Source organism: Diabrotica undecimpunctata, chromosome 7 (genome assembly GCF_040954645.1).
Source record: "Diabrotica undecimpunctata isolate CICGRU chromosome 7, icDiaUnde3, whole genome shotgun sequence".
In the NCBI taxonomy this organism is placed as follows: Eukaryota; Metazoa; Arthropoda; class Insecta; order Coleoptera; family Chrysomelidae; genus Diabrotica; species Diabrotica undecimpunctata.
Window position 1 is genome coordinate 27,818,335 of NC_092809.1, and position 243,924 is coordinate 28,062,258.

At 33.5% G+C, this 243,924-nt stretch overlaps 6 protein-coding genes across 9 annotated transcripts in view; 4 read left to right on the top strand and 2 right to left on the bottom strand.

The window, feature by feature from the left end:
- The first annotated feature begins 10,412 nt into the window (after positions 1-10,412).
- LOC140445116 (uncharacterized) lies at positions 10,413-81,076 on the top strand. Of its 2 annotated transcripts, none has more exons than XM_072536945.1 (3): positions 10,413-10,746; positions 72,215-72,362; positions 77,870-81,076. In XM_072536945.1, the coding sequence occupies exons 1-3, from the start codon at positions 10,704-10,706 to the stop codon at positions 78,021-78,023; spliced, it is 345 nt and encodes a 114-aa protein (XP_072393046.1). In that variant the 5' UTR covers positions 10,413-10,703; the 3' UTR covers positions 78,024-81,076. The 2 variants fall into 2 exon arrangements, with proteins under 2 accessions (XP_072393046.1, XP_072393047.1); XM_072536946.1 differs by lacking the exon at positions 10,413-10,746 and adding an exon at positions 48,658-48,802.
- A 3,628-nt stretch (positions 81,077-84,704) lies between these two features.
- On the top strand, positions 84,705-89,605 carry PIG-F (phosphatidylinositol glycan anchor biosynthesis class F). Of its 2 annotated transcripts, none has more exons than XM_072536947.1 (2): positions 84,705-85,501; positions 88,617-89,605. In XM_072536947.1, exon 1 carries the CDS (start codon positions 84,811-84,813, stop codon positions 85,465-85,467), a length of 657 nt encoding a protein of 218 aa, XP_072393048.1. In that variant the 5' UTR covers positions 84,705-84,810; the 3' UTR covers positions 85,468-85,501; positions 88,617-89,605. The 2 variants fall into 2 exon arrangements, with proteins under 2 accessions (XP_072393048.1, XP_072393049.1); XM_072536948.1 differs by having other exon boundaries at positions 84,705-85,467.
- A 1,018-nt stretch (positions 89,606-90,623) lies between these two features.
- On the bottom strand, positions 90,624-197,345 carry r (carbamoyl-phosphate synthetase 2, aspartate transcarbamylase, and dihydroorotase rudimentary). The gene is made up of 15 exons (XM_072536950.1): positions 197,140-197,345; positions 188,809-188,947; positions 178,945-179,221; positions 176,361-176,674; positions 173,165-176,306; positions 171,411-171,515; positions 118,134-118,668; positions 117,498-117,868; positions 107,855-108,211; positions 107,501-107,802; positions 105,569-105,822; positions 103,582-103,793; positions 103,313-103,521; positions 102,110-102,284; positions 90,624-90,898 (listed from the first exon to the last, which is right to left on the bottom strand). The coding sequence occupies exons 1-15, from the start codon at positions 197,243-197,245 to the stop codon at positions 90,701-90,703; spliced, it is 6,696 nt and encodes a 2,231-aa protein (XP_072393051.1). The 5' UTR covers positions 197,246-197,345; the 3' UTR covers positions 90,624-90,700.
- On the top strand, positions 129,892-156,493 carry LOC140445118 (uncharacterized). The gene is made up of 4 exons (XM_072536949.1): positions 129,892-130,186; positions 144,309-144,568; positions 150,479-151,845; positions 155,986-156,493. Exons 1-4 carry the CDS (start codon positions 129,948-129,950, stop codon positions 156,385-156,387), a joined length of 2,268 nt encoding a protein of 755 aa, XP_072393050.1. The 5' UTR covers positions 129,892-129,947; the 3' UTR covers positions 156,388-156,493.
- A 17,734-nt stretch (positions 197,346-215,079) lies between the features above and the next one.
- Positions 215,080-233,081, top strand: LOC140446216 (pyridoxine/pyridoxamine 5'-phosphate oxidase-like). Its single transcript, XM_072538757.1, has 6 exons — positions 215,080-215,139; positions 223,573-223,738; positions 223,795-223,894; positions 227,729-227,803; positions 230,589-230,788; positions 232,907-233,081. The coding sequence occupies exons 1-6, from the start codon at positions 215,103-215,105 to the stop codon at positions 233,031-233,033; spliced, it is 705 nt and encodes a 234-aa protein (XP_072394858.1). The 5' UTR covers positions 215,080-215,102; the 3' UTR covers positions 233,034-233,081.
- A 10,253-nt stretch (positions 233,082-243,334) lies between these two features.
- LOC140446217 (pyridoxine/pyridoxamine 5'-phosphate oxidase-like) overlaps positions 243,335-243,924 on the bottom strand; it is an 18,728-nt gene continuing 18,138 nt past the window's right edge. The window contains exon 5 of one of the 2 annotated variants that reach the window (XM_072538758.1): positions 243,335-243,536. In XM_072538758.1, the coding sequence (XP_072394859.1) occupies positions 243,410-243,536 (127 nt within the window). In that variant the 3' untranslated portion in view covers positions 243,335-243,409. The remainder of the gene's footprint in view (positions 243,537-243,924) is intronic. The other variant, XM_072538759.1, reaches the window with a different exon arrangement.

Sequence of the window (243,924 nt, forward strand, 5' to 3'; positions counted from 1 at the left end):
GCTACAATATAATCTGAAATTAATTATTGTAGTATAAAGTTAATTTTAAAAAATATTTAAATCAATATTGTCATTGACTCGTCTTAATTTGTCAATGACCTGTGAATCTGTCAAATAATAGACTTCAAATTTTTACTCTTCGAGTTTTTTGCCGACATTAATAACATCATTTACAAAAATGAAACTAACAGACACAGAACGAATCGAGATTTTAATCATGACTGGTAATGGAGATAGAGTGAGGACTCAAACAGAAGTTTAGCAGACTCAATGCTAAATACCCCAATCGTGAACCAATCACTTAATCAACAGTAAGTAAAATTGAGAGGAAAAAATAGAGAAATGGACCATGTTATAGATCTTCCCAAAAGTGGTAGAAAATCAATATCCGAAGCCAAAAAACTGGACGTTGTACTGGCGTTTCAAGAAAATCCCCATACCAGTTCTAGGCAGGATGCACTAGATAATAATGTCCACCAATCAACTGTTGTAAGAGTGCTAAAAAAGAAGAAGTGGCATCCATACAAAGTACATCTGGTCCAGAGAAGATGACTTTGATAGAAGAATCAAATTCTGCAAAACCGTTATGGAAAAATGTAACAGAGATCAGTTCTGGAACCCTGTATCATGTTGCTTGCAACATGTAGAAACGGATATTTCATTGCGACTTTCATTACTACATCTCATTATTTTGGTACTCTGTGCCAGTGTCGCTTTTGCTTCGGATATTTTCGAGATATTATTGTTCACTCCAAAAACATTCATTGTTATTTGTGTTTCTAATATTGGCGATAGTTAAGGTAGATATACAGATTCAAGATTCCCTCTGTAAAACTATATTGTTATTGGTTACTCGCTTTTTATTAAAAAATTATATCCAATTACAATGCAACATTTTTAATTTTAGACTTTATAATTTTAGTGTGATCACAGAATACTGTGTGACATTTTCGTCTTAGTGTTACTAAATATTTTGCAATTTAATTTATTTTAAAAGTAGTTTATTCAGTAGGTAAGGTATACTGAGTGATAATGTTGCCTGTGAACCATATGAACGTATTAGTTTTTGAGGAAGAGGAGAGGCTAAGAGTATTAAGAAACTTTAACATTAATAGGTGTTTACTTAGAGATGAAAGTGATGTTTTCAATGAACTAACAAATTTACAGTTTAAAGAATTGTATCGTTTAACCAAAGATATACGATTGGCAATAGTTTGCCACATGGCATGACCTCTCGATTTGCCAGCGGCTCCGTTAAATTTATTGGTAATTATTTCGGGTTTTTTTTCCGCCATACTAATTAATAACTCCCAGTGGTTTGCTCTCACTTTCATTTTTTTTAAATTAAAACTTTTTTTCAGAAATTTTAATATAGGTTGTTATAAGATGTTTACGTTTACATATAAACAAACCACTCTAACTCTAACCTAAATTTTTAAAGTTTTTACTTGTATCTCTTTCTAACCAATGCCTCCAATTATCAAGCGACGTGTGTCCCTCTCTAAAACAACACGTCTGAAGGTGTTGACTAGAAGCGAGGCCACAAGCTACAAAAAGTTGATACAAAACGACACCTTGAAATGGAAGACAGAGTACGACAACGTATTGTTTTTTGGCGACTATTGATATCAACATGACACAGGGTTTACCCACAGGGTTTCATACAAAAGGTACTTTTTTCTGATGTGGCGTCTTTTATGCTGAACGGTCACGTAAATTGCCAGACATATCGATACTGAGCAAGTGAAAATCCACATTGAATGGAAGGATATAGGACACAATATCCCGAAAAGGTGAATGTTTGGGCTGGCATTATAAACAATCAAATTGTAGGGCCATATTTTTTTGAGAAAAACTTAACGGCTTCTCGTTATCTAGAATTTCTTCAGGATTATCTGTTGCCACAGCTATGGACCGTGGAAGTGATGACGTAGATTTTATTGACATCTGTCAGTTTCACTTTCCAAACAAACCTTGTTTAGTGTGGATAATTTGTATTTTTCGTTATTTTTTCATTTTTTTTACAGAATCTTTCCGCTTTTTGCAATATCTAACTATTCTAATAGTTACTACAATAATTTTACAAGGTTGTGTAAATAATAAAGCATGTTGTTTTATAAAAATAACAATAAAATGCATGTATCAATAAAGTAAGGTTAGAATGTCTTTAATTTAAACTTTTAAACTATATTTCATATAAATAGAACATTAAATTATGATGGTATTATTGTAAAAAACACTATACTTAAAAAAAAATCAGCAGAGGAAGCAAAATGTTAACTTTATAGAAATTAAAAAGTCTTGAGATTGGGCATTTCAACTTTTGTTTGGAAAGTAATTGACAGTTGTGACGTCACACTTCCACGGTCCATTTCCAAATAGAAATGATTTGTGGTACCAACCTGAGTCCCATCCCATACTACGGCGTTGAGGTATGAAATTACCTTAATAACGTTTTCCTAGACAGGTAGATAGGTAGAAGGGGGCCCATCAAATGGCCGTCAAAGTCTCCAGATTTGCACAAATTGCACAAATAACACCTGAAGTCATCGAAAACGTTAGGAAAGAATTTATTGTATTTAAGTGTATTTAAGTAAACATTTATTGTAAGTTAATTGTATTAATAAACAAACAGTTTTGGTTAACCCTGTAGAAATAAATATTCAAATGATTTTATCGTTGCAATATAGACCTTTCAAATGAGCTGTCGCGTGACCTCGGTTTGTATAAAAAAATCGTCGATTACGTCATTACGCTGACACTGATGACGTAATGTCCAAGACATATATAGCAGTTGATGGTCATTCAAAAATTAAAATTGACGTGTTTTAAGATTTTTTTAAAAGTCGTCTGTTTCTGAATTAATGAATTTATTCCATACATTTGCATCATTCTGTATAAATAAGTATTGTTATAATTTGAGATTCTCTGTATACTTCGGCATCGAACAATTTATTATTATAATGTTAGTCGTTTCTATTTTGTAAATTTAATTGTTCATAAATTAATTTACTTTTATAACGTATGTTATCAATAATGTGGCACACACTGTATGTAAATAATACTTTTGAAAATTTCAAAATAAATAGTTTTAGCACACATCCACTTTTATTCGATCCGGTATTTGACCTTTTCTTATCGTAATATTCCACGTATTTTATAGATTCAACGTAATATTCCACGTTTAATTATTAGATTGGCAATGTGGTCTTCCTATTATAGTATCCTTTTAGATAACAGAAATTAACTTAACAAACATAATATCCGCCCTCAATTTCCTAAAAGACTATAATATTAGAATTTTTATTTGTTTATGTGTGACGTCCATGGAATTTCAGCAAGCACTTATCAAGACGTTGTAGTTCAAGAGATTAGTGGTTAATTTACTAATTCACATTTGTTAGACAAGGCGAAAAGCTCGGGTTTGTTCGGAAAAATATTTCCGTGAGATTTTTTTAACATAAATAATTTCATGAGACATCCCAAAATAAGGTTGACGAGGTCGCCCAGGCGAAAAATTGTTCAAATTTTCTTAAACAATTTTTTAAACAAATTGTTACAATAAATTTTTTCAGCCCGGATCAATTTTTTGGATCGTTCTAAACAAAATAAGTCTCTTGTAGTTTTTTTGTAAACTTGACCGTTTCCGAGTTATAGATAATTTAAAACTGAGAAAAACACAAAATTGTGATTTTCAAGGCTCAAAAACAAAAGTAAAAAACATTATTTTTTAATTTACCAAGAACCTAGTTTCAAGTTCAAACCTTGTACTACCATTTCCCGATTATTATTTTGGGCCTTTCATTTTAAAACATTGTTTTTTAATTATGAAGCGCTTATGACAGGACGGGCGCTCGGGCTGCGGCGTGTATAAGTGAGAGAAACAAGATCTACGGCACAAATTTTTGCTGGTTTAAAGTCTCATCGTACAAATGAGTGCCTGTCTTGCCACACGCGGTTCATTATCAATTAAAAAACAATGGTTTAATAGTTATTTATGCACCAACGGTGTTATTAAGATGATTACGCTCGAAGAACAACATAATCCAAGCAATGCGCCTCTGGCCCGAGAGATGGATGTTGCTCGATGGGTAACACCAGTGGTACATACAAGATTTTATTTTTCACTTCACATAATATAAAAACTAAAATTGAGACGTTTTTACTTTTCGTTTTACTGCACCTACAAAATACTTATATATGCATATTTTGTATGTACGGCTGGTGTTACATGATTATGGCCATCGAGTAACATCTATCCTTCGGTCCAGAGGCCTTCTGGCTGGATTATGTTGCTCTCCGGACGTAATCATCTTAATAACATCCTTGGTGCTTAAGTAACTATTAAACGATTGTTTTTTAATCGATAATGAAGCGCGTATGGCAGGACAGGCGCTCATTTCTATAATGAGAATTTAAACCAGCAAAAATTTGTACCCTAATTCTTGTTTCTCTCTCTCTTATACACGCCGCAGCTCGAGAGCCCGTCCTGTCATAAGCGCCTCATTAACGAATAAAAAACAATGTTTCAAAACAAAAGAACAAGGTTTGAACTTGTATTTAGGTCTTTGGTGAATTCAAAAATATTGTTTTTTACTTGTATTTTTGAGTTTCCTAAATCGTAACTTCGCGTTTTTCTCAGTTTTAAATTATTTATAACTCGAAAACGATCAAGTTTACAGAAAAACTACAAGAGACCTATTTTGTTCGGAAGGATCAAAAAAATTTAAAAAAAAATTTGTTTGTACTAAAAAATTGATTGTTACAATTATTTAAAAAACTTTTCGCCTGGGCACCTCTTGAACCTTAACACAACTAATAGAACTGATAAAAGAATCTCTAAAAGTAGAAAGTAGAATCCGGATACAAAATAAATTAACGGAAACAATAGATGTGAAAAAGGGACTACGCCATGGAGAAGCTCTATCATGCATCTTGTTCAACATCGTACTCGAGAAAATACTGAGGGACACAACAGTCAATACACGAGGAACAATCATTAATAAAAGCGTGCAAATACTAGCATTTGCAGATGATGTTGACATAATCGCAAGATTAAGAAGAGAAATGATAGAGGCATACAACCAAATAGAACGAGCTGCACAAAATAGTGGTCTTAAAAGCAATCAGACCAACACAAAATATATACAGGTAAGTAAAAACGCAGAAATAAGGCAGCCACAAAATATAAAAATAGGAGAATACAACATAGAGGGGGTAAAAAACTTTATATACTTGGGATCTATAGTCACGTCTGATAATAACGTTACGGAGGATGTGAAGAGGCGAATAATTATTACAAATAAATGTTACCAGGGCTTAATTAGGCAACTAAGATCAGATAACGTCGCAAGAAAAACAAAATGCCAAATATATAAAACCCTAATAAGACCGGTACTCACATATGGCTAAAATAGGACGGCTGCGTTGGATAGGACATGTAGAAAGAATGGAAGAAGGCGAAATACCAAACAAAATATTCAAACAGATGCCAGTAGGAAAAAGAACAAGAGGAAGACCGAAACTGAGAACAAATAGAAAATGATATAACAACCTTAAAAATAAAAAACTGTAGAAAAAAAGCACGAAACAGATCAGAATGGAGAAGAATCCTGGAACAGGCCAAGACCCAAAAAGGGTTGTCGAGCCAGTGATAATGATGATGACCTCTTGAACCTTATTTTTGAAGTATCTCATGAAAGTGATTATGCAAAAAAATCGAAGAAAAAATAAGTCCAAATTCACCTGGTGTTAATACTATAACATCAATTTTTTTACAATGAAATTTTATCAGTCAGTCCGTCATAAATAAAATAGCATAAAATGTCAGATCAAAAGTAACATGCCACGGTTTGATAATGAAGTTAATGGTAAAATTAAAATTAGGGACAAATTATACATAAGGTTTAAAACTTCTAATATAAGTGATAAAAATGCCAAATGGGAGGGTTTTAAAAGGGCAAGAAATGTGGTAGACTGGTATGTTAAAAATAAAAAAGGAACAATATTATTTTGACAAAATCGATAGGTACAAAAATAACTCTAGATTTATGTAAAACGCTAAAAATATTAATTAACAATAATAATTGGGGAAAATCCCCAATTTTCAAATATTGAGTTCGGAATCAGTTAAGTATTCTAAGTGACAAAGTTGAAATGGTGCGTCAGTTTGGTGATTATCTCATCCCTAGTATGCGGCAAATTGTTGAAACTATCCACTCCGAAGAATGATGGAGTTTTGATAATCAGAATTTGTATCCCAGTATTGATTGTGTTGTGGAAATCTCTTATTCTCAGCATAAGACGAGAGCCAAGATTCTAAAGTGGTTGACTATGAAAGACTCCGATTTTTCTCATACATGAATTTAGGCTGCTATCACTGAGTGACTTGGCAGTCATGGTTAAGTCGTTAGATAATAATAATAACATTAATGAAATAATCAACTCCATAATGTTGAAAGAGTTTTTTGTAAATTGTGATCACATTATCTTGAGTTTTATAAATATATCTCTTAAATCATCCAAAATTTCAGATTTATTAAAAATCAGTACAATTGTTCCAATATCAAAAGTTAATAATACTGTTAAGGCGTATTATGACATATGGGGCTGAAAATTGGATCATAAACAAGAAAACCAGCAGTAAGATAGTAGCAACAGAGATGGAATGCCTGCGAAGATGCTGCAGAGTAACAAGAATGGATAGGAGAAGTAATGACGAAATAAAGCAAAGAACATCAATAGAAACAGACATACTAACATATATAGAACAAAAAAGACTAAAGTGGTATGGACATGTAAGAAGAACTAGCGACAGCAGATGGATAAAGAAAATAACCGAATGGAGCCCCATAGGAAGGAGGAAAAGAGGACGACCCCGAAAATCCTGGAGGAACGAAGTAGACGACGCCATGAGTAAAAGAGGACTAAACGATGGAGAATGGAACAACAGAGAGAGATGGAAACGGTTGAGCGAGGGAAGGCAGTGAATACTTAGAATCCCTAAATATATATATATATATATATATATATATATATATATATATATATATATATATATATATATATATATATAATTTAGAAGTATTAATATAGTTCCGCCCATTGAAAAACTATTAGAGGGTTTTCAGACGAGCATACTGTATGCGAGATACTGTATGCGAGATACAGAATTTTCGATGGCGACTGTATCGGATTCACGGGCATGCTCGTCAGTATGAAAATAGTAGCAGTGCAGTGCGGTTATATTTTTGGAGTATGGATGTAGAAGAGTATGTTATGCTGTGGTACATATTAAATAAAAAGAAAAAGAAACTGAAAAGACGCCGTAATTTGTGGGTTCATCCTATTGTAGAATGAAGAGAAACCAAGGGAACGTATAACTATATTCAGAAAACACCGTCTTTCTTTCCGGAATGTGGTGCAAAAGTATTCGTGTCTGAAAGCGTTCATTTAACGTAATGTTTCTTCTGTATCTGGGATACGCATTCAGTCGTCGGCGACAGGAGGGTCCGAGATACTGAATTCGGTATCTCGCATACTGTATCCCTCGCGCGTCCCGTCTGAAAAGCTCCATTTGAGTCTATGTAATATCTGCGTCTCGGATACGCGTATCTCGAATACAGTATCCTCGTCTGAAAGGGGGCTTAGAGTTGGCAGTATATGATGAAGTCACGGATCACGTTTATAAAAATGAAATCTTAATGAATAAACAGCCAGGTTTTCGTAAAAAGTATTCCTGCGAGGCTACACTGCAACTTTCACTTTGTGAATTCAAGTCTGAATTGGACAATGATAATTATGTAGTGGTGGTATATGGAAGCCTACTGGATGCAATTCTGTATACAATTTATCTTTGAAGGCAGTTCATTAGGTTATGAAGCGACATTATTTGAAGAATGAATACTAACTGGTACATACACAATTACCTTAAACAAACATGTTGTATCTCATATCTCATGTGACGATAATTATGTGCAAACTTATCGCATCCTATTGAGTTTTGAAAACTCCAGAACGATATCCCCTATCCGCTTCTATAAATCAAGATTTTTTTTTATATATGAGATATTCAATATCTCTCTCCTACTTCATAAAATAAGTCTTTTTGCCTCTTCTTTTTAGAAAATTCAGCGTATATCAGGTATACTATTACCTTTACATTGTTATCATTTCAAGATCTAACGTTCTGTCGTTTTAAGTTGGTAGTAACTAATTTACAACCAATTCTTTTGTTTCTGATAAGAATATTTATAACCTAAATTTTATATTATGACTAAGTACATGTTCTGTAATTATTTAATAACATAATTTTATTTAGATGTTTATGTATATGTGTTTTTAAGTGTTTTAAATATGTGTTTTTTAATATTGTTCTGAAGCTATTTTCTTGTGGCATTTTAAAGTAATTACTATTTAAATGGGAATAAGCCACAATTAAAGGTTAAAGTAAGTTTATCGACGTCTCAATTTCCACTTCCGAAATCATTCTAATTTAGAAATTCTAAATTAGAACGATTTCCGAAGTGGAAATTGAGAGTGGAAAGGTTTCCGCGGTTAGTACAATTAAATCTAGAGCTAAGATTAATACTATTACAGGAATTAAACTCAACAGGCTTCCCGGTTTTAAACCGCGTCGGTTATCATTACGCCGAGCTGTCGACATCCTCTTCGATGTCTTCTTCAGGGCTTCCGAAATCTCAGTCTCCCGAGCCCCCAGACACCAATACACTGATCACTAATCAATGAGTACGCACTAATCAAGTAACTAATCGACGAAAAATTATTCTAGCCTACATCATAACTTGGTAGACCCCTGTGTGGATAGACACCCTGTACGTGCCTAAGTCGCTCTTATCGACCATGTTTTCTCCAAAATCTCATTTTTCTTCAATCAGGTAGAGACAAAACCTAGCTTAATCGTGAATAACACAGAACTCTATTCTTGTATGCTCCAATATACATGTTGTTGTGCGCACCTTAATGAGTCCACGATTTCCATGACGTATCATGGGAACCCTCAATCGACGTCTGGCGCGCAGGCCAGCTTAGTTTAATCTATTCCTCAAAGTTTGGTCACATACAGAAATGTTATAAGTATTTTCTAATGCCCCAACGAGTTCACGTGCAGTTTTAGGCACATTTCGACGAGCTAATCCTACCACATACCGATCCTTTCGAGGAGTAGTTGCATGTTGACGACCTCCATATCTTTCATGGACGTTATTGACACCACAGTCGCGAAACGACGCAACACGTCAAAATGACGTGCAACATCAGCTTGTGAAAGACCAGACCAATCTCAATCATATTCAAAGCACTTAACATTTGAATACGTGTTAAATGCCGACCCTCCTGATTATCGTTGTCTTTAATAATCTTGTTTTAGTACAATTTTAAAATAAATACAGACTTCTTTAAAATTTGAAGCACTTTTCTTTACTTTTGGAGAAATTAATCGTACGAATTTAAGGCACTGTCACTTTTGCTTTAATAAAATAGTGCAAACTAGCGGATCAACTAGACATCGAGTTTTTTAAATGAAATTTTTATTTTGCGAGAAAAATTAAGAGATCAATACAAACAATATAAGCAAGAATATACATAACATTCTTCAATAATAATGCAAGTAAAAAGTGTATTAAATATCACGAAATATTTCGTCGAAAACAATGTTTTTTGTTACAATGTTATCATTTAGCAGTTAATTTTGCATGCTGATCACGAATCCGGTGTCAGATTTGCTCTATCTTGAAGTTTTATGCGCGTTTCGGGTCACTTCCGGTGTTAGATCGCAACCGGAAGTACATATTTAGATTCGTCTCGACGAGACCTTTCGATCCATATATACATTGTGGGGTCTAAAACTTAAAGTAAATTTTAACTTCCGGTCATCTCAAAACCGGAAGTGAATTTTTGTACCAAAAGTATATCTTGACAATCTCATACGTAATACTAATAATATTCCGAAAAAATATTTTAATTATCTAATATGGTTTTTGAGTAAAGTGGTGGACAAGAAAAGGGCTTAGCGTTTTAGTATATAAGATGACAGATTTAATTTTCACGCATACCTTGATTTGTAGAGAACAAGTTTTCAAATCGATTGGTATGTATAAACAAAAAAGTTTTTATTGAAAACAGTGGAATAATAGTGGTGTTCCTTATACATTTTTGATGAGTTACGTTAAAAAATGTGTGTTCTTTGAACGTCCTAAAAAGTGTTAAAAATTAATATGCTGCGGTTAGAAGGTTTATATTGCGGTTTAGACGGTAATACTTTTTTTGGGGGATTAATAAAATAGATCGTATTTTAAATTTTTTCATACATTATTGAAATGGCTGCTAAGCCACTTCACTATTGCGTATCTAATGTACACCTCACATATTACAAATTGACGCAGCGTTAATACTTAATACCACCGTTTACTATACTAGTCGTGTTCGGTTCAGTTATAATCTGTGGTTCGGTACCATTGATAAGTCGGCACCGACACGACAGTACCACTTCTGTGAAGTGAAGAGTGGTATATACTAGTACATTCAAATGATCAGATAAAGCGAAAAAGAGAAATCGAAACATGACAGGAACGGAAGTTTTGTAAATAGTTTTAAAAACGTGTAGTAGTACTTAAAATTAATGTCAATTAGTTGATTTTTGCTAGTAAATTTGGCCTATTTATTGATTTAGTTCGCTTGATACAATGGGAGACGGTGTGACGGATCAAATTAAGGATATATTGCAGGGTAAGTACCTTTTTATTTTTGTTTTGATCCTTTGTAATCAAATGTAACACCATTCAAGATTACTTGCAATCAAAGTAATGAAAAGTTGTTAAATAAATTATAATTATTTTATATTTTGTATGACACTTTATAGTTTAATAATACTTAGATTATTGATTTATGTACTTTTCAAATGTTTATTGATAGAAAAGAACACGTTTTAGTTGTTTTAGACTCTGTGTAGATTTTTTAACCATCCTTAAATAACTTTAGTGCGTTCCGTTAAACACACGTAAAGAAGTTAGTTTTAATATATAAAACAAATTTGTAATATTATGTTACCTAAAATAAATATTTACAGATACAGTACTTACTTGGTATCTAATCCAGAAACTTTCTTTTGTTCGATTTTCTTGCGTGTGTCTTAAAATGTTTGCCTCTTTTTTGGAAAATGTTTGTCTTTAATTCGAGAACCAAGTAAATCTTCTTCCTGGGTAAACCAAGACAGATCGAGTTTTCTTCAAAGTCACTATCGACATGTAGTCAGTAATTTAGAGAATTTAAGATACATGTACTAGTATTTTATTTAAAAGCATTAGAGAACTTATAAACAACAGTTATACAATTCTGGATAATTCAGCTGACAATAGAGAACGTCATTTCTGATTTTAATATTATTTTTATAGATCTAATCTTCATTTATAATATACTATGCTATTGAACTGTATATTAGTGAGACTTTTGTAAGAAAACCTCTCCTTTAACTCAACTGTCCTTGCGATGAATAGCCCATAAGTAGCCCTCACCTCCTAAATTATTTTCTTAACCTTTCGGATCTTTAGCTTATTCCTCCTATGAAGTTTCTTCCATCTTCCCCTTTGGTGTCGAGCGTGGAAGTATGGAAGATGGAATTGGTATTAGGTCTTCCAGTGTAACATGTTCAATTCTATCTCGGAGTGTAATCCTTCATCGGCGGCTGACTTTGAGTTCAATGTCTGTGTCCTTTATTTTATTTATCAAAGTGGGCTTATATCACCTTCAGATGCCTGCTCGTTGTCTCTGGTAGATACGGCAGCAGATGTTTGGATTCAGGGAGTTCTTCAGTCTTTTTTATTATCGGACATTATGTTGTCCGAGTACTTCTCGGGACAACTATAACTGATGACTTGATCCCCAATAGAGCAATATCGTAATTTCAACTTTCAACCACCACAGTCTTTTGAGCAGTAAGTTGCAGCTCTTTTTTCTGTAATTTTCTTGTCAGGATTATTCCTAATTAACGCAGTTCGCATAGCTGCCTGTATTAGGTATATCAGTTTTTCCTTGAGAAGTCGTTGGGAGTTTCTTGGTATCATGATCCTTTTTTTTCCTTTTTGGAAGGAAATATATAGCTGTATTTTTCCATAGTACTTTAATCCTTTTATTATATATCTGCCGAATATACATTTGGCCACGTGCTTCTTCTGGCATACTTTCCCAGAGGTAGTTATATTGTTTTCGAATTTAGGTTTTTTTCCATCAGTGCATCAGTGTGACATGTTTATGCTCCGCCCTATCGAGCTCTTTTTGGCGCCTACCCACACTAGACTAGAGACTACCTTAGGCCTCTGGGAGCTCCCGTAGCCGCTTGACTATCTTCTTCTTCTTAGTTCAGGCGAGACTCGTTAATATCTGGCACTCGGTCGTAAGACTTTTGTACCATACCTTGGTTTTTCCATTAAACTCATTAATAAGTCCTATGGCCTCAACGAAGGTGAATAGTTTCCTTATTGGTAGTTTTAGGATCTCTTCTGGTTTAATCCTCAGTTGACCTGTGAATTCCCACCTCCTATCACATTGCAATGGTATAGGTCTTTGTCGGCAATGTCCAGTCACCATTTTGGTGATTGTTTTAATCTCCTGTTTATTGATGTTCGTCAAATTGTCTGAGAGTTTTTTTTATCTGGAGGAATTGCCCTATTTCTTTTGATGATTCCATATCAGTCACTTCTGAACCTCGTTTTTTGTAGCATCTTTTGTGATGTCACAGAATGGTAGTTTCTTTCGAGCTTGGTTTGTCAGCAAATCTGCTCGTGCATTCCAATGCACTCCTCCATAACCCCGCACCCATATTAAACACACTTTATTATCTTTTGTCAGATTTTTGAGGAGATCTTTGCAGTTTCTCACCAGTTTTGATTTAGTGAGTTGGTTCTTTACTGCCAAAATAGACGATTGGCTATCTGTATAAATGTTGGTTCTCTCTGTTTTGGGTACTCTATGCATGATTTCATCAATGCAGGCCACCAAACCAAAAACTTCAGCCTGGAACGCAGTTGTACATTGACTAGTCTGTGAAATTTATTATCCATGCTTGACTATTCGTACATATGTTGAATGTTGAATCGCTTAATTCCAAAAGATCTCGTGTTTATTTTTCTTGCACAAGCTAACATTGTATAAATGTTTGCCTGCAAAACAAAGGTATATTTTTCTAGTGGAACGGAAATGTTTACAATTACTAGCCAATGAAAAGACAACTAGTTACAATCTAATAAACAAAAAGGGGCCACCAGTTACGAGATTTAGAATTTATAAGTGAGTCGGTAATTATTTACTAATAAATTGATACATTTACAAGAGCGTGAGCGTGAGTAAATAATTAACCACTCTATTGTAAATATACCATTTTAGCCACCAGCTTATTCTACTGGTCCTGAAGATATGTAAATTGTAGACTCACTGTAGACTGTAGATTAAAATAAAAGCAACAGTAGACCTTTTAGATCGAGTGGACCCACTCATATTGAACCTAATCTATTACAATAAAAAATTTTGGATTTTGAGTAGTTGTTTTTTCACTTGCTAATAATTGTTCGTGTGTGCTTATATTTGCGAATGTGCAATCTTTTCATCATTAGAACTGCACCCTACACTCGTCCTGTCTGTGTAGTAGGTGTAATCTTGCAGTCTGGGTTGTGTGTTCCCCTGCACCATATATATATATATATATATATATATATATATATATATATATATATATATATATATATATATATTTCTGTACGGTCACAAGTGATCATTACAGTAACCTTAATTTGGTTTATGATAGTGCTATATCCTGATTTAACCATTGCGTTACTTTCTCGCAGTCTAAAATATCCCATTCTCGTCTTCTCCTTATAACGATGTGAAGTTGAGGGAGGTCCAGTAGGGCGTCCATAGCTGCTATTGGTGTATTACTCAGAGTTCCTTTTTATTCCACGGCAAGCAACCCTTTAGACCTTGCTTAAGTTGAGGATGAAAATACCATTGTAAAAATTTAATATAACATGTCGTGTTGAAGGTATAATTTCGACCTTAATAACTTCGACCCCTTCGTTTAACCTGTTGCCCTACATTTTTGATCTTTCTTTTTTAAACTGTGAATAAGGGATAAGTATTGCTGAGATTGAAGTTATTCAGTGTTTTATATAAGAATACTGAAACCGTCTTCCAATTTGTTAGTAACCGTAGTAACGCTTCATTAGTCTGTTGGACATCCATTTTGAAAGTAGTTTTGTTAGTGTTTGGTTAGTTTTATCCATATTGGTTCCACGAATATGGAAGAAAAAAAATCTGCACAGCTTCCAATATGTAAAAGGTGCATCTGATGGTTCCAGTAGGTTATTTTTGATAGCTCTTTTTGGTCCTGAAACTACCACCCAGGTTGGGAAACCAAAATTTTGACAAAGTATTGCATTTCTCTGGATTACCTGGCAGCAAGCCTATTACCACCTCAAGGTGTAACACCACGAGAAGACACTCTGTTATTGAACCATAGGCATGAATACAAAATGAATCTAATACAAACCTTGTTAGATCCTGATTTTAGATATTGAGTAAATATTATTTTGGTCACATATAATTAAAAACGATTTTACTGTACTCTTGATCTAGCGAAAATATTATAATTATTAGCAAAACGGGCAAATAAACATATTAGTAACGAAATAGTAACACCCAGTTGGTAAAACTTGGTTTCGAGAAAATCCATTAAAGTAAAGAGCTGCTGTCGCTAGACCAGCTTGAATGACCGGATTAACCCTCCGCCTTTTCTTTTTCTCTACATACTCTAAAGTCGAGGGAGCCTTCGAGACTAATTCTATACTATTCCCAAAAGTATTTTTTAGCATATCTAGTATATCTAGAAAATGTTATAATTCACTAATATTAAATTTCCTGACTAAATTAAAAAAAAAAAAAATATTCAAATTTGGCGCCACTTTACGTGGTGTAAATAATCAGGTGACAAGTTAACTACTTGATCATTCCATTATGTATAGTACACAGCCATATAACAATCGAAAACTAGTTATCAACAACGAAAAATATAATAAACAGAAACGAGTCTCTTTATGACATAAATCAAACATCAAAATAAATTATGTATTATCAATCATGTTTCCTCAAATAATAGTTATTTATCGTACAAGACGATAAAATTTTACTTTATCTTCGAGAGCGTTTTTTAGCGTCGAGACGTCAGTCGAGACGCTAATTATATTCGAGAAGATAATGCGATTTTATCGTCGTGTGCAATACAACATTTTTTTCTAAAGCAAGACTTCAAGTTCAGGTGCAAAATAGAATTTCAAAGAAAATTGTAATTTTTAGCACAAAAATCGCAATTGTGTTGCTCCGTTGCTAGGGATATGAATTGCTCTGTATCCAATATAAAGTCAATCCAGTACCTCGAATCAAGTGTTTAAGCAAACGAGTACAAGTTGTGATGCTCCAAAAATAGATATTTCTAATAATATTAATTGTATAATTTCAGTTGTCTTTAATCCTTAATGTGTTTGAATTTGTAAATTTTATTGAATAAAAAAAAGTTAAAACATTGTATCTACTCTTGCTGTTAAAGTGTCACTTTATCTACCCTTGCGGTTAAAGTGATACTTTATCTACTCAAAACAGTTGTTATAGCAACACTTTAACATTAGCTATGGAAAAAAATAAAATTAAAACATTGTAATTGCATATATTATGCTTTTAATAAGTTAAGTTCAATGTTTTGTGATGCTCAAAATTTAATGGATTTAACTCATGTTGTAAGTTTTTGTGCTTGTTTTATACAATGTTTTTTCATTTTAATTATTTACTCTCATATACCTAATTCTCAACTTAACGATAGTAGGTAGGTACTTATAAACTCTCTTTAATGGTATAACTCTATATTCTAAATAAATTGATCTTTTTAAAATTAAAAATAATTTATCTACATCTTTAACTTAATCTTTTACTCTGATATTAATTATTTCACCAACATTCCTCCATCAACAGGTAAATTGTCGTGGTATATCCCTTATTTTGGCGGGTATGGAGGTCTATACATGCATATGTTTTACCTGAATTTTTTGTTACATGTGCAATAATTCGAATCGTATCTGTTTCCTAATGTCGCTAAATTTTCTTCAAAATTTAGAAACTTTACTAGGTATCATAAAAGTATTAAAAATTTATCCATTGTATTTTTTTATAATACGCTATAATTCTACATATATTTATTTAGTATAGAATAATAATAATAATTTAAGAAATTTGATAAAAATGATTGGTTCTATATTGATCTATATTATAATCCTATAATCAACTTAACTTATTAATTCAGTGGTTCCCAAAGTTTTTCAATTATTAACGGCGCACTTTTAAGTTTATTATTTTGTGACGACCCTTTATTATACGAGCCCAATTGCGTATGAATTAAACAAAACCAATATGCAACACAATTTTATTTTTCTGAATTAGAGTTTATCTAACTATTACAAATTAAACGGTTTCGATTAAGCTTATTTCTTATTTTTGATACTATGTGGTTTTTCCAATTAATCAACAATATATAATACTTGTGGTCAAATGAATGTCAAAGTCAGAATACATATTAAGTTAGAACTCTTTCAACAATACTCAATATTAATTAATATTAAAGTATTTTTCACAGTTTCATTTAATAAAACTGGTTAAAAACTAAGTAGTGTGTGTACTTCGGCAGTAAAAAGGTAGTAAACTTATTGGAGAAAATATTTATAGTGCTACCTTCAAGTCAACCGAGTAAACGTTACGTGAGTACCAAAAATCACTTCATAGTATTTATATTAATATTAATATAACCTATAACGTTCCGAAGAAATAGAAACAAATCCAGTTTTAGGTCAAAATCCACACCGGTTTTCGAAACGGTGATAGGGCCGGACTTATAATTTCATGACCATGACTTCGAATAAAACTATGAATACTACTCGCACTTCATCTCACGTCTCATATTCCAGTGTTGTCAACACATTTAAAGATCCAACAAAAGAACAAGTTCTAATACTTTCCAGTATTGAAGGAACTAAAGTTCATGACTATATTGTTACGTAAAAATATGAGTCATAGTTTTAACCTTTAAAACATGTTTTTATTCTAATATGTTGTAGGGTTTACGAGAGGCCTCGATTTACCTGAGCGACCTTCCAGAACCAATGCGAGGGAAATCCAGTTTGCCTTTACCGTTTCGCCATCGAAGGTTTTGGATTTTTCGAGATAACGGCACTGGTATATAATAACGGAACTTTATTTGGAAGGGACAGTTAATTCGGACGACGCGCTCGCGATAAAATGTTACGTTCGCTTTTTAATAAATTATGTATGTTTAGTGAAAATAAATAAATATCAGTCATTGTGCTTTTTAATGAATTAAGATAAGAACAAGACATTATAAATTAAAGACTTAACAATTAATAAATTCACAACAAATGGTGTCAGAGTGAGATCGAACATAAATTAGACTTATAATAATAATACAAGTGAATATAAAATAAATTGTGAAAATGGCTACGATTTATGAGCTGACAGTGACTAATTTAAGAAGACATCTCGAAGACAGAGAATTAGCTTCTACCGGAAAAAAGGCTGAGTTAGTCCAACGACTAAAGAACGCTTTGCTAGAAGAAGGACTAGATCCAGAGACTTATATATTTGAAGATGCTGTCCTCTCGTCGATTTCGAAAGTTTCTTCTGATGTAGCCAAAGTTTCTGGTGACATCGCATCATTAGAGAACAAAGTTTCTGACGATATTTCGAAAGTTTCTTCTGATGTAGCCAAGGTTTCTGGTGATGTAGCCAAAGTTTCCGGCGACATCGCTTCGTTGGAAGACAAAGTTTCTAACGAGATTTCTTCGCTGGAAAGCAAAGTCTCTGCTAACATCTCTTCGGAAATCTCTAAAGTCACTTCTGAGATGTCTGCCCTGGACGATAGAATATCTTCATTAAAAAACCAAGTTGCTGCCGATATGTTAGCCTTCGAAGAAAAGATATGGAAAGAGATGGAAAGGAAGATGGAGGAAACAGGGACAGCAGAGAGAGGTAACAATCCGATTACAGTGGAGATAAAAGAAGACCAGACGAAATTTAAGTTGGAGACACGGCCGAAATTTGAAGGAAGTGGAGGTTCTATTCATGTTAAAGTCCCAACTTTCGACGGAAAATCATCATGGAACAACTACATGAAACAGTTCGAATCAGCCGCAAGAGCAAATGGATGGTCTGAAAAAGAAAAGGCGGTAAACCTGACTATCGCCCTTCGAGGAGATGCCTTAGATGTGCTTCAGACCATAGCCGTAGAGGAGACCGATGATTTCGAACAACTGAAGAAGAGGTTAAATATGCGATATGGCCACGAACATTTGGAGCATGTATATCAGTCACAGCTTAAAAATCGTAGACAGAAGAAAGATGAGGCTCTTCAAGAATATGAGGTAGATATTGCCAGATTAGTACGATATGCTTATCCAACAGCTCCCGAAGACATGATGGAAAAATTGGCCGTTCAAACGTTTATTGATGGTCTTCGTGATCATGAAATGCAGAGAACACTGCGATTAGCTCGTCACAAGACGCTGGTTGATGTCCTATCCGCCGCCCTCGAATACGAGTCAGCTACGCAGGCCTCTGGCGGGTACAGTAAAGTTAGGACTGTAAAAGAGGAAGGAGATGAAGATAAACTTGACCAGCTCGTTAATATGATGAAAAGCATGACATACAAGAAAACGAAGACCATCAGATGCTGGAATTGTGGCGAAATAGGACACGTACGAAGCTCCTGTAAGCACCCTAGGTACGACGCAAATCAAGAAACTCACCATCAGGAAAACTAGAACGGGTCAGCCTTAGGGGGGCAGCTTCGACCCAGAACTTTTCCAAAGACCCTCTCATACTAATAGCTTCTTTGAAATGTCGTGAAGATAGTGTATATGTAGATGGAGACATAAATGGTAAAAAGCATACGTTGTTGGTGGATACCGGAGCGACCAGAACCATTATACGCCCGACAGTTATAAACAGCCGAAAGAAACTGTTACCAACGAGGTTACGACTTCGGACCGCTACAGGTGAAAATGCCAACATTCATGGAGAAATCCAGGTACAATTGGGAATTGGGGCAGAAAAGTTTGTCCATACTGTTATAGTTGCTGACATCGAAGAGGATGTTATATTAGGAATGGACGTAATGAATATGCATGGATTCCAATTGGATTTTAAGAATAAGGTAATCAAAGTTGGCAACGAGGAGGTATTTCTCCATCCACATAATGACAACACTGTGCAAGCAGCCATTACAGAAGATACAGTCGTGCCTGCGAGAAGCGAAACGATCATAGTAGCGCGACTACAGGGAATTGTAGACGAAGGGAGACCTGTTATGATGGAGCCTTGGAACCACGACGATGAGGTTGGCCGTGGAATCATAATTGGAAAGGAATTGGTGACTTCGGCTAAAGAAATTCCTGTGAGACTTATCAATGTCAACGACTACCCAGTGACCATAAAGAAAGAGACAAAAGTAGGAACTTGTGTACCTGTGACATCCATAATTCGTCAGGCGACAACATCTGATAATTCCAACGACAAATTCGACCAAATGGTTGCAGTTGCAGGACAGTCTCTAAATCAGATGGAGAAAAGGAAATTAAGGGAATTTCTTCGGCAGTATCGTGATATTTTCGTACCGAAAGGAGGAAAGACGGGAAGAACTACCGTTGTTAAGCATAAAATTGATACTGGTAATGCTAAGCCAATTCGTCAAACAGCTCGACGATTACCACAGGCGAAGAGAGAGGAAGCTGAAACGATTGTTCAGGAAATGAAGAAAGACGGGGTGATAGAACCTTCTACGAGTCCATGGGTCTCTCCGGTGGTCCTGGTTAAGAAGAAAGACGGAACGACGAGGTTCTGTGTGGATTACCGTTTGCTGAACAACGTTACCAAGAAAGATAGTTATCCTCTGCCTCGGATCGATGACACATTGGACACATTGGCTGGAAGTAAATTGTTTTCTACTTTAGATTTGAAGTCTGGATACTGGCAGGTAGAAATGGACCCAGTCGATAAAGAAAAGACAGCCTTCACCACAGGATCTGGATTGTGGCAATTCAACGTTATGCCATTTGGACTTTGTAATGCTCCTGCGACATTTGAGAGGCTTATGGAAAATGTGTTGAGAGGGTTATCTTGGAAAACATGCCTGGTTTATTTAGATGACATAATCGTCTTGGGGGAGACCTTCGAAGATCATTTGAGGAATTTAGAAAACGTTTTTAATCGACTTAAAGCTGCCCAATTGATGCTAAACCCCAAGAAGTGCCAGCTATTTCAAGGTAAAGTCAATTATCTGGGTCATATAGTCAGTAAAGAAGGAGTGGCCGTGGATAAGGGAAAAATCGATTCCATTAAGGAATGGCCAAAACCAACTGACAAACATCAAGTGAGAAGTTTTCTTGGACTATGTACTTACTACCGGAGGTTTATTAAGAAGTTTGCAGATATCGCTAAGCCATTAACGCGACTTACAGAGGAAGCAAGAGAATACCGCTGGGATATAGACTGCCAAAATGCCTTTGAAACGTTGAAAAAGCATTTAATAACAGCACCAATTTTGGGGTATCCACTGCCAGAAGGAGAGTTCATCTTAGATACGGATGCAAGTAACGTGGGAATTGGAGGAGTGCTGTCTCAGATTCAAGGAGGACAGGAACGAGTCCTCGGATATTTTAGTAAAGTCCTTTCAAAACCTGAGCGGAATTATTGCGTCACGAGAAGAGAACTTCTAGCAGTAGTTAAATCAGTAGAGCACTTCTACCAATACCTCTATGGCAGAAAGTTTCTAATCCGAACCGACCATGCCGCCCTTAAGTGGTTGATGCAGTTTAAGAATCCAGAGGGTCAGATAGCCAGGTGGATCGAACGACTCCAAGAATACGATTTTAAGATTGAGCACCGGGCCGGAGTTAGCCACAGAAACGCTGATTCTCTTTCCAGAAGGCCATGCCCAGCAGAGTGTTCCCACTGCAACAAAACGGAATCCAAGGAAGCAGCAGTGCTAAGAACGACGATTGTCAACGACGACTGGACGCCTACTAAGATAAGGGAAGAACAAGAGAGAGATCCAGTTATACAGAAAATCCGAAAATGGAAAGAGGAAAACCGTCGACCACCTTGGCAGGAAATATCAAACCTATGCTCAGTAGTTAAGACGTATTGGGCCCAGTGGGACTCATTTATCATCGAAGATGGCTTGCTCAAACGAGTCCTGGAAAATGATGACGGTTCAGAGAAGAGAAGACAGTTGGTGATCCCAAAGAGCAGAATAGCCGAAGTACTTCGTCAGTTACACGACAGTCCATCGGGAGGGCATTTTGGTGTAAGGAAAACCCTTCAGCGAATTCGGGAACGGTTTTATTGGATGAACAGTTCCGACGACGTAAAAGACTGGTGTAAGAAATGTACTATTTGTGCTACGAGTAACGGGCCTCACCGGAAAAGGAGAGCTCCTATGAGACAATATAATGTTGGAAGCCCGTTTGAAAGAATAGCTTTGGACATTGCAGGGCCATTTCCAGAAAGTGAAAATGGGGGCAAGTACATGTTGGTAGTAATGGATTACTTCACTAAGTGGGTCGAGATTTACGCACTTCCAGACCAGAAGGCCGCCACCGTTGCAGATAAGTTGATCCAAGAATATATCAGCCGATTTGGAGTGCCTTTGGAGATCCATAGTGACCAAGGCAGGAACTTCGAAAGTGATCTATTCCAAGGAATATGTGATAGACTAGGCATGAAGAAAACAAGAACTACCGCGTATCATCCGCAATCGGATGGTATGGTAGAACGAATGAATAGGACAGTTGGCAAGTATTTGACAAAGATGGTGTCCGATCATCAGCGAGACTGGGACCAATACCTTCCGTTCTTCACAATGGCCTACAGATCTGCTGTTAACGAATCAACGGGCCAGACACCAGCCAGAGTCCTATTCGGACGCGAAATGCGACTACCTTGTGATCTAGAATTTGGGTGTCGACCTGGAGAAGATGTAGCAGGTGAAGATTATGTGATCGAATTACGAAGAAGAATGGACGATGTACATGAGTTGGTCCGTTCCCACCTTCAGATCGCTAGCGACCGAATGAAGAAACGGTACGATACACAAGCCGAAAAGGGTTGCTTTAAGAAGAACGACAAAGTATGGCTGTATAATCCCAAGAAGCGAAAAGGTTGTTCTCCCAAATTGCAGCAGTTTTGGGAAGGTCCATACCTCATCATGGAGAAGATCAACGATGTCATCTACCGAATAAGCAAGATTCCGAGGGGAAAGCCGATGATAGTACACCATAACCGGTTGGCATCTTTCGAAGGTGACCACGACGTAGATGAAGAAGTGGAAGTAAACCAAGTCCAAGATGTGTCTGACCTCACGTTTGAGGAATTCATGGGTGCCTATGGAGGTACCGGTAAAGCGAGACATGGTGTTACCACTGAAGAAAAGCAAGATCTACTCGCGCTCCCCGATGACTACTCGCTGGCCCTTACCATCCCGGCCAGTATCAAAGACGCACCAGGGTTGGCATCCGTCTTTCGAAGGAAGTTTGGTCGAGTTGCAGAACTTCAATGCCAAGTGCCAGCTCCCGGTAAAACCTTGAAACTCCAAGATGCATCACGTTACCTTTTCTACCTGGTAACAAAAGACACTGCCCGTGACCAACCTACCTACCGAGATGTATGGGAAGCCTTACTTCAATTGAGAGGGCACGTACTAGAGTCCGACGTGCAAAAGTTAGCCATGCCAAAGTTGGAGTGCCGCCAATTAGATTGGAGAGTTATCCGAAATATGGTGGAGGAGATCTTTAAAGACACCGAAGTCCAGGTGTTAGTCTGTTGCAATCCGCATAGTTACTGGTGCGGAGAGAAAACCGTCCCTTGTCATTTTTATACAACTGGAAGTTGTAAAAGAGGGTCCAGTTGCCGATACCAGCATACCGTTCCAGTTCTAGTCCCAACAAGGTTCCAGGAGGAACCATCTTTTGAGAGGGGGGCAATGTTACGTAAAAATATGAGTCATAGTTTTAACCTTTAAAACATGTTTTTATTCTAATATGTTGTAGGGTTTACGAGAGGCCTCGATTTACCTGAGCGACCTTCCAGAACCAATGCGAGGGAAATCCAGTTTGCCTTTACCGTTTCGCCATCGAAGGTTTTGGATTTTTCGAGATAACGGCACTGGTATATAATAACGGAACTTTATTTGGAAGGGACAGTTAATTCGGACGACGCGCTCGCGATAAAATGTTACGTTCGCTTTTTAATAAATTATGTATGTTTAGTGAAAATAAATAAATATCAGTCATTGTGCTTTTTAATGAATTAAGATAAGAACAAGACATTATAAATTAAAGACTTAACAATTAATAAATTCACAACAATATCATCGCCGTTGGTTCACTAGTTGGTCCATGTAACGTATCCTTCGCTTCCAGAATTGCCAACAATAGAATATGTCTATATCTATCATCTAAAAATGTAGTCGATTCACTACTACATTCCCACAAATATGTTAATATAAAAGAAACTCAAGTAGAAATAAGAAGACTTATCTCTCCAGCTCAAAGACTAGTAATATCAAATGCTTGTCCTACTGTTCCAAACTCGTTAATTGAACAAGAACTAGGTACATCAGATGGGTATAAACTCCGTCTCAAAAATGACTTTTCTAAGAGTAGGTATGCCTGAAAGCGAATACAATCATGTCTTGAGTTTTAGAAAGCAAATATTTATTACACCTTTAGACAATATATCTATTCCTGATTTTTTCATTATCTCTTATGATAATACCAATTATCGTTTATAGTTTATACCTTTCTATAGAAGGATTTAACTGTACAAAATGCAAGACTATTGGTCATCAGGAAGCTGAATGCTCTAACCAAGCAAACCCCACTACTTCTAATGTATACTCAGAAACTTCTCAAAACATATTACCTACAGTAAATACATCTAATAACCAAACAGAACTACAAAGTTCTGACAAAGCTAATTCTAACAAATTATGGAAACTGACAATAACCTGACAGGATCCATAAGTAATAGAAGTGAAACATCTTCCTAAAAACTCCAACATCATCAACCTCAAACAACATCAGAAATCCTACTCCAGTAGAAATAACACCAAATCCAATTAATACAAACGTCCCTAATCCTAATCAACTAAAAAGGTTCATCTCATCTTCACCAGACACTAACGAAAATACCCCACAGACCGATTCACAGATATTTACTTCTGTAGTAAGCAAACCAAAAAAAAAAGTCGACCAGAAATTCCCGCGAAGAACTTTTACTTTCACTAGAGTCAATTAAAGACAAAATAGAAAACAGATCACCACCGTTTATCCTAAATTATAATGAAATATATGACTTTCTAGAAAATACAATATATGCCAAACACCCTGAAATAATTTCAAAAGATTACTCGAATGAAACTACCGAGCTAATTGAGATCCTTAATTTTGTTCACGTTTATATCCACAATTCAAAATTAAAAAATAATATAACTAGATTAAAAAAGAAACTAAAGCCCAATAATATCTCTTCCACAGAAGAAACAGATGAACAATTATCTCAGGCAGAATCTTAATGGGTTTTATACCCATTTGGAACAGTTAAAACTATTAATAAATGAATTATGCCCAAAGATCTTATGTCTTCAAGAAACTCATTTTAAACAAGTTAATATAAATCTTCGAAATTATCAATGTTTTCCAAAAAACAGAGTAGCACAACAGGCCAGTGGCGGAGTAGCTATCTTCATGCTCTAATCCCCTGACTGTGAAACACATCCTGCTTGATTGTCCTCAATTCAAGGAAAAAAGAAGATCCAACGGATTCAAAGATGATGATCTTAAGATAGTTCTCACCAAAAAAATTTCGACAGTGTTAAGCTATTTAAAAGACATCAAGTTATTCAATTTTATTTAATGTAATATTTCATATATTTGTTATATCCACTAATAACCCTGCGCGGTTGATGTGGTTTTGTGTTTAAATAAAAAAAATACTTCTATTAACTACAATAATTATAAAATAAACAAAAAGGAAAAGTAATGTTTGGTGCAAATTAATTGGACCATCATCCAAGCAGTGATAATTTATTTATCCAATAAAATCTTCTGTATAATTTTTTCTGGAAATTATATTTTCAAGTATGTTGGAGAAATAATTTATGAAGTTAGCGTAAAGTTGATTTAATTTAGTAGCTTGTCAAAATGGTTCGTGGAAAGTGTTTATCTAATGATTTACAAAATTCCATTATTGCAGCCCATAACAAAGGACTTTATGGACATACATTTGCTTAAAATTTAAATATTCCTCAAGGTACTGTGAGAAATATAATTTCACAATTTAAAAAAATGGCTAATGTTGAAATAAAAGTTAAAAACTGGGCATACTTCAAAGATTACCGAAAGAGATGAGCGTGCTTATTCGATACTTATTAAACAAGATCGCCGAGCTTCTTCTCGAAAATTGACTGTAAAATGGGCCCATGCTGTTGGTAGATCAATTTAAAAAGACAATTGTTTGAGGAGAATGAAAAAATGGGGTTATATGGATTCTACAAGGTAAATTTTTACAAGCAACACTTATCTTAAATATTCAAATTTATCATTACACTTTAGTCAAAGGAAAAACCATTTCTTACAAAGAAACAAATAAAAACCGCTTTGTATTGGCAAAAGAGCACCGAATTTAGGATCACCAACGTCAAAGGGATTCAGTTATTTGGAGTGATGAATCTAAGTTTGAGGTATGTGTTGATGATATACGAAATAGAGATATTTGAATGCCAGGGGAAGAGTATCAAAAATATTACCTTAAAACAAAAGTTAAGTTACCGATATCTGTAATGGTCTGGGGTTGTATGTCCTGTCAAGAAGATAAACGTCTCCTTTTCATTGATGGCATTGTCAATGCTAGGAAGTACAAAAGTATTTTACAAGAATTATTGCCTTTCATTAATGAAATTTAACTGTCAAATTGAAGATTTATATTTCAACAAGATGGAGCAGTCTGCCATACAGCGAAACCAATGCCCCTACGAGTAAGTCTTCTGATGAGGTTAGCACGCCGTAGTACCTGTGTTGCTCTACGAATACCTGTCCGTTATCCCTGTGAAGGCGAATAGGTGAACGCAGGTAGGAATAAGGTACCGACCTCTCACGTTGGACGCTGCCACTGCGGAGCTTACTTCTCTACCACTCATCTCCAAAGTGGGTACGTACTACAAGCTCACGTCCAGCTTGTGGCTAGATGTTTTGAGCTTGCAGTCTTCTGCTCAGAGGATATGTGGAATGAGAATAGAGTGGTCCGTCTCGGATACTAAGAATGCAACCTATTTACCAGAACGTCTAGCGTCTTGCATGCGTTTCTGCTATTTCAACACTTCAATCGACAGCTCACTACCTCTCATTCCTTTTCGATCAGTTGTCTCTTACAGTCGACAGGCAGGGACCAGGGTCCTAGCAATATTCTGTCGCCGCTGCTGGACAACAAATCCAGAAAGACAATTAGCCCTTGAGTGTGTTAACAACGCACAGCGTGTCTCTAACTTTCTATTTACAAGGACCTTAACCTTCTTTGGTAATGTCGGCCGTATCGACAATATGAAGTGGCTGATACTCTAGTGAAAACTGAAAAAGGTAGGTGAGCATGCATCAGATGGACTCACAGTGCAGAAATTAGATACAAACTTCGCAAGTGGAATACGGGCAATTCAGAATAGAAAAAAATGGAAAGCCAGATGCGGAAAGAGTAATAAAAACTCTGGAAGTACATTAACATTCATAATCACGATAAATTTGCTAAGTTGTATGGAATAGAAGACATAGGTGCTATTGTATTTGTAGTTTATGTAAGCGATAATGGGTGTATTTATGAATTTCATGGTAATTTGAAATATACATAGAAGATAAAAGCTAGACAAATCTAAATAAAAAGTAAGATATACCTTATTTTAAAATTTTGAAATGGTTCTAGTTCAGTGTCATTATCGTCTTTTATTTAAATTAATAATGAAAGGAAAACTACGATAATACTAAATAGCTGTTATAAGTATAATAAATTAAGGTTAAATTTCTGCTTAACTGATTTATTTCGTTTCACAATAGAAAAATGGTAGTCCTGGGTCAGGTAGTTAATCAGGTCAGGTAGTTAATTCATTAAAATTGAGTTAAATCATTTTCTCGGCGAAAGAACTTTGATACAATTACATAGCCTAATACTTTGATACAATTACTTTTATTACGGTGGCTGTATAGAAATTAATTATACACTGATGGCTGATACTGATTTATTGAAATTTAACTTAAGACTCAATTTTTCACATGCGCAAAACAATATTAAATTTTTCGGTGTACCATTCATATAATTACGCCCACTAACCACACTAACCTCACCCTCAAGAAACACAGATAGTTTTTGGAGAATGAGGAATAAAATCGGTCTCTCCGATTTTTTTGCCCGTACAGAATAGACGTGTTTTTCGCCTCTCTGGTTCCCGTACATACGCTTTTTTTGACCTCTCTTAATTTGGTTCCCGTAAAATATGGACGCTCGTATCCTCTCTTAGTCAACGACTACGACTACTAACGAAGAGAAACAGTACTGTGTATACAGTGAAAAAAAAATAGGGCGAATCCGTTCTAGACAAACACCGCTAATCAGCTAAAGACGCCATCCCACAATCTAATTCATTAGATTCAGTCTAACATGCCTTTTCTTCTGTTAGTGTTGCCCTACCAGTCGCAGTGGGCCAAGTAACAACAGCCCCTGCAGTCTGCAGTACCCAACAATATTCCTGCCATGATGGCTGAGCATGTTTACCACTTCCTGGTATGGTGGACGTCAATGTAACGTGCCCTCCTTCGTTTTTTACTGCCACCCCTCAAGTTCAAAGTTTTAATAACCAAACCACGCACCCAATTGCCTCTCATATTCTAAAGAATTCGACATACATTGACGACATCTTGTTAGGTGCCAATAACTTTAACGGGTTGCACATACAGTATTCTCAACTATGCTCTCTTTTGAACACGGTTTTTAACTCCATAAATTACATTCAAAGTTTCGTGCTTTTTAAGAGGAAAGTAATATATTCGACTATAAAAACGTATCGTAATGTGCCATAAAATGTGGAATTATATGGAACAATAAAAGAAAACTTTGTAGTTTTTCAAATTAAATAAATTGTTATCCGTTTTACACTTTACAAATTAAAAAGCATTTACCAACGTTAATATAGAGAAGTATTAAATTCTAATAATTGTTAATTTTAATAATACCTTAATCGTTGGAATTTGCCAATGTTTGATAATAAAAGAAACTCGTGTACAAAATTAAAGATAATTTTAAAACTACTTTTGTATTGTCCTTTAGAACTAAAATGATGCTACGTATTTTATACAGGGCGAGTCATAAAGAACTGTACATACTTCTACCCCGTATGGAGGCCCCTATGGGGAATAAAAAATGACCATTAAAAAGTGTCTGCTCCCATTGCTTATTAATATATAGGGTGAGTTGTGAATTTTGACGAAAAATTTCTATTCGTCATAACTTTTGAATGTTATGTTCGATATATCTCATAGTTTAGTTAAACGTTACACTACTACCACCTAATCAACTGATTTATTCAAACTAGACAAAATCAGATACGATTTTAAAAATTAATTTTACCCCGTATACATTTAAACCTGTATACATTTAAACCTGTATACATTATAAACGAAGACACGTCACGGGAAATGCATTTAAGAAGACGGTTTAGGGTGTAGTTTATTGCAGAATTCTATTCTTTTGAAAGTTTAAATCCAGCGTTTTTTAAGCATATTTCAAATGCCTTACATTTGTTGCCAAAACTCAAAACTAAAATTTCATGCTATAGGTTTTAAAGGTTAGGCTCTAGTAATCGAAACTTTATAGTGACCAGTCAATGAAAGGGATATATTGTATTGATCTCGTGAGAATCATAAAAAATGGCACAAATCGCGGCACGTATATTTATTTTACACCTGTATAAAATCTGAGTTTATTTGCGGCAAAATACACACTGCATACGAAAGCTGAACTCTTTACCTTTAAATCGCAACTTGATTTTTGTCCGTTGGTCATTTGAATCAAAAGATATCGAATTTTTACCGTCGAGCTGATACAAATTTTATTGAACATTGATTTCGCCAACGAAACTGACATGCAAAATCGACGGTCGCTTCAAGCGTTGTTTCTAAGAGAACAGTTCATTCTACACAAAAAATACTAATAAACATTTTTATTTAAAATTATCTCAGCTACATTTCATATTCTTGGTAAATTGATTTTTTTGCGTTTTTGACCCCCTACGAGGAGGTTTTAGGGGGAAGCCCGGGGGTAAAAGTGGTAAATATTTTTGCATCTTTTTTAGGGTCCCAAACTTAATATGCTTGGTAAAATTCAGCTCATTCGTATGATTTTTAGTAGTTTAGTGGCCTTTTCGTCTCTGACGACTGGAGTACATAGGTTGACAGGAGTGTCGATTTAAGGAACTGAGATCCTCAAAGATTATCCCTTCATAAAGTAATAGATTTATAGTGACAAATTTGCTGACCAACTAAACTCTTCAGATTATTTATATATATTTATAAAACAGACTTGTGATCAGTATGGATTGAAACTCAACGTTAAGAAAACTAAATATATGATATTTAGCAAACATAATTATATACAGGATGACGGTATAAAAGTCGGAGATGCCACACTGGACAAAGTAGAGAAACTCGTGTATCTCGGCAGTAATATCAATGAGAGCTGGGATCCAACCGCAGAAATTAAAAGCCGAATAGAACAAGCCCGAGCTGCCTTTGTAAAAATGAGAAACGTACTTTGCAGTCACGATCTTAGCATTGACCTTAGAGTTAGAATGACATCTTGCTACATCTTTCCTGTCCTGCTGTATGGAGTGGAAGCGTGGACTCTAACTGAGGCTATCCTTAGACGCTTGACAGCCTTTGAGATGTGGGTATACAGACGACTACTGAAAATAAGCTGGGTCGACAGAGTTAGAAATGAGGAGGTCCTTAGACGGCTGAACCAAACAACACAACTGGTCAATATAATAATGAAACGCAAGCTGGAATACTTCGGTCACATTATGAGACACCCTGAAAAATATGATCTTTTACATCTGATCATTCAGGGAAAGATCCAAGGTAATCGTGGTCCTGGTAGAAGAAGAACATCATGGCTGAAAAATCTAAGGCAATGTTATGGAAAATCAACCACATCGTTATTTAGAGCTGCTGTCAATAAAGTCACGATAGCGAATATTGTAGCCAACATGATATCCAACGATTGATAACGGTCATGGAACTAGAAGAAGAAGAATATTTTCATTTGTGTCAAATACAAAAATATACAAAACTAAGAAATTAAATAATTTTATAAGACACAACTGTAAAATCTATTCCAATCTCAGCCTTTTATTGTCAGGTAACCTCCCAATCGTCTTTCACTGAACTTTCGATATAAGTTTAGAAAAGATGTTAAAAATGTTTAAAAAGTTATTGTATTTGTTTATTAGCTTAAAAATTGTACATGTGTTTAAATGCCCTGGGCTCTTCCATGTAATGGATTTTAATGACTCGAATCACCTTGAATGCCTTTTTATATGTAATTTTTAAGTATTTAAATTTTTTTTTGTTTGCTCTGCATAATTTTAAAAATGAATAACATTTTTCAAAAATTTAGATTGCAAAATTATTCTGCGAAAACTACTCGATCGATTGTGCTGAAATTTTGTAGTATATTTTTTTATATTAAAAGGATTTTCTGGGTATATTTTGAAAATTACATGTGATTTTTAAATACCTGAAAAAGTAAGAGTAAAAAATATGTAAAGAAACAGCGATTTTTGACCACTTTTTAATGGTTTTAGCTAATGTTGCAGTAATAATAATTATTTTTTCAATTTGCAATCAATTATGTCGTGTAGGAAATTTAATTGTTAAACTTTTTTGTCTTCACAAAATTTCTAAAATGCATAGCTGCCGGGATATACTTATTAACAAAAAGGAGAAAAAAAATTATCACAAATTGTTTAATAAAATATTTAGGGCAACTTTTGAAGTGTATCACAGTGAAATTATCATTTCTAATAATATTTCGAACGGATTAAAGTAAAAAATAGGATCATCTACGACTTACGCAACGCAAAACAGATACCGCCTGGTCTACATTTATCGTTTATTAGTAATTGAATAATTCAAGTATGGTTGAAATTATATTAAACGAAATTCGATAATAATACAAATTTAAGGTCGTATCCCGATCTGAAAATCAATGGTATCGTGATATTGATGATATGTGCATGAAGGTCAGAATTTTTTGTGACATCATACTTATGATGGGTAAATCCAAGAATAACCGGAGAACAAATGAAGGTCATTTAATTTTTCAAAAGTGATTTTAAATAAAAGAAAATTAGCATAGAAAATAATATTTTTTCTTTTTAATTGGTATATTGTTTAAATCATACATATTAAATATATCAAATATTGGTATTCGAAAGAATTGTTCTACAATGTTTTATGATACGCAGGTTTTTACAGACTAACAGAAAAAAAAATTACATGGTTTCTTGCAAAAATTGGTAAAAAGCACAAATTTTGATGTAAATACTCATTCGGCGACTAGTCACATTACGTAAAGAGTTCTCTAAAATTTAGGCTTAGGTAGGAAGACATTTATTAGTGTTCATATATTATAGTTCTGCGAACATCTTTTAATCCATTTTTTCTTTAACTACTGCTTGATCGAGCCATATCATAAGTAGTCACACTTGAGTATTTGTCATCTAATCTCGTCTTCTCATATATTCTGCTTTAACGATATCGCAACCCCGCGATAGCAATAAATACTCCCCGACCAAAAAACGACGATACTGACGGGGATAGTGGGCATGTCATAGGAAAGTAGGAAAGCATACTTTATAAAATGCTACAAAATCCTAGGGTAAGTAATATATATATATATATATATATATATATATATATATATATATATATATATATATATATATATATATATATATGTTCGGAAAGACTTAGAGCTAAGATTAATACTATTATCAAAATTAATATTAAAATCACCGGTCTTCCGGGTTGAACCGCGTCGATATCCATTTTGCCGAGCTTTCGACATCCTCTCTGATGTCTTCTTCAGGGCTTCCGCGGTCTCAGTCTCCCGAGACCCCAGACACTACTACACTCACTAGTGACTTCTAGTTCACTCACTTCTAGGTCACTTGTAGTGAGCCCTGAAGAAGACATCAAAGAGGATGTCGAAAGCTCGGCAAAATGGATATCGACGCGGTTCAACCCGGAAGACCGGTGAGTTTAATATTAATTTTGATAATAGTATTAATCTTAGCTCTAAGTTATAATATATATATATATATATATATATATATATATATATATATATATATATATATATATATATATATATATATCACGGTATAATAAAACAATTTCTATGACTAACAAACTGCAGCTGTTGGGGGTCGTTTAACAACATCAATATAAAGATACATAAGAATGAGATAAGAAAGAGGTCGACATAAAGATAAAAAGAGGTGTGCGATAGGGATGTATACTGTCCCCATTATTTTTCAATATATATATATATATATATATATATATATATATATATATATATATATATATACACTCCGCCAAAAAAGTATCGCATCAATTATGAAACTGCAAATTTTGTATTAAAAATAATTTAAAACATGGATTTTTTACTGCTGTTTTTTTTGTCTTTTAAGTACGTACCAAGTAGTAAAAGAAAAATGCAGAATGTACGAAAAACAAAGGTTTTATTTAATTTATTTCATGAATTAGAAGTAAGTGCACAAACAACATTGAATAAAAAAAAAAAATAAAAATCAAAAGTAATGATAATTTAGTAAGACGTATTGCCTCCTCTAGCTCTTATAACATCTAGACAACGTTGTGACATACTTCCAATTAAACTTCTTAGGTAATTTTGATCGATATTATCCCATTCTACGGTTAACAACCGTTGCAGATCTTGAAGATTAGCTGGCGCCACATTACCAGATCTCACCCTTCTGTAAAGATGGTCCCAAACATGTTCTATTGGATTTAAGTCCGGGCTATGCGCTGGCCAATTAAAAACTTGTAAATTTGCCTCTTGAAGGTACTCGGTAACGATTCTTGCGACGTGTGGGCGTGCATTGTCATGCATTAAAACAAAGTCATTACCAATAAATGGGACGTAAGGAACAACATGCATCTCAAAAATTTATCTAGTGTACCTATCAGCAGTTAAGGATCCTCCATCTAGCTGTACCAATTCGGTTTGACCCCTAAGAGATATTCCGCCCCAGAGCATAATAGATCCTCCTCCAAAGTTTGTCGCCGGTCTTAGGTTGCATTGAAAATAACGCTCGCCATCTCGTCTATAAACTGGTATTCTTCGATCCAAAGTGTATAAACAAAATCTTGACTCATCCGTAAAGAGTATGTTACCCCAGTCGTCGATATTCCAGTTTACGTGTTCTCTTGCAAATGTTAGACGTGCTATACGGAGTTCCCTTATAAGTCTCGGGGTTGTGGCGCTACTCTGGCCCTAATTCCAGACTGTCTGAAGATGTGCCACACGTTTCTGAAGACACACGTACATTTTGAGTCTCGGCTAAGTCATGTTGAAGTTGACTTGCAGTCACATGTCTTCGATACAAAGCCTAAAGGACTAAAAATCTATTGTCCACATGCTTAGTTGCTCTTGGCCGACCTGTTACAGCTCGTCTTTCGTAAAGACCAGTCTCTCGGTACCTTACTACCACTCGTGATACTGTCGACTGGTTTAACCCACTAAATTTGCCACATATATGTGACTCCTTCCGTCTTCAATGAGGGAAATTATTCTAACCACTTGATCTCTCGTTAAATTCATGTTGTCACAATCTTCCATACTCAATATTTAATACGAAATTTCAAATTAAACGTAAACTGTATACTTTTTACAAAAGTAAAATAAAGACTGATAATATAAAAACCAGACAAAATAACAATTAACATTTTTTTTTTCTTAAACAGTAAGCTGTATTTAAAAATTTATTTTTTTTTTAATATTCATTCTAGACTTAATATTCTTAAGGGCCAGAAAGAAATAATTTAAATTAACCAAATGCTGTCAGAAATATTTGTAATTTTATAAGTGATGCATACTTTTTTGGCCGAGTATATATATATATATATATATATATATATATATATATATATATATATTCAGAGCACATTATGAACCTAGCTCTGACTGATATAGACGTGAATATTTATAAATGGCGAACGACTGAACAACATAAGATATGCTAAGAAATGCTGATAACACTGTCATTTTTGCAGACAGTATGGAAGGTCCGTACTGTATACATAATATTAAATATTATACTCGTACTGCCGGAAGATGCATTTTCTCCAAGCCGGTTCTATGCGACGCTCTTGAGTGAGAAATTAACAACTGGCGAAGGCCGACAATCGTCGGCGTTTATTCTCCAATAAGAATAGCATAGCCCTATCTTAGCCGCATTGCACTTTAAGTGTGAATTTGATTATAGTCCAACTTGGATGTAGTTCTATAACAGTAACGTAATTCAACTGTACGCTCCTACAGCCGACAAATTAGAATCCATAATAGCACAGTTCTACATTTATCTAAAGAACACCTTAAGAAAACTTCCCAAGAATAACCTGGTCATATTGGGAGATTTTAATGCGAAAAGGTAACGAGCAACGTGAAGAAAGAATAGGTCTGCATCAGAAGAGTAATTTGTAGTTGCAAATATCTTTTTAACCGTCTTCCCAGAAGATTATATATTTGGAAATCGTCACAAGACAACCGCGTACACATTGCTAAGACTCAAAGATATTTCATCTTGATTAACAAGAGATTCAGAAATTTTATGCTCTCAGACGACAATATCCAGCACCATGACTGTACAAAATAACTTAAATTAAAACAGGTTCTGTAAACAAACATTCTAAAAGACAAAATATAAAATCATATACGATGGACTCTAACTGAGCAGGTGAATAGGACACTAAAGAAGAAGAACTTGAAATACTATATGAAGTTAACGAGATTATAGTAGAATAATATCGACGACCAAAGAAGAAAATATGGATAAGTGACGAGTTGGTCTAGTTATGATGTAACGTTAAGTTAAAAGTAACACTCAATAACAAATAAAGAAAGACATCAAAATAAACAAAGTAACATTATTAAACACACATAATTCTAAAATATTGCTGGATTTTGGTTGACATCTGATGATTGCGCGATGTATAAACCTCTATATTATGAAGCACATATAAAAATGCTCTGTGTTCAATCACGAACTTCATTCTGTCGGAAGTACATAATGATTTTATACTTCTGGGCGAATTATAAAAAATCTCTCCAAAAAACTATTTTAAGTTGTTGTTTGTAAGAAATGTTTGCCTAGTTAATTGAAATTAACTTATCGATAGAAGTTTACATCATACAAACGGGAAAACAGTTTAAAATAGTAATTTACATTTTTCTTCACATTTATTGTAACGTTTACTTATCATGAGATTAATATAATCATTAATTATGGAAAGCTAATGTTTAATTTACTTTAATTGCGGCTCAAAACCGCAATCGGGAGTACCAGAAATTATTTCTTCGTAAAGAAAACGATCTGCATTCTAAGGCGTAATGGCTTGTTTAATAATTTTTTATGTTTATAAATAGGATTGGACAATTGCAATTGTTATGTAATCAATATATGTAGTTGTTAAATTGTCAGGTTATCATTTCACAACTGTGGAAGGAAATGAAAAATTTTAAAATGGATCCAGTACTTATTAGGATAATGCAAAAATACTACGAAGACAACTATGTAAAAATTAAAATATTAAAGAAAATCACCGCCTCGTTTACAATAACCAAGGGTTAAGATAAGGTTATTATTTATCACCCACTTTATTTAAGATTTACCTGGACAGACCCTTCGAGGAATGGGTATAATAATGTCGGAATATATGATAATCATAGGAGATGCGCTTTTCATACGGTTTTTCGCGGGTGATCGAGTAGTGATTGCAGAATATGATGAAGATCTTAGGTAAATGATAAGAGAGTTACAAGAGAAATATGCGAAGGGCCAAACAAAAATATGACGAAATATGGATATGTAATAGTAGGCAATTCAAAAGAAGTAACAAATTTAGACAATGACAAAGACAAAGAAACATACATCTATGTATAATCTTCAATAAAAAGCGTAATGGGCAATAGTGAAAGTGATGTCAAGGATAGAATTATTAAAAATAGATCAGCAAAATAAATCTTCTCTTCTCTGGCGAAAGATTTATTGACAGGAATCAAAGAAACATTTACAGTGCTGTACTTCTCACAACATCTCACACGTCCAACATCTCACATCAATACTTTGGATTGCTTCACAGTTGCAGGGGATATAATATAAAATTCTCATAGGTAACTGATAAAGAAAGGTACGAACTTAGATTTAAGCACTTCATAATTTCAAAAATAATATTTTTTACTTTAGTTTTCGAGCCTTTAAAATCACCATTTTTTGTTTTTTTTTCAGTTTTAAATTGTTTAAACTCGAAAACGATCAACTTTAAAAAAAAATTCAAAACCATTTTTTGACCACTAGGTATATTTTGACCACTAGGTATATACGACAGATAGAGAATACGGCAACAAAGTTAAGAACCTGAAAACAACATCATACAAAAGCTCTGTGCGACAACGTTAAGATCATAGCAACCATATTTAGATGCCTAAGCTCTTGGATGTGTATAATCCACGGCTGAATACTGTGCCCTATATAGCTGAATAGTGCTCACATAAAAATTATGGATACCAAGCTTAATACCACCATGCATCTAATAGATGGAACGATCAAGTCTACACTAACATAATGGCTGCCACTACTAATCCATATTCCGCTCATGTATATTCGTCGCCAACATACTACATGCTTACAGGGATTTCCAAAAAATACCTTAACTGGAGTGGAGTAGACTTATATAAATAATAATAAATTTGTATGGCCTGATTTAGAACTATCTTTCAACCCGGCGACAAAAGTATGCACTTTATTTTATAGATAACAGCTGCGGCCTCATCACTGCATGTGCCAACACATTTCTTTCAATAAATGTGACGTTAGTTCATGTAACTATCTTAAAAAAAGATTTTAAAAATTTCTAAAGACGTGCAAAGAAATCAATCGTGTTCCATAAATTCTCCGAAAATATATCTCATATGTACTTTGAGTGAAGTGCGGGAATCGATTAGATCAGAGTGGAATTCCCGTACTACTGAAAACTCGTGGCAGTGGTGATACTTCACCGAATCAGTATTATCATGAATTAATTATAATTCATAATTTGTAATAATAAACCAACTATTTTAATTATGCAAGTTAATGCGTATGATACATAATTGAAGAAGGTTAGAATGTTACGTCATTTGCTTGTGTTTCGTATTATGCTCTTATTCCAGAGGTTCCACTCTCGAAAACCCTGTATTCCTTCCATGAAACTATAGTGTTTGCGAAACACTTTTGGAAACCGTTCTACAGCATGGAGACAAGGTGTAAAAGATCTAAAAATGTCAGAGATTATCGATTTCTTAAAAAATTTGCCTTAAGGTCGATCGGTTCCAAGTTAAACAGAGAGTCAAGTTTGGAGAACACAACTTAGGTTGTTCACTACAGGTTTTAGAAGAATTACATTTGGTAGTGGGTCAGTAATGTTCTGGGTAGTAATTTGATTCAACTCTTGCACGGAGTTGCTATCTACTCATGGGAGATCAATAAATCTAAATGTTTATATCCAGAATATTGTAGAAGTATCTATATTATTTATGTATAGGGCATTAAGAATAAAGTCTTAACAGCGTAGGATTTCTGGTTTTTAAAAAACTTGCTAACAAAATTGAACAATACGTGGCAATCTTAGAAAGAATTGCAATGATTATGAATATATATGACAAAATTACCTTAAAAATTTTTTAAGTGCATGTTCTAACTTCACCACATCCTGACGAAGAGATAGATGAGTTCTACGAGAAAATAATGGAAACCAACACGAACTATCACAGCATTTATATCTTAGTAATAACAGACTTCAACGCTAAGATTGAACAACGACTAGAAGAATGTGAAAATTACATTAGTGAATTCGGTTACGGCGTTAGAAATGAAAGAGGAGAAACCCTGGTTAACTTCCTACAAAACAACAAATATTTTACCATGAGCACATTATATAAGAAAAAACCACAAAGAAAGTGGACGTCGCTATTAACAGACGGAAAAACATGGAACGAAATCGATTCTATCATGTGTAACACAAAAGGTATCGTAAAAAAAGATGTAACAGTAATAAATACGGTCTTTCTGGTAATGATCGCAGAATGGTTAAAACTAAACTAAGAATTAAGTATAGTAAGAGCATAACTAAATTTAAAAGCACGAGACAAATAGATACAGAAAAGCTAAAGACCAATAAAGAAAAATATACTAACAAGCTAAAAGCACTGAATCTAGAACAACTCAGTCTAAATGAAATTAATCAGCTATAACAAAAGAACTACTGAAATCTAGCTCAGAAATAGCAACCTCTCATAAAAACAAAAAATCCAAAATAAGTGCCGAATCGCAGACTATGATGAAACAACGAACAGAGCTCCTGTCACTAAACAAAAGATATACCACAAAATATAAAGAACTGTGTATCATTGTCTTGTTGTTCTTTCGGTTGGTTGTCTTTTCTTTTGGTTGATTTTGGTGTCCTGTTTTAGGTGTTACACCAACTTTTCGGTAGTCGGGACGTTTGTAGTTTACTCTACGCAAGATTCCCCGTTCCAATTTCAGCAGTTGTTGTGTGAAGCCGTGATTGAACATGGCATATATATTATCCCTATATTTAATCATGGGCCTAATGAATGTTTTGTATGTGTGCATAAGTGTACGTGAGTGTGTCCGTCTGAATTTACCACATAAAGCGTTGAGTAAGCCGACTGTGAACACCACACTAAGGTACTCTATCTAGTTACGGAGTTGGAGTCGGTCGCCCCAAAGTCTGAGGTCGATTCTTTCGGCTAAGTTGTGTGTGGTGTATCCGCTGAGATTGGGATGTCTAAAGAAAATCAGTTGAGTTTTATTTGGGTTAGGTTTTACTCTACATCTCTCGCACCATCTATCGACCTGGTCAAGGTGATTTTGAGCAAATCTACATAGAGCATCTGCATATCGAGATGTTGTTACGAGAGCAGTGTCATCTGCGTAGAGTAAAATGAGTGTGTTTGTGTTTCATGGATTGGGGAAGTCGCTGTTGTATATAGTATAGAGTAGTGGTGCTAACACGGAACCTTGTGGAATTTCCACTGTAGGAGTAAATGAGGCTGAGAAATGACCTCGAACGTTTACCGTGATTTTACGTTGAATGACGTACGAATGCATAAGTTTAACGAATGAAAATGGCAGGTCGATGTTCATTGCCAAACTTGGTCGTAGGTTTTTTGAACATCGAGAAAAATGCCTAATGATAATTTACGGTCATTTAGACTTTGAGTAATGTGTGTGACGATTTCTGTCAATGCCGTTGTGGTGGAGTGACCTTCTCTAAAGCCGAATTGAAGTGTATAGATAATATTCTGCTCTGTGGTAAAGTCGACGAGTCTCTCCTTAAGGATCCTCTCAAAGACCTTAAGCAAAGACGTTTAGTAGTGAAATCGGCCTATAAGAGTTTAGATCGGTCCTAGGTTTGCCCTTTTTCTGGAGCATGAATATGTTTGCTACCTTCCATGGTATGAAAGCTAGCAAATGGAAATGGTATGGATGGAAAGTAGCAGTGTCTGAGAGTGGCGTTGACAACTAAAATAATTGAAGACTTTTATACTGAGCTATACCACTCAAGAAAGTATCTCCCCCCCACTAGTCAAATCAAAATCTGAAAAGACAAATGGCAAACGTAAATTCTGAAGTACTGGCTGAAATTAGCGAATTAGCAGAAATAGAAAATGCCAGTAAAGAAACGAAAAGAAATAAAGCACCGGACAATGATGGAATTCTGGCAGAAATGCTAAAAGAAGGCGGAGAAGAAATAGTGAGGTACCTAAAAATACTTTTTATTCAATGTCTATTTGAAGGAAACATACCTGAGGAATGGAACACTGCTAACACAATATTAATACACAAAAATGGGGACAATGCAGATCTGAAAAATTAGAGTCCAATATAACTATTATCACAACTCTATTGAAATGAAATTTATTTAACTGCTATGTCTTTATTTAATTTATAATGTCTTTATTAAAAGGTTCTTATTTTAATTTATTGAAAAGCACGATAATTTATATCAACAATTTATTTGATTAATAATTACATAATTTATGTATCCGAACGTAACAATTAAAATCGCGAGCGCGTCTTCAAAATCAACTGTCCCCCTTCAATTACAGTTCCGTTATTATATATGAAGTCCTGTTATTCGAGAACGGCGGCGATCTCCCCAGAAGCTCAGACCGGTTTTATTTCGGCCTACCTGGACACCTCGAATCGGAATGATTCATCTAGATCCTTCGCCGAAATTTCTACAACAAAACAGAATTAGTCATAATATATTTACGGTTATTTTAGGCCATGATATTTATCGTAACACTATAAAACGTTCACAAACATAATTACAAATATATTGTCAACAAAGTTCGATGTATATCAACCAGTAGAGCAAGCTGGTTTAACCAGCACACAAAGGTTTCAGCACACGTGACCATCTTCACACACTAAAAGTTCTAATAGAAAAAGTTAACGAATACAAATTACTAATCTGTGTAGCATTTGTAGACTACGAAAAAGCTTTGGACAGCATATTATTATGGATTATTGAGGAATCACTGGTTAACAGCAGAATAGATTCTAGATTTAAGATATTAATACATAATATATATCAACATGCTTGACTCTTGTATCCTTCCCGTTCTCACTTACGGAGCTGAAACTTAGACATTCACAAAAATGAACATGGACCAGATTCGAAAAACTCAGCGAGCCATGGAACCACAGATGCCTCGTATCTCACTTATAGATCGACAAACAAACGAAGCAATCCGGAACAAAACAAAAGTAAGGGACGACGCGGAGCAAGCAGCTAAATTAAAGTGGAAATGGGCTGGACATAATGCACGTCTCGAAGATAGACATGGAATAAAGAAGTTAGAAACTGGCGATCGTACGAGGCGAAGTTTTTAATTATCCAATATTTAGTTTAGTATTATATATATATATATATATATATATATATATATATATATATATATATATATATATATATATATATATATATATATTAATAAGATCCCCAAATTTGTAGATAAAATTAAAATTAGAAAGACCATTAAAAAATTCGAGAACACCCTGTATATAGAAATAGTTTAGTTGTACATGAGTGGTTTCCGAATAAGTGAATAAGTGATTTGGACAGTTTTCTCCAATAAAAAAGACAATACGGTTTGGACATAAGCAGTTAGATTTAGTACACAACTATTTGAAATTTGCAGTTATAATAGATTAGAAAATAATAAGTAAGGATTATTGGTTATTGAGTTTTCTCCTTTATAAAAGTTAAAAAAGAATTCAAGGTCCTTTGAAAGAAAGTATTTTAACGTCAAGTAATTTTTGGAAAAACAAAAAAAAAATTTATGAACTAAGAATCCGATGATGCGTTGGATGACAGGGAACTGTCAAAGGAACTGTCAAAATAACTGTCAAACTGGAATGCGAATTTTGGAGATGCTCCTAAAAAATATTAATTTTTAGTAGTTTTCTGATATTGTAGAAAAGATATTGTAATTGAGAATTTATAAGAAGTAGTGTTTAGTGTTTTGTGTGGAAAATTAAGCAGCCATTGTGGTAAGCAGAGACGAATGCCAGTAGAAATAGAGGCATTACTGTGTAAGTACACACAGATATATTTTCGTTGTGTCTGAGAGGAAGCAGTTTGTTTATCTTGGAGTTTGGAGATTGTGGTAAAATCCAAGCAAAGGAACCAATAATTCCTATATTAATTAAATTAATAATTAAAATTTTTATATTAAGAGATAGTTGATTTAGAAATATGTGTAGTTAAACCTTATTGATTATTAAGGGATGTGTGATTTGATGGATGATTGATTATATTTTTTTTTATTATTCTATTTATAGTGTATGGTGTAAGATTTATCCTCAACGGAATTTTCAATTAATTTGATATATTTTAAAATAAAGGACAATTGTTGTAATATCAGAATTGATTGTCTAGTATTTCTTTTTTCTTTTTGTTTATCTTTCTTAAATGGAACTAGCAGAAGATACTTTGAAGCCACGTTTTAATAAAAAAATTATATATAATAATTATTTTCAGCCCTGAGATATTTTTTGATTTTGATTTGTTTGATAAAGATAAACTTATTACTTTTCAGACTATATAAGTAGATTTACAATTATAAGCAAATCACAACAATTGGCGCCCAGAACGTGAGGGCTGATAAAAAAGTATTACTAGTTACATTTGGAAAGAGATACAATTTGAAAAATAAAAACAACAGGTAGTTATAGTTTTTTTTGGTCAAGTGAATAATAATTTGGTACATTTTTTTATGACATTTAAAATTTTATCTAAATTTATATTTTCTAACAATTTATTTTTAATTTTTTTTTGATTGACGTTTGATAACATTTGAAAATTTTTGACAAATATTTATATTTGGGTGAACGGAGGATTTGCCGTATTTGCAACAAATCGAGGAAATTTAAAGTTGGCATTTGGCGGGGACAATATTTCAAGAGATAAACAAATGGCTGCAACGAGAAGCAAAAGTAAAGAAAACAAAAAACAAGAAGAACATTTAGAACAAGAAGAACATTTAGAACAAGAAGACATTTTCGAAACAACAATTATGGAGAGAGAGAGTCAGGAATTATCAGGATTAGAGAAAATATTACAACTGATGCAAATACAATCACAAAAAATGGATAGAAATCAACAAGAAACCTCAAAGAAAATAGAGGAATCACAACAACAAATGAAACAAACAATGGAAGAAACAAAACAAACAATAAATAAAAATCAACAGGAAACAAAACAAGCCATAGAGGAGAACAACAAAAAAATGGAGGAACGCATAGAAAAATATGAAAAGGAAATAAAAGGATGTTTGACAATGATGAAGAACGAGATGGGACGGCAAGAAATGAGAATTAAAGATCAAATGAAAGAACAAGAAACAAAAATTCAAAATACAATGAAGGAGATAAAGAACGATCATAAAAAGGAGCTAGAGAAATTGGAAATCAAATTTGAAAATGCGTTACAAGAAGACAAGCGAGAAATAGAAGAAAAAGTTAAGCAGAACGAAAGACAAATTGCGGAAATCAAGACGCAACAAAATTTTGAAGAAAGAAGGGAAATGCTTATCCATAGTACAGATGATGTGAAAATAAGGTTTGGCGGGGACGTAAAAAAATTACACCCAGTAATTTTCATAAATAATTTAAAGAAGAAAGTGCGGTACATCGGTAACTTCGAAACAGCCAAAGAAACGATAAGGAACCATCTTAAAGATGAGGCGAGTTTATGGTTTGACAGTAAAGAAGAGGAATTTACCAATTGGGAAAACTTTGAGAAAAGATTTTTGAACTATTTCTGGGGCAAAATACAGCAATTGGAGATCAACAAAGAACTGCAGAACGGAAAATATAATGAAAAGTTGGGAGTATCAGAAAAAGTCTATGCTTTACAGATCTACAACAACGCCAAACATTTAGAGTACAATTATTCTTCGGAACAATTGGTAGAATTGATTGCCAGACAGTTTGAGGAAACACTAGAAGACCACATTACTTTGCAAAATTACAAAGACATTGATAGTCTCTGTCAATTTTTACAAATAAGAGAATCACATTTACGAGACAGAAAAACTAGAAGACCACAAGAAATGCAGGAAAACAGAGATAGGAGACAAAATTATCGTCAAGACCGACCTAAAAGAGAATTTATTCCGAGAAGAGAATACGAAAATAGAGAAAACAGGAGAGAGAGATACGAATCCAGGAACCAGCAAGGAAACCGAGACAGATACAGAGAAAACCACAATAGAAATACATACACAGACTATAAAGAAAATAACAATTACAGGAGGACAAATGAACAAGGATATAGGGACAACAGATACGAATCCGAAAGGCCAGGAGGAGTGAGAAGAGAGGTAAATAACACACAAATAGAAGAATACGGGGAAGAGAGACAATGCGAGGACAGAAGAAGTACAGAAAGACAACAGGAGGATTTTCGCGAAGGCGCTCACTAAAAACAAAGAAAAACACCGGAATTTTTTGTCACCCAAAGGAATTTATAAAACTCGCAGTACATAAGGACAAAGAAAATGGATCAAATTTAAAATATATAAACGGATTTATAAATGAGACACCCATAAAAATTTTGATAGATTCGGGTTCTGAAATTTCGCTGGTAAATAGAAAGTTGATAGAAGAAGTTAATTTGACAAATTTAATTTATAAAATACCTAGGGTAAATTTAGTGGGCGCGAATAAACGAACGTTAGCAACGATAAATGAAGGGATACGAATTAGGATACGATTGGGAAAGAAATTTTTTTCACTACAATGTGTGATAATGCCAAATATGTCGCATGATATGATAGTAGGAGTAGACGAATTATCGGAAAAGCATATAGTGTTGGATTTTAATAAGAAAACCATGAACATCGAGAATGAACTGATAGAATTGGAAGAAAAATTAGATAAGGACAAGGACAATGAAACAAGGAATATAGATGAAGCGGATGAAAAAAGAATAGTAGAAATGAATTTGGCAACGAAACAAGGACAAAGAAACATGAGAAGATACAAGCAGAGAAGTATAAAAGAAGTTAATGCCTGGAATTCCTCAAAAGAGACGAGTCCAGAAGAAGAAGAAAAGGAAAAGATAGAAGAATTTAAAGAATGGCATTCCTCATATGAGACGAGCCCAGAAAAGGAAAGAATAGAAGAAATTAAAGAATGGATTTCCGCAAAAGAGAGAAGTTTAGAAGAAGAAAAAGAAAAGAGAAAGGAAGAAAAGGAAAGAAAGTTAAAAGAAGACAGTCATACATGGGATGTATGGAATCCAGGGAGCATAAACGAAAAGCGAGATGATAAGTTAGAAACAACTGTATTTGAAGAAGAAGTGTATGCAAACGAGGACACCGAATACGCGGTAAATATATGTAAACAAGATAAGGAGAACGAAGGAGAACTAATTTGCGGAGAAGGACAAGAAAAGGAGATGCGTTTGATGTTAAAAAACTACGAAAATTTAATAAACGAAGAAAATAGAGTGGCCAGAAATTACGAGCATACATTTGAGGTGAAAAATTTGGGAAGTTTTCGTTCAAAAACATACCCCATCCCGTATAAATATCGGCAAGACGTGAAAAGAGAAATCGAGAAAATGTTGGAAGATCAGATTATAGAGAGATGTGATTCACCCTATGTCAATCCAATAGTGATAGTGAAGAAAAGCAGTGGAGATTTAAGGCTATGTTTAGATGCGAGAAACATCAACCAGCATACAGTATCCCAATATGAATCACCATTAAATATTGAGGCTATTTTTGGAAGAATAACTGGGTCACATATTTTTTCCAAAATTGATTTAAAACATAGTTTTTGGTTGATTCCATTAGCAGAAAAATGCCGAAATTATACAGCTTTTTCAATTGATGGGATAGTATATCGTTTCAAGGTAGTTCCTTTTGGATTGCAAAGTGCATGCGCAGCACTGGTGAGAGCTCTGCACACCATTCTCAACCGTCATGAAGATTTTATTGTCCACTATATAGACGATTTATTGATTTTTTCTCCGGATACGCAAAGTCATTTGAAACACATTAAATTGGTGCTGGAAGAATTGGATCAGGCTGGTTTGAAACTAAACATAGAAAAATGCCAATTTTTTCAAAAGGAAGTAGTGTATTTGGGGTTTAAACTGGACACGAGCGGAATTACTTTAGCGGAAGACCGAGTAAATTTAATAAATGATTATCCGAGACCGAAAAATTTGAAAACTTTGAGAGGTTTTCTCGGAATGGTGAATTACTTTAAAAAACTAATCCCAGATATAAGCGAGAAACAAATACCGCTAATAAAATTACTAAAAAAAGGAGTTAGATGGAATTGGAAGGAAGAACAAGAAAAAGCTTTCTTAAGATTAAAAGAAGAGTTCTCAAAAGAAATCAAGGTGTATCATCCTATTTACCATCAACCATTTATTCTGAGAACCGATGCTTCAATTCAAAAATTTGCTGGGGTTTTATCACAAATACAGAATGAACAGGAAGTTCCGATATGTTTTATTTCTCGAGTAACGAAAACGCATGAAAGAAAATATAGCGTTACTGAACTCGAATTCGCGAGTGTACTATTTTGTGTTAAGAAGCTACGATTCTACCTATTGGGAGCGAAATTTACAATCGAGACGGATCATGCCGCTTTAGTCCACATCATGAAGAATCGATTAGTAAATAACAGAATACATCGAGGAATTTTGTTACTACAAGAGTACGATTTTGAATTCAAGTACATCAGAGGAAAGGACAATATCATAGCCGATGCTTTAACCCGGGATGAAGAAACAGGAAAAAAGGATACGATTGAATTGCATGTAGGTTTAAACCGATTGGCACAAGAAGACGGTATTTTCTCGCTTAATGAAATAAGAAGGAATCAAGAAGGTTTGGAGGAAAAGGATAAAAGAAGAGCAGAAAGAAAAGACGATATTTTCTTTAAAAGAATTGAAGGAAAAGAATTATATTTGGTGACACCAACACTGGCCGAGAAACTGATGGAAAACCTACATGTAAATAACGGACATATTGGAGCCCGGAAAGTATGGTTAGTTTTCCGTGAAAATTATATTTGTCGACAAGATTATTGTATAGCTAAGAAGATGACCCAAAAGTGCAGTAAATGTCAAAGATATAAAAGTAAGAATTACAAAAATGAAAATGTCGCCAAAAACATCGTATCCCGAAACAAATTGGACATCGTAGCAATCGATATGTTGAGTGATTTAATCATAACAAATCAACGAAATAAACACATCCTGGTAATGGTAGATGTATTTTCAAAATATGTGAAATTGTATAGTTGTCGCACGACAAAAGGAGTCGAAATATTGAGAAAAATTGACGATTTCATAGATTCCGTAGGAACGCCAAGGAGGATTGTATTGGACAACGCGACGTATTTTGGAAACGATCGTTTAAAAGGACAGCTGAGGGAAAGAGGAATAGAGACAAATTTTGTCAGCATTCGTCACCCTCAGAGCAATCCGTCGGAAAGATTTATCCAAGAGGTAACAAAATTTCTTCGTATTGCTACAGATGGACAACATAATCGATGGGACAGAAAAATAACAGAAATAGAAAAATATTTAAATACGATCCCGAGCACGGTGACAAAAGAAACCCCGGAATATGTTATGAAAGGAATAATGCCAGAGAGGCCGTGGGAAGATACAAACATCCGAGAATATCAACAAGTTTTGGAATTGGTGCGGAGAAGACTGCAAAGAAGTAATGAGAAATACGTCCAAAGACAGGACCGCAACAGAAAAAGAAGGCCTGTCACTTTTCAGGTTGGCGAAAAGGTGCTGGTGAGAGCTCTGAGAGTATCCAACATCACCAACAATGTTTGTGCTAAGCTAATGCCGGTGTTTGAGGGTCCATATATCGTAAATAATGAAAACGGTGTAAATAGTTATGTCCTGAGACATATGGATTCTGAAAGAATCAGAGGAATTTTCAATATTCACGATGTATACAAATATCATGAATAGAAAACGAAAAGGTTTTTTTTTTAAGTAGAAATAAAATTTTTGATTTAAGGAATTTGGGTAATCTCATTAGTTTGAAATTAAGTGTTGACGCGAGAAAATTTGTTGCATATGCGGAAAATTTTCATCTTTTCACCAGGCGGGGAGTTAATAAGATCCCCAAATTTGTAGATAAAATTAAAATTAGAAAGACCATTAAAAAATTCGAGAACACCCTGTATATAGAAATAGTTTAGTTGTACATGAGTGGTTTCCGAATAAGTGAATAAGTGATTTGGACAGTTTTCTCCAATAAAAAAGACAATACGGTTTGGACATAAGCAGTTAGATTTAGTACACAACTATTTGAAATTTGCAGTTATAATAGATTAGAAAATAATAAGTAAGGATTATTGGTTATTGAGTTTTCTCCTTTATAAAAGTTAAAAAAGAATTCAAGGTCCTTTGAAAGAAAGTATTTTAACGTCAAGTAATTTTTGGAAAAACAAAAAAAAAATTTATGAACTAAGAATCCGATGATGCGTTGGATGACAGGGAACTGTCAAAGGAACTGTCAAAATAACTGTCAAACTGGAATGCGAATTTTGGAGATGCTCCTAAAAAATATTAATTTTTAGTGGTTTTCTGATATTGTAGAAAAGATATTGTAATTGAGAATTTATAAGAAGTAGTGTTTAGTGTTTTGTGTGGAAAATTAAGCAGCCATTGTGGTAAGCAGAGACGAATGCCAGTAGAAATAGAGGCATTACTGTGTAAGTACACACAGATATATTTTCGTTGTGTCTGAGAGGAAGCAGTTTGTTTATCTTGGAGTTTGGAGATTGTGGTAAAATCCAAGCAAAGGAACCAATAATTCCTATATTAATTAAATTAATAATTAAAATTTTTATATTAAGAGATAGTTGATTTAGAAATATGTGTAGTTAAACCTTATTGATTATTAAGGGATGTGTGATTTGATGGATGATTGATTATATTTTTTTTTATTATTCTATTTATAGTGTATGGTGTAAGATTTATCCTCAACGGAATTTTCAATTAATTTGATATATTTTAAAATAAAGGACAATTGTTGTAATATCAGAATTGATTGTCTAGTATTTCTTTTTTCTTTTTGTTTATCTTTCTTAAATGGAACTAGCAGAAGATACTTTGAAGCCACGTTTTAATAAAAAAATTAAATATAATAATTATTTTCAGCCCTGAGATATTTTTTGATTTTGATTTGTTTGATAAAGATAAACTTATTACTTTTCAGACTATATAAGTAGATTTACAATTATAAGCAAATCACAACAATATATATATATATATATATATATATATATATATATATATATATATATATATATATATATATATATATTTATATATAAATATATAGACTTCAAAGTATTTTTTATAGTTGCCCTGGAGGAAAGAGTAGACAATAGGAAAATAAATTTACAAAAAAAACTATGAAATTATAAAGTAAGTGTTATACCATACACGATAATCAGAATAATGAAAAAAACTTATCCAATTACTTATATCCAAATTAAATACCTCTTATTTTATTCTTTTATTTACTTTTTTACTAGTGACTCAAAAATTATTTACTTTAATTTTCAATTAAGAAAAACAAATAATTAAAAACAATTAACTCTAATCTAAATAGATGGTCGTGGTTGATAGTCTCTGTTAACTAAATGACAAAAGATAATCTTTTGTCTTCAAAACGGCTGACTCCACCTTATTCTCCATCGATTGTGACCTGTCAAGCTCGCTCGTACTTCCCAGTTTCCTGTCGCCTATCGTTTACTCTGTACTTGTTCTATACTCTGTTTTTGTCCTACTAAGTCTTAAACCATTTTCTTCAATAGCTTGTCTCCACTATTCCAGTTGTTATTCAAAGTGGCTTTCACTGTTTAATACTACCTACATCATCAGCATACATTAAGCACCAGAGAATATCACCCTGTAGTTTCGGTGTTCTGATCCAACACTAATGAGAATAAATAGGGACTAATCACCGAGCCTTGGTTCAATTCTTCTTTCACATGAAATTTATGTCTCTCCCACATCTTTCACATTCACCAGAGACTCCTTTCTTTCTGTCCACTATAGATTAACTTGAGGAATTACAGATTAGTGATCAGTGTAGTAGTCTCTGGGGGCTCAGAAGACTGAGACCTCGGAAACCCTGAAGAAGACATCGAAGAGGATGTCGAAAGCTCGGCGCAGTGATAATCGACGCGGTTCAACCCGGAAGACTGTTGAGTTTAATATTAATTCCTGTAATATTATTAATCTTAGATTTAGGTTTAATTGTATTGTACTAACCGCGAAAACCTTTCGGAATATATATATATATATATATATATATATATATATATATATATATATATATATATATATATATATATACGCAATAAAAATAAGAAACTTAAGATTTCACTTTTAGCAACAGTCACTCAATTGCCAAAAAATACGAGATGCTAGCTATATCGTAGATAATATCTGTTTTATCACGGCTGGTTGAACCTGCTATGTAGACCTACTATTACGTGAGTATACTTACTATTAAAAAAATTACGTAACCTAATAATCCCATAATCGAGAACCGTCGTTTCTATTATTGTACACCTATCTAGTAAATTAACAAATTGTTGCATTATATCTTTGAAATCGTGATAAATTGACTTGGATAAAAGTTCCTAGGATGTTTATTCTTTGAAAAAGAAAAGGATGTAATAGTCTTTAACACTATATTATACGAGTTTCGCAAATATTATGTTGTATTGTATGCAGTTATATTTTGAAGGTTAAAGCGTCTTTATTTTGTCTATACGCATTGAATACAAAAAGAATGTGGACTGAAAAAAATCCCTAGAGTTTCATGAAGAGTTTTGAACTGATCCGGGCGATGAACTCGACTCACCCAGTGAAAGAAGTTTACCCTGGGAAGTTCCTCAAGGAGTTGTTACCTAGATATTGGTAAGAAAGTTCCTTAAGATTTACCCCACATAAAAAGTCCCTTGACGAAAAAGAAGAAGTATTAAAATTCTAGAATATTCGAGATGTCAACGAAAAATCCCGAACATTCTGGAACGTCAGAAAAAATATATAAACAGATGTTGTTGACAGTTTTTAGCAGTAGTATTTTGAAGTTTATAGTTGTCAATGAATTAAGGATTGTAATATTGTTGGTGTTGAATAAAGCTATTTTAAAAAAGTGTAACATTACATTGGTGCCAGCAGTGTTATTGAAGAGATATTAAACAATTGTGAATGATTAATACGAGATGAGTTTAATAGAAATGGATATTTCCGCATTTCTTGCATGGATTTTAACACTGAAAGAAGATGAAGAGAAACATAAACAAAAAGAAAAAGAGGAAAATAAGCATAGGGAGAGTAAACAAGAAGAGAAAAAACTGAAAGAGGAGCGCAGACAAGAAGAGGAAGAGAGGCGTAGAATAGTTGAGTTAGAAAGAAAAAATAATATCCAAGCTTCTCTATGTAATATTGTTTCAGTAACTAACGTGGAATCTAAACAAACAGCTCCATCATCTTTCATAACTGAACCAGATACAATTAGGACTAGCAAAATTTTAAAACATCCACTTTTGATGGCCAAACAGCATGGGAAACTTAGATATCGTTTTAAAGTTTATAGTTGTCATTGAATTAAGTATTGTAATATCGCGGTTCAGGTATTATTTCAAAAGTGCAGAGACGTCAACTGCGATATTTATGTATGCTTTCTCGACTACCAGAAAGCTTTCGACAGAATCAAGCACGATAAGCTCATGGATATAAAAGACAACTGATCTGGATAACAAAGACCTTCGAGTAATCAAGAACATATTACTACAACCAATCAGCAACCATTCGGGTGAAATACCAATTAACAATAAAGTTGCAATAAACAGAGGAGTACGACAGGGTTGCATACTCTCTCCCCTATTATTTAACGTCTATTCGGAACACGTCATGAGCCAGGCCTTAGAGCATATCGAAGAGGGTATTCTCATAAATGGTGAGCGCCTGAATAACATCAGATATGCAGACGACACCATCCTCTTTGCAGACAGTTTAGAAGGTTTACAACAGACACTAGTAACGCAATTGTGGAGAATCAGTCAAGAATACGGGTTTGATTTAACATCAAGAAAACAAAGTACATGGTCATCAGTAAAAAGCATATTCCACCTAGTCAATTACTGGTAGATCAGCAACAAATACTTCAAGTGCCCCGTTACTACTATTTAGGAACCACCATAAACGACTAATGGGACCACTCAGTTGAGATAAAACATAGAATTGAAAAAGCCAGGTCAACATTTGTCAGAATGAGGAAGAAATTTAAGAGCCCGACCTACCCTTAAAAACGAAAATCCGTTTATTGAGATGCTACGTATTTACAGTGCTGCTCTATGGGGTTGAATCATGAACACTAACCGAGGCATCCATGGGAAAACTCGAGGCGTTTGAGATGTGGTGTTATAGACGGATACTGAGGATTTCCTGGGTGGACCGAATAACAAACATTGAGGTTCTACGTCGGATGGATAAAACATGTGAAATTATATCCACAGTGAAACAACGCAAGCTAGAATATCTTGGACACATAATGCGAAACGATCATAGATATAACCTGCTGCAACCTATATTACAGGGAAAGGTCTACGGAAAGAGGGGACCAGGAAGAAGAAGAATATCTTGGTTCCAGAACTTACGAAAATAGTTTTCCTTGACCACTTCAGGACTATTTCGAGCTGCGGTCAATAAAGTTAGAATTGCCATGCTAGTAGCCAAAATCCGTAACGGATAGGCACCACAAGAAGAATAAGATTGTAATATCGTTTGTGTTGAGTAGTTATTTTAAAGAAATGTAACAATATCATATTAGAGATAATAACGACAAAGTCAGTTCAAGTAATTTTTTGCAATGAAAGCAATATGATGAGGCAAATACCTAGTAATTCACCTAGATTTATCAATGTCAATGACATGGAAAAAGCACACTTTAATAAGAAAAAGTTTATATAAAAAAAGGAAAAGTAAAAAAAATTATCGAATGATTGCTCTAAATTCGTCTTCTTCTTCACGTGCCATATCAGAATTATCTGACGTTGGCGATTACCATTGCGAAGGCTTCTCGATCTTCTGCCACATGGACTAATTGTCCTGCATTTGATATCTGAGTCCATTCACGAATATTTTTTAACCAAGAAACCTGTTGTCTTCCTACACCTCTACGGCCTTCTATTTTACCATTAAGGATCAGTTTTAGTATTCTATATGGATTTCCCTTCACTATATGTTCCAGATAAGACATTTTTCGGTGTTTAACAGTGTATCGCAATTCTCTATCTTTTCTTGCTGAGCAAGGTATCTTCAGCATTGACAGTGAAGTATAGCAAGTACAGACCAAATATAGCACTTAACCATTCTTTGTCTTAGTTCTAAACTGAGATGATTATTGCAAAGAAATGTCTTTATTTTCAAAAAAGTACACTCAGGTGCAAAAAAATCGATCCATTCCTTATTTCTTATTTATTTGAAGTTATATAATTTTAGAGACATTAAATTACGTATGTAAATTTAGGTGTACCCTCTTATACGAGAAATAAAATAATGTTTTTAATATTGCTTTTTATATTTCTTAAAACAAATTGGTATTTCAGGTTTTTGTCAAAAAGGTTCTGAAGCAAATAGATATTTATTAAATGTTGTTAATGAATAAATGTTTTTAATTCAACAACCATACTAGTGTAGTGATTTTATTTTCAAAACGTGTTATATTTTTATTTAATTATCCTTCCTAAATGTCTCTAACTCCAACAGATGCTGCATGGGCGGTGACTTTAGTTCAACATGGTCGTAGCCAATATTATGCAGCTGAAATGTTGGGTGTTAGTCGATCTTCGGTTCAAAGAGCAGTTCGGCGTTTTAGCGACACCGGTAACTTCACAAGAAGACCAGGATCAGGTCGTAGAAGGGTAACATCCGAAAGAGATGATCGATTTCTGGTCTCATCGTGTTTGAAAAATCGGCATCTAACTTCAGTTGAACCGGCAAATCGTCTAAGCGAAGTAAAAAATGTGGATGGAAGCAGATGGACAGTTCGTCGACGACTTGTAGAAGGTAATTTATTATCCAGAGGGCCAGCCCTATCTCCAATACTATCCATAAAACATCGCAGAGCTCGCCTTACTTTTGCAAGAGAACATGAAAACTGGAGTGATGCAGATTGGGGCAATGTATTGTTCTCAGATGAGTCCAGATTTTGTTTAAGGTCACCAAATGGCCGAGAAAGTGTTTGGAGAAGACACGGAGATCGATATTTTCAATGTAATATTGCGGAAAGAATAAGTTATCGGGGGGGGGCTCCATTATGGTTTGGGCTGGTATCAGTCCAGAAGCCCATACTGATTTAGTTATTGTATATAGAGGTTCTATGACTGCTGCAAGATACATACCAAGTATTTTAGATCAGCATCTGGTACCTTTTGCTCCTTTCATTGGACCTAATTTTATTTTTATGGACGACAACGCGCGTCCTCACCGTGCTAGAATCGTCAACCAATATATAGAGGAGGTGGGAATTGTCCGTATGAACTTGTCAGCTTGCAGTCCCGATCTCAATCCCATAGAACATCTAGGTATGGGATATGATGGGAAGACGTCTTCGAGCACGAATACCCCGTCCAAACAACTTGGCTGAACTTACAGCGGCTCTTCAAGAAATATGGGAACAATTTTATCAATTTGATATCCAGAGGTTAATTACCTCAATGCCTAGACGTGTACAGTCTGTTATAAGGGCCCGAGGGGGAAACACTAGATATTGATTTATTATCAATGTTTTTCTTAATTTCAGAAAGTTTTAAATATTCTTGTATTTTTGAGTTTTGACGTATGTCTCTATAAATAAATGATTTTTTTGAATAATCTGTAAAAATTATTTTAATCTAACATATACTTTTACATATATATCTGATTTAAAACTAATATCTTCAAACGTTTTCTTATATATATATATATATATATATATATATATATATATATATATATATATATATATATATATATATATATATATATATATAATAACGGATTTATTACGGCTGTCGCCGCTTCTCCGCCCCCAATTTCCATCTTTTTCTGTCATATGCAGTTGCCTCTTCTAAGTCTCTTGCCGCCATTGCTTCATCAATATCGTTGCGCCAACTTCTCCGTGGTCGTCCTCTCTTTCTTCTTTCAGGAGGGATCCATTCCAGTACTCTTCTAGGACATCTGTACTCTGGCATTCTTTTAACATGTCCGAACCAGATTAATTGTTTTCTTTCTATGTCATCATTGATATTTCTCTCCATTTTCATTTCGTTTCTTACTTGTTCGTTTCTAACTCTCTCCAGTTTCGATCTACCGCAGCTTCGTCTCAGATAATCCATTTCTGTCGTCATAAGTTTGTTTCTATTAGCTTTGGTGACGTCCCATAGTTACGAACCGTAAAGTGTAATACTTTCGACTATACTACCGTAAATATGTTTTTTGGTTTCTCGTCGAATTGTTTTTTTTTTGCCAGAGAAGAGAGTTTAAGGCACGGGTCGCTGCTCTGCCCTTGTTTATTCTTTCCATGATTTCATCTGCGCTATTTCCCTTCTTGTTGAAAATGACCCCCAAATATTTGCAGGATTGCACGCCTTTGATTTTGTCGTCTTCCAAGACTAGGTCACATATTTCATCTTTTCCCCCGAGAGATATTCACATTTTGTCATATTCATGTTTAGACCTGAAACCTCATATTCTTCTTGCAGTTTTCTTACCATATAGCTAAGATCGTAGCTGTCTTCGGCAATTACTACCTGGTCATCCGCAAAGAAAAGTGTATATAGCTTGTTTTCTTCCACGTTTTCTTTTTTCAGCAAATAATACCCATGGATTGATTTTTTTGCACCTGAGTGTAGTTTTAGTCATTGCTATTCTTTGTTTCATTCCTATTTCTGGATCTAGTTAGTCCGTTATGACAGTTCCCCTATATGTAATTTTGAGAACTTTTTAACTTGAACTCGATTTAATTGAAGCTCTGCATCTAGTTGTGGGTTACGACTAAAGACTAAACATTTGGTTTTGTTTTGAGTTTATTTTAATGCCCATTTTGTATCCTACTTCGTGAATACAATTAAGCAGAATTTGGGGACCTTCAATATTTTCTGACAGAATTACTGTATTTAATTACATTAAATAGTTCCCCGCTGATTTTGATTCCATATGGCTGTGCCCAAGTGCCTTTCTAAATAGCTGGTCCGAGTAAACATTGAACAATGTTGAGGACAAAATGCAATCTTGTCTGACTTGTCTGGAGATCGTTATTCGCTCCGTGCATAACCATGGTAGGGGTACCTTGAAACGATGCCAGCGTGCGTAGCGGCGAAATATGACAAAATTGGACACTATCTTTTTACGCATAAATTTTATCAAAAATGTGCAAATACATGTTGCGTATTTAGTTGTGCTAATAATAGCAAAAATACTAAGTGTAGTTTTTATAGGTTCCCAAAGATTACATATAAATTAGAGAAAAGAAAAAGATGGATCCGTGCTATTAATATGAAAAAGGAAATATCACGTAACCTCATTTTTATGCAATTGAAATATTTAAATAATTTACCTTAAATGATATTTTATAAGGCTTCAAGCTAACTGCAGACTGCCTGATGACTTTAGCTTTTATATCATAACTTTTACTATTACTGTTTTTAATTATATGCTCTTTCACGTGAAAAACTTGATTTGCCAGTACTAGATTTTTAACTTTCCTTTTCCGTTTGGGCTTAAAAAGATATATTATGATGAATTTTGAGAAACCCAGTTTTTAATACTACATTTATTTTGTACATAAACTGAAAAAATATAATTAAAAAGTTAATTATTAATAATTGTCAATTTCGCCTATATTTAACAATGTCAAGCATATGTCATTAATGTCATATGTTTAACCTGAAAATTGGTAGGTCCAAAACTGTCAGATGAAGGCGGTAGGTGTCGCGTCAGTCACGCACGCAGCGAATATCGTCCTATTCCAGTACAGATTTTTAATGACACGAATATCTTTGTCATTTATTCCTATATTTTTTAGCATCTGCATTAATTTGGCATGCTGTACTTGATCAAATGCCTTTTCAAAGTCCACGAAGCATGCAAATACATATTTTCTTTAGCGTCTTTGCTAATGTAATGCTCCTCTATTGTTTTTAATTTTCTTTCCAAATATTCTCTCTTTTTTTGCCTGCAGATCCTACTTGTAGCATGTCACTTCAATATTTGTGAAGTTTTTTACACTGTTTTGTTAATTCACACCTAAAGGAAGAAACACCTTACAGACATTTTTTAACGGTTACTCATATCTGATATCTTTATTAAAACAATAAAAGTAGGTACGTAAAATGATTCATACATGCATACTTAGTGATTGTGTTTGTTTATTGCGTAATGTAAAAAGATGTTAATATACTTGTAAATACATAGTTTTAGCTTTAATAATATAAATATAATATTTTTAATCAGTTAGCTTGATTCAATAATTTAATAGATAATATATTAATGCTAAAATAAAGTCCAAGATCTCACCAGACAAGTAGTAGTAATGAAATTATTAAAAGTTTATTTAGAGAAAAAAATTTTTGCATGTCTGTATGACTAGTATATAACGGAAAATATTCCAAATATTCTATAATACACAGGAAATAGTGTAATCAGTAAGTTTCACCACAACAATTAACTGAAAATGAAATTTATAAATATACCATTATCTTTTCTACATATTTTTACATAGAATATTTGAATTTTTATCGTGGTTTTTACCAAAAATCGTGTAAAATATGACTGAATATGTTTTATGTCTATATATATATATATATATATATATATATATATATATATATATATATATATATATATATATTATGATACACTTAGGAAAAAGGACACTAAAATGATATACATACGTATAATCGAACAGAATCAAACATGAAATAGAACTATTTTTAATTATCAATAAATTTGACATCTATATTTAAGAAATGAGATAGAAAACGATGCAAAAACTGCAGAGGAATAAGCGAAATAAATATCATCAATAGGAAGATTATAAGGGAAGATACTGCGAGAAAAAAAAATAGAGCAAGGGATAACAGGCAAAATCGGGGAGGATCAGGCAGACTTCACGGCAGGAAGATCATGCATAGACCGCATATACACACTGGAACAACTGTTGGAAAAGAAAAAAGCAAAAAATAAAGATATACATTTGGAGACTACATGATAAAGAAACTACAAGAAGAATATATCAAGGCTGGACTAGATATTAACCTCGCGAAAACAGAGTACCTATCTACAAGTGAAGAAGACATAGATTATAATCACAAAAAAGGCAACAACAGAGGAAGAAATTACACAAAGATTAGAATAAACAAGAACAGCAATCCGACTCAGTATGGTGGGATAGACACCTAAATATGAAGACAAAAACACAGATTTATAAAACATTAGTACGAAGTATTATGACATATGGGGCTAAAAATTGGATCATAAACAAGAAAAACAGCAGTAAGATAGTAGCAACAAAGATGGAATGCCTGCGAAGATGCTGCAGAAGTAGCAGAAGCATTTATAACACACGTCATATCAAGACATGGAGTTCCTTTAGAGTTACATTCTGATCAAGGACAAAATTTTGAATCAGAATTATGGCAAGAATTAATGAAAATCTTGGGTATTAAGAAAACTCACACTACGCCTCTCCATCCTTAATCAGACGGAATGGTCGAAAGACATAATAGAACTGTTTGTCAATACCTTTCAATGTTTGTCTCTGATAATCAAAAAGATTGGGATAGTTTAATTCCTCTATTCCTGTTAACCTATAGAAGTTCCGAACATGAAGCAACTGGTTATTCTCCATCAATGATGATCACCGGAAGAGAAATGAAACTTCCTCAAGATCTTATTTTCGGAAGATTGCCTCCCTGCGAAGAAGAATGTTCATCCCCGACCTACATTGAAAATTTGAAAGAAAAATTAGAAAAAGTCTACGAATTTGCTCGTAAAAGTTTTAAGCTTCAAAGTGATAAAGCCAAGGCCAGGCTCGACATGCATGCTACTGGTACAACTTTCGCAGAGGTGACCCAGTATGGTTATACAATCCCACACGTAAGAAAGGACTTTGTCCGAAACTTTGCCCGTATACCGTCCTGCAGAAAATAAATGATCTAATCTATCGTATCCAGTTTTCAGCTAGAAGTAAACCCAAGGTAGTTCATTTCGAGAGACTAGCTCCATACCATGGAAATGATCCACCCCATTGGCTTAAATCGATCCCCGATAGTCCAGTTATTCGAGGCGAATAACTATAAAGGAGGAAGCAGTGTTACGAAAGATTTATCCCACATAGGAAAAGTCCATTGACGAAAAAGAAGAAGTAGTTCGAGAACATTTAAGATGACATCGAAAATTCTTAAAATGTCTAGTGAAGTTTGGAACGTCAGAAAATATATAATTATATAGTTGTCAGTTAGTTAAAAAGTATTGTAATATTGTTGGTGTTGAATAAACTTAATTTTCAAGAAGTGTAACAGTATTATTGGTGCAGGGTTATTTTCCACTTGTAAACTTTTGGAAGGTCCATAGGCGAGCACTCCAGCAAAATCTAGTGAAAATTAAGACTGTTTATTGGCCAGATTCCAGCTTTTTCGAAAGTAACCCTTGTTAATAAATAGGAGTAAATGATAACAAATATGGCTGGGCTGTCTTGCAATGTCGTAGATAGTTATTTCTTTGCCAGGGTTTGATAAAATAAAGCCATTGAAGGATGACTTGTACCTAGATTTGAACGGTCCGTAAACTCCAATGTCCAGCGGCTGCATCCTGTGTGTGCAGTGAGGTAGAAAAGAAATCATAACTATTCCATGCTCTTTGCAATAATTAATTGCATCAAGTGATGAGTCTCGTAGTTATCATCAAGCAAGAGAACAGGATTTTCACGTACTATGCATATGTTTGTGAATATGTTCCAATAATTTAATAAATACGGCTGTTGACATCCAGACTGATTTGGTTGCATACTCATCTGTACCAGGAACACTTCCATATAAATAATGGTCTGTCATTCTTATTCGCGGATATACATATAATGGTGGAATAGTTATACAGGTGGCGGTTATAATTCCACAGAAAGTTAGGAGCGTTCCTCTTTCTGCTGAAACACATTGACCCACTTACTTCTTGCCGGTTTCTGATATAACTCTTGGTGCTTGCATAACCGTAGAAATACCAGTTTCATAATTATTAACGATTCGATCAGGAGGAAATTTATAATTGACCATAACCTCGGAATAGTTTTGATAAAAAAGTTCAACGTTGGCTTTATCAAATCCGGACGTGCGAGCAATGCTGACATTTTCCGGTTTTCTATACGACAGTTTTGGGTGGCGTTTCATGAATGAACGCATCCATTCGATTCCTGACATCTTATTTTCGTCCCAAGTAGCTGGATATTTCTTATTCAGTTTCTTCGCATATTGAAATGCTAATATTTTAGCATGTTTGTAGGTAAGTCCAAAATTCATTGATGAAGATTTATGTAGATAGGCTCCTAGCTCTACTTTTTCACCAGCAGTGAAAACTTGACGAGATGAATATTTTAAGTTGGGGGTGATTCTGCACTAACGGAGTTATCACTTTCATTTCCTGAATCTAATTCATTGGCTGACCTCTTTTTCTTGACATGGAAGTGAAGCGTCGGCGTCGATTTGTTTATATTGAACATTGCTGCTGCATTTCGAATTTTCCGCTCATGGACGATTACTTCATTTATGGCACTAGCCAAATCTTCTGTTGCAATGTTGGCTCGATCTGTTTTGCGTTTATAATTACGCACCATTCTGTAAAAAACAAAAAATATAAATTTGGCGCATAACTGAGTAGTTTTTTAAATCTATGATGTTCATTTATATTAACGCTCCTTTCTAATGAGTTTTGGTTTAAATCTATTAAATTTATAATATTATTCAACAAATAATACATTTTCTTGAAATGGGGCACAATTAGACTAGTCCAAATCTGCCCCACCTGATTTGTCTAAATGTGCCCCACAGTCGTTGTATTTCTACATAAATTTTTATCAAGTCTAACGAATTGTCAAGAAACATTAACTTTAAGGTTATGGTTACCAATACCACACCAATACACTACACTCTTCCAGTCAAAGATAAACAAACTGGGCTATTTACAAGAGAAAAATATTTACGCTCTTATGAACACAAAGCGTGAATACTTACATTGGTACTTCAGTAATTTTTCAGAATTTCCTCCAATTAATATCACATTTTACTTAAATTTCTACACTGACGCGGTAACGACATACCAGAATACGCACGCTCTGAGACGCAACTAACTTCACGATGCTTTTAAAGCGGTAAAATTGAGTTGTCCAAATGTATCCCACGTCCAAATGTGCCCCACCCTACGCTATACGCCCCAAAAATTTTGCCGTCAGAGAAACTGTCCCATTCGCACCACCTGTATTCACGTTACGCCTCTTACTTGCACTCTCTAGCATCTTTCTTCTCGTCTGGCAAGGACTTATGCTAGCCAGAACCGCGTCTCATGTTACACACTTACTTTATATCGTTTAAACAAACACATATATAAATTTCAACTTTACAGAATAAAGTTTATTTTCATTCATATATGTATAACACACCTTTCGGTTCACCTGTCAGGTACTTGTGCTCATTGAAAACGTCTGTCAATTTCTTTTAAACTTCACAATAAATAAACAAAATCATATAAAAATTTTGTGATTACAGGAACAAGTTTTTTTTTTTAATTTTCTTCTACACTTTCAAAAATATAGGGGTTGATTACGCACAGCGCTGATTAGTGCCAGGTGATGGTTACCGTATTTAGCATACTATGACTCATCACTATAAGAATTTCTAGCCTTACAGTCTTACAGACACAACGTTACTCGGAGGGTTCAATATAGCTCTCCTACTAATCCGCCGCTGATAGAACTTCATGTTCATTTTACTTTCTTCCTAGTTTCATATTTCGAGTTTGAGGGTGTTAATTTCTCTCGGTGTATATCTCTTTCTAGCATATGCTGATGATATCAATATTGTTGGGAGAACGGAAAACGCAGCACGAGAGGCGTACGTAGCATTAAAGGAAGCGGTTACAAAAATGGGTTTAATAATAAACACCAACAAAACAAAATACATGAAAATAGGTACGCAACCACAAACACTACGGCCACTTGTTATAGAAAATGACGTCATCGAAGCAGTTAACGAATTTGTATACCTGGGAACGCTCGTCAATACTGAAAATGACACTACCGCAGAGATAAACCGCAGAATTTGCACGGCTAATAGATGCTATTTTGGGCTTAATCTCATTTTTAAATCTACAGTTATATCAAGAAATACAAAAGTAAAACTCTACAAAACAATAATACGCCCAGTCCTAACATATGATTCAGAAACCTGGACTTTAACAAAAAGCAATGAAAGCATGTTAGGATGTTTCTAAAGAAAAATACTAAGGCGCATCTATGGAGCGGTAAATGAAAACGGTGTCTGGAGAAGACGATACAACTTCGAACTCTATAGGATATACCAGGAACCAGATATCGTAAAACACATAAAGATAGGACGTCTGAGGTGGGTAGGCCATGTAATGCGGATGGAGCAAACCGACCCAGCTAGAAAAACGCTCCTTGAAAGACCTATTGGTCAAAGAAGAAGAGGAAGACCCAGAACAAGATTCCTAGATAACATCGATGAAGACATGAGAAATATGGAAATACGTGCTTGGCGGAGGAAGGCGATGGATAGGGACGACTGGAGAAAAATTCTTGGGGAGGCTAGGACCCACACAGGGTTGTAAAGCCAAAATGATGATGATGATCTCTTGATATCTCCTTCAACGTTTTAATCTTAATTACGTGTCTCACTTCTAGTCCTTTTCCTTGTTAAAAACGGTTTAAATTTTTTTCGTCCCGTGTCCGAAGTTTAGTGATAGGTTGTATGAGCCTTTTTTACCAGGCTCGTTGCTGGTCTCACCTCCGAACCCTTCTCTTTTATCCAGACTTGGAACCGACTGTCCTGCTACCATGCTACTCGATCCACTTGATTAATTAGTTTAAAAAAATTAAATAGTATCAAAAATAAATAAAAAATATTAAACAATGTTACATTCCGACGTTCCCTTCTGGATGTTTCATTGAAATAATTAAAACATAAATATATAACTTGATATTTGCTCCTATTTGAGACATACCTACTTAGTGTGTACTGTAAATTTCATAAACTTTCTCATATCTGAATGCTAGTAATGACTATATATTTTCTTTGGAGGATAACGATTTATATACTAATTGGTTATTGAAAATTTTTAACCATTAACAACATATTTAACTAAAATGATTATTTCCAATTTCTTTTTTATCAACAACTGTACTGAAATTCAATATTGTTTGTAACACATGCATCTATTATCACGTTTTATGATAATGTGTGTGCGCAATTGTGCATAACTATAGCTAATCGGTATTATTTAATATATCTATTATACTACATGCCTAACTTATGATGTATCAGTTGATAATAAGTTAAAATTATTTATTATACTTATTTAATTATTAATGTGTCAAGTGTATATATATATATATATATAAATATATATATATATATATATATATATATATATATAAATATATATATATATATATATATATATATATATATTTATATATATATATATATATGTATATATATATATATATATATATATATATATATATATATATATATATATGTATATATATATATGTATATATATATATATATATATATATATATATATATATATATATATATATATATATATGAGGCCTCTAGAAGTCAAGGGTTCTAAGTAACAAAATATCAACATTTTGAGAAAACTCAAGTCAAAGTCGAAAAATTATTATAGGAGGGATTATTATATTATATTATTATAAGAGTGAAAATTAAAATTGCATCATTCTGACTATGTAAGAAGGATAATCAGGTCTTTGGGTTTTTATTGCCAATAGTGGAAAGTATTACAACATTCGGTTATTGTTTTATATATAAAAAATAATTGATGGTGCGCACAGATCTCTACCTCTCATTAATTTTGTTAGAATGAAAATGCACAAAAATACAAAGTGGTTTTATTAGGTATTATTTAAACAACTATTTTATATGTTCTTTTTATACGACAGTATCAAAGCAGAAATATTAGATGTTGGCACTTTAAAACTATTTAATTGCTATCATCGGTGTCATAAACGTTGTTACAAAAGTGATTATCATCATTTTCATTGCCTACAAAAGTACCTGTAGCTAAAGGCTTTCCAGTCTTTGTTTCGTGAGATAGGCTTAGGTAAAATTTATGGTATATCGGTGGGACGAATTGCAAGAATTCCATCAGATCTTTATACTTTTTTCTATTTAAGCTTGGATTTTTCAATTACCGGTTGAAAATGGGAAGCTGATAAGGAATTCTACCTACTTGTTTATTCATTGGCAATTTTTGGCAAGGCATAATACCCTCTGCTGATGTCTTATAAAATAGAGTGACTGGGTTTGCCTTTTCATAATAAAATATCTGCATTCCTCGTATCCCTGGCACATTTTTCCGGAAGTACTGATTTATTAATTGAAGATCAATAAAGTCTGCATCCATTAACTTGGTCACATTAAATTTTCTACTTGCTGAGGCAGCCAGCTTTATTAAGTCTTCTTGTACATATATATCACGTTGTTTCTTTTTCTTTTTAAGTTCTATGATTCCAAAATCTTGATCACATTCATTGTAAGAATGTCCAGCGACTAGAATGTGGTGATCAACAGGTTCAATTTGGGTATTCTTAACAATCTATTTCTATCTAATTAGCCTTCTTCGGTCCATCTTTCGACATAGGCCTCCCCAATCCTTTTCAATTCTTCTCTGTCTGTCGCTGATATCATCTGCCCACCTCATTTAGGGCCTTCCTCTGCTTCGTTTATATCCCACGGTCTCCAACTTTTGGAGACTAAGAATTTTGTTCCATCGGTCTTCTTTTTGTCTTATATTGTGTCCGGCAAATCTCCATTTCAATTTTGCAACTTCTTGTCTAACATCCCTCACTTTTGTTTTCTCTCTTATCCACTCGTTTCTCTTTTTATCCATTAGTCTTATGTGCAACATTTGTCTTTCCATTGCTCTTTGGGTTTTCATGATTTTGTCCATGTTTGCTTTTGTAAATGTCCACGTTTGGGAACCATAAGGGAGTCCAAAGTATACAATGATTGTATACTTTGGTCTTAAGATGCTGTGGATATCTTTTGTTTTTAAGAATGTAGCTTAGTTTGCCAAATGCTACCCTTAAAATATTCTTAACAATATAAAGCCAAAATTTGACAATTAGGTGACTTTTGTTTTGCCCTCCACAGTTGTCACTGAACGCAGGGATATGTTTCACAGTCAGAGGAAGAGTATGAATGGATTTTAACAAACAAGAAACTATCCTCTTGACAGCCCCTACCTGCCTGTCTTTCGTGCCACATGTACATGTGGGCGGTTTCACTTGTAATATTTAAAATGTGCGCCCAGAGTTGGTGCAAATAATAGGCCTTTGAATATGTCACATAATGTGTCAGTATCATCTTTTGCAAATCAAAGCATATCGTAACTTGACTGCCATTCTTTAATAATTTACACTTTCTTTTAGCTTCTTTAGCTGCCTCTGCCTTCCTTAAATAAAGTTCTTTTTCAACTTCAGCTGCTTGCTTCTGTGCTTCTCACCAGACGTGCCGTGGCTAATTTTCATTTGTAACTTGTCCTTGTCACACGTGACACAGGTGTGAGGTCTGTGGAAACTAAGATTGAATTTTGTTTTAAATATAAATATGCAAAAGCTTTCTTTTTCAAGTTCCACATTTTTTCTTCTCTACAAAATTGTTCGTACAGTTTATACATAAATGGCTTATACACTTTTTTCCTCATGGCAGGCTGCAATTCTAAGGCACCATTTTAAAACGATATCTGAAGTTCCTAGTTGTTACCTCATATTACGATCCAGATAAGCATGTCCTGTCTTTCTTAATTTCTTTTTCTAATAACATTTCCATGTTTCCTCTCTTCTTAGAGAGAGTTGCAATTCCTCTCTTCAGTTTCTCTCTTTTCCCCTGTTGAGGTTCGAGAAGAAAAGTATTGGACGGTCCTGGTCTCCCTCCTTCTTCTGAAGAACTATAATGAATTTTATATTAGAACCAGATATGCAACATAACTTTTTATGTATGGAAGAAGAAGGTTTAGGTACTATTTCATCCAGTGGAAGTGGCTGTAAGGTTGAAAAGATGCAACCGTTCTAATCTACAGCAACATTCTACGAGTATAACCTAGCGAAAGATCAAAATTAAGATAATTTCGAAGATGAATTGCTAAATAAAGATATTATTGAACTTTTTGAAGTGGAAGATGTTTGAGCTAACCTTACATAATGTTTTAATGTTCGGTATCGGTAATTTGAGAAAAATTTGCAATTTTTTTTCAATTAGAAAGATGTAATTACATATTAAAAGGCAGTTTTTAATTACAAACAACTTTTCTTAATAACAATTTTTGATATTGTGAAAAATATAAAAGCACTTACTCTTGAGCTAAATTCATAATTTTTGACATATCTCTTATAATATTAATAAAATTTGATATCTGATGATTGCATTTTAGGTTAGACTATGCACAACTTTTTATAAACAATTACTTTTTTTCGTTAAATTAATAACAAAAAAGTTTTCCATATGATGCCGACAATTGGACACACTGTGTACCTTTATGTATACACATATGTATATATATATATATATATATATATATATATATATATATATATATATATATATAAGTATTGTTGTTACTCCACTCATCCATGTATTTTTTCCATCAACTGCCTTATAATGAAATTTACATCTGTTGTTGATCTGCCTTGCATAAAGCCAAATTGATTATCGAATATATAGGTTCCATACCGTATCCTTCTATCAATTGCTCTCTCCCATATTTTCATGGTGTGAATAAGTAGTTTTAAGGCCCTATAATTTGTACATTGTTGTACATCTCCCTTGTTTTTGTATACAGGTACTAACTTCTACTGCTTCTCCATTCGTCTGGCATTTGTCCAACTTCCTTAACTCTATAAAATAAACCTGTTAACCAACTTGTTCCTGGCTCTCCTAATGCTCTCCACACTTCCCCAAGAATATCATTTTGTTTAACTGCTTTTCCTTTCTTTATTTTTTGAAGTGCCTGAACTACTTCCTCGTTTGTTAGTTTGGTCACGATTGCTGTTACTGTTTCCGTTAACTTAACTGGTTGTCTAACAAATTCTTCATTTAATAAACTGTTTAATAAATTATCAAACATAAGAATACATCAGCTAATAATAACTTCTGACCATCGAATAAATCTTCAAAACTTCGCCAAAAAATGTTTAAAAAAAAATTGTAAGAATCAGGTACATTAAAATTGTAAAAGCGCATCTGTAAATTTGTATCGATTTTATTGAATATTTGCATCTGTTTCAACATTGATAATCAGAAATAAAACTATAATAGGATGTATTTGTGATTCACTTCATGCTATATAAAGAAAGAAAATAAATTTTAATCAAGGTTAAATACAGTATTTCGTGATTATATCAGTATCAAGTCTTTGTGAAGGTGACATATTAACCAAGCAAATTTCAAATCCGTTTATTTGAAGTATATAGTTAGGCAACTAACATTTTAGTAAAATCCACAAGGAAAATAAATTCCTGCAGCTGGCTGTATACCATGTATCACAAAAAGAGGTTTAAATCTTTGTATGTAAGTATATTTAAAAAACCCTTAAAAGGGCTACATCAAAAAACACAAACGTTTTCGGAATAATAATTCCATCATCAGGTTAAAAAGCAGGTTAACATGCCTGAGCCACCAAAATATTAGGGTACAACCCTTTACAAAAAAGTTTAAGTTTCCAAAAAATGTACATGTTGTTTAAAAGTGAATGTTTAATATTTTATTAGATTTAACTTCAGGCAACACATAACCATGCCTCACGTGAGTGCCATCGTCCGGAGGGTAAACCTCTTCAAACGGACCTAAGTTCGGTCCGTTCATCCAAAAATAATACGACAGGTCGCTTAATATTTTTTTTGTTCTACCATTTATTCAAATAGTTTGCTACATACCCATAAAACGTTTCTGTATTCATCTATCCACTTTCATTGTATCCGATACCCTAACCTATTGGCATAGTTGGAACTAAATGTTTTGGTAGCCTTGTATAGGGAAACAAAACCATGAGTGGTGGGATATCTCAATTAGCGGATATTGTTGCTAATACGGTCAGACATTCTTTTTCGTCGTCAGCAGTTCTGTTATATGCAATTTTAGACCCTCTTTTAACTAAAACTTGTTTATCCTGTAAAGCGATGAAAAAGGCTGTATCGTCGCAGTTGAATATTCGGCTTGGATCTTTATACACATCTGTGATGCCATTTTGACTGAAATAATCGTATAATTTCTTGAACCAATTTCTATCCTTTCCTTTGTAACGAAGGAACGGCGTGTCACGGGAAAACCCGCGACAGCCAAAAACAATATCTATTTTACGATTAGTTTTTCCTCATCACTAGTTAAAACTGATTAACTTCCAATATTTTCGTGTACGTACTTTTGCATTCTTTTTTCTTTTAATGTACTTTTTGGAATACAATACATCTTGGATGCTTTATAGGCAGACATGCCAGTTTTCATGTCATTTAGGTTCCGATTAAGTAGGTCTTGTGATTTTTTTTGCATTGGCTTAGTTAGGCTTTTTAGTTCTGACCATGATTCTAGAAAAAAAAGCAAATGTGAATAATTGAGTCTTTCTTTGTAGACACCATGTCAGGCTAAATTTGGGTTAGGCCGAAATTAGAGCACATGCGAAATAAAATAAAATCTAATACCGCCCAGAATAAAATAAAATTATTTTAATTTTTTTTTGTAATTAATTAATTGTCAGACTATGTATTTTAACTTAAGTTACAAAGTAAATTTTTTTGGGAACAAATTCGAGATTTTTTTCAATTTTCTACCATTAGAAATAACTACCTGACTTTCATAGTTGTAAACTTCCTTTTTTGCTTTTATAGAAAAAAAAGGATGGGACGGAATTTGATAGTACGTTTTTGTTAATATTATTTTAAAAGAATAAATTACTTTTTTTTAATACCTAATTTTTTATGTTAAAGAAAAAAAAGTTGAATTGAAAAAAACCACCAATATTGGTTACTACGGCCCATTGGGCCGGAATTAGATTAGCTACTAAAATTGTGCTCTAATACCGGCCTAATCTATTTTTGTAAATCCTACTTTGTTTTGACCCAAAAACTAAAGTGTTTTATAAAAAATACAACTATTAACCATTTCTAATAAACAAACTACTGCATGTAGGTGAAAAAATATTTTCTGTAATAATTTGCAAGCAAATATTGTAACCAATGAATTTCTCAATAGACTAGGCGGGATCTGTAGAAATTCAGACCATAATGGACATTTTCCATAGGAAGCTATTTTTTTGCTGGAATCCCTTCAGGATGTGCCCAATATCGATAATCACGATATGCGCCAGTCGCAAACCCTGTGCTAAATTTTTTATTTAACAAAATATGAAAACAATTGAAAATTTCTCATGTTTTTGCTCTTATTTTCGTTTATAATTCGGAAAATATTGATCCTAGAAAAAAAATTATAAGAAGTTAAAAGTTTTGTTATTCAATTTTACACAATATTTCGTTAGCTAGAAATTGAAAATTTAAGGTTTATTGTTGAAAAAATAGCAATAATTGGAAAAAAAGTACAAAAAAATGAAGTTAATCCTTTAAATGTTTTCGACTTTCTAAACTTGACTTACAAGCTCCATATTCCGCCTAGAAAAACTTTTTAATATGTTTAAAACGTGTGCTAAATTTTGTTAAGATCGGTCGGATAGGTTTTGCATAATAATTTTGCAATCCAGCCTACTGGAAAAAAATCGCAAATTTTCAAATTTATAGTAGGCCCTAAATAAGGCCCTCAGACAGTTGCAATTTTTGTTACGTATAAAACAAGGCTCAAACTTTCAAACGCTTTTAGTAAAATTCAAATCGGTTCACTAGGAGAGCCTAGAAATTTTTTTAAAGTTTTAAACATTTTTTAGGCTTATAAACAAATTGAATAACTTTACGAGCTTTAAACATATCAATTTAAAAATTTATACACTTAAAAAACATTAAAAGACGTTTCTTTAAAAAAAAACGATACATTCGGCTTACTGGTTGCCGAGATATTGAAGGTCAAGGTCAGACCTGAAGATTCTTGTCCTTCCAAAAAAAGAAAAATAATTTAAAAAAAATTATTGAAGATTGAGTCAAAAAAAATTTTTTTCGTTCTCCTTTGTTTTAACAATTTAAATTATTTATTATCAATTTATAAATACATATTTGTTTACTAAAAGTAACAATTTACTTCAATGTATAAATTGCAAGCTCAAAAAAATGCATGTAAAAAAAATGCAATTACTTTTTTAACATACAATTTGCAAATTTCCCAATTTTGCAATTAAAAATGGTATTTGAAAATATGATATTTAAAATCCTTGTCGTCCGAGACATCGACTCAAAAAAAAGAGGAAAATTGGTTAACAAGAAGCCGAGGTAATGCAATTTTTAGCGCGCGCTATGATTTTGAACTCGTCTATTCACATTTCGAGTGAATGTCCCCCACTATTAGTGTATGAGTGAACCAGTAAAGTTATTCAATTTGTTTATAAGCCTAAAAAATGCTTAAAACTTTAAAAAAATTTCTAGACTCTCCTAGTGAACCGATTTGAATTTTACAAAAAGCGTTTGAAAGTTTGAGCCTTCTTTTATGTGTAAAAAAATTTGCATCTATTTGAGAGCCTTATTTAGGGCCTACTATAAATTTGAAAATTTGCGATTTTTTTTTCAGTAGGCTGGGTTGCAAAATTATTATGCAAAACCTATCCGACCGATCTTAACAAAATTTAGCGTACGTTTTAAACATATTAAAAGGTTTTTCTAGGCGGAATATGGAGCTTGTAGGTCAAGTTTAGAAAGTCGAAAACATTTAAAGGATTAACTTCATTTTTTTGTACTTTTTTTCCAATTATTGCTATTTTTTCAACAATAACATTAAATTTTCAATTTCTAGCTAACAAAATATTGTGTAAAATTTAATAACGAAACTTTTAACTTCTTATAATTTTTTCTCTAGGATCAATATTTTCCGAATTATAAACGAAAATAGGAGCAAAAAAATGAGAAATTTTCAATTTTTTTCAGATTTTGTTAAATAAAAAATTGAGCACAGGGTTTGCGACTGGCGCTTATCATGATTATCGATATTGGGCACATCCTGAAGTGATTCCAGCAAAAAAGTAGCTTCCTATGGAAAATGTCCAATCCAAAACAGATCCCGCCTAGACTACAATGCTTACCTCAAACATTAGGATTGACGACCGCTCTCGAACTGATTGTGTCGCTTGATTAAATCGAATTGACTAAAACAAAAGCTAGAACATGTCACCCCACTATTTATACATAAAAAAATGGCCTAATAAATTTCTTGCTATTAGGATACACATGTGCCGTGGTATTAAGTTTAACCAACTTAAACGTATTTACAAAATAATTTAAATTTTTTGAATATGCCGGATTTACATCACGAATTTGTATAGGCTGTTAATAATGGTAAGGTAGTTTTACCTTACTTATAATTACCTTACTTATAGTTTTGTCATTAGTATATAAGAAGTATTAGTAGTAAAAATAATAATAATTAAAAAATAGAACTATGATCTACTTATTTCATCCATTAAATTTTTTAATAGTAACTCGTCTCCTTTACTATTGGGAAAAAATTGCCCACGCCAGAGTTTCTAACGATACGAGCACTTAAATGTATATTTGAATTTATGTTGATAATAACTTAAAGGATAAAGAATAAATTATATATACGTAAAATTTAAGAAATATTTGTTCAATTTATTTTACACTATGTTTCTTATTGTTTCAGGGGAATTGACTACAAAATCTTCAGATATTCCAAACATTACCAACTCCAACTCAAATGATATAACTACAGTGATTATTTTTGTGATATCAGCCATTTTTGTAATTGCATTATTTTTTATTTTAGCAATTTTCATTGATTGTAGGCAGGAGTAAGTAATCCTATTTAAATATTTTAATTTTTGAAACTTTTTTTTTGAATAGGTATAGTAAACTCTATAATGCAATGATTAAGTCCATTAGTAAGTTCTTGATAAATGATATAACAGCGGTGGGTACAGGCCTTGTAATCCCATGGCTTCCAAAAACTTGGTTATTTTCCTCCATTTTTCGGTCCCTTGCGTTTTCTCTCCAATCTCTCGCGCCTATTCTTTTTATATGTCCTCTTCTTTTGTTCCCCATTTCTCCATCCAGTTTAGCTTTAACATTTTGGTTCTCTGGCATTCGTAGAATGCGACCGTCTGTTTTCTTGCGAAGATTTTTCCGAGCACGTTTCTTTCCCAGTTCTCTACTTTCTTTTCTTCCTGATGGTTCATAATCCACTTTTCCCTAGCATACATCACTGTGGGTCTGATTACTGTCTAGTCAGAGTTCTTGGCACATTTTTTGCTTTCAGGATTGAATTTAGTGACCCTTTCGCTCTGGTTCCCTTCTTTTATCTCTTGTCTATCCCTTTTCCTTCTTTACCTGTGTTCGTTGTAGGTATTCCTAAGTATTCAAATTCTGACACTTCTTAGTCAAATTATAGACAGCCTCTGCTCCTTTCATTTTGATATATTTGCTTTCATTTGCTATATATCCTCTTATTTCCATATACTGCGTATTTGTTTGGTTTATTATTATACCGTAACTGTTCCCTTCTTCTCAAATTTCCGGAAAACTTTTTCTATATGTTTTTTCGTTCTCGCTAGTATCACCAAATCGTCCGCGTACGCTATGCACTGTTCCTTGCTATTGAAAATAGACCTGTTTGTTATCATGTTTCATTAATCTTTTCCTTATAATTTTTACAAGTATTTTATCGACTACTTCTTATAGTCCTAGTATTGTTTTCGCACTACTTTTATCGCCTTTTTTATAGATAGGACAAATAAAAGCGCTTTTCCATTGTTACGACATTTCTTCATCGACTTAAGTCGTTTTCAGAGGAAATAACAGGAGAATAGCAAATATGGTTTAAGGCCAAAAGGACCAACTATAGGCCAAATACATATGTTACGAGGCGATGGAGTAGGTTTAAGTAGTATGAAAAATGCTTTGAATATAACTTACCAATATACAACCTATACAGGTTGCGGCAGATAGACGGCCAATTAGAAATATCTCGAGAAATGAAGCTAACTGAATCATGAAAATTGGAATGAAGTGGTTTTGAAGAGTGACCTATTTAATGAAAATATATTCATCTGTTTGCTACTTCCGGTTACACCGGGTATAAAAATATACAGGGTGTCCCTGTAATTTTTTAATTTAGTAGGCATTTGCAGGGTAAAAAACCGAGGTTATAAGCAACTTCCGGTATAACCGGAAGTATCAAATAGATGAAAATATTTTCATTAATTAGGTCACTCTGTAAAACCCCTTCATCCCAATTTTCATGATACAGTTACCCTTAGTTCTCGAGATATTTCTAATTGGTCGTTTATCTGGCGCACCCTGTATATCGATTATAAACAGGTGTTCGATGGAGTTGATAGGCAAAAGATGCTAAAGAAATTATTATTCATGCTATGTAGGTATACCTAAGATAGTCAAACTTAGACAAATGACCTTGGACGGTTCCAAGACAGTAGTGCGAATAAGCGGAGATCTGACAAAGCCATTTGGTATCGAAAATGGAGTTAAACAGGGTGATACCTTATTCACTTTGAAATCCATTATTAGAAAATTAGATAAATACAAGAGCTTCTCAAATATGCACATTGGCGGATGATATTTTCATAATAAGCCGCAACAAAAGGGTTTTTATAAAAAAAACTATAGACTTGAAACGAGAAGCCGCTAAATTTGGTCTAAATATTAATAAACTAAAACAAAATTCATGGATTGTACAAAATCGGATCGACATAAGAATCTAAATGTAGAAAATCATACCTACGAATATGCCTCCAGCTTTCCGTACCTAGGTCCAATATGAAATGACAACAACAACGTCAGTTAAGAAATACAAGCAAGGATTCTTAACGGTAATAAGTGCTCTTATACATACACAGACTTAATGAAAAGTAAATTGCTAACTCGTGAGTCTAAGCTAAGAATCTACAAAACAATGATTAGACCAATGGTTATGCGTAGATGCGAAAAGCGGACGAACGAAGAAAGATATTTGGATCAATCAATTGCAGCTATGATTGGTGGAGAATTAAAATGAACCACAAAGCTGGACGAATTAATGCAAACTGCAGACATTGTTAGATTTATAAAGTCACAAAGGCTAAACTGGCTTGGTCGTTTAGACCAAATGACACCAAATCGACCCAGGTAGCATCCAGTTTTGCCGAAACGAAGAAATAATCAAAATTGTTCTTTCATGTTGGACAAACTATTGAGTTATAATAGACTTAGTAGTGGAAAAGCCGTTTTTAGAGCCGTCAACCTTAAGCGAGGATCTTGGCGCTCTGTTCTTTTTCGGCGGCGCCCTGTGTACCTCGATCTTTGTGATCGATTTCCCGAAAAGAAAGTCCGGCTTCTCTTAGGCCAACAATTCGCCCCCTATCAAACTTGTTTAGTTTATGGAAATTTGCTGGTCTTGATATTCTACACTGTAAATTTTTTTTAGTAGATCTGCCGATTTAAATACAGTAAGAAATTGTATCCCTCATTAAACGAGGTAAAATTACTATAAAAAAAAACTGCAAATGTTGACTAAAATGTAATATTACTGTTAAGATCAGTAACTTGTCCATAACTATTCCCCATAACTTTGCCAAAAGTCCGTAAATTTACCTCTCAATGAGTTCGCTTATGACAAACTCTATGAGTTCCCTCTGATGAAGCCAGGAGGCAGAAATATGTATATCAGCGAATGGTGGTACGCTGTAACGAAATTAAACCTAATTTTAACCGTCTATTTTATAATTAGATAACAGTTTTGACAAAGGAAAAATAAGAAACACTGAATACAGTTAAACTGCAAAATACAATGGACGCTAACAAGTTTTAACCTAAAACTTACGAATGAACTCAGGATTAAATAAACTAAACATTAGATCGACATTTCGCTTGAAGACATCAGAAAAACACGTCAGAAAACGTATCAACGAATTATCAAAGAAAATTATAAAAATCGACATATTTATCTATAAGCTGAAGAAAAGTTATACCGTCAATAAAATAATGCAAAAAAGTTATATTGTCATTAAGATAAAATTATCTAAATAAAATAGTACTAAAGTTTTAAAAAAAGAAAGATATTTCTAAAAGTCATCCACAACCGAGTTTATCAAAAGTTGGATTCAGATATTAGTGATACACAGATGGGGTTCAGAAAGGGATTAGGTACTCGAGAAGCTCTCTTCGGTTTGAATGTTCTTACACAAAGATGCCTAGACGTTAATCAGGAAATACATGCATATTTTATCGATTTTGAAAAAGCGTTTGACAGAGTACGCCATGATAAGCTAAAAGACATTCTTGAAAGAAAGGGCATAGATTATAAAGATCTGCGAATAATCCTCAATCTGTATTGGAATCAGAAAGTTAACATCAAAATAGAAAATGATATATCACAAGCAATATAAATACGTAGAGGAGTACGACAGGGATGCATTTTGTCACCGCTGCTATTTAATGTTTATAGTCAAAGCATCTGCCAGGAAACCCTTTTGCAAGCAAACGAAGGAATCGTAATCAATGGAGAGGTTGTAAATAATATTCGATACGCAGACGACACTGTACTAGTTGCAAGAACAGTAGAAGAACTACAACGATTACTTACAAATATAAATATTGCCTGCAACAATTATGGCATAAGTATCAATATCAAAAAAACTAAGTATATGGTCTTCAGTAAGAACATGACACAACCAGCAAATATTAGTATAAACGGCATTCAAATTGAAAAAGTATCAAGTTACAATTACTTGGGTACTTCAATAAACGAAACTGGAGACCAAAACAATGAAATAAAAAGACGTATCGAAATTGCCAGGGCCACTTTCATAAAGATGAGGAAATTCTTCTGCAACAGAGATATAAGCATCCCTCTCCGATTAAGAATGCTAAGGGGCTACGTATTTAACACGCTATTATACGGTGTAGAGGCCTGGACTCTCAAGCAGAACAATATAAAAATATTGAAAGTTTCGAGATGTGGTGCTACCGTCGAATGCTGAAGATAAGTTGGGTTGAAAGAGTTACAAATTTTGAAGTAATGCGAAGGATAGGAAAAGACCCAGAAATTTTGTCAACGATCAAACGAAGAAAACTCGAATATCTGGGTCAGCTGATAAGAGGACATAAATACGCATTACTTCAAAATAAAATGCAAGGAAAAATAGAAGGAAAACGGAATCCAGGCCGTAGAAGAATGTCATGGCTGCGTAATTTGAGAGAGTGGTTTGGCTGTACTTCTAATGAACTCTTTAGGTCAGCTGTAAACAAGATCAGGATAGCCTTAGATAATGACACATATATTGTCATCATGAACAATGTATTCATTAAAATTCCAAAAAATAAAAATATATACACGGACAAATATCGTTTATAAACTAATAGCTAAAAATAGGTTGCAGCCTTTAAATAAATAAAAAATATGTAAAACCTAAATTAATTCAATTAATACTTCCAAGTATCCTGACATAAAAAATGATAAATAAAAAGATCTGAGGCTGTAACCTGTTATATGGTAAAATTGGTGATTTTCGTTCACATGGGAAAATCTTAATACTTTATCTTGATTATTGTCAAAGCTAATTTATTATGAAAAGGGGAACATTTCAAGTATACATACTTGACGTCTTCAGAGCGATAAAAAATGAATTTTTTAGACAGAGGGTTAACGTAAAAATACAGTTTTGTTAAAAGTTTGAAAATTAAGGAAATTGAAATGCTACATTACCAAATTGTATTAACATAAAATAATTTATATTGAGTGTTCGGATTTCTATCACTTAATATATTGTAAAGTCTTTTATTTATTTATAATTATTTATATTTTGTTGTGAATTCTTTAATTTATAATGTCTTTATTAAAAGGTTCTTATTTTAATTTATTGAAAAGCACGATAATTTATATCAACAATTTATTTGATTAATAATTACATAATTTATGTATCCGAACGGTACAATTAAATCGCGACCGCGAATCGTCAAAACTAACTAACTGTTCCCTTCCATGAAAACTCCTGTTTTATATGCCAGTACCGTTAAGCTAGAATCATCGACAGCCCTCTCGACTAGCGGTAAACTGGTATCGGCTCGTCCAGAAGGTAAATCCGGGTTATCGTCTCGACCGGTTCAGGCAGATAGAAGCCTCTCGTAAAATCTAAAACATAAACATGTGAATAAAAACATGTTTACAGGTTTTTTAAATATGACTCATATTTTTACGTAACAATATCTTTAAGTCACATTATTTTCTAAACGTTAGATTATTTTAATTGATAGATTAACTTGTTTTAGTTACATATTAAGATTATTTTATTCGTTTTTTTTTTAGAAAACTAAAGAAGTTACAGTCGAAACCAAAGAAAAGGCTCCTCAAACTTAAGCTTCCAATCCCAATAATTGGTCCTCCTGTTCGAGAAGACGAAAATTCTATATTGGACAAAATGGAACAAGGGGAGTCTTCCCAATCATCAAATGTGATATAAAATACTATTGTTTTTATTGCAGTATTCCCAAATTTATTATGTTTACAAAATGTTATTGGAATCTGTTTTTGTTCTTGTTAAAAGAAATTTTAATGTGTAAAGTATAATTTTGGTTAAAACACTATTTTTTAATGAAAAGTATTAGTATAATTTTGTTCGTAAATGGCTGAATATCTACATATAAAAAGGACCCTTGTACTCTAGTCAATGGAAGATAGCATTTTGTTATAATCTCATCCGATCTGAACACAGCTTTCTTTTCTATACTATAGTACCACAATTATAGCGAGTTAGTCATATTTTCAATGTTGAGCTTTGCGGGTCTGAGAGGAACGAAAATCGACGGGTCATAGGCGTGCGGGTAATATTTAAAAAATAATCAGGATTTTAGAAAGGATTGATTTTTATAAAAATTATTCTTATTTTATAGATGCCTTAAATGAAGAAAACTAATTCTTGTTAAATATATTTTTTTGGGGAAAACCCTTCATCCGTTTTAAATTAACAAACTTATGATTGATTCAAGGATTCAATTTAATTCCTATTGTCAAATGAGGTTTAATGACTTAGGATTAGAAACAGGGTACTTATATTATATTATAATCTAATTTAGTCAGTCTAGTCTAGTAAAAGTCATCTATGTCATCTTCAGATACATCAGTAGTATCTTCGCCTAGATCCACAACAACTGGTTCCATAGTACTTTCAATTAAGTTATCAAGGTCCCACAAATTCTGCTCTTCTTTCATTATTTGCTCCATACATTTTATCCACGGCTGTGAGGTCACATTTCTAACGGCACTATTAAGCAGATTTTTTACAGATTATTTATCATTTAATTTAAATTTCATCTACTACATATTTCATATATTTATCTTTAGGACACCGTGCTAAGTTTAGTAACTTAGCTTTTTTTAGTAAGCCAATCCGCAATCTCGCTTTTTCTCTATTTAGTGGTTGGTAACTGTTCTACACGCCGGCAGTGATATGAAGCTTTATCCATAACAATAACAGATCCTGATTCGACTTTTAACAGAATATCTGAAAACCATTTTTCATAATAATCTGCATCCATTTCCTCATGGTAATCTTCAGTCTTTTTAGAAACAAATGTATTTAAACCTACTTCAATAAATCCTGAATCGCTACCAATATGGCTAATAATAAGGCATTTTCCCTTTACAGATGGGGCTTTTAAACCTGTCGACAAACCATCTAGGAAAGCTTGTCGTTTGTTTTTCACAATTAAATCCTGCCAAATTTTTGTCACAGTATGTCCTTGATTTAACCATGTTCATCTGTATAATATGTTTTGTTTCATCTCTTCTAAATTCTGCTACTTATTTCAGATATTTTCTGTCATAAAATGATTTCTTCTTTTTCAATAAGTATACTATTCCTCTTTCTCTTTAAATACCCAAAGTTCATTTCACGTAAAGTACGTAACAAAACACTTCTTGATATTTTTGGAATATTTTCATTACATTGAAGCGAAGAAGCAATTTTTTTCTATAGTTGGTAATTTGTTTTTGAATTAAAATTTATGTACTGCACGAATAGCTTGTTTGGTTTTATCATCCAATTTTATTTGTTTCCTTCCTTTTGTCGTAACCTTCAAAATATTATTGTCGTCTGTTAAATCATCTGTTTTAATTACTCTGTAAACAAAAGCTTATGAAACTTTTATCAAAATACTACATATTGTAACTACATTGTCAGTTATATTTATTATTTGTCACCAAATTGAATTAAATTAAATTAATCACAATTCACAACAAGTAAAAGTAAAAGCGCCTTCCACTAATATACTAAAAACAATTCTTTTCTCTGCTTTATGAAAACCCTGTCAGTGCGCGTATGAAACTAACTTACAGATAGCATACAATAAAAGAACTACCCGAACAATTGCGTTGTTGCCAGTTACATCGCCTACGAAATTGTTGATCTCAGACATTATCTACTGTTAGAGAAAGAATTATAATCTACAACATTGCAGATAACTTCAAGCTGAATCATACACGCTGACAACGTTTCATTTTTCCTAGAACCCAAATCTTTGCCAAAAAATTTGAACAGTTTAAAAATAGACCAGTCGAAATTTATTTCATATAACATGATATATCTTCTATCTGAATGCATATTCTTTGTATAGCCAGAAGAAGAAATTTTTTGACGATTTTTAAGAGATTAAATAGATTCTGCAGTAATCCACTAATTTGTTTATTAAATAATAATTATATTTTCTCCTTTTGTCGGAACAAAAATAATTTTTTTTTAAGGATAAACGTCCACTTTTACTGGCCTATAAACAACCAGTAAAACATGAGTCACTCGCTACAATTGTGGTACTTTGTTGTAAATCGTGTGACAATTATCTCGGATTTTATAGATTACATTTTTAGTTTACTTGTTTGATTATGTTTATGTCTATTTAAAGTTTCTATATAATGTCTTTATAATTGAGGAGTGTTGGTCAAATATAGCTGTTGTGTACCAGTATTTTAGTTTCCCATATTGAATTAATTCATTACCACTGGAATGTTTTATGTTTATTTATTTAGTTAATATATCAAAATAAAATATAGAGAACAAATGTACATTTACATATAGAGACAAAACTTAATTAAATCTGATGGTATTAGTAAAAAGAAATGTGAGAAAAAATTACTATATCATCAATTTGTTGTAAAAGAGCTTGTAGTAACTATATCAAATTTAAATTTATATAAAAATCTGTTAAACAAGTAACATTTAACACACATAAGAGTACTGGTATACTCAGTACGAATATCAGGTTTAGTATCAACGTCTTTCCATTTTTCAACAAAATTAAAGTATTTTATTGTTAATTTGTTTATAAGTATATACAATATATACAATAGTTTTTTTTGTAATATAAAAATATTTTAATGCATGTATTGTGTTACGTCTATATCACTTTTCAGATATATTTGTATAAAATTTATTGTATATAGGAGATTTATGTACATACTATGTTTTTAAAATGTCTAAATGATCAAGACTGAATAATAAAATTAAGGACACTGTATGACTCTTAATTATGCACCTAATTTGGCCCCTCTTTAAACCTGGGAAATAAGTTTTTCTCAAGACATCTTCTTCTTCTTGATGTGCCTATCCGTTACGAATGTTGGCGATCATCATGGCAATCTTTATCTTATCTGCAGCAGCGCGAAAAAGCTGCACAGATGTTGTATCGAACCAGATTCTGAGGTTCTTTAAGCAAGATGTTCTTTTTCTTCCTGGACCTCATTTTCCAAATATTTTTCCTTGCAGGATGGCTTGACGGAGAGCATATCTGGATTCATTTCGCATAATATGTCCGATGAATTGTTACTTTCGAGATTTGATGGTGGTCAGTACCTCTTCGTTCTTATTCATTCTTCTGAGGAACTTCTCATTTGTGACTCGGTCAGTCCACGGGATCTTAAGTATTCTCCGATATAGCCACATCTCAAATGCTTCCAGTTTTCTGCACATATCTTCGTTCAAGGTCCACGATTCAACACCAGAGAAGACGTAGCATCGCAGCATTCTTACTTTTGTATCCAGAGAGAGGTTGTGACTCTTGAAGAAGGTCCCCATCAGATTGAAGGTGGATCTAACTTTTCCGATGCGTGCTCTAATCTCCTGGTTGTTGGTCCATTCTTCATTTATTATGGTGCCGAGGTAGTTGTAGTCCGTCACTCTTTCTACAGGGGATTGGTTGACGTAGAGTTGACATTATGTTATCCTTTTCTTGCTTATTATCATAAGTTTTGTCTTCTTAACGTTTATATTGAGTCCATATTGTTGACTGTAATACGTGATTTTGTTCATAAGAACTTGTAGGTCTTGTAAGTTTTCCGCAAATACTATGGTGTCATCTGCATTTCTGATGTTGTTTAGCCGGTAACCATTTAGTAGAATACCCTATTTCAGTTTCGTGCAAAGCTTCGATAAATATTCTTTCAGAATACAGATTGAAGATTAGAGGAGACAAAATACAGCCTTGCCTCACTCCACGCATGATTTTCACATAGTCAGTGTGTTTACCTTCAACTCTGAGATTTACTGTCTGATTCCAGTAAAGATTTCTAATTATTATTTTCAGATCTTGGTTATTAATTCCTGCTTCTTTTAGTATTTGCATCATCTTGGCGTGCTGTACTCGATCAAACGCTTTCTCGTTATCAACCGTACATGCGTATACGTCGCAGTTGATGTCTCTGCATCTCTGGAATAAGACTTGTACTGAGAACAAAGCCTCTATAGTACCAACAGCATTTGTGAACCCGAACTGGTTGGGGGATATTTGTCTTTCATACAGCTTGTAGATTCTCTTATGAATTATCTTTAGGCACAATTTTAGGAGATGACTCATGAGGCTTATAGTACGGTAATCTTCGCATTTTTTGGCTCCTAGTTTTTTTGGAAGTGCAATAAACTCGGCCATTCTGTTGGTATTTCTCCAGAGTTGTATATGTTGTTGAATACCTTTCTGATTATTGCTATTAATTCGTTGTCCATTAGTTTGAGTAGTAATGCTTGTATATTATCAGGGCTTGCCATCCTTTAACTGTGTTATAACGGAATAAACTTCCTGCTGTAATATTCTTGGTCCATCATTTACCTCTTCTTTTAGCTCAAAGGTGTTATCTCTTTGGTCTTCAAATAGTTTTTCTAGATACTCTTTCCACGTTCTTATTTTACTCTGTTTATCCAAGATAATGTTTCCGTCAGAATCAGTTATATTTCCTCTCTGCCTTGGTCTTAGTCCCACTGTGAGTTCTTTAACTTTCCTACGTACATTGTGACTATCGTACTTTGACTGCAGAGTCTCAATTTATTCGCATCTTTCCCTTGCTTCTATTTCTTTGGCTTCTCTGATTTTCGTTCTTATTGATATATTTATGGTTTTATATTTTTCTGGGTCATTTTTGGCTTCTCTTCTCCCGTCCATTAGTTTCAGGATCTCATCTGTCATCCATGATTTTTTCTTCATTAATCTATCTGTCTTTAAGTGTTTATCCTTTATATTTTGCACTATTTCTGTAATATGTTTTTTCTTCGTTCGATTCGTCTCTAATTGCAGTCACTTACTCGTTTAACGTGGCTTGGACTCACACCCTCGTATCAAGGTCTTTCAGCATACTTAGGTCGTAGGATTGTGCTTTCCTTTTCTGCACTGTTTTTGAATTTGACTCAAAATACTCCCACCAGTAGGTGGTCTGTCTCCAAGTCTACTCCAGGATAATTCTTGACAGATGTAAAGCTGTTTCGGAATCTTTTATTTACTAAAATGTAGTCTATTTGATTCTTAATAATTCTCCCGGGGCTGTCTTGAGGGGATTTCCATGTGTACAGCTTTCGAAGTGGTAATTGGAAGAATGTGTTGGTGATAACTAGTTCTGAGTCTTCTGCGAATTTTTGTAGGAGGTCTCCTCTCTCGTTTCTGACTCCAAGTCCATGTGCTCCAATGTACTGTGTCTTATTTCCAGCTCCAAGCTTTTCATTAAAGTCGCCCATAATGATGAGAACTTCCTGTCAATAAATGTTCTGTATGATATTGTTGATGTTCTGATAGAACTCAATTGCTTTTTCCTCCTCTTTGTCTGCAGTGGGGTCATAGACTTGGATGGGGTTTATATTAATATGGTTGGCTTCTACTTGTAGTAACATCACTCTCTCTGATATTGGTGTAAAGTTAGTAACGCATTTGGTAACCTTGGGTGATATACCTTGTGATCTTCTATTTGTATTTCTCCAGAATCTGACCATCTCATTTCTGCTATTCCCATGATTTCAATATGCATTCTCTTCATCTCCTGTATTGCATTGTGGATTTTTCCTGCTCAAGACATCTTAATAGCCAGATATTTGACGAGTTTTTCCGTAAATATTTACCTGTAGTAAGCAAAACTATATAGGTTTTCTGCAGAAATTTCGGAGTGGTTTTTTATTTATTAATAATTTATTGCATTGCGAAAAATAGGATTTTTTTTCGAATTTTCGCTTACCGTTAAAAAGCTAAAAAGTGGTTGTCTTTCATGTAGTTTGTGAATCTAGTTAAAAAATTAGTCAGGTATTTAGGTACTGTGTACAGTATACATTAAATACGGTAAGTACATTAGAAAATTATTATGAATAATACTTCGGACGGGGACAATTCCCCGTCTGTGAAGGATCCCCCAGATAGACATGTCATACAGAATAACATGGATACAGGTAACAGATCTTATAATTAAAATAATAAATATAATTCCACCGACATTGGACCATACTATGTTATTGTAGAAACTTGTGATTTAAATAGTCAATTTTCAGCAGTGAAAGTTGGTCATTATTGGCAGGGCGGGCGCTCATTTGTACAATGAGAATTAAAACCAGCAAAAATTTGTACCCTAGATCTTGTTCCTTTTATACACGCCGCAGCCAGAGCGCAGTACTGTCATAAGCGCTTCATTAAATATTAAAAAACCATGTTTTAAAATAACATACGTCCAAAATACTTCTGATGTTGCGTGTAGACTTAGCGGATATTGGAATATACGACTCACAAATTGGCGAAGCAAATTTCAAATCAGTTTAATTTACCGTATATAGTTAGGCAACTAACATTTCAGCGATATCCTTCTAGTTATTTTTATTATTAAAGTGGCATCACTTGCTGTCATTGTCATTAGTTACATGTGCTAACTGACGTTTGTTTACAGCTTTAGAATAATATTTGATAATATCATAATATAATAGCAAAATAATAGTAAATAAATTTAGCTATATCATTATGGATGTTTCCCAAGATACACATCGATTATTAATTTATAACAATATTTTAACGTGTTTGTATTTACCAGTAGTGACATTAGCGTTGAACTTTAGTGGACACTTATACAATTTAGGAAAAAAAGTTACTTATGTGGAATACGCCTTAGCATTGGCTGAAATTTTGAAATATTTAAGATTTTATTTTGTTCACAAAAGTATTAAAAGGAAATTATCAATAGGAAATATTATCAAGTCAATAATAACGTGTGCTCTTATGGTACTAATATTTTATGTGGGTGCTATACTGTTTGGTGCTCCTTTCTTGTCAGAACACTATGAAACCTTATTCTTTGCTACATTAATGACAGTGTTAACAACTATTCCGGTTTGCTTGCATTTAGATCATGACAATGTTTATACCTTGTTTTCATCCTTGTTGGATTTTGATGGTAATAAACTGCAGGAACATTTTCTGATAAATATTCGTTTCACTGTATTTGGAGCTTGGTTAGGAGCAGTATTGATACCATTAGATTGGAATAGACCATATCAGGATTGGCCCATTCCTTGCTGCTATGGAGCAATGGCAGGCTGTTTTGTAGGAAATTTATATACAATTGTACAGTATTATAAATATGGATACATTTATAAGAAAAAGGGAAAATTTGGACTTTAAGTGAGTGATTGCTTTCTGCAAATAAACGTAATATGTAAGTACTTCCCAGCTGGTAGTAAGGGATACTATATATTTGTATATATCACTTCTATTTTAGAGATATAAAACTTCAATATTTAATATAAATAATGATTCACTTGATACAAAATAGCTTAGCATTTTGATCACATATGTCATCTATTGATATAACAATTTAATATAGTTCTGGAAAAATTCTTGAATTCCATTTCTGTTATATACTAGATTTAATAGTGATACACTACAATTTTATCTGAAAGTACATTATATTTGACTTGATTTCCAACTCCAAAATTGTTCACACAAATTGAATTTGTTTAAAATATAAATAATAAAATTACTTTATTCAATTTTAAAAATATTGTTTAAATGTTAAAAATACAGAAAATAGTATGAAGCTTCGCGCTAATCTACTATACCGCCTGCGGAACCATCTTTTTTTTTTTCAATTACAACGATGTAATTGCATATTAATAAGATAATAAGAGTCAGAATTGAAAAAGCATGCGCAAACTTCGTGAAAATGAAAAGATTTTATTCAGCAAAGATCTGACATTGGCCCTCAGAATAAGGCTAATTAAATGATATGTACACAGTGTACTCTACTATGGAGCTGAATCATGGACATTAAACCGGAATACAATAAATCGACTTAACACATTTGAAATGTGGACATTTAGAAGATTGTTAAGGAGAATAGGCAGAGAGAGGGAAATGGAAAATACAATAAAAGAAAGGAAATTGCAATATCTCGGACATGTGATGAGAGGTGAAAGATACATCTTGAGACTCATAATTCAAGGAAAAGTAGAGGGTAGGAGAAGCGTAGGAAGAAGACGCGTTTCCTGGTTGAAGAACCTGAGAGAGTGGTTTGGTTGTAGCTCAAGGCAGTTGTTCAGAGCAGCTGCCTCGAAGGTCAGAATAGCCATGATGATTGCCAACCATCGTCGCGGAGATGGCACTTAAAGAAGAAGACTTGCATATTAAAACATAGTTTCTAGTTCCAAACAACTTTTCATAATAATAATTTTCAATATTGTGAAATATAAAGGTACTTTATTCTTGAGAGAAAATCATATTTTTTGACATACCTTTAGAGAGCATTAAGACCATTAAAAATTAAAAAGTAAATCACCCGAGATGGGCCTCTAGTATTTCTTAAAAAGAAATATAATATTAAGTACACCTAATTACTTTTTAATCATAGGGTTTTTACTTTCTGTTCCCTATGTGTCAGAGTTAAAACACACCAGTAAAAGGTGCCATAAACTAAGTTTTACTATCTGTACCTAAATTTTAAAAATTTTAGAATGTATTTTGTCCATTATTTGATATTTTATATGTGTGTTATTAATGTTGAGTGTCAAAGCTTTTATAAATAATCTCAACGACTAGTAAGTTGCACTGAAGAATTGTGATATTTTATAAATATTTACATATTTTTCTTATTACACTGTCTTGAAAAAGAAATAAAACCATTCCGAAAGCTAGACAAAAAGTCAAAAGAGTGTTTCATTAACATCCCGGCCAATTTTCTGATGTTTTACGTCCGTTAATCCAATATAAATAAGGATCATTCAAAGACTGGTGGCTTTTTCTGTCAAAAGTTGGAGAAAAAAGACAAAGAAGTTGGCTACTTCATCTATTTGTTGAAGACGTTTTGCTCTCTAATCAGAAAGCCTCATTAGTTCATCTAAAAAGCACAATATGAAAAACCAAACATCCATAGACAAGTTAATATAAATGTGTTACCTCAAAAAGACATATAGCAGTCAATGGTGTAAAATGTAAAGAAGCTTAAGATAATAGACATCAATAATTAGTTGTAGTTGTATAAATAATAAATTGAAACTAGATACAGTTTACAATTTGATTCAAACATGGTCTTTTGCTGTGCTATGTTATACAAAACAGGTATTAGACTAATGGCCACATATGGATGTGAAACGTGGACTCTCTCAAGAGCTGATGAAAATGAATTGAAAATATTTGAGCACAAAATATTAAGAAAGATGTTTTGACTGTTGTAACAATGGTTCTTGGAGAATTAAAATGAACCCAAATTAATCTAAAGCACAGACATTGTAGGATTAATAAAGACACAAAGAATAAAGTGGCTTAATGATGTACAGGAGTACTTTAAAACCATGAACATCAGGTAGTGGGGAAGAATAGTAACCTACAGAGCAAAATGGAAGAACATTGTTAAACAGGTCAAAACTCACAAAGGGTTGTAGCACCAAGAGAAGAAGATAGCTGAGCAGTTATGTTCCCTCTCACGAAGATTAGAAGTGACCTTGAACCATAAACGACAGCGCCCCACACCATAACCTGAACAGTGCAGTTCGTGATGTCGTCGGCATCATCTTCTGACCCTGGCTCTATCCTCATGTATCCCTAAATATAATCAGGATTCATCAGGAAAGGCAACTCTATTCCATTCCTGGTCCCAAGATAATCGTTTTCTGTACCATTTAAGATGATTAAGGACATCAATGCTCAAGGATAAGAGGTAGGACCCAATATACTACCTCTTATCCTTGATAAGATGTGGCCAAAAAGGCCTAAAGTGCGAATTCGACAATAATTGTTTGAATCCCAATTGGTCTTCCATGTTCTGCAAACCATCGATTTGCAATAGACCTGGTAGTAGAGAAGCTATTTCTTAGAGCCATTAATCATATACGACGATATTGACAATATGTTGTTCTTCAGCGGCGACCTGGGCCCCTCCCTCTTCGTGATCGGCCTTCTTGACGCCTGCCCAATAACATCTTAATACACAGTATCTAAACTTCTGTAAACCCTATTAACAATTTTCCAAAAAGGAAGTCTGGCTTCTCTTAGGCCACCTAGCAAACTTGTGCAGTTGATGTAAATTTGCGCATGTTCACATTTTAGGCATTCTAAATGACTTTCAAAAAAACCAAGAACCGCACACCGCTAAATTTTGATCGATAATAAACTTAAAAGTTTACAATTTTAGCAGTTAGCCAAACAAAAAACCTAAACCTAAACTGATATTGCTGAAATTCTAATAATTTATTGTTTGTACGAATTAAATTATTTTAATCGGTAGATTAACTTATTTTAGTTGGATATTAAGATTATTTTATTTGTTTTTTTTTTAGAAAATTGAAGAAGTTACACTCAAAACCAAAGTAAAAGCTCCACAAACTTAAGCTTCCGATCCCAATAATTGGTCTTCTATATTGGATAAAATGGAACAAGGGGAATCTTCCCAATCATCTACAAATGTGATATAAAATACTATTTTCTTTATTGCAGTATTCCCACATTTATTATGTTTACCAAAATGTTATTGAAATATGTTTTCGTTCTTGTTAAAAGAACAGGTAAGGAGAAAACCCTATTTTTTAATGGAAAGTATTAATATAGTTTTCGGCATCCGCATATAAAAAGGACCTTTTTATTCTAGTCACTGGTAGATAGCATTGTGATATTCTCATCTCTGATCCGATCTGGACACATCTTTCTGTTCTAAATCGCGTGACAGTTATCTCAGATTTTATGGTTTACATTTTTTGTTTACTTGTTTGATTATGTTGGTGTCTATTTAAAGTTTCTATATAATGTCTTAATAATTGAGGAGTTTGGGTCAAATATCCCTGTTGAATACTAGTATTTTACTTAACAATATTGAATTTATTCATTACCACTAGAATGTTTTATGTAATTTATTTAGGTTAAGTAGTCTATCAAAATAAAAAATTATAAAGAACAGACTTTAACTAAAACTGGCGGTGTTAGTAAAAAGAAGAGTGAAAAAAAGTTATTTCTTATCTCATCAATTCAGTTTCATTGTTAACTTTTTCAATAAACATCATCATAGAAAGTACTGGTACACTCCGTACGAAACTCAGGTTTGCTAACAATGTCTTCCCCGTTTTCAACAAATTAAAGTATTTTATTTGTAAATTCGTTTAAGTGCATACAACAGTTTTTTTATGTAATACAAAAATATTTTTATCCCTGTATTGTGTTACGTCTATATCACTTTTCAGATATATTTGTATAAAATTTATTGTATATAGGAGATTTATGTACATACATGTTTTTAAAATGTCTACATGATCAAGACTGAATAATAAAATTTAGTACACTGTATGCGTCTAATTATGTACCCAATTCGGTCCCTATTTACGTGTACCATTTGAAAATGGTCATGTAGTCCAGTCGTCAGAGAATTAACCCGTAAAAATCGTACGCACAAGCTGAATTTTGCTGATAAGGTCAATTTTGGTACCCCAAAAAAGGCAGATAAATATTAGATTAAATATTAAATGGAACCATCTTTAATAGATCGACACTGATGATGTCATTATAGTGAACAGAAGTATGAGATATGTAGTGCATTATTTTACAAAGTTTACGAACGCAGCAAGTGAACTGGGACTTGTAAACGAAAAAAAAAACCAAATATATGATACTTTAAATGAAAATGGTCTATGGCATCGAAGATATAACTTTCAAAAAAATTTTGAATAAAATCCTTTATAAAAAGGTATATAAAAAACCCAGTTGGGCTATGTTGAATTGACAAAACGTTTTCGGAATAAGTATTCCATCATCAGTGTCTAGTAATACATGGATGTAGCCACTAAATATGTGGGTAAAAACCCTTTAAAAATTATTAAATGAAATTTAGTTTACATTATGTCTAATTTACAGTTAAGATGTTAAAGTTACCGTTGGATTGGTAACATGGCGACATATGACTCTACATTAAGTTGCAAGTCCTGAGACGGTATGTCTACGAGGACTTCATCAAAGCAACTAGGAGTTGTGAAGAGAACTCTTATTGTGGTGCCCTTTCTGTGATGTGTTGTTTCTAGCGTAATAACCTTTACATCCAAGTATATTGCATTGTCCAGAGTTTTACCAGTGATTTATTTGTGACAATGGATAATTATTTTTTACTAGAAATGTGTTTTGTCTTTCTAAAAAGAGCTTCTCTGGCATTTTCAGATAATAATAGATCCTACACGTATAGTAACAAACTCTGCACGAACGTTGAAGCATATATACATTAAAACAGTACAATTTTTTAGTACTTGTTTAGCCAAAACCTGTTAAGCGGCATTAAAAGGATATTATGGTTAAATAAAAACATTTTTTTTATAAAAAATTAATCTTTATCATCATTTCGGTTTTATAAAAATGGAATGTATAATTTAGCATATTAAAACAGAATTTAACATTTTCCTAAAAGCATTGCGAGAACTGCCATCCTGACGTACATACCGCATTCGGCTTGACGGAAATAAGCTGCTCTTGGATCTGTGTCGAATTCTGGACTTATTTCAAATACTCTGGGAAGCGGGTGGAGAACGATCATCTTCTTTTTGGCACGAGTCATCAATTTTGGAGTTACTACAAAGTGTCCACAAGCCTGACAAAATAAATGAAACATTAATGAACACTATAATTGAAGAAAATGTATTAATTATAATGTCTTTTGGTTATTCAAAGTATAAATTCAGCAAACTAGGCATGACGTCATCAGAATGTCATTGCTGCCTAAATGTATGAACCTTTGTAGTCATACATAAGGTATATGTTATTTGTGTAATTTGCTTAGTTTTGCCACTGTTTCTGAAAATTTTCAAAACATTTACGGATCTGAAGCCGTTACAGTAACTAACACACGCAATGGTACAGGCGTAATTAATGGTAAAATAACAATTTATTTTATTTCACCGTAATTAAAAAAAAACCTACATAGCTCTTTAGTTTTTCCGGTATATGCATCACTGCCATAAGAAATCCTAATATTTCTGCCTGGTCGTAGATTTTGGCACGTATTTTCAATACAAGAAATACAGTTGTTGCTAAAAGTTCCCCTATTCTTCTATATCCTAAACTACCACGTGATATATCTTATATTGGTGTGATTATTAATTTTATATATATATATATGTATATATATATATATATATATATATATATATATATATATATATATAAATATATATATATATATATATATATATATATATATATATATATATATATATATAAATATATATATATATATATATATATATATATATATATATATATATATATAAATATATATATATATATATATACATCCCGCTATCATTTAGAGCTCTTTTCACGTTGCAGTAGTTTAGCATCACCAAGAAATGCTATCATTTCCTATTTATAAGTCGTGTATGTTCGTTTAGAGCACCTTTGTAGGCTTGGCACCGTTGTCGGTTTTTCAATAATCCGATTTTTTTTTATATTAAATTTTTTACATCAAACCATCATTGTAACCTCGGAAGGTAAAATTATTGTATTTGGTATCATTTTAAAGCCAATAGATGTTGCCAGTATTAATACTTAAAATTATATTTGAAAACATAAAAATATCGATCGGTTTGGTCGGTCAGTCAAGTTCAAATAATAAAGACATTGAATCTACCTGCCAGCCGGCTGATTTCAGCCGGCTGGGGTCAACTAACAGGTTTTTTTATATCAATGTTCAGTTGTTATATCTATTTATTTAGATATTTTTTCCCAGAGAGTTGTGTCGGGGAATATTTTACATATTTTAATTTCCAACCTGTTTTATCGAAGCTATCAGTGAATAGTTTAAGATAAATATTAGGTTTTTATGGGATTAAGTCAAAAATATTGGTTGTGATTGTGATGAGAATTACATTTTTAATTATTTAATGTTTGACATTTTGATTTCCATTCAGGAAATCGTTCTCAAAAAACGTTTTTTGTACAAAATGTGTATACACATTTTTACATAATTTGTACAATAAACAAGGTTAAATATTGGAAAACATATCGTTAAATATTAGTTAATTAAAAATGTAATTTTCATCTCAATATCGACCAATAATTGTGGCTTAATCACATAGAAAAATAATATTTGACTTTGCCATAAGAAAGTAGTTCACGGAACCTCGCTAAATAGTTTAAAAAAATCTTATACAGAAATATAAATTCTAAATAGTATGAGGGGTAGCCGACGAAAAATTCGTAAAGACTGAGTTGACTAAAGTTGATTTTGCTTTGTTTTTTTAAACAATCTTAAAAGGCAAAAAGAAAATAATTGTTTGCTTATAAAACGTTTTGTATACATTCTAAAGAAAAACAATTCAAATAAATGTTGTAGACCATAAAAAGTTTTTTATGTAGACAAATACCAAATTTAAATACATAAATAATTGAGATAAGAAAAAACGAAAAAACCGTAAACTGTAAGATATTATGTTTGTAGTAATTTATAAATGTTAATAACTTTGTTTTTTGCCTAACGACAGGTAATATAGCTACTTGAAATTATGGCAATTGATGAGTTATTAAAGTGTGCTAAATATCAAGCAGATCAAAAAATATTTTACAATTTATTCAATTTGTTTATCACAGAAACCGATTATTTAAACAACTGTACTTGTCCAAACAGTATGACTACAAGTATTTTGTAACTTGCAATCGATTCTTTGCGCTTTCAGTTTTAGGGTATATTAAAAAAACTTTAACATATTATTAAATTTTTTATTAAAAACCAGTTTGAATAGAGGACTTTTTAGTTTTTAGACCACTTCACGTTTTTTTAGTTTCTTTGACAAGTGAGGATTGTCTATTCGGTTATTTCTTAATATGGGCTATGATCAATTGTCTAGTCAAGTCAACACTATTATAGAAGTTACCCATACTTTTTCAGTAGTCATTCAGAAGGTTCATCTTAATTGTACCCATATGGAACATAAGCCCGAGAAAAGTCTTAAATTCTGTTTGTGTTGTCTCTTTCCAAAACGCAATCCTCGATTTTTCTGAACGACTTTGTGCAAATATTTCATCAGAGTCAATCAGGGTCACTTCCACCATTCGTTTAATCTACATTGTCTTCGCGAGATGCTTCTAACAATGATTGTAATTCAGCAGTGGTCAATCTACGTTTATGTTCAAATCTAGCTTTTTTAGATGTCGAAGGTATATTATTTACATCCATTTTTTTATAAATACTATAACTCACTTTTACGGAGGTAATTAACAATAAAAACGTTCTACTAGAAACTATCAACTTATCCAATATTATAAGGCCACTTGAGGCACAATACGTTTTTACTCAATAATAGTTCCTGTATAAGTAAAATTGTTTTTTAATGTGATTCAATAAAGCACACTAGACATATTGCAGTTTTGCCATCACATTCTTCAGAGTATGTTTTAACTTTTTTAACTTTTCTATCGGCCTTTCTACTAATCATGCTTCTTCTTAAAAATTTGTAACATCTTGTACACTTTCTTCTCTTTGTATTATCTACATCGCTTTGCCTGAGATGGTATTTTTGGATGTAACTTGTCGTGAAGGTTACAACATTTCTTTATTTGCAAATGCCTTCGCGAACTCCAGTCTGAACTCAAGGATAGGTTGTCACTTTTTTACGTTTTCTGTTATTTAGCAACTAAGCATTGACTACTGTGGTATTAAATCAGGTATTAAATATTAATTTCACTGCCACTTTTCGGTACCACTTCAGAATTTTGCGTATTGGGCTTTGGTAAGAAGCCACTTGATCACTAAAATCAACACTCTTTTTCACCAAGTTATAATCGAGAATAGTTTGTGGTTTTAGTACTTGTGTATAATTTTTCTTTTCATTTGATTAAACCAAGATACAACTATTATGTTTAAATGATGTAAGGAATAAAACTGGTTTTTTGTCGACCCATTTTATCACTTGTAAAATCAATAATGGGGTTAAGTTCCATCCTGAGTAACTGGTTGCAACTTTTTTAATCGAGATTTTGGTTCTACATGTTTTTATAGTAAAACATCTGCACATGAATAATTCGTTTCTTGAACAATGATTTCAATTCATCGACCAATATTCTAAAATAAGGTCGTCCTTTTTTTCTTCTACATGTGCCGAGCTCGATTATCGAGCGTTGGCTATCAAATTGGCTATAGTAATTTTGTTGACGGCAGCTCGGAAAAGAGATGCAGAGGATCTGTTAAGCCAATCTCTCAGGTTTCTAAGCCATGACGTTCTTCTTCGACCTGGCCCTCTTCTTCCGTCTACCTTGCCTTGTATTATTAAATGGAGTATATTATATCTCTCTGGGTGGCGCATAACATGGCCAAAATATTCAAGTTTGCGATTTTTAACTGTTTTGACGACTTCCGTAACTTTTCCCATCCGATGCAAAACAACTTCGTTACGAACTCTATCCACCCAACTTATTCGTAGGGTTCTCCGATACACCCAGATTTCAAAGGCTTCCAGTTTCTTGAGAAGTGTATCCGTCAAAGTCCAACCTTCGACACCATACAAAAGAGTAGGGAACACATAACATCCCACTAATCAAATTTTCAGACTTAAAGTAATATTGTTTCCACATAACAGATTCTTCATCTTAAAGAATGCAGCTCTGGCCTTCTCTATCCGTATTCTAATTTCTTTGCTCATATCCCAGTTCTCATTTAGATTACAACCAAGGTAAGTGATAGTGTTAGTTCTCTCCAGTTGTTCACCATAAGCTGTTACCACTTCCGGTTGTGTTGGCGTTTTACTGACGACCATCACCTTTGTCTTTGCGGTGTTTAGCTTAAGGCCATATTCATCACACATTGTGGTAATCCTATTAATTAGATGTTGAAGTCCTTCGTCGTCCGGTATATTATAAACTGGTTCTCTTTCACAAATCATTGGGAATATGGTTTACATTCTATATTTAGAACAATCTTTTACTGCAAGTCTTGTTCAAACTAAACTAAATTAATACACAAAACAAATTAATCTACATATTCTTTTTTTATAGAAATACAGATTCCTGTCGGATTTTTATCAGTGCGGCATGAGTCACTGGTGTCTCGTATATCCGGACCTCTTATCGCATTACAAACATAATTCTCAATTAGCAGTGCGGTACAAGATACATTTGGGTCGAATAATCTTAAAGCCGTAATAAGACCATAAGACCGTATGTTATAAATACATATATCCATATAAGAATTATCTTGAAAGATGAAAAAAATACAATAAACAAGTGCAATATTAAGTGTTACTTAAAAAATGGTAAGTCATTCATGGGCGTACAGTTAAAAATAAAAGTTTTCAGTGTTCTATTGCTTGACTATTATTATGTGGTATTCTGAAAATGTTGACATTTTTTCCTGGTCTGATCTTCCTCAACTAACGTCATCTTTCTTAAATGGTGAGTTGTGTTGTTCAGGTCTCTTTAAGTGTTTTTGTTGCTATGTATACTTAATGATCTTCTTTAGACAATGTACTAATGTAGTGTTCAAATGTGGCATTGCCTTCATCATGTAGCGCTGATCTTAATTGTCTGATTAGTCGATTATATTTGTGTTCGTCATTAAGATTTCGGCTTCTTGGCCATCTACCTCTTGCTCTTCATTTTTGGACTATTAGTTGTATAATATAATTCGAAGTGTTATTTATGTTTTCTTGATTTGGAATTGTTAATCGTGTAGCTCCATATGAAATAGTAGAAGATGAAAACGGCAGAATATTCATCCATAAAAAAAGGAAACGCGATAAAGATATCTGAAACAACTGTTTTATGTTATAAGAGATGAAATAGTCCGAAATTACCAAAACAGGTGAACAGGGCACTATAAAGAGGAAGTAGAATTAGCTATGAAACAGCTTGAATGGGGAAAAGAAGTAAGCTTAGACCAAATACCAGCAGGAATTATTCAACTGAGAAAAAATATTAAATGGAAAACAATATTCACTCCATTTACAGAAAAGGCGGTGACCGGTGAATAACTTCTAATACCTCTTCATTTGTAATTATATCCACCCAACTTATTTTTAGTATACGGCGGTAGCACCACATCTCAAAGCTTTCAAGATTTTTAACATTCTTCTGTTTAAGAGTCCATGCCTCAACACCGTAAAGCAAAGTACTGAATAGATACTAAGTAGTTAACTAAAAGTGGACGTATGCAAAGAGATGTATGACGTAATTGTATGGTATTCGCTAAATCCTGTCACGTAATATGCCACACATCTCTGTGCGGTAATTCGTTTTATTGCTGCCATGTTAAGGTGTTATTAGATGCCGCCATGTTTAATTTCTCTCTACCATCGTATTATCTCGGTTAAATCCTATCATTTTAGGCTTCATGTCATGATTAGACCTATAGGACCGGAGATACGCAACTAAGGCTCTTTTGACATAACATATATAGGAGCAAAGATATATACCTAAGGTCGTTTTGACGTGTTGATGTATTTGATTTCTACGTCGTAGTACTCTATTGGTTAAATGGTACCATTTGAGGTACTGTACGTCACAATTGGACAAATAGGATCGAAGATACATAACTAAAGCCCTTTTGCCAGACTTCTTCGTCTTCTAGTTCCATGACCGTTATCGATCGTTGGATATCATGTTGGCTACCATATTTGCCATCGTGACTTTATTGACAGCAGCTCTAAATAACGATGTAGTTGATTTTTCATACCATTGCCTTAGATTTTTCAGCCATGGTGTTCTTCTTCTACCAGGACCACGATTACCTTGGATCTTTCCCTGAATGATCAGATGTAAAAGATTATATTTTTCAGGGTGTCTCATAATATGACCTAAGTATTCCAGCTTGCGTTTCTTTATTATATTAACCAGTTGTGTAGTTTGGTTCAGCCGTCTAAGGACCTCCTCATTTCTAACTCTGTCGACCCAGCTTATTTTCAGTAGTCGTCTGTATACCCACAGCCCTATAATATAATATAACTGTATAGCCTCAGTTAGAGTCCACGCTTCCACTCCATACAGCAGGACAGGAAAGATGTAGCAAATGTCACTCGAACTCTAAGGTCAATACTAAGATCGTGACTGCAAAGTACGTTTCTCATTTTTACAAAGGCAGCTCGGGCTTGTCTAGTCGGCTTTTAATTTCTGCGGTTGGATCCCAGCTCTCATTGATATTACTGCCGAGATACACGAGTTTCTCTACTCTGTCCAGTGTGGCATCTCCAACTTTTATTCCGTCATCCTGTATATAATTATGTTTGTCTTCGGTTGTCTCCATTAAGGCTTCCTTAAATATTTCCTCCGAATATAAGTTAAAAAGTAAAGGCGACAATATACAGCATTGTCTCACTATTCTTTTTATATTTATTTCATCCGACAGTTCTTGTTCAACCTTTATTATTGCCACTTGATGCCAGTATAGATTTGTAATTATTCGTAGATCTTTATCGATCAATCCCGCTGTTTCCAATATTTCTAGCATTTTGTTATGTCAGATTTTGTCAAAAGCCTTTTGCCAGGCTACTCTATTTAAGTTTTATATCTAATAGTATTCTATTAGTTAAATTCTATTATTTGAGGTACGAAACGTCACGATTTTACTAATAAGACCGCAGATACATAACTAAGGCCCTTTTGACAAGCTGATGTATTTTACATTTCTATCTTATTGTATTCGATTGGTTAAATCCTGTCATTTGCGGTACTGTACGTTATGATTGGGCCACTAAAAACGAAGATACGTAACTAAGGCCCTTTTGACGTGATGCTGTATTTGATTTCTATGTCATTGTATTCTATTGGTTAAGTGGTATCATTTGAGGTATCGTACGTCACGATTGGACTAGTAGGACCGAAGATACATAACTACGGCCATTTTGACATGCTACTCCATTTAATTCCTATACCTCATTGTATTTTATTTGTTAAATCCTTTCATTTGAGGTACTGCACGTCATGATTGGACTAATAGAACTAAAGATACACAACTAAGGCCCTTTTGACATTGCTCTGCATTTTATATTTCTATCCCATTGTATTCTTTATATTAAATCCTATCATTAGAGGTACTATACGTCACGATTGGACTAATAGAACCGAAGATACGTGACTACGGCCCTTTTGACATGTTGCTGTATTTAATTTTTTTATTTCATTGTTTTCAGTTGGTTAAATCCTGTCATTTGAGATACTGTACGTCACGATTGGACTTATAGAAACGAAGATATATAATTAAAGCCTTTTTGACATGCTGCTATATTTGATTTTTCTGTCTTATTGTATTTTATTGGTTAAATCCTATCATTTGAGGGGCTGTACGTCGCGACTGGACCAATTGGAGCGAAGATACAATAGGTAGTTGCAATATATAATAACCCGTTACTTTTAACTAAACATGATGCCAGAATGATTTGTGGGTGAAAAAAATATATATATATTCTTAAATTTACTATTTCGTTGTGGGTAATATTATATTCAACAGCGATGCCAAATTTCTGATGCTAAAATGATTGATAATGAAAGTGGGATATACATTTTCATGTATATAATGGCAGCGAGTAAACGGTAAAACCCTGAACTAAATATATATAATATTTTCACTGTACCATCATTTTAGACTCAAACATTTTCTGGAATAAACTTATATAGCTCAGTAAGGGATAAAGAGAGAAAGCAGATATTTTAAAATACCAACACGGTATCAAAACTCTAATCAATGAGATGGTTAAAATTCTTGTAACAGGTACAGGAAAAAAGTTATTAAGGTCTTGTAAAGTAGCGTCGATATACAGATGCTACTTTGCAAGACGATGCTAAATTGATGGTAAAAGCATAATGTATCGATGCGAAAATGATAGTAGGATGTATATATATATATATATATATATATATATATATATATATATATATATATATATATATATATATATATATATATATATATATATATATATATATATATATAGATAGGAGGAGATAAAGATAGGAGGCTCAGTACTGATAACCAAAATTCAAAAGCTCTTTAATCTATGTCTATGGAATCAAAATATCCCAAGAAAGTGGAATAATTCAATAACTGTACTCTTACACAAGAAGGGAGATATAGCAGACCTGGAAAGATACAGACCAATCAGTCTCCTTAACCATCTTTATAAATTATACACCCGAATAATAACGAACAGATTAGAGGCAAAGCTGGATTTTTACCAACCTCGGGAACAAGCCGGTTTCCGCCCTAATTACGGCACAAATGATCACCTGCAGTGCCTAAAAACCCTGATAGAAAAAACTAACGAATATAACCGTCCCTTGGCATTGATATTTGTAGACTTTAAAAAGGCGTTTGATACAGTGGAATTACCGTCCATCTTAAGAGCACTACAAGATTGCAGGGTCGACCACCGATATTGTAATATAGTTAAAAATATATATGAAAATGCCACAACAACCATAAGTCTACATTCAGCAACTAATAAGATAAAGATAAAAAGGGGAGTCAGGCAAGGTGATACCATGTCACCAAAGCTGTTCATTACCGTTCTTGAGTATGCATTTAAAAGACTAACATGGCCACAGAAAGGAATATCCATCGATGGAGAAAGATTAAACCATCTACGTTTTGCGGACGATATCGTGCTTCTGTCAGATAATCTGGGAGAGATCAAAGACATGCTCCAAGAACTGAATTACATACTACAAGAAACTGGGCTGGAGATAAATTTCGAGAAAACCAAAATGATGACCAATATGGTTCCCAGCGAAGAGATACAGATCAATAACAACAAGGTAGAATTAATCGATAAATACACATACTTGGGTCATGAAATCAGAATAACCAGAGACAACCAAACCTGCGAGCTAAATAGACGAATCACGTTGGGATGGGCGGCATATGGAAGGATGAGAGACATTTTTAAAACAAATACTCCAATTCACCTGAAAAGGAAGGCATTTAACCAATGCATCCTACCAGTCTTGACCTACGGAGCAGAGACCCTAACTTTAACGAAAGCTACTGCCGAAAAACTGAGGGTAACACAAAGGCGAATGGAGAGATCAATGCTGGGTCTGACCTTGAAAGATCGCGTGAGAAATGAGGAGATACGCCGACGAACTGGCGTTGACGATATTATACTGCGAATCAATAAACAAAAGTGGAGGTGGGCTGGACATGTTGCTAGAATGGAAGACGGAAGATGGACGAAGAGATTATTGGAGTGGAGACCAAGAGCCGACAAGCGAAGTCGAGGCAGACCACCCACCCGATGGACCGACGACCTAAGGAGAATAGAAACAAACTGGATTGCAGCAGCTAGAGATAGAGAGAACTGGAGACGTTTGGAGGAGGCCTATATCCAACAATGGATGTGAAAACGGGGCTGGATGATGATATATGTATAAATATATATATATATATATTGATATATATATATATATTTATAATATATATATATATATATAATTATATAAACTTTATCAACCGTAATTGGAAACGGTTGATAAAGCTGCACATGATGATGATGATGATGATGATGATGATATATATATATATATATATATATATATATATATATATATATATATATATATATATATATATATATACATCGGTTTAGAACGTCTTTCGACGTTGTCCGATACCTAAACACCATCTCTTCCTATCTTCGCAGTCGTTTGTTGTTAAATTTCTTTCGCTCATGGACTTGTTTACGCCGTGTTGCCATTGTAATCTGGGTCTTCCTCTTTTCCGTCGACCTATCGGTTGCCATTCTATTACTTTTTTGGGGAGTCTTGTTGCTGGCATCGGTTGAACATGCCCATACCTCCTTAATTGTTTCTTCTCTATATCTTGAGTTATATTTCCTTCTATTCCCATACGTTGTTTTATTACATCATTTCTGATTCGGTCTCGTCTGGAAATACCTAAAGATCTTCTCATTGCATCCATCTCTACTGCTTTGTTCTTTTCACTAATTCTCCATGTTTCAGCGCCATAAAGAAGAGTAGGTTTAATCATGGTCTCATATATATTAAATTTTCTTCCTTTCTATCTCTTTACTCCACAGTATACCATTTAGACATCCTAAGACTTTCTTTGCTTGAGTGATTCGTTTATAATTTATTCGTTTATTAATTTTATAACAGTATCTATTCTTCTTCTTCTTCTTCTTAGTTCAGGTGAAATACTTTAATCTCTAGCACCTTTGTGCAGACGTTTACCCTGTTCGTTTTCCATTAAACTCCAATAAGGCCTGAGGACACAACGAAGGCCGACAGTTTTCTCATTGGTAGTTTAAGGGTATTTTCTGGTTCAAGCCTCAGATTTCCAGTAAATTTCTGTTTCATATCCCAGCATCAGTGTATTATGGCAGTCTCTTCTTCTACTTCGCATTTTCTATATTATCGTTCATTCACCTTGCTTATTTTGTAGAGGTGTTTTCTTAAACGACAATGTCCAGTCACCATATCGGTCACTATTTTAATCTCTCTTTTAATGAATTCCATCAAAGAGCTTTTATCAATATTCTTGATTATTTGTTTAGTCTGGATTTGCGCTTAAGTGGCTCTCCATTTCTTTTGATGATTCATTATCATTTCTAAAGAAAAAAAATTAAAACTTTTAAATTTTAAAGAAGTTAAATGTGTGGTGTTATTATAAAAAAGTATTAACAATTCAGTAATAAGCAGACAGCAGCATAAAATTACATTAACCCACAAGTAGTCACTTACAGTTATAAATATTGTCCTAAATTTTAAATTCGATTATATATATATATATATATATATATATATATATATATATATATATATATATATATATATATATATATATATATATATATAGTATTACCTCATCATATTCTTCTTGGCTAGTAAATCTCTCTCGTTGTATTCTAGTCATATATAAGACATCTGTCTCAGGTAGAATATCTTCTAATTTACTATATTCTTCTTGGGGTATACCTTTTGATTTTACAAAAGCCGTTACATGTTGAGGCATTTTCAAATTTGGCGGACTGACATATCTAAAATAAAAATATTATAAATTATACACAATTCGATGTTCTCTGTATGAATTGCCTTTTCTCTTTAGAGAAGTGTGTATCTCCTTTTCCTGTTTTACTCATAACTCTGGTATCTCCTAAGTTGAAATATTTTTGAATGAATAATACGTACAGTCTGTCCCAAACCCTTCTTTCAGTGCGTCACTAATTTTGACATAATATGTCGAGAATTATTGCATGTCATTTTAGTTAAATTTGACAGTTGCAGGATCGTAATCCCTCTTTTTCTAATTGAAAATAATTTAATAATTTTAATATTAGTCTTTGTTCTTTCTCGATATATCTCGGCATAGGTATTTAAAATATTTTTATGACAATAAATACATTTGTTCTTTCTCGATATATCTCGGCATATTTAAAATATTTTTATGACAATAAATACATTTGTTCTTTCTCGATATAACTCGGCATATTTAAAATATTTTTATGACAATAAATACAAAATTAAATTTAAAACACTGTAAAATGTCTGATAATACTAACCTGGAATGACAATTATTTTATCAGTTGACGTTGTGAAAGTACTGTCAAGATCGAGACCTTCTGCGTCAAATTATATTTATGCGCATCATTGATTGGATATCTATTTAGCGTATTCTAAACTCCAACCAATTATACATCCGTAACTAGAATTAGCTTTACGATAAATAATTTTCCAAGTTCTATGTATAATAATCACAGACTCACGTTTTTTTCTGTCACTTCTAGCTTAATGTGTTAGAGAGAATTCGATCAATTATGACGCAATGAAAGAAGGGTTTGGGACGAACTATAGTAGGTATATTTGATTACGTACTAAGGGTATAATAAGGGGTATAGTTCATGTATATAATCTTAGAGCAGGTGACTAAGAGTAGTAAAATATAAGAATAAATCGGGAACGACTGAAGAACACTAGAAGTACCTCGAACAATTCCTCATTAACTGCAGTTTACTTTTCCAGCTTTCCAACAAATATGTAATAGAAATTAAAGCTTACACATATTTACCTTAATTGCACATTGTATAAAGTCAATAGCCTTGCCAAAGAATGAACGGTTCGTCCATTTTTCAAATCGCCCACCAAAGTAATGGTAAGTCCATTAACTGTACCAATTTCGTCTCTTATCGTGAAAATATCCAATAGAGCTTGGGTTGGATGCTCTCCTATACCATCACCGGCATTTATTAAAGCTTTTCTGCAGTGATGTGAAGCTTTCTAAAAATAAATGAACGTGTACTATTTGTTTAGATAAACTTTTAAACAAATTAATATTACTTGTATTGAGCCAGGAATAGGGTGTCGTAAAACTACTACATCAGCGTATCCTGCCATAATAACCACAGAATCTGCTAGTGATTCCCCTTTCTTAACTGAAGAACTTGTTTCATCCATATATATTACTCTTCCACCAAGTCTTTGCATAGCTGCTGCGAAACTACAACTAGTTCTTGTGCTCACTTCATAGAACATAGAAGCCATTATTTTGCCTACAAATGAGAGAGTTTAAACATATATACTACAATTATTCCATTATCAAAACTCTTTTCATTCTATAATTTATGAAAGAACATATTTCCATAGTCAAATATAAAATCTGAAAAATTGTACTCCTCCATAACTGTATCTTATCTAGAGGTCATCACTTGTTATTTTTAATGGGACACCCTATATTATTTTAGTTTTACATTCTATATAGAATATTAGACAGATTATGTATGAGATAACCATTTATCAAAAATTTGAATGTTATTTATTTATATTAGAAACAAATTAATGAAAAATATTGTGCACCAATTATTAATAGGTATAATTTAGAATAATATAATTATTTGGAGTAAAAATCAATCTTTTCATGCATCCTTTATGGAACTCAATTCATATAAAAGTTAACCATAACAAATTTTATATATAAACTTAAAAATCAATTTTTTTTGGTTCATGTTTAATTGCTAATATCATAGATTTTATTTTTTGACGCTAACCTCTGACAGCTCTTAGGTATGGATATCATGATATTTACTTAACTCTGTTAAATATATTGAATATAATACAGATTATTCGTATAAGAACCAATCTACAGCAAAGAATGAGGGCCAGCTCAGAAATAATTTTAATCCATAAGCGATTTCCACCCAACATATAAACTTATTATCAAAAATAGACTGGAGGCTAAGTTAAACTTCTATCAGCCCCGAGAACAACCTGAATTTGGATCGGGATACAGCACTAACGACCATTTATTAATGATAAAGAATCTGATAGTCTGAAACTAGTCTACAGAATACAATAATCAGTTGGTACTGAGATATTCTTGGACAACGAGTATCTCAACATAAATGGCTCAGTAATTTGAAATTCGTTGATGACATCATCCTTGTAGCTAATCGTGTAAGTTAGCTTAGGTCGGTCTAATGATAAACATAAGTAAGACAAAAATGACTAATCTAGTGCTAAATAGTAGTATTGCTCTTGACGGAAAGGATATTGAGCAGACTATGTCGAATAAATACTTATAGGTCATGAAAATCGGTTCAGCAGAAATAATCAGGAGAGCTTTCACGCCGCAGAGGATTAACCTGGCAGCATTTGGTAAATTCAAGTATGTATTTAAATCGGACCTAACCATATACCTAAAAATGAAGATCTTTAACTAGCGTGTGTTACTAATCAGTGTGTGTTACTAACCAGTGTGTGTTACCTGTACTGACAGATGTAGCGCCAGATGTTGGATGTCTCTCTGAAAGACCTAGACGCAAACGAAGAAATACGCCATAGAACAAAAACAATAGAAGCTATCCAAAGAATCACGTCGCTAAAATGGAATTGGGCAGGACACGTCGCTCGATTATCTGACAATTTATGGACTACACGTACTGTGGAAGCCAAGACCAGAAGCACCATGGAACAGAAGCCGCCTACCAACCAGATGGACTGACGACTTGAAGCATGTTAGCGGTAATTAGATACAAGCAGAACAAAACAAAGATAGACCGAAAGAGCCGACGAAGACTTATGTACAGCAGTGGATGAGTACAGTTTGATGATGACATTTTAAGACACATCCAGCAACTTCTTAGGTCGATGAAGGCTATTATACCTTTTTTCCGACGTAGCCTTTTTTGATATTTAATCAACTTAACTGTATCTTTCCTTTTTTATCAGCAACTGTTCACCACCATACGACATTGTTATTCCAACTTATCAAACTTTAATTTTGATCTTAGATTAATTATAAAATCTAAATTATAATGAAAAATCGTACCTCTTAAAACGTGATCCAAAGGTTTGTCTTTAACAACATATGCCCTTAAAGTTTGCGCTAAATTAAAGATATCATTTAATTCATCTTTTGTAAATGTGTCTACGGTTACGATGTGCTTGTTAAACCAAGGATGGTGATGATGGGAAATGTGATGTGGTTGTGCCTGATCCGAAGCAATATCTGCCTTGGACTTCTTGTCAGCAGTGTTTGAGAAACTTTCCGTTCTAATTCGTGGTGGAATAGGAGACAATATCCTGTAAATTGAAATTAAGCAATTATTAAACAATAATAATATTGGTGCTCTAATTTAAAACAATTTACTCTTATTTGTAATTGTAAAGAATATTTGTTTTATTTAGAAATAATAACATGATTTTTAATAATGATGAAGTGATAATAATAAGCAAGCTTAGTGATAAGAGATAAACATAGTTAGTTATTTTAAACTTTTTTAAGTTAAACATAAACGCACTCTACTATTCTAGGTAAAGTGAGCGCCCTGGACCGGCTGGCCAACGGATCCACAACATATTTTATAAAATATATATTTTTATCTTTATAAGTTTCAGTTTACCATTAGTGTTTATAAGTAAATTTATGATATCCGTTTAAAATCAATTTTTTTTGTAATATGTGATAAATATATTTTAAAAGAAAATAGAAAACCTATTTCCACTCTTGTAAAAACAGGCTATTTGGTCTATTTTGGAGCCCACTTGGAAGAGTAGGATAAATCTTGGGCTCCCATTTTTTATGTTAAACCCGCGTTGAACATTTGCAGCAATCGTCAATTGAAAAGGAGAAGTCTAAAGTTTGGAGTGCGAATGATTTGGTGGAAACCATCACGATTATTGTTATTTTTGTAATGTAAATATTAAAGGCATCAATCAAAACAATAAACCAAAATGGACATATGCCGACCTAGATTCAGCAAGTGGGCTAGTATCGCATTCTGAAGAAATACTCATTAAAATATTCAGTAATCTATTCTACACTCCTAGAAGATGATAAAGGAACATAAACTATGGATGAAGTTGAGTAGTTGGTCTCGGATAATCACAGTGATTTTCAAGCACATCCGAGAAGCCCACAACGTGTTAATCAACAAGGACTGAATGAACTTGTTAGAGACCTGAACCCATCCAATAAGCCTTCATATATAAATAAATAGGCCAATCTACTATATCCAATTACTAACATTACATTTTATCGTAAAAAGATAGAGATCTGTTGTCTTTTTTCCTCAAAAAATAATTTAATTTTCTGGCATAACAAGACTTGGAAAACTGATAATAACTTTGGTAAGGAACAGGGAGAGATATTCTGATAGAGATATTCTATCAGAATATTAAAACTATGGAAACTCGTTATAAAGGAAGACTGGATTGCCATACGATGGTTAGAAAGTCGTATCAATGGAAATTATTTGGCGATGACTAATAAATGTTGTAATTTTTGTGTCATTATGTGTCTTTTACTTGTCCTACATAAAATAAAAAAATAGTTCATATTTTTTAGTAATAATATGAAATCTAAAAGATAAAAATTGCTTATTTTGTATTGTTTACTATTTTCTTGGGAATTAATCACTAGTTCACTAGATCACTAGGGAAGTTTAAAATACACTACAGTATTTTGAAGTTTCGATTCCACCCTTCGCTTCGTTAATTACCAATAAAAATAGTAAACAATATTAAAATCCCACAAGAAAATATCTTCAGAACGCTACTTTCCTGGGAGAAAGATATTTGAACTTTCGATCAAAGAATTTAATTTCAATCGAATTTTACCATATCGAAATGCCAAATAGGAACACTTTAACCGTATTATCTGATATTACCATATTCGTCCTTTTAATGTAAATTAAATTTTCTTATTTAATTCTAAATATAAATATGGTTTAATATATGTTTAATTTGCTATAATTCTTACCTAGAATCGAAAGTTTGTGCTTCATTGGCAAAGTGGACTTTACCTTCTCCAGATAGAAGTTTGGAGAATATCTCATTAGTCTGCCTATCATTATCATATTCAAGGCTGTTGTTTAATAAGTACGGTGATAAAGGTCTGTCCAATGCCAAAGTTGAGGAAGGTCGGCTCATTTCGACGGAAGTAGTATACAATCTTTTATCCCATTCTCTAACATTCTGACCAAAACCTGGTTGAACTAAAACTTGTCCCTCAACATAAGCTACCTCCCCACGAAGAACAACTCTATGTACAGCGCCTTTTATCTAAAACAAGTTATTATCATTTTTAAAATACTAATTGATGTGTTGGTTATACTTTTTTTCCTGCAAATGGTGTCCACTTGGCCTTACTATAACTCATAGCTTCGGGAATAATCCATTCTTCTTCCATATCTACCTCAACGTACGTGTTGTGCTGTTCGGGCAAATTAAATATTCTTTTAGGATTCTTGTGGAACTTATTTATAAGATCCTCCAAAGTTATTCTACCTTCATTGACTGCGTTAAGTAGAAGCGGTAAAATTGTTTCTAGTCCTGGGAAGCCTGGGGGAGCTTTCTCGCTAAGCTTTTCTTCAATCGTGTGAGGTGCATGATCTGTGGCGAAACAGTCGATAATGCTGAGATTATCCCAAAGAGCCTGCTGATCTTCTGGGGATACCAAAACTGGTCTAACCTAAAAAATATTGGAGTTTCAAATAATTTTATTGAAGAACAGAACAAAACAGTATAAAATTCTTATATACAAGTAAAATAGTCTGTCTTTTTAGGTTAAGTTAACTAAAATGAGTTCGCCACGCACAGTGGGGTTATTTATAATTTATTTAAATTAAAAATTGATTTAAAAGTTTATGTAAAACATTTAATTGCAGTTTTATTAAAATTCATCTAAAATTAGGTAATTTTATTAGGGCTTTTCGAAAAATCCAATCTAACGTTAGAGTTCTTGCCATATTGTGACGTCACTTGCGCAGAAGGTGTTAGCTTCAACGATTCGGTACAAGGCGTGTCTATAAGTTTTAATGGTCTAAGATAAGAATAGCAAACTTATTTTTTAAAACATGCCCATCTCAAATAACTTTTTTCAATTTTTTTCAATAACACAATGATCCGACCAATACTTTAACATTTTTTTAATAATCCACAAGTAAATAACACAGAGTCTTCTTTAAAAACCTTTGGGATGGGGAGAAAAATATAAGAGAATTAAAATGACATGATATTAAATAGTTATATATAATAGTTGTTCATGAAGATAGCAGGGATACATTTAATGCAAACCTATTCATATTTCGATCAATACGGTTCATCGAAAAGCTTATCTTCCGGTTTTCGGATAGACATAAAACATTAATTTAATGACAAAGATTCTATTACTTACATACATTAGTATTGAGATATAAAAAGGTATAAAAAGAGACTGTATCTTTCCCAACTACTGATTAACATCTATATGTCACATACTTTAATAAAGATAAGTTAAGATAGGTTTGACAGATACGCCTTTTAATTGTTTTAGGGAAATATACCTAAAGAAATATCATAGACATATAATGCAAGATAGACTGAGCGTTCCAATACCAGCCCGTTTCCCCAGTGCGACAGAGAAAACTGACACAAAGCAGTCCTTTTATCTCTTTCTAATTTACCGGGTTTATTGACCATGTGACCTAAATGACCAATGAGAATGGTCACGTGGTCGATAAAACCGGCCCATTAGAAAGAGATGCAGTGACTGCTTTGCGTCAGTTTGCTCTGTCGCACCGGGGGAACGTACTGGTGTTGCAAAGATCAGTCTATCTTGTATTATATGTCTATGGGAAATACCGCCACAGTAGGTTAGGTTAGATTAGGCTTTCTATACTTGTAGTATTTGATTTTTTTCTCTCTTCTTCGACCATATTATGACCTGACATGGTTCGTCTTTGTGGTATTGACAGAAGAGGTACTTTTAGATTAGGATATGGGATCCACTCAGGTAAGAGACAAATAAAGGTGTCTATTTTCTGCCAATTTAAAGTAGATGACGCCAGGCAGCAATACCACTTTCTTAAGTGGGCAATCTGCTTAAGGATCCTGTCGTCTCTTTTCGAGTATGTCTTCGTTTCTGGAACTATTTCTCCGTTTTCCAATATTTCCCGCTATTCCACCAAATTTAACATATATTTCAGACAACTAACAGAAAAGTAATATCATGAGTATATACTGAATTGATAATCAACAAAGATGGTGTAATTTGCGGCAAGTAGTTTCTTCAATAGAGAATAGAAATGAATGAATGGAGTGAATAACTGCCGGCAGTTTCATTTTTTAGTTAGATAAGTTCAGGTAAATTTAGTAATTCAGCAATTTTCAGAACGATTATACAAATCATGTACTGTATTACATTACAGTGTAGTGTACATTATATGTATCTTGTTCCGAAAAATGCTGAATTACTAAATTTATCTGAACTTATATAACTGAAGTCGAACTGTTTATGTTTGTTTGTTTAATCTCTTTACATAAAAACACATAGACTATTTTTAGTTTGTAGTTGAATAATTCTTAGCTTTTTCAAGATGATTGTCTAAAATCAAAAACTTCAGGATAATAACAGTTTCAAGAATAATTTGTTTTTGTTTGTTTGCATTGCATCATTTATTTTTTGTTTTCTAATTATATAGTTTTCTATGCTTGTAAAATAAGGTAGATTTTCTTAATAAAAAAACAAATGTGAATGGATTTTTATTTTATTAACCTAATCTTCAAATTATTTTATTTTTCTTACATTCATATTCGCAAAACATTCGCACAAATTTCGCGAATGCGAATATGCAAAAAATGCGAATATTCGCGAATGCGAATATGAAAAATACCGATGGTGACAATGGATCTATCAAGTATCAAAATATGCCCAAGATGAGTAAAAATACTATATTAATAATTTTTAAACATAAATAGTATACATAAATTAGAATTTGATAAATTAGGAATTGACTTTCAAATATAATTTTAAATAGAACAATGAATATGATAAGTTGCTAGCTAATTGTTTTTATTCACACAGTATTATTAAATTTTATCTTATATTAGAAGTAACTATCATCTACTAAAGTAGTATAAATCGATTATTATTTTGATAAAAACGAAACCAATTAAAACCATTTCGCCGATTTGGTATGTGATTAGATAGTAGGTATCTTTAAAATTTTTTCCATGTATCAAAAAATACAGTACAATGCAATTCTAGAGGTTATTGAATATTATAGAACAAGATCAGTAGAGTGAATATATATATATATATATATATATATATATATATATATATATATATATATATATATATATATATATATATATCGGTTTAAAACGTTCTCCTACTTCTTCCGATACCCAGTTGCCACTCCTCTCGATTCATCCATAAGTCTTCTTCTATATCTCTGTCTTTTATTTCTCTATTGATGCCTTCTCTCTTACTAAGGCGGGGTCTTCCTTTTTTTTCTACCGTGAGGGGTCCACATTAAGACTTGTTTTGGGAGACGTTCTTCAGACATTCTCTGTACATGACCGTACCGTCTGAGTTGTTGGGTACCAATATCGTCTACTATTGTATGTTGTACTTTCATAATTTATCTTATTCTGTTGTTCGTTACTCTTTCTAGCCTAGATTTTCCAGCTGAACGTCTCCAGAAATCTATTTTTTTCTAAAGTATTCTCTTGTATCTTTTATCAGTAGATTATAAATCTATCAATAGAGCTGAGCTGAGCAGGTCCATGACCTGCCATGGCCCATGACAGGTCCATGACAAAAATATCAAAAAAATTAGATTGAAACAAATTGAATTTCAAATATCAAAATCGGTATAAGTAAAAAGAATAAATTTTCTCAGCTTCCAATAAAGCAATTCATTTTTTGTGTAATCCGACGTAACTCGAATAGAGCCATCTAAAAAGCGCATTACCAAATGCCGGAAATGCTTAATTTTTCTTATAAATAACGTAATTTATTTATACTCCTGTCGTCAGAGACGAAAAAGCCACTGAACCTCTAAAAATCATACTAACAAGCTAAATGTTTCTGAGAATGTTAATTTTGGGAGCCCAAAAAATATACAAAAAAGTTTACTATTCCTACCCCACGGCTTCCCCTAAACACCCCTTGTAGGGGAAAAAACGGAAAAAGTCGATTTACTAAGTATCGGTGCGTCGTAGAAAAAAATATTTCAAATAAAAAATCTAGCTGAAATAATTTTGAACAAAAATGTTTATTGGCACTTTTTGTATAGAAAAAACCGTTCTCTCAAAAACATCCCATGAAGTGACCTCGCGTGAAATCAATTTTAAAGACAATTTGTATCAATTGGACGGTAAAAATTCGATCTTTTGATCAGTGTCCTATCGGCAAAAATCAAAAAGCGTTTTTAAAGTGATGAGTGCAGCTTTCTTATGCAATTTTTGCATTTTCGGTTTTGATTTTTGGCGACAAATATGAGGCATTTAAATTCCTGATCTTTAAAGTATACTTGGCAATTAAAGATAACATAATTTTATAGGTTAAAAAATATATTGTCACATTCTAAACGAAGAGTTGCCCGTTTATGATACATCTAGATCATATATGTATATATTAACATAGACCGAGCAGTCTGTAGAGCTAAGTGACGACACCATTTTTGTTGTCATTGTTAGTTGTGTTTCTATCTTACATCAAGTAAGTATAGCACCGTCTCTTTTTGTTCGAGAGAGATAGCGAGTGGGGAGTTTCAATGCGCTAGAGAGAGAGGCAGACCGAACAACCGTAAAAGATGTCGTCACTACTCGTTGCTGGCATGCTCAGTCTATGTTAACATATATCTCTATAGATAGCCACCTCCACCACTGACACCACCAGATTTGTTAAGTGGTGATTTATTAAAATATACAGTACGCTGCAGTTCCGACAACAATAAAGATATGAAAAATCCATCTATGTGGTTCGTGGTCGGGAAATCCTTAATACTTGCACAATGTTTTTGTAGCATTCACTATACGTACGTATTTAATTCAAACTAAAATTCAAACAATTTTAAAATTAACCTATTTAGACTCTTGTACTAACGTAACAACATATTAGAAGAAATTTAAGGACAGAACCGTCACTTTAAATCTTCTTTATTTACATAAAAGACCAGTAGCTCACATAATCAGATATATGACGTATGTAAACAAGTAACAGTATATCAACAATACAGACATGTAGATTTAAATTATTCTCCGTTCATAAATTGTTGAGAGCACGAAATGTGCCTCAAACTCATAAAACGGTCGTAAATTATAGGCGTTCCTAAGGTGTTTATTCATTAAATATTAATATAATATTTTTTAATACTGTTATATATATATATATATATATATATATATATATATATATATATATATATATACAGTCCTCTCTCTTTATAATGATATGCAAAGGACCGGGAATTTTCATCGTTATAAGGAGAGATCGTTATACAGAGAGAGACAAAATTCGGTACTGTAATATTAATAATACTGTACTAAATAACATATTTTAATTAAAAAAATTATCAAAACGACTATAAATGAATTAACATTATATTCCACATAGATTTATTAACGAATAATATAAGCAATACAGTATACAAAATTACTTTACAATTAAAACATGTGTACTGTACAATAAAAAAATAATATGCTACTGTAAAATATATTTAGCCTACATTACCAAAAAAATCTGTCACCTTGGTCTGTCTTCTTTTCCCTTTTCACAGAACTGACCTGACCTTGTCCTGAAGATGCATCGAATCTTCCGCATCACTCATATCGTCTTCCTGGTGGATGAAGAATCGATGCAGTACTCTTGCTGCATCCAATGCCTGCTTAGGGGTCGGAGCTGGTTCTGGCTCTGCTTCCACTTCCGAATCACTGTGTTCTTCTTCTTCTACACGAACGGCTTGCAGGATGTCCCCGTCAGAAAGTCCAGATGTTGTAGCTACATTTTCATCAACTTCTTCAAAATCTGTTAGCTCTTATGGTCCGTAGGTGATAGTAAGTTCAAACTGTCCGGCCCAAACATCTAATGGCAGGTCATCTTCATCTCATCAGTCAATCCTTGATCTTCCAGCCATCCTGCGTGTTTGAAGGAATGTTTTATTGTATTGCTCGTTACCTCGTCCCAGGATTTACTAATCATTAGGATGGCGTCAAGAATGTTTAGTTTAAGACCGCCATTATTCTCAACCAATTCCATTAAAAGTCTTCTCCTGTAATAGCTTTTCAAACTCTTGATGACACTTTGGTCCATGGGCTAAAGGAAACTCGTTGTCTTTGCTGGCAGAAAACAGAGTTCGATGTTTTGAAGGTCGCGCAATACAGGATGAGCAGGACAATTGTCTACAAGCAAAAGAATTTTTTTCCCTTTAAGCTCGATATCCCACTTTCTTATCGCTTCTTCAAAAATTTCCGAGGTCATCCACGCACTCTTGTTTGCTTCATAGGTCACAGGTAGATTTTTTATGTTTTTAAAGCAACGCGGGTTTTTCGACTTCCCTATCACTAACAATTTTCGCTTTACCGAACCTGTCATGTTAGCGGCCATTAAAACTGTAATGCGTTCCTTAGAGAGCTTTCTACCAACGCACTTTTCCAATTTAAATTTTAAAGTTCTGTTTGGTGTCATTTTAAAAAACAATCCAGTCTCATCCGCATTGAAAATGTCGTCTGACGCATATCGTGCCTTCAGTCCAGGCCAAACGTTTTCTAGCCAATCATACGTTACGTTTTTGTTAACATCGCGAGCCTCTCCGCTGATTTGCCCGTAGTTGATCTTGCTTTTCACCTTTCTCTATTGCTCGAGTTATCGATAACTTTTCCTCCACCGAGAGCACTTCACAAAACAAAACAACCGCTGGACAATGACCTTGCCACTCGTGACTCAGATAGTGTGAACTTTAAACACAATAACACATTTGTCATCAACTATTGAACGCTAAAAAGTTATCGCTATAAAGAGAGAACGATATCGGTATAGAGAAATAATTATTACATTGTTCTTATGACGAACCAACCAACGTTTACTATTTTCATCGTTATAGAGGAATTATCGTTATATAGGGAATCGTTATAGAGAGAGACTACTGTATATATATATATATATATATATATATATATATATATATATATAATATTAATAATATTTTAATACTAATATATTTAGCAAAAAAACAATTCAAACTTTCACGGCTAATGTTATGTATAATAAGAATTTAACCATTAACAATTTTGTAAATAAGAATACCTTATCTCTTTGGATATTTCAATACTAATCTTCGCGTTTAATCACTTTACTAGAAATCCTGGAATTCATATCCGAAGGTACTATTCGTTGCAAGATAATTAGGATGGAATTCCCCTGATTTTTAATAATATAATGGATATGCTTTGGCCACGTGCCTCGTTTGTTCAGTTTATATTCGAAACTTAACTTAAAAGGGTGAAGTTATTACGAACGAAAACAATTTTTTTGTTTAGTACGTTTTTGATCGCATGTAATTTACGGCTCGTCGGTGTGTCCGCGTCTACGGCTGTAATTAGCGTCTCGAATATTTCTTTTGCGAATTATATGCAGTGCGTGAGTGATTTTTTATTCCATATACCTACGAACATATACGTACCTTTCGCTCGTGCTCGTTTTGTTGGATTGTTTGTGATGGCTTCATCATCAAGTTTTACACCGGTACTGTTGCGTACAGTCAGTAAGTCTGTCTATTCACCAAGAGAGAAGACTATTGTCCTGAATGTTCACGATGCTCTGATTTCTCAGAATCCCACAAACACTGTTCGCAACATAGTCGAAAATTGTGCCAACATGACTGGCGTAGGAGAGTCAACTATATATAGGTTCCTATCAGAAAGAAAAAAACACGGTATAGCTAACCCAAACACAAACGAACACTTAAAGAGAGGGAAAAAGCCTATTGAAATTGATGAATTTGCCAAAAATGGTATTCGAAGGAAAATTCATGGATTTTTTTTCAAAAAAGAAATACCGAACCTAAACAAAATTTTACAAGAAGTTAGAGACGACCCGGATTTGCCTCATATCGGACGAACTAAATTGTGGCAAGTTTTAAAAGAATTAAATTTCCGGTGGGAGAAATCAGACCGAAAATCACTTTTGATTTACCGGGAGGAGATAATATGTTGGAGAAGAAATTATCTAATATCCATACGAAAATTCCGGGCTGAAGGAAGGCCCATCTTCTACCAGGATGAAACGTGGGTAAACTCAGGTCATACTCTAAAAAAAATTTGGTCAGATAAAAATATATTAAGCTCCAGGCAAGCCTTTATGGAAGGTTGGTCTACTGGTATCTCCCCACCTTCTGGTAAAGGCAGTAGATTAATAATTTCTCACATTGGCAGTGAAAAAGGATTTGTTAAGCATGGTTTGTTGGAATTTCAGTCCAAAAGCACAAAAGACTATCACGAGGAGATGACAGCTGATGTTTTCGAAGAGTATTTTGAGCAGATGATTGAACACATACCACCAAATTCAATTATAGTATTAGATAATGCACCTTATCATTCACGACTAGTAGAAAGACTTCCAACGACTGCGTGGAGGAAACAGGATATTCTTGACTGTCTGCGGAATAAGTATCTGCCTTACGAAGATGGAATGGTGAAAGCAGAACTTCTAAAAATTGCCCGGCAACACAAATCTAAGTTCAAGGAATACGTAGTTGACAAAATGGCGGAAAGGCGAAACATTACAGTCCTTAGACTTCCACCCTACCACTGCGAAATAAATCCAATTGAACTCATTTGGGCACAAATGAAAAGTTATGTTGCTAGAAAAAATACGTTATATAAAATACAAGCTGTATGTGAATTGTTATACGAGTTTTTACAACATATTACAGAACAAAACTGGAAAGATGCAGTAAGGCATGTAATAGAAGAAGAACAAAAAATGTGGGATCTTGATAACATAATTGATGCGACCGTAGAGACACAACCGCTAATTATTAACCCTCGAGATGACTCGGATTCCGAAGTTGATCCTATTTATTTTGAATTTGAATAGTTTTCTAATCGTAATTATATAAGGTAAGTAATAATAGTTGTAAAGTTTCTTTTGCATGCAATATTTTCAATTAAAAATTATACTATATTTTCTCTTTTATTTTCACCCCTGTTACATAAAATATTAAAATAAACATTGTAGAAGTTTTCAGGGACTTTCTGCCCTGAGTAATAATGTAATCTTTCATTCTGCGTTTAAATTTTTCAAAAATATTTATTAGTTTTCTCCGGATTCGAAAATAATGGATACATTTAAAACACATTGGAAATTTTGCCAGGCGACATTTGGCGCCTTTTTCCTTAATTAAATAAATGTATCTTTTACAAATGGCAAGAAACTTTTTATTTTTGAATAAAATAAATAAGTTTTATTAAAAAAATACAATTTACATAAGTACAATTTAAAAAATATATTTATTTAGTTCAAATAAATGTTTCAATCATATACTCTACGACACTGGTCGTTCATATCTAACCATTCAAAATACCCCCGTAATAGGATTATAAGGTATTGTATTCCTTCAGATATAAGGTGGGTTAGTCGAAAACGTCTTAAACCGTCAGTTTTAGGTTGGTTTTTACTATTATATCGTATTACCTATCCTCTCTGTATTTCAGTTTTCTAATTAGGGTTAAACTTGTAGTGAGCTATCAACAAATTGTGAACCGACTGTAGTTGTGAGCTTCTAATACAAAAAGAATAATAGGTACATACTGTACAAAATTGTAGAGATCGTGGGTAGATAGCTGGGTTACTACAAAATACTCGAATTCGATTAAACCAATAACAATTATACATGGAAAGAGAAAAGGTTCATGGATTTTTAAGAACTATAACGCCATGGTGATATAAATGATTTAATAAAATAATATTCTTTATCTTCTGTACGTACCTGACTCTTTGTAGCTCCGATTTTCTCGATATCATTAGTTGAAAGAAATAGATGGTGAGGACACACTTCGCATGTAACTTTTAATCCTTTTTCCTTGGCTGCCTTAATGATTAGTATTTCTTCTTTTCTGGCAACGTGACATATATGAACTGGTCTGTTTTGGAGACTAGCTAAAAGAATAATTGCTGCTGTCGTCTGAGACTCAGCATGGACGCAAAGAGGGGCCCTCTTTGGCCAATTGGCTAGATGTTTGGACCAGACGTCAAGGTCCCTTAGACGGAGAGTGGTGAATGTCTCATTAAGGTACATTTTTAACCCTGCAGCTTCTGCTGCTAACTCAGAGATCATTGATGTGTTGTCCGAAGAAGCGCCTAAAAGTATGAAGTCTAGGGTAAAAGTCCTACCAGGAAATGTAACATAATTTTTTCCAAATCAATTGGCCAATCAATTACGAAGTAAGTATATTTTCTTTAATAACAAAATATGTAAATACTATTTCCGAAGTGGAAATTGAAACTTATTTTAACCTTTAATTGTGGCTTATTCCCAATAAAATAGTATCTACCTTAAAACGCCACAAAAAAATAGCTTTAGAAAAATATGTACGTAATAATAAGAGTAAGAGCTCTACATTACCTACGAATAAAGCATAATCACATCTGGCGCCTTCTTTGGCTAACCTTTTAACCAACGCAAAGGACTCCTCGTCAACAATGGCGGGATTTGTGTTAGGCATCGCACAAATAAGAGTGACACCTCCAGCTAGAGCAGCAGCTGTACACGATGCGTAGTCTTCTTTGTACGTGGCTCCAGGTTCTCTCACGTGGACGTGGATATCTATGAAACCTGGAAGCTTTACTATGTTGCGAGAACTGATACAATCGATGTGAGTTTTCATCGAAGGGGCTCTTCCAATAATACGCAGGGCTTCCACCAGCAATTTAGCGCACTTTACATCTGTTATCAGCGGGATGGAATAATCTATAGCCAGTCTTCTAGTTCTATATCCATGCGTCATAAAAGATGACACTCTTCTGGCACCGCCATTTCTCATTGGCAAATTGATGACAAGATCAAATTGCTTTTTGGACAGAAATTCTGCAAGAGGTTTTAGTTCACCTTGACTTGTGATGTCGTCTATTGAGTCGAAAGTCCATTGCACTGATTCTACCTGAAACAAAAAGAAAATGATAACTATTTACTTTTGACCAATAAGAAAATGTATACGTATTATACAGTTTTGTCGAGTGTACAATGCATTAGTGCAAAAATGAGTGGTTTTGTAGATTTCCTTGGAAACTGCGCACTGGTAAAATTTCAGTTAACAGATACCTTGACCTTACGTGTAAAGTGTACAGAAGATAAGTCGTTGCACGGTAAATTACTTAATTACCGACTTATAACGACTATCTTGCAGCACTTGCAAAAGTAAAACATTCAATAATAAGAGTTAAGGCGATTTACAATCCCATGGTTATGGATCACTCCCCAAAATTCTAGTTACAAAGTCATAAGTGTCTTGCATCATCACTTGCATTATGGTAATGAAGGTTAGTCTTCGATTCAAATCGGTGGATCGCAATTCATGAATCAAACACAGTTTAAATGGATGGTAAGTGGTTTTTTAAAATCGTTTGAATTGTAGCTGAAGACACTCGAGTTTCCGCAGTAATGGATCTTATGGACACATGTTAATTAATCGTTATTTATGCTAAAACATTCACCAAGTTTTGTTCGGTCTGTATTGGTTTGACATGATCTCTATGTTTACCGTTTTCCGATCTCGGAAATGAACGTTGCCGTATATTCTCCTCAAACATAGCAAAAGTTACATAAGGTGGTGTTCTTCTTTCAGGAAAGTTTATAAGGCTTGAGCATTTCGAACATTTTTTCTACATTTACCATAAATCAACAGCATATCCAGGTATGTATTCATTAGGTGTGAATAGGAAAGGCATTTTTCCTGTTGTATGAACTTACAATATTTCAAAATTGTGTTTTAAAATCACAATGAGTGAACAACCAGAAATGACTATTTGTAGTGGTCAAAAAACGATTTAAATAAATCCTGAAGGAACTTGCTTTTCTTGAGAATTTGTAAAAATTATAAAAATTAGCTAGTTTCATGTTAACTTGGAGATGATAAATACGTCACTAAATTGAAAATTTGGCGTATTTATTAACATTAATACTCTTATTGTGGCACACTGATGAATTTGGGATAAAAAAGCCTTGTTTGACAACCGCATGATCCATTCAATTTTTTCTATTGTAATTACGTCACAGAGCCAGTGATGATGTCACAGATCTCATGTATACATCAGTTAATAGAATTGTAGTTGACATTTCCCAATTTTCAAATAAAAATATTCATTACTTTCTGAATTATAGGTTGTTAAAAACACCTTGAAACACCCTGTATATTAAGTCTAACGTAGTGTATGTAGCCGTGTTTTAGTTAAAAATATTAAAAAGTTGTTATTGCTTAAAATTTTATTATGTTAAAAAGTGTTATTGAAAAAAAAACAATCGATAGTGATAAAGACAAGAACATTATTAGTACATTTTTGCGAAGGTTTTAGAAATTTATAATCATTAACTTTATAAATCATAATGCGGATATTGATATTTTTATACATAAATTATATCATGTATTTAATATTTGTTACGTTAAATATGATTGTGTTATTCTTTGTGGTGATCTTAACATCGATTATCTTAAAGAGTCAAGGGAAAAATCTATATTGATGGATTTCATGATTAGTTTTGGACTTGTAACTTGAACTGTAAAAATATTGAACCAACTAGAACATTTACAAACAAAAACGGTGTAATTTTTTTAGTTTAAACATATCTGAGAGTAACAATACTGCTACATCCCAGATAGCTACCTATAGAAACCTATCACAGAATTGTTTGTCTAATCTTTTGTTGAGTCTTGATTCTGAGAATTTCGAAAATGTTTATACATATTCAAATGATGTAGATGATGCATATAGAGCTTTTTTATGTCTCCTATCATATTGATACAGCATGTCCTTTAATATCAAAACGCATAACTACTAATACCAACAGAAAATGGATCAATACTGAAATTCTTCAGCTTAGTAAAAAGCTGAAAGATTTATTTTGGCTAGCAAATGTTAGTGGTAATCCCGATTTAATGTATAACTATAAAATACAAAAAGCCAACTTTATCCATAAGGTAAAGGATATAAAAAAAGCCTCATATCAAAGTTATCTACATAATCAAAATAATAATAAAATAATGAAGGAGATATGGAAAACTGTGAATCGTCAAACTGGTAAAAATAAAAACAATTTTGAGTGGAGAATTACTGACAATAATAAATTATTGATACATCCAGAACACATAGCAAACACATTTGGTGAGTATTTTTGTACATCAGTCAAACGCACATTATTAAAACATTTCAATAACTATACCTTTAACGATTTCACAACTATGACAATTAACAACACATTCTTTTTTTCTGAGGTCTCACCATTTGATATTGAGAATGCTATATCTTCCTTAAACTATACCAGCTCAGTAGGTATTGATCAAATCCCCACTAAAATAATTAAATACATTTCTTCATATATATCTCCTGTTCTGTCTCACATCATCAACCTATCTGTCAAGGATGGCAAGTTTCCAAGTGACCTTAAAACGGGAGTAGTTAGTCCAATTTTCAAAAAGGGAGATCCATGTTTGGTTGATAATTACAGGCCAATCACCGTAACAAGTGAGATTATCGAGAAAGATTATCGAAAAGTGTATTTACAGTAAAATGTTAAATTTTCTGAATAAATATGATATCTTAAATAAATGCCAGCATGGGTTTCTTCCTAATAAATCTACAGAGTGCTTCTATTTCATTATTTAATTATATCCACGCTGCTTTGGATCGAAAAAGGTATGTGGGCGCACTCTTTTTTGACTTAACTAAGGCTTTTGACTCCATTGACATTGAAATTATACTGCATAAATTAGAAGCCCTTGGTTTTCGGGGTCATTTCTTGAACTGGTTAAGGTCATACTTACAACATCGTAAATTCCTAGTTAAAGTCGGTAATAAGAAGTCATCTGTTTTTAATCTTGATCAAGGTGTACCGCAAGGCTCCGTATTGGGATCATTGATATTTCTTTTATATGTCAATGATTTGATAAATTTTTTAACTGCAGACCATACAGTTCTTTATGCAGATGATTCAACAATTGTAGTTGACGAGTCAACTGAAGTCGAACTCATTTCAAAAATGAACTTAGTAGCACAGGAATTTACAACCTGGTGTAAAAGAAACTCTTTAATGGTAAATGCAAAGAAAACTATTTGTATGCAGTTCTACTCACGCTGTAAGCCATCCCATGGTTATAAAATCACAGTTAGTTCTGAGGAAATACCCTTTAGTGATACAACACTATTTCTTGGTAGCATTCTAGAAAGTAATATGACATGGGATGAAAATGTCACTAAAGTCTGCAAAACAATGAATAAGGGTTACTATGCGATCCTTCAGTTGAAAACTCTATTTAACACCAATCAATTGATAAGTGTGTATTATGCATTGGTTTATTCATATATGGCCTATAATGTTGTCTTGCGGGGAAACTCTAGAAACTCTTCTAGAGTTTTTATAACTCAAAAGAGAATTCTTAGATTGATATTCAATATTGATAATAGACAATCATGTAGTAAATATTTTATTGAACATAGACTGTTGACTTTTCATGCTTTATATATTTATAAGTGTATTATTCACGTCAAAACTAAATTTCAAAATTTTACCCTCAACTCTGACTTTCATAATTACCCGACAAGACACGGGAGGTTGATAAGCGTGTGTAAACACTCCACAACTCTCTTTGAAACTAGCCCTGATTTTGCAGAATCTAAATTTTACAATTGTTTGCCACTTAATATAAGAAATGAAAATAATATTCAAAAATTCAAAAATAAATTAAAAGCATGCTTGATCCAATTATGCGTTTACAACCTAAATGATTATTCTGGCTTAATAAAAGACTACAGGGAATGAGGATCGACGGTTTCAGAGACGCTCTATATCGCATGCTTTTTTTTTATATTAATCTATGTTTTATTGATTTTGTTTTATGTAATTGTCCTATACAACTGGTTGATCATGCTTTATGTACTATATGACTTGTCCTATATCACAATGTGATCTGATGGGATTAATAAAGAATATTCTATTCTATTCTTTAAAGTGCTATTGAAAAATGTTTTACCAATCGACAGGAAAAACAATTTCGAGAAATTTCCGTCAGTTTTATTTGCAGCATTCTTTAAGCGCCTGTTGTATTTTGCTTAGCTCAACTATGCTAAAGGCCTTGTGAAAATAGATGAATATTAGCACTAGAGGTTTAGTGTATTCCACTACTTTCCCTATTAGAGTTTTTATGATTTGTAGAAGGACATTATTTCCGTAACTTTTTCGGAAATCTGCCTGTTCTCTTGGTTGATAGGTCCCCAGTTTCCTTTCCATTCTTGTAACTATTATTAGCGTAAGCAAATGGTATAAGTGACAGAAGGCTAATCGGTCGGTAATTTTTTTATTAGTGTATCGTTCTTCCGGTCTCTTGGAATATGGGCGTTGTGAAGGCCGGTATTGAAAAGAGGTTTAAATTTTTCAAGTAATCTATTTCCTCCAATTTTTCATTTCTTCTTGTACTATTTTATCTTCGCCGGTGATTTGATTATTTTTCATTTTCTTCAGGGCCTCTTTGATGTTTGAGTTTGTTATATCGGGCATTAGATCTGATCCTTGGTTTAATACTCCTGTTTATACTGTAACTACAGGATGATTATTGGTATCTTTTTCTCTTGATCTGTATAGCGCTGTGTACAACTCTTTAATTATTGTTAATATTTCAACATTGTTCGTCCCCGGTTCTGTTTATTAGTTTGTTAATTTCTACTTTTCCCTTTTGTATGCTTCTTTTTTGTATTCTTCCTCCAAAAATTTCATGTCTTTATTTTCCTTGATTGCTTTTTTGGATGGATCCTGAGTTTTAACCTTGCTTAAGCTTATCTTCAAGGAAGGGGTACTCCTCTTTTTTTAGGAGTAGTGGCGGGGAGAGAAACGTGTTGAGTGGCGTTCGAGTCGAGAAGTAGTGGACTACTAAGGAGCAGGGGGTCAGAAGGTGGCGGACCTGTGTGGGCGATGTTTCTGAAGCGTACAAGAGGAATTTGGGTGAACTTTGCCAAGCATACCAAGGAGGTACTTTCAGGGGTTACCAGCAATACAATGGAACGGCTCTTGATCAGCGTTTTTGGTGTGCAGTGTTAACTGCGATATTTGATGGGGGTCGATTCAAGAATTTCAAAATACTCATCAGGGAGTTCTTGTCCAGTGTTATGTAGAAGTTTGGCTGGAGGGAACGGAACTTTTCTTAGAGGAAGCCTGGTGAGTGTTTGCCCTCGGCGATTGCATGGAGTCTTTAATATTCGTTTGGCTCTGTTGTTTGAGCCGGCAATGGTTCTAAGGACATACCTCCTGCTGAGGGTTAGGATTCTGTCCTTGATTGGTATTATATTAGCCAGTGTATGTATGTGCGCTGATGGGTAATACCAATATTACCAGGTAATATTTTCGCTCTTAAGAACCTATGTTCAGTACTTGTACTAAGCTGGTTTAACAGATTTACGTCTTTAAGTAATTCTTTTCAGATTATTAAGAAATATTCGATTTCGTTGTTTGTGTTTTATTTATCTGTGTTTTTTCTTTTTGAAGAAGCTGCTCATTTGAAAGAGTTTGTTTTCAAAAAGGAAAGTTAAAGTTGTTGACCTCTATCATTTCGTTCTTTTCTTCCAACATTTCCCAATACTGTTTTGGATAGTCTTCTTAAGTGACTATTTTGGCTTTGAAATCGCAACCTATTATTCAGAAGTGGTCAGGAGTTTTCTTGATTGCTTCTTCTTCTTCTTAACATGCCATACACCAAAGTGCGTAGGCGACTATCTCATTACTAGAATTCTGTTCTTGGCGGCGTGACACAGCTCGCCTGTATTGTGTATTCCTGTCCATTCTTTAATATTCCTTAACCAGGATAATTGTTTGCGGCCGGCTCCTCTCCTACCTTCGATCTTCCCTTGTAGGAGTAACTGTGGTATTTCATATTTTGCTCCTCTCAGTATGTGCCCAAGGTAACCAATCTTGCGTTTTTTAATTAATTTAAAGAGTTCTCTTTCCACGCCGGCTCTCTTAAGGACGTCATCGTTTCGAACTCTATCCACCCAAGGTATGCGCATCATTCTTCTTAATGACCACATTTCAAATGCTTCAAGTTTGTTGATAGATGTTTTTTTCAAAGTCCACGTTTCCATGCCATAAAGCAAGATGGACCATATGTAGCACTTGACCATTCTGTAGCGTATTTCGAAATTTAGGTTTTGATTACATAGGAGCGGTCTGAATTTCACAAAAGCTTGCCTTGCCATTTGTATTCGGGTTTTTATCTCTTGTTGTGGATCCGATTGGTCATTGATTGTGGTGCCAAGGTATTTAAAAGTTTTCACGCGTTTTATGCGATCGTCACCTATGCATATTATCGGGTTTTCTGGAGGGTTTCTGCTAATGACCATATATTTCGTTTTCAAAATGTTGATTTTGAGGCCATATTTTTTACCTATGCTATTCACCCTATCAAGTAATAACTGCTGATCTTCCAAATTATCAGTTATAATCACTGTGTCGTCCGCATAGCGTAGGTTGCTAATTGGTATGCCGTTCACCTTAATGCCTAATTCCGTATCTTCTAATGCTTCCGCAAATATATTTTCAACATATAAATTAAAAAGCATCGAAGAGAGTATGCAGCCTTGGCGGACACCTTTCCGGATTTCAAATTCTTGATTGCACCGGATAGTAATAGAATATTTTGACCGGATATATTTTTCTTCGGAATGTACCGTGGTAGGGTTACACCTGAATGATCTTTAGGATATATCGTGAGCTTATTTTTATATTACTTATAAAACAAAATATGTCTTAGCTATAAACCAAGATATTCCCGATATGATGAGAAACAGGTAAAAATATAGAAACCCCCAGTACAAACTTCAAGATTCCTAATAGTGGATGATTTTAAGACAAATATAGTGTTGTGAGTCACAACCCCTAATTGCGGTCCTGGCGTAGAATAACTTAAAAAGCCGAATTCACCTCTTTATCGGTAATCTTCTGGAATTTCGTATTACCGCGTGAATTCGGCCGCCGTCCCTCCGAGCTATTTTAATTTTTGACATTTTTTGTTGTCATTATATAAGCCTCCGCAGCGCATTTGAAGATTAGTATTAGAGAATTGTTTTGTAAGCGATAATTATTAATATAATTAAAATTTGTGATTCTTGTAATTAAGTTTTTTGGAGTTTAGAGTTTTTGGGGTAAAAATAAAGTTAGTTGCCCACGTTTGAGGGTTGCGACATGGAATATTCGAACCTTATATAGATTGGGAGCTCTCCAAAATCTCCTAAATGAACTAGACAGATACAAAATAGACATAACTGCCATACAAGAAATGAGGTGGGTTGGAAACAATGTAATGGAAAAAAAGAAGCCATACGATTTTCTACAGCTGCGATCCTAAAGATCACGTCTTGGCCATAGGTTGGGATGGAGTATTCTGTGGCCATAGACTATATGTTGGCCAAAAAACGGCAAAATATGGCCAAAAAACAATTGAATTTTGTGTTAAGAAAATGTTTTCAAAATTATATTAAAATTTCAGAGAAACATTTATTAATTAAGGACATTTTTGTATTAATTCTTTTTGAGATGTATTAGCAGCATTTTTATTAACCAAACTAATTTTATTTGGTGAGTTAACAAAAAATTTTTTTCTTTCTAGTTCAACTTTGTAAGATATTTTGTCTTTTTTAGCAGCTCTTGATAATAATTGGAAACACAATTGAAAGCTCGAGATAATAAATAGTTAACCAATAGCCTCTTTTATTGACTCCGACCCATCCAAAACATATATATATATATATATATATATATATATATATATATATATATATATACATATAAATACTTGGTATAAAATAATTTTAAAACCAATCTGGACCTATGGCAAGCAACTGTGGGGCTGTGCAAGTGAATCGAATATTGAAATCCTGCAGACGTTCCAATCTAAGGTCCTTAGACCTTAGAGGCAGATTGTTAATGCACCATACTACGTCCATAATGAAGTCAGACATCGTGATCTTTCAGTGAGTGTTATGCGCGAAGAAATAAAAAAGTGCTATGGTAGGCATTTAAAAGGTTAAAAGTTGCAAGGAAGTGAGAAGACTTAAGAGGCACAAACCCTTTGACTTACCAGATAGATTTAATAAGTAAATTGTTTAGAATATAAGAACATTTTTTAAATATTAATTTTAGTTAAATTTAATTATAGTGTATTTTTATGTATGAGAGAGTAATAAAACAATAAATTATGTATGCAAATCCCTAAACTGTTGATACGGGTAACTCAATGAAAAACAGATATTTGTCAACAAGTTTACAGAAGTATATAGGAAAACAATTTTAAATTGAGTATGACCACCAGGTATAAAGGTTGGAGCAGAATAGAATACAATAGTTGTGAGGTTTACTAATCCCTAAATAAGGTTGCCAGTGTCGGAGTGATGGAGGTTAACAGGTACTAATGAATTTGCAAGAAATGTAAGATGTTTATTTTATTGGTTATATATAACCAATAAAAGTTTAATAAGTACCTACCTATTTGCAAAATAAAGTTTAATTCTTTAGATAAAATAAAACGTTTTATTTTATCTATTTGCAAAATAAAGTTTAATTCTTTGCCTATTTGCAAAATAAAGTTTAATTCTTTAGATAAAATAAAACGTTTTATTTTATCTGAAATGAGTGCATTCCACGAAGTAAGGGTTTCAACAATCAAACATTTAATTCTTTAATTCCAGGAATCTAGGACAGTAATTGACTAGATAATTACCTTCTAAACTTATTCCACAGAAAATGTGATAGTGGGTTTTTCCATTTTGTATATAGGAAGGTCCAAGTGGCGTATTCAAAATTCTTAACAGTTCACTAAAAGTAGGTACTTCAGTTGCAAGGTGCAGTTTATTGTGTATACTAGTGTTATGGAAAATTTGGAAGTGCCGTGTAAACGCCGAAAAATTGGTCCTCATAACAGTTAATGAAAAAACATTAATATTTAATTGTTTTAAATCATTTACAGACAAACGTTTATGTGAAAGTGTTGATGAGACCGTTGAGTTAGTTAGCAGTACACTTGGTGTTGGGAAATCTACGATTTACAGAGTTATTAAAGAAGAGAAATGTGGTAGTTTTCAAATGCCACGTAATGCTCCAGGGAAACCAAAATTTCATTTTGGTTTCCCTGGAGGATTTTCTCATATCATTTTAAAGAAGGACTTCGACGGAAAGTGCATGAATTCTTCTTTAGACAAGAATTTCCAACATTGGATAAAGTTCTTGTCTCAGTTCGAGATGATAAGGATTACCCAGAAATGAGTCGAAGTACGTTATGGAAACTTTTAAAAGAAATAGGCTTCCGCTGGAAAAAGAATCCCAGAAAGTCTATTTTATTAGAAAGAAGCGATATTGTCATATGGAGAAGACATTTTCTAAGAACCATAAAGGAAATGAGAAACCAAAAAAGAAAAATATTTAATCTTGATGAAACATGGATCAACGAGGATCATACACCAAATAAATTTTGGCAGGATGAAACCGTTACAAGTCAAAGGCACGCTTTTGTAAATAACTTATCTACTGGTTTAAACCCACCATCAGGAAAGGGACGCAGGCTGATAATAGTACACATTGGCAGTTCAGACGGTTTTGTTGAAGGTGGTTTATTAACTTTTGAATCAACTCGTACCGGTGACTACCATGAAGACATGAACGCTGATGTCTTTCAAGAATGGTTCGAACAAATGATAGATCTTCTTCATAAGAACTATGTAATAGTAATGGATAATGCAAGTTATCACTCCAGACTTATAGAAGGACTGCCCACAACCAAGTGGTTAAAAAAAGACTTGCAGAATTGGCTGAGTTCAAAAAATATTACGTACCATCCCGGATCTATAAGAAAGGAACTTTATTCGTTGTGTGCCCTTCATAAAGAAAAATTAAAAAAATACGAAATTGATGAAATTGCCAAAAATCGTGGAATGACAGTACTTAGATCCCCACCATATCATTGTGAATTAAACCCGATTGAACTGGTATGGGCACAGATAAAGAGTGAAGTTTCAAGAAAAAATACCACTTTTAAAATTCATGATGTTAAACAGTTGTTTTTGGACGCCGTAAATAATGTAAAACCTGAAAACTGGGAAAATGCAGTAAATCACACTATTAAAGAAGAGGAAAAAATGTGGAAGCTGGACAATATTACTGATAAAATGATCGAGCCAGTTATTATAAATCTTGGTTCTGAAAGTTCATCTTCTGAATATGATTTGGATTTGTAACAAGTAGCTGTAAGTTTTATATTAATATTTTTATTCATCTATTTAACATTTTAGACGGTTTTAAAAACTCTTTTTCTCTTTTGTAATTTTTAAAAATTAAAAAAAATGTGAATTTTTTAAAACCCTTTTTAATGTAGGCCAGTCAGTTCTAATATAGTGTGTGATAAAAGAGGTCACTTTTTTTACATACACATAACACTTTACAACACTGAAATAATTCATTTATTTTTTACAATTATTCAAAGTAATTTTTCAATTAATCTTGAGCACGCCCATGGAGTGGTCGGAGGTACCAGTTAAAATTATGCTAATTACTCTCTCGTTCATAAAAATAAACTATAGGAAGGTACCAGTACTAGGAGCTAATCTTCGCTCATGTTAATTTCTCTGATTGAATTATCAATTTGATTATTGTCCAAAAAGGGCAGATTGCAAATCTTTACTTGGAAAATAAATAAAAAAAACATTTTAAATTGATTTCAATGCTTTAAAGTTATAAGAAAGTTATTAAAAAAAAAATTATAACCATTCACCATCAACTTAGTGTTCAATATCTTGTCGTAATTACCTATTTATAAGCTAGTAACAAGAATAACATTCTAAGCTGTAATTAATATGCTAACCTTTTATTAATTTGGCATATCGTAATTCTTGTATCGATGACATACATTTTTCGTTATACTTCATACATAAATGTTATTTTTTCTATGGTTTTTCCCGAAATTCTCCGAAATCACTCGCCTCTACATATTATATTCTTTGAATTTACCTTCCACTTCAAACAATACATTGATTTAATAAAAACGTTTTTAGTAGCAAATATTTTAATTTTTGATAATAATGGATAAAATCTGATAATAAAATATTGTATAAACTTAATCAATCTTCAAAGATAAGTCTTGTCAGTTAGTAGTAGAAGCAAATACTTCGTGAAGTGATCATGCAGTAATTTAAAATGGGTGGTGGTAGTTCAAAAAAAGGACGCGAAGTGAGTGTTAACGACGAGTTATCACAAAACAACAATAACAATGCAGTTAATAAGACAGACAATAATGATAATAACAAAATTTTAGATTTAAGTAAACTAGACTTACAACATATTGAAACGATCCGAAAGGATTTTCGTGAGACACCCGAATTATTTTTGTTGAACAATGTACTTATGTGTGTTATGTTCTTTAAGGATTACAAAAAGTGAGTGTTAGTTTATAAGTATTAGCTTATAGTTTATAAGGATAATATTTTTAACAAATGATCATTTGCTTCGAGTCAATTTGAAAAACAAATTATGCAGTGATACTGAAAGAATATCAAAAAGCTCTTATCACATAATAATGAAATTTATTTACTAAAATTTTTCAGTTATTTTTAACCAGTTGTATTTACGAGAATCTGAGGCATTTGGATTATAACATATCCAAATTATATTAGATAAGATTAGATAAAAAAGTCTTTCCGGTTTTTGCAACCTATTGTGTATCATCATATCACATAGTTTCTGGTTAGATACCAGAACCTTAACAAAGGGAATCCGTCTTCTTCTTCTTCATTCATTTTTGAACATACAAAATAACCATATAGTTCAGGAAATGAAGCTCGAAAAAAGTTAAAACCTCGCAATTTTTTCGTCCTGCATGGATTGAGTTGAAATTTTAACAGAAGATAGGTGATAGCCCAAGGATCAAAATCTATATCGAACCGAAGTGCGCTGAAGGGTTTTAGGGGTGAAAACTACCCCTAATTTTCAAAAATTATAAAATAACATATTAAACCTGAATATGGGTAAGATTTGGTTTGAATTAGTTAAATAATGATTATTTTATACTTGAATAAAGTTCCATCCTATTTCAACCCTTAAAAAGCAACCCTTGTTAGAGATTAACGTAAAAAATTACTAATTCTAAAAAAATGATTTTGCCTTGGATCGATTTGGATAAAAATTTGGATTTAAGCTCAACTCACCCTCTGCTTTATAGTTTATGTCATGCCGATGAACCCTGATTGTTCTTAGGGGTGAAAACTACCCCTAATTTTCAAAAATTGTAAAATAACATTACAAATCTTAAGATGAGTGAAATTTGGTTTGGATTAGTTAAATAGTGATTTTTTTATACTTTAAAATACAATTTCATAAATTTTCAACCCTTAAAAATCAATTGTTATGAGTGCTATAGGTGAAAACAATTTTTTGCCAAAATTTTGCAACTTTTCAACTTTTGAAAATCACCCTTTACAACATTGCAGTTTTTATAAACTAATTTAATAGATATAAATTGAAAAAAGTAGAATTAAATACAAAAAAATTTATCAACATAAAAAGGCACAATATTTTCTTATACATTTACATAAATAGTTGAAAATATTGACATTTATAGGTAAAACAATTATAATATTAATTTTATTCGTCACCAATTACATCTTCATCGTGATATATGTCATCCTCATCTTCTTCAATTATTGGTGGACTATTATTGCACCCTTCACCTGAGCGCCCAGAACAAGTAGAGTTACAGTATAAACCAACTTTTCTGCACCCACATGAAACGCCGCATCCTTTTTTGCATTGGCAAAAAATACTTTTCAAAAGTTCATCGGGTGCAGGTTGTTTGTTCATGCGTACGGGTAATAACAAACCATGTTTGGAATACCATCCCCAATCTGTTGCTCTGATATTTTCATTGCCAAGCCACTGTTGAATTTGGTAATAGCATCTTTTTGAATGCTCATCTAAGGCATCAACAGTGGGCAGAAGGGATGATAGCTTAACCGCACAGTTTTTCGTTGTAGCTTTGATGAACTGTTCGTACCGCATCTGCTCGAGAAAAGCTTCCAAATCTTTTATTTTTTTTAACTTGGTAAGCTGCGTGTCTTTAACAGTTCCGTACAACATTATTGTACAGTATCTGCCAGCATCTAAAATATCTTCAAGCTTAGCAGTACTACTGTAAAAAATTTCGGCATGTTCCCTCATGTCCGGTCTTTTTTGAAGAATATCAAAAAATTTTTTTTGCCTTTATTGTAAAAAGCAGATACAGTATCACAGCCAGTAAAAGCATGGGAAAAAGCTATTAATTTTGAACTATCTGGGTACCCTATTTCAAAAAATTAATTGGTTTTTTTAACGTATTTCCTTCATTTTTAACGATAGAGTGTTTCTTCAAAAACGATTTTATAGAGGTTTTTAAGAGCTAAAAGGATCTGTGAATTAAATCTTTTTGGAACCCTTGGTTTTTAAATGGGGTGAGTTTAAAGGGCTCGAAAAAGATGGTGCTTGATCGTAAATCGATGCTTTAAACGGCTATATCTCGCCAAATATTCATTGTACAACAAATCTAAATAAAGGAAAATTTTAGTCATTAAAAAAGCTACAATTCAGTATATTTTTTATTTTTTTCATATATTCAGTATTTTCGGGGATATTTAAAAAAAGAAGGGTAAAAAATATGAAATTGTAAATCGTTTCTCGCTTTAAGCTGTACTTTTTCTAAAACTAAGCATTTTAAATGGGTCAAACTTCTTGGACGTATTAACAATACATGTACAAAGAGAATTGCAGAAGGGTGAAGATCGATTTTAATTATGGGAGTAGTTAGGGGGTTGTTTTCATCGATTTTTTCGTAAAAAAATGAGCTATTGATCTTATTTTCATCATAACTCACTCAATTTTTGAGCTAGAGTCTTTTTTTTTATGATAGGTCTATTTATGCTCTTTAAAAAAGGTTCTATGAGTTTTCTTCCAAAAATGCATCATTTTCCCGATATTTGACTTTGAATCTTTCAAATTTGGCATTTGAAGAAAACCGCTGAACATTGATAGGCCGTATTTCGGTTCCTATTATATCGCAAAAACATTTTAAAAAATGAATTGTATTTGTCTTTTTAAAAGCTACAAATTTGTTCTCTACAATTTTTTTGATTATATGCACCATTTTCGAGTTATTCGCGAAAAATCGATTAAAAACGTCGATTTTTTCGTCTAAAAGTTGTTACTTTCAATCGCGAATAACTTGAAAAATATCAGTTTTACAAAAAAAATGTATAGAAAATTTTTTGTTTAGAATCACTTTTTTAATCGACCTGTGGTTAAAACGTAAAAAAAAATTTTCACCCCCGAGATGGGGTGGCAACCACCCCCAAGGCTTTGGCGCACTTTGGTTCGATATAGATTTTGATCCTTAGGCTATTACCTACCTTCTGTTAAAATTTCAAGTCAATCCACGTAGGACGAAAAAATTGCGAGGTGAAATGCTTCATTTCCTGGACTAATACAAGCAATGCATCAATATCAAACTATACAGTTGGTATTACAGTTCTTTATACTGCACTGGGATTTTCTTAGCTTCGTCTTCTGTAAAGTACTGAACGTTGCGGGCCTTTCTCTCTCTTCCTTTACTATTGACTGGTCTTCATCTCTTTCTCTTTCACTTAGGCTGATATTCGAAAGCTTGTCACGCTATGTTAGCTTGGCACCTCCTCAATGTGTCTTCCATCACTTTCTTTACACTTTGTGTTGTTGACTGTAGTAGATATATTTTTTTCTTTCCCATAGTTCTGTATGGGTTATTCTGATAGGCCAGTATATCTTCAGGATGTTTCTTAGATATTTAAGAAATTTTGTAGTTTTCTTGTTGTAATTTCATCGTGTGTTTTGATATGTCACTTGTTGTGCCTTTTACATTTCTGTCTATATATCCTTCCTACACCACCTTTGTTTTAATTAATTTATAAATATATCCACTTCTTCTATGTTCTTTCCTCTATCTATCTATATAAGGATTTTTACAGCTGTCGCCGCCTTCCTCTTTCAGCCAACGTCTCCAGTCCTTTCTGTTCTGCCATTCTCCATCTCTAACGTCTCGTCTTTCCATGCATCCACTTCATCCCTCCATGATGTTCGAGGTCTACCTCTTTACCTCCTTCCGATTGGGCTTCAATCCGAAATCTTTGCTATCCACCTTGTATGATCTGTTCTTCTCACATGTCCATACCAAATTAAACGTTTTTCTTCGATGTAGCTGAGTATGTCTTGTTCTACTGCCATTCTCGTTTTGTCTCCTCATTTCTGATGCGATCCATTTTTGTTACTCTGCAGCTTCTTCTCATGAACTCCATTTCAGTTGCTGTGATTTTGGACCTGTTTCGTTTATTTATTACCCAATTCTCTGCTTCATAGGTCATTATACTGCGTACCAAGGTGTTATAAATTCTCTTCTTTGTATTTTTCTGGTAATCTTTCTATCCCACAGTACCCCGTTCATTTGTTTAATACATGTTCTTGTCTGTGCTAATCTGCTGGTTATCTCTTGCTCGGTGGTTCCATTTTTTAAGAGTATGAATCCTAAATATTTGAATTTGTCAGTCAGTCAATGTTTTTTCCATCTATCTTTATTTTATTATATTCATATTTATTGTTTAATAGGATTCCGATTTTGTCTACCCTTATGTAGGGAAACAAATATTGACATAGGGTAGATTTTGATCTTTGAGCTATTTTTTAACTACTGTCCGAATTTCAAGCAAATCGTTGCATAAAAAAAAATTAGAGATTTTTCGGCTATTTTTACCGTCATACCCTAGACTAATAGGGTAGTCTACTCTGAGGGTAGTCCGAGTTTAAAGTGAAGACGCTATTTTCGGAATTTTTTAAAAAATTCCCTTTTTTGAAAATAAATCAATAACTACAAAAGATACAGAAAAAATGCTAAAATAAAACGGCAACCTTTTTTTACTGAAGATTATGATGTTTTTTATTTCTATAGACTAAATATTGACTTCAAGAGCAAATAAGTTCTGCACAAATTTATGTCACATATGTGGCGCCCTCTATGGCTCAAACTCAAAAACACCTAGTTGTAGATTTTTATCCAATGTTTACAGACTAAAAGTTATAGCGAAAAATAAAATTTTTAATTTCCACTTTAACACTCTGTATCTTTCTTAATATCGACATTTTATTAAAGCAAATTGACTTAAAATATAATATTTTACAATGTAGAATCTACTGTTTCTTTTTGTACAATTACTTAAGGACCACCCTGTATAATGACCTACTATACACAAGTGTTTCATTTTAATTATTACCAAATTACTCAATTAAAAGTAAGGAAAAGTCAATAAAAAACTTGACAATCTCAGTACTGCCTTATATTGATAAAAAGAAATATGCACGGGACTGCGTTTTTTACTCCACGTAGTGTGTTAAGTGTGAAAAGATGGAATGAGAGTGAACTATAGTTTTAAGTGAATCTGACATTAAAACCCTATTATACAGGGTGTTTCAAAAATATATGTCATAAATTAAATTACGCATTCCGGGGACAAAAATAAATTGATTGAATCCAATTTACCTTAGTACAAAAGTGTACACAAAAAAAAGTTACAGCCCTTTGAAGTTACAAAATAAAAATTGTTTTTTTGCATTATCTCCTAAACTACTTAACATTTTGTAATAAAAATGGACACGTTACTTTCTTTTTCTGACAGCATTTTTCATAAAAAAAAATCAACAAAATCTAAGCGCACAGAAAATTTTTAAGGGGAGTGTGCAGCCCTAAATCCCCCCAAACTTTTGAGTACATACAAATCAAATGAATTTTGTGGCATCATTAGTTTAACACATTATTTTTACAACTTTTTTGCCTCATCACTTTTTCGAAAAACTAGTTTTTTTTTTCTAGTTGGCCATAAAATTACAATTAGTTTCTACGGATACAATAATTACAAACAGTTCCATCAATAATAGTCAATAATTTGAAGCTATCATTTATTGTGTGAATAAGATTAATATTAAAAATTTTGATATTACAATGGCCTACACATTTCAGGAAATGGCGGATATGCATTTAAGTTTGGGTAAGTTGGATCAGATTAAATTATGATTTCAATATGCTATCGGGAATATCGTAGGTGAATGCAGTAAAATACCCCAATCGAAATACACCCGATAGACGATTATTTCTGACCATTGATCGTCGTTTACTGGAAACTAGTACATTCCAAATGCAAGTTGCTGGCAACAGTGGTCTTCCAATAATGGATGCAACTGATGAAGACATTTTAGAAATCATTGAAAAAGTCCCTGGAACAAGTACAAGGGTAATAGCTGCTCAACTAACTGTTCCTCACCTAAGTGTTTGGAGGCGTTTGAAGGATCGGCTGCTTAAACCCTATCACTTAACAATGGTTCAAGAGTTATTGGTTAAAGATTATCCTAAAAGGATTGGATTTTGCGATTGGTTGTTAATGGAAAACACTCGAAATGTTAATTTTATATTTTGTTTACCGACGAGGCTACCTTCAGTAGAAATGGAATAACAAACCATCATAACGAGCACATTTGGAAGGACGAAAATCCTCACGCCAAAAAAACGACTCATCACCAAAGGACTTTCAAAGTTAATGTTTGGGCAGGAATTATGGATAACAATCTAATAGGCCCAGTATTTGTTCCCAACAATTTAAATGGTGACAATTATTTGCAGTTCTTGGCAAACGATTTACAAGAGTATTTGGAAGAAGTGAATATTGCAATAAGGCAAAATATGTGGTTTCTACAAGATGGAGCTCCACCGCATTACAGTAATGAAGTCTGCGAATACCTTTGCAGGCAGTATCCTGGTCGGTGGATTGGAAAGGGTCGTGACGCACCTATTTCTTGGCCACCCAGAAGTCCAGGTCTTAACCCCATGGACTTTTGCTTTTGGGGGTTTATGAAAGAGAAAGTGTATTCTGTAACAATAGACGACGAACAATTAAGGGTTAGAATAATTGAAGCTGCAAATCAATTTCCTCAGAAAAATATGATTTTTCAGCGCATTCGATTTTCCTTATTAAAACGATACCGAATGTGTATTGAAGAAAATGGGGGTCATTTTGAACATTTATTGTAATATCATATTTATAGAGGTTATAGACATTTTTTGTACTTGTTAATTCATTTAAGCCATTTATTTAGTTGCACGTAATTTTTTAAAGGTTAATGAAACAAGGTTTTTTGAACAAAAAAGATAAAAGGCAAAAGATTTTTAAAAATAATGTGTTAAACTAATGATGCCACAAAATTCATTTGCTTTGAAAGTACTCAAAAGTTTGGGGAGATTTAGGGCTGCACACCCCCCTTAAATTTTTTTGGTGCGCTTAGATTTTGTTGTTTCTTTTTTATGAAAAATGCTTTCAGAACAAGAAAGTAACGTGTCCATTTTTATTACAAAATGTCAAGTAGTTTAGGAGATAATGCAAAAACAACAATTTTTATTTTGTAACTTCAAAGGGCTGTAACTTTTTTTATGTACACTTTTGTACTAAGGTAAGTTGGATTCAATCAATTTATTTTTGTCCCCGGAATGCGTGATTTAATTTATGACATAACCTTTTGAAACACCCTGTATAACCTATTTATACTTATGTATTATTCTTGTTCTTTAATTTAGAACTAACCTTACGATTAAATTATACATCTTTTAAATTAAATTGAAAGGGCAAAATATTTTTAGAATATGTTTTTGTATATTTTAAAAAAAAAATTCATTGACGGGATATAATCCTGCAATATTAATTTTGCTATCTCGATTGATTATAACGTGATTAATAATTTTATTAATACCTATTGAAGTACGATTTATGTACTTGAAAAAATAAACTTTTCTATAAGATTTAGCTAAATCTTTGTATATTCTAGAGTTCATACACATTCCAGGTCACTTGTTTGAGTACAAGTGCACACAATGCGTCATAATCTTACTTTTAGAGATTATTTTTTTAAAGATTATTAATTAGAGTATTCTAATTCTAAGAACGACACCAATAGAATGTACACAAAATATTCCATTATTAAATATACTCAGTGACATTAGAAGTGTTACACCCAGAAGGAATTATTTCTTGAACTTAATTTTTTGGCAACATAATGACATTTAAAACATGCTATGATAACAATACCAATGTTTTATCTTTTCTACTTTTTGTAAAAAAAAGTTTTATCTTTAAATTTTTTTGTGAAGAGACCGATTTGTAAAAACCGGTTCGTATAGAAATTTTTAGTTATTATTCCTCAGTCTAATTGTATTCAGTGTAAGAAAATGCCTCGAAATTTAAACTACAATTTTAATGCATCTAAACTGAACAAGACCAAGAATAATAATGAATTTTACAATGCAAATAACAACGAAACAATACGACAACTTCTGGGGAAACTGCAGAGTAAGCCGCAGGTGTTGGTTGTGATTCTGCCAGGTCCGGACTTTCGTACCATGTAACTCTCGAGTTCGAAGACAGTAAAATTACCACCAGTTAGCGATTTTGACAGGGGAGAATTATTGCGTATAGAGATATGAGTTTGTCGAATCGCGAAATTGGCCGTCGCGTTAATTGTACGGCAATGACGGTTATGCGTATCTGCTGTGTGTGGACCATCGAGCAAAAATACAAAAGAGGGAATGGAAAGGTAGTGGGGGCAAAAATATTGTTAGACAGGAAGTGCCATCTTGAGAGGCCACATTAAACAAGGAAAGAAAGAGACTCTTTCCTTGTTTAGGAAATCAAATTTAGTTGGGTTATGTTATTGCTGATGTTATTGTTTGTCCCAACTGTCACATGAAAGATTATTTGTATTTTCTATTGAAGTTTTTTAACAATTGTTTCACATTTTAGACTATTATTGTTATTATTTAATTAAAACTTTATTATGTTCTAGTGTTAAAAAAAGTGTATTATGTATTAATATTACGTAATATTAATATTATGTAATATAACAAATAAATAGATAAATTAGAACCCCTACACCACTGTATGATTATTGTGAAGTGTCATGAAATTTAAATTTGACACATTTGCATTTCCGGATATGTCCGCCATCAGAGGCCACTTTTTTGGTCTCCTTTTCATAACGATTAGATTCCTTCTTTTGTCTTTTTGCTCGATGGTGTGGACAAACGAAGGTAGAGAAACACGAAGAAGACCAACTGGTCAACCGAGGCGTACCACAGAGCGTCAAGATAGGCGCTTTAGATTACTGGCTCTGCGAGACCGTTTTGCTACTACGCGTCAAATTGCTGACTAATGGTTTTAAGTAGCAGGTAGACCTGTTAGTATGCGTAGACTATACCGTCATATTCGAGCCTTTGGACTGGTTTAATTCTGCGCACGACTAGTGGTTCCTTTGACTGCGGACCGCTGTCATCAACGTTTGAATTGGTGCAGAGAATGACAGCATTTGGTGGCAGAATGGCGTAATGTAGCATTCAGTGATGAATCACGATTCTGTTTAGGAATGCATGATGGTCGTAGGATGATAAAACGCCACCGTGGAGAGCGACGGGATATCGGGTTTGCTGTTGAGAGGCATGTACACAGAACAGTTGGAGTAATGGTTTGGGGGGCTATTGCCTATGGTAGTCCATCACTACCTGTGTTGATGACATCTTACAAACCACTTTACTGCCTTATCTCGACGGCCGTCAAGACGTCCTTTTTCAGCAAGACAACGCGCGTCCCCATATTGCCAGTCAAACTATGAACTTTCTATAAGAAGCTGGAGTTAATGTTTTGCCGTGGCCGCCCCGTGTTCCGGATTTGAATCCTATCGAACATGTATGGGATATGATGGGAAGGAGACTGTCCACTTTGTAAAATCTTCCACAGACTCTGGCACAGTTAATACATTAAGTTCAAAACAAAACAAAAACAACTTATATTTTATAATTTGTCGAAATAAGAGAAATTAATTATCTTTCAAATTATTATTAAATATTAGAGTTCCCCATACTCAAAGCTAATAATTTTGGCGTTAAATCTTGACGGTAAGACTCATTTTATTGTCACATTTAAAAATAAAGATTATTACAAAAAATACACATATTGAATTATGTTCACGGCTTCCTGAATTTTAAGCCATAAGCCCACCTCAAGCTCATTAATACTCTAGACTATAGATCAATTCCTAATATTCCAACAACCTATCTGAAGAAAACAACAAAAGCCATTATCAATAAAACCTCTCTTCCTGTTGACATAAAACAATCTCTAATTCCACGTAAAAAGTCTTCCAGAACACTTCGAATATATGGTCTACCCAAAATTCACAAACCCGATATTCCTCTATGTCCCATTGTCAGTGCATACAACTGCGCTACACAACCATTGGCCAAAACTCTACAACCTCTAGCTGAAAATGCTTCATCCTTCGTCAAAAATTCTTTTCATTTCATCGAACTTCTTAAACAATACCCTATCTCACCGTCAGACATTCTAGTTAGCTTCGATATCGTTTCCTCTTTACAAACATTCCTATACACGAAACTCCGAAACATTCCGAAAACTAAATAGAGAATCCAGCAAGACCACTTATCTCTCATTAAACATTGTATGCTTAACACTTATTTCTTCTTCAAAAGCAATTCTACAGACAAATAAATGGGTGCCCTCCCCACTATCTCCAGTAATTGCCAATATCTTTATGGAAGACTTGGAGATCCGACCACTATCTACATCAATGTTCAAAACCATACGTTGGCTACGATATGTTGACGTCATGTTCGTCATTTGGCCCCATGCTCGGGATGGCTTTAGTGTCTTTGCAGACCCATCTGAATGGTATACATCTTTAAAGATGGAAACTGATTCATTCCTACCGTTTCTCGACGTTATCATGAAGAAAAACCAATCCTAAGGTTTTCATGACTCTGTTTCTCGTTAGCATGCAATCGTTACTTGCATGCCAATTCTCATCATCCACCTTCACAAATTAATTCAGTCATTAATACCCTTGTCTCCAGATCAATACGCCTTTGCGATTATGTAAGTAGACCCGCTGAGCTCTCTTGTTTAAAACAAGCCCTCATCCAAAACAGTTACCGCGAAAATCACATCAATAGAATCATCCGCAGACATCAATCTCCTATTCAATCTCAACCCAAACACTCTGACGCTCATCCCATGAAAGCTTTTCTTCCTTACATTCCAAATGAACAACACGGAGTTTATGAAATTCCTTGTGCAGACTGTCCCCGATCTTACATAGGCCAAACAAATTGTAGAATCCAAAATGGGATTTATGGACATTCAATTTCTGTTCGCAATTCCGATTCAATTTCAGCTCTAGGTAAACACCATCTTCATATAGGTCACAAAATTGATTTTGAAAACTCCAGAACCATAGCCCCCATCCGCTTCTATAAACCAAGAATTATCCGAGAAGCCATAGAAATTGAAAAAAGGCCAAATTGTCTTAATAAAAGATAAGACGGCATACGGTTACCTTCGACATGGACACCTCGCATAAAGAAAATGTGGTCCGCTCCACCCGCCAATCAAAATCCTACTGTCAGAAATGTTACCGCCAACCCCCACGTTAATCTCCTCGCCAACCCCCGCGCTAATCTCCTCGCCAACCCCCGCGCCAATCACCGCGCTAACCACCCTCCCAGCGGTACTTTTCAATACCTTATTGTTTTAGTAACAATACAACATCAATTATAAAAATTAAATTGTTTAAAATTTATTAAAAAATGTTTATAGATTCTTCTATTGATTAAAAAAGTGTTATCTATATGATATTAATACCTGGGATATAAGGACGGTTCCGAATACTGGTGCTTCTATGTACCTCTTGGAGTGAAAGTGTTAAAGACACTATTTTTATTCTACAACTTATTACATTACTGTGAATTGGATTGTCAACAGTTGTTAGATAGTACTCGTTTATTTCTTACTACATAGCTTTAATACCAAAAAAAAAAAACATGACAGGAGTTTACATTTTTACTCCTATAATTAGTACCTAAATAATTTAATAGGCTTACACATTGTGAGGATGTGAACTTTTGCGAGAATTTTGAACATTTAAAGTGATTTTTTTTATTATTATTCTCATTGGTCTTAGTACATAAATTTACCTATTCTTAAACTCTAAAGTGATTCTTTTTAACAAATGTTTCTCCCAAACTTGGATGTATGAATTAGGAATAATAAGTTCTTTTAAAATCTGCAATAATATACAAGGTGTCCCTTATATTTTAAATAAACAATATTTATAGTATTTTTTTATATCAAGAATATCTTTATTTTCCCGTTTTTTCAATTAAAATTGATAAATAATTTACGGAGATATTTGCAAAAAAGCAGTTTTTTTGCACTAATTTATAAGTTTTATTAATTTTGTTATTAACAAAATAAAATGTTATTAATACATTTGAACATCGAGGAATTACCGTCTTTTAAATTTGTGCAAAATTTCCCCCCGATCGGTCAAATAGTTTAAAAGTTATTTAGTTTATTTATCCCCGAGGCTAATTATTTAAACTATTGAACTAGCCCTAAGAATGATGCTAGACACATTTAGCAAATTTCATGATTCTTTAAGACTTAAACTATCTCAGAAGTTAAATGCATATTGCGTTCTCTTCGAAATTATTTACAAAATAAACGTTTGAAAAAGCGGTATGTTTTTTACTTATAAACAATTGTAATACCCTTTATATTTTTCAAGCTACAGACTTGTACGTACAACCATTGGATAGCTGGTAAAAAAACTTACATTTAAAAAAAAACCTTCTATGACCAATAGGAACGAAGTTAGCGACTATTTTTAAAAAAATCATATCTCTATTATTTATAAACATTAAGAAGTAAAATTTGCACAAATTTTTAATGAAAATCTAAACTTTATATTAAAACTTATATCTATTAAATTCATCATATTTTTCGAAACTTACAGCCTTTCGAAACGAAGGTAATTTCGAAAGATCGACATAGGAAAGTGGAGGGGAAACTGTTTCAGCACCACGCTCCAAAATTTCGTCAGTCTCAGTGTAGTGGCTTTAGAAAGCAATATACTTATACTTCTTTGAGTAAAATATTTTGTGTATTTTGAACAAAAAAGTTTTAACTAAAAGTATTTAATTACTTTTTGATTGAAAATTGTAAGTAAGCATGTTACAGCCAAACAGCATGTTCTTCGGGTGAAAATTATGTCATCATTATTAATACTGCGACAGACTATTCCAGCCAAATTAAAAAAAAAGTTTTTACGGTAAATTTCAAATGGATTCAATTTTTTCGAGGTTTCCCATATTTTTCGACCGGTGAAAACTATGTAGTTAATTCATATTTCGACGAGCTACCCCAGAATAAAAAAAAGAGGCTTCCAGCTACAATGGAAGCAGAGATAATGTAAATTTTTTTCTACGTGTTTCAATTTGAAGCTCCGATGTCGAAAAAAAAAACGGAGCTGAAACAGTTATCCTCTCCACTTTCCTATGTCGATCTTTCGAAAGTATCTTCGTTTCGAAAGGCTGTAAGTTTCGAAATTTTATAGCTATGTTTCAATATAAAGTTTAGATTTTCATTCAAAATTTGTGCAAATTTTACTTCTTAATGTTTATAAACAATGGAGATATGATTTTAAAAAAAATAGTCCCTAACTTCGTTCCTATTGGTGATAGAAGGTTTTTTTTAATGTGAGTTTTTTTACCAGGTAACCAATCAATGGTTGTACGTACAAGTCTGTAGCTTGAAAAATATAAGTAAAATGTATTACAATTGTTTATAAGTAAAAACCATACCCCCTTTTCAAACGTTTATTTTGTAAATAATTTCGATGAAAACGCAATATGCATTTAACTTCTGAGATAGTTTAAGTCTTAAAGAATCCTATGAAATTTGCTAAATGTGTCTAGCATCATTCATAGGGCAAGTTCAATAGTTTAAATAATTAGCCTCAGCGATAAATAAATTAAATAATTTCTAAACTATTTGACCGATCGGGGGGAAATTTCGCACAAATTTAAAAGACGGTAATTCCTCGATGTTCAAATGTATTAATTAACATTTTATTTTGTTAATAAAAAAATTAATAAAATTTGTAAATTAGTGCAAAAAACTGCTTTTTTGCAAATATCTCCGTAAATTATTTATCAATTTTAATTGATAACACGGGAAAATAAAGATATTCTTGATATAAAAAAATGATACAAATATGGTTTATTTAAAATATAAGGGAAAAACTTTATAGACAAAAAATCAAATTGTGACCATAAATTATTGTTTAAAAAAAAAACGCAAGGTAAAAATACGATTACCTTTTCATCTATTCGTCCTCTAGTAACCCCCACCTATGTCTTAAAAGCTTCAGATATCTGCGAAACATTTTTCGACCTTTTTTTTAACTAGACTGGGCTATCTAAACAAGCTGATATTTCATCGAAACATGTGGAAATAAAAACGCGATTTTATTTTAATTCGCATTCAACGTAACACGTGTACAATAAATATACCAACTTATGATACAATCTGAACTTCAAAACTCTACATTTATTTTCAGATTTTCAGAAGAACAGATCAAACACAAGTTAGTGAAACAAAAAGAATGCCTGACACCCGATATTATTTTCGAGGAAGTTAATCAAAATGTCACATATCGTCCTCATCATGGAACAAAGAAGCACCAATCCGAACCGCTGGTGCCTAAACGACTATATGTACTTAATGATGAAGTTAAAGTACTAGGAACTATAGAAGATGATACGAATATAGAGGATGATGTGAGAACAGTTGTGAGAATTGAAGAATCTCGAAGAAAAGGTATGTGGTAAGATTTTTATTTATTTGGATTTAAACAAAACTAATAAACAAAACCAAATTTACTGTAATAATAATTATTTTTGAAATATTCTTCCCGGTGGTGTCATGTACACTACCGAACGATATCCAGAAGTTAATTTGTAAATTATTTTGTTTATTATTAGCCACATACAGGTATAGAAAATAACGAAGTGTTCGTAGACTTTAGCATCCATAGTAGTATATTTATATAGAAATTTAAAATCACAACAATACGTAATACTTAAAACAAATGATTAATATAATGTTTGTAATCTAGTCACATGCGTTTTAAAGTTCACCTACGTAATTTTTTTTTGTAAAAACACCTGTTTTTGTCTATTTGCAGGCATATTTATCTATTACAATCTGGTTAAGTCGAATGGTTTTGTCTTCTACTATTTTCTTCTTAAGGTATACTTTCAGCACAAACCTGCATCTTTTGGTCTAAGTCTGGAATATGCTCTCATGTGTTATTCCAGCTCTAATATACCTCTCAAATATGGGAACACTTTTTTATTTCTTTTTTCTATGTTCTAAAACCACTATCCGAACTCTATCATTTTAAGATTTCTTTCTTATTACCATTTAGGTGAGAATGTTCTAAATTTATAATTTAAGCCAAACTTGATCAAAAACTTACATCTAAGAAGATTGTAAAGCAGACTTTCTCATTTTCTAAATATTCTATTATATCAATTACTATATGTATGCGGTGTATTGTAAATGCTTGTTTCTTAACCCAAATTGATGATTTGGGATCAGATTTTTTTCTATTATCTCAGCCTGGAGACAACATTTATTACATTATTAAAGTTGTCATCTTAACTACAGTTAACTATAGAGGATTCCAAAAACACTACTACCAGTGTAGGAAAATAATTATAGTTTTCTTTTTAATTGTAAAATTAGTCGAAAAGTCAAGATTTTTCTTCATAGTTTCTATTTTATCTTAACTTGGAAGATGTTGTTATCTCTTCCTTGTAGACTTAAGTTCAGCTCGTTAAGGGCACTAAAGAGATATCAGCTAAATATGCCACCATTGTAAGCCATTCAAAGTTATTGAAATTATTCCCTTGTTTATTTTCGTTGCCTAATGAATTCTTGAAAAACATTCACATTCTGATCTCATCTCTCAGCTCGAAAACACGCGACACGACTTTGACACGAAACAACCAACGCACCTCAGCATGCAATAACCACTGCTTGTGACTGCTTCCCATGTCTTCACAAATCATACCCAAAATATGAGAATTTAGAGGCCTGGCATTAATGAAATTTACGACCTGCACTATCTCGTCTAACACTGTATTTAATTTATCACGCATATTTTTAGTAGCTAATGCTTCTCTATACATGGAACAATGATACCAAATAGATGGATTCATCTTCATCAAGCGCGCCTGAAGTCCTGTTCGTGTTCCGGTCATAGCCGGAGCACCGTCCGTACTAACTGTCACACATTTATTCCACGATATTTCTCCAAAAAATTATCAATTATGCCGTCGTTGTATTGGTAACAATCAAATGAAAGCAAATTGGCGTCATTAATTGGCGTTAACCGGATCGCTTTAACATTGAAAATCAATTGCTCTTTTCCTGATATATTAACAATTCTATTCTTCACTGTACTGTTGGATAACGATACAACGTCTAATTCTTTTGAAGCCTTTTCTTCCATCATAGCAGAAACCATAATTTTAGCGCACGGTAGTACTGATTATTCAGCAATGGTGTGAGGCTTACCACTTTTTGCAACTGATTTTTTTTTTTTGCTTTGTTCTAATTCTGAGGCTTTGATTTTAAAAAATTATTAAGATTTTTTACGAAGGTCTTGATGTTTTGTTTCGAAACGAAGTCGAAGTTTGGCAGGTTTCATCGACTTCTGTCCTATTCCGATAACTATTCGTCACAAAACGACTTTTATTAATCTTTGAAGTCGATGGTTTTTCATTTGCTTTGACTAAGCGGGATCATTTGGCTTTGACCAGCGTTCCATTGTCATAATCACACTAAAAACGTAACATCTATAAAGTTATCTACACTGTAACGCAACACAGAACAAAACAATGTGAATACGCGTAATTAAATCTTAACAAACGAATAATAAATCAGCCCAAGTGTAAGTCGCGGACAAGTGTGTAGCAGGGAGGTTGGCGGTGTGGCAGAGGGAAGGTTCGCCGCGCGCTCTTGTTGTCTTGTTTGTTTTAGTCACACTTCACTCGGTCATCTAGGTCGGATCACGCTTGCTGGCAGCAACGATTACGAGATTTTTATTTATTAATCCAAATGACTAGGACCCCCTAACCACAGGTTAAGAAATACTACTCTAAGGTAAAATGCAGGTAGCCGGCCTTAGTATAGTAATACTAGTGTTTTGAGAGAAGAGAAATCAACTGATTGAAAAACATTCTACTTGAACAGAAAAACCTTTTTCTGACAATTATACTGATATCTGCATTATAGTACTCTATTGTCTATATATTTTTATATTATATGAAATTTTATATAAATCCATATAAGAGATAAGATATAAATATTTACTTTCTAATAAATAATATTCATCGAATTTAGTACTTCAGAATTACTATTAGCTTATATGATTAAAAGGATATTTTAATATTAAATTTATATTTGCGTGATTGGTTTACAAGGTCAAAAAAATATTAGCGTAACCTCATTAAAATGATAAATGGAATGTAGAGTACGAAATTTGTCATAGTTTTAATTGTTTGGTACATATGTCTCATTTACTTTGTTTAGTTGTTTACTTTCAAAATAATTTTTGTGTTTTTGTTTCTAATTCTTGAGTTCATCATATCATCATATCATAAAATCTCAAAATTCAACGCAGCCAAAACGTGTTACGAAGTGACAGCTGTCAAATTTGTTTGGTTAGGTTATTTGGGGAGGGAATAGTGCCAGATAACGTCACATATAACTACTTACTTTAGGGATAAAAATGTACCGATAGGTAGAATCATGATGTTGTTCTCCATCGATTTGTCGTGACCTTCGTTTTACAACTGGCAATACAGCAATCAAGCCAGCTAATAAATGTTTTGAGATTCTATATTGATCGTAGTTGATTAAAGGTATCCCGAATAAAGTGCGTGCCTCCTAGCGGCGGAATACGGGCAAAAATACATTGGTTTATAGGGCAGTCCTTACAGTAGGGATCCTGGCCTATACAAAAGAATGCAAGCGGGTGTGGGGTAATACTGAACTTTGGTTGCATTGGTGGTTACTAAAATAGTAAAATACTAACTCACGAAAAGAATGTCAAAAAGAGATCGAAAAAGTACTTTGACAGGTTATTAAATGAAGAATTTAACAGACAACCAGTTGAGTTAACGGATACAGTAACAGCAATAGTGACCGAAATAACAAACGAAGAAGTGGCTCAAGCAATTCAAAAAATAAAGAAAGGACAAGCAGTTGGACCAGATGATATTCCTGGGGAAGAGTGGAAAGCATTAGGAGAGACAGGGATACATTGGTTAACCGGTCTATTTAATAGAATTATGGAATTTGGACAAATGCCAGCCGAATGGAGAAGCAGTGTATTAGTACCGTTCTAGAAAAATAATTGAGATGTACAACAATGTACAAACTAGAGGGACATAAAACTACTTATTCACACCATGAAAATATGGGAGAGAGTAATTGACAGACGGATACGTGAAGAAACCGAAATATCTGATAATCAGTTTGGCTTTATGCACGGCAGATCAACAACGGACGCAGTTTTCATTATAAGGCAGTAGATGGAAAAATACAGAAATAAAGAAACAAGCGCTCATGTGGTATTCATCGATCTTGAGAAAGCATATGATAGAGTTCCTCGGGAGATTATGTGGTGGGCACTAAATGAGAAAGGAGTCCCTGGTGAATATGTAAAGATTGTGAGAGACATGTATGAGGGGGTAATAACTAGTGTTAGGACAGGTGTGGGAGAGACTGATAAATTTCATGTCAAAGTAGGATTGCACCAAGACTCGGTGCTTAGTCCTTATTTATTCTCCTTAGTTCGGGATCAAATAACAGCGAAACTACAGGGTTATATTCCGTTGTGCTTAATGTTTGCTGATGTAGTGTTAGTAGGAAATAGTGAAATCGACTTAGAACAAAAACTGGAACAGTGGAGACAAGCTCTTTAGAATAAGGTTTAAAACTTAGTAGGACAAAGACAAGAGTATTTAGAATGCTCATTTAAAGATGAAGTTACTATAAATCGAATGATATTTGGATGGTGAAATGATTGTCAAAAGTAATAGTTTTAAGTATATAGGATCGGTGTTAAAGAAATAGAGGAATAGAATGGAGATGCATGAAGAAGAATTAGGGTTGGATGGATGAAGTGGAAGGAAACGAGTGGTGCGTTGTGTGACAGAAATATTTCAGTGAAACTGAAGGGAAAATTCTATAAAACAGCCATAAGACCAGCTATGATGTACGGAAATGAATGTTGGGCAGTTAAAAAGAAAGAGGAACAACGAATGCATGTGGCGGAAATAAGAATGCTTAGATGGATGTGTGGAGTGAAAAAAAGTATAAAATTAGGAATGAGTATAAGAGGAGAAGTCTAGGGGTGGCACCAATTGTTGCCAAGATGAGAGAGCATAGATTGAGATGGTTTGGTCATGTTCAACGTAGAGACACTAGTCACCCAATACGAAGAATTGCTGATCTGCTGGTTTCTGGAAGTAGTAGGAGAGGAAAACCAAAAAATACCTGGGGGGAGACGCTTAGGCAGGACATGTCGGTAAAGGGTATTGATATTGATATGACTCGGGATAGACATTTATGGAGAAATGTAATTAGGCAAGCCAACCTCTTATAGGGATGAAGGCAAAGAGAATGATGATTGATCCTAGTTGATTAAATGCGTTAAGCATGTTTTGCCTCTTTTGATCCGTAGTGTTTTCAAAAAACTTCAATCTTCTACACTAACAATCATCTCCTAACTCGTGACCCTGCAACCTCAACTTTTTCATTACATCTGCAGTTCGATCAATTTTCTTTTGTTTCTTGGTTTTTTTAACATATTGTCACACAAATACTCTTCACTCGGTAAAGGGAAACGATGGGGTTATTTCCACCGTGCCCGTAGCGCACCAAAACCATCGTGGCGGCCTGTCTAGTTTTTGTTACAGGATTTGTTAGGTAGCTGATTCGTTAATTATGCCTCTTGTGGGGGTGAAAATTATACACAACACTTTTATTAGCGGTTTATTACTTCCACAATCTTTTATGGTAACACCTTACAAACTCAACACTTACAACACTAAAACTAACTTATCTTATATGCCCTTGTTGTATGGCACGAGTGAGAGAGAGAGAAACTTATTTAGCGACTTGTTTACTTGAAATACTTAATGAGACTGACTTTATATGCTTCTAGAGAGGGCAAAGGGACGAGAGGTGTGCGGGCAGAAGAGGTGTCAAATATGCTGACTATCGTCTGGTCTTTTTAACTAATAGATATTTGATATTCACGCTACAGAGGCGGCGTTAGGTTAAATTTGAGTAGTGAAAAATTAGTTGGTTTTCCAACACTCGGACTCATCTCGACATAGACTGCCGCGAAAAGAACCAAACATGGAAGATTGTCACGCCCAGTTAACCGTCGTTGCTAGGTAACTAGTTGGTCTGCATCGGTTGTTTACCAGTACCGCGTGGACGTTTGTTTTTAACTAGTATGAGTATTTTCTAATACTTTGTTATTTGGACACTTTGGTGTTATTCCCGTACAATTTAGCACGTTTTTGGGTCCGGATATTATCAACATAATAAGTTGATTAAGTGAGATTCTTATAAATTGATCATTGTTTGTTTTTCCCCTTACCCTTTATATGTATTTTTGTTTATTTTTCAACGTTTATTTTTCAGGATACATAAGACTTAAAGAAATAGTTAAACGGCCTAGCTCCAGTGGTTCACCTGTACTTACCTTAGATGAAAACTCAGAACCCAATTCCAGAAGTTCTAACGACTCTTCTGATACTGCTTATACTAATTTTACAGACTTAAGAACTCCAACACCCATGGAAATATTAAATGGTTTGAAGAAAAAATCTACACAATGTGATGGTTTGCCCAAAACTTGCATATCATATAGGAAAGTTAAAAAGATTTCATGGGACGCGGATGAATTAAGAGGTGAAAAAATTTCCGAGGATGATTTGTACGATACAGTTTCTTATATAAATTCGAAGAGTTTTAGAAAGTACTCACAAAACGGTACACTGTTAAGTGAAGCGGTTTCATATTTGAATATAGAAGAAGAAGATATTCAAGAAACTCAAATAATACAAGAAAAAGTTGTGTTCGACACCATTAAAAGTGAAAAGAAAATACCATATGAAATTATACCTTCTGTAAAGGCCAAATGGCCCCTAGAGCAAACTTTAGATTTCGCAACTAAAGGAGAAAAATCTACTGAAAGTAGAAAGGTATGTATATTTCCTACACCAAGTATGGTAGAAGAAATAACAACTTTGGATTGCGTCTTGCTACCTAAAGGTTATTCATATAAAAGAGGTGAATATAATGACTCTGATATAGAATGGGAACTGTGTTTTCCCCAAGCACAAAGATATTTGGAAAGTTTCATGAGCCATGCTCAGATGAAAAGCTTGATCATTCTTTTAACACTTCATAAAACTTTCATAGAACCTCAAACTGCGCATTTAGGTCTTACGGCCGATCATATAAGAAACTTCATCTTTTTGGAATGTGAGTCCCATTATAGTGACTGGGCAGAACATAGGTTAGGTATTAAATTGTTAAAAGTGATAAAACGTCTTTATACGCATCTTTCACAAGCTAAACCATGTATTCCAGACTTTTTTGTTACTAATAAAAATACTTTAAGTGAAATACCTATTAGAAAAATAAGAAGAGCTTTAATGGCTTTGGATGAAATTTTACAATCTCCCCTGATGTACTTCATAAAAGCCTTACGAAATCTAAGATATACAGATGGTAGAAATTTTTTTCCTCCTTTAAATTTTAAACAACTGCACGATCTTCTAAATAAATCTGGGTTGGAATTCTCCAATCCACAGCTTGCAACAAGACTTCGCAAGAAACCACGTTTCACTGATGCAGATATGTTGGTAAGTCACTTACGAGATGCCAAAAAGCGCCAGAAAATCTTAAGACAGAGGCAAGAAGAACAGGAAAGGCAAGAAAGGGAAAAGAATGGCAAAGATGATCAAGCTAGAAAAGGATCTGTTGATTCAATAAACATGGAAGTAAGTAAACCTATTCAGCGTTAATCATTTTAATTTTTATTTGCTGTGAAGTAATTTTAATCTTTTCTAGGTCATTATTATTCTTCTTTCCGTGTCGGCTCAGATTTCCCTACATCCGCAAGATGTTAGCCCTTTTCAAAATATCTAAATAGTTTTTTGAAAGTGCGTACTCCTGTCTAATCGCGAATATTATTTAGCTATCGCATTTGATTCCTTCTAATTGTCTATAAGAACATATTCTAGGCATGATATCTTACTTGCCTTAATAGCTCTAAATAATTTACAAATAGCATTTACTCTTTAATATTCGTAGCATTATTCTATGCAACAATGATCATTCCCTTATTATAAATTTTGTCTTGGTGAAATAAGTTTTTAGACTTACTTGCGGTCCTGTTATGTGTACAAAGTCCGACAATTATTGAAGAATTCTTGATGGGTCCGGATATTACTGCTCAATATGACCGTATTGTCAGTATATTGAATGGTATAAATCAGTTCACCATTGATTTTTACCTCAAGGTCTTTATCTTGTAAAGCCTGCTTGAAAATTATATGAGAGTAAACGTACTCGTACATAATCTTTCATCTTCTACCGTTAGGTGTCGGGGGTATCGAAGTAAATGTTGAATAATATCGGGACGAGAAGCTATCCTTATCTGATGTCTCGATGAATTTAACATTTGCCTGTCAGTTTTCCATAGATTAAAACCACTGGTTTCTGTTTCCAATACAAGTTCTGTATGATACGCATTATCTTCTATTCCCGAGTTCTTAAAATGTCGGTTACGATACTTTTGACGAATTATAAGGTAAAAAGTGCCTTACAGGTGTGAAGTACATTCCTAAAGCAAAACTGGATTTCATCTAGACCAATTTCACATCGATTTCTTATTTTTCCATGTACTATGCGAGGAAAAATCTTTAATATGTGACTTATCAGGCAAATTAATCTGTATTCGTCGCACCTTTTTGCCCGCTGATTCTTCGAAAGTACTGGAGAATTAAACTTCAGCCATTCCTGGAGTATTTCACCAGTAGTATCATTTTTAGATCATTAATCAAAGTTCTGATGGATTCGACCGGTCTTCTTCACGTGTCATTTCAGAGTTATCTGACGTTGACGATCAGAATTATTCGACTGTTACTTGATGGTAATTCATTTTATTTAACAATAAAACACTAAAAACTTTTCTTTTCAAAACTTCCACAAAATTTATTATAAATTGTTTTCAGTACAGCTGTTTCGGCAGAGTGCTTTTCTCAAGTGATCTATTTTTGGCATCCGTTTAAACTTTATAGTCTTTAACTGAATTTAAGGAGGAAAGAACTGTTTGTTTCGAGTTGGTCATTCAGAATTATGCCTGTATTTTTTAATTTATTAATTTCCATTAATTCCAATAACGATAGCCTTTATTTCGAATGTGAAGAATTTGAAATTGGTCATTAAAAGAATGATTATGGTCTAGAAGGTGAAGTCCGAACGTAGAGTCTGTTTTTCTATTATTAAAAGCCCTTTTATGCTCTGCTATCCGTTTGTAAAAAGTTCTACCAGTTTGACCGATGTAAGTTTTTTGGCAGTCGCCACATTTAAGTTTGTATACACCAAGTGCTTTTTCTTTTGGCTCTTGTTGTTCTTAATATATTTGCCTAAATTGTTGTATGTTCTGAAGGCCGGTATTATTTCTTTCTTTATTATGGGTTTGGCTATTTTTGTTGATATCTTGCCTTCATATGTAATCGAACAGAAGATACTGAGTTTTTCTCTGATGGTGAAAATACTAATTTCAGGGATTTCTTATGATTTAAAATTGATACTGCACATTGAAAGAGAATACAGCAGATATAAAAAACTACCGTCCTATAACACTCCTCAATGTAATGTATAAACTCCTAACAAAAATTTTAACCAATAGATTGACGACAAAATTCGACGGATACCAGTCGAAAGAACAAGCTGGTTTTAGAAAGGGATTCAACACAAGTGACCATTTACTAAGTAGGAAAATACTTATAGAACGAGCAAATGAATACCACATTCCTCTATATATAGCGTTCATAGATTTCGAAAAGGCTTTCGACAGTGTCGAACATTGGGCAGTGAAAAGTTCTTTGATTAACAGCAGGATTGACCACAGATATACGGAACTAATAGCCAATATATATATAAGGCAACCAAAACAACAATTCAAGTATATGAAGAAACAAAATCAATACAAATAAATAGAGGCGTGAGACAGGGTGACACAATATCACCGAAACTTTTCAATCAGGCCCTGGAAGATGTTTTTGAAAGATTAGAATGGGAAAAAAAAGGTATAAAAATTTGTGGACAACGCTTGAACCATCTAAGGTATGCTGATGACTTCGCATTGATAACCGATAAAAAAGAAGAATTATTTGAAATGATGAAAGAACTGGACGAAGCTGGAAAGATAGACCTTAATATGAATTACAGCAAGACCAAAATCATAACAAATACAGATGAAGACATCACAATGAGGATAGGACAAGATGAAATAGAACAAGTTCAGGATTATATATATCTGGGTCAAACTATAAAACTTAACAAAGAAAACCTAACAGCAGAGATAAAAAGACGAGTTAGACTGGCATGGGCGGCATTTGGCAAACTAAGCTACATTCTTCAAAACAAAAGATATCCACATCATCTTAAGACCAAAGCATACAATCAATGCATACTGCCTGTTCTCACTTATGGTTCCCAAACGTGGGCATTTACAAAAGCAAACATGGACAAAATCATAAAACCCCAAAGAGCAATGAAAAGACAAATGTTGCACATAAGACTAATGGATAAAAAGAGAAACGAGTGGATAAGAGAGAAAACAAAAGTGAGGGAGGTTAGACAAGAAGTTACAAAATTGAAATGGAGATTTGCCGGACACAATATAAGACAAAGAGAAGACCGATGGAACACAATTCTTATAAGTTGGAGACCGTGGCAATATAAACGGAGCAGAGGAAGGCCCCAAATGAGATGGGCAGATGATATCAAGAAGCACGTGGGCTCTAGGTGGATGACTGTAGCGACAGAAAGAGAAGAATGGAAGAGGATTGGGAAGGCCTATGTCCAAAGATGGACAGAAGAAGGCTAATTAGATAGATAGACTGCACATTGCAGTAAACAATGGATAGAACAAACAAAGAATAAATAAAATTTTAAATCAAAAACTTCATAAGTCTAAGTTGGTCTAAGTATACCACTTTACAAAAAAAAGTTTTTACTTAATTGTGAGTATTTTTCCTTTTTTTTTTTCTTCTATGCTTGATCCAACATTTTATTCCCATAGAATCGCCTAATTTCTGTTGAAACTTTTCTTTAAAGAATTCAGACTAATTCATTTTAATATCTCTCTTTGTTCTTTTAATATGTCTTCCACTTTGTTTTTACACATTTTTATTCTAGTCTTAAATTCCTCTGTGTTTTTATTTCGTTTTTGGTATAATTTTACAGGTTACTAATATCAGTTTTAATTATACCATCTCCTTCAACTATTTTCTAAACATTTACAACACACAATTACAACGCAGAATTAGATAAAGTGAATAGTAATCATGTACTTATTAATTTTTGATATTCTAGGACATATTGTTCATCATCATCCAACCTTCTCACGTTCACTGCTGGACATAGGCCTCCCTTAAATTCCTCCATTCTTTACGATTTTGTGCTCTCTGTTGTAAATTTTTGGTGATACGCCTGATGTCGTCAGTCCAACGTGTAGGTGGTCTTTCTGTACTAAGTTTGCCTATTCTTGGCCTCCAATTTGTAATTTTGCTCGTCCATTGTAAGTATTGCATTCTCGCTACATGACCTGTCCAGTTTCATTTCAGTTCCGCTAGGATATATTGTTATGTTATTATAATTTGAAAGCTGATAAACATCACGTTTGTTGTGACAATATAGGTTCTTTACTAATTATTCATGAACTCTTTTTTCATACTTCTATTAAACCAACTGCTAACTTTTGTTTTCCCTAAAACTTTGGCAAGTAATGTTACACATTCTTGAGAAGATTTAATATTTTTTATTCTTTGTTTAACAAGCGCTTGAAACAATTATTTGGTTATTCTAATATAATGTAATAAGTTTAAATTTATTTTGTTTTTTTTTAGTGGGTATGTGAGAAGCAATTCAATCTCCACAAGAAACGTGCTCTCTTAAAATTCTTTATTGATACATTCATCGAAATCGCCGAGAGAAGTCTCACAATTTCGTCAAAGAAAACTACTTTATTCTACATAAAACAAGCTTATTACTTGACCAAACTTCTTCAGGAAGAATGTGCAGCATTTGCAGTTGATGTGTACGAATATAATGACAAAATTTACGAATTAGAAGCAAAATGTAACCAGGTGGAAAAAGAGCAAACGTTCGATGAGATCAAGGTCGAATTCGTAAAGAATCCGAAGAAATTAAACGCGAATGTTAAACATGACAAGGGAAATAGTGTAGAGAATGGTAGTATTCCCCCAAGGAAAAGTGTTACTTTTGTTGAAGTACACAGTTCCACATAATACTAGTAATAAATGTGATTGTATGTTTTAAGTTATTGATTATATGTTAATAAGTTATTATTTATATGAGTTTGAATATATTAATATAAATGAAAATAAATATGAATCATTCCGTGATGCGAATAACTATGACTGCTTGATGCGAATGACTTTTAATGCTTCTATTTACCAATGTGCTATCAAACACAAGGATAGTAGTTTAAAGTCCTGAACTGTAATTTTATTACTGTTGTAACAGGGATAAAAATATCATTTTTACGCAAAACTATCCACAATGGAAAACTAAAAACGTAATATTTTTCTTTAGTTTTATTTAATATTTAAAATATAATTTTAAATCAATCGTAATAGTACAAGATCCTACTACAGGATCACTACGTTCATAACGTAGTTAATCAAACTACAACTGGCACGTCAAACCAGTAGCGTTGTGCGCTAGCTGTCTTTTACTTTATCTTTGATACATCGAGTTTTTAACAGCTGACAACCATAATTTGTGACCATTTTTTCTCAGGCAAACTTATATCATCATATTAAGAAAAAAATTAACTTTACTTTGATATAAAAAAACATGCATAGTATGTCATGTGCAGCGTATTTTATTTAAAAAATAAATGAACGAAACAAATTTTTTGCTCAAAAATTAATTACTATTAATTGGATTAAAAATATTTGCCATATTTGGCCACTTTCTGAGTGGCAACTTATTATCAATGTATTCTCCTAATTTTAAATGTATATAAAAAAGTGAGTTAGATTAACTACTTTATGAACGTAGTGATCCTGCAGTGGGATCTTAGAACATAAGTCACGTGATAACGAACACCAGTCAAATTGTATGACGTCATTTGTCAACAAACAACATCACTGTCAAAGTTTATTAGTCCATGGAAAAGTTACAATTAGGTTTGAATTTTTGAGAAGACGCAATTTTATTGTTTTGATGTGTTAAAGGGGTAAGCACAAGCTAAAGCTACGGTTTGTTAGATTAGTTCGCATACATAATATATATTCTGTCGAGCACAAAACAAGAAGAGGGAAGAAGAAGAATTGATAATGTCAAATATAAATAAAAGAAATAAAAATGTCAACGAAATTGTTTCATATCGTAATACAGTAAGTGCTTCCAGTGGCGCACCCAGAATTAGTCTGAGGGGGGTTTAAAATTTTTTTATGCTACCTCCATTTTGAGTCCCCAAAATTTGGGTTTTAATTTAATTTAAAGTACTAAAGCTAGCAGTGCCAAAGATTCAGGTATCTATTATCCTGCTTACAAACCACCCTCTCTTTCTTGTGAGCAGTTGACTGTCGCACGTACCGTACTCCGAAAGTGGGGTGGCCACTGTAAGGCTGACGAGATTTTTGGAACACTCCCTTCTCTTATCTAAATCTTATCTATTGTTCTGAAGCTATTTTCTTGTAGCATTTTAAAGTAATTACTATTTTAATGGGAATAAGCCACAATTTAAGGTTAAAATAAGTTCATTGACGTTTGAAATTAATCCAACTTGTAAATACATGTGCGTGAAAGACAAGTTATATTTTCCTACTTCTTTTTATATATTTTTTTACTTTATAACCCCCCCCCCCCCCCGGTGCGCCACAGAGTGCTTCTAAATTAACAGTCGAAAGAAGATTGTTTTAAAATGCGGAAAAATTTCGAGAATATTTTAGACTTCGGGGATTTATTTGGAACTGATATATTGAAGGATGCTTCCTTACTAGATCCACTTTCATCTTCCTCGGAAGAAAATTTAGTAGACATCACTTAATTACTAGTCATAATAACTATATAAAAAAATAACTATAATTTCGGTATAGATGTGTACGCTGTGAGCTCAGCTGAACGTTTTTGTACAAATCAAGTCACAACTGATTCCAGCGCACATCGTCGACGTACACTGCTATCGCTCTGCAGTGCGCGCAACTAAGCAGAACCTAACAAACCGTTAATTTATGCGTCGCTCACTGTTCTAACAAACCATAGCTTTGTGAGGTCGCCACCTTTGAACCCCGGCCGACATCTTGGAAAAAGGGGAGTAAAGGTTTTCGCGCTGTATCTCGTAAACTAGCAATCCTACAGAAATTTCATCAGATATTATTTGTAGCAAATTTAATTGTCTATAACTTTATTTCTATTACTTTTAATCGCAAAATGGTAAATAAAAAAAGTTATACTTAAACAAAAATAACTAAACATTTTTGAAAAAAAATTCTTTTGGGCCTTGTACCTAACTTTTTTTCTGATAATTTTACAATAAAATGACATTATAGGTTTTTCAAAGAATAATTTTCACTACTTTGTTTAATTTTATTAATTTCTCTGACAATGCACAATTATAAAGGCCAAAAATTTCTCTCTAAACAATCGTGTGCTATACCTATAATATTTTATTTGTATAAATACTACGCATTTCAGTACACGAATTTGTCATTTTTCCCCTTCAAATATTACTTGATCTGTTTTATTGATTATCATCATCATCATCATCATCATCTTGGTGCTACAGCCCTTAGAGGACCTCGACCTTCTCAAGCTTTCTACGCCATTCTATTCTGTCCCTCGCTTGCATTTTCCAGTTGCCGACTCCGATCTTCTCGGCATCTTGTGTTACCCCGTCCATCCACCTCAGCTTTGGTCTACCCCGTCTTCCCATTCCCACGGGTTGCGCTGTTAGAATCTTTTTTATCATGTTTGACTCAGCGGCCCGGGCTACATGTCCTGCCCACTGCAGGGGGTTTCGCTTAATTATAGTGGTAATATCTTTACCACCAAACGTATGCTTGTAGATATTCTGCAGTTCAAAGTTATATCTACGCCTCCATATTCCGTTCTCACAGACCGCTCCGAATATCTTGCGTAGCACCTTTCTTTTAAAAATGGATAGAGCGGATTCATCTGTTTTCGTTAGCGTCCATGCCTCTGATCCATATGTGAGAACGGGGACTATCAGTGTTCTATACAGCCTTATACGAGTTTTTTGAGACAGACGTTTGTTAGCTAAGTACTTTGATAGACCATGATAACACCTGTTTGCAATTATTATTCGCCTTTTTATTTCCTCAGATGTGTTATTATTGGGGTTAACCGATGTCCCTAGATATATGAACTCTTTGACTGCTTCGAAGTTTTGGTCATTGATGATTTTATTGATTATACACTATAATATTTATTAAAAGTAATGAAACTCTCTTAATGACCTTCATTAGCATCGAGCATTTATTTGAATGAAATGAATGAAATGGAAACCCCAAAAAGCAACAACGTGCTAATTTTACAATGTACGTAAACTGGCAGAGTTGTCTATAACCTTGTGTTTTACCAAAAGCTATTACAGAAGGTTCGATGAATAAGCTGGCGCACTATCGATATAAAGAAACCAGGCTGAGCATGCATAAAATGGGGCCGTTTTCTTCTCACTGCCTCACGGAATCTTTTTAAAACTTATTATAAAATTGTTCGTTGATTGTCTGACTTCTTGGAACGCATTCATGGTGCAGAACATATTTATAATCAGAAAAACAATCAAAATTAAGGCTCTGATTTTATCTACCATTGTTAAGACTATTGTTTTATTCCGGGATCATAATGACTCAACTCCCCATTAATGATGTTTTTAAACATATTTTCAATAACAACCATTCGGAAGTTGTTTAGAGCGACTTCTAAGCAAATATTTTTTAGTAAACCTTTAGAAATTTTGAAATGATTTTGCATATGTGTCATTAGCAAATTCTCGATTAGAATTTTCTGGAAACAAATTTTCGGAATTGCACAATCGCTGTCTAGTTTGCACAGTTAAATGAATATCCTGTCAACAGTAACGCTGGGCGCATACACATGCACGGCGCGAAAAAACAATGTGAGCGTCCATACGCATCGATCACCAAACGGTACGGCCTCGTCTCGTTGTCGTCCTTTCAAGGCGAACGCTACCAAATGGCACTTATGGCAGTTATAGCACACACATCGATCTTTTTCGACCGACCAGAGGAGAGTGAAGACTGTTCAAGATACGTTACTTAGTGTTACTACATAGTTCTGTGTTGTTCATTGTGATTATGTGTACTACACCTAACAAACATTTGTAGATTACCAAACGTCATCGAATAAATGTCGTTTAGTTCGATTAAACTTTTATCGATCGTCCAAATTCGATGTCGATATGTGTGTGCGCGTCTTGACTAAGATTCGCTCGTTGGATGTTTTTCCGTATTTTGTGCTGGAAGTTTGATTGTTATGCGAGTCATTGTAAGAGACATGTGGTCATTTTTAACTGATTAAATAATTTTTTTTATATTTGTTTTGCTAATACATTCATCTCCAAAGAACATTTGAATACATACTATGTATATACCGTATTCATTTTACAAATTTCCAATCGTCAATAGAACCACGTGTAAGCCAAACAGGTCGTACTGATGTACGACCTATGTATCATATGATTTTTAAAAATATTTACTTTTGAAACTGAAAGTGTAAGAATTTCTTGAAATTTAATCATTATATCACAATTAAACTAAACTCTAAAAAATAACACGACCAGTAAATAACTTTAGAATACCTATATACCTAATATTTTCAACCTTTCTATTTTTAACTTTTGTGTTGATTATAGGCGCCATGTGATTTTAAAATATCACTTTATAATAACATGTGTAAAAGAGATAAAAAAATAATCGAAATGTAATATTTGTGTTCAACAATCTAGTTTATATTTTGCTTAAAAGATACTTGAGATATGAAATCACAAGCTACACTTTTATTTACGTAACACTGCTTTGTTTATGTACTGTTTGTTATGTACACTAGCTCAAAGTTTAAGGTCAACCAATAACTACATACATACATAATCGTTTGTCTTCTACCGTTAGGTATCGCAGGAAGTGATTCTAGCTTTTGATAAATTTTCTCCACTCTTTTCTGTTCTTCACCATTTGTGTTGCTTCGTACCAAGATTTGCCCTTATTTGGTAATATCTCTGTCGCTGTTTCACTCTTTTATCGGTCTGCCTCTGCTGTTTTCCCTATTGGTTTAGCTTCCCACACCCTTTTCACTTGCTTGATACAATTCATTTGTGTTATATTACCGAACCATGCTAATTTCTTCTCCTTTATTTTGTTAAGTAACAGTTTAATTTTAAGAATGGTTCTTATTTCTTCATTTTTAAGTCTGTTTGTACTTCTTGCCACTATACTATCGTTTTTCTGATGTATTTCATATCTGCTGCTTGTATTCTAATCAGGTGTCTTCTATTTAAGATTTAGTTTTCTGCTTCGTATGTCAACGTTGGCCTGTATATTGTCATCTTCGTTTTGCTTGATATTTCTTTGTTTTTGAGGACTCCTCTATTTAGATCCTAGAATATCACCATTTCGATTAGCTCATCCGTGTCTTTTTCCTCGTTATTTTCATTATCTGTGTCCTGACTTTATTTACATTTTGGTGGTACTTTTTATTCTTTTATTGACAGGGATCATTAAATTATTTATTAATTTTATTTGAGAACAATTTCCGGAGTGGAAATCGAAACGTCAATTTTTTTAGGTTAAATGTAGTTTGCGCTAAGTAGTGATCACTGCCTATTTAATAACTTCTTCTCACCCTTAGGTTTCTTATCTAGCTATTGCCTAAATGTATCTAGATATATTTAGTTAGTTAAAAGATATTTTTATATAAGGTTGAATGCTCGAATAAATGAAAATTAAAAGCAGATATCGAGCACAGTTTTATTAATTAAATCTTGCCCAAGTACTTTTGCTCCCTAGAGCATCTTCAGGGGCATTTCGTCAATTGATGTTTTGAGAGGAAAATCCTCAGAAGATTCTTTGGGCCTTATCACGACATTAATAGCAACCAATACCGAATGAGAACAAATGCTGAGGTCAAGCAGATGTATAGAGCGAGCGATATAGTCCAAGAGATTAAATCCCAACGTCTAAGATGGGCTGGCCATGTCCATAGACTCCCTAATAACTGCCTTGCCAAGCTAATATGAGAGGAAGCCCCCACAGGAAGAAGGCCCTTAGGACGTCCACGAGTGCGATGGAGAGACAATATATGGTCAGATCTAAAAACAATGGGGCTACCCACTGACCCAACTATTATGTACGGCCGTTCAAGATGGAAGCAAGTTGTGCAGTCAGCCAAAACCCACCCCGGGTTGTAGTGCTACGAGAAGATGAAGAAGAAGTATGCGCAGTTCACGCGTTGCAAATAACACGCATCAAGTTGTACGTTGCACTGACAACGCGGATAAAGTGATCTCAACGCGACTCAACTAGTCACTTATAACTAGCAAATTATCCCGTCATCACCGCTACTGGATTAGAGCTCGTATAACAGCTCCCTTACCATATAGCTGTAACTTATTATTTATTTTCGATTTCGCTGTATATGTAATTTTAATTACTTCAGATTATATTCTTTGCCTATCGCAATAGTCATTTTTCATAGTCAGAAATTTCTACCAGAGGTTGTAATTAAAATCGTTAGTAAAAGTTTTTAAATCAGTGAAATAGTACATATCTAGTCAAATTCTTTTGTACAAAAGTAGTTTCGCAACTTTTTTGTGTATTACAGTAACCTTACTCACTAAATAAAACACGTAAGCGGGATCTGACAGACTCAATTTGAAGTGGGTGGTTAACTAGGTTCATGGTTTTAACCACACATTAGCCTGAAAAATATTTTTAACGTAGCAGTATAAAATCCATAATGGATGAATAGTTCAGTAAGCGACAGGGTCTCGCGTCTCAATGACGCTCATTCATTAATATCTACTAGAAGGCGTTAAAATGCTATAAAACCGTAACATGTATAAATAAAACACGGAAAGAGCAGTTAGTAAACTATTGTGAAAATTTAGAACTTCATCAAGTATCAGTCAAACCCATTATATTAAAATTGGTTAAAATAGCAAAACAATAACAATATTTATACATAAAGTGTGTAGTTTTACAGCATTGTAGCATTAGTTACTGATTACTAACAAAAATGATTTACAGATCTACATTTGTAGCAAAAGCTTAAATCGCATTTAATGTACATAATACCAATTGTTTATAATTTATATCAATAAATTTTTATATAAACTGATATTCTAGTTTGCTTTATACCAGTGTTCCAATTAAGAAGCTATCATCCTGTAAAAGTCAGAATGCAGGGAAAGAGACCAGTTGGAAAGCCAAGAAAGCGCTGGGAAGACACAGTAAGCAGCGACGCACAAGCACTTTTAGGAGTCCGTGTATGGAGAAGAACAGCCACAGACAGACAAGGGTGGAGGCAAAAAATAAAGGAGGCCAAGGCTCATTTTGGGCTGTAGTGCCGTAGAAGAAGATCATCCTGTAAAAGTACCTAAGTAATTGGTACGGATACATCAGAAGAAATATGGGAGACTAATAAACATTGAGTAACAACACCAATTAATCACCCAAAGGTAAATAATCCAGTGAAACAAAAACACTGGATAACAGACGAAACCCTTCAAATAATTGAGAATAGAAGAAATCTTTGTCAAAGTGGTGTACATACTGAAAGGCAAAGACCTCTACAAAGAAATAAAACGAAGATGCAAGACTGATAATACCACAATATATGCAAAGAAATTGAGAGCCACGATCAAGACAATCAACCAAGAAATCTATTTATAAAAATACGATACATAACAAGAGATTACTTAAAGCCAGAACTTGGGCCGTTGAAAACCACACAGGAACCCTGAGAACCAACAGAGAAGATATAGCAGAGACATAGAGATTATATTGCCAGGATCTAAATAAAAATGATCAACGCCAGGAACTTGCCAAACTCCTGAAGAAATCGAAAAAGAACCTAACACACTCGAGAATGAAATAAGACTGGCGATCAGTAAACTCAAATATAACAAAGCACCAGGTCTTAATATGATAACAGCGGAAATGCTTAAAGCTACAGAAGACACCGGAATAAAATTGCTTTACTTGCTCTGTAACAAAATATGGCATTCAAAGCAATGACATGACGACTGGACAAAATCTACAATAACGACCATACATACAAAAGGCAGTTTCCATAAATGCGACAATTATAGAACTATCTCCCTTATCTCACATGCCAACAAGTTAATGCTACACATAATTAATGAGAGACTGAAAACTTTCATATAAAGAGAAATACCCCACCAGCAAACTGGATTTATCAAAGGTAGAGGTACTCGAGAACATCTTCCGAACATAAGACAAATAATAGAAAAATCTAGGGAATTTAATATCCCACTACACATTTGTTTTACAGATTATCGCAAAGCGTTCAAATGGCAACACTTATGACAAATACTAAAAGAAGTAAGCATACCACAACGCTTAATTTTGCTTATAACTGAACTATATGAACACGCTGGAACAGTTAAAGTGCTTGACACACTCCCAAATGAATTCCATCCAGAACAAGGTGTCAGACAACGATGTATACCGTCTCCACAATTATTTAATATATATGAGGGAGCTATTCTGAGAAGAGTGCTTGAAGGATGGGAAAAGGGCATCTCAATAAATAATCGAAAAATAAACAACCTACACAGGGAAAATGAAATTCCTGTAGTTGGCTGTATACAATGAATCATAAAATTTTATATGTACAGTCCTTTATAAAAGGTATATATATTCTAAAAATGCCCCTTCGGGTTACATCGTAGAACGTTTTCGGACTAATAAGTTATTCACCAGGTATACATGAGTGAAGCCACTAAATATGTGGGTAAAAACCCTTTAAATGTTGTTAACTTTGGTAATTATTGCATATCTGTTGATACATTTAAATGATGTTTTGGTTATAAACAAATTTCTATCATGGCAACGCAAGACTCCCAGGGTTTGCCAACCCAAGAGAAGGTGTCTCTACGGATCCTCGATAGCAACTGATAGTTGATAAATTTAAAACAGCACTTAACTTTATCAACAGATATGTATAATTTACAAAATTAACAACATTTAAAGGGTTTTTACCCATATATTTAGTGGCTTCACTGATGTATATCTGGTAACTACACTGATGATGGACTTATTAGTACGAAAATGTTGTGTGATGTAACCCGAAAGGGCATATATCCTACCTTTATAAATGATTTTTTAAATAAAAGTTTTTTTAAACAACCTACGTTTTGCAGACGACACAACACTTTTTGTAAATAGTCAAGAAGAGTTAATTGATCTCATACGACTAGTTGAAAACGAGTGAAAGTGAAATATTTAGTCTGCAGTTAAACATAACAGTATAACATTAAAGACAAAGATCATGATAGTGGATAGACTACATAAAAATCATCCACACATAACCACGATCGACCGATTTGAGCAACACAGGGTCACTACAGGAAGTAATAAAACGTAAATGTGATCTAGCAAAAGTCGGCGTAGGAACGATGGCCAAAATATGGGAGGACTCTGAAATTTCACGAACTCTAAAAATGAGAATATAAATCGGAAATCGAATTCAGGATTCAGCCCAAATCTGTGCGTTCTCAACGTTGCAAAATAAGCAGACGGCAAATGCACTGGCATGGGGGTTTATATTTGTATCCATGTCATGCCAATTTATCTAGACAAAAATCTCTGTGAAAACGGTTTCCTAATACTCCATACAATAATACAAATACAATACAATACGTACAATAATAAAAATAGAATAGACGTTTTATTCGCTGATATGCATATTTCTGCCTCTTGGTTAGATCAGAGCGAACTCATGGCAAGCTCTGAGCTTACTGACAGACGCTAGAGCGACATCTAATACCAAGAATATAATTGAATTTGCAATATAACTGAATTTGCAATATAACTGAATTTGCATTCGTCGTCTGGTTGTTTTGCAACGATTAGAAAACACAGATTAAGGCTGAATCCTGAATTCGATTACCGATTTAGATTCTCATAAATTCTATCCAAATTTTAAAAACCGAGCAAAACAAAAATAAGATGAAGATATACGAATTAATAGAAACACTAACGAAATCAATGACAAAAAATATACAAAAAACCTAAATAAAATATATTTCAATTTGATATAAATAATATTAAATACACCATAGAAAACCAAGCACACGTACTCATAGCCAATATTAATGGTAAACAAACTAAATAGTAAATAAAATAGAATTACCGACAATCAATATTTATTTATCTGCACCATATACTAAATAGTTATGTTAAATTATAACAACTTAAATATATTTTTTAAATATATACTACCCAAAATTTTATGGGTTTAGTATACTTCCACTATTTATACTAATTCTTCTTTTTTTAATGAAAGAAGTCTGTAATAAAAGTTTATTTAAGCTGTTAATACTGTGAGCTAGGAACTTTTGTGTTGTAGGTTTCCAGCTATGAATCTGTCAAAATATGCTCGAGTTGAGCGAATAGACCTTAACAGTAAGCAATGAGATATCAGATGTCAATTTTTACTTTCTGTCAGTTCAATGATGTTAGTGTCTTGGTTTACATTTGGTAAGTTTTTTATATGTTTTACAATAATGTTTTGTTCTTAATATTGTACATTTTAGAATCTTGAGAAAGACAAGGATTACCTGCCGTAACGTTAATTTAAATGGAATGATAAAATCTACGTCCAAATTTAACATTACTTACAGCCGGAAAAATGAAAGATTACCCATGAAGGATCATATCAATCACTTATTTTGTATTTGCTGTCTTTTTCTATAAATAACAAATGTTTGTTATAGAAAAAGACAGCAAATACAAAATAAGTGATTGATATGATCGTTTATGGGTAATCTTTCATTTTTCCGACTGTATTGAACCTACACCCAAGAAATACTTTATATTAAATATAGTATGGTTCATAAAGCTATATAAACTCACAAAGCTATATATATATATATATATATATATATATATATATATACGGTGTGTCCCAACAACGTTAACCACTGGCTAGATCTTGGCGGTTAACGTTAAAGTACAACAGATAGTGACGAAAAAAAATTTATTTCTCAGTCAACCAAGACAAATTTATCGAAATTATTTTGGAATTCGAAATATGTCCACTAGGAGGCGCGAAATATGTATACTAGGAGGCGCAGTGTAAGTACATGGTAAACCGTAAATGAGTTTTTTGGGTACATATGCTAATGTTTGTAGTATTTAATTTTAACTTTAAACGCGCATTAACTTAATTAAAAGCTTGAAACATTAAAAGATTAACTGATTATCCTGCAAGTTTTTTCCTTACTGAAAATGATAACGATAAAGGATAATGCTGAATTTTGTGTAACTATAGAATTTTCACCCGAATTGAGTTTGATCATTGGAATACGTATTTATTAGAGATTTGCAAAATGCAACTAAACTCTATCCACCGAGAAGCGATAGTGCCAGTAAACAACGAAATATACGCGTGTAGGGTTATAAACGTTTTAATTGGCTGGCGTTTAGATCTCTCTCCGCCTATTTCAGATCTGTATTACGAAAATTAAGTGATATTTATGAATATATATTTTTAAATAATAGAACATTTTTGATTCAATGCACATACAAAGTCGGCAATAAATGTTTTTCTCATCCCATATGTCATAAACTTGGGAATAGATATTCATTATACAATTTTTTGTTTGTATTTTTAAATTAAATACTAATACTAAATCAACTGACAACACTGTACACAGCTGTACTGCTGTAACTTCCATTAAATTAGTATTTGAAGAGAAGTCGAACGATAAAGATGCATCCCTAGCCACAGTTAGACGATACTTCTGTTATTGCGCTGTTGCCAATTTGTTATATTTTATTGTGCTACATAGATTTTAAATCCATTTGTTGACAATTATGAAAAATGAGCACATACATTTTGCAATGCATATGGAATGACATTTAAAATAACTTTTTTTTTCAAACCCTTTATATTTTGTGCACTTATTTCTATTTCCGTTAATCAGTCTGGTAAAATTATAATAAATCAAACTTGAGGAAAATGTATGTTATGCATTATTCTTATAAAAAAGATTTACAAATAATAATTGAGATTAGTGGGATAATTATGAAAATAAATACAAACAAACGAGGCTTACATGCCAAAAAAATCGTTCGCCTTCCGTTTTATAGCTAACTTGGGAAAAAAAACGTGGCTACTAAGATGGCTTACCTTGTTGTCGTTAAAAACAATTAGGAAAAACTTGAACTATCACTATCACCATTACTACCAATTTCTATAATTAACGGTTCAACCATGACCTCAATAATATGATCAAGTTCCCAGAACTTTTTTTCTACTGTATTCTGCACATGCTTCACACAGTTTTTCCATTTCTCCTGGGTAATGTTGTTAAGGGCATCATTTAAAAGGATTTTAACATCTGCAAATTTGAAAGTCTTGTTGTTGGCAAAACAAAATTTTTAGCATTAGCCCAAATCAGCTCAATAGGATTGAGCTCGCAATGGTAGGGTGGCAAAAGTAAAACGGTTTTATTTTGAGCTTTTGCGAGTTCATCGATAACATATTTGTTATATTCAGCCTTACGCGGTGCCACTAATTGTAAGAGTTCAACTTTAAGCATGTCCTCATCGAAGTCGATATTTTTTGATCGTAACCAGTCTTTTATTTTTTGCTTTATCCATGCTGTAGTCGGTACTTTCTCACTTTTTCGCGAATGGTAAGGAGCATTATCGAGAACTATGACACAGTTGTCTTCTAAAAGGGGCAAAATATTTGCAAACCACTTTTCAAAACCGTCTGAGTTCATTTCCTCGTGATAGTCGCCACTCTTTTTTGATTCAAACGTCCATAGGCCACCTTCTACAAAAACTGTTTCACTCCCAATATGTGTAAGAATCAGTCTTTTTCCTTTGCCAGATGGATTTTTGAGACCTGCTGAGAGACCTGACAAAAACGCCTGCCTGGAAGATTTCACCGTTTCGTCAACCCACACATGAGATTTTGTATGTCCTGCATTTACCCACGTTTCATCTAAATAATAAATTTTCCTGTTTTCCTCCCGAAATTTTTTAATGGATTTTAAAAAATTTCGCCTCCATAAAATAATCTCTTCTCGTTCTAATAAAGCACTGTTTCTACCCCTACTTACGTATTTAAAATCTAATGATTTTAGAAATTTATGGAAAGTACTGCGTTTAAAATTTGGCAAGCTTTCGTCGTCGTTAACAGCTGCAAGAACTTTGTCTATAGTTGGTATTTCGTTGCGAAAAAAAAATTGATGTACAATTCGACGAATAGCAGTTTTATCAAAATCGTCTATTTTGTGAAGTATGGTTTTTCTGGGTTTGTTCTTTTTCGGTGAAGAAAATCCTCCTGTACTTTTCTGTTCCCTAATAATTCTGTACACAGAAGCTTCACCTACTCCGCTGGTAGAAGCAGTTTGTTTAACTATTTCCGATATTAAAGCTTCAGGACGCGATTCCGTTGTCGATTTATAAATATTATATATAACGCTTTTTTCCGTACTACTAAATGCACGTAATTTTGAACGCTTTTTTGGAGTTAATTCCTCGGCAGAATCTGTAGAACTCGACATTGTTTGTAAAACTGAAAATTAGACAGCAAACTGTAAACAGTGTAAAAAAATAAATATAAAAGCAAACAATAGAAAGCATAAATAAACACCCACTAAGTTCGATTAAACGCGCCGAAATATACAATTATTACCACGAAAGCTATTTTATCAACTGAACTTATAGCGAGTTTATACACGCAAGAATTTGCTGACGATAGTATTTGTTGGTTCAAACAAAATCAAACAGTAACTGATTATGGCAGTGTTAACAGTGGCGGTGTTTTATTTCATTGTAAATAGGAGCGTGTTACAAATTGCTATTTATTTTTAAAATGGAAAAATTTCTTTTGCATAAAACCAACAAGATGAATCCAGATAAGTACAACATATTATTAATTTTGGATTTCCGATTTACCAAAAAAATATGTTTAAAAAAGTATGTATTAGCAAACGTTAAATCCGGACCTGGCAAATTTGGCAACGCCTTGTTGTTTTGGCGCACTATCTCTTCTCGTTGGATAGAGTTTAGTACTAACCTGTAATGCTAAGTGTTTTCAGCGATATCTTCAAATTTACGTGGTGTTCTATATTTCCTTAAATCATTTACATATACGGGTTTATGTTTCTATCATTGCTGTATCATAAAATAAAATTGCTTAAAATCATGGTAAAAACTGTGTAGTTCTACTGATATATTTATTCGGTTAAGATATTACAAAAATCTCCATTTAGTAATAATTTCTCACTACTGCTCCTTACTCGTAATAACAATAAATTGATTTTTTTGGCTATATTAAAGAAAGTGAAAAAAAAAACATAATAAATAAAACAATAATCACAACTTAATTACTGCTTTTTCGTCAACAACACAAATCTTCAACACACAAAATATGGTAGTTATTAAATGATTTTAAACAAAGTGACGATAATTAACCTCTCGATTTTTTTTATGTTCTATATTTGCAAACAAAACAAAAAGACAGATTAGAAAAACATCCGTTAATAATACTCAATTGGGACTGCAGTAACTTGTCGAACTGTTTTCCGTCGTTATTTATGGAAAAGTGCATTCTACGATGGGCGCAATCTACTGCTGTTTCATTTTTTCAATTTCTTCAATTGATAAGCTAGATATAGCTCTTTTAATTCGTTGAACCAAGTTCAACGCTTAAAGGAGTGTTTGGAACTATTATTAGAGTATTTATAAAATGAGAATAACTACAAATTGTTTGCAGGTATTAAATCAAAAGAACCTTGACCACTTTAGACTTCGCTAAACAGTGTCTAGGAGAGAGGCAGTTACAATTATCAATTGAACCATGTGTACTTGCGGTTAGGGGTCATTGAACTGTGTGTGTGATTATAGGGATTATTTTATAACATTCTTGTGTATGTGCGTGCTCAGAATTATATAAAGGTCAATGATATCAGCCAAAATTCTCTGTTGGGTTTTATAACGATCAACTTTTTCTATACAAAATCATAGGACAATAAAATCACTAAAACGTAGATACTTACTTTGACTCCATGTTCACTGTAGAAATCTGCAGTCCCTAAACTTGCATAAAGTTTATAACCCATTCTCTGTAACGAAGCGATACTTGGCAGGAGTTCCATTTTATGCTGAAATATAAAAATCATTTTTTTACGAAAACTAACAAAATACTACAAGCCTAATAATCTTTTTGGTGGTGCAAACCTTATAAAGCTAGGATGAATAAAAGATGTCATCAAGCAATTTAATAAAAGCACAACAATATACATCGACTGGTAAAGATTGAAAGAATAGACAACGATCGCTACATAACTACAGCTTAATCTCAAAGAAGTACTTATTACTAATCTGGTAGTGTTACTATCCTTGTATTTACTCTTTCCGCCTGATATTTGCTTGTATAAGTACATCTTGACTACCATTATTTGAGTTGAAATCTCCTACAATACCTAATTTTTGTATCATATAATGGTACTTTGTTAAATAATTCTTTTAATGGTTCATAATGGTTAACCTTAATAGTTTCATCCGTATTTTCTGTTGGTGTATGTACACATGTTCATGTGCATGTATAAATGTTATTTTTCTATATTTTCCCCTTAATCTTACATTACATAATTTGCACCTGGCTGCTTCAACATGTATCACAAAATCGGCAATTTTTTCCTAATAAGAAATCCAACTCCTCAAACGTTGTTTTACTACCTTTTCCCTTTTCCTCCTGGTGTGCCACGTCTCTTAATTTCCTCTCTAGTCTTGATTTAGCTTATGGTAAATAACTTTAACTAAAATACTGCGTTCCTCTTAGTTTATTCTTAATCCTCATAATAAGTTCTTTAGCTTTCACATTCACATTAAATTTATCTGCAATAAAGTTAATACCATCTTCAATTTCTTCATTAATTGATATTTATCAATTTTTTCAATCCTGCTATCCAGGAGATTTACTTTTTCTTGAGTTTTAAATTTTCTTTTCCTAAATTACAAATTTCATCTTGAAAATTATTTTGGTCATTTCAGATTGCTTATAAGTTCTACTGGCATTTCTTTCAATTCTTGATTATCATACCCTCTCGTAATTGAAATCTAAATACCTTTTTATTTGTATGAAAGAATTATCATGCTGTTCATTCTCATTAATTAACCTCTTCCTTTTTCCATTGTCCGTAGACGATTCTTTACTTTCAATTTGGGTCAGTTTTTTCTTACTCGATTTGGGTTAGATACAGTAAATAAATCTCCTGCCTTTTCCCAATAGCGCCTTCTTTACATGCTCTGATATCTGTTACTGATTATTAAGATGGTGTAACATAGCGTGCTTAACTCCATACTACTTTGTCAGTGTGCACATGTCTTCAATATCGAACTTTTTAAACTATTCATTTTACCTTTTAAGTCTGGAGTCTTATGTATGCAATATTGATCGACATTTTAGCTTACACTTTTTGATGAAAATAGCTTAATAGCAACGGATGGTAAGTGCCTGATTAATAGAACTCTGCCGTATCAAGGTTGTTCCTTAACATGCATAGTTTGTACTGTTTCTTAATTTCGCATTATTAAATTTTACTCTTTTATTTGCTTTGATTGCCAATAAAAAAAACTATTTCTAGGATTTTTATAAGTTTTTTTAAATAAATCCGACAAGTATTACATAAACTACATTACTACTACGATTTTAGAAGAATTATTATTCATTCTAAGCAAGCAGCACAAATTTCCAACAAATTATATTAAGAATGTGACGTTATAAAAAAATTATTTATCATTAACTTACCTTAAACGTTCCAATGGATAACAAAATTGATTTTTCTGGTATACTAAATCCTGTGCTCATCATGGCCTTCAAATAGGCTTCATATCGATTCTCTCCAAAACAGGCAACTTCTCCTGTCGAGGCCATTTCTACACCCAACATGAAGTCAGCCCCAGCTAATCTCGAGAATGAAAACTGTGGCACCTTTACTCCAACTCTACCACAACCTTCCAGTACATCTACAGGTTCTACTTCCTCACCAACCATAACCCTTGTAGCCATAGCAACAAAATCGTGATTTAAAGTTTTCGATACAAAAGGAAAAGACCTTGATACTCGTACATTGCACTCAATCACTTTTAGATCATTGTCTTTGGCTATTAGCTGCATATTGAAGGGACCGCTGATGTCTAGTGAAGCGGCTATTGATTTTACTATGTATTTTATTTTGGACAGAGTTTCAGCATTAATGTCTTGAGGTGGTGTTACCAGTGTGGCATCTCCTGAATGTACTCCGGCGTTTTCTACGTGTTCTGACACAGCCATACAAAGAATAATGCCATCACAAGCTACAGCGTCTACATCAATTTCTTTGCTTTCAAGTAAAAATTTGGAGATAACTACAGGATGTTCTTTACTTACATCACTTGCTGCGTTGAGGTAAGTTTCAAGATCTTGATTTGAATGAGCAACATTCATAGCAGCTCCACTAAGTACATATGACGGTCGTACTAAGCAAGGATAACCCACTTCTTCACAAAATTCTATTGCCGATTTAAGATTTGTTAGCTCTTTCCATCGAGGTTGCATAATGCCAATTCTATCCAACATACGTGAAAACTTAAAACGATTTTCAGCTCCATCGATAGAATCTGGAGATGTTCCTAGAATTCTAGCTTTCTGTCTATGCAGATCCATTGCTATGTTATTGGGTAATTGACCTCCTACCGATAAAATAACTCCAGTGGGATTTTCAATATTATAGATATCCATCACAGTTTCGAAAGAAATTTCTTCAAAGTATAATCTATCTGACATATCATAATCAGTACTAACTGTTTCCGGATTGTAATTTATCATTATGGTCTTCATGTTTAGCCTGCGTAGTTCGCGCAGACATCCCACTGCACAAGAATCGAATTCTACAGAGCTTCCTATACGATAAACTCCTGAACCTAACACCATGGTGTGTTGTTCTTCGAACTGTAAATCATGACTGTCAGCATTATAAGTTACATAAAGATAGTTTGTTGTAGCAGGCCATTCTGCCGCAACTGTATCTATTTGTTTTACAAAAGGTGTAATTTGGAATTCTCCACGTTGCGTCCGGATTGCTAGTTCAGTACTTTTGACAGCAGCAGCTATTTGTTTATCAGAAAATCCAATCTGCTTAGCCCTAAGAAGAGTCCCGTGGGTTAAAGAATACTGGTCGAAGGTCTCCAGACAAGTTAAACAATCGATTATATTTTTCATTTTCTGCAAAAACCATCTGTCTATTTTTGTAAGTTCGTACAACTTTTCTATCGAATAGTTTTGTTTTAAAGCAGCTGCTAACACAAACATTCTCTTGTCGGTTGGTTCTTTGAGCTCTTCATCGTTAACAGGCTTCAAATAAGGATCAAAACCGGTAACGTTCTCGTCAACCATACGTAAAGCTTTCTGGAAAGCTTCTTCAAATTTCCTACCAATTGACATCACTTCTCCAACACTCTTCATAGAACTTCCAATTTTGCTGCTCACTCTGGTAAACTTGTGAAGATCCCATCTGGGAATTTTAACAACACAATAATCCAAACTTGGTTCGAAGCACGCTGTTGTAACACCTGTAACTGAATTATTAATGTCAGGCAGAGATACTCCCAAGGCTAGTTTTGCTGCCACGTAGGCCAAAGGATAGCCAGTAGCCTTGCTAGCCAACGCAGAACTTCTTGAAAGTCTAGCATTAACTTCGATAATATAAAATTCTTCAGAATTGGGGTTCAGAGCATACTGTATATTACATTCTCCTACTACGCCGAAATGTCTTATTACTTTAATAGCTGTGGACCTAAGCATATTATATTCTTTATTGGAGAGTGTCTGACTGGGTGCTACTACTATAGACTCTCCTGTGTGTATTCCCAAAGGATCTACGTTTTCCATGTTACAAACCGTTATACAATTGTCAAAGGCATCTCTCACAACTTCATATTCCACTTCTTTCCATCCTTTCAACGATTTATCGATAATTAGTTGGCTAGAGTGAGCTAGAGCCTGCAAAGCTAAAGTTTTTAATTCATCTTTATTGTTGGCAAAACCTGAACCTAGGCCTCCAAGAGAAAAAGCAGCTCTCGCCATCACTGGATAGCCTAAAATATCTGCGGCTTCTAGAGCTTCTTGAACAGAATGAGCGGCCATACTTGGAGCAACTTGTTCTCCTATTTCAGCTATTCTTTCGCTAAATATCTTACGATCTTCCGTATCTATAATTGCTTGAATAGGAGTACCTAGTATTTTACAGTTATACTTCTCAAATACTCCGAGTCTTTCCAGTTCTACTCCACAATTTAAGCCCGTTTGTCCACCGAATGTCAGTAAGACACCACTAGGTCTTTCAGAACAGATAACTTGTTCGACATATTCGGGCACTAAAGGTAGAAAATACACCTTATCAGCCAGACCTTTCGATGTTTGCACAGTGGCAATATTTGGATTGATAAGTACCGTTTGTATGTTTGCTTCTTTTAGAGCCTTAATAGCTTGAGATCCTGAGTAGTCAAATTCTCCAGCTTGTCCAATTGACAAACCGCCGGAACCTATTATAAGAATTTTTTTTAGTGGTAGTTGAGTTATAGGCTTTTCAATTTTAAATTCTAATTTGTTAGTCATTAATTCTTTAATATTAGTTTTAATGCCATTTTTAACTGTTTCTATAAAAATGTCAAAGAGACATTCTAGATCTTCTGGTCCGGCCATATGTTCTGGATGAAATTGAACGCTGAAGTATGGTAATTTCGTATGGATTATCCCTTCGTTGGTTTTATCATTAACATTTGTGAAGAGAGGTTCCCAATTCTCTGGCAGAGACTTTGTATCTACGGCAAAACCATGATTCTGAGAGGTCATGTAGCATCTTCCAGTATCATGATGAACACAAGGTTGGTTGTGTCCTCGATTTCCATATCTTAAAATAAAAGATAAATTAATAAATATTAAACAAAAATATTAGTTAACGTACTTCATTTTGTAACTACTGCAACCGATAGCCATTGATAGGAGTTGGTGACCCAGACATATACCAAAAATTGGCTTCACTTTGTTGTTTTCTACCACTGATTTAACATTTGCTATAGTTTCTTTGCACATTTCTGGATTTCCAGGCCCGTTGCTGAGAAAAAGTCCATCATAATCTTCAATATTCAGTTTGTGGTTCCAAGGTACCACATCTACTCGAGCTCCTCGCTTAAGAAGACATCTTATTTGATTATATTTCAGTCCACAATCAACGGCGCAAATTCTTGGAGTTCCATTTATATTATACGTGACAGGTTTCTGTAAAATAATATTATATTAGTCTTGCAGACACTGATTAATGCAATAACGTAGTTACATTTTGAAAAATATTTAACTTTCTCTGAATTATTTTGACTAAAGTATAAAGTACTATTGCGTGTTTCTTAATAAAATAAAATAATGGAATAGAATTGAATTAAATTAAAAACTATCGCTTTGTGCGTAGACGATAAGAAAGCTATGCTTTCCCTCCTCGGTCACGCCCGGAGTGCCACATCCTGTTTTTATATGCCAAGGATCACTTTTAAAAACATGATAGACTGTCCCGAAAATGTAAAAAAGAAAAACAATCTACATTATACTTAGTAGACAATAATAAAAGCAAAGTAATCTATTTCGCAGGAGTGTTTAAAATTATATCAAATATAGATTATAATCGCAAGAACTATAATGATAATTTACAGGCTGAAAAATATTCGGACATAGCTGACCCAATAGACATGATTTTACAAAGATAAGAACACAGACGCAGAGTAAGAAAAATACTGTAAAGGTAAAGTGCATTAAGATGAAGCAAAAATTAACATACATTAAAAAAATAATGTACGATCGAACATAATCGCATAGGAAGAGATCTATACAGTGTGCTGCAACGAGGACGAAATATATCGTGAGCAAATATTTTCAAACACATTTTATAAAAAAATGCAAAACATAATATAGTCCAGTCGTCAGAGAGTTGACCCCTAAAAAACATACGAACAAGTTGAATTTTGCAGAGAATATTAATCTTGGAACACCAAAAAAGATGCATAAAAGTTTACCATCTTTACCTCCGGGCTTCTCCCTAAAACCCCCGCTGCAGGCGGGTAAAAACGCAAAAAAATCGATTTACCAAGAATATGTACACTGTAGAAAAAAATGTTTCAAATAAAAAATGTAGCTAAGATAATTTTAAACAAAAATGTTTATATGCATTTTTTGTGTAGAATGAACCGTTCTCTTAGAAACCACGCTTGAAGCGACCGTGGATTTTGCATGTCAGATACGCGAGCGAAATCAATACTCAATAAAATTTGTATCAGCTGGACGGTAAAAATGTTCAGAAGGTTCTCGAGTCCCTCTACCTTTGGTAAGTCCAGTTTGCTCTTGGGATATTTCTCTTTGTATGAAAGTTTTTAGTCACTCATTGATTATGTGTAGCATTATCTTGCTGGTATGTAGGATAAGGGACATAGTTCTATCATTGTCGCATTTATGGAAGCTGTCTTTTTTATGTATTATCGTTATGTTGTAGATTTTATCCAGTCGCCAGGCCATTGCTTGGAATGCCATATTTTGTTACAGAGCAAGTGAAGCACTTTTATTCCGGTTTCTTCTGTGGCTTTGAGCATTCCTGCTGTTATAATATCTGGACTGGTGCTTTGTTATACTTGAGTTTACTGATCGCAGCGTCTTTTTAAAATGGACCTCTCGTTTAATTATTTTGATATTGGCTCTCAATTTCTTTACATATATTGTGATAGTATTGTTGTTTACCAGCCTTGTTTTTTCCCTTTCACTATGTACCACTGACAAAGATTTCTTCTACTCTCAATTATTTTAAGGGTTTCATCCAGTGTTTGTGTTTCACAGGATTATTTAGCTTTGGGCGATTAATTGGAGTTGTTAGAAAATCTTTAATAGTCTCCCATATTTCTTGTGATATACCCTGACGAATGGAGGGCATACTTTTTTGCACTTCTTGAAGAAGGTATTTCTTAATTCTATCCTCTTTGTTTCTATCTGTTTGTTAGGCGTTTAACTGACGCCAGACCGTCAGTTTCAGCGTACAAGCGAAGCAGTAACATCTCCAGAAGATGCCAACCCCTAGTGTTGGCGAAACGTCGAGAACTAATCTCAGAAGACAACGGCCTAACAGCCCGAACAAATAGTTTAACATGTTCTGCCGTCTTCGTTCTACACGCTTTGCTATCTTTGCCTTGCATTTGAAAAGCTAATCAACTTTGCCACAGGTATTGACATAGTTATACGATATTCCATAATCTGCTATATAATTTGATAAAAAAATATTGAGGCTTCATAACACACGGATTATCAAGGGAAATGATAATAGAAAATAAAATAGATCTCAATGAAGACAGTATAGAATAGAACAATATAGTTAGAAAAATACTAGCTAGCCATGATTAATAAACCTTAAAAAATAAGAAAGCAACTACGAAAATTTATTTAAATTTTATATAAGAGTAAAGTCTTCATTTTCGATTTACTACCTACATGGAGTCAATTATTTTATTGTCGCCTACCTGTATGGATACTTCAGCAACTAAATTCCTTAAATTAGGATCCAGAATAGAACCTACTTCAGCAGGCAAAGGTAAGCGATAAACGATCTTTCCTAACATAGTACCGTGCTCGCGAATTTTCTTGGTAAGTTGTCTGGTGTCGATTCCTTGGATACCCGGCACGTTTTCTTGGGCCATCCAAGCTGACAATGTTCTAGTGCTGCGCCAATGACTGGGGTAGTTGCAGTGTTCACCAACCACCAACGCTGAGGCCCATATTCGGTTAGATTCGAAAAAACTGCAAAGTAAAAAATATTGAAATATTTTAAGACAGACATATTGTTCATTCCAAGTTAAATGTTAAATATTATTTTAATGATTGGACATACTATATCGTCAGCTGTATGCAATAGTGGCTTAACTCAAAAACTGACAAAATAGAGTTATTATTACCAGAGGGTTTGAAAGAGCCTTATTTATGACCTGCAAAACTGGCACAATAATAATAGCAAAAATGTCTGGTAGACCTCATTTGTGTCGCTATGACATATTGTCGATTGAGATAAATTGTTTCTTGCAGTACTGGCCCTTTTTAGTTGTGCAGTGGAAGTCGAACAGTGTCGATATCAAGTTTCTATGAAATACCGGCACTTTTGAGTTGTGCCACTATAGCAGATAATTTTAGATAGTTTCAAACTGTATCGGTGAGAGTTTTGGAGTTGTGTCACATTAAATAAAAGGAATAAATGTATTGTTTTAAAAATGTCAGATGCAAAGGGTTATCAGAAAAGAAGTGAATTAATCCTATCTCGAGCAGAAGTAAATAAGTAATAATATCAATATTCGGTAAGATAGTTTCGAAACAAATTCATAATATCATTCTTTTTCATTCATAATATCAATATTATTTGAATGTATAATTCCAAGTATTCGATTTAATAGAAAACTTTAGACGATCTTTTGTTTACATATACCGGTTTAAACAAAAAATAAACTCATTTTAGTTCACGCCAAGGGGTTCGCAAAGAGAGGATCGTCTATTTTAGGACCTTTTAGGTGATAGTTTTGAAGCAGATCTTTATTAGCGTGTAGTTTTTGATCTAATTTTTTTTAAACTGTATACGTTAAGTGTAGATTTAACTATGTTTTCATAATGTTCTTTTAGTATCAATCATTCTAACAATAACAAGAGTAATTATAAAACTTCTACATCAGTCATCAATGTAAGCATGCGGTAACAGGTTAAATATTAATACAAAAATGGCCAAAATTAATTTTAGCACATACGATATGCCCTACTTTAACGGTATATAAATATGTATCTAAGTAAAAATTTCTACTAATTCGTTTACTTAAACTTTTTATAATAAGTACAATGGATTCGCTGTTTCAAGTTAAAAAAGACCCTTCTTATGGTAGTTAATGGAAAGTAGAGCTCCTTTTCTCATAATGAAAATGTCCCTAATAATGGGGGAAGGATGATGATCAGTCCAATATGGAGAATGTTACTCCTGAATGCACAGAGTGCATCGATGCAGAGGAGCAAATAGGTACGAAAGACCCTATAGATAGTAGTCAGTGGGAAGTAGAGCTCCTTCCCCATAATAAAAATGTCCCTAACAATGAGAAAGGTGACGATCAGTCCAATATGGAGAATGTTACTTCTGAATGCATGGAGTGCACTGATGCAGAGGAGCAAATAGGTACGAAATTGCTCTTTTTATAATGCAAGAGATTTATTACTAATCGCAATATGTAAAATTTGCAATCCAAATTAACTAGTACTAAAAAATAAAAACCTTACGATTACGATACGTTTGTATCCCACACCGTATATGTATGTGGTTTTCGTATTACCACAGCCACCTTTACTTTACAAGCCCTGAAATGAAAAGGGCAACGTCGCAATTGGTGACATCGCTAGTCCGATTCTCGAAGCCGCAATTTTAAAGTACAAATTCTGGTAAAATTTATAAACAGTATTTTTTGAGTCGAACAGGAAAATGTAAAAATAAATAATAATAATTGTAAGTAAGTTTATTAGGAAAAAAACCAATGACAAAAATGTGTAAAATTGGCTTGTGGTAAAACACATAATTTTAAGTAATTAATAGATATCTTATTTTAAATTATGTGGTTTGTAAATCCAACATAACATTGTTGTGCTACTCTTAATTACAAAATATCGCTAGAAATAAACATAAAAACAATTGCTCACAATGTTTGATGTGCATTCTTGGTGTTTACAGTAGGTACAGTTTTTTTTTGAAGATTCATTACTTTAATGGCTGCTATTTTTGTTATTTGTATAATTATTTAAAACAATATTACAACACACATTATACACATAATTTTTATAGCAGCTAGCAGCAGAGTAAACTTTAAAGGCATTTTCGCCACAATCATACTCAAAGTGAGTAGACTCAAGTGACTCAAGTGAAATCCTTTATGTTCTCATTCAAAGATGATAATAACTTCAGGTGACAATTGTGTTGCTAAAATAATTTTTCAAGATTTGGATTATTAATAATAAATTTAAATGTAGAACAAAGATGGTAATAAATAAATTTTACTGAATCTGTTGCTAAGCACAAACCATCCCTTTGCAAAGTATCATAGTAATCTGTTGTCTCCCCCCCCCTGTTGTATCTCCTTTACTGTAAAAAACAAGTTTGAAAAATTTTCACAATAGTTTTTACTTTTATATATTTGATGAGCGATAATATATAACTGGGTTGGTTCGTCCAATTTATACACTTCTAAATAGTTAGATTTGAAAATTTGGTGAAAATCAACAAGATTTTCTTCAGTACATTCATTCTCTAATAGAAAGTAAATTTTTAATTGATATTCTCGTCAAGAACTGTACTGCAAACTTCATTTAACTGTTGATGAGCAGATTGTGGGATTTAGAAGAAATGTCCATTTCGTGTTTACATGGGGGTATGGGGTAATGCCAAAATGGGGTCCGATTTTTGCTTTCACCAAAAAATATCACTCTGGTCTCTTATGTGCACAAAAAAAGGAAAAACAGTCATAATGTTAAGTTCTGGACATCATGATAAGGTACAAAATAATTTCAAACCCGACATTATTGGACAATAGGTATAATAAAACCAAAGGAACTGTAGACACGATAGATAAGATGGTCAATGAATATTCCGTGAAAAGGAGCACAAAAAGATGGCCTTTTATAATATTTCAAAACATGTTGGAGATAGCTGCCTTGAATGATTATACAATTTGGACAACAAAGCATTCAGACCTGAAGAAAAAATTCGATTACAGAAGAAATTTTTTATTGGAACTCGGGCATGAATTGATAAAGCCGAATGCGACTGAAAGGCAGAAAAATAAAAATCTACATAAGTTGTGGATGCTATCAAACTAGTAGTACCTACACAGCCAATGGAAAATCCAGTTCCAGGTCCATCTAGTTCTATGTCTAGTAAACGTTGTATTATATGCCCTAGAAAGAATGACAAGAGGGCAAGAAGAATGTGTCAAAAGTCTATTAAAACAGTTTGTTCAAATCATAGCTTTGCCACAAAAACAATTGTATGTATTCTTTGAAAGGATGATAAGATGTACTAGATGTAAGAATACGACGTAATATATATATATATATATATATATATATATATATATATATATATTTTAAATATTTAAATAGAGTTTAATAACAATGATTTTTTATTCATTTAACAGATCACTTTTAGAAGGTCACTAAAAATCTCTTTATAATCGGCATGTGACACACAACTTCGAAAAGGGACACATTTTAAATCCCGTTCGGCTAACTTGAAAGTTTAAGACCATCGGGTGGGAAAAGTTAAATAAAATTTGTATCAATACTCCAGTCGTCAGAGACGAAAATGCCACTGAACCTCTAAAAATCATACGAACGAGCTGAATTTTGCCGGGAATGTTAATTTTGGGACCCGAAAAAAGATACAAAACAGTTTACCACTTTTTCCGCCGGGCTTCCCCCTAAAAACCCCCTCGCAGGGAGGTAAAAACGCAAAAAATCGATTTACCAAGAATCTGTACACCTCATAAAAAAATTTTTCAAATAAAAAATGTAGCTGAGATATAAACAAAATTGTTTATAAACATATTTTGTGTAGAATGAACCGTTCTTTTAGAAACAAGGTTTGAAGCGACCGTCGAATTTGCATGTCAGTTATGCGCGCGAAATGTTCAATAAAATTTATATTAACTCGACGGTAAAAATTCGATCTTTTGACTCAAGTGACCTATTGACAAAAATCAAGATGCGTGTTAAAGATAAAGAGTTCAGCTTTTGTATGCAGTCTTTGTATTTTGTCGCAAATAAACTCATGATTTTATACAGGTATTAAATAAATAAACGTGGCGCGATTTTTGCCATTTTTTATGATTATCACGAGATCAATACAATCTATCCCTTTCATTAACTGGCCACTATGAAGTTTCGATTACTAGTGCCCAACCTTTAAAACCTATAGCATGAAATTTTAGTTTTGAGTTTTGGCAACAAATGTAAAGCATTTGAAAAATGCTTAAAAAACGCTGGATTGAAACTTTCACACAACATACAATATAAAACATTTCTAACTTTTTTTTTCAAGTACACTAGTACCTACGTGTTTCAAAAGAACAAAACTTCTGCAATAAAGTACAGCCAAAACCGTCTTCTTAAATGGATTTACCGTGACGTGTGATCGTTTGTAATGTAAAACATTAAATTCTGCGCCTTTTATTCATATTTCAAATGCCTCATATTTGTTACCACAACTCAAAATTAAAATTTCATGTCTTAGGTTTTAAATATTGATGTCTAAAAATGGAAATTTTATTACAACTGTTTATTGAAAGTGATCAATTTTATTCATCTCACGAGAATCGTAAAAACGGGCAAAAATCGCGGTACGTTAATTTATTTAACACCTTTATAAAAACTGAGTTTATTCTCGGCAAAATACAAAAACTGAATACGAAAGCCGCACTCTTTGCCTTTAAAACACATCTTGATTTTTGTCGATAGGACATTTGGATCAAAAGATATCGAATTTTTACCGTCCAGCTGATACAAATTTTATTGAACATTGATTTCGCGAGTGTACGAAGATGCAAGGTACGCGCGCCAAATAAATTTTAAATAAAATTAGTATCAACTGGACGGTAAAAATTCGATATCTTTTGATAAGATTGTCCTATCGACAAAAATCAAAATGCGTTTTAAAGGTGAAAAAAGCAGCTTTGTATATTTCCGCAAATGAAGTCAGCTTCTAAAAAGGTGTTAAATAAATAAATGTTTAGCGATTTTTACCATTTTGTACGATTAATTTTTTTTGTATGATATTGAGTTTTCCTAGTCACTCAGTTAAACAGATAAGGCCACGTTTTTGTTATTTAGTTTAATTATTTTTATCTACTTCTCTTTCAGTAAGTATGATTCTCTTTTTTTACATTCTTTCTGAATTGGTTTTAAATAAATCGTTTCAGTAACCCTAGTACAGTTCATCCTAAACCCTTCTTTCAGTGCGTCATAGTTGATCGAATTCTCTCTAACGCATTAAGCTAGAAGTGACAGAAAAAAACGTAAGTCTGTGATTATTATACATAGAACTTAAAAAATTATGTATCGTTCACGGGTATTTGCATATTAAAGCGAATTCTACTTACGGATATATAATTGGTTGGAGTATAGAATGCGCTAAATAAATATCCAATCAACGATGCGCATAAATATAATTTGACGCAGATGGTCTCAATAGTGACAGTACTATGACAATGTCAACTGATAAAATGATAATTGTCATTCCAGGTTAGCATTTTCAGACATTTTACAGTGAAAATTTAATTTTGTATTTATTGTCATAAAAATATTTTAAATATGCCGAGATATACCGAGAAAGAACAAAGAGTAATATTAAAATTATTAAATTATTTTCAATTAGAAGATATTCATATGTATTAAAACGGTTCTTTTTAGAACCACATTTTATTAAAATATAAGATATAATTGATGCCAGCCACATATCCCCTGTAATCATTGATTTTAATGAATCAGGTTCTGAATCGGATTGTGGATTGTTTGAAATATAATATTCATTTTTGTTATTCATAAAAAAAGAAGGTAAACTTACATTCGGTATCTTGTTTTTTAACTAAACTCCATTAACACTATTTCATCTGCATACCGAAACTGGTAGATTAACTCAAAAATCGACTGCTTCACTATTTAAACTATTTACATAAACTTACATTCGGTATCTTGTTTTTTAACTAAACTCCATTAACACTATTTCATCTGCATACCGAAACTGATAGATTAACTCAAAAATCAACTGCTTTACTATTTAAACTGTCCATTGTTTTTTTACCTAAACTTCATAACACTCTTTCATTTGCACACCCAATCTAGTAGAATCACTCACTATTTAAACTATTTTCACGATTTTATGATAAATCTTCACAAAATTAAACTAATGGCTGCCACAGAAACTTTTCGAAAATTACTTATCCGAATATGACTGATTTCAATCGATGCTATTTTATCACAGGAATGTTTGCTTTGATGCCTTGCAATTGCCAGTAAATTTTTTTATCTCGCAGTCAACTCTTAAAAGATTCTATAGGAGGAAGCGTTATTTTAAATAAACAACTTCACATTTTAAAAAAATAATCTTTTCACATTTAGCCGATTACAATCCTGCAACTGTCAGATTTAACTAAAATGTCATGCAATAATTCTCGACATTCTTAAAATCCTATATGACGTCAAAATTAGTGACGCACTGAAAGAAGGGTTTGGGACAGACTGTATAAGATATAATATATCTGTTGACCCACTTTCCAACGCTCGCTGCTGTGTTATTTAAAATAAATGAGAGCCGGTTTTTACTCAAAACATTACCCAACTTCTGGACCTCCCTTTTACCCATTCAGGTTTAGTTTATGTTAGAAACTTACTGACCCTTAATGATTAATTGACCTTGGATATTTTAACAGATTTAACTCATCAGTTAATTATGTTGAACATGAGGTTTTCAGAAAAAACAAATTAATATTCGATATTGTAGAGAAAAAGTTGAGATCATTTCCAGAACTGTAAAAATCGTGTAAAAATTTAATGTTGTAATATGCTACACGTCCATTTTAATGACAGATTTGATAACTTCGAGGAAGATTCTGACAAAATTTTAGCAAACGCGTTTTTTTGTGTGTGATTTGGGGACGTAACGAGTAATTTGCCTAATAATGAACTTAACCCATCATCAAAAAGTTCTATAAAATGAATGACTGTTAAATTTTATGGAAGTTTGTCATCGAATTCTGATTAATTGAAACAGTTTGCCATAAATTATTCACAATTTTTGAATTGCACTGACTTATGCGAATAAACTCTCAAAATACTATAAATATAAAAATATGCATACAAAGTATCATGTAATATTGGATAATAGTGCAGCCATTTGGTACTTTAACTTGGAAAGATTTCCAGGATTTTTAAAAATTGGTAATTTTATAGATTTCTGTATGCTCTTTTCGAATTTCAACTTTGACATCTCGTATCTCCGCCGCTCGCGACGTCATCGTCATGGTGAAAAAATGGCGCCTAATAACAGTTTATTTACAATATCTTCTTTCTGACGCAATTAACGAGAAAAACATTTATATACAAAATTAAACTAGAGAAAATTTCCTGTAATTTATGTATTCGCATTTTTTTTGTAAAATCAATAATTCTTGGCGTACGAGCGCCGCAAATTACATTTCAGTATGCGTTTTGTAAAAAAACCCATTTCCACACCACCTGGAGGTACAGTAAGCAGTGCGTTTTTGTATCGTGGTGTCCGTTGTAGGCCTAATCCATGTGTGATGCACATTTTCGGAATTTAGCGCAACGATTTGGCTTTGCTATTCCTAAAGGACCAGGCGTTGCTAGTTCGTCTTGGACACCGCTATTTCTTACTTTTCATCGTAATCATATGATGAAACTTGAGAATTATTACAAGCACCGCTACAATTTGTACATATAACAGAGCATTTTAACCCAGCTTTTCTGCATCCACAGACTTTCTGACATCCTTTTTTACATTTACAAGAAATAAGTTTTAACAAGGATTCTGGAGCTGGGAGCTTAAGTGTCGTAACATGAATTAGCCCATTTTAGTTTTTGTTTCACCCCCATTGTTCTGCATTTTGTTCATTCTGGTACTACTGTTGAACCTGGCGATAGGTTCGGAATGAATGTTGTCGTGCTGCGACAACATTCAAAGACTAATCTCTGGATCGCGTTTAAATTTTTAAAAAACCTAAATAACCTCGTTTAATTTAGAATTTTTTCGGAGTACATTAATGAATTTCATTTTTCCTTGATAAAAAAAAAGCAGATGTATCACAGCCACTGAAAACATGCAAAAATTAAATATGATCTGCTAAATATATTTTCTTGTGATCTTGAAGAAGATCTATATCTTCGCCGACGACTATTACGGCCTCGAATTCTGCTAACACACTTATTGCGGTATGGATGATTAGCGTATCCGCATCTTCCGAGGTTTGTAAGACCATGAAATTCTCAGATTCAAATTTTGTCTTCAACATTCTAATTAGGCGGTTCTTGTGCGCATCATTCCCCAGGAATTTATCTTGTGCTATGGTTGGAATCATTGACTCGTCAAAAAGTATGTCTAATAAAGCAGTTATTAGTGATCGTTGGGATCGCTCCGCATATTTGGTACTAGGTTTTGCTACATCTTCAGGATATTCGTCGAATCGTCGATTATGTTATTGAATTTATATTTCGAGCATAAGTACGTGATGTAGTTATTGCAAATAGATGAAAATGGTTCACCGCAATGCCAAGTGACTCGGCGGAATAAGTGCCCTCCGTCGATTACAATAATGTTGATTGTTTTAATGTTGTATATGAATAATACTTTGTGGCGCTGGTACTCCAAAACTATTGATTTTAGAGAAAAAATTGTGAATACTGTTATGTTAGTATTTAAATAAAGATAGTAAAATCGTTACAAGACATAAATGTAGGAAATATTCTCTAGTTTAATTATGTATAAAATGATTTTCCCGTAAAATTCGTCGGAATGGAGATATTGTAAAAAAAAACTGTTATTAGGCACCATTTTTTCAATATGGCGACGCATGAGGCTAAGATACGAGGCTGCAAAGTTGAAATTCGAAAAGAGCAGATCAAAATCTACAAAATTACCAACTTTCAACACTCCCGGAAAAGTTTCCAGGACATTTTATTTTTCAACAAATGACTGAACTATAATGAATATTACACAAAAATACTATTACATAAAACATTAATTTAGTCGCATAGATGAGCATTTAAGTGCCATTTTACGAATTACTGGCTTGAGTTCTAAAACATTAAAATTGGCAAGACTATTAGAAATTTGTACTGTTCACTGAATCTTGTTTTTAAAGGTATTATGATAGTTGACAGAAGCCTTTTGAACTAATATCTTCTTTAAACCAGTCCCACTGTTGTTTAAACCATTTATAACAATAACCCTAACTTTTGATGACAGTTTTTTAAATAAGTAAAAATGAAACAATATTTAAAAATCATAAATCGAAGATTACAAAAGCTGCAAACAACTAGAAGTGCTATCAACACAATTTGTTAAACAACGTTGTCGTAACATGAATTCTAATGTATGCTCCACAGATTATTAAAATACATTTCAGAAAGACAAGAAGACATAATAACACGAAAAAACCTAAATTTTAATATAGGAACAGAATTCACAAATGTTTGTAGCACCTTGGTATTGAAAAAAATGTCATCCTTAGGAATTAATACCCTTTAACAAACTTAAACCTTCCCGCACACTAACTATAAATCATTAGGATGTAGATACTTACTATGGTAAATTGTTTTCGTCTTTCTTCTCTTCGGGAACTCCATAATTTCCAATAATAGGGTAGGTAAGAATCAGGATTTGTGCGTGATAACTCGGATCTGTCAACGATTCAGGATATCCTACCATACCAGTTTGAAAAACTAAAATAACAAAAATAATGATGATTTTACCGCTTTACTAAAAATATGTTCCTCGTTAGGCTCTATCATTTTTTTACTATAAAGGTCGCGGCATATTATCGTGCACGTATAGTTTCCGGCACGTAGCGTTTCCACTCCAGCAATCGGACTGCGCGTTCATATTTTCATACATAGAACGTTTCAGTTTGGTTCGGTGAAGATATGATCTCGCTTTTCTCGACAAAAATTATGTGCAATTGCTCTTCTACTTAACGATGAAAAATGAAAAACTGTGTTAAAAAGAAGGTTTGAAGTACATCCAATGCTAAGAGAAAGGAAGAAGGAATGTGAATACTGGACTTTATACAGAGAATTAATTGATGACGATGAAAAATATTGTGGATATTTTAGAATGAATAGGATTCAGTTTAAATATGTTTTAAATTTAATTTCACCTTCAGTTAAAAAACAAAATACTACATTTAACGAAGCCATACATATCAAACCAAAAAGTATTTTTAGAAAGAAGAGGTATCACTTCCGTACAAAAGTCCTAATTGTTTATCACTTCGGTGATTAATTGTCAATATACAAAATAGCCTCGAAAATTATTTTTTTAAATACTCTGTATCAAAATCAAACAAATACCTAAATAAACAAGGGGAAAACGACGGACATCTAATTCACATTATCCTTACCAACCGGTTACGGCTCGTTACGTAGCCGTCGGCATCAGTAAAATATTTTTTTCTGATATACTGAACGGAAACGTTAAGTGTCTGAAACGCTATGTTCCGGACAGTGTGTGTTGTTCATATTTAAAAGCATTTAAATTATATTTTTCGGAAACTAAACGCTATGTGCTGGAAACTCAACGTGCACGATAATATGCCACGACCTTAATACTTTATGAAACAGATAAAAGACAACGTTACAGTTAGAAACACTAGAGAACAAAGTAGTTTTGGTTAGAAGCAGTTAATATAATAATCCGAATGGGACGAGAAATCTTTGTTGAAAATGAAAATAGTTTTTAACTTTTAACAGGGCCCCTTTTTCCTTCGGTATTACCCTTCATAATCAGCTGCAACAACTCGTACTTCTCATTATTAAGTATGTGCCCCAAATATGCTGTCTTTCTTCTTTTAATGGTGCTCAAGAGTAAGCAAAAGTTATCTCAAATACTTCTTTCTGACAATACTGTGAAACGTCGCATTGATAAGATGGCCGAAGACATACAAAACCAGATAGTTTATGCAGTAAAACAATCGCCATTTTTTACTATTCGGTTAGACGAGAGTACAGACATAGCACAATGTTCTCAGTTAATTGTTTATGTTCGGTATATTAAAAACGAAAGATTGAAAGATGAGCTACTCTTTTCTACAGAGTTGGAGACCACGACAAAAGCTATTAATGTTATCAAAGCAGTGTCAGGCTATTTTGACAAACATGAACTGTCTTGGCAAAAGCTGATCGGTGTATGTATGGATGGCGCGCCTTCAATGCTTGGCTCTCGCTTAGGATTTGTACAATTAGTAACAGAGAAAAATGCTGATGTGACTGGGATACATTGTGTTATACATCGACAAGCCTTGGCAGCAACAACTCTTTCAAATAAACTGAATGCTGTTTTAAAGTTGTATATTAAAGTAGTAAATTACATAAAAAACAGTGCGTTGAATACTCGACTGTTTAAAACTCTGTGAAGCTTTAGGGAGCGAACACAAAACACTGCTATTTCATACAGAAGTACGATGGCTCTTAAAATGAAACATCTTGGCAAGATTATTTGACCTTCGAGATGAACTAATCGCCTTCTTGGAACAGCAAAAGCAAAATGAACGAATCGCGGCCTTCAAAAAACATTGTACCCAAGTAATATTAGCTTATTTGTCAGACATCTTTGACTCGTTGAACAGGCTTAACCTAAAACTGCAGGGTGGAAAGCCTAATTGAAGAGTTCCAGAAATACTTCCCAAACACTTGTGACGATAGTATTTTCAGAATATCAATTGACCCATTCCATGTCAACATAGACTCCCTGCCTAAATCACTTCAAGAAGATGCTTTGCAAATAAAACATGATTCCTCTACCAAATACAACTTTGATATACTTAACGAAAAAAGCTTCAGTTTGATTAAAATTTTTCAGAGTGTATCCTAGTGTATCCCAGGATGCTCTTCGTTTATATTTACCTTTTTCAAGCACATATATCAAATGCAAACAAAAAAAAGCAATTTTTAAATTAGACGTTTTCGTTTGTAATGAACAATTCGTTTGTAATTTTGCATGTGAGAGTACAATCCTGAAGAAATTTTGTTTGTATATGTCATAGTAGTGGACTTATGGTTAAATGAAAAAAAAGTGTCTCCCTGTTTTCCCTACATAGCTTAATTTTCTTTTCAGCAGCTGATATACGTTTTAATATAATATCTTTCCTTATTTTTAATGTTTGCTTTCCATTTCATGCGATAGCAAGTATACACTCTCAGGTATGTATAAAGGTGGGTACACATATGCGAGCCGAACGGTATACGTATCGTACGCGTATAGATCCTTGAAAAATATTCTACATCGTACTGATCGCATACTTATCTCGATCCATGGAAAGCGACAAACCAACAACGAACACACATGTGCGAAATGATTCATTTTATTTATAATTTGAGTACTGATTTATGTTTCTGTTTTTGCTTGTTAAACAAAAATAAAAATATGTACAATAATCAGTTTACTGTTTTTTCACGTCTCTCTAGGAAGGAACACGTCATTCACACAATGTCGATTTGATGAGACAATAAAAATGTTCGCTGCGTCTAGTAAGCGCCGTCCAAACTGAAAGACGAGCTTCCTTTGAAGTCGTGGAATAAACCGCAACAATTTGGTTCGCGACGAGTCACGATGAAACAGTACGCAAGCGGTTTTTTCTGCCGTACACATTAACGAATATAGCGTTCGCATACCGTATGCATACCTTTGGCTCGTATATGTGTACCGACCTTAATGTTAAAATATTAAAACCTATAAATATAGTTTATAGGTACTCTTTTTTTGTATTACTATACCAAGTAAAATTAGCATAGTTTGTTTTATAACAGTTTGATTAGAAATGTATTCCAATTTTATAATCTCCAATAAAGATAAATAACCACTCGTAAACATCCTATTATTAAGAGATCATCATTCATTAACACACAATTCAGATATAAAGCAGGTATAACAATGGACCCGTAATGTTAAAAGCTGGTTAACGACCCGAGAGGTCCTTCTTAAAATCACCATAGTTATCCTTCTGTGCGATAACTCCATGCTAAAAGTCAGAGTCTTGAAACTTGATACATAGGTTCCTCTAGGTCAAGGAAGAACCTTATTGAATTTGTTTATTAGGTTTATTATAAAAAAAAATTGTTAATACAATTTAATTATAAAATACAGTGCTAGTCAAAAGTCCTTCCTCTCTCGTATCTTTTGAATGGTTATTGTTATAATAGTGAAATTTTGAGAAAGGTAATAAACAGACGTAGGCTCCTCAACTAATCATAACAGGTGACGTAATCGTGACAGATGACGTTACAGCGCCACTGTGACAGATAATTTTAAATGGGACCTTGTGGCAAGTGATACCTAGTTTGAAAGGTATTGAAAATACCTATTCAATCATAATAATTTTGTTTGGGTTTATGCTCATTTTGATAAATAAATTAAATAAATACTAAAATTGTAGCTTCTAATTTAATTAATAAATATTTAACAGCCAGTTCTTATAATGTGCTCCATCTACTTCCTGACAGTAATGCATCCTATTTCTAAACTCTTGCCGTACTCGTTCAAATGTGTCGGGGGAAATTGCCCTACATTCTTCAACAATTCGTTGTTTCAAAGTGTCAATGTTGTCGGGTTTTGTAGAGTAAACTTTAGATTTCAAGTATCCCCACAGAAAAAAATTTAACGGTGTGAGGTCCGGTGACCGAGCTGGCTATTCGATCGTACCCCGTCGTCCAATCCATCTACCATAATATTCCCCATCTAGGTAACGTCTTACTGCACCATAATGGTGTGCAAGAGCACCATCTTGTTAAAACATTATTTCCAAGTTGCCGAATTCATCTGGATTAACCTCCAGAATTTCAAGTATGACCGGTTTAATTGGATTTTTGTAACATCTCTAGATACACTTCACCGGTTAAGTTAGTATTGAGAAAAACAGGCCAAACTATGTGGTTTCCCAAACTACCTGCCCAAACATTTATTCTTTTGGAAATTGAGTACTTATGTGTTTCACGAGACGTGAGGATTTGTGTCACTCCATACCTCACATTGTGTGTGTTAACATTTCCATTGAGAGAAAAAATACTTTCGTCACTAAAACAAATTGTTTTTATGTAATCGGGCTGTTGGTTAATTTTATTGGACATATTTTCACAGAATTCTAGTCTTCGGTCGGGGTCATCATCTGAAAGTTGGTTCACAATTTTTAATTTGTATGGATGAAATTTGTTTACAACACAACGCCAACACTCGGTGTACTGTCGTTTGACTGATTCCATAGAAAGATGCAATTTGGGCTGTACAAGAAGTAGGGTTCACTACCATTTCTGAAGTTAAGACAATTTTTTTGTCATCACTAATTGTTGGTCGACCAAATTGTTTGACTGATTCCATAGAAAGATGCAACTTGGGCTGTACAAGAAGTAGGGTTCACTACCATTTCTGAAGTTATGTCAATTTTTTTGTCATCACTAATTGTTGGTCGACCAAATTGTTTGACATCTTGGACACTGCTTTGAGGAAGCGGCTCCCTCAAATAAGCTCGCGATGTAGGGTGATCGGGGTACCTCTCATTAAAAAGACGTTCCGCTGAGTAGAAATTATTTCCACATTCACCAATTATTAACATAGCTGCTACTTTGTCGGCTACAGACGTACCATTCTGCATTTGTAAAAATTTAAACGTCTCGTTAAACAATAATTAAACTAAATATTAACTAAGAACAACTAAGCGGCTGAATGATTGTGTTCGTTTGAATGATTGAAAACTTAGAATACTACATATTAAATTAAGAATTGCGTGCAAGTCAGCGACTTAGCTACAGACCGGGAATATTGAAGTTGGAAAATATTCTATCAGACCCAAGCGATTGCTTTCGATTAATTTTGTGTTGTTAGTTATTATGTAGTTAAAATTATAAAATATCCAATATTAAAATTTGCACAATGACAATAAATATTTATATTTGGATGCAGCACGTATTTCCATATAAATTTATAATTATTTTTGAGTTACACTAAAAACCTAAAAAAAATAAATTCTAGCTTCTCGAATATTTCTTAACAAACTAAGCTCTACTCGCACTAACATAAACGTATGAAGGACAATGAAGGTGAATATGAATACACATACAATATGATATATACGGTAAGCAATACTACCGGTTTTCAGTCGATTCAGCTCAAGCAATCGGTTACTTGTTATTTGTTTTAAACGACAACGAAAATTATTGAAACGAACAAACGATTGAAATGATTCGATCGTTTTCAGAGTCGGTCACTGATTGATTCGGCCCTTGTAAAATGAACGATTGACACAATACTAGCTACCTATTTTGAGCTAGCATTAAATCATTTCATCCACAACATTCGACTGCGTATTATTTCAAATCGTCGAACGAGAAGTCCGGACATAGAGCATTCGAATTATACAGTGACATTTAAATAGTTCAGTAATCTTTATTAGAATATAAGAATCTGCCTTACATATTAAATTATTACGTATTATTTAACATAGCAACATATCCAGTCTACCACTGGGTTATTTAAAGCAGCAACAAATAAAATAAAAATATACATGTTAGTCGCCAACACCTGTAGTAGAGAGGAATCTTAAGAAGAAGGGCAAGAATCAACACATATAAAATCTCGTTCAATGTTACAAATAGAAGTCAGGAACGTAATCAAAATGTCCTCAGGAATCGACGGCATTTCTGCAAAGCTATTCAAACACGAAGCAATATCATCATAGATCAAATTTATAAAGTAGCAGTCAAAAGATTGACCGAAAAAAAATGTCAAGTAAAAATTAGTAAGTATTACCCTTGGTTAGTAATCCATGATCTTTGTGTTACGTCAAAAATTAGAAAAAACCAATGAATTCCATATGAATACGTTTCACCACTTTGTAGTTTTTAAATTATAAATTATATTATATAGTACTATAAAATATAGTATATGAGAGCGTGCTAAGATGTAAAATATTAGGCATAAAGCCACGAATGAACATACGCGACATTATAATATCTCTAAAACTGATATTAAGTAAAAGAAACTGCAGAGTGCAAATACAAGATGATTGTTCATAAGCATTTGAACGCGTATTGGTTAAGACAGGGAGACGCATATGGGTAATGACATGGAGACGCATGTCTTCTTTTCTAGAACACGAAAAAAACTGTAAGATTTAAAAAATGTTGGATGAAGAAATTATTCGTTCATCGTGGGAACTATTGTGACACGAAATTACTCAATGTAGAACCGCAGAACGCTATATTGGCAGTGTTTTCGTATTTCAACAGCACATTCAGCAGGTGTTGTTGGGTTGTTCATGCGCATTTGTACCTTCGAATCTTGGAACACCTTGAGGTGTTCCGACTCGTACAATTAAATTTCCAACAATCCAACAAGCCCACTCGCAGACCGATATCGTATCCTTATGTACCGCTTAAGAGATTGCCGAGTTATACAATCAGGAACCAACTTTAAACCTCTTACCGACCGAAAAATTAAAGCGTTTCGAGTTCTTCTCAACTGTCGCGGATAATATGCACCTCGCAATAAACGAAGAAAAAACTAGATATAAAACATATTCCGAATAGTAGACATAAAGACAAAAACATTAACGTGGAGAATTACACATATAAGGAAAATTAAAGTGAAAATCCTACAAAAATAATAGATCAAGCTAGAAAAGAATTCGTCAATATTAACTGTCAGTAACTGAAAAGGTCCAAATGATAAAATTGTTTAAGCCATGGACGTATTTTAAGCCTATTTGCTATTAAAAGAACGGAAGTAAACGTGGAGCAAATTGTGGAGGAAATCAACAAACTAAAGCGTAAAGATTCATTATAACGCAATGCTAATGACATTTTAGTTAATGACATTTTATTGGTCCAAAACGAAGACAACAGCATATTCTTCACTCAATTCAAATTGATAACTCAAGCCCGCTGAAATCAAAATTAGAAATGAGGTCGAAATGGAATTTGTAGATCTGGGTCTTTAGTAAATGGAAGGTGGAAACAAAGATATGCAACACGTCTGGAAAATAACGAAAAACAACAAGAGAGAAAATGTTGAAAAAAGAAAGAAGTAATAAAATAAATATTGTCACACAATTCACCGTAAAACAATAAAAGAAAAAGAAGAAAAGAATATGAAGGATATAACGAATGATTACATATTACATTATATAACAGCTCTACGGCAGTACGGCACAACGCAGATTAAAACAATGCTAAATAAGAGAATTGCTTAGCATTATCAAAGAATAGGTACATGGTATACGAGTATATGCTTATTTATATTCATTGGTATTATCAAGACATAGAAGTCATACAAGTCAGAATATTTTAGTTGAAGTCTATCTAGGAAAAAAACAGTTGAACAATATTAAAATAATTGTAAATTATTAAGTAGTGAAATATTATGTACATAAAATACCTATATATATATTTATGAAATCAAATATTTACCAATATATCTAGGTATATATTAACGTTAAATACTCGTTACTCAGAGTTGTTGTAGAGGCTGCTGAGGGTTGGTATCGAAAAAATTTAAGGCAAGATATAATTTTGTGAGGAAAAATACCTATTAATTAAAACCAAAAAAGGCAATTCAAACAATATCTTACAAATGAGGTAATTAAAACATATCAAACGCGCAATATTCTCATTTTATTACATGTTGAATTGCAGAGGACAGTGCAGTCTAAATAAATTTTAAAAATTATGAACACTTGTCTGTAAGCATACAAAAATACTAATATTATTGGTTTTTTTTATACGACACTTTTAAACTGCTATGTATAGAAATATATCACATATTGGAAGTATTACTCCAGTAATAATAAAACAAAATGCGACTGCATAATAACATTACAAAAACATAACCTTTAAAACGTGTAAAACAACACGTGTATAAATACACATACCAACTTCGCCTTCTACGGCTTTTTGGGCTCCAAACGACTCCCCTGGCAGTATGGTTCCATCCTCTAATACTAAAAAACAAGGCACTTTCTGTTCGGAATTTGTCATATTAGTAAAAAAACGCAAAAATATTAAAAATCAAGGAACCGGCACCACTCACACACCACTGCAGTCAATTGTTGACTAGACTAGCGCGCTACGCTACGCTACCACTGCCTGGAATATTGTTTATCAGTTGTTAGCGGAGTCGTTTATTTAGGTATAAAGGATGTCCTTCGTAAGGTTACTTCTAAGAACCAATAGCTCGGTTACTTGTTAAGAATAAAAGAATTATAAATTTGAATAAACGTTTTCAGGTAGAAAAGAAAACAAGTTAGTAAAAAATAGTTATTAAAGTATATTTATTAATTGGGCAAGTAAAGATAAAGATAAAGTTCAATCACCCCATTATCATTATTAATTTCTAGATTTATCAGCTATTAAAATTTTATATTACTGTCATATATATATATATATATATATATATATATATATATATATATATATATATATATATATATTAGTGGATTTTCTTGGGCTTAGGTTCATAAAAAAATTTTGATTTGATACTAAGATATTTTCATATATTTTTTCGACGTTTCGGCAGGAAATCCATGCCTTTTTGAAGAAGTAATATTGACTATAAAAACATTTTATGACAGACATAATATGGTTTAAAAGTTAAACTTTTGACTTACCAAGCATGTAAAAATTCGGTAATATTATTATATATTACCGAATTATATTATATATTACCGAATTTTTACATGCTTGGTAAGTCAAAAGTTTAACTTTTAAACCATATTATGTCTGTCATAAAATGTTTTTATAGTCAATATTACTTCTTGAAAAAGGCATGGATTTCCTGCCGAAACGTCGAAAAAATATATGAAAATATCTTGATATGAAATCAAAATTTTTTTATGAACCTAAGCCCAAGAAAATGCACTAAAAAAATATATATTAAGGTTCAAGAACTAAACTCAAACTATATATATATATATATATATATATATATATATATATATATATATATATATATATATATATATATATATATATATATATATTATTGTGATATTTAAAGTCTTGGTGCGCCAAGCAATAATTAGCTAATTCATTTTTTTTTATTAATTAAAATTATTTAAATGATATGATTATGACTCTATCACAATTTTTAATTATTTTATCTCAGGGTTAAATTCGTGCTTCAATATCTATGCTATTACATGTGAAAGGTAAGGTCCAGAGAATACCGGAATAATAAAAAAACACATATGATCTAACACTATATATTGAAATAAAAATAATGAAATAATTCACACTCAAAAGTTTTCAATAAACAAATCTCATATAATGATTCTCAAAATTGTGTTCTACGTACGTGAACAATCAAAATTTATGGTACAAACAATATTAATTGAAACCTCAAAATCCCAAACTATTCTAACCCTCCTAATCAAAATATTTATATCCTTTCTAAATTAAGTGTAAAAATTTTGTTATCAATAAAAGAAAAAACTGCAGAAAACAAAAATATCTCTCTCTGATGATGAGTGGTCCAAATCCTTGTTCCTTGTAGACTATATTATCTCCTCTCAAACGCTCCCTATGTAATCAGCAATCTTACAACAGATTGTTGCAAGTATATCGTCCTTAATGATCTCCTTCAAAAGCAAAAATCATTCAAATTATGATAGCCTTTCTCCTCTCGATAAACTGAATCTCTCGTTGGCCCGAGTGAAAAATGACTCTTGGAATATCTTCTCTTTACGATAAACTGAATCTCTCGTTGGCCTGAACAGTGACTCTTGGAATATAAGTAGAAAAATATGACTTACAATATTTTGTTGCTTCAGCTTCTGTCAGATACACTAACTCCACAAAAACTCACTAACATTCAACACTACTGCTTGCTACTTCTTGGGAACCGCCAGAGAACAATTACTGTTCGACTTACAGACTTGGAAAACCAACTGATTATCTTTTTTCTCTCCTAAATCTAGCCAAACTCTCACTCCTACATACCTATCCCACCTTTTTCAATCTCCGCCAATCAAAACTCGTCACAATTCCCCCATTTTTTCATTTCGATAACAAACAAATTTTTACCTATAATTATAAATTTCCTAAAACTTATTTACAAATAATATTTTTCTATAATTCTTAAAAACTAACAAAAACCTCTTTCTAAAATCCCTTCTATTGTCTTTAATCACTGCATTTAATGTATTTGGAAAACCCGTTTCAATTGTCTTTGGATTTCACTTAAAATTATGCGGGTCACTCAAGTATAACAAAGAAATAATTTATGCAAAGCTTACATTTTGTTTAGTACAGGTAATCCAAGAATTTAATAACTTTCCTTCTTCGAAATGTTTGTTGGATATTATCCTACTTATCTGAATTATTTTAATGTTTTTGAACTTTAAAATATTTTTAAACAAACCAATATTTTTCTCGATTTTACATATCATAACAATATATATATATATATATATATATATATATATATATATATATATATATATATATATATATATATATATATATATATATATTGTTCACGCCTCTATCCAATTCAAGTTTATTTTATACATTTTTACACCCCGGCAACATAGTAGCGTAGGAAGATATATTAGGCCATATGTGAAGATAAGACGAGTCCCTTAAGGCACCCCAAAGACGATAGACAGCACTCAAATACGAGACGCGATCGGTGATACAGCATTCAGAGCGAGCGGACATAATACTTAATAAGCGTTTATATATTCATGTATTGTGTAATTCAAAATAAAGTCAGTTTTGTTTTCGCACGGAGTTTGATTATTAACCAGCGGCACAAGCGAAGTGCATATCAAGCAAATCCATGGTCCATTCGAGTCCAATCATCAAATTTTTGTGTTGAAACAGTGTAAATTCACCGAATTCTGAACTCATATTTGTGTCATCAAATTAGCGGGCGAGATAGTGCATTCATAGTGGCCCGAGCGCGTTATAGACTGTCGAACGTTATTCTTAAGACAGTTACATAATTGGACAACTGTGTATACGAGTTGAGGCCGATCCTTGGCGCCAGGAGGCTAGCTGTTAGAAGAATAAACATACAATATTTTGGTGAGCATATCCATTTCACATTTCCTTTTATTTATCAGTCTTTGTACCTTTATTCTGCACATGTGATAATTCTGAGAACGTTAGGGTCGAATATCAAGGGATTTATATTCTGTTTCTGCTTACTGTATAATTCATTATAAAATTATGGAGAATTTAAAGCGAAAAAGAGGCGGTTTTAAATGCAAACTCACAATATTTTCGAAATTTATATTAGCGTTAAATGATAAAATGACTAAGGGTGAAACGATTTCAAATTTAGAAGTATTACAGGCTATTGAAATGGTAAATAATATAGAACATTTAGAGGGCGAATTCGATGAGGTTCAGGGGCAAATAGAAAATACGGTTCAATTTGAATTATTAGAGGATGAATATACGGAGCGCGAAGAATTCTATAACAAATATTATTCACAATTAGCGGTAGCGCGAAAAATCATTCGCGATAATCAACAAGTAGCTTGTATAGAAAGCGATAAAGCAAGTGAGCGCTCTAAGAATTCATATACAGGGCATTGTATTGAGCTTAAACCTATCGAGTTACCAAAATTTGATGGTAATTATAATAATTGGTTAGATTTTGCAGATCTTTTTGAATCTTTAGTTAACAGAAATGAGTACTTAGACAATATAAGGCGTTTTCATTATTTACGAAGTTCATTACAGGGCGGTGCGGCGCAGGTCATACGAACATTAGAGTTTACCGCCGAAAATTATGCAGTTGCGTGGAAATTAATTAGGGAAAGGTACGATAATAAGAGATTATTAATTTCCAATCATGTTAATGCCTTATTTAATATAGAGACAATACATAAAGAGTCATCTAATAAATTGCGGCAATTAGTTGACATTTTTTCGAAACATTTATACGCTTTAAAGCAGCTAGGGCTACCTACTGATTCGTGGGACATACTCCTTATTCATATTATTTCTTGTAAGTTCGATATATCGACTTTACGCGCATGGGAGAATAGCAAAACACATAATGAAATTCCTAGTTTTGATGATTTTAAAACGTTTTTAAAATCAAGGGCGGACCTCTTAGAATCTCTTGAGGTAAATCAAGCTGAAAAACAAAATACACGGAATATTTCTCAGGCGGGCGCATATTCACGGAATACGAAATATTCACATAACATTCGCGGTCTATATTCATCACAGGGAACTTTAAATAAATCGGATAATACACAGTGTTGCCCTATTTGCAAAAGGGAACACAACATTTATCAATGCGGCGAATTTTCAAAACTTTCATCTAGGGACAGGTTTGATAAAGTAAGACAGGTCAATCTTTGCACGAATTGTCTTAAACCTGGACATTTCTATAAGCGGTGTAGACAATCAACATGCAAGAAATGTGCGGCAAAACACCATACGTTATTGCATCCAGATAGGTCAAGCGAACAGAACGCAGCTTTAGTTCATCAACCGGTAGAAAACGCGAGCGATATACGATCTGCAGATAATATACAAGGTAGTTTAAACACTACCAATTTGTCAGTTTCGGCAGTTAGCGCTGCAGATCAAACTATACTGTCCACAGTATTAGTTAATATTTTTGACGGCCAAGGTAAGGCATACATAGTGCGAGCTTTGTTAGATTGCGGTTCACAAAGCTCATTCATAACCGAAAATTTATGCGATAAACTTAGATTAAAAACGACAAGCGCGAACATATCAGTCATGGGCATAAATAATATTGCATCTCCCGTTCGATTCAAATGCGAAATAAATATACAGTCGCGTAGCGATATAACTTTTCATAAAACTTTAAATTGTTTCGTAATACCAGAAATTACGGGGTGCGTGCCGGCATCTGAAATAAACATTAGCGATTTGCAGATACCTAAACATTTAAAATTAGCGGATAATTATTTTCATAAACCACAAAGGGTCGAATTGTTGATAGGAAGTGATCTATTTTGGCAAATACTGGGCGCAAACAGAATTAGTTTAGGTAAAAATAAACCATTCATGCAAGAAACAATGTTTGGCTGGATCATAGCAGGGCCGTATATCAGCCAAAACAAAGCATCAGAAAAGCGAATAACTAAGTGTAATTTCACAAACACAATCGAAGTTACAGAACAGCTAAGTAAGTTCTGGGAACTTGAAGAGGTTTTCAATGGAAAACCTGCACTCTCGGGCGAAGAAATTGCATGCGAAAAACATTTCGAAGATACGGTGAAACGCGACGCGACAGGCAAATTCATAGTATCATTGCCATTCAAAGAACCGATAAGTTCACTCGGTGATTCATTTCGTCAAGCAAAAAATAGATTTTTAAATCTCGAGCGTAAATTGAATAAAGATGCCAATCTTAAAACTCTTTATAGCGAATTCATCCAGGAATATAAAGAGTTAGGACATATGAAAGGTTTATGCAGAATTACGGAAGCGGCAACAGACTTTAGGGTAAATACTACATTTTATTTTATGCCACATCATCCAGTATTAAAGGAAAATTCTTTGACGACACGTTTGCGCGTTGTGTTCGATTGTAGTGCGCCAACTACAAACGGCATTTCATTAAATAGTATTCAAATGGCCGGACCAACCTTACAAAATGATTTACTCTCCATTTTATTGCGTTTTAGAACACACTTATATGTAGTTAGTGCGGATATAGAAAAAATGTACCGTCAGGTATTGGTTGCAGATGATCAAAAATCCTTACAATGTATCTTATGGCGAAATAATCCGGAAGAACCGATTGAAATATTTCAGTTACAAACAGTTACGTACGGTATGAAATGCTCTTCTTACTTAGCGATTAAATGTCTAATGACATTGGCAGAGGAGCAAGAAGCTAAAAATCCTAACATTGCTAGCATTATTAAATCCGATTTTTATGTGGACGACCTTTTGACAGGTTTTGATTCAAAACAGAAAGCGCGCGAAGCATGTAAACAACTTTTTGAGGTCCTCAAAGGCGGAGGATTTACATTGCGTAAATTCTATTCAAATGATCCTGAAATATTAAGAGATATACCGGATAATTCAACTACGGGTTCCGTTATTCAATTCGGTGAAAACGAGAAGGCGAAAACTTTGGGATTATTGTACTCACCACAATCAGATACTCTGTTTTATAGCATAAGTTCATCTCTAGGCCATATAATCACAAAGCGAACTTTATTATCGGACATAGCTCAAATTTTTGATCCCTTGGGTCTATTAAGTGCGTGTACCATCATAGCGAAAATTATGTTACAACAACTATGGCTCGAGCGTCTTTCATGGGATGATCCCATACCGGAGCATTTAGCAAATAATTATTTACAGTTTAGGAATAAATTAGGAAGCTTAAACAATTTAAAAATACCTCGGCATGTTATATGTTCTAGTAAGGTCAAACTAGAACTTCATGGATTTTGCGACTCCTCAGAAAAGGCATACGGTGCTTGCATATTCATTAAATCTACCGATTCGTTAGGCAGGTCGTATTCATTCTTATTATGTGCAAAAAGCAAGGTTGCGCCCTTAAAGCCAGTTACCTTGCCGCGTTTAGAGCTCTGTGGAGCAGTAATTTTATCGCGTTTGACCAATAAGGTCAAAAATTCATTAAATGTGCAATTCGATACGTGTTACCTCTGGACAGATTCATCGATAGTACTTAGTTGGTTGAAAACAGCAGCCAATGCATTGAAGACGTTTGTTAGTAACCGCGTAGCAGAGATCCAGGAAACCACTTCGTTTGCGCAGTGGCGTCATGTGCCAGGCAAGGATAATCCTACAGATCTAGTGTCCAGAGGCGTGGAACCAGATAAAATAATGGAGTGCAACTTATGGTGGCATGGACCGGAGTGGATCATGCAAGATTCAGATAAATGGCCAAATTTACAAGTTGTCCCCACTGAAACAAGCGAAACGAGGAAAAACATAAAGGTTTTTACGAATAAACTTGATGAAACACAGAATACGGAAGTATTTTCATTTGAGCGCTTCTCTAATATTTTACGTTTAAAAAGAACCGCTGCATATGTGTTCAGATTCATCCGCATGTGTAAAAATAAGGAAAGAACTTCTGAACCCCTTTCTTTGGATGAAATACATTCTGCATTTAATCGTATTCTAAAACTGTGTCAATCACAGTCATTTTCTAATGAAATAAAGCATTTGAACCAAAAGGGATCTTTAGATAAAAACAGCAAACTTATAAATTTATCTCCATTTCTTGATGATCAGGGCATCATGAGAGTAGGCGGGCGTTTAAAGCATTCCGAGTTTACGTATGACAAAAAACATCCCATCATTTTAGCGGCAGATCATATAGTTACGTCGTTAATATTTAATCATTTTCACAAGGATCTTATGCATGCTGGTCCTCAGCTTTTACTTGCAACTATAAGAGAAACTTTCTGGCCGTTATCAGGAAGAAATTTAGCGCGACGTACCGTACACAAATGTGTAAAATGTTTTAGATTAAAATCTAAATCCATTCAGCCAATAATGGGTGACCTACCTGCCCAGCGTCTCGCAGGTGGCCCACCGTTTATTGTAACAGGTGTAGATTATGCGGGCCCTTTCTTAATTCGCGATAGAAAGGGTCGAGGTTGTAAACTAATAAAGAGTTACATGTGTCTTTTTATTTGTTTTTGTACGAAGGCCATACATTTAGAATTAGTTACAGAACTGTCTAAGGAATCATTTCTGTTGGCCTTTAAAAGATTTATTGCGCGAAGAGGCAAGCCTCAAAAGATGTTCTCCGACAATGGAACCAATTTTATAGCAGCTAGTTCGGAGTTAAAATTGTTAAGCAAATTTTTAGAGCAGCACACTCCCGCGATAAGGGAATCCTTGCTAAAGAATAATATTTCGTGGTCCTTCATACCTCCCTATTCTCCACATTTTGGCGAACTGTGGGAAAGCGGAGTAAGAACAGTTAAGCATCATTTGCATAGGGTTTGGGAAACGCGCACTTAACGTTCGAGGAATTTTATTCGTTGCTTGTGCAGATTGAAGCTATAATAAATTCCCGACCGATTCATCCTTTATCCTGTGATCCAAATGATCTCTCCCCATTAACCCCTGCACATTTTCTCATCGGAAGACCACTTATTACCAATCCAGATCCAGATTTGCGTCATGTTCCAGTTAATCGGCTCTCAAAATTCCAGCATATTCAGCAGCTTTCTCAGCATATATGGGAACGATGGAACAAAGAATACATCTCCGAACTACAAAAACGCACGAAATGGACTACTACTAACGGTGAAGTTGCGGAAAACACGTTAGTGCTCATAAAAGAGGACAATTTACCTCCATTAAGGTGGAAGTTAGGTCGCGTGATCGAACTTTTACGCGGCAGTGATGGTGTAGCCAGAGTTTTTAGGATAAAGACAGACAATGGTATCATAACTCGTTCTTTTTCCAAGGTGTGTCCGCTACCCGTTTCGGACTAAGTGTAGTTTAAACATTTGAACATTTAGCATTAGCAGACGATTTTGTTGGCAGTGTTTGCCAAGGCGGGGGCCATGTTCACGCCTCTATCCAATTCAAGTTTATTTTATACATTTTTACAACCCGGCAACATAGTAGCGTAGGAAGATATATTAGGCCATATGTGAAGATAAGACGAGTCCCTTAAGGCACCCCAAAGACGACAGACAGCACTCAAATACGAGACGCGATCGGTGATACAGCATTCAGAGCAAGCGGACATAATACTTAATAAGCGTTTATATATTCATGTATTGTGTAATTCAAAATAAAGTCAGTTTTGTTTTCGCACGGAGTTTGATTATTAACCAGCGGCACAAGCGAAGTGCATATCAAGCAAATCCATATATATATAAATATATATATATATATATATATATATATATATATATATATATATATATATATATAAATATATATATATATATATATATAAATATATATATATATATATATATATATATATATATATATATATATATAATATTAATGTATGTTTCGAAAGATTTCTGCCTTTAGTACAATTAATATTAAACTCAACAGTTTTCTGGGATAAAATGCGTCGATTATCATTGCGCTGACCTCTCGACATCCTCTTTGATGTCTTCTTCAGAGCTTCCGAGGTCAAGGTATCCCGAGCCCCCAGACACTACCACACTGATCACTAACCAATGCATTACTGCTACTGCCAATATGCATTAACCAATATTATTGTTACGAACATGCATTCTACGTAGCCCATATAACGGTTGCAGCCCGGGACGAGGATAATCTGTGGTTCTAGAAGCGACGGGAACTGTCGACCGCTGGAGAGTTCGACCTGACAAGCAAACGAATTAGAGGTGGACTACACCAGAATATTCTAGTACATAATAACTTTTATATATAAGCATACCTTAAGAAAGTAAAGTGGGCAGGTTACTTGCCACAAGTTACTTGCCTTTTGTAAACGTTTACTTGAATCATATTTTAAGGTAAGGAAAGTACCTGGCAACTTGCCATACAAGCTACAACGACAGTCAAGTGAATAGAAAGAGTGTCTATTTCTCAACGCACTTGCTTTTCCCCTCCATGAAATTTACTTACCGCTACGCGACTTGTCGATTTCTTGTCTCATTGGAACAAGTGAAATTTCGGGAGAAGCCAGTGCTAACCTTATTTATTCTGAACATTGTTATTATCGCCGTTGCAATAGTGTTACTATTAAATTTAAAATGACACCACCGAGGTGGAATCATACAACATGTAAATTTGTGGAATTGTACAGCGAACATGAATCTTTATGGAACATGAACACTACAATATACAGAAATAAACAGGCTCGGGAAAATGTGGTTAACCATTAACTGGTCCGGTACTGTAGCAGTAGCGTAACTGGTCCGGCGTAGTCTGCGAAACTACTGTTTTCAAGGAATTTGGGTTAAGAAAAAAATATTAAAATAAAACTGACATCCATACAAATATTTGTGAAAAAGTACATAGTTTTGTAAATTATTAAAAAAATATATAAAAAACACTATGAAAAAAAAATGTATTCCTAGAATAAATGTTCAAACTGCATACTAAACAAAAAACTAGATAAAATAAAAATCGATCAAAAATGTTTGTTTCCAGCATCAGTCAAACTTTACCAATTTTATATGCAATTTTTACATAGTGGTTTTGTACATCCCAAACAAACAGGCTTTTTGCAACGCAAGCACAGGTATTTTGTCATCCTGCGATTTCTACTAGGACACAAACTGCAAATCTTGCGTTTTTCTAAAATATGAACATCCGTCTGATTGTCCTTTTGTTCTTCTTGAACTCCAAGTATCTGGCTAATTGTAAGACGTAATTGACGTGGAATATTCGTCATTGTCATTCGTCTTTTCATGTCATCTTGCACTAACTGCATAGCCAACTCCAAAGCAAAAACACTTTTTTCTTTTATTACTGGATTGTTTTTGTAACACTGATGTAGAATATATGAATTTGCTATAGAAATGTCCAATATGCGGAAAAAAATTGTTAAGGGCCATCTTCGGGTTCGACAGCTTGGGGTGCTTTTGGAGTATTTCTCATCTAGGAGATCTACACCTCCCTTATTCTCATTATAATAAGAAATAATTTCTGGTTTTTCAGTAGAGGGATCACTGTAACGTCTAGTATGCATTGAAGATATAAGTACCTACTGTAGCCTTTCCCACTTTTCCTACATGAGAAATTAAGGTACATTCTTCCCTAAATCCATAAATTGTTGACCCTTCAGGTCTGTTTCTGTTGGGCAGAAAAGATGGAGGTATTTTAGCCTTATTTTTTTTTCAGTGTGCCCACATAAGTCAAGTTTTTAGTTCGTAAAATATCCACTAATTAAATAGAAGAGTACCAATTATCAGCTGTGATATTTCGGTTGCTACCAAAGAGCGGTTCAGCTAAGCGCAACACAGCTTGTGTAGGCTTTAGGAATTTTTTGTACTCGTCACTGATACCAAATCCATCTGAGTATTTTCCGCTGTAGATATAAGCATTATACAAATAACCATTGCGTCATCCGTAAGACACTGTATTTTGAGCCCGTATTTAGCCGGTTTGTTAGGCATGTACATTTTAAACCGGCATTTACCTCGAAAACTTACAAGCATTTCATCAATTCTGGCAGATTGACCAAGTCCGTATACACTTTGACAATTTTCTATGAAAGTATTGAATATAAATGAAATAGGTGCAGTTGGATCATCTTTTTTGCGTTCCTCCTTGTCTTCAGGATTGTCAAATCGGATAGCAAGTAGAAGAACAGCAAATCTTTTTTTGCTCATGACTGCTTTAAAAATTTCTCTTCCAATTCCATCAGTTGCAAATAGACGGTCTATATTTTCGTGACTGGAGTTGAAAATGGCAGTGTAAACAAGGAGTCCCAAAAATGCTCTTAACTCAATAACATCCATTTCTCTAAGATGATGGATAGAACTAGCAGAATATTTCTCACGCATTGATCGTAATTTTGTGTTTGTATTATGCTCAATATGTTGTAGAATGTTATCACTAAACAACATATTCCAAACAAAGGGTATCGCAGCCTCGCCGAGCATTTGCCTTTGTTTTTAGAATTGGCACTTTTATGACAATGTTGTGTTTACGTGTTCTAGATGAGGGGATAACTTCTGTCGTACACCACCTGTGTCGATTTTTACCATAAACATACGTTTTGTCACTATCACTTACTGCTAATTCATCACAATCTGCAGGCTCGTCAGAATCAGAAAATTCCGAACATGTATCGTGTTCAGATTCAATGTTATGGTCTTCCCAAATATCATCTACATCAATGTCACTATCACATTCCTCATTGTACCACTTTAAAAGAGTTGTCTTATAATCGTCATCGCCGAAACGCACTCGTTTTGATGGCCTGGCCATAATTTCTAAAAATGCACGACACACAAAAAAGTCACACCAACAGTCCGGCGTCGTCTGAGGAACTACTCTCGACCTAATTGTTACGATAACTTTTTAGGAACTGAGAGAAACTTGTCGCAAATACACCCACTTGTCAAGCTCCAATAGTTTAAGGATTAGATAGCGATTGGCGGTGCCAATTTCCAATAAAATATAATTAAAAATATGGAATCGACGACGCCGGACCAGTTAAGGGTTAAGAAAATTGCGGAAGATATGGGAATACACGGTTTCGGTGTAATCGAAGTAAAACAAAAAATTAAATCTGAACTGTTTTACTAGTATGCATGAAATAATGAAAACCGGGCAACTGAAAAGAAATACTGAAAGCAATATGGTAAGTACAATAGATTTTTAAATATCTTTAGGAGAAAGCAAAAATGTTAGAATTATGTCTGAAGTACTATTGCTAATATACCTACTACAGTGTTTGTCGTTAGTTATCAATCATCCATTTTCATGATTATTTCACATTGCGCAAAAGATAGACATGAGCATTAGCTAATAAAGTTTAGTCAATGGCCCACTTTAATCTACGGGCGTAATTTAGAAAAATGTATTTGTCACATTGTCTAAAATTTTTTAATGATTAACTTTCTTCGTAGGTAACCTTTTTTCACAACAATAAAACATTTAGAAGGTTTCAGAAGGTTTTACAATACATTTTATTTATAAATTTTTATCTGTTGTTCAAAAAAGTAAGTAAACAAGAAATTACACAACACACAAACTTTGTATTAGTGTACCATCATATGCTGCTATGATACCTGACCCTCGTTTGTAAAATATCTTTTGAACTCATCTCTGATGGATTTAGCTTGAGGAATGATTTGTACTAAAATGGCCAACGCTATTCAGTCCAGAAATTTCTGATCTCCAGATTCCTGGTAATATTTCACCTGTATTGACATCTTCATTATCTACTGAACCATACGTCCGTGTAGAAGTAGATCTTAACCAACTATGTAGAGTACATGCCGTACGAATTATCTTATCAACAGTAGTTACAGGACAAGCCATCGGTTTCTCAAATATTCGAAATCAGCTAACTAATATCCCAAACGCGTTTTCGATAGTCTATAATTAAAAATTTTTTCATAATATGTTAAATTTTTTTGTGCATACGGTTTCATTAGAAAAGGCTTTAAGGGAAAAGCATCATCTCCTACAATCATACCTTCCTCTGGAAGTAAATTGTTTACTGATGCATTTAATAGAGAACTATTTCGGAATACCCCTCCATCAGATACTGACCCATTTGCACCAACATCAATATATGTGAAACAATAGTTGTGATCCACTAATGCCATAAGAATTATGCTGTTTGACTTCTTATAATTGAAGAATGTACTTCCACACTTAGGTGGAGCACGGATAAGTACATGTTTCCCATCAATAGCTCCATAACATTTGGGAAAATTCCACCTATCACAAAAACCTTTTTCTATATTTCTCCACTCTTCATGTGAAGATGGCACCTAAAACAAAAAAGTACTGTAGTCTCATTAGATATTTATTATTAAAGTTATTTGTAATTGTTATGCATTGCTAACGTTTTAATGTTCTACCAAAGGATAATTTTGTTATAGCACTCAACAACAATAATCTCTACTAATGAAATGGAAGATATGAATAATGGTGATGAAAACATCGTCAGTGAAACTCATGTTCTATTCTCTGAGTCGGCTCAGCCAGTTGCCAGTATTTCAGTATGTAACAATAAAGAAACTCGAAGAAGTCCCCTTTCTGTTCCAAATAATAAGAAAAGTCGTACGAAACTGAAAGTTTCGTACGACTAAAAGTTAAAGCTACAATTCTAGAACTCAAGAATCTAAATAAGACAATTAACCGTAAACATAGAAGATGCGTGTGACGTCTTTGGAAGACATGTCGCTATGCAGCTAAAAAAGCTTTCCGAAGAGCAATGCATCATTGCCCAAGATGTGATGCAACGCATATTACCTCAGGCAAGACTCAAAGATCTGCGAAACATTTCTAGTCGTTCATCTGCATCCTATTCTAGTTCCTCATTATACCAACAGATAGACAGTGCCAATCAATGATCTATACAACGAAACTCCATCCAAATACCACTAAGTTCACCTTTAATGTCAGATCATGCATCTCAAACATCAACTAAAGTCACATATGATAAACCTGTTCCTGATACACCGGCAATTATACCGGAATCACAGTCACAAAAAGGATACTTCGGTATTCTCTCCCAAGCAGTATATTCAATCACAGATGAATATTATGAATCCCATGAAAATAATTCTGTTTAAAACAAATACATTAAACTTACTGTAAAATAATGAACTAACCTACTGTATGTATTTTTGAAAATAAACGTTTGTCATTACTAAAGCTCGGATTTAAGGCAGGTGGTATATTTACACATCATAATCATAACATTAGTATAAATACACAAGTAACTAAATAACTGTAAATTAATAATTAAACATTGTAACCACTTAAAATTTTATCATAGAAACAACTAAATGTTTTTCAATATTTTCGGTCTTAAAACTATGTCTTCGATCACTTAAAATTAATTTGTACATTGAAAACGAACGTTCGACATCGACATATGTAATTGGAGCATATTTCAGAGCGGAAATTTTTTCATAAAATTTATAAAATTATTTACCAACGGAAACAGATTTCTTATTTCTTCAGCAATTCTATTTACCCCGTGGGCTACACAAGTGCAATGATTTAAATTAGGATAAAAAATCTTTAAATTAACAGCAGCTTTTAACATATATGCCGCAGCATCTGAAAGCATTAAAACTATTTTATTTACTGGTATAGCGTTGGGTAAAAAGAGGTTTGTTAAACTATCTTGTATAAATCGACTTATTGTTAAATTGGTTGTTTTTTCCAATTCTTTAACGGCAACTAAATAAGGTTTTCTCGCAAAGTTTTCGTTCAAAATTCCAATCATTAAATTAGCTATATACCTGCCGCATACATCTGTCGTTTCATCCCCGATAATATACAAAAAAATGCCCTCTAACTCCAGCTTAATTTTTGAAATACATTCCACATAACATTTTTCCACAGTATGTTTTCTCAATGTACTCTCGTCCGGTAAGGATTTATTAAGATATTTTTCGAAAAAGCATTTAAAACTAGGGTTATTAACTTTATATAGAGGAATGTTGGATGCAATCATCATCTGGCACAAATCAAATTTAAATGCGTCTTCCTCCTTTTTTTTTTGAACTGCTTAAACTATCCCGCAGAGATATTTGGGCTAACTTAGAGGAATTTAATTTTTCCAAATTACGTTTATGAAGTGGGGTTCCACAATGCTGGTCAATAAAGTACTTTTTTCTACTTGAAATCTGAGAATTTAAAAAAAATAATTAGAATTCTAAAACCGCTTTAGAATTTAGTTATGTTGTGGGACGATAAAAAAAGAGAAAAAATAAAACTTACCGATTTGCCGCATGGTTTACAAAATGCTCCATCTCCTTCTAGAGAAAGTTCCGAATAAGGTGCGATCCATAGCCTTAATTTACATGTCATCTTTTCACACAAATGTCTAAAACGTTTTAAAACGTGTTCTTTGCTTTTCGGTATAAGCAACAAAACTAAACTAGGATATAGCAATTTGTGACTAAACTCTGATACAGTAACCGACTGTACAACTGATAATAAACTAATAATGCTTAGGGATTTCCAAATAGTTAATCCCCAAGTCTCGATCAGGTACATTTTCCTAGAAATCTGTTATATAAACAAACCATTGATATTTTATTATTGACCCAAAATTTTATTATAGAATGGTTTAGTAATAGAATAATATCATGGGTAGTACCATGAAATTTTAAAAAAGGCACAAATAATCGGAATTTACGAAAAAAGGCAAAAAGTGCAAAAAACAATTATAATAGGCAAAATAGGTAAAAAAGGCATTTTGCCTATAATCCGAGCTTTAGTCATTACCTTTATATATTCTCCTAGTTTATTATAGATTGCATCACAAACTTCGGGAATTAGTCTTGATATAGCAGACTTTGAAATACGAAACAAATGTTGCAGACTCCTGTAGCTATTACCAGTGGCCAGATATGATAATGTTAACTCTAGTTTAATGCGAGGTGGTATCGAATCTTTCATAAAGGTATCTATCTTCTGAATTTCAGGACCTACTAAACTAAGCAATATGTATTTCAAAGCTTTCTGAAGACATTCTTACACACGACCTGTATTCAGCAGGATCTTCAAAATACAGTTCTTTTAGAAGTAATGCAGAGCTTCCACATACATTTCTTCTTGCTATCCAGTTTCTTACCCATAGTCTTTTCTTTTTAGTAACTTCTTCTAATATTTTCAAAAGTTGGCGTATTAATACATTTGACTCTGTAATAAACATATTCCGAGATATCACATAATACACAATTCTAAATTTTAAGGTTAAATGAACTTAACTTACCCCACATACTTGCTATATGGAAACACTACTCACTTGGTTACTTGTCTTATAAAACAACAAATCACTTTACTTGCTTACTTGACTTTCTTATTTACTAACCTCATATACACCGGCTTTTAGAGCGATGTACAAGGGAGGAAGGATCAGTATATACCATAGTACCATAGTCCATACTCCATACCAATAAGAATCTATGGTTATAAAGGTCGGTACACATATACGAGCCAAACAGTATGCATACGGTATGCGAACGCTATATTCGTTAATGTGTACGGCAGAAAAAACCGCTTGCGTACTGTTTCATCGTTACTCGTCGCGAACCAAATTGTTGCGGTTTATTCCACGACTTCAAAGGAAGCTCGTCTTTCAGTTTGGACGGCGCTTACTAGACGCAGCGACCATTTTTATTGTCCCATCAAATCGACATTGTGTGAATGACGTGTTCCTTCCTAGAGAGACGTGAGAAAACAGTAAACTGATTATTGTACATATTTTTATTTTTGTTAAACAAGCAAAAACAGAAACATAAATCAGTACCCAAATTATAAATAAAATGAATCATTTCGCACATGTGTGTTCGTTGTTGGTTTGTCGCTTTCCATGGATCGAGATAAGTATGCGATCAGTACGATGTAGAATATTTTTCAAGGATCTGTACGCGTACGGTACGTATACCTACCGTTTGGCTCGCATATGTGTACCCACCTTAAGACTTTATAATTACGAAATTACGGCATGCTGGAGATGCCAACGACTATCCGTGTTTTACGATTTTTATAGTTTGATAGGCCAGGCGACCGGTGGGCAAAATTGTTAGTAAATTAATATGAGTTGAATTAGGTCATGTATTTAATGAAAACTACCGCAAAGGTTTAAAATATCTTGTAGCCATACTAGTAATAAGAGAATTATTTTTTTTGTTTCGAGCCACTAAGAAATTTATATTTCAAATATATTATATTCTATGAATATGTTCATTTTATTTATATGTATTATATCCAAGTTGCCAATAAAATGTGATAATAGTCTGCTTTTTGTATTATTTGGACTACCTTTCTTACAGAGACGCAAAAAATATATAAATGCATATGTGCATTGAAAAAAAATCAATAACGCATCTTTCATATATTAAAGTTGTATGTCATTTTTTCATCCTTTTTTATACTAAGAACTAGAACCATTAATCATTTTCATCAATCATTTGAACAAGCCACAATTAAAGGTTAAAGTATGTTTATTGACGTTTCAATTTCCACTTCGGAAATCGTTATAAACGTCAATAAACGTACTTTAATCTTTAATTGTGGCTTATTCCTATTTAAATAGTAATTACTTTAAAATGCCACAAGAAAATAGCTTCAGAACAATATTGTATATATGCAACCCAAATTACACTCTTGTAAGAAAAATCACCTGATTGTCAAGTGAGGATAAAAAGAGATTAATATATTTTTTAAATAAACAGGTTATGTATGTGTGGTATGTGGTATGTTACTTGGAAATAAAACTTTTAGTTCATTTATAGGTATGTATCTAAGGTATTTTTAGTTTATCGATATAAATTGAACAGTTGGTAGGAACAGGTAATTAATGTATTTTCTTTATAGAATTTTGTTGAAAAAATTGAGTTTTATTACTTAATTAATCATGAACAATTTCAATTTGGATTTGTGTGACATTATTAATTCTGAATAAGCAGTGCTGTAGTCAAAAATTTTTGTATAAGGGTTTATTATCTTTTATTAATTTTTAAAATGTTTTTTACTGATGAACTCACGTCATCGAGCTTTGTATAGATATCTATATTTTATGCAGGTGTTCTGTAGATGTTGCTAAATAGATACTGTCCTATATTTATTCAGCCGTCATTTCCAGTCTCACTAAATTGCATTAAAATGTTGTTAGGTGGCTGCTCTCATTAGGAGTTTAAGTGGTTCTATAGCTACGCAGTTGCAGAATTTGGTTAGGTCCAACTGCTTTATTGCTATTTGCCTGTTGTCCTATATTGGTTTCACTTTTTACTCTTTTGACTTTAATATCCTACTGGTCATTTCCTTGTGTGATCCACGGAAATGGCCTGTTCAAGGTTTTGATGTTGGTACCTATCTACCTATTTCCTGAAATACATCACGTATATAATTTTCCATTATTTTGTTTCTTTCCACGGCATTGTTCACATCACCTAATATGTTACAGTTTCAATCCCTGAGTAGAATTTTACCTTTTGACTTTCGAGTGATAGGTTATTCTGTAAGTTTTTGAAGTTATACTTCTATAGGCACGGTCGGCGTTGGAAATTTGCATGAGAGTGAATCTGTGAAACCATTACCATTTACATATGTAAGATAATGAGTAAGAGAGAGACAGAGGATATATTTTCTCTCTCTTCCTCTCTCGAGAATAAAAATGTTCCTTTTGTATATATATTTAACCCTGCTGTCCTGTTCGGGTCTATTTGACCCAAAAAAAAATTATTTCTTATTTTACAAATTATTACGCGGCGTAACGTTTTGGTATTTCGTGACTTTATTACCTAATCTGAGGTCTTTTAATTGCATATGAGATAAAACTTCAACTTCCTGATTTTTTTGATAAAAATTAAATTGTTACCTATTATACGTTCGGGTCAATATGACCCACGTATTTAAACCGTTAAAAATTTCCTGTGTACGTATGTTTAGTTGGCAGTGTTTTATATTTTCTAACAGTGTTTGTCAGTCATGTAAGTTTATAAATAAAAACAAGTTTCTGCAAGCTAGAACTTGTAAAAAATTTGAAGTGTAGCTGGACGATGTCAGGTAGAAGGGCACGTCATGTAGAAGGAAGTGGGGGTGATAGACAAGTGGTAGGACACTGATGATATGTTAAGCGCATTCATGCCATTCATATACATTTCAGTCTATTTTTGCATGTTGATAATGTCGCATCGAAGAACGCTAACCGAAAATGAGCTGCGCGAGCTCGCGAACGTGTCAGACAGTGATGAATACATATCAGAAACAGAAAACCATACAAGTAGTGAGAGTGAAGAAGAAAGTAGTGATGATTCTGTTGATGCATTCTACGTACCACATCCTGTAGAACCTTCTGTAACAGTTCCTTCGAAAGATGGTAATATTCAGTGGTCGCTTGATTCTTCTTATCAACGCGGTCGTTTTTCTACGGCCAATGTTATAAATAATGCTCCAGGAGTTACAAGGTACGCATGGGCACGAATTTTCGATATCAAAAATTCATTTGACGTGCTCTTTTCTGACATAGTTGAAAACCAAATTATTAATATGACAAACATGGAAGGCCAGCGTGTTTTTGAAACCAACTGGAAAGACTTGGATAAAATTGGTTTTCAAGCATACATTGGTCTTTTATTGTTAGCTGGAGTTTTTAAGTCCCATGGTGAATCAACTAAAAGTTTGTGGAATGAAGAAACTGGTCGTAGTATATTTCGAGCAACAATGTCCCTTGAAGTGTTTACAAAAATTTCGCAAGTGATACGTTTTGATAACAAGACTACTAGACAGGATAGGAGACGATTAGATAAACTTGCTGCAATACGTGAAATTTGGGGAAAATGGGTGGAAAATCTACCAAAATTTTTTAACCCCGATGAAAATGTTACTATCGACGAGCAATTAGTAGCCTTTAGAGGTCGCTGTCCCTTCAAACAGTAAATTCCAAGCAAGCCAGCGAAATATGGCATAAAAATTTGGGCTTTATGTGACACCAAAAGTTCTTATGCTCTGAAATTGCAGATCTATACAGGAAAATAAGCAGGTGCCGCGCCAGAACGAAATCAGGGAATGCGTGTGGTGTGCGACTTGACTAATGATTTAAAAGGCCACAATATTACTTGCGATAACTTTTTTACATCGTACAATTTAGGCCAACTTCTAAAAAGTAAAAACACAATGCTGGGGACTATAAGAAAAAATAAACCAGAGCTTCCAGCACAAATTGCGAATAAAGAAGTTCATAGTTCGTATTTTTACTTCACGCAAGATACCACTGTTGTTAACTATATTCCTAAAAAGAATAAAAATGTTGTTCTTATGAGTACTTTGCATCATGAAAAGGCTATTAGTGACAAAAATGACAAACAGCCCCAAATTATTTTAAATTATAATTCCAGTAAGGGAGCAGTGGATACTCTAGATCAACTTGTTGGTACATATACATATAAGAGGATGACAAATCGCTGGCCATCGATTGTTATTTATAATATGCTGGACATTTCTGCCTACAACGCGTTCGTTTTATGGACATCAATAAATCCCCAATGGAACACCAATAAACTTACAAAACGGCGAATTTGTCTTGAGGAATTGGGAAGAACACTGGTAAAACCACTTATCCTTTCCAGGAAAAATTTACCAAGAACCAAAGACTCACAAGAACTGCTAAAAAGGACACGAGCAGAAGTGAGTAGAGAAGATGGAAATTCTAGTTCGTGTGAACCGTCTATGAACAATCCAACTCCATCTGCTAAACGATCACGCTGTAAATTTTGTTCTAAAAACGATAATAAGACTAATATTTTATGTTGTATTATGTCATAAACATATTTGTAAAACCCATTCTTTTTATTACTGTCCCAGTTGTAAACTGAATTAAATTTTGTAGATATTTGTTATTAGGCTTTTCTGGTTAATGAAAGAAAAAAATACCTTTTGTTTTTGTCAATAAGGTTTAATTTACATTAACAACATCATTTTTGTTCAATTAACGATAATTTTTTGTTAGTAAAGTTTTGTTTAGCACTATTAGCTTATTTTATTTCGATTAAGGGGCGTAAGCCATAGTTGGGTCATATTGACCCGAACAGTACATTTGTGTAGTTGAAACGAACGGGACAGCAGGGTTAATATTATATATATATCACATATATGATATTGTATATATATAATATGTATTAATATTATTATTTATGTGATATATTTTGTATTATTTAAACTTAAACGTTTATAATTATTTTAGGCTTTTGTATTTCAAAATAATCACTGTTTTGCCGAGAACTGTCAATTTTGAAATCCGTTAGTGTTATGTCTAATTGACAAATCCTTTACGTGTTTGGTTCATACGCTGGTGGTTGTGAGTTCGAATCCCAATTATGAATTCCTTTTTTATTTTTGAAATATTTAAAAACCTCACGTTAATCTTTTTAAATATATGTAATATACGCAAAAAACATAAATTTTAAAATAAAATGAAAATTTACAACATAATCCGAGTTGTTGGTTTTTTATTTTTATCTTCGTAAAGTTAGTTTTGTATATTGGCAGTTTTAAATACTTATGAATATTACATTTTAATTTATATTGTATTATTATATTGAATTATGTTGCAGTGTATTTATTGTAATTTTTATATTAATAACAAAATAAACAGTGAATTTTACTGCAGAGTATGTTTTTTTTGCATTCAACTCCTTTTATACATATATAAAAATAAACCTATATAACTAATTCTTTTTCTCTTTCTGATCTCTCTTACCTATAGCATTACATATGTAATGATTGTGCAGATTGACTCATATATAAATTTTTAACGGCGAACGCCTGTATAAAAGTATAACTTCTACCGGCAGTCCCACTGGACTGCCACACCCGTTTTTTTATTTCTTTACAACACTGTTTAAACTTTGATTCTTTAGCTTGTTTGGTTTAGCTATTTTGAGTTAGCAGGATTTTAAAGTTTCTTCTGCATTTCATTAGATTCAGTATTAGTTCAGTGATTCACTAGCCTTTTATTTTAGTTAGTACTTCGTCTGATTTATTTTGTCAAAATTTGTAATTAACCTATAAAATTTGGCTTGATCATGCGATAATAATTTGGAAATTTAATAATCATTTAATAAAATGGGATATAACACAAAGAATTGTCCTTGTTGGTGTCTTTAAAAAAATGTCACGCAATCACACTGTCCTACACCTACGAAGACGTTTCCACATCAAATAAGTGGTAAACAATTTATCAGTAGAATAATTATCGCTGCTAATTTTATCCATAATTCAATTTTCCACAAAAACCTCCGTAAAATAATACAAAAATGCGGTTATGTTGCTACACTCAACGAGTAAAAATAAAAATACAAAAGTTGGTTGTTCGCCGTCGGACGGTTGGTCGTGGTCGGTCGGGCAGTCTGAGGCCTACCTAACGGAACCAACTGCGCTTGGATCCATGTTTAACTGAAGGTTTCTATATTTTTATTTATCAAACTTTTTTCAAAGCCCGGTAGATGGCAGTCTCTGTATGAAATCAATTAGATCCATTTAAAAATTAATAAAACTATACTTTAGGCATTCAAATCTGTATTTAACTCGATATTAAAAAAATTGCACTTAAAAATTGTTTGTATTTTAAGTGTAATGTATTCTTTCTCTAATATCTTGTTTTTCTCTGTTACGGCGATAAGTCCTTGGGATATTTCTTATATTCTTTTTGTAAGTGCATCTTGAAATCTGTTAAGGTGTCTGTTTATCCTAATTTCCGAATAGTTAATAGATGCTATTGTTTCTAACACAAACTTTGTCTGATGTTATGCTCCTTTTATTAGTTCCCTTTGATTTTTATCGAGTGCCCTATATCTCTATATACTTCATCGTTCACTCCAAAAAGAGATGTTAGTACAGTTCCTAATACTTTTCTCTTTTTCCCTTGTTTTATTTCGATTGACAGTGACACTTGCTCTTTCTTTTTCTTCGTTCAATTTATCTAGTATGTCATCACAATTTATTATGTTTGTAGTTAGACGCATGTTATGTAATCCTTGTGTCATTGTTCCTATCATTTGTTCGTCTTCTTTCTGGAGTTTCTCCAGTTTTACCTTTATTCTAAACGTTCCCCTGTCTATCACCACATCTAATGTTTCGGTAAATAATCCTGGTTCGAGTTTGTATATTTAGTATATTTCTGCTTTAGAGGGTCGAAATAATGTTAGAAATTTATTTCACAGGTTAACTGTCTTACCTAAATTTTCCACTTTCTGCTACTAATAAACTTTGTTTAAGAAGCTAAACATTCAAGGTTAACGATGCAGCTAAACAACAGAATACTTGGTCTCGAAAGAATTGTCCAATTGTTTGTTTACTGATGAGTTTATCTTCTCCATTCAGTGGAACGTTTTCTTATGTAGAGAAATCCTGGCTATTATTTAGAAGAAAACATGGATCCCGCTGTTTTATTCGGAGGTGGTTCAATTAAAATTTTGTATGGATTACATTTTGTTGATAACACCGAGATGGCCAAGAGTGTTTTTTACTGGTAATATAAATTACGAAATAAAAACAGAATTGCTATCGGTTCAAGGTCCCAAGCTATTACTCGAATATGCAGATGACATAGATCTCGTTGGAGACTCCATCCTATCCACAAAAGACATCTTCAACAAGGTGGAAGGAGCAGCAAGTAAAGTAGGGCTGAAGATTAATGAAGAGAAGACGAAATATATGTGTATAAATAGAACGACACGAAGAGACAGAATAGGACAAAATGTGATGGTCAATACCTTCAATTTCGAAAGAGTACAACGGTTTAAGTATCTGGATTTCGTAATCACAGCTGACAACGATGTTACTGAAGAAATAAAAGACAAAATCAAATCTGCAAACCGCTGTCTACTCGCACTGGATATGGATAAGCTCATAAAATCAAAAAGTTCAAAGATCAAAATCTATAAATCCATCGTCAGACCTGTAATAACATACGGATGCGAAACGTGGACCATGACCAAAGCAAACGAAGAAAAGCTCAGACGCTGTGAACGAAAAATACTTAGAAAAATTTTCGGACCTCACCATGACATCACCACAAACCAGTATAAGATCAGAACCAATATCGAATTAAAAGCACTCTACAATGACGCCGATATTGTCCAAGAAATTAAATCACAGCGACTAAGATGGGCAGGCCACGTGCACAGACTGCATAACGAGAGACTTGTAAAACTGGTATGGGAGGAAATTCCAACAGGCAAAAGACCACTCGGACGTTCCAGAATGCGATGGAGAGATAACATCCAAGCAGATCTCTGGAAAATGAACATTCCATTTGACCCTAGGTTGATGGAAGACCGAACAAATTGGAAAAAAGTTGTACAGTCAGCCAAGACCCACCCAGGGTTGTAGCACTACGTAATGATGAATATAAATTAAGAAAATGAATTGATCTGCACGTTTTCTGAAGATAAATTTATGGAGTGTGTCGATTTAAAATGTCTCAAAATTTTGTGAAAAATTAAGTAACGAGCCTACCGTACAGATGTAATTCTTTATGTTGGGCTAGAGGAGGTGATTAATGATGAGGAACTGCTACTTTATAAAATTTTATCTATTTTATGTTGATATAAAAAAATATCTTAATTAATATTTGATAAAACATTGGAGGTGATTTGAAGGACCCAGTATTATTAATTAAAAAAAATTGAACAATATCTATATATCTACAGTGTCCACTTCAATTGACGCATTGTGTATTTGACTTGACTTGACTTAACCGATAATATACTTCGATCATTTAATGAAGGAAAAGCAACCTCAGTCATCTTGCTTGATTTTTCTAAAGCCTTCGACACTATTGATCACGCTCTTCTGTGTGCTAAATTGAAATATTTTGGATTTGATGATACCTCTTTACAGTTTTTTAAATTTTATTTGGTAAATCGTTATCAAAAGGTCATAATCGATAATAGTTCATCAGAATTTGCATCTGTCAGTTCAGGGGTGCCTCAAGGTTCGGTTCTTGGTCCTCTTCTTTTTTCAATATATATTTCCGACCTGTATAAATCTTTAAATAATCTGAAATTGCACTCTTTTGCAGATGACACACAACTGTATTTCTCTTTTGAACCTAACTCTGTAAATCAAGCGTCACAAAAAATAAATCAGGATTTGGAATCTATTTGTACTTATTCCACTAGACATAATCTTAAACTTAATGCTAAAAAATGTAATTCTTTGTTATATTGTTCAAAAAATTATAAAGCCACTGTTCAGGATAACTTAAAACTAATTATAAAAAATGAACCTCTAAAAAATGTTAATAGTTGCAGAAACTTAGGAGTCATATATGACTGTACGCTACGTTTTCAAGAGCATGTCACCCTTCTAGTAAAAAAGTGCTATTTAGTTATGCGTCAACAAGTAAAGGCATTTTAAACTTTTAATTGCGTAAGTTACTTTGTGAAACTATGGGTATGATCAAGTTACAAAATTGAGGTTGCAAAAAATTCAAAATAATTGTTGCAGATTTGTTTTTGGCATAAGAAAATATGATCGTGTATCATGCAAAATTAAAGAACTTCAATGGTTAACAATAGATAATTTATACAAATATCACCTCGTCTCATTGATATATCGAATTATTTCCTCGTCAAATCCTATTTATTTAAGGAACAAATTAGTATTTCGTGGAGACGCTCATAATCTGGATCTGAGATATCCTCATAGTCTTATGCTGCCAAGATATAGACTAGCTATTTTCCAGCGATCGTTTACTTATAATGCTGTTTTAGTGTTTAATAGTTTAACAAAAAATTTAAGAGGTAAATCTCTTGATTTCATGAAGCGGCATTATAAGAAATTTTTACTACAATCGCAGTAACGTTATTATTATTATATAGTATATTGTTGTCGTAATTGTTACCGTTAGAATTTTTAGAATTTTTTTTTTGTTTTTATTTATCATTAATATCATTTATCACATAACATCACAAATTATTTTCTTTATCTTATTTTTCTAGTAGCCACATGACTATTTCTACCATTTCAATATTATATTATTATTTATGTCAATTTATAAATCATTTTTTTTTTCATGTTCTACTTATTTCAAACTGACTTTGTAAACTTGAGGTTAAGTGGAGTAGCTCTAGCTAGACTTCGCCTCATGTATCTCTTGTTTGTAAATTTTTACAGACTAAATAAAGGCAATTTATTATTATTATTATTATTATTTACTCTAGGGTATTTCTCAATAAAAAGACTTTTAACCATGGAAGAATCTTCAGGCCTTTCCTTTATAAATCTTAAAGATTATATTTCACCCTTTGAGCTCGTTGCTGAATGGTTCCAAGAAGCGGCAAAATTTGGCATAACTAGCCATTTTTTTAATTTGGCTACATGTAAAAAGTAAGTTTAACATATAAAAATAATAGTTCTGAAGAAAATAACCTATTTTGTTCTAGATCTGGTGAAGTTTCAAACCGATCTCTGCTCTTACACGACTTTGTAAATAATTCTTTTAGATTTATAACTAATGAAAAATCTCTTAAAGGACACGATATGGTAATTAATTACGCCCAATTTTTATAGTTTAATTTAGTTACATATTTTTCATTTATATACACTATTTTTTAAGAAATCTCTTTTATTAGATTTTATTCATTTTTATAAGATAATGATGTCTCAACTCCAACATAGGCTTTAATAATTATTTCCAGTGTTAAATATCTAAAAGTAAAAATCTAATGTTTTGTTCTATCAGCTCTAGTTTTAAAATCAAATATTTAAGGGTTCATGAACGTCCAAATGACCTTATTTATTGTCAGTAAGATGATTTAAAATTATATTCCTATTATTTGTTATTTTTCTAAGTACTGTTAATTTCCTAGGCTTCTAGGTACGGAACTATTATATTCATTTTAAATTCCTGTAATTATGAATTTATGGCCCTTTATGGCCCGATGGTTGGCCAGCTAATATCAAGCGAGATCCACAATCCCCAGTGCATTTACTTACCAAGCCAAAATCGAGGGTCTCCAATAATGTATATGTCGCAGGCAATAGGTGTAACACGTCATTCCGTGAAAAGCCTAGTCATTACACGTATTGCCGGCAAACGCTGTATTACTTTCATTATTACTTTGTTTAACTGAAATTATGCGCCATTTCAGGCACTGCCGTCCCTGGCAGACGGCAAACGGAGATACCGACCGAATGATTGAACGTTACAGCGTCTGACGGTTGGATCTTTAGTCAATTCAGTCGTCGAATTAAGATTTTACCACATATCTCGTTGCAAGTGTTTACTACTATGTAAATATAGATATCCACGGGGGTGTATTTTATGAAAAAGTAAAACAATATTATCAAGTGAACAAAGTATTCGGATTTTTTGATATTTGTTAAATGGCAACCATGTCAACACCGCGCTTGGTTATGCGCATTCATTTCATTTTAAGAATTAAGTAAGAAGTAAGAGTGTACACATACCTAGACGTGTAAAACCTATTCTATTACAAGTAAACGAAATTACAGTCCACAGCGTTTCAATTCAATTCTATTTACCAGTTAACCAGCGAAGAAGTGAAGACAAACCTGTGTTTTCACATTCTATTATACACAAAGACGCCAAAAAGCCGTGGCCATTGTGACGTCAGATTTAAGTAGTCCATTGTCACTGTTAGGAATTGACGGCGTTATGCATTGTCCGTTACCATTTATGTAGTTGGGAACACATAGCGGAACTGAAATGGAACTGGGCAGGTCATGTAGCGAGAATGCATGATTTACGATGGACGAGCAAAATTACAAATTGGAGGCCAAGAGCAGACAAATGTAGTAGAGGAAGACCGTTGTCGTTGGGCTGACGACATCAGGCGTATCACCAAAAATTGGCAACAAAGAGCACAAAATCGTAAAGAACGGAGGGGTTTAAGGGAGGCCTATGTCCAGCAGTGGACGTGATAAATGAAGGCTGGATGATGATTTATGTAGTTACGAACTGTCGCGTTACCTGATGCCATGGAACCTACCTATTATTTTTGTGAGATACTTTATTCCTTCTTCTTCTTCTTCTTCGGCTTTTCCCATTATGAGTTCGCCGTTTTCGTCCTCCACAGCACTCTATTCTCCCAGTCACCTTCTCTGAGGTCTCTATCTATCATAGCATTTCCGACGTATGTTTTCCATCTTGTAGCAGGTCTTCCTCTCCGTCTTCTTCCCGGCGGGTCCCAGTTTAATATTCTTTTCGGTCACCTATGCTCTGGCATTCTTTGTACATGCCCGTACCACTGCAGGGCTCTGTTTTTCCAACTTTTTTGTAATTGAGCATTTTACTTCCATTCTGTTCCATATTTCCTCCATTCTTATTCTATCCGCTCTTGTGATTTGTAGACATCTTCTCATAAAGTCCAGTTCAACTGTTCTTATTTTATTTCGTATTGTTGTTGTCATTGGCCATATTTCCGCTCCATATAGGGTAATATTCATCACTATGCTTTGAAAGATCCTCTTTTTGTTTTCTTTGGTTAGAGTGTTGTTCCATATCACTCCATGAAGTGTTCTCTTGAAGTGTTCTCCATGAAGTGACTCTTGTGGCTTGTTTTCCCCGTGCTATTTTCATTTCTATATCTTTCATACAAGTACCATCTCGGCTAATCATTGACCCTAAATACTTAAAAGCCTTACAACTCTTAATAGTCTCTTCTTCTAAACTTAAGTTCAAATCTGCAACCTCGGGTCCAATACATAAGTATTCGGTCTTGCACATATTTATCTTGAGTCCCCAAAGTTCATATTCTTCCTTTAATTTCCTTATCATATATTCCATATCCTCCCTGTCTTGTGCAAAAATGACTTGATCATCTGCGAAAAGTAGTGAATGTAATATATTCTCTTGTTCTGGTATGCCTATTGTTCCGCATTTTCTATACCATCTTTTCAAAGCCTGATCTATATGTTAAAAAGTGTAGGTAAGAGACCACATTCCTGTTTGAGGCCTTTTGTTGCGGTGATTGTTTTTGTTATTTCATTACCTAACTTTATTTGCACTTGTGTTTCTTTATACAGTCTTTGTGTTATATTCACCCATTTCTCTCTAACGCGCATTCTTCTCATTGCTTCCCATAGTTGTTTCCTGGGCACGCTATCGTATGCTTTCTCTAAGTCGATAAAGGTCATATGTGTTTCAATGTTTTTTTCTTTGTTCTTTTCAATCACCTGTCTCATAATGAATATATTATCTAAACATGATCTGGCTTTTCGGAATCCGGCTTGTTCTTCGCTATAATGGTCCATGTGTTGTTCTAGTTTTTCTTTTATAACTGATGAAAAGATTCTTGCTATTGAAGGCATCTGATCCACTGATCCCTCTGTAGTTATTTGGTGACCTTTTGTCACTTTTTTTGAAAATGGAGGACATGTATGATAAATTCCACTCATCGGGAATCTTCTCTCTTGCTTCGATTTTATTGAACAACATTCGTATAAAGGATACTATCCTTGCGCCTCCATATTTCAGCAGTTTCATTTTTATGTTCCCTGGTCCTGGTGCTTTATTGTTTTTGGATTTCTTTAGTGCTTTATTTATATCTTCCTCTGTAATTTCTGCTTCCTCAGTTATTATTGTCACAGGGTCGTATGAGATATACTCCGGCCTATTCTCCTGCAATAATACTTTATTCCGGTTACTTCAATGTTACGTTTTTATCTTCTGTTTAATACCCTTCTCTATGCTCCCTATGTTGTTTATTAACATTGCCAGGTATTTATAAGTATTTGTCTGTAATAATCTTTGATGTTTTATCTGTATTTCTATTTGGTCTTTCGTCTCATCGTTTCTCATTATTTTTATTATCTGTATTTTTTATTTTTTTACATTTATATTGTATTTTTTGCTTCGGAGTTTCATTTTTAAGTTAAACTTCAGCTTTCTTTAGATTCACCTATAAGCGCTATATAATTTGCAAATATGCATATCTCTGCATCGCGCTACGTCATTCAAAATTCAATAATTCGACTGGTATTTACCAATTCTGAATAAATTTTATATGCAATATTTTTTCAGTGTACTTTCACAATTTGGACTTTTGGTGTTTTTTTCTATTGTGTGAATATTACTTGGCTCAACGATCTCAACTTATTATTTGAGTACTCTTTAAACACTCTCATTTTTTCAACATGTATTAATTGTTTCTCTTTTTCTTATTGTTTAACTTGGTTCAGTTTCACTTAAACCTATCAAAGTCCATTTTTCTCAAAAGTATTTATCTTAGAATATTTTTACTTTTTCTTGTGCAGTAAGTTTTCTTTATTTTCATTTTGGATCATCGTATAATATGTGATTAAATAAACGTGATTAAATATTTGGTTAAATTTGATAAAACTTTATTATTTTAGGATGAAAATCCGAATGTCGCAGCTTGTTTTCTTTTAAGATATTTGAATGATGAGAAATCTACAGTAATCAGACAGGTAGGTATTTACTTGGTGTTAATATACACTCCGCCAAAAAAGTATCGCATCACCTATGAAACTGCAAATTTTGTATTAAAAATAATTTAAAACATGCAGAATATACGAAAAATAAAGGTTTTATTAATTTATTTCATAAATTAGAAGTAAGCGCACAAACAGCATTGAATAAAAAAAATAAAAATCAAAAGTAATGATAATTTAGTAAGACGTATTGCCTCCTCTAGCTCTTATAACATCTAGACAACGTTGTGGCATACTTCCAATTATTAATCTTCCTAGATAATCTTGATCGATGTATCCCATTCTACGGTTAACAACAGTTGCAGGTCCTGAAGATTAGCTGGCGTCACATTACCAGATCTCACCCTTCTGTAAAGATGGTCCCAAACATGTTCTATTGGATTTAAGTCCGAGCTGTGCGCTGGCCAATTCAAAACTTGTAAATTTACCTCTTGAAAGTACTCGGTAACGATTCTTGCGAGGTGTGGGCGTGCACTGTCATGCGTTAAAACAAAGTCATTACCAATAAATGGGGCGTAAGGAACAACATGCATCTCCAAGATTTCTCTAATGTACCTATCAGCAGTTAAGGATCTTTCATCTAGCTGTACCAATTTGGTTTGACCCCTAAGAGATATTCCGTTCCAGAGCATAATAGATCCTCCTCCAAAGTTTGTCGTCGGTCTTATGTTGCATTGAAAATAACGCTCGCCATCTCGTCTATAAACTGGTATTCTTCAATCCGAAGTGTATAAATAAAATCTTGACTCATCTGTAAAGAGTATGTTACCCCTGTCCTCGATATTCCAGATTACGTGCTCTCTTACAAATGTTAGACGTGCTATACGGTGTTCCCTTGTAAGTTTCGGGGCAGTGGCAGCTACTCTGGCCCTAATTCCAGACTGTCTTAAGATGTGCCTAACAGTTTCTGAAGACACATGTATATTTCGAGTCTCGGCTAAGTCATGTTGAAGTCTTGCAGTCACATGTCTTCGACGCAAAGCCTGAAGGACTAAAAATCTATTGTCCACTTGCGTAGTTCCTCTTGGCCGACCTGTTACAGCTCGTCTTTAATAAAGACCAGTCTCTCGGTACCTTACTACCGCTCGTGATACTGTCGACTGATTTACACCCACTAAATTTGCCACATATCTCTGACTTCTTCCGTCTTCAATGAGGGAAATTATTCTAACCACTTGATCACTCATTAAATTTAAATTAAACGCAATCTGTATACTTTTTACAAAAGTAAAATAAAGACTGATAATATAAAAACCAGACAAAATAGCAATTAACATTTTTTTTTTCTTAAACAGTAAGCTATATTTACAAATTTCTTTTTAATATTTATTCTAGCCTTAGCAAATGCTGTTAGAAATATTTGTAATTTTATAAGTGATGCGATACTTTTTTGGCGTAGTATATTAATTGACGATGTTAGTGTAGTGATAACTAACAAGATTTTCTTCAATTTTTAGTTTTATACTTTTTGAACTGTGTTGGGAAAAATAAAAACGACCTTCAATGGACCACCATCAATCAACTAGGCCCGTGTTGGTTTTTATACATAAGAAAGGAGTTAAAACAGAGAAGTGCAGGCTTTCGCAGTCGTTGTTTTATAATGATACATTACGATCAGGATTTCTCAGACATTCTATTGATTTGAGGTGCTCCGCAAATTTGTTTGCTTTATCATGTTGTATATCCGGTTTGTGTGTGTATGCACTGGATTTTAAAATTTTCTACAACTGGTGGACTGATGGCCGTTTGTCTGGGGTCCTGCAAACGTGATGAAGGTCAGTGAAGAGAGGGTTTAGAGAAAACAACAGTTCTTTTTAGATTTTTTTTATCTAAATAGGTGCCTCGAACATCTGTACTATTTATGGTTTTAGAGTATTCCCAGGATCTATCATATAAACCAAATCCGTACTAGAAGTTTCGGTGTCTCTAGGAAGGTTTTGAATTTTGTAGCAGTGAGTTACAAAAAAAACAAAAACAAAACAAAAACAAAATGCCGTCTATTGAACTGCTACATATTCACAGTTCTGATCTACGGAATTGAAGCGTGGACACTGACTGTTGCATCTATGAATCGGCTCGAAGCTTTCGAAATGTGGTGTTATAGGCGCATCTTACGTATATCCTGGGTTGACAGAGTTACTAATGTGGAGGTCCTGCGTAGAATGGGGAAAGAATGTGAAATTCTCATGACCGTCAAAACTAAAAAGTTGGAATATCTAGGACATGTAATGAGAAATCAAGAACGTTACGCCCTTTCCGGCTGATTCTCCAAGGAAAGGTAAATGGTAAGAGAGGACCGGGAAGAAGACGCATTTCCTGGCTTCAAAATTTACGAAAGTGGTATAACACGACTACCACTGAATTGTTCTGCGCTGCAATAAACAAAGTAAAGATAGCCGTGATGATCGCCAACATCCGGAACGGATAGCCACTTTAAGAAGAAGAGCAGTGAGTTCCATATTGTGTTTAGATACAGACCGTATCCTTTATGATAAACTTAATAGTAGTGTGATGTCTTGGTAAAAATCTTTGTTTTTTGAATAAAATTTAGTAGTTGTCTTATGTAATGGTATGTTTTGTGGTTGATTTCTCAAAGAGACCAAGGAAATCCATCATTTTGTTTTTTCTTGATTGGTTTTCTTAATGTTAACTTTTTTTGAGATATAACGATTTTTTTCAAGTCAGTAACATAATATATAGAATTAATAGTGCGTGTTCTTACTATTGCTATTCTTTTAATCAATTATTTAACTAATTTCAGATAAGGTGTCAGGGTAGTGTTATTAAACTACCATATGAAGAAACTGCAAAATATTATGAAAAAGATCCACTGTTTTGTCAAATACGATCTCATATATGTAAGCAAGGTGAAAAAGTGGATTGGAATGAACTGAAAATAAAACACGATGAATTACTAAAACAAGTTAAATCAGGATTAAAGCTACAAATGCCTGAATATCAGTATGTATCTATCATAAATACACATCAAGTCTCGTAAAATGTTTAGAGAAAATTAAAATATTTAGAGACATTCAAACATCAAAACAATTAATAATGAATTAATAACCACTTCATTTTCATTTCAGTTACCTCCATCTTCCTTTCCTGAATCTTCTTTACAGACCACACTTCACAGCCGTATACCAATGCAGGTCTTACCACACTCTTGTATATCTTTCCTGTCAGCTCTACCCCGATTTCCCGATCACAACATATCCCGCTCATTCGCTTCCAGTTAAACCAACCAGCTTGTATCGTGGGCAATTTCTCGATCTAGTTTCACATTTTCCGTTATTTATGAGCCAAGGTATTTGAATTCTCCTACTCGTCCTCGTTTTTCTCCAAACAATTCTATGTCCCCAACCATTCCTCTTCCTCCCAACCACATATACTCTGTTTTCGACCTGCTAACCTTAAGTCCTTCCTCTTCAATAGCCCTTCCCCAACACTCTAATTTCTCTTCCAACATTTCTTTGCATTCTCTACTAACACATCATCAGCAAAGAGCATTGACCAAGGAGCATTCTCCCTTACTTTCTCTGTGAGTATATCCATAACAATATTAAATACGTAAGGACTCAGTGAAGAGCCTTAATGCAAGCCAACCGTCACTAAAAATCTTTCGGTCAATCTGACAACAGTCCTTACTTTGGTGTACGCTCCCTCATATATCTACGCTCCCATATATCCTTTAGGAGCCTTACGTACTTCTCAGGAAACCATTTATCTCTCATACATGTCCATAGTTCTTGTCTAGGAACTGTGTCGTACTTCTTCTCAAGATCTATAAATACCAAATGTCACTCTTTTTTTCGTTCTGAATTTTTTTATCAACTGTCTCAAAGAAAACAAGGCATCCGTTGTCCTTATCTCTGGTATAAATCCAAACTGTTCTTCTCCTATCGATGTCTCTCTCCTTTACCTTCCCTTTACAGTTATCTCACAAATTTTCATTGTGTGCGACATTAGCTTTATCCGTCTATAGTTCTTATAGTCCTGAATGTCCCTTTTTTCTTTATACAATGATACCATTACACACTCTCTCCATGCATTAGGCATCCTTTCTTCCTCGTATATCCTACTCATCATTTGCCACAAAATGTCAACTACTTCATATCTCCTAGGGCCTTCCAAATCTCCACATGTATTCCATCAGGTCCTATTGCCTTACCACTATTCATCCTACTTAACGACTCGACAACTTTATCTCTTGGTATCACCGGTATTACATTCTTATACTCTGTCTCTTCTCTGGTGTTATTCATTTAGCAAATTTCGGAAGTACTCATACCATCTTAGCTTTATTTCAACATCAGTTCTTAACACTCGTCCATCCGCACTTTTAATCTGCTGTTCGTGGGTCAAGTCCTTTGATGACTGTTCCTTGCTTTAGCAGTGCTGTATAACCTTTTCATCCTCTCCGGTGTTTCCATTTCTTCATACAGTTGTGCAGACGATCTTTCTTTAGCAGAAGCTACAGCGCACTTTGCTTTCCTTTTTGCTATCTTGTATATATCCTTATCTTCCTCTCTTTTAGACCTGTCATACCTCTTTCTAGCATCTGTATCTCTTTTTAACCTTCCGTTGCAGTTCATCGTTTCACCACCAAGTTTCTTTGTCTTTAGGAGGCCCTTAACCAGATGTTTTTCCTAGCAATTCCTCTCCCACTCGCACCACAATTTTACTGTTGGCTTCCCACCAGTCATTTACCGTATCTTTTTCTTAAGCTCTTCCAGCACTCTTCTTTGAAGGGCTACTGCTAAATCCTTATCCTTTAACTTCCACCACTTTACTTTATGGTGTCGTACTTGCTTTCCTTTCCGCCTCACCTTTATCTCCGTATCCACTATCACCGGTGGGTGTTGACTAGCTACACACTTACCCTTTATCAATATAATTAAATATTTTTTTTAATTTTACAAAAAAAAAACTAAAGGTTTTAAATACATACTTTCCCTTATCTACAAATCTTGAGCTTTGAAATTACAGGACTAGTTCAATAATGTCGGCGATATGGGTATTATAAAACATACATTAATTTTGAAATAAAAATATATACCAACAGACTTATTTTTGCAGGGTTGGATATGAAATACACCCACGATGTTTTGATTTCTACCATTCTATAGGAAGTGAAATTGCAGACAGGATCATATTTGAGAAATCAAGTGATGGCTCTTGGAGTTTTCACCGCGTTGCAACTTAAAATGTTTTAATTTTTTTATGTTAAATATACAAAAAGCATTTAATAATATTGGAAATTACAATTTAATTTTGTTAAGAGAATAATGACTTTTTATTGCGTTAGTGAAAAGTAATCCAAAATTTGTATCTATAAAGCAAAGGAGAATTAGATTGATGATAAGCACGCAACCTATGGACTCCCTATTGGTAATATGTTTTGGATAAAACGAAGCTTGTTGGATAAGAGGCTACTGGGCAAGTCGAATGCTGGGAGTGAACCAAAATTATGGACTGTAGACATCACGATTAGTATTTGATGATGACCTGGTCATATTAGCTGACGGCACATTTGATGGCAAAGTCAGAGATATAATGTCAATTTTGTACAGTTACAGAATGGATTTAAAATGTAGAGTTTACATAAAAACACTCAAAATTCAAAACTCATTAAATTTAAGGAGATAAGGAATTTAGAATGATTCGCCAAACCTGAATTATACAAATCTAAATTTGGCGAGTGAAGTACCTACCTTATTGAAGTAATATTAGACTCGAGGCTTTTTTCGCAGGATCGCCTGTAGGACCCGTTCTAAGTTGTTCTGTTCCATTCGGTCGATTCTTGAAAACACCGTATTTATAAACCATAAAGGATAATCATTTTTTAATAAAACAGATGTTTCTCCTCTAATAACGAATTTTCATTAGAATACGTAATTTTGGCTTTATCGTATAAGAATTTAATGATTCCCTTTTTAACACTTTGAAGTGATAATGTTTCATTTCAAGCTGTGTGTACGTTTGGTAAACACAGTTCAGATGCTTTTATAATATATGCGCATCTAGACTCCTACAGTTTACGGCTAAATTTTGGCGAAGCAGTTTGAGACTTATTCAACAGATGGCTGTACTATGACCGATTTTTTAAAATTCTGGCGGAGCAGTTTGAGACTCCTTCGGCAGATGGCATAATACTGACTTGCAGGCGTGATTCACTGTATTAGTTTGTCCATTACTCTTTAAGTTTCTAAAATTAGTAAAATCGCAAATAAAAAATTAAGTGACGCTATTATCAAGATACGTGATTTTCTTCCACTAATTTAGAAATTAACAGTGATGGACAAGAGTTAGAATTCGAATCTGATCTAGAATCTCGCAACAACAATTCTGAACCTGATAATTTTTTAAATAATACCAATAATAATCTGAATGCCATTTGGAATAATTGTACAGGTAATATATAAATTAGTATTTACTTTTATAGTATTGAGTTTTGTTTACAAATTTGTAGGTAATTTGAAAACATTTACTTTTACGGAAAATTCAGGAATCTCCCAAAGATTTTTTGCACAGAGGGAAGGAGATCATCAGATTCATTTTTATAAATTATTTATTGACAACGAAATATTATCACTTATTGCCGAGAAAACCAACAGATATGCTGAACAGAAAATAATATTAGGAATTACAAATGAAACATTAACAAAAACAACATTATTGGGACAATGGAGAAACACAAATCAATCCGAAATTTTTGTTTTCTTAGGTCTTCTAATTTGGATAGGGTTGAACCATAAACCCACTCTGAAAGATTATTTTATCACCAATATGCTGTACAAAAATGAAATTGGAAAATTTGTTCACATGTCCAGGACAAGGTTTGAGCTCCTTTTGTCCAATTTGCACTTCTCAAACAAAAAAATTGCCTCAGCTGATAGGCTCAAAAAATTCCTGCGCTTTCAAAATTTGCTAGTCAAGAAGTTCCAATCAGCATATGTTCCTGACAAAAAAGTGTGCATAGATAAGGCGATGATTCCTTTTCGAGAACGACTGAGCTTTCGTCAAAATATATCGAGGAAGCGCCACAAATACGGTATAAAATTATTTAAGTTGTGTGGAGGGAAAGGTTACACATACAATTTTAAAATTTATACTGCTTATGGAACCACTTTTACATTCAGGTCGCCTTCTGTGCACAGATAATTATTACACTAGCGTAAATTTAGCACACGAACTTCTGAACAAAGATACACATTTAATAGGCACACTGAGAAAAAACAGAAAGCATAATCCGAAAGTAGTAGGTGATGCTAAATTATAAAGGGGTGAATTAGTCATGAGACAGAGCAACAGTAAAGTCATAATTGGAAAATGGAAAGACAAAAGAGATGCTATGTTTCTCACTACGGAGTCTGTGCCTGAAATAATGGATGTGCCAACAAAAAGGGGTGTGGTGAGAAAGCCTTTTACAATCATGCGGTATAATAATGTGAAATCATTTATAGACGTCTCTGATCAAAAAGCATCATCGATATAGGGCACCCGCAAGCCGCTTATACGTATTTCAACCTCTTTAGGTCTCATCAGAATATGCAGTTGCTCTGTAGAGCTCTACAGAGCAACTACATATCGTCGGTATACTGCGAAAACCAGGTAAATGTCGGAATACCGAAATCGAGAAAAAACGTTTTTAAAGTTTAGTTTTATATTGTGAATTAAGCAGTCAGCTTGTTTTTGATATTAGGTATTCTAGTGAAAGATGCATATATCTGAAATGATATTCTATCATTAGTTTGAAAAAGTTGAGACACCTATCTGAGTAATCCTAAATTGGAAATGCTTACCTGGTTTTACCTGTAAATCTAAATAAATCAATTACTCTTCAAATAACATATTTAACACAAATATAATAAACCAAGTATAATATTGTCCAGTTTTGTGATCGAGATATGATGCTTTTACTAGGTAATAGCAATGTTTTGAGGTATTAGTCGATATTTATGACATTTAACTGGTTTTCCCTGAACATTTTATTAACAGCTGTGTGTAGTTATAGTTATTGTTTATATGAATGACAGGCAGTTTTATAGAAAAAATCAAATTTATTTCGAATATAATAATAACAATATTATTATTATGAGGCTTCCTCGTCCGATTCGTCACTGAAAGCAGGTGATATCACCCGTGATATTCCTCCGGTACCACTCCCTTATCACATAGCTGTACCAAATCTCTCTTTTTTGCTATGCTAATTGGCAAATGTGCATCATAAAGTCGCTTAAGTTCTTCAAGATTGCTTGAATTAGTTGATAACTTGGCGTGCTTTTTTCTTGTTGACTGCCGTGCAGTATCAGTAAGGAAATAATTAAAGCTTGTTGACATGTCATAATTAAAATAGATTCTGTTTGTCTCTCCTTTCACGAATCTCATTCTTTTTATCTTCAACCACATTATTTTTTCGCCATTTTGGTCTTTTGTCCGGTTTTTAATTAAAGTGTGTGACAAATTTTTTAAATCATAAAAGTCGTAGTATTTAAATTCTTTACATTTGTATGGTTCTATACATACTTTTTTATCATAAACCTTGATATTTTTATTTCCTCTTGCATTTTGAAAAACAGACAAGTAATTTGGCATCCCATAGATAGATCTGTGTTTTTTAGCGGTTTCGTTACTACTCTGCATATAGTCAACTTCCGTATAGGAATGTCCAGACTCTAAAAATTTGTGTTCAATAATATTTAAACGGATTCTGTCCTCTGCAGGTATCAGAAAAACTTATTTCACTTACATATTCTGGAACACATTTTGATAAGTAGTTGAGTATAATGCTTTCTATTTCAGAACTTCCTTGTCTACCGTTAATTTCTGACCAGTCAAAACAGTAAGCTGCATTTGGTAATGCGGCTTCATATACACACAAATTGTAGACACATAATTGTCGAGAATAATATAGTTTCCAGTCAATCCACTTGGAATCTGTAGTACGGCCTGTAGATCGAAAGTAACTGAAACAAAATCCCGTTGTTCATTAGATCTTTTCTTATCATTTTGTTTTTTAAGATTACATACTTCTTTTCTTTTCTGATGTTCTCTGTAACTGTCTTCTAAATCCGATTTGTCAGTTGGATTAGCCCTATCATATTTATTACAAACTAAACATTGTTCTTTTTTAGCAACAAAAAAGCTTAAATTATAGTCGTAAACTTCAACGAACTGCAACGACTCTCTTTGGTGGCTCCGTTTTAATACGTGCAATAAGAAAATGTTTCTGGCCTATATATTCTAACTTTCAATAATCACGACATAGTCTTTGTCTGTAATCTTCGCTGAAATAACTGGCACATTTGTAAAAGCACTCTGAATAATTAACTGGTTTTGGCATTGCTGGTCTATGGTCTTTTTTTTTTATCTTATAAGGCAAACCCTCAGCACGCCTCCTTTTTGCAACATTTATTACCCACTCTTTGGGGTTAGCTTTTCTCCAACGTTTTAGTGGACGTACGTCTTTCCATACTTTGTCAAAAAGTAGATTTAATATCCAACTAGCTATTTCAGTTGACACTAAATTGTTCGTGGGTGCACCTATTTCAGTATCTTTTTTCTCATCATTTAGGCTATCAAAGTGTGTAAATCATATAGACTTCCTAGAGAGAGCGATCCCTCTTCACTTGGCTGATATCTGGGGTCTACATCTGAAAAGTCACTATCAAAAATGGATTCCATCATTAAGACTATATTGTTCTCAGAATCATCAAGAATTGAACTGCTGTCTTCAGTTATTCTATCTGTGTATGTGTTATAAAGATCATTTATGGGTTTAGCTTAGTAACCATTTCTAAATTTTAACTCAACCCGTTTTCAGGTAAAATGAGGTAAGTGTACTTAAAGGTTTTCGCTAGTCGATATGAAAGAGAAATTTTAATAAATCATACACGTAAAATGTATTAAAAACACTTATCACCTTTTTACTGAATATGGTTTGCAGTAGTAGAAATATATTGTTGTCCGGCATAATAATATATGTGGGCTTACTTTGTTTTACATGCAACAGAACTTTAATTTTATGGAAGTAAGTAGCGATATATTGTTTTATTTGAAAATGAAAAGTTAATTAGGTGTAACTTATTAGTTTATTACACAAATTATCTGCTGAATGGTAAGTCGTATCATTTATTGGGTTTTACCTGTATGTAGAGCGGAAAAAGCTGAGAATTTTGGTATACTTAACTCAATATTTTAAAATTTGTCATTTACCTGGTTTTCGCAGTATACCGACGATATGTCAAGTTGGATAACCACTTCCAATTTCGTTCATGTGATGCACCACTTTATAAAATGTTCAGGTTCCTCTGAAAAGAGAATAATGCTTCTAATTTGCGACAATCATGAGAGCCACTTGTCGATTGAGGCAATAGAACTAGCAAGAGCTAAAGGCGTGCACATTCCAACAGTTCCCCATTGTACCCACATGATGCAACCACTGGATGTGGGATTGATAAACCTTTTAAAACATATTATAATGCTGCAATTGATTCATGGTTGAAGTCTAATCCAGACCAACGTTTTGGAACTACATATGTCGTTCTGATGAGACCTAAAGAGGTTGAAATACGTATAAGTGGCTTGCGGGTGCCCTGTATCGAAATAAAAATCTAATACCGTCATTATGAATTATTACTTTACTCTGTTTGAAGTACCAGAAACTAGATTCGCTACGAATTTTGAGTATGATGAACGGCATGTGGAATGCATATTGTTGATTCCGTTGCCGACTAATTCATCAATTTGTCTGCTTTGCAAGTTTTAAAAAGCTCAGTGGTAAAGATTTGAATTTAGTTTCCCCAAGTAGGAAATATTAGGATTTCTAGTGTTTTTAAAAACCATCATATTCATCATAGTAGCGGTATTAAATGGTATAGGAAAATCTCAATAGAACGTTTGGTTAATACATCTATTATAAATGCACATACTGCATACGAGGCTATAACAAAAAATAAGTGTATCTAAATTTAGAGAAGAAATCGCCTCAGACGTTTTTTGTAGTCAAAATCTTCAGATTGAAAATTTGAATGATCGTCCTGTTAGAGAAAGAAATCACAAGAAAACCAAGAAAGAAATCACAAACTTTCCGAAGTAGAACAGAGAGGTCGTTGTACAAGATGCTATAAAATTTATAGTGATAGAAATGGACGTAGCTTTGCTATAAAAGAAACAAAACATGTTATAACATCTTGTCTAGCATGCTGTGAGAAGTTCTTATGTACCAACTGCTTTTTTGACACTCATTACTGTCAAGCAAAAAAATGAACATTGTGTCCAAAAATGGTAAACACAGTTTCTAAGAAGATAATTTATTTATTTTTGTCGCGTTTATTTCCGTCACAAACTTTGTGTACAATTTTTTGACACGGCCTGTACACATGATTTTTTTTTCAAAAAAATACCTTTTCTTCGTTCACAAATTGTTGAGAGCACGAAATATGCCTCAAACTCATAAAACGGTCGTAAATCATAGGCGTTCCTAAGGTGTTTATTCATTAAATAATAATATAATGTTTTAATACTGTTATATATAATATTGATAATATTTTAATACTAATATATTTACCAAAAAAACAATTAAAACTTTCACGACTAATGTTGGTTATTATATTATATTAATAAAAATAAGAATTTAATCATTAACAATTTTGTAAATAAGAATACCTTATCTCTTTGGATATTTCAATACTAATCTTCGCGTTTAATCACTTTACTAGAAAACCTGGAATTCATATCCGAAGGTACTATTCGTTCCAAGATAATTAAGATGGAATTCCCCAGATTTTTAATAATATAATTATATTCGAAACTTAACTTGAAAGGGTGAAGTTATTACGAACGAAAACAATTTTTTTGTTTAGTACGTTTTTGATCGCATGTAATTTACGACTCGTCGGTGTTTCCGCGTCTACGGCAGTAATTAGCGTCTCGAATATTTCTTTTGCGAATTATATGCAGTGCGTGAAAGATTTTTTATTCCATATACCTACGAACATATACGTACCTTTCCCTCGTGCTCGTTTTGTTGGATTGTTTGTGATGGCTTCATCATCAAGTTTTACACCGGTACTGTTGCGTACAGTCAGTAAGTCTGTCTATTCACCAAGAGAGAAGACTATTGTCCTGAATGTTCACGATGCTCTGGTTTCTCAGAATCCCACAAACACTGTTCGCAACATAGTCGAAAGTTGTGCCAACATGACTGGCGTAGGAGAGACAACTTTATATAGGTTCCTATCAGAAAGAAAAAAACACGGTATAGCTAACCCAAACACAAACGAACACTTAAAGAGAGAGAAAAAGCCTATTGAAATTGATGAATTTGCCAAAAATGGTATTCGAAGGAAAATTCATGGATTTTTTTTTCAAAAAAGAAATACCAAACCTAAACAAAATTTTACAAGAAGTTAGAGACGACCCGGATTTGCCTCATATCGGACGAACTAAATTGTGGCAAGTTTTAAAAGAATTAAATTTCCGGTGGGAGAAATCAGACCGAAAATCACTTTTGATGGACCGGGAGGAGAAGATGATGTTGGAGAAGAAATTATCTAAGATTCATACGAAAATTCCGGGCTGAAGAAAGGCCCATCTTCTACCAGGTTGAAACGTGGGTAAACTCAGGTCATACTCTAAAAAAAATTTGGTTAGATAAAAATATATTAAGCTCCAGGCAAGCCTTTATGGAAGGTTGGTCTACCGGTACCTCCCCACCTTCTGGTAAAGGCAGTAGATTAATAATTTCTCACATTGGCAGTGAAAAAGGATTTGTTAAGCATGGTTTATTGGAATTTCATTCCAAAAGCACAAAAGACATCACGAGATGACAGCTGATGTTTTCGAAGAGTATTTTGAGCAAATGATTGAACACATACCACCAAATTCAATTATAGTATTAGATAATGCACCGTATCATTCACGACTAGTAGAAAGACTTCTAACGAATGCGTGGAAGAAACAGGATATTCTTGACTGGCTGCGGAATAAGTATCTGCCTTACGAAGATGGAATGGTAAAAGCAGAACTTTTAAAAATTGCCCGGCAACACAAATCTAAGTTCAAGAAATACGTAGTTGACAAAATGACGGAAAGCCGAAACATCACAGTCTTTAGACTTCCACACTACCACTGCAAAATAAATCCAATTGAACTCATTTGGGCACAAATGAAAAGTTATGTGGCTAGAAATAATACGTCATATAAAATACAAGCTGTACGTGAATTGTTATACGAGTCTTTATAACATATTACAAAACAAAACTGGAAAGATGCAGTAAGACATGTAATAGAAGAAGAACAAAAAATGTGGGATCTTGATAACATAATTGATGCGACCGTAGAGATTATTAACCTATTTATTGACCCTCAAGACGACTCGGATTCCGAAGTTGATCCTATTTATTTTGAATTTGAATAGTTTTCTAATCGTAATTATATAAGGTAAGTAATAGTAGTAAGTAATGGAGTTGAAGCCTGGACACTGACGCAAGCCACTGAAAAAACGAATCGAAGCCTTCGAGATGTGGATATACAGAAGGATACTAAAAATATCTTATGTGGACCATGTCACCAACGTTGAGGTCCTACAGCGCATGACAAAAGAAAAAGAAGTGCTTAATTTAATTAAACAACGTAAGCTTGAGTACGTCGGCCACGTGATGCGGAACGAAGAAAAATATCGAATTCTTCAACTTGTTATGCAGGGTAAAGTATTTGACAGAAGAGGACCGGGACGCCGTCGTATCTCGTGGTTGAAAAATCTCCGACAATGGTTTGGGATGACCTCAGCGGAGCTGTTTCGCAGAGCAGTCAACAAAACCATGATAGCCTTGATGATCGCCAACATCCGGACCGGATAAGGCACTGAAGAAGAAGAAGTAATAGTAGTTGTAATCGTAGGGTATTAAAGGGGAAAGGCGCAAAATGTCGCCTGTCAAAATGTTCAATGTGTTTTAAATGTATCCATTTTTTTTTTCAAATCCTGAGAAAACTAAAAAGCATTTTTGAAAAATTTAAAGGCAGAATGAAATATTTTTTAGCGTAAATAAAAAGTTTCTTTTGCATGCAATATTTTCAATTAAAAATTATACTATATTTTCTCTCTTATTTTCACCCCTGTTACATAACATATTAAAATAAACATTGTAGAAGTTTTCAGGGACTTTCTGCCCTGAGTAATAATGTAATCTTTCATTCTGCGTTTAAATTTTTCAAAAATATTTATTAGTTTTCTCCGGATTCGAAAATAATGGATACATTTAAAACACATTGGAAATTTTGCCAGGCGACATTTGGCGCCTTTTTCCTTAATTAAATAAATGTATCTTTTACAAATGGCAAGAAACTTTTTATTTTTGATTAAAATAAATAAGTTTTATTAAAAAATACAATTTACATAAGGACAATTTAAAAAATATATTTATTTAGTTCAAATAAATGTTTCAATCATATACTCTACGACACTGGTCGTTCATCTCTAACCATTCAAAATACCCCCGTAATATGATTATAAGGTATTGTATTCCTTCAGATATAAGGTGGGTTAGTCGAAAACGTCTTAAACCGTCAGTTTTAGGTTGGTTTTTACTATTATATCGTATTACCTATCCTCCCTGTATTTCAGTTTTCTAATTAGGGTTAAACTTGTAGTGAGCTATCAACAAATTGTGAACCGGCTATACATGTTCGTGTTTACATGTTTTAGTATTAAATATTGTGAATTTCACCACAATCTAGTTTCAGTTTCTGACAAAAAACTTCAAATTTATAACCATCTTCCATAAACATATTGGTTAATAATGGAGATAAACTAGAGCTCATTGCTAGACCAAAATTTTGTTTACATATTTTATCTCCACCTTTGTGTGACAACATGAAGAGGTTTGGTAGAAATAAGTTCCGTGTTGACTGACTTTCTTAAAAAGACTAATTTTGACCTAGATATTAAACATCTAAGATTGTTTTCAGACGGGTGTGGGGTCAGAATAAAAATTCTTACATGGTACTTAGACCCACCTTGTGGCTTTTAAATAATGGCCCAAAAACTATTGAAAGAATTACGATGACGTTTCCCGTTCGTGGCCATTCGTTTATTACGCAGCCCGTGCTTTTATAAAGTCACCAAACAAATATGAAATCTATTCTAAGAAAGGACAGGTTTGCAAGCTAGACTCTGAATGCACTCTGTATGACATAAAACATACAGCACCTTAACTCAAAAAAGTTATAGGCATCAGTGAAACCAAAAGAATAATCATAACTCGAGGCAAACAAACTGGTGGGGAAAATAAAATCTTATATAAAACAGAGGTTTTGTACAGAAATAATGACTCTTCTAAAAAGTTTTCAAGTTACTTCAACCAAAGAAAAAACTAAGTATATAAGTTACGGGATCAGTTACGGATCAATGAAAGATGCCCAAAATTTATAGTATATTCAAAAAATTAAACAGATACACTAAACATTTATCAATTTTAATTTATGGGTAAATATGGCATCTTGTGTTGAAATTGAATGAAATTTCTTTCAAAAATGTTTATTATGTATATTGTATAAAGTCTGTTTCTGGTTTTGATACTAAGGTCCAATTCTTCGGTGACACCATTTTCCATTACCACAACTTTTAAAAATAATTCTATCTGCGATACAATGATCTCTTCCATTATAAAAATCCATTTCTACTGGAGTAAGGCGATAGGCAATCCTAAAAATCAACAAATAAGATTTCAACTAGATAAAAATTGCAGCTAAAGAAGAGTATGTGTGTATGCGTATGCATCTGCGTGTGGGTGTGCGTGAGAGAAAATGTGTGCGAGTACGTGTATTTGTGCGTGAGTGTGAGTGTGTAAGTGCGTGTGTGTGCGTGCGTGTGTTTGCGTGTGTGTGGCTATGTGTTTTTTAATGCGTCTTCTTCTTCATAGTTCATCGGATGAATTTCCAAAAATATTTTCGATAGTATCAGGTTAATTATCGTTTGTCCAGAGATTTTTAGCGGCATTGTTAACTATTTTTCGTCGGTGAACAACGATTTTCTCTCCTAGAATTTGCCATACTAGTCCAGTCATCAGAGATTGAATGTCTAAAAATCATAC

Excerpts from the sequence above, each read along its gene's own strand:
- PIG-F (XM_072536947.1), top strand. The coding sequence starts at position 84,811 with ATGGATGTTTCCCAAGATACACATCGATTATTAATTTATAACAATATT.
- LOC140445116 (XM_072536945.1), top strand. The coding sequence starts at position 10,704 with ATGGGAGACGGTGTGACGGATCAAATTAAGGATATATTGCAGG. Across the intron at positions 10,747-72,214 it reads AATTAAGGATATATTGCAGG|GGGAATTGACTACAAAATCT; the intron begins GTAAGTACCTTT and ends TTATTGTTTCAG. Across the intron at positions 72,363-77,869 it reads TTCATTGATTGTAGGCAGGA|AAAACTAAAGAAGTTACAGT; the intron begins GTAAGTAATCCT and ends TTTTTTTTTTAG.
- r (XM_072536950.1), bottom strand. The coding sequence starts at position 197,245 with ATGACAAATTCCGAACAGAAAGTGCCTTGTTTTTTAGTATTAGAGGAT. Across the intron at positions 188,948-197,139 it reads AGCCGTAGAAGGCGAAGTTG|TTTTTCAAACTGGTATGGTA; the intron begins GTATGTGTATTT and ends TTGTTATTTTAG. Across the intron at positions 117,869-118,133 it reads TGATTATGCTTTATTCGTAG|GCGCTTCTTCGGACAACACA; the intron begins GTAATGTAGAGC and ends TCATACTTTTAG.
- LOC140446216 (XM_072538757.1), top strand. The coding sequence starts at position 215,103 with ATGTTACTTGGAAATAAAACTTTTAGTTCATTTATAG. Across the intron at positions 223,739-223,794 it reads AATTTGGCTACATGTAAAAA|ATCTGGTGAAGTTTCAAACC; the intron begins GTAAGTTTAACA and ends ATTTTGTTCTAG. Across the intron at positions 230,789-232,906 it reads CTACAAATGCCTGAATATCA|GGTTGGATATGAAATACACC; the intron begins GTATGTATCTAT and ends TTATTTTTGCAG.
- LOC140445118 (XM_072536949.1), top strand. The coding sequence starts at position 129,948 with ATGGGTGGTGGTAGTTCAAAAAAAGGACGCGAAGTGAGTGTTAACGAC. Across the intron at positions 144,569-150,478 it reads TGAAGAATCTCGAAGAAAAG|GATACATAAGACTTAAAGAA; the intron begins GTATGTGGTAAG and ends TTTATTTTTCAG. Across the intron at positions 151,846-155,985 it reads TTGATTCAATAAACATGGAA|TGGGTATGTGAGAAGCAATT; the intron begins GTAAGTAAACCT and ends GTTTTTTTTTAG.